Here is a 288,358-nt window from a genome sequence, read left to right on the forward strand (position 1 = left end):
ACTGGGACACCTTAGTTGTTCATTGATTGTTTTCTCATATGTGCCTTGACCGCGGGCCTTCAGTAAATCCTCGCTCGAGCCAGCGACCTTGGGTCCAAGCTGGTGAGCTTTGCTCAAACCAGATGAGCCCACACTGAAGCTGGCCACCGGGGTCTTGAACCTGGGTCCTTCCGCATCCCAGTCTGACACTCTATCCACTGTGCCACCGCCTGGTCAGGCTAAAGTGTTTCTTTTTAAGAAAAATTTTATTATTGATTTTAGAGAGAGAGGAATGCGGAAAGAGAGAGAGAGAGAGAGAGAGAGAGAGAGAGAGGAACATTGATCTGTTCCTGTATGTGTCCCGACTGGGGATCGAATCCACAACCTTTGTGCTTCGGGACAATGCTCTCAGCAACTGAACTACCCAGCCAGGGCTCCATCTCTTTTTTATCCTCAACACGATGCTGGTAGTAGTCCATGAATTTGTTGAACAAAGACATACTTTTATCTCACATAAATCAGTCCATCTGAACCCTGTTATCAAGTTTATCTGCTCACTTTTTTTTTTCATTTTGGGTTAATAATACAAAAGTTCATAAGAATCCGCTTATATTCACAACATGTTTTTCTTCCATTAGCCTCATAGATTAATAAGAAAAAAGATGAGGCCCTACATCCTGTGGTGAAGAGTCTGGCTTCGGAAACAGATGTTTTGTATTGATGTCAAGAGAAAGCTGAGTTTGCTACTCAAAAATATGCCTTTTGGGATATCGCTTATTTTAAGCTGGTTATTTTCAAGAGACAAAAGACTTAGGGAGAACCTTTGACCTTCCGCCTAACTGCCTAAAATAATTTCTTTTTTTCTTTTTTTTTTGTATTTTTCTGAAGTTGGAAATGGGGAGGCAGTCAGACAGACTCCTGCATGCGCCCGATCGGGATCCACCCGGCATGCCCATCAGGGAGCAATGCTCTGCCCATCTGGGGCGTACTCTGTTGCAACCAGAGCCATTCCAGCACCTGAGGCAGAGACCACAGAGCCATCCTCAGCACCCGGGCCAACTTTGCTCCAATGGAGCCTTGGCTGTGGAGGGGAAGAGAGAGACAGAGAGGAAGGAGAGGGAGAGGGGTGGAGAAGCAGATGGGTGCTTCTCCTGTGTGCCCTGGCTGGGAATTGAACCCGAGACTCCTGCACGCCAGGCTGATGCTCTACCACTGAGCCAACCGGCCAGGGCCGCCTAAAAGAATTTAGATAGGGGGCTTCAAAATGGCATATATCATCAGATAACTAGTTTAATATAAACCAGTGTGTGGTAGACAGGGAGGAACCCAGTAAGACCTATTTGATCAAAGTCCTCTCTGTGTCAAATTGTTAAAGATGGTCCAGCAAACATTTTTTTTTATCAAACATTTGTTTTTCCATTGCATTCCTAGCCTTGAAGTCCCCCAAACAGCATCTCCCCCAGCTCATGATGGCATATAATCTTTAACTGCCTTATCTGCCCTCAGGTTTCACATTCTTATGGGACCTCCCCATGCACATAAGTAATAAATTTGGTCACTTTCTCCTATTAATCTATCTCCTGTTAATTTGATTAGTTCAGCCAAAAGCACTTAAGAAGGTAGGAAAAAAAATTATTTTTCCTCCCCACAGTGTCCTGGTTTTGCTACTTATATTAACTAATGTACCTTTGGTCAGGGCACTTCAAATCTCTAAGCCTCAAGTTCTCCATTTCAAAAAGGTCATAATAACTGTCCTGGTTGTAAAAAGGAAATGAAATACTGACATGTGGAAGGAAGTTTTACATACATGGCAGGTGTTAACTATTACCATTGTTTCAACCCATTTCACAAGCATTCTTTCTTCTGGGTCCCCTGGAAGACTAGTTTCATAGCAAACTCTTTTATGTATCTAGCCTTTTTTTTTTTTTAGATTTTATTTATTCATTTTAGAGAGGGGGGAGACAGAGAGAGAGAGAGAGAGAGAGAGAGATAGAAAGGGGGGAGGAGCAGGAAGCATCAACTCCCATATGTGCCTTGACCAGGGAAACCAGGGTTTTGAACCGGCGACCTCAGAATTCCAGGTCGACGCTTTATCCACTGCGCCACCACAGGTCAGGTTTTGTTTCTAGCCTTTTAATAAGGTGTTTCTTCCTTCTTCCACAGCACTGTTCTCTCATCCTTAGTTAGAGAAAAACTCCCTTTTGTTTTGATACTTGTTAAGCTTAATCTGGAGGGACTCGAAACATTGAAGACACGAACAAAATCCATCGATTCCACACCAAAGCTTCATTGTCTAGCTTGGCCAAGTGGCGGCAACTCCGACAGAAATCTGAGGGAGAGTGCGCCGGGGCCCTTTGTTCTACTTAGGTTTTTTTTTTTTTTTTTTTTTTTGTATTTTTCTGAAGTTGGAAATGAAGAGGCAGTTAGACAGACTCCCACATGCACCCGACCGGGATCCACCCGGCATGCCCACCAGGGGGCGATGCCCCGCCCATCTGGGGCGTTGCTCTGTTGCAACCAGAGCCATCTAGTGCCTGAGGCAGAGGCCACGGAGCCGTCCCCAGTGCCCGGGCCAACTTTGCTCCAATGGAGCTTCGGCTGCAGGAGGGGAAGAGAGAGACAGAGAGGAAGGAGAGGGGGAGGGGTGGAGAAGCAGATGGGCGCTTCTCCTGTGTGCCCTGGCCGGGAATCGAACCCGGGACTCCTGCACGCCAGCCGACGCTCTACCACTGAGCCAACCGGCTAGGGCCTGTTCTACTTAGTTTTTATAGTTTTGCAAGCAGGAACTATAGAAGCAAAAATTGCAATTAGGAGCCCTTTACCGCTATTGGTTATAGTCATATGTCCTTTAACACGATAGGACCACGTTCAATTTGCAAGCCATACATCATTTTGGAGAAAACAAAATTTACAAGTCAACACAATGATAGAAAGATGTCTCTTTACATATTAAAAGACATTCCTATATTTTCTAGTGTTTATCCGCCATCTCTTTGTCCAGAGTTACACACATTAACTATATGCATTCATATGAGAGAGGTAGTTTCCGTGGGGACAAATGCCCGCAAATGGCTCATTGCTATAAGAAAAGGTTTATTTTGGCTTTTCTCTCCCTGCACCTGGCTAGCCATTCACCCCTTTCCTCACAGGTGTGGTGGAATGTCTGGGAATCCATGTTTTCCTTCCCTTTGCATTTACAATACAATGCCAAAGGCCATCCTGGTTTTGGGATGCGCCCGACCGGGATTGGTTTTATGCCAATCACACAGTACAGAGATTATTCACAAAATTTCTCTGCACACCTTAACCCAAATTAATAAAATGTTCTTTAAGCCTCTTAAGATATTAATATCGATTCTGTAGCTTTTGGTACTTTACAACACCTGCGGGTGAGGTGGCGCAGTGGCTCCTCCGGGCTCCTCAATACTCATTTAATTTTTCCATACAACCCTCTACCCTACCTTGTTGCTGTGGTCTCTTAGCTCTGGTGTCATTCCTTCACCAGTCACTGAAGACTTGGTTTCTTGGCCTCAGTTGACTCTTGCAGGTTCCACCATCCTTCCAGGGCCCTTGATGTTCCTCACACTGGCCTGGTGGGCACTAGACCCAATGCCAGCAATGCCCATCTTACTTGACTCCGTTTCATCCCTCAGATCCTAAACCACGTCATCTGATGTGTCTCCCCTTTGATGACTTCAACACCAACACCTTGATGACAAGGCGCCAGTTCCCCATTCCCATGGGTTCTTGTCATTGGCCCCTTTCCTCTCTTTCCCCCAGTCTGTCAGCTCCCTGCTGCTCTCCATGTCTCTCCTGGGTGAACTGGAGTCGTGGTGCACTATTGCAATCATTCTTTCAGTGCCTTCAACTTCCTTACTCGTTCTTCTTCTCCACTCAAATTCTGGTTTTGTCATAAATGTCTATATGTAGACATCCTATAAAATTCTATCTGAACATCACTACACAATTATGGTTTCTAAACGCCACTAGATGTTCAACAACATTGCCTAACTTGGCACTCTAGTGGCTGACACTGGTTATTCAAAAATGTCACCACTTTCCTAACCTTCCATTTCACTCCAAACCTTTCCTTTGTGCGTCCTTAGATCCTTTCTCCTTCAGTGGTTTGCGTCTGTTCTTCCCGTCACCTTAATAACCTGCTGTGTCCTTTCCCAGGACCAACCATCCTCCAAAAAAACTCTTAGAAAGTCACTTATGAAGTCCTAATTGTCTGCCCCCTCTACGTTTTTTTTCTACTGGATATTGTTCTAGGAACCTTACTGATTCCAGTAGACGTGTAGACGTCCCCCCCAGACTGTGAATCCCTCAAAGGCCGGAATCCTGCTTTATTTTGATCCTCTCCTCAGCGTTTCTGCAGTTCCCGGAGCACAGCAGGGGACCCACAAACGTTTGTGACTGGGTGAGGCTCTTCACAGCGCCAGAAAAGGAGGGGGCGATCCAAGCAGGGGGCGCGCGCCGAGGGGCCTGCGCTCCGTGGGAACGTGCCGTTCACCTGGGCCCCCGAAGGGCCTTTGCTAAATCCGCCGAGGAGGGGAGGAGCAGCCCCGGGGCAGAGCAAGGCCTGGGGCCAAGCGCCTCCAGGGCGAAGGGTGCGGGGAAGCTGTCCGTGCCGGAGGAGCCACTTTTTAGACGCTCGGTTTGTTGCACTGCACAAACCTGGGTGCAAACCCCAAGCTCACCAGCGTGACTCAGCGGGGCCCGTGGCGACAGGAGAGAGGAAAGGTAGGCGAAGAGGACGCCGCGCACCCCGAGGCCTGCGCCGGCGGCGGGAAGGGCCCGGGGGCGACTCCGGGACACCCGTAGCCGCGGCCCCTTCCCAGCCTGACAGGTGAGCGCGGGCCCGCCGCGGGGCGGAGGCGCCACCCGCAGCCGCCACCCTTGGCCGCCAGCACCGCCGCACCGCGCAGGTAATCCCCCGCCCGGCTCTCAGGCCCCAGGGCCTCCGGGGCCTGGCCGTCCCGCGTCCCCGGTGCCTCCCCGCCCGCGCCGCCAGCTGCGGCGCGCGCTGGAGGCCCGGAGCCTTTGTCCCCTCTCCGATGGCTCTGGAGGCCGGGCGCGTCCCCCGCTCTCCGGGCGCGCGGCCCCAGGGGTGCGGGACCCGGGCCGCTGCGCGGGTGTCCGGTGCCGTGGGAGCCTGCCCTGCGGCGACGGACGCGATCTCGGGCGGGCAGTGCCGCGGCTCCGGGAGACGCTGCCCCAAGCCCGTTCGTCCCGGGCCTCAGGAGCCCCGCGAGCCCGAGATGGCGTTGGCGGAAGTGGAGCCCCGCGCGAAGTGAAACGGCCTTGCGGCCGCGGCTCGCCCAGCGCGCTCGTTACAGCGACTACAGCCGCGTTGCCCTCGGACCTGCTCCTCAGCGCGCGCGGCGCCGAGGCGGGCTGCTGCTACAAAATACCTTTCTTTTTGCACCGATTTTTTACAGATTTGATGTATAATTTACATGTCATAAAATGTCCCCTTTTTAAAATGTGCAGATCAGGGACTGACAAATTTTACATCCGTGGAACCACTACCCCGGAGCGGACAGACCATTCCCATCACTCCAGAAAGTTCCCTCGCGCCCCTTCCAGACCGTCCACACACACCCCTTCTCCCTTGATTTCTATCACTGCTTAATTTTGCATATTCTAGAATTTCATAAAATGGGATCATTCAGTAAACACTCTTGCTTCTAATATTACGTTGGAAATGGCTGTTGACAAGGTAAATATTTCTTGGTACCTCGGCTGGTTTTAGGCGCTTTAGGCCTGGGCTGTCCGCTGTGGCAGCCACAGGCCACACTCGGCCGGGAGCACTGGAAGTGTCCATCCCCAGTGGGGAAGTGCTGTGAGGAGACACACCTACTCTTGGAAATCTCAGAATACTTAGTGAAAAAAGGAAGAATCAATTCTTACAGTGATTATGTGATAAAATGAAAGTATTTTGGATACATTGCGTTAAATAAGATTATTAAAATGAACTTCATGTGGGTTTTTTTTTTTAAAATATGGCTACTAGAGAATTCAGAATCACACTGGGAGCTCATGTAGGGTTTTTCTTGGACAGAAGACAGGGCAGCCTGCCCCACCCCCATTTTACAGACTTGGTTCTGCTCTCTGCGTATGAGAGTAAGGGGAAACGTGTCTTTACACGGGAAAATAGCCTCTGGAAGTAGCCCGAAGAGCCTGCCTTTAAAAACTTTGCTTCAAACACTGTTTGGTTAAAAAATGTAAAAAGGACTAAATGTCTCTTTGACATTAAGTTACATTTTGTTTTCTTTTTCGCTTTGTTAGTGAGACAGAGTGTGAGAGAGAGATAGGGAGAAAGAGAGGAGATAGGAAGGGAGAGAGATGAGAAGCATCAATTTGTAATTGCGGCACATTAGTTATTCATTGATTGCTTCTCATACATGCTGGGTTGGGAGGCGGGCTTCAGCCAAGCGACTGACCCCCTGCTCAAGCCAGCGATCTTGCGCTTCATGCCAGCGACCTTTGGGCTTAAGACAGAAATCATGGGGTCATGTCTATGGTCCCATGCTCAAGCCAGTGACCCCCCGCTTAAGCCAGTGACCTCAGGGTTTCAAACCTGGGTCCTCAGCATCCCAGGTTGACACTCTAGCCACTACACCATCATCCAGTCAGGCTTAAGTGACATTTTTTAAGGACTTCGTAAAATATCTGTTGTACTTTAAATTTATTTATTTATTTATTTATTTATTTATTTATTTACAGAGACAGAGAGAGAGTCAGAGAGAGGGATAGACAGGGACAGACAGGCAGGGATGAAGAGAGATGAGAAGCATCAATCATTAGCCCTTTGTTGCAACACCTTAGTTGTTCATTGATTGCTTTCTCATATGTGCCTTGACCGTGGGCCTTCAGCAGACAGAGTAACTCCTTGCTCGAGCCAGCGACCTTGGGTCCAAGCTGGTGAGCTTTGCTCAAACCAGATGAGGCCGCGCTCAAGCTGGCGACCTCAGGGTCTCGAACCTGGGTCTTCCGCATCCCAGTCCGACACTCTATCCACTGTGCCACCCAGGCTCTAATGTACTTTAAAAAGGTATCTTGTGCTTTTTGAAAATATAGAAAATTAGTAATTGCCTACACCCCAGCCACCTATATATATTAAAATTGAGCATTTTGTTGTACTTTTTACTTTTGAGGGTCTTAATTAAAAAACATAAATGAGATAATATTATGTGCAATTTTATATCCCGCTGTGTTCATATAACATAAACATATCTTATATGAAAAATTCTTAGACTTTCTGACTACGTAATGTGATTTCACATGAATACACTCCAGTTTTCCATGACATTTTTTGATTTTGCTCAATTTTACAGGTGGAAATCATTTTAATAGCATGACAGTGCCCTAACAAGGCATAATCACAACATCACTTATTTGCCCCTTAATTGCACAGGAAAGGTGAAGTCCAAGAGGGCAGGGACCTTGACTGTTTGTTCATCTCATATTCCTGGACCTGGGTACATGTCAAGTATATAGAACAGACATTTAGTTAACATCAGTGAGCTGATCGAATCAGTGAGGAGATTGCTCTGGAAAATGACAACAGCTAACTTTCCTCTAGCACTTGGGCACTCGCCTGTAAACGCTCACACACCTGGGTAAGGCAGCACCGTATACTACACAGGTAGAGAAAATCGAGGTTTAGAAATGTTAAATCCTCACTGGTGGTGGCGCAGTGGATAGAGCATCAACCTGGGATGCTGAGGCTGCAGCTTTGAAACCCTGAGGTCACTGGCTTCAGCTCAGGCTCACCAGCTTGAGTGCGGGGTCACTGACTTGAGCATGAAATCATAGACACGATCCAGTGTTCATTGGCTTGAGCCCAGGGTCACTGGCTTGAGCCCCCCCAGTCAAGGCACGTATGAGAAGCAATTAATGAACAACTAAAGTGACACAACTATAAGTTGATGCTTTTCACCTCTTTCCCTTCCTGTCTCTTTTTTGCGAAAAAAAAATGTTAAAGAAGTTGCCTAGCATCATAGCTGCAGATGACAGAGTCAGTATTTAAATCCAAGCTTTCGGCCCTGGCCGGTTGGCTCAGCGGTAGAGCGTCGGCCTGGCATGTGGGGGACCCGGGTTCGATTCCCAGCCAGGGCACACAGGAGAAGCGCCCATTTGCTTCTCCACCCCCCCCTCTGTCTCTCTCTTCCCCTCCCGCAGCCAAGGCTCCATTGGAGCAAAGATGGCCCGGGCCCTGGGGATGGCTCCTTGGCCTCTGCCCCAGGCGCTAGAGTGGCTCTTGTCGCGGCAGAGCAACGCCCCCTGGTGGGCAGAGCACCGCCCCCTGGTGGGCAGAGCGTTGCCCCTGGTGGGCGTGCCGGGTGGATCCCAGTCGGGTGCATGCGGGAGTCTGTCTGACTGTCTCTCCCCGTTTTCAGCTTCAGAAAATTAAAAAAAAAAAAATCCAAGCTTTCTGACTCCAGAGGAGGGCACTTATTACGGTAGAAGAAATCACCACTTGATGAATAAGGAAAGCTGTGAAGAAATGACCACTGTAGTGACTATCTGGGCCAGTAGGAGTGGAGAGAGAGAAACATCCAGATACATTTTGGATCTGCATTCTGGGTTTGCATTGAAAATATTTTAAGCTAAATCTAGCTCAGTGAGTGGATGACCTGGTGGCAATGAAGGAGATCAACTATATTGTATTTATATATTGAACGGCAGGCCTGTGGTTGAGCAAAAAAAAAAAAAAAAAGAGAGAGAGAGAGAGAGAGAAAGGAAGGAAGGAAGATTTAAAGATTCAAGGACTTAAGGAAATCATTTGGGATGGGACATGCATATAGTGGATGGCTTCAGTTAACTTGCCCTGACCATAGTCAACCTAGCTCAAATTGAATGCACAGCTTGGAAGTGAGACAAAGTAGTTTGCTTTGAATGATAAACAGAGAAAACTACAAAATCAGGATGGGCTTACTGTTGAGGAGGTCAGACAAATAAGATAAATGGGTAATGAAATGGTTCCTACCTAGTTGCATTTGTGCTTAATTTCCAAATAGTTAAAAAATGTGTGAGTTACAATAGAAAGTGGGATTTATAGTCATCAGTTTTTGTTAGTTTCTCTCTCTCTCTCTCTGTCTCGCAGTTGTAATTTTGTGTTAGTGGTCTTACTCAGTTGCCCATTTACCTACCATCCGCGACTATGAAAATCATGCTCTGAAGGCTACTTTCACATGCATGGTGAAATGGCAAGGACAGAGGCACAGGCTCCAGGGAAAAAACAGTGGTCTCAGTAAAGGAAACAAAGTAGCTACCGGCTCCCTGTCTGCCTCTCAAGCAAAAGAGTTTGAATCAGACAGCCACAGAAAAGTCAAATAAAATTTCCGTATGACACAATGTTTTCTTTTCTTTTTTTTTTTCTGCTTGGATGTTCCTGCTTAGTAAAACTGATAGGCAATGAAAAAGATTCAGTGTTCAGCATGCTTAGTTAAGGAGGATACATTTATTATTATTGTGTTTTTTTTTAAGTGAGAGGAGGGGAAGAGAGAGAGAAGGGGGAGAGGGAGGGGGAGAGAAGCAGATCTTTGTTTTTTCTGTGCGCCCTGACCAGGGTTCGAACCTGGGACATCTGCACGCTGAGCTGATGTTCTATCCACGGAGCAAACTGGCCAGGGCGTATTAAGTTTTTTTTTAAAGATTTTATTTATTGATTTTAGAGAGAGTAGAGAGAGAAAGAGGGTAGGGAAGGAGCAGGAAGCATCAACTCATAGTATTTGCTTCTCGTATGTACCCTGATGGGGCAAGCTAAGGTTTTGAACCGGCAACCTCAGAATTCCAGGTCAACACTTTTATCCACTGTGCCACCATGGGTCAGGCACATTTATTATTAGTAGTGATGTTAATAGCTAACTTTCTCAAGTTCTTACTATCTGTTAATGTAAGGGCTGATTTTGCCCCCCTCCATACCAGGTATCAGCAAACATTTTTTGTAAAGGGCCAGATAGTAAATATTTCAGGCATTGTGGGCCAGAGGTCTCTGTTGTCACAGCTACTCAGCTCTGCCCTGTAGAAAGTGAACATAAACAATATGTTAATAAATAGGTATGGCTGTGTGCTAATAAAAATTGATTTATGGACACTAAAGTCTGAGTTTTATACAATGTTAATGTGTCATGAAGTATTCTTTTGATATTTTCTTCATCACCTAAAATGTAGAGAACAGCCCTGGCTGGGTTGATCAGTGGATAGAGTATTGTCCTGGCACGCTGAGGTTGCTAGTTTGATGCCGGTGAAGGCACGTAACTGAAGTGACCAATGAGAGCACTACTGAATGGAACAACTAAGTGAAATATTGTGTTGATATGTCTCTCTCTCCCTTTCTCCCTTCCTCTCTCTCTCTGTCTGAAATCAATGGAAAAATTTAAAACAATATATTTTTAAAATGTAAAAAACACATTCTTAGCTTGGAGACTATACAAAAACTGACAGTGGGCCAGATGTAACTAGCGGGCCCTGATTGCTGACCTCTGCTCTGTACCTTCACTGCATCCTCAGAACCAACTAGGAGATTTTTTTTTGTGTGTGTTGGCATATATAAATATTGATTTAAAAAAATAGACTTTACTTTTTAGAGCAATTTTAGATTTGCAGCAAAACTGAGTAGAAAATACTGAATTCCCATATCCTCCCTGCCTCAGGAACATAGCCTTCCCCATTATCAATGTCTCAAACTAGGGTGATAACATTTATTACAATCAATGAACCTGCATTGACACAATCGTATCCAAAGTCCATGGTTACATTAGAGTTTGCTCTTGGTGTACATTCTACGGATTTGGACGGAGGTGTAATGACATGTATCCACCATTGTAGTATCCTTTTTTTTTTAAACTTTATTCATTTTAGAGGAGGCAGAGAAAGGAGACAGAGAGAGAGAGAGAGAGAGAGAGAGAGAGAGAGAAGGGGGAGGAGCAGGAAGCATCAACTCCCAGATGTGCCTTGACCAGGTAAACTAGGGGTTTCTAACTGGCAACCTCAATGTTCCAGGTCCATGCTTTATCCACTGCGCCACCACAGGTCAGGCCTCCTTTGTAGTATCATACAGAGTATTTTCACTGCCCTAGAATCCCCTGTGCTCCACCTGCTTGTTCCTCCCTTCCCCCAACTCCTGGAAACCACTGATCTCTGCATTGTCTCCATAGTTTTGCCTTTTCTGGAGCATCATATAGTTGGAATCCTACAGCATGAGTGTTTTTAGATTGGTTTCTTTCACTTACTAATATACATTAACTTTGCTCCATGTCTTTTCATGGTTTCACAGTTCATTTCTTTTTAGTGCTGAATAATATTTTAAGGGACTGGTATTTTTATTCCATTTCACAGATGAAGAAACAGACACAGAATGGATTAGTAACTTGCCCAGGGACAGCACGTACAGATCTGTCTGATAACAGTGCCTGATCGCTTATAAATTTTACCATGCCTCTGAATCCCAGAGAAATTTGTTTTCTCATGGTAAAGTTTGTCATATGACAAAATTGGGGTAAGTGGAAAGGCAGGGCAATGGAGCTAGCCCCTTTGCTGGTCGAAAATAGTAAGGTGACCAATCGTCCTCCTTTAGGGAGCACAGTCCTTCTTTTGTAAGTTCCATCCTCCTTTCAAAAGTGTCCTCCTGGCCCTGGCCGGTTGGCTCAGCGGTAGAGCGTCGGCCTAGCGTGCGGAGGACCTGGGTTCGATTCCCAGCCAGGGCACACAGGAGAAGCGCCCATTTGCTTCTCCACCCCTCCGCCGCGCTTTCCTCTCTGTCTCTCTCTTCCCTTCCCTCAGCCAAGGCTCCATTGGAGCAAAGATGGCCCGGGCACTGGGGATGGCTCTGTGGCCTCTGCCTCAGGCGCTGGAGTGGCTCTGGTCGCAACGTGGCGACGCCCAGGATGGGCAGAGCGTCGCCCCTGTTGGGCGTGCCGGGTGGATCCCGGTCGGGCGCATGCGGGAGTCTGTCTGACTGTCTCTCCCTGTTTCCAGCTTCAGAAAAATGAAAAAAAAAAAAAAAAAAAGTGTCCTCCTACATGTCCTTTTTGATATTGGAAGACTAAATGTCCGTATTCGATTGATGCAGAGTCTATCCATTGTGTGTGATGGGACGTATTTGTGTCTAAATGAGTACTTTTTTCTTACAATTATTGTTAAAAATTAATAGGCATGTAGGCATAATTATAATATAAAATATTACCAATGTTTTTATGCATTTATCATATTATAGTGTATTATTGTTGCAATGAATAAAATGTTTCTTTTATTTATGATCTTTAATTTATTTTTGTCCTCCTTTTCATTGTAAAAAAGTTGGTCACCTTAAAAATAGTCACAGCTTCCTGCATATCAACACATATTAAAAATCTAGAAGATAAGACTTTGTTTCAAAAGTTTCAGATATTTGGTTTAGGTAGAAAAATGCTGTGTGCTTTTAAAATTCCAGTTTAACACAGTCTCTGCTTCCCTGGTTTGAGAAAATATTTCTTTCCTCTGACCCTTGATTTTATTACCTTTCAGATTCTGCCTGGGTACTCACACCCAGCCATTCCTCTGCCAATGAAGTACATCCTGGTCACCGGCGGGGTCATCTCAAGCATTGGGAAAGGGATCATTGCGAGCAGCATTGGGACGATTCTAAAATCATGCGGACTCCGAGTCACTGCCATCAAAATCGACCCCTATATCAACATCGACGCAGGCACTTTTTCACCTTATGAGCATGGTATGAAAGAGAAGCACTTCTTCCCTTATATGATAAAGCCCCGGGTTAAATTGCAGTTCTTTCTTGCATGTTGGGTAATTTCTTTAGTACAGAGTTTCAGAAGGTGAGTTCATGGATCATATGTTATGAATACGTGAATGTTCTCATGGTCATTTACGCATTGTTCAGATTGCTGGTGACATTCCGAATCAGTCTACCTTTTCAGAAAACTGGGAGGATACCATTTTCATTGTAGCTTTTGCAGTATGAATTACATTTCATTTTATTTTATCATTAGGGTAATAGACTTTAACATTTCATTGTTAAGAGAAAAATTGAGACACAATAGAATATATTGACAATTGTATTGGCAATATAGAATGGGGTGAAGAAAATTTCCCACTTCTTTGGGTGACTATTTTTTTCACATTGTAAGAGAAGGTACATTTAGAAAGTTATAGAGATAGTAAAAATGAACCATGAAAGAAATGGGCTAAGGAAATCAGTTACAGAGGCAGAAGAAGGGCCCTTGGAGCTTCAGCGAGAGAGAGGCAAAGATAACGTGCCGGGGAGGGGGGTGAGTAGAGGAGGAGGAGGGGAAAGGTGTGCTCATGCTCCAAGAGGGAGAGCCCACCCGGGAGTGACTATTATTAATGTTGACATTTCTATGTATATACTAATTATTTTTTTAAAAAAAGCATTAGCATCAACAACAAACAAGCAAACAATCCAATAAAAAAATGGGAAGAGGACATGAAAAAATTTTTCCCCAGGAAAAAATACAAATGGCCAACAGATATATGAAAAGATGCCCACTTCATTAGCTATTACAGAAATGCAAATCAAAACTGCAATGAGATACCACCTCACACCTGTTAGATTAGCTATTATCAACAAGACAGGTAATAGCAAATGTTGGAGAGGCTGTGGAGAAAAAGGAATCCTCATCCACTGTTGGTAGGAATGTAAAGTAATACAACCACTATGGAGGAAAGTATGGTGGTTCCTCAAAAAATTAAAAATAGAACTACCTTATGACCCAGCAATCCCTCTACTGGGAATATACCCCATAACTCAAAAACACTGGTACTTAAAGACACATGCAGCCCCATGTTCATTGCAGCATTGTTCACAGTGGCCAAGACATGGAAACAACCAAAAAGCCCTTCAATAGATGACTGGATAAAGAAGATGTGGCACATATACACTATGGAATACTACTCAGCCATAAGAAATGATGACATCGGATCATTTACAACAAAATGGATGGACCTTGATAACATTATACTGAGTGAAATAAGTAAATCAGGAAAAACTAAGAACTATATGATTCCATACATAAGTGGGACATAAAAATGAGACTCAGGGCCATGGACAAGAGTGTGGTGGTTACTGGGGGTGGGAAGGGGAAAGGAGGGGGTGGGAAGGGGAAAGGAGGGATGGGGGAGAGGAGGGGCACAAAGAAAACCAGATAGGTGACGGAAGACTATATGACTTTGAGTGATGGGTGTGCAACATAATCAAATGTCAAATAACCTGGAGATGTTTTCTCTGAACCTATGTACCCTGATTGATTAATGTCACCCCATTAAAATTAATTAAAAAAATAAAAAAAAGCATTAGCGGGTGATGGGCACACAACTGAATCAGCAGTTCAAATGTTATAGAGATGTTCATCTGAAACCTATGTACTCTTTATTTTTATTTTATATTTTTAGAGACAGAGAGAGAGTCAGAGAGAGGGATAGACAGGGACAGACAGACAGGAATGGAGAGAGATGAGAAGCATCAATCATCAGTTTTTTGTTGCGACACCTTAGTTGTTCATTGATTGCTTTCTCACATGTGCCTTGACCGCGGGCCTTCAGCAGACCGAGTAACCCCTTGCTTGAGCCAGCAACCTTGGGTCCAAGCTGGTGAGCTTTTGCTCAAACCAGATGAGCCCGTGCTCAAGCTGGTGACCTCTGGGTCTTGAACCTGGGTCCTTCCGCATCCCAGTCCAACGCTCTATCCACTGCGCCACCGCCTGGTCAGGCAAAACCTATGTACTCTTATTGACCAATGTCACCCCGTTAAATTTAATTTCTAAATAAAAAAGGAGAACAAAAAATAAAAAAGCATTAGCTCTTACATACTTTCTTTTAAAAAAATTTACATACATGCAGGAAAGTGCATAAATTATAAATGCACTGCTTAATGAAATGAACATATTGTATAAACAACTCCTTGACCAATAAACAGAATCTCCCTTTGATCCCAAACTGTCAGGGTAACCACAGTCCTGCCTTCTGACACCATATATTAGTTTTGCTTGTTTTTGAACTTTAAATAAATTGCATCTTACAGTCATATTAAAAAAATTGTTACTGATTTTATTGGGGCGACACTGGTTAATAAAATTATATAAGTTTCAGGTGTACAATTCTATAATACATCATCTGTATATTGTATTGTGTGTTACCCCAGGTCACACCAGGTCATCTCCTTCCATCACCATTTATATCCTCTCTACCTTCTTCCCTTTCCCCCCAACCCCTCCAACCCCTTTTCCTTTTAAAGTCACATTATTATTATTATTTTAAGTGAGAGGAGGGGAGATAGTGAGACACATTCCCACATGCATCCTGACCGGGATCCACTTGGCAATCCTATCTGGGACCAATGCTTGAACCAGCTGAGCTATTTTTAGTGCCTGAGGCCGACATGCTGGGACCAACAGAGCCACCCTTAGCATCCAGAGCTGTGCTCAAACCAATCGAGTCACTGGCTGTGAAAGGGAAAGATAGAGAAGGGGGAGAGGCTGAGGAAGAGAAGCAGATGGTTGCTTCTCTTGTGTGCCCTGACTGGGAATCTTACCTGGGATGTCCGAACGCCAGGCCAATGCTCTACCCACTGAGCAAACTGGCCAGGGTCAAGGTGCAGAATTTCTTTTAATGAGCAGGCATATTTTTCAGGCTTTTGACACATAGTGAATATTGCCAAAGGTTTATAGGTTCATGTAGATAAGAGTACCTACAACTCTGAAATCCAAAAAGTTCTGAAAATTTTAAATTCTCCATAAGTTTGTAGCTATTTATAGTGGTTTCCCAAAAGTTTTAAAAATTGAAAAATCTTCATAAAGCTGTGGCTATTCCTAGTCTTTATTGCACTTAAAATGTGTTTGATTATGGCTTGCTTTCTGAGTGTTTTATAATATATGAAAAGTGTTCTATAATACTTTTCTATAACCAGAAAAATTCCAAATTCCAAGTTTCAATCTTGTCTCAGATTTTCTGATAAAGCTTGTGGATCTGAACCAATTTATATTCTCATCAACAGTATATAAAAAGAAGGCCCAATTATTTATACCCTTGCTGAATATTATTCTTTTTAAACTTTACTAACCTGCGAGTAAACCAAAAAACAAAAAAGAGTATGTATGTCATCAGTATAGATTTCTTTGATTTTCATTTTGTCTGTGGGATGATTTATGGAAGTCTATGGTAGGTTGCATTTCTGTTTGAAACTATCACCCAGTTTCCTTTTATGGAGTCAATTTCCCTGCCCCATGGACTTTGGACTTGGGCCATGTACAGTGGTTACCTCCACTGGCTTGTTTAGAATTTGCCTGGTTTTGAAAGTGAAAGTCCCTTAATCCTGGGAGCCCTTTTAGTCCTGAGTAAACCAGAGTTGGGCACCTTATTTGGCCATGTGATTTGTTTTGTCCAATGGGTTATTAGTGAATATGACATATGCCTTGTTGAAAAAGAAATTTGCGATGTGATGGCAGGGTTTAGTTCAGCCTCTCTTGTGCTTCTGCTGTGTGCCATGAGAACTGCTTGTCCCATATAGAGATTTCTTCTTCAGCCTGGAGTCCTGAGAATGCACAGGGCAGACTCACAATTGACCCACAGTCCCCATGTAACACGAGGGAGAAATCAATAAATGTTTTGTAAATTGTTGAGATTTTAGGGTTGTTTGGTATGCAGCAAAATTGACTAATGCCATGTGTTATACCAATTTTTCACATACGGGAAACAACAGTAAATGCCTAGCAAAGTGGAACAACAAAATGATGTTTCTCTCTCTCCCCCTTCCTCTCTCTGCTTCTCTAAAATCAACCAATAAAAATTAAAAAAATTGCCTGACCAGGCGGTGGCGCAGTGGATAGAGCGTCAAACTGGGATGCAGAGGACCCAAGTTCGAGACCCCGAGGTTGCCAGCTTGAGCGCGGGCTCATCTGGTTTGAGCAAAAGCCCACCAGCTTGAACCCAAGGTTGCTGGCTCCAGCAAGGGGCTACTCGGTCTGCTGAAGGCCCGCGGTCAAGGCACATATGAGAAAGCAATCAATGAACAACTAAGGTGTTGCAACGTGCAATGAAAAACTAATGATTGATGCTTCTCATCTCTCTCTGTTCCTGTCTGTCTGTCCCTGTCTATCCCTCTCTCTGGCTCACTCTCTGTCTCTGTAAAAAAGAAAAAAAAAGAAGAAAAAAAGAGAAAGAATAATTAAAAAATTAAAATACGGTTTTTAAGTTTTCTTCATGTATGTCCTACACATTCCTTGAAGTTTATTCCTGAGAATTTTATCTACTTTGGTTTGTGATATCTTTTTTTTTTAAGTCACATATTAAGTTCCTTTATGCGATGGACACTTTTTTGGATATTTTGGTTTTACATATTTGTTGATATTCTTATTCCATGTTTATATATTGAATATCTATATGTATATGTATTTCAATCTTCTTTTCCTCACTGTTATTATAAGGGTTCTTTTTTTTTTTACTTATTTTTTTATTTCGGTAATCACATCTACTTTTCTTCTAAGTTAACTTTAGTGTCACTATCAAATTAAAAGAAATCTATTGGAATTTTAATTATAATTGCATTAAATCTAAAAGAAAACCACCCGGATTTTTAAAGATTTGTCATCTATAGTTTTTCTTTCTCTTCTAGAAACATAACGTGTACATACTTTTAAAATACAGGAATTTATAATTTGAAGACTTTGTCATATACGTGGATTTGGCCTGAATTCCCAGGGGTTTCAGAGATCCCCTCTTATTTGTCAGTGGGAAGATGATCAAAGTAAAAAGACTTTTCCATAGATTGGCACTTTTTTTTTTTTTTTTTACAGAGACAGAGAGAGGGATAGATAGGGACAGACAGACAGGAACGGAGAGAGATGAGAAGCATCAATCATCAGTTTTTTGTTGCGACACCTTAGTTGTTCATTGATTGCTTTCTCATATGTGCCTTGACCGCGGGCCTTCAGCAGACCGAGTAACTCCTTGCTTGAGCCAGCGACCTTGGGTCCAAGTTGGTGAGCTTTTTGCTCAAGCCAGATGAGCCCGCACTCAAGCTGGCGACATCCGGGGTCTCGAACCTGGGTTCTCTGTATACCAGTCTGATGCTCTATCCACTGCACCACTGCCTGGTCAGGTGGCACTTATTGATTAACATGAGAAAGTGGAATTTGAACTGGAAATGTAATTTGGGAAATATAAAAATACTGCAATTTCAACGGTTTGCTTTTTTGTCCTTAAAGGTAGCAATCTTCCTGACCACACTTAGGTATCTGACAAGGGAGACCTAAATAAGGATATAAAAGATTTCTGATTAGGTTTTTTTTTTTTTTTTTTTTTTTTTTTTTTTTTTTTTTCTGTGAACATCCCACAATAGGCATAAATGATAGAATTTCCTTAATTGGAGGAGGTTCAATTCTTACAAGGTGGCTTTAGAACATTGAACTCTCAATTGATTCCCCCAGGTGATACTGGAGACGCAGAGACATGTCAAATAATCAATGCAGGAGGCCCTCGTGTGGTTGAATCTACATCTGTATCTTTTTTCTTGGTGCTGCTGTACATGAGACTTATTGCACACTCTGGCTTTTCTGCCTCAGTTTCACCAAGTTGCCCAGTGGGTTTGCTGGGGCCCTGCTTTTCTTTCCATTTTCTTTCTTTTTGTTTCAAAGTGAGAGGAGGGAAGATAGTGAGACAGACTCTTGAATGCTCCCTGACCAGGATCTGCCCAGCAGCCCCTCTTTGGGACTAATATTCGAATCAACTGAGCTATCCTCAGCACCTGCGGCTGATGCTCGAATCAATCGAGCTATTCTCAGGGCCTGGGGCCAAAGCTCGAACCAGTCCAGCCACTGGCTGTGGAAGGGGAAGAAGGAGAGGAAGGGGAGAGAAGCGGATGGTTGCTTCTCTTGTGTACTCTGACCAGTAATCGAATCCTGGATGTCCATACACTGGGCTGATGCTCTATCCATTGAGCAAACTAGCCAGGACGCAGCCTTGCTTTTCATCTATTGCAGTGGTCCCCAACCCCCGGGCCGTGGACCAGTACCAGTCCATGGGCCATTTGGTACTAGTCCACAGAGAAAGAATAAATAACTTACATTATTTCCATTTTATTTATATTTAAGTCTGAACGATGTTTTATTTTTAAAAAATGACCAGATTCCCTCTGTTACATCCGTGTAAGACTCACTCTTGATGCTTGTCTCGCTCACGTGATACATTTATCCGTCCCACCCTAAAGGCCGGTCTGTGAAAATATTTTCTGACATTAAACTGGTCCGTGGCCCAAAAAAGGTTTTATTTCTGACTTTAACCAAGGTGGGACTCAATTAAAACTTTCTTATGCCAATTCCAGAGTCCAGGATACTGATGCTTTGAAGTAAATGGCTATTAGTTTTAAAAATTACTGACCAGGCAGTGACGCAGTGGATACAGCGTTGGACTAGGATGCGGAAGACCCTGGTTCGAGATCCCGATGTCACCAGCTTGAGCGCAGGCTCATCTGGTTTGAGCAAAAAGCCCACTAGCGTGAACCTGAGGTCTCTGGCTCCAGCAAGGGTTTACTCGGTCTGCTGAAGGCCCTTGGTCAAGGCACATATGAGAAAGCAATCAATGAACAACTAAGGTGTTGCAATGCGCAATGAAAAACTAATGATTGATGCTTCTCATCTCTCTCCGTTCCTGTCTGTCTGTCCCTGTCTATCCCTCTCTGACTCACTCTCTGTCTCTGTAAAAAAAAAAAAAAATTACTTTTTCCAATTCCCTTTTTTGTGTGGTATCTGATTAGTTTGGAAAGCTAAATTTTGAAGACAGAATTTCAGTAAGCATTTTAAAAAATGCCATAATAAGATACTGAAATTTTCCTAATGTCTTTTCAAGGATATAATTGAATTAAATTTTCCCATCCAAATAATGAAATAGTGATAGAATCTGGCTTATAAATAAATGTCTTAGCTTTTTAATAAAATGTGTCCATCTTTGAAAAATAAACTACTGAAAGCAAATTTGAAAATTTTACATTGTTTTTATTTTAGGTGAAGTATTTGTCTTAAACGATGGTGGAGAAGTTGACTTAGACCTTGGAAACTATGAAAGGTTCTTGGATATCAATCTTTATAAAGACAACAACATAACCACTGGGAAGATATACCAGCACGTGATTAATAAGGAGAGGCGTGGCGACTACCTGGGGAAAACAGTACAAGGTACTTCATCCCACAGACATGAGGGATCCGCACCTGCTCAAAAGAGACAAGACAATGAGATTCCTGCATTCTGCATTCTTTCAGTTCTAACGCAAGGGTCAGGAACCTATGGCTCGCAAGCCAGATGTGGCTCTTTTGATGGCTGCATCTGGCTCGCAGACAAATCTTTAATAAAAAAATAATAACGTTAAAAATATAAAACATTCTCATGTATTACAATCCATGCATTTCCCACCACTCATGTTCATGGTTGTGGGTGGCTGGAGCCAATCACAGCTGTCCTCTGGGACAACACCCAATTTTTATTGGATAATGCGTAACATACATGGGTCGTTGTATGGCTCTCACGGAATTACATTTTAAAATATGTGGCGTTCATGGCTCTCTCAGCCAAAAAGGTTCCTGACCCCTGAGCTAATGCTTTTCAAATCCCTCTGTTTTTTCCTTTTCCTTTTCCTTAAAGGTGTCAAGTTCATCCAGTGTTCCTGATTTATTTTTATCAGTTTTTTTTACTAATGCTATTGTTTCCCTTAGTCCATCTCTCTCTCTCTCTCTCTCTCTCTCTCTCTCTCTCTTATTTATAAAATCCACGGAAAGTCATTTATTCATCTTTTTTTTTTCTTTTTGCATTTTTCTGAAGCTGGAAACGGGGAGGCAGTCAGACAGACTCCCACATGCGCCCGACTGGAATCCACCCGGCATACCCACCAGGGTGCGATGCTCTGCCCACCTGGGGCGTCGCTCTGCTGCATCCAGAGCCATTCCAGCGCCTGAGGCAGAGGACACAGAGCCATCCTCAGCGCCCGGGCCATCTTTGCTCCAATGGAGCCTTGGCTGCGGGAGGGGAAGAGAGAGACAGAGAGGAAGGAGAGGGGGAGGGGTGGAGAAGCATATGGGTGCTTCTCCTGTGTGCCCTGGCCGGGAATCGAACCCAGGACTCCCACACTCCAGGCCGACGCTATACCACTGAGCCAACTGGCCAGGGCCCATCTTTTTTTTTTTTTTTTTTTTTTTTTTTTTTACCTGATTGGGGTATACTTCTTTTTGTTTTTTGTCTGTCTTTTATTTAATGTATTCTTTATTCCCCCCCTTTTTTTGTATCATGGTGAGTACTTCCCTTTGAAGGATGACAGCATTGGGGAGGGACTGAGTGGAACTGGAGTGGAAGGTAGTATGGTCTGACCTTTATTTCATCAACCCTTTCCCTGGATGGTATGGTTCTCTTTTGTCTTAGAAGAGATCCTCCCTGGCGCCTCTGAAGTCCTGTATTCATACATTCCTACATGGTAGGGTAAAGGTGATAATTCCTCATCTCCTTTAAATCGCTTTCATGTTGGAACCAGCTGAAAAGCAGATGTAGGAATAGGACGGGTGGAGATCAAAAGATCAGCTATGTTATTGCCCAAACTGGACAGTGTGGCATACAACCTCAGCACAACTGCTTTCTAATAGATATCCCGCCCCTGCACCCCCCTCCCCTGGGCCCAGTATAGTGTTGGGAAGACCTGAAGGAAGGAGAGTGGCTGCCTCACAACTGCCATGTCCCAACGATGGAGGAGAGGGCAAAGCCCATACTTGAGTCCTGAATCCCTGATCTCTGCGCTGCGGGTGTAGAGACAAGACCTTCCCGAACTCATCCTCCCAAAAAGGAGTGGGCCGGGCATGTGCAGTGGGTCCTTCCAATCAAAGACATCTTCCTCTCGCCTTTTAGGCTCCGCAAGTGTGAGGCAGAGCAGGTGATGGATGCACCTTCGCTTCAGCTTCCTGAAGGCCAATGACTTCCTACTTCCTGCCTTCACATTAGGTTAGATGGCTGGCCGGCCCCCATGCATCCACGTGGATGTCACAGTTTTTTTCTCTCTCTTCAGTTGAGATTGCGAACTTCAGGTCTGCTCAACACCCAAGGGACTCCTGAGCTTCACATTGTGTGCAGAAACGTCACCTTTTGTCCTCTGAAACTGACATTAGCAGTCGCAGGCTGCTGGTCGGCAGGCAGACCTTGTCCATTCCCTCTTGAGTGGCTTCCTGCCCACTGGCTGGTGGGCTGCCCAGGGTCTACAAGGCTTGGCCACTCTGCGTCTCTTTTTCCTGTGGAGTCCAGCATTTGGCACGCTAGGCAGTCCTCCTTGCACAGTTTTTTGTTGTCATTTTAAGTGTTTTCTAGTTTGCATTGAGGATAACAGTTCTGCTTTCTGTATCTTGTTTGCTGGTGTTGGTTGATTTCAAGATAAAAGGCATAACATAAATGACTAAACTTATCCTGAGCCTGTAGTATTAATTTCAGCGAAGGAAGATGCTAGCATCAGGACTGTAGCTTGTCTAATTAGCCAGGTGGCTGTTGGGTTAGTTGGGAGAGCTCTAGACTCTGATATGTTCCTTTTTCATGACCATGAAACAAGCTTTGGTGCTAATGATCTTTCTCCAGTTGTCCCTCACATCACTGATGCCGTCCAGGAGTGGGTCATGAATCAAGCCATGGTGCCTGTGGACGGTCATAAGGAGGAGCCCCAGATATGTGTTATTGAGGTAACATGAATTTTTTCTTTTAACTTTTTTATTTATTGATTTTAGAGAGAGAGGAGGGGAAGGAGAGAGAGAGAGAAACATCAATTTGTTACTCCACTTATTTATGCATTCATTGCTTGATTCTTATATGTTCCCTGACCTGGAATTGAGCCCGCAACCTTGGTGTCTCAGGATTACACTCTAACCAACTGAACTACCCAATCAGGGCTGGAATTTTTCTTTATAAACTTATATTCTTCTGGGTTTTTAAGTATCTGATCTTTATTCATTTAACAAATATGTAAAGATGGTCTCCTATGTGCCAGACATTGCTAAGAATAGATGGCCTCTGCCCTTGTGGTCACAAGTTAGTGGGCAATATTGGTACTAAACAGGATGAGTACTCCTGGGTGTGTTAGGGTCTCCTGTGTGCCAAGCCTTGGATGGATGGTCTCTGGCTTTAAGGAGCTTGCAGACCTCCCTGCCCTCACACAAGCTGCATTCTAGTGAGTGCTATCTGAGAAGTATTTGCAAAATGTATTGGCAGTCAAGAGAGATGGAGTTAGGGAAGTCTGATGATAGAGGTGATTGGGAGGTGAGTATTAGCTGTTTAAAGAAAGAACATAATACAGGGTGAGGCAAAAGTAGGTTTTACAGTTGTGAGTACATGAAACACAGGGTGTATTTTTGTATTATTATTTATTAATTATGATATTTTCCATACGAACTATTATAAACCTACTTTTGCCTCAGCCTGTATTTGAACTTGCCACTTGTTCACTGCTTTCCTTCCTGTCAATGTGTAGAATGAGAATGCCATCCATGTACTCCTTATCTAAATGTCAGTTGATCTAATTGCCAGGTAGGAGAGCAGAATAATGAATAGCACAGTTCCTAGAGTCAAATCGCTCAAGTTCAAATTTCTGCTGTGACCTCTGAATAGTATGAAGCCAGGCTGCTTGCATTCATAGCCCAGCTGGGTCACTTATCAGCTGGGCGACCATGGACAAGTTTGCTTAACTTCTCTGTGCCTCAGTTAACTTATCTGCTAAATGAGGATAATGATACTATTTAACTCATTGTTTTAAGGATTAAATAAGGCAATATACTTAGTGCTTAGAATAGTGCCAGATTTATAGTATGTGCTCAAAAATTATTAGGCATTATTAAGGTGCCTGTGTAACTTTTGACAAATTACTTTTCAAAACTTCAGTGTAGTTGTCTATAACAATATGATGATGTAATATTGTAATAATAACAAGGTGCTAATAATAAGGTTGTTTTGAGTATTAAATGTAATAATATAAAGCATTTGACAAATTCTGGCATTTAGGAAGTGCTCAATAAACATATGTTAGCTGTTATTGTCATTATTATCAGTGTTAGCCAATAGACATGCTATCGACAAGATTCATTTTATTAATAGTAGAGCTGATAAACAGCATAATGTGCTATACTATCATATATTAACTATCTTTTTCTATTATAATAGTATGGCTGGTAAACTTAATATAGATGTGTAAGTGTGCTCTACATCAGTGGTTCCCAACCCCTGAGCCACGGACTGGTACCGGTCTGTGGGCCATTTGGTACCGATCCGCAGAGAAAGAATAACTTACATTATTTCCATTTTATTTATATTTGTCTGAACGATGTTTTATTTTAAAAAAATGACAAGATTCCCACTGTTACATCCATCTAAGACTCACTCTTGACACTTGTCTCGGTCACCTGATACATTTATCTGTCCCACCCTAAAGGCCGGTCTGTGAAAATATTTTCTGACATTAAACTGGTCCGTGGCCCAAAAAAGGTTGGGGACCACTGCTCTACACAATTATTTTCCCTTCTCAATTTATGAAGAAAGAGGGAATGCTTCCTTTATAATTTTTAAAAATTGGAGTTTAAACACAGAAAAGTGCACATATAGATGTATAGCTTGATGAAATTTTACAAACTGAATGCACATGCATAATGACACTTGCTTCCTTTAAAAATATTTACTATCTAATACAGTGAGTAGTTTGCAAACAAATGGGGTAAAGATAAAGACAGTGTGAGAGAAAGGCAGCTAAAAGCTCCAGGGAGAGACCTCTGATAATGAGAATTGAGCTGTAGCCAGGGCATGGCTTAACTCTACAGTGAAGGAGCTTTACACCATCACTCCATTTATTGATTTTTAATTTTCAAAGTCAATCCCAGGATGCATCAAGGAAGGCTTGAAAGCAAGGATGTAAATGTAACCAGCTTTGAAAAAAAGATTTGTGATGTGGAGTGGGTAGAGGAGTGCGAGAGGGGAAGGAGGGAGATAAGAACTAATTTTACAATGTGAGGTGTCTGCAGATACTGTTAGTATAGTTATGCCCCGCTTAACAATGGGGATGCATCCTGTACATTCTGAGAAACGCATCGTCAGGCAATTTTGTTGTTGTGAGAACACCATAGAGTGCACTTGCACAAACCTACATAGTATAGCCTACTGCATACCCAGGGTGTTTGGTATAGTCTACTGCTCCTAGTCTACAAGCCTGTACAACCTGCTGCTGTATGAAACAACATGAGATTAAATCCAGGGAGAGAAAATGATGCAATCAAGAGACGCGGTAAACACGAAATGTATGATGCTGCTGCTGACATAACACAGAATACTGTTCTACAGGAAACATTTTTCGTAATTAGAAGAGTAGACTCTAAAATAACAATAAAATGTCTAGTATACTAAATAGATAAACCAGTGACATAGTAGTTAATTATCAAGTATTATTTGCTATACATAATTGTGTGTATAACATTATAATTTAACATCTGTATACACTACAAAGTGTTCAACCCCAAAGTCTAGTTACTGTGCATTACTGTACAATTGACCCCCTTCAGACTTTTTGTTCACCCCACTCCTTTTCCTCTCTAGGTATCATTGATTAATTCTCTGTATCTATGTTTGTTTTTTAAATCTTTTTTTTTTTTTTTTACAGAGACAGAGAGAGAGTCAGAGAGAGTGATAGATAGGGACAGACAGATGGGAATGGAGAGAGATGAGAAGCATCAATCATCAGTTTTTCGTTGTGGCTCCTTAGTTGTTCATTGATTGCTTTCTCATACGTGCCTCGACCATGGGGATACAGCAGACCGAGTAACCCCTTGCTAGAGCCAGCGACCTTGAGTCCAAGATGGTGAGCCTTGCTTAAACCAGATGAGCCTGCACTCAAGCTGGCGACCTCGGGGTCTCGAACCTGGGTCCTCCGCATCCCAGTCCGATGCTCCATCCACTGCGCCACCGCCTGGTCAGGCTCTATGTTTGTTTTTATTTTTGTATATTTGTTTTGTATTTTTAGATTACACATATGAGTGAGGTATTTGTCTTTTTTCTTCTGACTTATTTCACTTACCATATTACCTTCAAGGTTCATTCATGTTGTCACTAAAAAGAAAGATTTCATTCTTTCTGATGGCTGAGTAGTATTCCACTGTGTATATATGCATTCATCCATTGACCGATCCTTTCTTTTAGTTTTATTAAAAAAATTTTTAATATTTATTTTTTATTGATTTTAGAAGAGGAAGACAGAGAAAGAGAGAGATATAGGAACATCACTCTGTTCCTGTATGTGCTCTGACCGGGAATTGAACCAGCAACTTCTGTGCTTTCGGATGATGCTCTAACCAACCAAGCTAACTGACCAGGGCCGCCTTCTAGTTTTTGTAGGTGAAAGAATAGTCTTTTCTTAAGACTATTAACTTAATTACATGAAAAGTTCTGAATGGTCATGTGTATGAATATTTTTGCCTTTTATTTTCTGATTCTGTTCTTTAAAAAAACCCTACATTTACAATGATATACATGAACATGTAAAAGAAATTATGGTGTTAGAAGTCAGGATAGTGGTGACCTCTGGAAAAAAGGGAGGTAGTGATTGAGAGGTGGCAAGAGGGAGGATTTCTGGCATGCTGATAATGTTATTTTATTTATTTATTTATTTATTTATTTATTTATTTATTTACAGGGACAGAGAGAGTCAGAGAAAGGGATAGATAGGGATAGACAGACAGGAACAGAGAGAGATGAAAAGCATCAATCATCAGTTTTTCGCCTGGCCAGGTGGTGGCACAGTGGATAGAGTGTCAGACTGGGATGTGGAGGACCCAGATTCGAGACCCCGAGGTTGCCAGCTTGAGCGCAGGCTCATCTGGTTTGAGCAATAAAAAGCTCACCAGTTTGAACCCAAGATCACTGGCTCGAGCAAGGGGTTACTTGGTCTGCTGAAGGCCTGAGTCGAGGCACATATTAGAAAGCAATCAATGAACAACTAAGGTGTTGCAACGAAAAACTGATGACTGATGCTTCTCATCTCTCTCTGTTCCTGTCTGTCTGTCTCTATCTATCCCTCTCTCTGTTCCTGTAAAAAAAAAAATCATCAGTTTTTCGTTGCGACACCTTAGTTGTTCATTGATTGCTTTCTCATATGTGCCTTGACTGCGGGCCTTCAGCAGATGGAGTAATCCCTTGCTCGAGCCAGCGACCTTAGGGCCAAGCTGGTGAGCTTTTTGCTCAAGCCAGATGAGCCTGCGCTCAAGCTGGTGACCTCGGGGTCTCTAACTTGGGTCCTTCTGTATCCCAGTTCAATGCTCCATCCACTGCGCCACCACCTCGTCAGGCTGTAATTTTATTTCTTGATCTTGGTAATGACAATACTGTGAAGATTCTTCAAGTTGTACATTTATGATCTGCACACTTTTTAAAGGTATATTATACATCTTTATTTTTTTTTATTTTTATTTTTTTTTATAAATAACATCTTTTTTTTTATTCATTTTTTTTTTCATTTTTCTGAAGCTGGAAACAGGGAGAGACAGTCAGACAGACTCCTGCATGCGCCCGACCGGGATCCACCTGGCACGCCCACCAGGGGCACGCTCTGCCCACCAGGAGGCGATGCTCTGCCCATCCTGGGCATCGCCATGTTGCGACCAGAGCCACTCTAGCGCCTGGGGCAGAGGCCACAGAGCCATCCCCAGCGCCCGGGCCAACTTTGCTCCAATGGAGCCTTGGCTGCGGGAGGGGAAGAGAGAGACAGAGGGGAAAGTGCGGCGGAGGGGTGGAGAAGCAAATGGGCGCTTCTCCTGTGTGCCCTGGCCGGGAATCGAACCCGATATTATACATCTTTAAAACTACATTTTAAATAACCACAAAAGAAGAGAAATTATTTTTTAATGTAATTGAGCTGCCCCTAAACTTCATTAAACTATAATCCCAATTTGACTTTGTAACGAACCTTCTTAACACTTATTTTTCATCTCAGCTTTTGTAGCCTTTGTTTTTTTGAGAATCATCTTTGAATAAAGCTTTTATATTTCATTCTGGGGCTGATGCACCAGACTCTTTTTGTCATCGTTTTATAAGAAGTATGCTATCGAGTCAGATTCTAGTTGTTGAAGATTCCACTTGCACAATAAAATCAAGAATTCTTGATGACATCTTAAATTAGCCGTAGTTTCCATCTAAACCAACAACAAGCAAGCATTCCAGGCTTATACCTGCACATTGGTTTCTTTTTTTTTCATGTTTATATTCTTTATGATTTTTTTTTTTAAGATTTTAGTTATTAATTTTAGAGAGAGGAGACAGAGAAGGCGGAGTGGGGTTGGGGTGGGGGTGGAGGAGTGGGAAGCATCAACTCATAGTTGCTTCCTGTATGTGCCTTGACTGAGCAAGCTCAGGGATTCAAACCAGCAACCTCAGCGTTCCAGGTCGACACTGTATCCACTGCGCCACCACAGGTCAGGCTGTTCTTTATGTTTTTGTTTTTTTTTAAAATTCTACTCTAGAGTTGACTTGTTTGACTTAACAAACGTTAATTAAGGACTTTTAATATGTACTAGCTACATGATAGCTGTGAATATGATGAGCTAATGACTCCTGCTTTCCAGGACTCATTGTCTCAATTTTTAATTTCATGGAAACAGATAAACTGCACCAACTAGCCCCCAGAAAAACCTCTTCTTTTCCATAGGCGAAGAGGTTTATATTTGCTTATTGGACACTAGATCAGGCATCCTTTTGGGTTTAAGTTGTGCTCAACATTTGTGTTTGTGCACAATTTAAGCTGTCAAAGGATCGTTAAAGCTGATTTTTAGTTGTTGTAAGTGTGTAGAAGCCTTTTTTTTGCAGTGAGACCACAATTTGTTAGACCAGTGGAGCTAACAGGCTTTGTTCATGTTAGTACGGTCAGTCTAAGCATGAACCTGAAATAATTTGTTTTTTTTAGATTACACGCATGGGTGAGGTATTTGTCCTTCCTTTCTTCCTTCCTTCCTTTCTCAGAAGAGAAGACTCCTTTCCTTAAAGGCAAAATGGACATTACATATCTCATAAATTTGCTGCTGCTTCAATTTAAGCTTTGGCTAGATTTAAAAATATTGTTATGGGTGATATTTTCCCTATTGTGTAGGGAAATGATTAACTTAGAACTACTCTAGTAATAATACTGAAAGTTTCTGATCATGATGATAATGGGGAGCCAGAGGAGTGGTAATGGGACCTTCCAAATTGGCAGAGAGGATGCAATACCACTATAGGCCACGTGAGGGCAGAAGCGGATAATGTTTAAAGGTTTTGCTTCCCTTTCCTGCCAGATTTCCTGTTGACTCAATATTCCTATCGAAAAACAGATTTCTCTTCCCGAAAGCAGCCAGAAGTGACTTCTGAAAATAGTTTGCTGTTCATCTGACCCAGAAAACCCACAAAATGATCCAAATCAAGAGGTTCAAATCTTTTTTTTTTTTTTTTGCAACAGAGACAGAAAGAGGAACAGATAGGGACAGACAGGAAGAGAGAGACATGAGAAGCATTAAGTTTTCATTGTGGCACCTTAGTTATTCACTGATTGCTTTTTCCTATGTGCCTTGATGGGGGGGGGGGAGCTCCAGCAGAGCAAGTGACTCCTTGCTCTTTGGCTCAAGCCAAAGACCATGGGGTCACACCTATGATCTCATGCTCAAGCTAGAGACCCCGTGCTCAAGCTGATGAGCCTGCACTCAACCCAGATGAGCCTGCACTCAAGCCAGGAACCTCGAGGTTTCTAACCTGGGTCCTCTGCATCCCAGTCTGACTCTATTCATTGCGCCACCGCCTGGTCAGGCAAAGGTTCAAATATTCATGATTACTTTAAGAACACTTGTGTCCTGACCAGGTGGTGGCGCAGTAGATAGAGCGTCGAACTGGAATGTGGAAGACCCAGGTTTAAGACCTCGAGGTTGCCAGCTTGAGCGCAGGCTCATCTGGTTTGAGGAAAAAAAAAAAAAAAGCTCACTACCTTGAGCCCAAGGTCGCTGGCTTGAGCAAGGGGTTACTCAGTCAGCTGTAGCCCCATGGTCAAGGCATATGGAGAAAGCAATCAATGAACAACTAAGGTGTCACAATGAAAAACTGATGATTGATGCTTCTCATCTCGCTCTGTTCCTGTCTTTCTGTCCCTATCTATCCCTCTCTCTGACTCTGTAAAAAACAAAACAAAACAAAACAAACAAACAAAAAACACTTGTGAAACTGCCCAGGTCATCAAGGGTATGTATATTCGAAAACTCACCAAGTAGCTGAAAGATGTCACTTTACAAGAAGCAATGTGTGCCTGACCAGGCGGTGGCGCAGTGGATAGAGTGTCGGATTGTGATGTGGAGGACCCAGGCTCGAGACCCCGAGGTCGCCAGCTTGAGCATGGGCTCACCTGGTTTGAGCAAAGCTCACCAGCTTGAGCCCAAGGTCGCTGGCTCGAGCAAGGGGTCACTCACTCTGCTCTAGCCCCCCAGTCAAGGCACATATGAGAAATCAATCAATGAACAACTGAGGAACCGCAACGAAGAATTGATGCTTCTCATCTCTCTCCCTTCCTGTCTGTCTGTCCCTCTCTCTGACTCTTTCTGTCTCTGCCACAAAGAAAAAATGAAAAACAAACAAACAAACAAACAAACAAGCCCAAGAAACATCACATGCAGCAAGGGGCAAGGGGGTATGAGTGCTCACTATCTGCAATGCAGTAGAATCTAATGGGAAAAAAATTTTAGGAAAAAAAAGGTCTACATTAACTAAATCATAAGGAGACCATTCCCCCGTTACAATGGTAGAGCTGGTAGTTGTGCCCAGTCCAAACAGTGGGGCTGGACTAGGTCGATAGCCCAAAGAGAATGCTGAACCTTTGCTACACATGCTTAAACATTCAGAGACTAATGCTGAGCTTAAGGGCTTAGATGTAGCTTCTTTGGTCATTGAGTACATCCAGGTGAGGAAAGCTCCCCAGATGCAACGTAGGTTACAGAGTCAATGGGCGGATTAGCCCATACATGCGCTCTCCCTGCCACATGGAGAAGATCTTACTGAAAAAGTGCAAATTGTTCCTAAACCAGAAGAGGAGATTGCACAGAAGAAAAATATATCCCAGAAGAAACAAAGACCTATGGCCAGGGCCTAGAATCTGCATCAAATAAATGCTAATAAAAGTAAGAGCTGCCTTGGCTGGGTAGTTTGGTTGGTTGGGACATCACCCTGATGTGCCAGGTTGTGGGTTCGATCCCTGGTTAGGGCGTGTACAAGAGTCAACCAGTGGGTGTGTAACTAGGTGGAGTCAACAGATCCTCTGTGTGTATCTCTCTCTTTTTTCTTCCTTTCTCTCTAAAAATAAATTAACAAAATAATAAAAAGCCCCGAAGATGTCTCCTTATGATTTAGTTAATGTAGACCTTTTTTCTCCTAAAAATTTTTTCCCATTAGATTCTACTGCATTGCAGTTAGTGAGCACTTACACCCCCTTGCCCCTTGCTGCATGTGATGTTTCTTTTCTTTCTTTTTTTTTTTACAGAGACAGTGAGAGTCAGAGAGACGAATAGGTAGGGACAGACAGACAGGAAGGGAGAGAGACGAGAAGCATCAATCATTAGTTTTTCGTTGTGACACTTTAGTTGTTCATTGATTGCTTTCTCATATGTGCCTTTTCCGTGGGGCCACAGCAGACCGAGTAACCCCTTGCTCAAGCCAGTGACCCTGGGTCCAAGCTGGTGAGCTCTGCTCAAACCAGATGAGCCCGCGTTCAAGCTGGCAACCTTGGGGTCTCGAACCTGGGTCCTTCGCATCCCAGTCCGATGCTGTATCCACTGCGCCACTGCCTGGTCAGGCTGATGTTTCTTCATTTTCATTAAGATTGTCATTCTTTTACAGAATTATCATATATTTCTATCTGTTCCATACCCATGAAACTTGAATTTTAATTATGTTTTGTTATCGGAGTTAAAGAATAATTTCTTTTGTAGCAATCAAATCCGGAGACTTCTTAGTTTGATTCCATTGTAGTTATGGGAACACGTACTAGAATGCTATTATCGAGGGCGTATATGGGATTTTGTGATCCTTTGTCCCGCCCTGACCACTAACCTAAGCCCCCATTGCTGCATATAGAGCACTGGGGTTGTGCTGGAGACATGGCAGGCACATTCCTGGCCTCACTGGGCTTACAGCCTCATTGGGTTATAGAGACAGGAGACAAGGACTAGAAATAGTGGTTCCTTGTACTGAGTTATCAGGAAGGGCAGAGATGGTGCTGTGATAGGGGCTGCAGGAGGGAGGCTTTAGGTGGATGGTCAGTGTTGGCCTTTCTGAGGGGGACACAGCTCCCTGGGCTGAAGGATCAAAGGGAGATAGATATAGATGAAGAAGGGACAAGAAGGAAGGGCGAGCCCACCTGAGAGACCAGTGGGGCTGAAGCAAGAGGGTGGAAGTGGGGAGTAGGGAGCTGAGGGCATGGGCTGAGATTAGAGACCTGTGCAACAGCCGGACCATGCAGAGCCTCTCATTGGCTGCATAAAGGAGTTTAGGTTTCATTTTTAGTGAAGCAGTGGGTTAGTGAAGGGTATAAGCAAGGGAAAAACATATTTTGAGGTTTTTTTTTATTTTTCTGAAGTGAGAAGAAGGGGAGCAGAGAGACAGACTTCGGCATGTGCCTGACTGGGATCCACCCAGCAAGCCCACCAGGGGGCGATGCTCTGCCCATCTAGGGCATCGCTCCATTGCAACAGGAGCCACTGTAATGCCTGAGGCAGAGGCCATGGAGCCATCCTCAGTGCCCGATCCAGCTCTGCTCCAATGGACCTTGGCTGTGGGAGGGGAAAAGAGAGACAGAGAGAAATGATGGGGGGAGGGTGGAGAAGCAGATGGTCGCCTCTCTTGTGTGCCTTGGCTGGGAATTGAACCTGGGACTTCCACATGCCGGGCTGATGCTCTACCACTGAGCCAACCAGCCAGGGCCCATATTTTAAGTTTTTAAAAGGTTACTCGCTGATGTGTGACAAATGGTTTGATTGTAGAACAGGAGACAGTGGAAGCTGTGGGCCATTCAGATTGGGGGGTCAGCCAGCTTTTCCTGTAAAAGGCCAGAGAGTAAATATGTTTAGCTTTGTAAGTGGGAGATTCTCTGTGACAGCTACGCATCTGTGCCACAATAGTGTGAAAGCTGCCTAGGCAATATGTAAATGAATGGGCATAGCTGTGTGCCAATAAACTATATAATAAGAGTCAGCAGGCCATGCTTTGCCACCCCCTAGTTTAGATTATTGTAATAATCCTGGCAAAAGATAGTGTGGGTTTGGGTGTTTAGGATGGTAGCAGTGGAGAGCTTTTCAAGAGGTTTTGGAGATATGACCCACTGAACTGTGTTGGGTAAGAAAAAGGGGCATTTAAAAATGTTTTCCGGACTTCTAGCTTGAAGCAGTTAGTGGGAGGAGATGCTATTTGCTGAGATGAGGAGGCGCCAGAGAAACAGCCCCAGAGGTGGCGGGCAAGGAGTTCAGTTTGGGATGTGGTAAGTTTGGGTAATTACTGATCCATCTGAGATGTCAAATACAAGCTGACTACAAAGCCAAGTGGTTCTGGGAAGAGAGGTGAGGGCTCAAAGTGGATTCTGGCCCCAGTCAGAGAAGATGGTTAATTCTGGGCCCGGGCCCGGGCCCAGGGTAGTCTCTTCCTCCTCAACTCTCAGATCATTCCATTTAGTGCTTAAGTTTTACTCCTGATTATTGTTCTTTAGTTCTGTCTTATTTCTTGTGCTAAATTCTGAGATCCTTAAGAACATTTTGTCTTAATTTCTTCCAGAACCTCATGTATAGTGTTGAGCATGTAGTAGGTGCTCAAATGCTAGAGGATTAATTTTAAAATGCACATGATGGTCTTTAAGTTTTTAAATACAATGAGGACGAATGGGTTAAGGTGAATTTTATCTCATTCTAAAGTAAAATGCTTGCCCTGGCCGGGTTGCTCAGTTGGTTAGAGTGTCATCCTGATCCACCAGGGTTGTGAGTTTGATTCCTAGACAGAGCACATACAGGAATCAACCAATGAATGCATTAATAAGTGGAACAACAGATTGATATTTGTGTGTATGTGTCTCTCCCCCCCATCCTTTCTCTCTAAAATAAACAAAATTAAAGAATAAGGTAAAATATTTAAGTAACTGTTGGAAGCACATTGTAAATTAAGTTAACATTTATCAAAGGATTATATTGTCAGGAATATTCTCCGGGCTTTTAGTATTTGTTGCTTGTTTTGGAAAGCCAGTATGCTTTAATAGTAGTGATTTAATTCTAGTAGTACCGCCATTACAAGGAGACTGTTCAGATGCATGCAGGCATGTGTGTGTGTGTTCTTTTGTTCATTCATGGAGAGAGAGAGAGAGAGAGAGAGAGAGAGAGAGAGAATATGAACGATCACTATTTCACACCAGGCAGAGCCAGGTGGCTCTATATTCCGGAAATTTTTATCTGCTTATGAATTGCCTTCTCTTTTCTTAAAGTCCTCCATTTCATTTTTAACATTTTGAGTCTTGATGAGATGAAGCGTTGATAGCCTTATAATGACACCCCATTTTGGGAGTGGGGCATGGGAATTTACTAGTGTGCAAAATCCCAGTGAGTCAATGATAGCATGAATTGTTAACTCAATCTAGTCCATATCTGCACACAGCAGGCAGAGTGATGTTATAAACACAGGAATCAGACCATCCTGAAAGCCCTTTTCACCATTGTTTTCTTCTCCTTTCTTGAGGCTCTGCTTAGCTCTCTTCTTGCTTACCAGGCTGTGTTACACTCCATCCTTTTTATTTTACTTTGTAGACTCCATTTTTCCTCTCTCTCTATTTTGTCTGATCCTTTTTTTTTTTTACAGAGACAGAGAGGGACAGATAGGGACAGACAGACAGGAAGGGAGAGATGAGAAGCATCAATTCTTTGTTATGGCACCTTAGTTGTTCATTGATTGCTTTCTCCTATGTGCCTTGACCGGGGGCTACAGCAGAGAGAGTGACCCCTTACTCAAGCCAGCAACGTTGGGCTTTAAGCCAGTAACCTTTTGGGCTCAAGCCAGCAACAATGGGGTCATGTCTATGATCCCACGCTCAAGCTGGATGAGCCCGCGCTCAAGCTGGCGACCTCAGGGTTTTGAACCTGGGTCCTCTATGTTCCAGTCTGACGCTCTATCCACTGTGCCATTGCCTGGTCAGTCTGTCTCATCCTTTTAAATACACAATGCTTTTCTTTTTAATTTAATTTAGATCATAAATCTTTCCTGTTTTAAGTGTACAATTTAATGATTTTTAGTATATTTACAAACTTCTGTTCTTGTGCCATCATCAAACTTCTGCTTAGCCTGTTCAACACATTTTTTATTAGTCTGTGTAACATGGAAGATCACTTGTGTTTTTTTTCCATTCCCAGCTGGGTGGCACCATTGGAGACATTGAAGGAATGCCATTTGTGGAAGCATTCAGACAGTTTCAGTTCAAAGCAAAAAGAGAGAATTTCTGTAACATCCATGTTAGCCTTGTCCCACAGGTGAGCTTTCCAGATAAGTATAAATAGCAACTTCTTAAATCTTTCTATGACATTCTGTTTATTCCACATTTTAGCTAGGGATCCAAGAGGCAAATGTCTAGCATACTAACAGTGACCCATTTCTTTTCAGCCCAGTGCTACCGGAGAACAGAAAACCAAACCCACACAAAACAGTGTCCGTGCATTGAGGGGGTTGGGCCTGTCTCCCGATCTGGTGAGTTAAAGAGAGTGGGTGACTTTCTTGGAACATGACCTCCTTTTCTTTTTTTTTAATTTTTATTTATTTATTTATTTATTCATTTTAGAGAGGAGAGAGAGAGGGAGAGAGAGACAGAGAGGAGAGAGAGACAGGGGGGAGGAGCTGGAAGCATCAACTCCCATATGTGCCTTGACCAGGCAAGCCCAGGGTTTTGAACCGGCGACCTCAGCATTTCCAGGTTGACGCGTTATCCACTGCGCCAGCACAGGTCAGGCCTGACCTCCTTTTCTTAATCTATAACATCATCTAGGTTCCTTCTAGCTCTCAAAAGGTTCCTATGACATTGAGCTTTTTGTACCTGGGAGCCAGGGAAGGGTGCCCCCCATCCTCAAGTGTCACTTCACACATTTCTAAATTGGACAATGGTTCTTCTCCAGGCCCTCTTCTGATTGGTCACACTGACAGCTGGGCAAGTGCAATGTCCTGTCATATTTATGGTCTCTGGGTCCTTGAGAGTGAGGCAGGCCTTGGAGACTTTCCTGTGACCCTACTAGGATGGGCTATCACTGCTCTTATTTGTAGCAGGTAACCCACTCATTGCCAGTACTCTAGATCAGGGCTCAGCAAGTAAGGACCTGCAGGCCTGTTGCCTGTAAGTAATTTTTTAGAAAACTTTTAAATTGTAAATAAAGTTTTATTAGAACATAGTACCATCTATTGTTTACATTTGTCTATGGCTGCCTTTGTACTACAGTGGTACAATTGGGTAGTCAGGACAGTGATTGCATGGCCAGCAAAACCTAAAATATTTACCATGTAGCCCTTCAGAGAAAAAGTTTGCCAACCTCTGGTCTGGCTCTGTTCTTGTATTTTTAAAGAAGTAACATTTGCCCCGACTGGATGGCTTGGCTGGTTAGAGCATCATCCTGAAGCACAGAGGCTGCCAGTTTGATCCCCTGTCAAGGCACACACAGGAGCAGATTGATGTTCCTGTCTCTCTCTCCCTCTCTCCCTGCCTCTCTCTCTAAAATCGATAACATAAACATTAAAAAGTAACACTTGTGAGCCTTGGCTCTACTTACGAGAAACACCTTCATATTTTAAGTTCTTACTGGTAGAGTTGTGTTGACTTTAATTATACTTGCTTACATTAGTGCTCAGACTGGTTTCTAAAAGGACAGAGAATGTCCAGACTGAATATATGCATACTTGGTCAAGTCTGTTGTAGCAAAAAGAAATTTATCTAGCGTCCTTGTGGAAAATGAATGGCGGCGTGGACAGCTGACTCCTGCTTGCTGACCTGTGCATAACTGACTTTGACAGATCGTCTGCCGGAGTTCAACGCCCATTGAAATGGCTGTGAAAGAAAAGATTTCTATGTTTTGCCACGTGAACCCTGAACAGGTTAGTGCTGCTCTTTAGATTTTATTTTCTTGCAGGCACTTCTGCTGATGCCAACGTTTTACACTTCTTATATTATCATATTCTCACAGCATTTATGAATACTCATATATAACCATAGCTCCCTTGCCTTTAAGTGAACAATCTTGAGACTCCTAATTCCTTTGAAGGAGTGCATCTTTCTTTGCATAAACACTCCTTAACTTATAGGTACAAAACCAGGTGGGCTTTTAAAATCCACGTCAAATCTCTAAAGAGAGAACCAAGCCTGCTTATCATCTCTTCATCTTGTCTTTCCAGGACACTGACTGCTTTTACTTTGATTCCTTCTTTGTATCTGCTACAGCTCTGCAGCTTAACTCACCCCAAAGCACATATTGCATTGACATTCGCGCTTTCACTTCTGATTGCATCAGCGGCCTCAGTTCAATTCATTGCTACCGAAACCGTGCTGTGCTTTGGGCTCAGGCTCTCTGTCTCGCCGGACTTTCCACCTGGGTATCTGAGAGTTAGCTTTTCTTTTTTCTTTCATGTTCTTATCTCTGTCTCTTATTTGCAATAAGGCTCAGGCACAAGGGATCACAGTTGGCTATAATTTTAAAAGTGATATAACCAGTGCTCATGAAAAGGGTGAGGTTTAGCAGAAACCTTTTGTTGCCTTCAGATAAGCTCTGAGTTCTCTGAAGCCTAAAAGCCATCAAATCAGATTTCTGCATCTCAGGGGGCAGGCTGACGGAGGACCTCCTGGTTGATGCTTTGGGGTCAGTGCAGAAGTCTGAACGACTCCGGAAAATGTGATGGCAGGTTTAAAGGACTCCCCTGCATTTGTGTGTCGTCAAGCCATTTTGATTATGTTCAGTTGGTTTCTCTGTATCCTTCCTATTAGTAAATAGCATTTTGTGTGCATATTAAACAGATATAAGCTGCTTTCCTAAGTAGAAGGAGATGCAGCTTTTAGAGGTGAGTGGCTGAGAGCTCTATTGATGTAAGAACATCCGAACCTGTGTTCATCTGAGTCAAACTGATGAATGCCAGGAAGCAAGATCTCAAATGCTCTGGAAAACGACGGTAAAAAAAAAGAAAATGACGGTTTTGCAGATATTTTTCTACATTCGGAATTAAGGAGGGAGTGTAAAGAAGAGGTTTATTTGTATTTAAATTTTTTTTTTTTTTTTTTTTTTTTTTTTTTTTTTTTTTTAGCGAGAGAGACAGAGAAGGGAAGATAGGAAGGGTAAGAGATGAGAAACATCAATTCTTTGTTGCAGTACTTTAGTTGTTCATTGATAGCTTTCTCCTATGTGCCTTGACTAGGGGGCTCCAGCCGAACCACTGACCCCTTGCTCAAGCCAGCCGCCAGCGACCTTTAGGCTCAAGCTGGTGAGCCCACACTCAAGCCAGTGACCTTGGGGTCTCAAACCTGGGTCCTCTGCATCCCAGTCCGACGCTCTATCCACTGCGCCATCGCCTGGCCAGACGGGAGTGTAAAGAATATTACCTGAAGGTGGGGAAAAGCCGGGCAGGGATTGGATTACAGGACAGTCGACAAGATTGTGCGCTCCCTTAAGGGTGGCTATTTCACTGAGGAGTCCAAAAAAGAGGATTGCTCTGGCATTTAGAAGGTGCGGTAACCTAGATCAGGGGTAGTCAACCTTTTTATACCTACCACCCACTTTTGCATCTCTGTTAGTAGTAAAATTTTCTAACTGCCCACCGGTTCCACAGTCATGGTGATTTATAAAGTAGGGAAGTCACTTTACTTTATAAAATGTATAAAGCAGAGTTACAGCAAGTTAAAGCATATAATAATAATTACTTACCAAGTTCTTTATGTCAGATTTTTGCTAAGTTTGGCAGAATAAATCTTTACAAAACAACTTACTATAGTTAAATCTATCTTTGTATTTATATTTATACTTTGGTTGCTCTGCTACCACCCACCATGGAAGCTGGAATGCCCACTACTGGGCGGTAGGGACCAGGTTGGCTACTACTGACCTAGATACACAAGAACAATGGACAGGGCTGGCTTAAGGCAAAGAGCAACCTTTTACTAAGGAAGTTAATGGGCCTGAAGTGTGACTACCCACCATGACTTGCCCATTTAGGAATTTGTGATCAGATCACCCTGTGAGGTTACTTTTGGTCACTGAGCTTGTCAGACTTAGAGAGCCCCTTTTTTGTTCTCAGCTCTGAGAACAGATTTAGTCTGAACTTTCAATCATATTGAATACAGGTATATGTTCTATGTAACTATGGGTTCTGAAGAATGCTCTATTCCATCAGTCAGTCCACAGGTCAGTTTATTAACCATTTTTCATCACACAATTTTTTCTGATATGAGTTAATGCTCCTATTTCATAGTTCCCAGTGAATTTGGATTTAAACCTCTTCTCATTGTTGAGGACAGGATAGAGACTCGGAGGCATCTCTGTGGATGTGGCCCATTACTATGACAGTTGAAAACTCTGTGGCCTGGATAATGAGTAAATAGCCCAACACTCCATACCTTCCGCTTGTGGGAGTTGTGGTTGGCCAGAGATTTAGTTTTAAATAGTAATTGTGACAAAGCCTCATTCCAGTGACATCTCAGTACTTTCAGTTGTGTTGGTGAATGCACAAGTGAGGCACACTAGTTCTAAGTATCAGGTTGACGATGTCTGAACAGCTCAGGAAGCCCTTGTTGGATAGCTATGGACTTGGGAAGACTGCACACATATGGTTGGCAGAACATTTCTTGGCATTTATTTAGGATGTGTCAGATCCTTAAATGCCTGCCAGTAGCTTCTTGGATGTATTTGAGAGGGTGGTGAAAGCTCGTTAGAGTAAATGGGAAAAACAACCACACCGCCTGACAAAGGAGCCTTTTTCCTCTAGCAGGTGTAATTAATTTTACTGGTTCAACATGGGCTTGTAAATTTGCCCCAAAGAAGGGAGCAGACAAAAGCAACTATACCAGTAGTAAAAGCAACAAATGAATGAACACACTGCATACCCACATTTAGGAGACCAAGTGTATATATATATTTAATGCTACTGCTTTAACCTAGACTTAGAAGATGGTACCTTGGGCTGTGTGTCTTGACATTGACATATAAAGAAGTACCTATGTCCCAACATCAATTCTCTGACACTAGCCGGGGATCCTGCAATTATTCAATGCCGACACTAACTACCCTGAATGAGAGTCAGACTGCATTGGTTTATGGGCTCAGTCCTTTCCAAGACTGCCTTCACTTCAGGCACCAGGCACAAGTTTCCAGTGTTCCCAAGCTACCCACTCTTCTGCCTGACTGACTACAAATCTGGGGCTTTCCCACAACTTCTTCAGGTTTGTGAATTCTCTAGAATGGTTCACAGAACTTAGGAAAGTGCTGTATTTATTATGACTGTTTTATTGTAAAGGGTATAAGTGAACAGCTGGATGAAGATATATACAGGGAAGGTCTAAGGGATTCCTGAGTGCAATAGCTCTTACCTTGATGGAGTCAGAGTGAGCCACCCTCCTGCACGCGTGTATATTCACCAACCAGGATGTTCCTCTGAGTCTTCATGCTATTGGGGTTTCATTATGTAGGCATGATGAAATCATTGGTCATGTGATTGAACTCAATCTCTAAGAAACACCCCTCCCCCTACACACACACACACACACACACACACACACACACTCTGTGGAGGTCAGATGGCTGCAAGTTCCAGCTCTCTAAGACTTGGTTGGGTTTTCTGGAGACTTAACTCCCATCTTAAGCCATCTAGGGGCCACCCTTAGTCACATTATTAGCATAACAAAGATACCCCTGTCACTCAGAAAATTCCAAAGGTTTTTGAAGCTCTGTCAGGAACTGGGAACAAAGACCATACAATATATATATTTTTAATTTTACCACAGAATCCACGGTTCTAGAGGCAGAATAATGAACTCAAAGCATTTTGTAATTCTGTCAAACTAACCTTGTGTTCATTTCACCTCTTGTTTAGGTGACTGGACTCTTGGTCTTTTTCTATCATTTTAACTGAATTGCCAGACTCTTGAGTTCTGGCTTATCCTTGAGCTCATTCTTTGGCATATTTGAGTCATTCCACTTAATGTAGTGTTTTGTAATCAACCAGGTCATATGCATCCATGACGTTTCTTCCACATACCGAGTGCCTGTGCTTTTGGAGGAACAAGGCATTATTAAATATTTTAAAGAGAGACTGGATTTGCCCATTGCTGATTCTGCAAATAACTTGCTTTTCAAGTGGAGAAATATGGCTGACAGGTACGTGAAAGAAATTACTAATGTAATTTTGATACTTCTTTGGTTTGGGGCTAGGACTGAGGTGTACCTTAAAAGGTACCTGTGTGTTGCCTGACCAGGCGGTGGCGCAGTGGATAGAGCGTTGGACTGGGATGTGGAAGGACCTAGGTTCGAGACCCCGAGGTTGCTCAGTTTGAGCTCGGGCTCATCTGGTTTGAGCAAAAGTTCACCAGCTTGGACCCAAGGTTGCTGGCTCGAGCAAGGGGTTACTCGGTCTGCTGAAGGCTCATGGTCAAGGCACATATGAGAAAGCAATCAATGAACAACTAAGGTGTCGCAACGCGCAATGAAAAACTAATGATTGATGCTTCTCATCTGTCTCCATTCCTGTCTGTCTGTCCCTGTCTATCCCTCTGACTCTTTCTCTGTCTCTGTAAAAAAAAAAAAAAAAAAAAAAAAAAGGTACCTGTGTGGCATTTGGCTTTCCGTATGTGTATGTTTTCACATGGGTATGTCTAAAGCTGTAGCATATTGTTGGAATGTTTTGGTGTATACTTTGAAGATTTCTGGGGCCTTTGAAGCATTTCAATTTATGTATTAGCTTTTTTCTTAGTTTCTGAATATTTTAAACAGTTTTAAATGTCAGGGTTTTTTTGTTGGTGGTGGTGTTTTGTTTGTTTTTTTTGCTTGTTTTTAAGATTTGGTTAACAATTCCCTAAGAAAACCCTTTTGAATGGGGAGTTTGGCTATATTGTTATTGTTCCATCCTGCGTTTATTAACTATCAGCATCATTATTAAAACCCCTGATAGATTTTAACTTTAAGACAACCATATTAATTTCAGCAAGGCTTGTCTCATTTGAAGTCATATGGAAATGAAATATTTATCGTCTGATTTCTTGTATTAAATGTGGATAGGGTGTGATTCCATAAAGTCCTGGCCACTTGGCTTCTTATGCAGTTGAGAGAGACAGGGGATACCGCAGTCACAAATGTAGGCTCTGCTGTTGCTAAGACAGTACATCTTAGGAGTTCTCATCACAAGAACAAATTGAGTAACTATATGTGCTGACGGATGTTAACTAGACTTACTGTGGTGATCATTTAGCAATGTCAACATATATTGAATTATGTTGTACCTGTAACACTAATGTGCTACATGTCAATCATATCGAGATTTTAAAAATGTATGCTTTGGCATCAAGCACCATGAATTCAAAGCATAGCTTCTTCTCTGATTAGCTGTGTTTGTTTGAGCAGATTATTTAACCTCTCTGGGCTTGTTCTCTCATCCATATATAATGGGACTATTAGTACCCATACTGTGGCAATTCTGAAAGAAAACATGTTAAGGCCTTAACATTCACTCAGACACTAAGTATTGATGACCGATATTGGTAACAATAATTAAAATGAAATGATGGTGACAGAATTACTGACCTTGGTAAATGACTGGTAGATTAAAGATTCCTTGCCCTTTCACTTAAAAATTTTAAAAATGTTTTAGAATTTCTGGTCAAGCAGAATCAGGAATAAAGTGCAGTTTCTGAGCTTAGGTATTCTTATGAATGATGATAAATTAAGCTCCTGTTCTCCAGAATGCTTCAGGAGTCAGTCACTTTGTAGAAATTTTCTGAGTAGCTTATGGTGATCCTCTTTAAGCATGAGACATTTTAATATTTTAACTCTTTTTTTTTTATTGCAAATAGCTCTGAATTGTGCTCTATGCCTCTGTGCTTTTTAAAGCCAGTGTTTGGTTTTTGTATTACTTTCCTGTGGCTGCTGCTACAAAGTACAGTGCCACAAGCTGGGTGGCTTAAAACAGCAGAAATTTATTCTCTCACATTTGTGGAGGTCAGAAGTTCAAAATCAAGGCATCGGCAGGGTTGTTTTTTCCAGAGGCTCAGAAGGAGAATCTGTCCCTGGCAGCTCCCTAGCTTTGGGGGGCTGCCAGCAGGCCTTGTGTTGCTTGGTTTGTGCTCATTATCACTCCAATCTCTGCCTCTGTTGTTACACGAACTTCTCCTCTGTGTCTTTTCCTCTTCTCTTCTTTTATAAGGATTTTTAAAATGTTTATTTTATTGATTTTAGAGAGAGAGAGGAAGGGAAAGAGAGAGATAGAAACATTAATCTGTTCCTGTATGTGCCCTGACCGAGATCAAATCAGCACCCTGTGTGTTTCGGGATGACGCTCCAACCAACTGATCTATTTGACCAGGGCTATAAGGATTCTTATTTTTGGATTTAGGGTCCATCCTAACCCAGGATGATCTCATCTGCAGATCCTTAACTTAATTGCATCTGCAAAGACTGATTTTCCAAGTATGGTCACATGCACAGGTTCTGAAGGATATTGAGCATTGGTCCCTGTGCACCATGTTGGTGGTGATGTTGGTTTATTGGTAATGGCCATTTGGAGTGTTCATTCTTTGTCCCCTCGGTACAGCCTGAAGAGATACAAGGCGAGCAGAGGTCAAAGGGAAGCTTTGATCAGGGAGGTCCAAGGTTGCTGAAAGACCAGGGTTTCTTCATTGAACTGAATGGGGGAGCATGCCTGCGACCCGAGGCCAAAGTGGGGACAACCCCCCCTCTCAGTCAAGTAAGGGGACTTGCCTGTGGGGGTGGGCTGTGAAATGGACCCCACGTCTCCTCTCATTAGCCGCTCTTAGTAGTGTCAGCAGCCTGCCTCTCGCTCCCAGGTGATGATGGTTTAAAGACCATGAGGTAGGCCCTGGCCGGTTGGCTCAGCGGTAGAGCGTCGGCCTGGCGTGCGGGGGACCCGGGTTCGATTCCTGGCCAGGGCACATAGGAGAAGTGCCCATTTGCTTCTCCACTCCCCCTCCTTCCTCTCTGTCTCTCTCTTCCCCTCCCGCAGCCAAGGCTCCATTGGAGCAAGGATGGCCCGGGCGCTGGGGATGGCTCCTTGGCCTCTGCCCCAGGCGTTGGGGTGGCTCTGGTCGTGGCAGAGCGATGCCCCGGAGGGGCAGAGCATCGCCCCCTGGTGGGCAGAGCGTCGCCCCTGGTAGGCGTGCTGGGTGGATCCCGGTCGGGTGCATGCGGGAGTCTGTCTGACTGTCTCTCCCCGTTTCCAGCTTCAGAAAAATACAAAAATAAAAATAAAAACGACCCCTGGCCAGATAGCTTGGTTGGCTGGACCATTATGCTGGAGCACAGAGGTTGCCAGTTTGATCCTTGGCCAGGGCACATACAGGAACAGATCTCGGTTCCTGTCTCTGTCTCTCTCTCTCCCCCTTCCTCTCTCTCTAAAATCAATACAATAAACATTTAAAAAAATAAAGACCATGAGGTCGAGGCTTGGCTGGACTGGGCAGTGCTCTGTGAGCCTGGCTTGCAGGTCTGAGAGGGAAGGAGGGCACCATGAGGGTGGGCTCAGGATACCTCCCTAGGTAGGTGGCCCTCTTCTCTGCTTGGTGGGACCTCCTGGGAAGACCAGGCAGGAGTGAGCCAAAGGAGGAACTGGCAGTGCTAGCTCAAGTCCTGTTTCCTTCCAGGGAGCAGAGCTGATGTCCCTCCTGCAGTGTAGCAGTGAAAATGGGGACAAAGGCTCAGCTGAGCTGCTGTGCTCAAATGTGGCTGCGGGCCTCAGTTCCCCTGGGCCAAACATTGGCTGGGAAACACCTCTGCTGTCTCTGGGAATTTTGGCTTGATACCAACAAGCTTTGTTACCTGTGTCCTTTATGTAGAGCTGGAGCAAAGCAGGGGCAGCTCCTCAATCTCCAGAGCAACATAAAACTAAGGAGCAAGGGAGAGGTTTAGCAGCCTTCTCTCAGACACTTTAGCCACCTTCCTAGAAGGTCACCCTTACTGCTTTTTGCTTTGACTTTGCTTCCTGCACATTTTCCTCCTCCTAGTCTGTTTGCCATTGTGTTGCTCTTGTAGTCCTTGCAGATGTTGATCTGAATGAGGAATATTCCTCATCATGGTAACATTTTTGTTCTAAGGTGTTGGAGGAAGGGTTTGCTTTCAAACCCTAACATATCTTCAGCCCCAACATGACATTTCCATATACTTAGTATCAGACTAGAAATTTTTCATGTTCTTTGAACAGATTTCCTGACGAAAGCAACAGTAAAGATTGTGTCTCTAATGGTAAAATGTGATTGAGTGTCTTATGTAGGATGTAATTTTTTCATAAAAATGATCTAAACACCTTGTAACATTTTCAATAGTTCTCTTAGCACTAGTCTTCAGGTATGCCATGCATAACCTGGCTTTTGTAGGTCAGCTGGGAACGTAGCAATTAAAAAAATTTATTGAATTTATTGGGGTGACATTGGTTAATAAAATGATATAAGTGTAGCAGTTGCTAATGTGGATACTGTGTTTTCTTGTTTAATGTCACTTTACAAAGTTAATATTGGAATGTTTCCTATTGACACTCAGAATGCATTTTTTTGTACAATGTCACCTTATATTGATATATGAATTTAAGGACAGCTCATGTTTATAAGATGGGGATAGCTTTTTTATATTTGTAATAATTTTAACGTTTTATGATTTCTGTCTGTGCCTGCTTAGGTAAACCAATGTTGGGATTTCTTACGATTTTGAAATCTGTCTGCATACAGGTCTGGGTTCTCTGGGGGTAGCGTAGGGGTTTGAATCAAATGCATCAAGTTCAAGGCTTATCTTCTCCTTGGGTGCTCACTTCGGCAGCTCATAAACTAAAAACTGGAGCGATACAAAGAAGGTCGGCATGGCCGCTGTGCAAGGATGACATGCAGGTTCATGAAACATTCCATATCTTTTTAATATCACATAAAGGTTAAAGAAGTTAAAAACACTAAAAATGAGAAAAGAAGACACTAGCTACTGCAACTCAGAAATGAACTCATAGCATAACTAGAAATAATTTGTGACAACAAAAACATAAAAGGGGAGAAAGTAAAGGTCTGAGTTTGCAAAGGGGAATTGAGATAAGATGCATGCAGAAGAAAAAAAGACTACTGTATATATGAAAAGTGCTTTGGGCTAAGCACGGTGGCTGTCATTATGTTTGTGATGTTATAGGCACATAACCCTAAACTTGTCTTCCCACCCAGGTATGAAAGATTACAGAAAACATGCTCCATAGCCCTGGTTGGCAAATACACCAAGCTGAGGGACTGCTATGCCTCTGTGTTTAAAGCTCTGGAGCACTCAGCCTTGGCCATCAACCACAAGTTGAATTTGATGGTGAGTCATGGCCTGGTCGTCTGGATATTTCAGTCATTCATCCTGATAGCTTGTGTTTCAGAGAGGTAGATTGTGATGAAGGATCCCCAAATTCAAGTTTCCAGGTGCCCAGCCAAGGGCCAACCTTGTAAGCAGGCCCTTCCTCCTATAGCCATGCTAACTTTGTTCTGCATACAGGTTTAAGGCACAGTTTCTGAAATTAGGCTTTTCACATCTGGGGCCATATGTACTTTATGCTCATTTAAGTACATTGTGTTTACCTAACAAGAAAATAATAACATTTCCCCCCCTTTTAGCATTGAAATTGAATCCAGATTTTAAGAATGCTTATATTGACTTTTCTGACTTGGAGGAGTGATATCTGGCAAACAGTGATTATTTGTTTTTAAAATCAGTATTATGGGATAGCAGAGGTGGAGTAGATAGAACTTCAGTAACTTCTTTGTGTTTGTGAGATATATAAAGTAGTACCTGCTTAATGTAGAAGATTTTGAAAAGTATCATGTAAAATGCAGAAAGCAGATTCCTCCTTCCTGAGATCATACTTCTTTCTTATACTTGTTATTCCCAGTTTGATGCTTATCTTTCTAGACTTTTCTCTCTCTCTATATAATTGTATGTATGTATATATATATATATATTTACTTTTTACAGAGACAGGGAGTGAGTCAGAGAGAGGGATAGACAGGGACAGACAGACAGGAATGGAGAGAGATGAGAAGCATCAATCATTAGTTTTCCATTGCATGTTGCAACACCTTAGTTCAGGGGTCTCAAACTCGCGGCCCGCCGAACAATTTTATGCGGCCCACAGACTAATCCACGAAGTTCAAAATATTGTGGATAAAATTAAGTAAGCCTAGGGGTCTACTTGTATTTTTCATTTCTCTAGCATCCTAGCTAGATATTAGCTTAGTTAACAGCAGTTGTGATGCGAACTACAGTTTCTGGTCGTTTTGTGACACTGAGTAAACTGCATGTACGATTGTGCTTGTTGTACTACTGATTTTTTTTTTGTTTTCAACTGCAGTGAGAAAAGTGTTGCGTAACAGTTGCCTTTTGTAGACCTAGTGCGGCCCGCCGAACGGCTGTGATCTTGCTCTGCGGCCCACATGCTGAGTTGAGTTTGAGACCCCTGCCTTAGTTGTTCATTGATTGCTTTCTCATATGTGTCTTGACCGTGGGCCTTCAGCAGAAAAAGTAACCCCTTGCTGGAGCCAGTGACCTTGGTTGGGTCCAAGCTGGTGGGCTTTTTTGCTCAAACTAGATGAGCCTGCGCTCAAGCTCGCGACCTCGGGGTCTCGAACCTGGGTCCTCTGCATCCCAGTCCGACGCTCTATCCACTGCGCCACCGCCTGGTCAGGCTATAATTGTTTATATTTAATGATATACTGCATGAGTATATCATGGTTTAAGCAAGCCTTCTTTTCTTTTTCTTTCTTTTTTTTTTTAAACACAGAGACAGAGAGAGAGTCAGCGAGAGGGATAGACAGGGACAGGCAGACAGGAACGGAGAGATGAGAAGCATCAATCATTAGTTTTTTGTTGTGGCACCTTAATTGTTCATTGATTGCTTCTCATATGTGCCTTGACTGTGGGGATACAGCAGACCGAGTGACGCCTTGCTCGAGCCAGCGACCTTGGGTCCAAGCTGGTGAGCTTTGCTCAAACCAGATGAGCCCGCGCTCAAGCTGGCGACCTTGGGGTCTCGAACCTGGGTCCTTGGCATCCCAGTCCAACGCTCTATCCACTGCACCACCGCCTGGTCAGGCAAGCCTTATTTTCTTGATTTAAGTGGTAAAACCTTCATATAATGAGCAAAAACACACACTTATATGTCTAAGACATTTAGTAACTTCTACTTAGAGAACAGCTTAGCACCTTCAACTTTTCTCTCACCTCTTGTAGACTCCTTTTCCAACCACTTTTTATTTTTGGCTTTCCAAGGCATATTCCTTGTTTTCCCCACTCCTCCAAGTCCTCCACCCCCTCCTAGAAAAAGAAAGCAGCAATGGGAAAACTATTACAATGCAAATTTTGTAAAGCCTTCAAAATGTTGTATCTTAGGATAGTAATTTTTACAAAAGAATTATTAAAATAATATAGCTATGTGGGGACTGTTATGTACATACAAATCGTCCGTTAGTTTTTATTTAATAGAATGCATTGACATTAGCTTCTGCTCAGTACTCTTTCAGTTATGGTCCTGGCGTATTCTTTTAAAGCACAGTCATTTGCTATGTTTACCTCACTGGGCCTACTGCAGTGACTTTCCAACTGATTTCCAGTCCCTCTCTTTATTTTCCACATTGTTCCAGAATGATCCTTCTAAAGCATCTCTCTGTTTTCTGTTCCTGATGTCTCCTTACTTAAGACCTTTCGATGGCTCCAAGTGTAAACTTCTCCAACTGGGTGGAGCCTCTTCTGAGGGCCCCGGAGCGGCCACCGCTTTCTCTCTTTCTCTGAGGTTTCCTACATTGAGTTTTCACCCCCAGCCCCATCTCCCTTTTGTCTTCTGCACACCTTCCCCCCTGCCTCCCACTCCCAACATGCACACACACATGCTCATCTTGCTTTTGCTCATCCTTGGGGCCTTAGCTTTTTGGACATCATACCTCCCCAGTAGCCGTCCCTGTTGACACCGCCTCCCTTCTTTCCTCCAGTGTCCAGGTCTACATTAAGTGTGGCTGCTCGGTACTTCTACAGCATTCTTTTCCTCGCTCATTGTGGACGTTATCCCACCATGTTGTTGCTTCCTGTGTATCTATAGTTTTGTAATCTTCCCAAAAGATTATAAGAGCTCTGCAGAGATCATGCTTTTCTATCCCAAGTGTCCAGTACAGTGTTTGCATAACAAGAAGTTACTGAATAATTTTATCATAGTGTTAGATAGTTTTAGTATTTCTGACTACTTTTCTTAAATGTTCCTTTGATCTGTTGAATGCCTTTAGTACATAGACTCCATTGATCTGGAGCACACCACCGAAATGGAGGATCCTGTGAAGTTCCACGAAGCGTGGCAGAAGCTATGCAAAGCTGAGTGAGTTCTGGGGACCGTTCATTTCAGCTAGGAGAATGCCATTGTCCTGTTTCTATAATGATTTGTTTGACTCCAATTATTAATTTAGTGTACTTTGAAAGGTAGCCTGGAGTACTTGTGGTCTTTATGGGTGGTTGTGCCACATTCACACCACATTTACTTGGCACTGTGCCGTGTTAATGTTAGTGGCATGTGCAATGAAATTGGTTTTATTTGGGTGAGAGTGGGGATTCTGTATGAGAGAGAAAGTGTGTTGATGGTACTGAAAGATGCAGAGATGGATCTTACACAGAATTCAAGTGCAAGGATAATAACTCTTCTCTCTTGGTTATGTATTATTTTCCCACAGCATTTCATTTCCATTTTTATTTCGTAGGTGATGGCCAGAACTTCTGGGGTTAGCATTGCATTGTGAGGGTAGTGTGACCCATCTGGCTTTTCTCTTGAACTCTTGTCTTTCCCAATGAGTGTTAGTCTAGACTCTAGACAGTTTCTAAGGTGTCTTTTAACAAGGAAATTTCATGTGCCTTACTTACTCAGCAATTGAAATCTTAGGCTGATTTTTACCGGATTAACTCTTTCTGATTATGTAAGAGATCTTTAAAAAACTTTTTTAATTTTTATTTTTTTCATTAATATTAATGGGGTGACATTAATAAGTCAGGGTTCATATGTTCAAAGAAGACATCTCCAGGTTTTCTTGTCTTTCAATTACGTTGCATACCCGTCACCCAAAGGAGATCTTAACATTTTTATAATACTGCGTTTTTAAACAACCTTCACCTATTTTTATTCAGATAATTCAGTGGCATTTTAAATTGAATTGAGTTTCTCAGTTACTATGCTCATGCCACGAAGACCTATCAGAAAATATATATTGAGGCCCACTGTGAAAAATTGTTACAACTTCAGGCATTGGGAGAATTTCAAAAAGAAAGTTGAGGAAGTCAGATTATGTAATCAATTCTGAATACAGACCTCTGGCATATGCTCTAGCATCGGATTGGGGATCAGTAAGCATGAAAGGCTGAAAAGAAGAATTTTAAAAATAAAAATAATGTCAAATTCACTCTCATCTCATATTGATTGCAGTGGTGTTCTGGTGCCAGGAGGCTTCGGACTCAGAGGAACACTGGGAAAACTCCAGGCGATTTCCTGGGCAAGGACAAAGAAGATTCCTTTTCTGGGTAAAACTCATGTTTATGGATCATAACTATGAGTTTATTTGATTTTTGACACCTAGTAGGGGTAACACCTAATAGGGTTTATTAATGTGAAAGGTGTGAACTCAAATTTGAGTATTTAGGCAGCAAATAGGGGTCAGCAAACTGTACCCTGAAGATTATACCTGGTTCGTGGCCTGTTTTTATAAATAAAGTGTAGTTGCACACAGCCACATTAATTTGTTTATATATTGTCCATGGCAGCTTTTGTGGCACAATGTCAGTATTTGTGACCCTACAGCCTGTAAAGCCGAAAATCTTTACTCACTGGCCCTTTACAGAAAGAGTTTGGAGAACTTATCATTGCTGTGTTTGGTAGCAAGAGGCTGGGAGAAGTTGCTATCTATACCTGCTCTGACCTTCTCCAATTACCACCCAAATTCATCTTCTCACCACTTCAAGCAGAGAACCATCCAACAGAACTCCACAATGGTCTTTCTAATCAAAATAAAAAAATGTTGAAGTTGAAATTTATTTTATTTTATTTTTATTTATTTATTCATTTTAGAGAGGAGAGGGAGAGGGGGGGAGAGAGACAGAGTGAGAGAGAGGAGAGAGAGACAAGGGGGAGGAGCTGGAAGCATCAGCTCCCAAATGTGCCTTGACCAGGCAAGCCCAGGGTTTCGAACCGGAGACCTCAGCATTTCCAGGTCGACGCTTTATCCAGTGCGCCACCACAGGTCAGGCCAAAGTTGAAATTTATATGCTCCTTCTAGAAAAGATAATACAGAAAGATCATCCAATTTGGTAGAGCTGGGTCCTTTTTTTCTTTTTAAATGTTTCCATTGAGGCCCTGGCCGGTTGGCTCAGCAGTAGAGTGTTGGCCTGGCGTGCGGGGGACCCGGGTTCGATTCCCGGCCAGGGCACACAGGAGAAGCGCCCATTTGCTTCTCCACCCCCCCTTCCTCTCTGTCTCTCTCTTCCCTTCCCGCAGCCGAGGCTCCATTGGAGCAAAGATGGCCCGGGCGATGGGGATGGCTCCTTGGCCTCTGCCCCAGGCGCTAGAGTGGCTCTGGTCGCGGCAGAGCGACACCCCAGAGGGGCAGAGCATCGCCCCCTGGTGGGCAGAGCATCGCCCCATGGTGGGCAGAGCATCACCTCTGGTGGGCGTGCCGGGTGGATCCCGGTCGGGCGCATGCGGGAGTCTGTCTGACTGTCTCTCCCCGTTTCTAGCTTCAAAAAAAAAGAAAGAAAGAAAAAAAAAATTAAATGTTTCCATTGATTTGGGGGAGAGAGAAGGGGGAAAAGGGAGAGAGAGAGAGAAAGAGAGAGAAAAGTATTAACTCAATGTTGCACTTAGTTGTTCCATGTTAGTTATGCACTCATGGGTTGCTTTTCATATGCGCCCTGACTGAGGGTTGAACCCATGACCTTGGCATGCCAGGAGGATGCTTTATTCACTGAGCAACCCGGCCAAGGCTTAGAGGTGGGTCCTTTGAATGCTTTTGTTCAAATTGCAAAGCATGGCTTCTGTGCCAGTGAAACCAGATGAAATGGATCCTTGATGGGATAAAGGCAGCTCTGCAGGTGAAGATTCAGGCAGGAGAGGGAGTGGGCAGAGGCTGCGTTTCACACTGTGCTTGGATGTATTGTTGGTGGTTTTACAGACCGAGTGGACAGGCTTGGGCACTTGTACTATTAGCAGACTATTCATTTTCCCCATTGTCTGTTCTTTGATTAGCTTCCTAGAAGCTCTGCTCTGGGATCCATTTTCAAAAGGGAAGTCAGGAGTAGTTGCCTTGATACCTTGTTTTGTTTTACCCTTCCAAGCTCTTCTGGGCCATTGTTTTCTTTTGAAGTAATCTTCTTTGGTTTCTGTCTAAATGTGGTTAGTGTTCTTCAGATAATTCTTACTGCATAGAACAGTTCTCAACTCTTGAGCTTTCTCTTTAACGCACTATCTCTTTATGTCCTAGCCACATGGAACTTTTCCCCAAAGCACTCAGCTCTTTTATGCTTACAGACTTCTGTTCTGGCATGCCTGGTATATTGATTGTGCTCTCTTTTGAATCCCTTGTGTACCTTGGATATGTCTCTTAGAGCATGTGGAATGTTCCTTGGCATTTGTTTAGTGGAGAGCAATTGGTAGGCCACAGTGAGTGTGGAGATGGGTGAAGGGCGCATCCCTGTGGCAACGGGCCTGGGACTTAACAGGTCTCTTTCCCCTTATTGAGCTCTCTGAGAGTTCAGTTCTATTTTGCATCTCCCTGCCCTTCTCTCCACTATGCTCAAGCCCATCCTGGAGGTGTCAACTTCCCCAGCTGCTGCCGTTTTCCCACAGTGAGGTTGTAGGGCTGTTCTGGCTTCCCCTGCCCACCAGTGGGTGCTCCTCAGATCCCAGCGCTGCCCCCCCAGCCTGAGGCTGCCCTCAGGGAAAGACTGTCATTAAGGCTGTGAAAGAGAAGGGCGAGTGTAGTCTCCCTCTTAGTTAGGCCTCTTTAGATATTGTCTGAAGGACTCAGGCGCTCTGGACAGCCCTGCAGCCCGCACATATTCCCTGATATAGAGACATATTTGGTGGGAGGTAGATTGCCTTTTGAAACTTGCCCTATCCTTTTCATTTTTTTTTTTGTATTTTTCTGAAGCTGGAAACGGGGAGAGACAGTCAGACAGACTCCTGCATGCACCCGACCGGGATCCACCCGGCACGTCCTCCAGGGGTGATGCTCTGCCCACCAGGGGGCGATGCTCTGCCCCGCTGGGGCATCACTCTGCTGAGACCAGAGCCATTCTAGCGCCTGGGGCAGAGGCTAAGGAGCCATCCCCAGCGCCCGGGCCATCTTTACTCCAATGGAGCCTTGGCTGCAGGAGGGGAAGAGAGAGACAGAGAGGAAGGAGAGGGGAGGGGTGGAGAAGCAGATGGGCGCTTCTCCTGTGTGCCCTGGCCGGGAATCGAACCTGGGTCCCCCGCACGCCAGGCCGATGCTCTACCGCTGAGCCAACCGGCCAGGGTTGCCCTATCCTTTTCTACCCTTTTCTTTTACTTTCTTTCTTTTTTTTTTACTAAGTGAGAGGCAGGGAGGCAGAGACAGATTCCTACATGCACTCCAACTGGGATCCACCTGGCAGGCCCCCTACCAGGCAATGCTCTGCCCATCTGGGTTTGCTGCTCCATTGCTCAGCAACCAAGTTATTTTAGTACCTGAGGCAAGGCCATTAAGCCATCCTCAGTGCCTGGGGCCAACTTGCTCCAACGGAGCCATGGCTGAGGGAGGAGAAGATAGAGAGAGAAGGGGGAAGGGCAAAGGAGGAGAAGCGGATGGGTGCTTCTCCTGTGTGAATTGACTGGGAATTGAACCCAGGGCTTCCACATGCCAGGCTGATGCTCTACCACTGAGCAAACTGGTCAGGGCCTCCTTCTCTTTTCTGACCTTAAATTCTTTTCTCCTCAAGTTCAACTTGTCGTAACCCCTTTCCCTGCCTCTGCCACAGATGTTCTGAGTACACAGTTGTTCTGAGTACAGCGGTGTACCCAACAGGCACAGTCTTACTCTCTCAGAGCCTGCATTTTAAGTTGTTTTTTTTTTTTTTTTAAAGTTTTATTTATTCATTTTAGAGAGGAGAGAGAAAGAGGGAGAGAGGGAGAGAGAAAGAAGGTGGGGAGGAGCTGGAAGCATCAACTCCCACATGTGCCCTGACCAGGCAAGCCCAGGGTTTCGAACCGGCGACCCCAGCACTTCCAGGTCGACACTCTATTCACTGCGCCACCACAGGTCAGGCCAGAGCCTGCATTTTAGATGGAGGAGACAGAAAACAAGTGAACATAGAATATGAAGAAATTCAAAATATGTTCATTTGCTTTATATATGTGCTTTTTAAAATAGGAGTTTGCCTTGGGATGCAACTAGCAGTCATAGAGTTTGCAAGGAATTGCCTTAACATGAAAGGTAAGTCTGAGATTTATCTGCTAACCTTTTATGTTACAATTTTTTTCACTGAAAATATTTTCCAGCAATATTGGTGAATTATTGAATTAATTTCTTGATCTCCAGATGCCGATTCCACAGAGTTTGAGCCAGATGCCTGTGTTCCTGTGGTAAGTGGCTAGTTTATTTTTCTGGGTTGGCTTATTGTCCTTTGGTTTCTGGTTCTTACCTAAACTCATAAGGGGCTATTATTATTATTTTTTCTATCACACTATCAGGACATTTAAAATTATATGTGATATTATTATTATTGTTACTATTATTTCTTATGACACTATGAGGACATTTAAAATTATCTATGATTTTATTATTATCTTTTTACATCCAACTGCTTTGTTTTCAATAGTCCATTTTGTCAGCTATGTTTTGAAGAAAGACACAATCCGGGACTGATTTCTCTTTGCAGCAGTTTTCAAGCTTAATGTTTAGGAAAGGATTAAATTGCCTGTGACAACAATTTATAACAGCTAATATAAATAAACGGGCTGGCCTGCCCCTAGACTCAGCCCCGTCTGTCTAGTCTCCGCACTTGCGGTCATCTGTCTTTTTAAAACAAAAGTGACAGCTGTTCTTCCGCTGCTTCTCATCTTCCATTGATTCCTTTTCCTGTAAAATATTCAATTCAAAGTTCTTGGCTGGGAGTGAAGGCTGTTGTGCTCTGTCGCCTGCCACTTTGCTAATCCAACTCGTGGCATCCCTATCGCTCTCACACCTGGGGTTTATGTTTGGACAATCTGAACAAGCTTTTTTATATGTATCTTGAGATTCCTTACACCTGAGATATTCCACGCCTGCACCCTCCTCCCCCCACTAAAATCTCAATGAAACCAGTGAAGAATTTCATTTAAAAAAATAAACCATACCCAATGACTGACAACTTCCTATTTATCCTGGGAAGCCTTTCCTGACTTTCTTTCTTTCCTAGCTTCTGCCTCTGTGCTCTGGGGGAGGAAGAAATTTTCCTTTACTCTTTAAGTTCCTTCAGCAGGTCTAATAATTAAATCAACATGAGAGAGTCACAAGAGAAGATAACCAAATTTAATTACATATTTATATATGGAACCCTATATACATGAGAGAGTAAGAATCCTGACATACAGGAGAGGTCCAGAGACAGAAAAGGAAAACGAGATACAAGGCGTCCTGAGCTAAGGAAGAACTAAGGAAACTATGGCTTCAGAAGAAGGGTCAGTTATTCTCAGGACGATGTAAAGATGTTCGATAATTAGTAGTTCACCCTGTCTTCTAGACAGATAAAAAAAAGGTGGTCTCTGATAATCTCCTATGGGCAAGGGCCCTAATTCACATTTTTCTAGGTAGTTAAGGGGGCAAGGGCAGAATTTTCTCTTGAGCCTACAGAGTCTCAGTTGCCTTTAGCTCAAAACAATCTGCACACCACAGAGGCATATCTCAGGTGACTCATTGTGAACCCCTACAGCAGCTTGTATCCCCTTTGTCAGAGTGCACACCTCACCAGTGTAATTGGTTTTTTAAAACAGTTTTATTGAGATATAATTCACATTTCATAAAATGTACCCATTTGAAGTATATAATTTGGTGGCTTTTAGCATAGTCACAGATCTGTGCAGCCATCATCACTATAGATTTTGGACCATTTTCATTACCCTGAAAGAAACTCCACACCCCTTAGCTGACAACCCTAAGCATCCTACTCTCCCCGCCCCACCCCCCAACTCCAGCCCTAGAAAACCATTCATCTGTTTTCTGTCTCTATGGGTTTGCCTATTCTTGACATTTCATATAAATGGAATCATAGAATACATGGCCTTTTGTGACTGTCTTTTTTCACTTAGCATAAAGATGTCTAGATTTGTATATGTTATAGCATTTGTCAGTACTTTGTTTCTTTTTATTACTGAATAATATTCCATTATATAAACATAGCATGTTTTCCATTGATAGACATTTGGATTGCTTCCACTTTTTGACTATTATGAATAATGCTACTATGAACACTGTGTACAAGTTGTGTGAACATATTTTCATTTCACATGGGTATATACACCTAGGAGTGGAATTGTGAATCATATGGTGACTATGTGTTTAACCTTTTGAGGAATTGCCAGACTGTTTTCAAAAGTGGCTGCAACATTTTACATTCCCACCAGCAGTGAATAAGGGTTTAATTTTATCTATATCCTTAACTCTTGTTACTGTATGTCTTTTTGATTATAGCCATCTTAGTAGACATAAAGTTGCATCTCATTGTAGCTTTGATTTGCATTTCCTTGATGGCTTAGGATATGGAGCGTCTTTTCATGTGCTTGCTGACCACTTGTATATCATCTTTGGAGAAATGTCTAGTCAGACTCCTAACCCATTTTTAAATTGGATTATTTGTCTTTTTATTATTAAATTGTAAGTATTCTTTATATATTCTAGATACAACTTTCTTATTAGATATATAATTTGCACTATTGACATTTTAGACTAATTCTTTGTGGTAGGGGCTGTCCTGTGAACTACAGTGTGTCCATAAAGTCATGGTACACTTTTGACCGGTCACAGGAAAGCAACAAAAGATGATAGAAATGTGAAATCTGCACCAAATAAAAGGAAAACCCTCCCAGTTTCTGTAGGATGATATGGCAGCATGTGTGCCTGTACAGATGATGACGTAACACCGTGTATACAGCGGAGCAGCCCACGGCCATGCCAGTTGAGATGTGGATGGTACAGAGGAAAGTTCAATGTATACTGTGGCTCACTAAATTTGAATCTGTGACCAAAGTGCAATGTGAATATCGGCGCATTTATAACGAAGCGCCACCACATAGGAATAACATGACTCGGTGGGATAAGCAGTTGAAGGAAACCGGCAGTTTGGTGGAGAAACCCCGTTCTGGTAGGCCATCAGTCAGTGACGAGTCTGTAGAGGCTATATGGGATAGCTACCTAAGGAGCCCTAAAAAATCTGTGCATGAGCCCACATCGAACTGCACTGAATAGGTGTGAAACTGGGAGAGTTTTCCTTTTATTTGGTGCAGATTTCACATTTCTATCGTCTTTTGTTGCTTTCCTGTGACTGGTCAAAAGTGCACCGTGACTTTACGGACACACTGTATATGTTGTTCAGCAGCGTCCTTGGCCTCTATCTACTAGATGTTAATAGTGCAAATCTCTGAACCCCCAATTGTGACACTAAAAAAATACTTTCAGAGATTGTAAAATCCTCTGGGGCACAAGCAGAATAACCTCCACTGAGAACTACTGATTTAGAGAAATCCACTTATCTTTCTCTCCCCTCCAGTATACTTTTTTTTGGGGGGGTATCTTTTTATTTTTAAAATATAAGGAAACCTGTACTTTTTTTCTTTGATAAGTGGTAGCATACTCTGCACATTTTTTTCTCTCTTGTTTTTTTTTTTTTTCACTTAACACTGTATGCTAGAGATCACTCCATGGAAGAATATAGAGATACTCTTTACTCCTTTTATAGCTTGCAATTCAGACCATAATGAACCATAACTTCTCAGCCAGATGGTACTCTTGTCTTCTGCTTAGAACACCTAACATTAGTGAAGAATTCCTTATGCATTTTTAAAAATTTTATTTATTTTTGATGTATTGGGATGACATGGTTCACCAAACCATACAGGCTTCAAGCGTACAACGTAGTATAACACCATCTACACACTGCATCGTGCAGCCTTTGCCCTAGCAAAGTCTCCTGCCACCCCATTCCCCCTCCCCTGTGCCCCTCCCCTACCTCCACTACTCCCCCTTTCCCTCTGGCTATTGCCATTCTGTTGTCTGTATCTATGTGTTATGTGTATATCACTAATGGTTGAAATGGCTATATATAAGGTGACCAACATTTTTACAATGAAAAGGAGGACAAAAAGAAGTTGAAGAAAACAATAGCATAAATAAAAGAAACATTTTATTCACTGCAACAATAATACACTATAATATGATAAATATATAATAAAAACATTTGTAATATTTTGTATTGTAATTATACTTACATTAATTCTTAATAAAAATGGTAAGAAAAAAGTACTCATTTAGATACAAATACATCACATCACACGCAATGGATTGACTCTGCATCAATCAAATACAGACATTTACAGATTAGTCTTCCAATATCAAAAAGGAGGACATGTAGAAGGACACTTTTTGAGGGAGGACGGAACTTACAAAAAGAAGGCTTGTCCTCCCTAAAGGAGGACAATTGGTCACCTTACGATATAGGCAAATTATGGGTTTTCTTTTATAAGATAATACTTTGGGATAGAAAATGATTTCGCCAGTAGGTGCCACTGTTACATAGCTTTGGCAATGTTCTTTAATGACTGTCTTTTACTGGTTGTGTGCGTGCGTGCCTGCGTGTGTGCGCACACCCATGTACCCACACATATATATGGAATGTTTCCTTTTTAACAAGTATATATGCTGGAATGCTTGAGACACTGTTTCCTCTTGCTTTCTGTGCTGATCACTCCACATCAACACACAGGGATCTTTCACATGCTTGCCTTGCTGTCTGCATTATTCTTTATTTTTGCTACTTTAAATCATGCTGCAAATTAGTATCCATATACATATGTCCTTGTACCCGCATGTACACACTTCTATGGGGTGAATTCCTAGAAAGGGAATTGCTAAGTCAGAGGATATGCGCAGTTTACATTTTGAAAACTTCTATACTCATAAGTGAGATGAGAACAATAAAACCTAATTGCTACTGAAAATCTTTATGGCCTGCAATTAGTTTGTGTAGAAAAATAGCCTTAAGGGCCAGCATTTGTGATGATGGTGAGAAGTCACATTAAAGAAAAGACCAAGGTAATAGAATCATCAGGCAGCAAACACCAGGAAGCCTGGGGAATCACTTAAACTTGAGCAAATAACTGTAACTTACAATGGGTAATGGCCATTCTGGCCCTTCTAGCTAAAAAAGTAAATAATTTGGAAATCAGGAGCCTCCTTTAGGTGTATTTGCTGTTAAAATCTGTTTCATGAGCATGAAGGAGGAAAAATCATTTTTCCTCTACCCTTCTAGGTTCTTGGCTGAGACCAGCCCCACCATTCCTATAATCAAAGACAGTTTAACAGGAGGAAAACAAACAAAGTTTAATAACATGTGTACCTCCTGTATAGAAGTGACAGACCCAGGAAAATGGTGTAACTCCCTGAAATGGCCCAAGCCACCACTTTAAATACCATCTCCAGCTAAAGACAAAAGATGTTGGTGGGGGGAGGACCATAATGGGAGCTGACCAGGGAAAGAAGAAAACAAGGGTAAAGTTGTTATGCAGATTTAAGTCCTCTGCCTTCTCTTTTGAAAAGAGTTTCTAGAGATTTAATCACCCCCTCTTCCTGGTACACAGAGGGAGATAGCCTGACAAATGGAGATTTCCCTTATAAATGTATAAATACAAAAGAACAACTTCTACTCAATTTTCAAAGCATCTCCTGTGTCTGCTGTTTCTTAATAATAAGCTCATATTAATCCTTATGTCAAAGAGACATATTTTGGGGTGTTAAATTCTAATCCCCTTCATGGGCCATCGTGACCCACCTTTGACATGCATGATTAGTCTTATGGTTATGTATGAAATCATTAGAGGTACTGGCATCCAGGACAGATAACTAAGAAGAGGTGTCTCTTATACACATAAAAAGAGAAACAGATTCTTCTCTAGGAATGAAGGTAAACTCTTTCTGAGTCTGACAGTACCAGGAAAGAGTGAATAAAATTTATTTTATTGTGTCATTTTTCTGCTCAGTCCACAAGGTGCAAAAGAAGGCTCTGGGACTTTGCAGAAATCTAGGGCCTGCTTCAATGTAGCTTTACCTGCCCTCTAGATGACGCTTATGAGGAACACAGCTGGAGCAGACTTGCGTTCTGACTCTATACCAATCACATGGCTATTGCTGACACCCTTGACCTTGAATTTGGCTTTGGAACTGTCTAGTTCAAGTAAAGGATAGTTCACAGCATTGTAGATTTTATATTTAGAACATCTCTGGCTTTTGAGACATACAAAGGATCTCAATCCAATGTTTAGGTATGTGGATATGCTTAATTTTTAGCATTTTTTTCTGTTTATTGAAAACAGTAACTTAAAAAATCTGAATTTACATAAGATATGACATCCTGAAAACAAAACCCATGTTCCACCTTCAGACATATCAACACACACATACACACTTGGATGGTGGTATTGGTAAGGAAAATGAGAAATTCAAAGCACTTTAAGCAGATGCCAATGGAAATTTGAGATTGCAGTATTTGATGTTATTTGACCTTTACTCATTTATCATATATATGACTTGTTTAATACCTTTTTGATGCAGGGATTTCCTTCCTTCCTTCCTTCCTTCCTTCCTCCCTTCCTTCCTTCCTTCCTCCCTCCCTCCCTCCCTCCCTCCCTCCCTCCCTCCCTCCCTCCCTCCTTCCTTCCTTCCTTCCTTCCTTCCTTCCTCCCTCCCTCCCTCCCTCCCTCCTTCCTTCCTTTTCCTTCCTTCCTTCCTTCCTTCCTTCCTTCCTTCCTTCCTTCCTTCCTTCCTTCCTTCCTCCCTCCCTCCCTCCCTCCCTCCCTCCTTCCTTCCTTCCTTCCTTCCTTCCTTCCTTCCTTCCTTCCTTCCTTCCTTCTTCCCTCCCTCCCTCCCTCCCTCCCTCCCTCCCTCCCTCCCTCCCTCCCTCCTTCCCTCCTTCCTTCCTTTTCCTTCCTTCCTTCCTTCCTTCCTTCCTTCCTTCCTTCCTTCCTTCCTTCCTTCCTTCCTCCCTCCCTCCCTCCCTCCCTCCCTCCCTCCTTCCTTCCTTCCTTCCTTCCTTCCTTCCTTCCTTCCTTCCTTCCTTCCTTCCTTCCTTTCTTCCTTCCTTCCTTCTTTCCTTTTGTAAGAGACAAACTGACCGGAAGGAAGAGAGATGAGAAGCATCAACTCATAGTTGCAGCACTTTAGTTGTTCACTGATTGCTTCTCATATGTGCCTTGACTAGGGGGCTACAGTCGAGCTAGTGGTTGTTCAAGCCAGCGACCTTTGAGCTTAAGCCAGTGACCATGAGATCATGGATGAACCTGTGGTCAAGCTGGCGACCCTGGGGTTTTGAACCTGGGTGCTCAGTGTCCCAGGTTGATGCTCTATCCACTGCGCTACCACCAGTCAGGCTGATGCAGGGATTTTCACAGTCAAAATTAATTTTACATTGGACACAGTGGATTTGAGAAATAGTCACAAATAAAAGTCAACTCCAGGTGAATTGTAATTTGTGTTATTCATTAAGCATAATTAATGCATAACAGTTCCTTCCCTTTAGTTGAAGCCCTGTTTTAAATATTTCCTATTCTATGTTATTTTTCAACAGCTTCACATGGAAAGCAAATTAAGAAGTGTTAAAAAATACTCAGCCTGACCAGGTGGTGGCACAGTGGATAGACCATTGGTCTGGGATGCTGAGGAGCCAGGTTTGAAACCCCAAGGTCCTCTGCTTGAGCACAGGGTGGCTGGTTTGAGTGTGGGATCATAGACATGACCCCATGGTCACCAGCTTAAAGCCCAAGGTCATTGGCTTGAGCCCGAGGTTGGTGGCTTGAGCAAAGGGTCACTGGCACAGCTGGAGCCCCCCTCAAGGCACATATAAGAGAACAATCAATGAACAACTAAAGTACCACAACTATGAGTTGATGCTTCTCATCTCTCTCTCTTCCTGTCTCTGTCTGTCCTTCTTCCCCTCTCTCTCTCTCTCTCTCTCTCTCGCTAAACAAACAAACAAAAAAAATCAGACAGCCATTTAGATTAATTTTTAAGGTAACTTTTATTACTTTGAAAACTGCGTTGCATTTAGAACATTGTAGTAAACATCTCCCAACTAACAAAAGGACCTTGTAGAAGTCATTTGGGGCTTAGTTTGGGCTAAGGAGCTTTTCCCTTAAAAGCAGCTGTCAAGAAGACAGCTATACTATGGTTAAAATGGGCTTTTGTGGACCAGTCTGGGAGCCTAATAGTTAAGTGCATTTAATTCTGTCTCTGTTAGGATGATAGGTTTTGAGTTGATATCAGGGTATTGGCCATAGTAACTGCTCTATTTGGAGAAAAAAAATTCTTCCAGGCATGATATGGCCACTGTCTAATGTTTAGGGAATCTTTTCCACCAGGCCCTCCCCCTTACTCTCGTCTACTTTTTGAAGAGACAAAATAGCTAGGAGTAAGCTCCATTAGTGAATCACAGAGCAGTCCATAATTTTAACAATAAATGAACGACTAAATGAGTACTTCAAAGCTAATGTATTTGAAAGCTTTTATACCTTGAGCTCAATGGGAAATGTAGGAATAGGTATTTCAAACCCTTGAAAAAATATTTTGCACTATAAATAACTGGATGCTAGCGGAAAGAGACATTAAAAGTCACTGTGTGCTTGAAGCTTATCCAGTTAAGTGCAGTCCTAAACATAGTGTATTTCAAATGAGCTACTGCCAAAACCCTGCTTGCAGTTTAGTTGAAGATACAAAACATAGACTGGTGAACATATAACAATATATGGACAGTATGTAAGTACGCCCTCATTAATGCTACCAGCATGGTCAACTAGAACTTGCTGCCATGGTAGGATGTTTTGTATCTGTGCCATCCAATGTAATAATCATTAGCCACATGAGGCTTATGGAGCACTTGAAATGTAGCTAGTGTGGCTGAGGAATTGAATTTTAAATTTTATTTAAATTTCATTAATTTGAATGTCAGTAGCCACTGGATATAGTGGCCCGGATATTGCACAGCACAGATAGACCTTCCTTTAGCACAGCAGCCAGAGGACTTCCATGATCTGAAGCCAGTGTGCCTTCTTTTTTCATCATGGCAGCTTTAACCCAAAATGGAGTGTGAGTGTTTCCTGAACTTCTTTGCACTTGAACATGATGTGCTTATTTTGAATGCCCAGGCTTCCCCCTTCATGCAGGTTCCCCTCAAGGCTCTTCCTACAAATCCCAGTTGAAATACCACTTCTTCAATTAAGCCTTTCCCTGGTTTGATCCCAGGCTTACTGACTTAGGATCTGAGAGGCTTGAAAATGGTTATCTCTAAGGCATTTTGTATAATGCTTTCCCCATGGTAGGTGCTTTGTATATGTTGGAGTTGAAAGAGAGATAATGTATATTTACACTGCAAGTGACTGATTGAGATCTGAATATAGGTTGAAATGGTAAGCTAGCCCTGACTGGATGCTCAGTTGGTGAGAGTGTTGTCTTGATATGTAGAGGTTCTGGATTCAATCCCTGGTTGGGCACATATAGGAACAAATTAGTGTTTCTGACTCTCTCTCCCTTTCTCTCTCTCTAAAATAACTTTTTAACATTTAAAAATAAAAAAGTAAAAAATAAAATTAAATGGGAAGCTAGCATGACCTAGGTACTAGAACTCAACAAAGCACATGCAAAATAAATAAATAAATAAATAAATAAAACCCCAAGCTGTAGACTAATGTTGGTTATTAATAAAGATGTGAAAATCTTAAATAAAATATTAGTGTCTAATTTAAAAACATTAAAGATTAATCAATCATGATTGGATAGTGTGTCTCAGAAATTAAATTGATCAATGTATCATACTGATTAAACAAAAGGGAGAACCCTTATATTGCCACAAATGCTCAATAAACAGTCTATAGCAGGGGTCCCCAAACTACGGCCCGTGGGCCGCTGAGGCCATTTATCTGGCCCCCGCCGCACTTCCGGAAGGGGCACCTCTTTCATTGGTGGTCAGTGAGAGGAGCACATTGACCATCTCATTAGCCAAAAGCAGGCCCATAGTTCCCATTGAAATACTGGTCAGTTTGTTGATTTAAATTTACTTATTCTTTATTTTAAATATTGTATTTGTTCCCATTTTGTTTTTTTACTTTAAAATAAGATATGTGCAGTGTGCAAAGGGATTTGTTCATAGTTTTTTTATAGTCCGGCCCTCCAACGGTCTGAGGGACAGTGAACTCGCCCCCTGTGTGAAAAGTTTGGGGACCCCGGTCTATAGTATCTAAACCCTGGTGTTCACAATCTCATAACAAATCCACAAGAAGAGGGTACTTCTATTTTGTTTTGACAGAGACAGAGAGAGAGAGAGTCAGAGAGAGGGACAGTGAGGGACAGACAGACAGGAAGGAAGAGAGATGAGAAGCATCAATTCTTTGTTGTGGCATCTGAATTGTTTGTTGATTGCTTTTTCATATGTGCCTTGACCGGGGGGTGGGGGGCAGCTACAGCAGAGCAAGTGACCCCTTGTTCAAGCCAGTGACCTTGTGCTCAAGCCAGCGACCTTGGGCTCCATTCAAGCCAGCGACCTTTGGGCTCAAGACAGCGACCATGGGGTCATGTCTATGATCCCACGCTGAAGCCAGCAACCCTGTGATCAAACCAGATGAGCCTGTGCTTAAGCCGTCAACCTTGGGGTTTCAAACCTGGGTCCTCCGTATCTCAGTCTGACGATCTATCCACTGTGCCACTGCCTGGTCAAGCGAAGAGGGTACTTCTTAAATGAGAGAAAGAATATCTTTTAGAAACCAATATCCGACAGTAAACTCAATGGGGAAATAGTGGGAGGTTCCTATTAAAACCAGAAACAAATAAAAGATGTACACTATTGTTGTTAAGTGAGATCCACTGATGCTGTCTGGGGAGTGAAGTTGTCGTTCTCCTGCCTGTTTGTAGAAATAATAATCAATACAATCTTTTGGAAAATCAGGTGGTCTGTTTCACAAACCATAAAAATATTCATACCTTCTGACTCAAATATTTACTTCCCAGAAATTCTTCTAAGGAAATCCAGTATGTTGACAGAGAGATGAACAGGTACTTGTTATGACATTATTTAGAAAAAACAGAAATGGAAATAATCTAAATGTCCCACAATGGGAAAATAGTTAAGACTATTATGGGGTATTTCTTCAGTAGAATATGTTGTAATTAGTCATTAGAAATGTTTAAGGCTTTTGATGCCATGAGAATGTGTGTGTGTGTGTTGAATTAGAATGATCCAGATTGTATTTAAACATTCCCTTGTTGTGTATAAAAATCTTCTTGTTTCCAGGTGGGAGAGTAAGAAATCAGTTTTCTTTCTTTTTGGTTCAATTCCCTTCCCACACTCCTTCCTTCCCCTCCCTCCCCAGCTGGACTCAGTAAGGGGAACTTGAGGACAAATTGTTTCTAAGATACCCAGTGTTCCAGCAGCACAGCATACCAGAGCTGGAAAGGGCCTATGTCTTCCTGTCCCTTTTATTTTACACACCACATATCAGAACCAAGGCAATCCCCTTGGTGATGAAGCAGAATTGACTGTTGGTTCAGCATTCCTTCTACTCCCTGAGAAGGTCAGTGATTCACAAAGCACAGCAAGTACTGGGAGATAACTTTAAAGACAAGTGCCTATTCTTTGAAGTCTGTTTCTCACTAGCTATTGACTAGAGCTGAAATGAAATGATGCAAGCACTAAGTAATCGGGAAGGGAGAGCAAGGACAGGGTTATTCTGGTGGAGGAGTGGAGTGAAGGAATTGGTTTGCTATGTCAAATTCTTTCCACGTCTCTGATACCACCCTGTGTAGTCTTGCTCAAGACCATAGAACTATTCTTTTTTTTTAAAGTATAAAATTAGATGCATCAAACTAAGATTACTTTCAAATCTGTTAAACTGTTGAGGTCAGTAATTGACAAGGTGAAGCATGTCTAAGAATTTTTTTATTAGCAATAATTGGATATCACTGCCAGATATAATTGGAAAGAATTAAACAGAGACATTGGGGACTCCATATAGAATATGGCTACTTCCCAAGTACTGTTCTTTTGGAGAGCAGAATGATATCATTTTTTTTTCTTTCACTGGGATATCTTTTTTAGTAACCCCTGGAATTCTTCGAAACTAACTTCTCCATCTCCATTCTTGTCCAGTTCTTTAAAGAGGTCCTCTAGGGTGTTTGGACCCTGGTGTTAGACCAAAAAAAAAAAAATGGGGAAACAAGAGAAAATTAATCAATTAATCAGTTATGTACTACTATACATTTGCTGAAATTAGAGGCACTATGTCTTCATTCTAAGAAGGCAGCTGAGCTTCTGATCATATGCTACTGATAGTTAGAGGTAGAAAAACCCACTTTAGCTGTGATATTGCCCCATGTCACAGAATGGGCTACTCTTTTTATTTTCTATAACATACACTTATTATTTTAATGTTGTGTATTTAATAATCTATATTTTAATATAATTGGTTTTCTATGTAATCTTAAGTATTTTCCTTCATACTTCTAAAACCATTCTTTTGAAAAGGAGTATGAGTGCTTCACTGGATGTCTAAGGGACCCATAGCCCACAAACAGTTGAGGACTCCTGCCTCAAGGTCTCCTGGGAGCTGGTTTTTGTCTTCCTCCAGGGCTGGGCTGGCACATAATTGAGACAGCATGCATGGCTTGCCACTGGCTGACACTGTGCTAAGGGGCTTTCGGTAACTGTGCAATCCTCCCAACTACCCTGTGGGGGAGATCCACTTCACTGATGGACTGAGTGTCTGAGACAGCTACGGACTTACTCCAGGGCCCACAGTTTGGAAATAGAGGACTTGGGGTCCAAACGTTGACTCTAGAGCCCAACCCCTTAACTAACCACTACCCTAGTTTTTCTCAAGCCCTGGGCACCAGCCTACCTCTATGCTAGGCAAGATGACTTGGGATCACTGGTTCTCACACTATGGCATGTATCAGAATCACCAGATGGGCTTGCTGACCTTAGTAAACACAGATTATAATCTCCCAGAGTTTCTGATTCACCTGGTCTGGGGTGTAGCCTGAGAATCTGCATTCTGTTCCCAGGCAATGTTGATGTTTCTGGTCCAAGCCTAGCCATGCTCGGAGAACTTCTGTTGGAGATATTACATGAGCTCATGTACTTCTTGACTCCTTTCTGATTACTGATATTCCTGTAGTGTCCTAAGTTGACTTAATATTTGTCTCTGCCATAAAACTCAAATCCTAAGGCCATTACAACTCTGACTTTCAGGTGGGAGTTTTATCTGTGTCAAAACAGTACCTAGGGAACCTCTTGAAATAATAGTTTGGTTTATATGTCAGCTCCAAAAAGTTTTTAAAATTGTGGTAAAAAACACATAATAAAACATTTACCATCTTAGCTATTTTTTTAAGTATACAGTTCAGCAGTGTTAACTATGTCCACACTGTTGTGCAACAGATCTATATATCAAGATGTTTTAACCCTTAATATTCCTGCAAAGACACTTGGCACTTTGCCATGATCACAAGACCAATCTGTAAGTTAGTTATTCAGCACCTGTTTTATAATTATCAACTTCTCTTCTTGAAGCCTTTACCAGATTCTAAACCACATAGGGTGATGATATGAACAGCTTGGGAAACCTTTGTAATGCTTATGAAAATATAATCAGGTCCATGACTTGGTAAAAAAAAAATTCAAAACTTACTATTAATCTTCCTTCCTCTATCCAAATTATAAAAGTCATATGTGCTTTTTAAAGGAAATATATAAAATGTAGAAAAATTTGAAAATTCTACCAGTCTTACCTTTTAAAGGAACTTGTCTGATTGCTTAGGCTTGCCTGTCAGATTATTATTTTTCTTTCTTATATTCTTTCTTTTTATTATTGTTCCCTCTTATTATTTTTCTTCCTTTTGGACAAAATTAAGTGCCTTTTTATTTTTTAGAATTGAATTTCTCTTAGAAATTTTTGTTTTAATTTCTAATTAAAAAGTCTCCTTTTCTGCCAGTGCCTTTAACTGTTTGGTAAAGTTATTTTATATTTTAACCATGAGAAAATCAGAAGATAATGGATTATAAACTCATTGAATTCAGCCGCTTGTCTTTTTGGTACTAAAAATAGAAACCTTCTCAACAACTAAAACCAGAAAGCCTTTCATGTAGTCATATCGACAGAAGGGACATTTCTGGTTAACCTCTGGGGAGCAAATGCTTTCTTCTGAAGTTCCAGCTAACAAGTAATCAGGTGGGGTGCACCGATTGCATCCCTTCCGTTTTGAAGAACGCTTTTAGTTGCAAAGGGAAGAAGGCCATTGGAACGCAGAGAACCCACCTTTCCCCATTCCTTTTTGCTTCTAGATGCATTTTGATTTTGACAACTCTGGGATGGTTCTTCTCTGCTAAAGAAATTTTATCTCTTTCTGAGGTTGTTGAGAAATGCATGGTTGCCTCATTAACACATATTTATAGTTGCTTAACACAAATTAAAAGAAATTTAAATGCTTTTGAAATATAAATGGGTTTCTATAGAGAGTGATTTGTCACCAGGAAGCAGGTTTTCTTAACGGACTGCCCAGTAAGTGTTGGTCTCTAGTTAAGAGATTGTATCTATAATGATGAAGCGTGTCCAAGGCCAGCTAATATTAATTTACTGGCCTCTTTTCTAAAGCCTGGCACGAACATGCTGAATCCCAGCTGAAAGTCTTTGTGTGTTTGTGTGGCAACCTGTGTGCCTTCCAGGCCTAACTGGATAAAAGTGCCAGTATTGTTTCCATTTACTATGCCTGGTCTGAGAATTCTGGGCTAAGGCTGTGGGGAACAGGAGGCCGGGTCCCTGATTTTTAGGAGCTTGCCGTAAAAAATGTGGCGCACCACCAGGGGAAGAAAGAACACGTTAAGTCCTCTCCCCCAAGTGATGCCTGTGCCTTGGCTGCTGTGTGCTGTGCCCCAGACGGAGCTCTGGTCACTAGCACAGGCCTCACCCTCTTCCTGGGTTCTTTCCTCTCCCCTTCCACCGTCAGAGGCCTGCTTCACGGGGCTCTGCAGGCGTGCACTCACCTTCAGTAAACTGGGGAATTCATTCTGAATCAATAGTGTCAGCTCCTCCTTCGACAGCTGGTTTGGATCACCTTCTTTGGCCGCATACTTTTCAAAAATGCTCTTCAGTTCTTTAGAAGACATTTTTGCAGTCATTTTGGTATCCTGTAAATTAAGAAACAAGTGAACTTACCAAAAAGCTAAAGTGGAGTTTTATACTGATGATTGCCAGCAGGAGCTCAGTGCCTTTGGGCTGTTTCCTTGGCATAGGTGGGAAACAGTAAAGAAAAGGCTGGGGACTGGGGCGAGGGGTGAGAAGGTAGCGGGGAGAGAAAGAGCAGGAGGAGGAAAAGAAAGAGTGTGAACTGTGGGAACCGCACCAGTGACTGCAAACATGTTTTAAAAATACTCATCTTAAGACAGTATGTTAAATGTCTGTTCTTAGAGTACATCTGTTAGGAGATAGTCCCTGAAGGCACACACTTTAATTAGTAATTATGACGTTCTTCACTTTTCGTGTACCTGATCTGCACTCCGTAGACTGTGGTCTTGAAGAAACCTGACCACAGCTTCTAGCCCCTATATTACTGGTAGTTTTCTTAGATAGTACAAATCCACTTTCATAGTACAAACCCACTTTCTTTCCAGACCATTGTCTTTCCCACTATTCTGAAAGGAAGCAGAAAGAGCTCCAGGTAGTACTAAAAGCACACTTACCTGGTCACCAAACAGCAAGGCAGCTGGAAGAATAAATAGGTGTGTGGAGAGCTGAGCAGATCATGCGACTTTTATAGTCCCTACAGACGGACACACCACCCTGATGATGAAATTTTCCTTTCGTTTGCCATTTAAAGGTAATTATTAATGGTTTTTGAAATCCAATCTTAAGACTGCATGAACCTCATAATTAAAGGCGCTGTAAAACTGGCCAACCGGCACAGACTTGTTGAAGCACCTGACCCATAGAATGGGTTCCTAGGTCAAGAGGAACAGCTTAAGAGGAGTTTCCCAGGCTGGAATAATGTTCTCTAACAGGATTTTAGCCACCAGGAGGCAGTAACCTGTCTACAAGGGAAAGCTTCAGGCCAGCGAGAAAACAGACCACGACTAAAACATATTTATATCCATGAGATGGGAGAAGCTGTATGAAATCTATCTGCCACACGTCAAATGGTCCGAAAGACAATTTAAAATGTCCAGGGGCAGAGCAGACAGGCTTTCCCAGGTTGTACTTTTGACAGGTAGGACAAGTAAAGTAGGCATCTTTCACAGCCTTATTAATATTTTTCCATCAATAGTGATTCATGAATGTTATCATTTTGTCAGTGGACCAATAGTTTAGTGCATGTACAGTAGTTAAGACTGGAAACTTCAGAGTCTATGGTAGGGCTGGGTTATTGTTTCGTCTGATCCATGGCTTCCTATTTTACCAAATCAGCAATTGTTAGATTTCCAATCTCTTTAAAAATTCTGAGGCCAATTCTTGGGTTTCTCTAGCTAGTTTTGCTTAAGTATCAGCTGGGGAAATATCCCTGCATGGCAGGGGTTTGACTGTTGCTGATTCCTTTAAGGACAGCATTTCTTGCAGAAGTATCAGCAAGGTGATTTCCTTTAGCCTTCAGAGTAAAGTTTAGAATGCCCTGAGATCTTAATACTAGATAAAGCATCAGGTAAAAGGATAACATCTAATAATTCCTAAACATGTGGGCCATTTTTAGTTTTACTTCCACCGGAAGTAAGGAAGCCACATGTTTTTATAACATCCCAAAGTCACGAGCATATGGACTTTAGTATAAATGCTGGCAGTTTTCCCCTTGGCTGAAATACAAGCTTGAATGAAAGCAAACAATTCAGCCTGCTGTGCTAAAGTAGCCAAAGGTAAAACTGCCTCAATGACTCCAGTTGCATAACCAGCACAGTACTTTCCATTTTCATTTCTAAAACATGAACCATTTGGAAACCATGAGAAAACAACTTTGCCTAGAGGAGTCTCCTGCAAATCATGATGAGGAGTCAGGAGGTTATCCGTCAGTGCCAAGCAATCATGAGGGGCTTCTTGGTCTCAGAAAGAGAAGAGTAGCTGGATTAGGGCTACTACAGTGTGAAAGAGTTGTGTGAGAAGTAGTTAACAGAAGGATTTCTTAGGAAGTGAGGCCACGAACCAAAAGGTGCTGGGTATAATGAGGATTCAGGAGGGCGTCCACTGCTTGGGATACAAACAAGGTGGTTAGAGGGAATCCTGTGACAATGTCCTCAGTGGCCTCAGCTGAGAAGGCTGTGGCAGTAACACCTCTAAGTCAAGGTGGGTATCCAGAGTCCAGTTGCCAACTGTAGTATCCTAGGGGTCTGTGGTGCTCCCCATGTTTTTTGGGTGAGTATCCCAAGGACACTCCCTTTCATTTCATATAAAAAAAGGAAAAGGGGGGTCTAATAATTGGGATGTCCAAAAACAAGTTGGTCTATTAAACTCTTCTTTAAGACTTTAAAGGCTATGTCCTCCCATTCTTCTCATAAAACTAGGTCAGGACTGTCACTCTTTAGTAAAACATACAGAAATTCTGTCATAAGAGAGCAATTCATTATCAGTTTGAGTAAAAGTTTCTCTAAGTTGACCCAAGCCAATTAAGAGGGAGGATTGGAAAAAGCCCCTGTAGTTCCTCAGAGCCCCGTCATTGAGGTTAAGAGGACCTTGGGAAGGCTGCTTAGAAGACTTATTATAAGGCTGAGAGCACCTGATGCATTTAAATTTGTGACAATCTCTTTCCCAAGATCCTGGCTCTTTGCAAAAATGGCAGATACTTGATGTTTTTTGGTTTTGTATTGGAGCTTTCATTTTCTAAGACTGAAAGTTAAAAACCATAGCAGTCTTACTTCTAGATGGCCCATTTAGAGCACGAGTAAGCTGATTTAGCCAAGTTAACTCAATCTTGGGTGGGCATGGTCTCCTATTCCATCCTGGTCCTCTTAACTAAATGGGAAATATCTCAGTTCAGCCTGTTAAACAATGAAGTTAAAGGTTACTCGAGTGAAATCAACATCTGAAGGAAGGCCAGAATTTTCCTTTAAAATGACCTTTAGTCAATTATAATAGTCATGAGAAGATTCATCAGACCTTTGTGAGCAAGTCTGAATTTTGCTGCAAACAAGACGCTTTGGGAAAGCCTTAGAAATTGCTTGGTGTAGTTTTCGAGTGAATTCTATAGTTCTTCCCCCCAAATTAGAGGATTGTTTTTCTAAATTTTTTTCAGGATGTTTCCATTGGGTAATTCTCATCCAGTGTTGAGCCTGGCCTTCACCAACTAACATGAATTAGCTGATCTAAATCAGAAAAACCTGACAGGTTTCAAAGGCTGACAGGTCTGAATAACAATATCAAATTCCTCAGCAAACTTGTGAGAATCCTGTTTCCTTAGGAAATTCTTAACGCCAGGAAACATATGCAACTTGAGATTTGTTAGGATCCCCAGAGAGCTGAACTTTAAATTGAATTGTCCTGATAAGTTGAGGAGAAAGAAGTGGGAGAGAATTTAAGGGAAGAGGGCACCGGTGGTGAACTGGGGAAACTCCGTAGTGAAGGCAACGTGGTATCAGAGGTGGAGCTTGAAACAAAGGAGTTGGAGAAAAAAAGCTTGAGGATGCAGGAGAAGAAGCCTATGGCAAAGTAGTCATAGAATAGGGGACTGGGAGATGCATCCTGAGACAGTGGAGTAGAAGGGAAGGGCAAGACAGCTGTGTGGATGAAGAACATGTGGGAAGCCATTTTTCTCTCTTTAAAAGTTCAGTAGCCTCTCTTAATTCTAAAACTTTACTTTGCAATGAAGCACCTTTAAATTCTTGGTGCCATTTGAAAGCCTCGAAACACTATTCAGCATAGGCAATCCCTTCAGTTTTGCCAATTTTAATGCTATTATTGCCCAATTCGGTTTTAAAAAATGAAGTCTGGGGATCTCAGAAGTTCTCCACAGTGGCCACTGATTTTATAAATTACTGTTGGTCAGAACTGTCCATTTAGTTAAATATGTGCATGAATAGTGTTAGAGTCCCTGGAACGGGATGGTCCTACAATATTAAATAACTGACATCCCATTTTTCAGAGACTTTTCTCTAGAGCAAGGGGCCCAAAGCAATCTAAAACAGCTCAAGCAATGTGCAGGGTAGACATCAGCCAGCCTCGCTGGCCCAAGGCTTAAAAAGCCAGTTCTAGGAAACAACTTGTTCTCTGGAGAGCCTGGCTGCATGTAGGCTGGGCAGCACTTTTTCAATGAGACAGTCCGGTCTAATACTCAACCAGAAGCTGACTGATTCTAGTAGAAATATCCCCTGTTCCAAAGGGAATTGAACAAAAGCCAGCTAGTCTCCAAAGATAACATGATCCTGAAGAAATCAGGCTGCAGTGCCAAAATGAGTACTCACTAATAACAACAGACAGACAAGCAGACAAAACCCAAAAAACCTAGACAGTGTTCGAATAAAGCCTTGAGAACTTCAAAACACAAAAAGTGAAAGCGCGATTTCAGGAGAAGCAAGCAGTTAGCCCAAGGGTTTTTGTAATGCCAGCAGCTAGTTGCTCACCTGCTCGGATGCTGTCAAGTTTAAGAAGTGGGGGAGAGTATACACAATAATTTGTAGTTTTATTTGGCAAAGCAAGGTTACCAAGAAGCATGGTCATTTTTCAACTTTTTAATTTGTTGTTTCCATATCTTCTTTTTATTTATTACCCTTTTCCTCACCTAATATACTTTGTTAATCATTCTAGAAACTAGTAAAAACACTTGACTTATTTTTATTCAATTGGAAATACTTCAAACTTTGGAACGGCCAGGACTTAAAATTAGAGACTAAATTTATTTCGTTTGGAAAGAGTTACATGAAAGAACTGGGACATTTCCAGGGGACATTGATCTAATGCTGATTGCAATTCACAAGGAGGGGTTCCAGATCAACTTTAAAAGCACTTATAGCTTTTAAACACTTGTACACTTCTACACTTATATAATTTTCTCTGACCCTTTATTGTATTACCTACAAATTGAGGATCAAACTATTGGGTTGTATTTCTCTCTGATGATTTTTAATTCTAAAATTCTAAGGACTTACTTACCTTGGAGCACAAATGTGAAATCTTATAAAGTTCCTTAAAAATTTCCTGTCAGTCCTGAGTATTTATCATTCCATGCACCTTTGTTGTCTTGTGTATGTTATTCTTGCTTTCATTACAGATTATTTTACTTTGATATGTAACAGTATTGACTACATATTGGCACTCTTCTTTGAGTAAGAATTGCATTTTGGTTTTAGTTGTAAAATTTTACACAAAAAGATTCTGATGTTGGTAATGTATTTTAATCAAGATTTTGGAGATTTTTAAAAAAAATTTATACTCTGTTTTACCTGGGAGCAAGTAGACCATTGTTGAATGATCATAACAAGAAATATCCTTTTCCTCTAAGACCTTTTATTTTTTTATATTTTTCTGAAGGTGGAAACGGGGAGTGACAGTCAGACAGACTCCCGCATGCGCCCGACCGGGATCCACCCGGCACGCCCACCATGGGGCAACGCTCTGCCCACCAGGGGCGACGCTCTGCCCACCAGGGGGCGATGCTCTGCCGCAACCAGAGCCACTCTAGCACCTGGGGCAGAGGCCAAGGAGCCATCCCCAGCGCCCGGGCCATCTTTGCTCCAATGGAGCCTTGGCTGCAGGAGGGGAAGAGAGAGACAGAGAGGAAGGAGGGGGTGGGGGGTGGAGAAGCAAATGGGCGCTTCTCCTATGTGCCCTGGCCGGGAATCGAACCTGGGTCCCCTGCATGCCAGGCTGACGCTCTACCGCTGAGCCAACCGGCCAGGGCTCCTCTAAGACCTTTTAAAAAAGAATAAATCTATAGAAAATTTGCAAGGATAGTTAGTGAACACCAACCCACCTTTCACCAAGATTTACTAATGGCTAACATTTCCACATTTGCTTTCTCTTTTTATTCATGGACATCCCTACCCCAAATCATTTGAGAATTAGTTACAGACATCCTGACAATTCTCCACTAAAATACCTCAGCATCTTCTAAGGACAAGGACAGTGCCTTATACAACCACACTGCCATTATCACAGCCCATATTAAAATCCCTCCAATTGTTCAAATAGCATTTTATATTATCTGTTCTCTCAAAGTACCACTTTGAGCTAAATTTGACATGGCAGTTGTTATATTTTATGAGTCTATATTGAAGAAATGATTTTAATTACTATATATAATCTTAACTATATGATTTCAATAACTTATATGACAGATAACATGTTATATATAAAACACATGGCATAAATTGTATAATGATGTATATATGTATAAAATTAACTCTAAGAAAAACATTTGAAACGGTATTGGTTAACAGTGTTTTAGGCTACAAAGCTCTCATTTCAAGGGAAGATATCTAATTTAAACAGGCCCAATGCTGCTTGTCACAACTTAGGCTTGTAGTAAATACTAACAGAACTTGAAAAACAACCTGTGGGTCTTCTTATATTTTCACTTGCTCCCCTCTGCCAGTCACATTTCTCACCTCTTATTCTTCCATTTACCTGTAGACTTAGGTATGAGGGTAAACCTGCAGTGGGAAACACAAAATCCACCAATTAGATATTGTCATGAAACATTAACTAAAAATATATGGAGACAGGTGATAAATACAGGGTGTGTTCAAAAGAGTGCATTTTGAAACCAGAGAAGGGGAAAAAGGACAGGCACAAGGTTGGTAATGGAAAAATGCAGAGGCAAAGGTTATTTAACACCTCACTGTTCAATTGCTTGATCTTTGGACAGACTTAAGTTTCTTCTAGAAAAGCCAAGAGTACGTTATTTTCAAAGCTCTGGGCACCACAGGCCTCCACAGCCATGTTATTCAACTGCAAGTCCACAGCAGGCAGTGCCTGTAGAAGCAGCTTCAGAAGAGGGTACAGAGTCAGTATGGAGGGCTTGCAAAGCCAACGGCTGTGAAATGCTGTGTATGGGTTTGCAGTTTTGATCTTGAGGTCTAGGAGAGACTAGCGTGCAGCTGCCCCTAAAAGGGAGCGCCCTTGCCCTTGCCTGCCTTCCCTGTGCTCTATGACAGAGCTCACCTTCTTCTCCACGCCCGGCCTTTGCCTGGGCTGGGAAGCTCACTGGCTTGGGGGCCTGCCTATGCTGCCCTGGGGGTTGAGTTCCCAGAAGCCTCTTCATCATGCCCATGCTTAATGAGGGCTGATTTTTTCCGTGGTCACTGTGCTTCCCTGACACCTGACCTGTTTGCACCCCGCTGCAGAGATATTCAAGGACTTCTTCAAGGTCACATCACTGGGGACTGGTAGGTCCGAGATTCAAGTCTAGGCACGGCATACACCCTCAGCCACCATGCCACCTGCCCTCCCAGAAGGAAGGCTTCTGTGAGAAGAACTGGTCAGTGTTAGTGTGAGACCCAGAGGTAGAACTTAGACTTAAATGTTATGGTCACACGTGAGGATAGAAGAATGCTCTTTTCCTGATAGAAGAACATAAGCCCTTCTTTTGCCAGTGAAAAAAGTTTAAAAGACTGGAAAATATGTACATAGTTATAGCACTGCTCAGTGCATTCACCATCGTAGATTCCGCCCTCATGCTGTTCTCAGTGCTGAAGGCAGAAAGGGGAGTAACAATCCTGTGTGACAGGAGAGGTGGGCTTGGGCACTGTGGCCCCTGTCACTGGAGTGACCCATCTGCAGCTCGGGACAATCTACGGCGTCTTGGAGACCCTTCCTCTGCTCTTAGTCCTACCAACCAATCCCTCAGTCTCCTTTGTCAGTTTTTGATAAAAATCCAGAGAGATTACATTATGGAGCAGTTGATCAGAATCTGAGACAGGTTCTGGGAACTAGAATTTGGACATCGTTGGGGGCTCATTATTCAGCCTACCAGAAACACTAATTGCAAATGAATAAACAATCTATAAATTATTTTTGTGGTAGGGTGAACATAACAATGGTATTAATTATGAGGCAGTAAGAGCTAGAGGATGCCCCTGATACACAAGCCCTTATGGAATGGTAAGGAGAAGGCATCTTAGGATAAGTAGTGGAAGGGTTGTATGTATATAGTGAGGTGGTAGAGGGGTGCAGAGGGGCCATCAGCAATGGCCTGCTTTGGTTGAGATAGGAACCGTAGGTTAGAGTATGTGGGGAGTGCCAGGTGGGTACTGGAAGTGTCAGGGCTACCACTTTGTAAAGTATGTGATTGTCTAACCACTGTGATGTACATCTGAAACTAATACAAAATAATAGTGAATATAAACTGTAGTTTTTAAAAAAAGAATACATGGGGAAAGCCTAGCTAGACGGTTCCTGAACGAGGTGGAGCCTGAGCGCCACCTGGAAGAGTTGAGGTGTGATTTGCTGCCACGGGAGGCTGCTGTAGCTGCAGTATGACACAGTATCACTTAACAAAACATTGATAAAAATTGGTTTGTACTTTATGCTCAACTTGATCATGACTCAGAGAATCAAAATTAGAAAAGTCTTCAAAATGGACAGAAAAAGCTAATGGACAATAAGAAAGGAACGGTTTGGAGAATCTTTGCAAAGGACTATACATATTAGAAAGTTTGAACGAATCGCTGTGTGTGCTGTCTAAGAGACTGGAAGTAGTCTGTTGGAGGGTAAGCCCCCCAGTGACCCTGAGGGAAATATCCAAAGGCAAGCGATGTCAGGGAAGCGGGCCTTGCTGGGGCTCTGTCAGAGGCTTATGCTTCTTTACTCACAGTCATCTGTGAAGCTCGTATTTGATAAGAGAACCTAACTTCCTTAGACTTTGTTGTTTAAGATGCCTGAGACTCCTGAAGTCTCCAACCAATTACAGTTTTATTGTGGGCTGCAGAAACTTTGGTAAAGGTTAATTAGTGCATATTTATCCTTATGAGGTGCTTTTACATCTCCTAAAGCTTTATCACCACCAATATTCGTTACTTATTGATCCTTATTTTTTCTTCTGCTATGTAACTTGGTTCCAAGAAAGAACAGATCGGTAGTGGGGAACAGAAGTCAGCCCGTGTTTATTTGGGCAGGCTGAGGCAACCCTTTTGCAATGGAATAGGCATTTTTCTCTTAGATGCAAGATCTAGGAAATTTTGGAAATGTTGAGTTTAAAACTAAAGCACCTTTGAGGTTCTTTTCTTTTACTACCCCAGTAATTATAAAAAAATGTATTTTGAAACGGTGCTATTCTCCCATCTTGCAGGCTTTTTGTGGAATGAATGCCAGGAACAAAGAAGTTTTCCTTAATTTTGTTGCTCAATCAGATTGCTTATAACCCCCAAGGCCATCACATCGTCTCTTTAGAGCTTGTAGGATTGCCTGATAACTCGGCAAGCACCTGCTTGGGCCAGGCTTAGCCAGAAGTGCACTGTGTTCTTCTTGACCTTCCCCTTCCTGAGTGTTTGGATTCCACCAGCTTGTGCCTTACCTAGATGTTCTTTGACTGTGATGGGCATCTCTAAATGAAGCCTCTTAATCCAGGCTAGGGAGAGTGGCAACTCTCCTGTCAGTTCTTGCTACTTTTCTCCTTTCACTGACACTCAGGGCATCATTAGAGTTGGAAAGCCCCTTCTACCTCCTCCCCATCTTTTCTCTAACATTTCCTTTGCCTTTTCCACTGGTTTCTATGCTAGCATGTTTTAATCGAAGGATCTATGTGGCTGTTACACCTTAGGATTTCTTTCTGTGCTATCATTTCAGGGAAAGGTTGTATTTATTGCTTCTGAAAAGAGCAGGGATAATGTGAATTAATAACCTAGTGGAAGGCCTAAATAATACATTTCACTATTTGGGCCTTAAATTTGTATTTTCATTAAAATAATACTATGTTGAAAGTTGAAAAAGGTAACAGTTCTAAAAGGTCTTTAACAAAAAATTTTATTAATCCTCATCTCCTCTCTACCACCCTCAACTTTTTCAGTTGTTTCTTCTGCTATTTACCTTAATGTTTAAAAATAATATTATCATGTTGCTCTGTCAGGAATTTCTGAACTTTCCCCTATATTGGAGGAGTATTTAATGTCCTTGGACAGCCCCTGTGCACACTTCATTTTCTTTCTCTTTCCTGCCCCACTTTAGTTTTGTTTTGTTTTTTTTTTTGCATTTTTCTGAAGCTGGAAACAGGGAGAGACAGTCAGACAGACCGGTGGGCATGCGCCCGACCGGGATCCACCCGGCACGCCCACCATGGGGCGAAACTCTGCCCACCAGGGGGCGATGCTCTGCCCATCCTGGGCGTCGCCATGTTGCGACCAGAGCCACTCTAGCGCCTGAGGCTGAGGCCACAGAGCCATCCCCAGCGCCCGGGCCATCTTTGCTCCAATGGAGCCTTGGCTGCGGGAGGGGAAGAAAGAGACAGAGAGGAAGGCGCGGCGGAGGGGTGGAGAAGCAAATGGGCGCTTCTCCTGTGTGCCCTGGCCGGAATCGAACCCGGGTCCTCCGCACGCTAGGCCGACGCTCTACCGCTGAGCCAACCGGCCAGGGCCCCACTTTAGTTTTGGAAATATTTTCTGGTCTTCAGATGTTTGTTGAGTTCATCCCAAGTAAGCAGTAAGTCAGGCTTCCTGAGTCATTTGACTCTATTCTCAATGGTTCATATTAGAACATTTCTTGAATATTAAATGTGCCAATAACTGAACAAACTATATTAAAAGACTCTTTATGGGTAGATGGACTTAATCCAGTGAGTAAGAGTGTGCTGAAAAATCATAGTACACTCATAAGAAGAAACCAGGGGAGCTTGTCACTGTGGTCTTCCTAGATTGTTCATGTTGTTGCAAATATAAGTGACAATTAAGGCTGTGAGTAATCTTAGGCTTTTTTATAAGTCTGTGGCAGGTAGTGAAGTCTTATCTGCCCTTTCCTAGAAAATGCATAAGGGGCTGGGCATTTGCAAACTGGAAGCTAATGCCCTCTGTCACCTCATTTCAGTAATACTTAACCTAGGCATAATTAATCAACCAAAGAAGATAGGAAAGCAATGCCAAGGCCAAGAACACTTCAGAACTGAGCACTCCATTCAGCAAGGGGGTATAATCAAGGTTTTTTTTCTCCACTCTTTCTCCTCCGTGAATTTTAGAGCATACTTGGCACACAGGGTTCAGATGGCTTGGAAAATTCTTCTGGGGCATTGATAAGATCAGACAAATTCTTGAAAAAATTTTATCTCAGGAAATTCCAGTTGCCAAGGTTTCCTACAGAGAAATATATGGCAGTTAGGGTATGGAGGAAATACCTCAGAAAGAAAGGTTTTTATGAGAGTGAAGCCTGAACAATTCCATTAAGACAAGTTAACTCACCCAACTGTAGTCTGTTCTAACAACTTAAAAAAGTATTATAGATGCAAACATTCTGGAGGGGGGAAAATTGTAGGACTTGACAGATTGGATATGAGAGATGAGGAAGATGGGGACATTCAAAATAGTGCTTCTGTGTCTGACCTCTGGAATGTGCCAGAATGGATGACATTACCTTTTATTTTATTTTTTTTTAAAGAATACTTCTAATGGCTTTCTACAAATACGTACTTTTGGTATAATTTGCTTATGGAAAATCTCTAGGCAGTAAGTGAGCAGTGGGAGAGGGCAGTTACTATGGGAGGGATGTTAATACCAAAGCAGGAGGACGCAGACGTCCAGAACTTTAGTTGTGAACATTGCCCAGAACTGACAGGTTGAGTAATGATGGGAGAAAGTTCATAAAGACATCCCTCATAAATTTTTTTAAAAATTGTATTTATTGATTTTAGAGACAGAGAGAGAAAGGCGGGGGGCAGGGGGAGCATCAACTTGTAGTTGCTTCTCATACGTGCCTTGACCGGACAAGCCTGGGGTTTCAAACTGGTGACCTCAGCATTCCAGGTCATCACTTTATCCATTGCGCCACCACAGGTCACCCCTAGTAAATTTTTTTAAAAGTGATTTGAATGAAAGATGAGAAGTCTACACAGAGAAGCAATATACTGTGAGGACTGTATAAAGCATGGCTGTGTTTAAAGAAGAAAATTGGAAGGAATATCAGATTTTATTGTTTAGGGAAGATCCTTACCCAATGATCATTCCTCTAGAAGTAAAGCTTGAAATTTTGGAAATTACATTTTTACAAGATGACAAAACCAGACTTGTTTTGTTTTCCAAGGTGATTGATATGCCGGAACACAACCCTGGCAATATGGGAGGAACAATGAGACTGGGAATAAGAAGAACTGTTTTCAAAAGTGAAAATTCAATATTAAGTAAGTTTCTCAGATTGTTTGTTTTACAAGACATCGAATGTCATTCATCTTGCCCTTTCCATCTTTCCACTTCCCTTCCAGCTGCCTCGAGTGCTCTGACTTCCTCTCACCTGCCTCCCCTTAACTTGGCTGGTCCTCCTGCTTCCCAATTTCTCTCCCCAGAAGGGTTGGTAGAATACTCGTGGATGCCCCTTCTCATTTGACCTTGATATCCTGTCCAGCAGGCTGCTTTGTGATTTACCCATCCTCCTGGATGTGACCTTTCACTGGGAGAACCCTGATTCCAAGTCGGTTCTTCTGAATCCCCTGTTCTCTCTACTTTGTTGGAACCTGCTCCCTGTTTGTTTCATATCTGATTGGTTCTAGCTACTAATTTAACAACTTCTTGAGGATGAGGGTAGTTATGTCTCAGAAGTCTATTTCTCTGTTCCCTCAGTAGCTCTATGTGGAGAGAGGAAAATATGATGTAATTGCTGATCTACTGATCTGATATTTGCTGATCTTCCACTACTGATAAGATTACTGTAAATTCTGTGGAATTTTGCCCATAGATTAACATATTCTATGAGAATAACTTAATGGAAAAAAAGAAACACACCCCAAAGCACTTAGTTTAATTTAATAAATATATCTTGAGTGCTTACTGTGTGCCTTATGCACCGTTCTAGATTCTGTATATAGTAGTGACCAGGACAGACACTAGCCCTGCCCTCTCAGGCTTCAAAACAAGTGGAAAGAGTGGAATGAAAGGGGTTGTGCAAGGTGCTAAAGGGGCTGTCTGCGGAGGAGGGGGCTCCAGTATCTGGGGCGTCCAGCATCATTCTTGTGAAGTTTTAAGGAAACCTGAGAAAAAGGTCTTAAACCAAAGAAGAGTCAGATCGGAAATATTAGTTTCTCCTTTCAGGATAACAAATAGCTTGTAAGGAATGTAAAGCTTCCTAGCAAGAATGAAATTGAGAAAGGAAAAGTTTCAGAGTGTTTGTACACATTTCCCTGCTTTGTCTGGATGAGAAATCATTGTTCTCGAAGTGACTTTTGTTCTTTAAGACTATAAGAATTTTTTCTCTTTGTGTCTATTAGCAGCACCTCTTTGGCTTTCAGATATTTTAAAATACTTTGAAATTTTGTTCAAATGAGCAAAAATAGTTAGAAATATAAGGTTTTAAAATTGCATCTGCTGTAAAATATTCAGTGATATTTTTATTAAGCTTTTAAAGAAGAGCATGTGTTTAGTATATTTAAAATTTTTATCCATCTTGATAGAAATGAGACTGATTTAGGATTTGTTTTTCTTTACAAGATACATAAAAATAAAGTTAATGATTTTTAAACACAACACCAAAACTTGTTGCCTAATATCTTTTGCCCGCCTGGAAAAAAATATTTTTAAACAGCTTTATTGAGATTTAATTTACATACTATATAATTCATCTGTAAAAAGTGTGCAACTTACTGTTTTTTATTGATTTGACAGAGTGTGCGGCTATTAAAAGTCAATTTTTGAACATTTTTACCACCTCAGAAAGAAACCCCATTCCCTTTAGCTATCACTACCATTCCTCCAGCCCTCCGTTCATCTACTGTCTCTTTAGTTGACTGTTTTGGACATTTCAAATAAATAGGACCATATGATATGTGGTATTTTGTTTTGCTTCTTTCATTTAGCATAATATTTTCAAAGTACATCCACATTGTAGCATGTATCAGTACTTCATTCTCTTTTATATCTAAATAATATTCCATTGTATGGACGTATTACATTCTGTTTATCCATTCGTCAGTTGTTTGACATTTGGGTTGTTTCCAGGCCTGCTCTAAGTTATTCTTCATAGTTTGCACTATGTATATGAGTATATGAACCCATGGTCCCCAGCAGGCATAAAGTTTTGCCTTCCCACCTGTGTGAGTTCTTCCACAGCTCTCCCAAAAAGCTTGCGTCAGAGATAAGAGATAAGCATAGGACCACTGTGCATGACTCTACTGAGTGTCATAAAAATGTAAAAGCATATAGCACCATAGTGTTTTTTTCTTAGTGGGCGTATTTCTTTTGTAGGAGTTTATCTTTTCCCCAAGCCAGCACATTTCTTTTGTAGGATTTGTTTTTCTCTAGTCAGCCCATTTATTTTGTAGACTTTTTTCCTAGTCAGCACAATTCTACAAGAATAGTAGGAACAACATACATTTAGCCACTTTGCCTGTAACAATAACATTGTTTAGCTGCAAAGCATTTTGATGCTATTCATTCTTTTTTTTTCTTTTGCTATTCATTTTTTATTTATATTTGAGTTATAGGCCAGGGATTGCAATGCTCTGGATTAAATGGAAAAACAAGAAAGTAAAGGGATAATTTTTTTAATAAAAGAGAATACTTTGAAATAGGATCAAAGCTTAAAGATATTGATAGACATAATGGCTGGATTATTAGAGTGATTCTAATTTTTATATTCATCAAGAACAATTTTTCTGTTCTTCTTAGTCACCTGGTAGCTCCTTAAGGGTTATGAAAATTATGAGTTTGATTTTTTTATCTTTTTAACCACTTTATTGAGGAAAGATTGACATACAACAAACTGTACATATTTAATGTATACCACTTGATGAGTTGAATTTGAATTTTCTGATGTAGAGATTATAGGTATCAATTGATTTGAAGAAAAGTACTGCTAATTATCATTTGTTTTATTTATAAAAAATGTGTCCTCAGAGACTCAGTCCCATCCTGTGTTCTGTGTGTGTGTCTGCAAAGGCTGTTTCTTATAAAGGGACTAGCGATTGTATGTGTGATATTTTTCCAAACTATATACCCCTGATCCTTCTCCTAACTATTAATTGCATATTCATGGTCTTTTCCTAACTTTATCTATCATGCTTAGTTTTTATATAGTCTTCTATTATAGCTTGACTTTTTCATGTATCTCATCTTCATGTCTATTATTTGGGCATATAATTTTTAATTGAGTTAAGGTACTGTAGTCTACTGATTGATTCCCTATTGTTAAACATTTCAGGTTGTTCCCTGCATTTTGTTAGAAAAAGGCTGATGGGAAGGAACATCTTGACACAGAGTTTATGTACTTTTGATATTTCCTTAGGATAGATTTCCTGGAGTCAGACTACTAGGTCAAAGGGTGTGCACATTTTTATGACTAATACTTCTGCTGGATTGTTTGGGGAAAAAGGTCAACTAGTTCATAATGATGTTAACTATACTGTAGTGTTCTTGCTTTCTCTACTCTTTTTGCTAATATACTTATGATTTTTCTACTTTATTTTGCATTTATTTCCATTGCTACTAAGTAGAAACTTTAATTTACTTGTGTGTATGCTGCTCATGTCTCAAGTCTCCATTAGTACTTAAACATGAGAGAAGGGAGCAATCTACCTGCCCAAAGCCTATTAATTACCTCAGTGGTCCAAACCATACATCTGTAAAATTTTTCTGTAAAGGGCCAGAGAGTAAACTTTTCTCGCTTTGAGGCCATATGGTCTCTGTTGCAACTATTCAACTCTGCCCTTGTAGTGTAAAAACAGCCAGAGGTAAATATGTAAATGCTGAGCAAGGCTGTATGTGTTCAATAAACCTTTATTTATGGGCACTGAAGTTTGAATTCCACGGCATTTTCATGCACCATGAAATATTCTTCTCTTCATCTCATTTCAATCATATGAAAATGTAAAAAGAATTCTTAGTTCAAGGGCTGAGCAGAAACAGTCAGAGGAATCCTGCTTTGCCTCGAGGTTGCCATGGTTTGCAGAACTCTGGTCTAAACAGAAGCAGCACAGGTTGAATAAAGCACATACAAGGCCACCAGCCTCCTGGAGAATGTTCAAGGATATCTTCCCACTTGCCCACTTGCTGCCTAAATATCCTATTGAGTGACAGAATAAGGCCGAGGGGGCTTTCAGAAGTCATTTGATCCAACCTCTGTACAGTATTTTTCATCTGAGGAAGCGGAGGACAGTGAAGTGGCTCACTCTCCTTGCATACTTTCTAGTTTCCACTGGAACACATGGCCCTGGCTCCACAGTTCACCATTACTATCACTCTCCAGAATGTAACTCTCAAAACGCACATTTTACAATAGTTACATTTGCCCAAGGCTTTACTCTTTAGATCTGTGTATTTTATTGCATGTAAGTTATACCTCAATTGAGAAAAAAAAAAAAAACCTCTACATTTTAGCTGGGAATGTAGATGGTAGGACTTATCTCCTTATAGTGATACCTTTACTTGGTTGATTAACTCATTAGATGACTTTTTAAAAAAGATTTTATTTAATGATTTTACAGAAAGAGGAAGTGGGGGAGCGAGAAGTATCAACTCAGTTGCTTCACTTTAGTTGTTCATTGATTGCTTGTTGTATGTGCCTTAACCTGGACAACCTAGGATTTTGAACCGGCAACCTCAGCATTCCAGGTCAGTGCTTTATCTACTGCGCCACCACAGGTCAGGCATTAGATGATTTTTAAAAAGACAGGAGAAATGGCACAGAACAACGAAGCATTAAGTGGGGTGTTTTGAAGAGTGAGAAATCTAGAAGGAGGTATGGCTAGAGAAAGAGGGGGTCAGGCTCAGGTGAGGGGGAAGGGAGAACACCACGAGGAACGTTGTTATGAGAGGGTTTTAAGATTCCAGAAGTAAACTTTATCATTTTGCCTGCGGCTCAGCTGAGCATGAGAGATGGGAAGATAATAAAGTACAAAGCAATTCAGGCAAGGTTCAGAGCTCATTCAGGGGACAGCTGACAACTTGTTTGATGTGTTTCCAAAGTGTTGCAGGCTCCAGGCTTAAATTTTTTGTCAGGTCCCAGACATGTTGCCAAGACTTGCTCTGGAATGGAAGCAGATCTTTGTTCATGCCAATAGTGGTTTTCAAAGCAAAGTGCCACCTATCAGAAAGGACATGTTTTCTGGACCAGTCACGTAACATGTTTGAATATAGCACACTCTGGTGTATGTGTGCTGGTCTGAATTCTATACACAGTTTGTAACTCTGCCGTCCAAATCGGCATCCAAATGGTTAGGGAGCCCTTGCTTTAGGAACAGAGGGATCCGCAGGGGTGGAAATGTGCGCATGGGTGGAAATGTGCGCAGGGACCACAAGTGCTCCGGGAGGCATAGAAGGAAAGGGGCCAGTGCCTGAGCACTGTGCTGGGCTGGAGAGGGGGCATCGTTAAAAACTAGTGGGTGCCACTTGCCCTCTAATATATCCAGACCAGTGGAGGATGTAACAGCACAACATGCTGGAAGGAATTGAGAACCCCCTGCAAGGCACTGTACACAACTGGAGATCAGGTCCTGGTGATTTCCTGTTTAGAGTTCTAAGATGATGACTCTCATCCTCAGGGCAGATGACATGGGGACAGTGAGAATTAACTTGACGCTGGCAGATGCCACTGGCAGAGGAAGCTAGGTGGAGCACCTCTGGGTGATGCCATAGGCAATGTGGCAGAGTCTAGGATGCAGGAGACCAGTGAAGCTGGTTGGATGTGGCAGGTAGAAACTGAATGCTTTAGGAAAAGACTTAATTCTTTTTGAGGATCTTCTTTGCATTTCCTCATAAGAAGGAGAAGGACCTGACTAAACTCCTCCTTCTGCTTTACTGTAAGAGAAACGATTTCTGTTCTGAGAAAACAGAGGCAAGAGGCCAATTAGGAAGGGACTGAGTGAGCCCCAGTGTTAAGGAGCTGGGTAAAATTCAGGGTATTGGAAATTCAGAGGGTTCAATCTCAAATTTGAAAGAACTGAAAGAAATGAGGATAAGGGGAGACGAATTTTCACAGGCTAGAAAAATCGTTTTTGCTTTGTTATCTCTTCGCAAAGCGTTGATAGGGAAAAACAGCTTCTAGTTCCTGGTGTGATTAGATTCTTGGGAAGTTTAAAGAAAAAAAAAACATGCCTTGCAGAAAGCCTTGGCTGGGTTAATGAGGTGATTTACAAAACAGTTTAAAAGAGGTCACCAGGGACTTAGGGATGCTGAAAGCCTGTGCCACAGTAATTTGTTGCGCTGAGACAAAGATTCGAAAGGAGTGTGGTGGGGTCTCAGGACAGGAATGTGCCAACTGGAGCACCCCCCACCTCCCCAGGGATGGTCCACACTGCAGGGGGGCTCTCTCCCCTCTTTTGTCTTGCCTTTTGCTGGGGAAACCATTTGCTAACGTATATTTGTTAATATGGGAGTTCATAGATCTAAGACATAGCTCCTTTAGTCATGACAACAGATGGCATTTATGTCCCCCTCACTGGACCAACACTGTCCTGAGCACTTCCCTCTAAGGAACTAGTGGAGTGGTTAACAGCCCAGCCCCTGGGCCACATCAGAGGCCTTACCTGCTACACCTCAGTTTTTGCGTCTGTAAAATGGACATCAAAATAGGACCTACTACATGAAGTTTTTGTGAGGGTCAAATCAGTCATACATGCAGGTCCTTAGAACAGTGCCTGGCACAGAAAAAGTACTATATTCAAGTGTAGCAGTTATGATCATAAATGTGAAAGGTTTGTTGTACTGACCTGTGATTCTCCCAGAGCTCAGGGTAAACTTCAGTTAGTGATCTAGTATTAAGAATGGGGTCCCATTAGAGCAGTTGGAGGGGAGAACGAGTAAGCCCAAGGAGGGGGGAGCAGACAGGCCCTTTGTCTTATAGGTTCTCTCCAGTCCCTCTGTTCTGCTCTCCTTACTACCCACCTGCTAATATCGACTTGCTGAAGAATACAGAAAAGCTAAGAAGAGATGTTAAAACAGGATAAAAATACTGAATGGGTGGGAGGGGGTTTGATACAAACAATAAAAACGAAGGTAATGCTGCAGTATAGAGTTAAAGGCAAGGACTAGCTTTTCTTTTTTCTTTTTTGCAACAGAGACAGAGAGAGGGACAGAGAGGGACAGACAGACAAGAAGGGAGAGAGATGAGAAGCATCAGGTCTTCGCTGTGGCACTTTAGGTGTTCATTGACTGCTTTCTCATATGTGCCTTGACTGGGGGTGGGGCTACAGCAGAGCGAGTGACCCCTTGCTCAAGCCAGCAACCTTGGGCTCAAGCCAGTGACCTTTGGGCTCTAGCCAGCAACCATAGGGTCATGTCCATGATCCCATTCTCAAGTTAGTAGCCTCACGCTCAAGCTGGTGAGCCCATGCTCAAGCCGGATGAGCCCACGCTCAAGCCTGATGAGCCTGTGCTCAAGCCATCGACCTTGAGGTTTCAAACCTGGGTCCTCTGTGCCCCAGTCCAATGCTCTATCCACTGCACCACTGCCTGGTCAGGCAGGACTAGCATTTTCATGCTAGAAAATTGAGATAAAAGCAGATTATGAAAACTAAAATTAGGGAAAGGGGAGGAGTTTAGCTACTTAAATGAACTGAGATGTTTTATGAAAATTAAAGGAATGATAAACTAAAATCCCAAAGTAATAACTGAAGGAGAAAGATAGTGGCTGGCCTGACTGTACTTTCTAAGCACTAACTAAGATATTATTTGTTTCATGTCAGTTATTGTTTTCAACCACCCCTACGACCCAGCTTCATTTTGCATGAGAGAAGGGAATCTTAGGAAGGTTAACCCACTTGTTAGAAAGTCACTGAGCTGATTTTAGAGCCGGATTTCTTGACTCCCTCACTATACTGAATGGCTGGACCTTAATCAAAGGGGAATGGCAAAACCCAAACAGCTTCCAGAGCTGAAAGCTTTCTTGTGCAGAAAGGCCTGAGACAGGGTTCTTCAGGTTTTAAGAGGAGTGTTTTGTGGGAGGAGAGCAGGGAGTACAGAAAGTGAAGACCTCACCCTGGCTTCTGAAACCCATTTTGAAACCATGTGCTTAGTTTGAGGTTAGACACAAGCACTGACTCAATTTTGTACTGAGCAGCTGGGCCAATAGGACCAGGTAGGGAATGTAAACATGTCATACATCCAGGTATGAGAAATGCCACAGCTTAAGCTCAACAATCAGTGATAGTTGCTGTGGGCCTCAGGGTTAGAGAGGCAATAGAGAGTGGATGGGACTGGGGCAAATTGACAAGCATTTGCCCCATCAAAGAAGTAACTACAACAGCTGATAATTGCATGAAGAACTGTAGATTTACTATCATCAATATTCTAAATTTTCAAGAAAATTTGGAAATTGGGAGTTCTATGAGAGATCTCCTGGTTTTTAAAAGTTGACAACTTATTTAAATTTAAAAATTTTTTAAAATTTTTCTTAGTAAGAGAGAGAAACAGGCAGACAGACAAGGGAGGGAGATGAGAAGCATCAACTCGTTGTTGCAACACCTTAGTCGTTCATTGATTGCTTTCTCATATGTGCCTTGACCGGGGTGGGGGCTCCAGCTGAGCCAGTGAGCCCTTGCTCAAGTCTGTAACCTTGGGTTCAAGCCAGCAACCATGGGGTCATGTCTGTGATCCCACACTCAAGTTGGCAACTCTGCTCATGCTGGATGAGCCCATGCTCAAGCCGGCAACCTCAGGATTTTAAACCTAGGTCCTCGGTGTCCCAGGTTAACACTCTATCCACTGCGCCACCACCTGGTCAGGCAATTTATTTAAAAGTTTATTTATTTATTTTTATTTTTTATTTTTTAATAATTTTATTTTTTTAATGGGGCAACATCAATAAATCAGGATACATATATTCAAAATAACATGTCCAGGTTATATTGTCATTCAATTATGTTGCATACCCATCACCCAAAGTCAGATTGTCCTCTGTCACCTTCTATCTAGTTTTCTTTGTGCCCCTCCCCCTCCCCCTTTCCCTCTCCCTCTCCCCCCTCCCCCTGTAACCACCACACTCTTATCAATGTCTCTTAGTCTCACTTTTATGTCCCACCTACGTATGGAATAATGCAGTTCCTGTTTATTTAAAAGTTTAAAACTTGTGTTGGCCAACACTACGTAAGCCAGATATACCAAGTATCTGTACCCTGTGTAGCCTCTTGGGATTATGTTATCTGTCATGGGCATTTGGATTTCTTCCACCTTTTAGCTTGCATAGCTTTTTTGGGGGAAATTTTGACTCTGAAAAGGACAGAGAAATAAATCAGATTTGGTTGCTAGAATTACTAACATGATGGTGGCAGTGGGCAGGGCCATTAATGGGTTAAAAATATATTATGCATAGACAGAATCTACCCAACAGCAAATTTGAGAAGGAGATGATGTAATTTTGCAAAGTGTTTTTGTTTCAGATAACCCTATTGTATACATTATTGGTATCTTCCTGTCTAGGTTGGGAGTATTTCACGATCCTAAGACTTGTATCTGTTTTCTGTCTCTAAAGCTTTGCTGACGCTTGCTAGGCAAACATTGAGTTTATGTACAGTTAATCTCTGTTACATTTTATTTTGTCCCCAAAAAGACTAGGACAGAAAAGTAGACTGTCTTTGTGTTGTTGCTGAGGATTTCCCCCGTGCCTAGGATTATTATGTGGCACGTGTGCTCAATAAATCCATTCAGAGAATCACTCAAGGATATGGTGGATGTACCCCTCAGCCTTTTCACTGCACATCTAGATACTGTCTCCATTCAGCAGTATCTAGCATCTTCCATTGTCATTGACTGTCCTCCATAGCACTTTTGGTGACAATGTGGATCAGTTGTTTCTAACCGGGAATACATGGGAGTCACTCTTGGTGCTTCGTAAAAACCCAAATGCCTGGATACTCTCCTGAGGGTATCCACATCGGCATCCCTGGTGCCGGGACCCTGGAATGAGCATCCTTAGTTTTATTTTGTTTTTAAAGTGTTTTCAAATATACTGTTCACAAAAATGAGGGGATATTTCAAAATGAATATGAAGCAATAAAAAAAAGAAACATTTGATTTTTTTGTATCAAACAAGAACATCAGAAAAACAAACGACAAGTAAAAAATGTTGTTTGATTATGCAAATGACATGCAAAACCAACTTTTATTTCATTGTTGAAAATACACTATACAAAAGGCTGAAAGTACTGGACTATCTGCACGTTCCCTGATCCTCTAATTTTTGTGAACAGTGTAGAACTGAACTGATAACATTCTGAGAGGATTCTCAACATAAGGATTTTTATAAACCACTTTTTTTATTTTTATTTTTTTAATTTTATTTTTAATGGGGCAACATCAATAAATCAGGATACATATATTCAAAGATAACAAGTCCAGGTTATCTTGTCTTTCAATTATGTTGCATACCCATCACCCAAAGTCAGATTGTCCTCTGTCACCTTCTATCTAGTTTTCTTTGTGCCCCTCCCCCTCCCCCTTTCCCTCTCCCATTCTCCCCTCCCCCCGTAACCACCACACTCTTATCAATGTTTCTTAGTCTCACTTTTATGTCCCACCTACGTATGGAATAATGCAGTTCCTGTTTTTTTTCTGATTTACTTATTTCACTTCGTATAATGTTATCAAGATCCCACCATTTTGCTGTAAATGATCCGATGTCATCATTTCTTATGGCTGAGTAGTATTCCATAGTGTATATGTGCCACATCTTCTTTATCCAGTTGTCTATTGACGGGCTTTTTGGTTGTTTCCATGTCCTGGCCACTGTGAACAATGCTGCAATGAACATGGGGCTGCATGTGTCTTTACGTATCAATGTTTCTGAGTTTTTGGGGTATATACCCAGTAGAGGGATTGCTGGGTCATAAAGTAGTTCTATTTTCAGTTTTTTGAGGAACCACCATACTTTCTTCCATAATGGTTGTACTACTTTACATTCCCACCAACAGTGTATGAGGGTTCCTTTTTCTCCACAGCCTCTCCAACATTTGCTATTACCTGTCTTGTTAATAATAGCTAATCTAACAGGTGTGAGGTAGTATCTCATTGCAGTTTTGATTTGCATTTCTCTAATAACTAAAGGAGATGAGCATCTTTTCATATATCTGTTGGCCATTTGTACTTCCTCTGGGAGAAGTGTCTGTTCATGTCCTCTTCCCATTTTTTTATTGGATTGTTTGTTTGTTGTTGAGTTTTATGAGTTCTTTGTATATTTTGGATATTAGGCCCTTATCTGAGCTGTTGTTTGAAAATATCATTTCCCATTTAGTTGGCTGTCTGTTTATTTTGTTATTAGTTTCTCTTGCTGAGCAAAAACTTCTTAGTCTGATGTAGTCCCATTCATTAATTTTTGCCTTCACTTCTCTTGCCTTTGGAGTCAAATTCATAAAATGCTCTTTAAAACCCAGGTCCATGAGTTTAGTACCTATGTCTTCTTCTATGTACTTAATTGTTTCAGGTCTTATGTTTAGATCTTTGATCCATTTTGAGTTAATTTTAGTACAGGGGGACAAACTGTAGTCCAGTTTCATTCTTTTGCATGTGGCTTTCCAGTTTTCCCAGCACCATTTATTGAAGAGGCTTTCTTTTCTCCATTGTATCTTCTTGGCCCCTTTATCAAAAATTATTTGACTATATATATGTGGTTTTATTTCTGGACTTTCTATTCTGTTCCATTGGTCTGAGTGTCTTCTTTTCTGCCAATACCATGCTGTTTTGATTGTCGTGGCCCTATAATATAGTTTGAAGTCAGGTATTGTAATGCCCCCAGCTTCATTCTTTTTCTTTAGGATTGCTTTGGCTATTCGGGGTTTTTTATAGTTCCATATAAATCTGATGATTTTTTGCTCTATTTCTTTAAAAATGTCATTGGAATTTTGATGGGAATTGCATTAAATTTGTATATTGCTTTGGGTAATATGGCCATCTTGATTATATTTATTCTTCCTAACCAAGAACAAGGAATATTCTTCCATCTCATTATATCTTTTTCGATTTCTCTTAACAATGGTTTATAGTTTTCATTATATAAGTCCTTTACATTCTTTGTTATGTTTATTCCTAAGTATTTTATTTTTTTTGTTGCAATTGTGAAGGGGATTATTCTTTTGAGTTCGTTCTCAGTTGTTTCATTGTTAGCATATAGAAAGGCTATTGACTTCTGTATGTTAATTTTGTATCCTGCGACCTTACTGTATTGGTTTATTGTTTCTAGTAGTCTTTTTGTGGATTCTTTGGGGTTTTCGATGTATAGGATCATATCATCTGCAAAAAGTGATACCTTTACTTCTTCTTTTCTGATATGGATGCCTTTTATTTCTTTGTCTTGTCTGATTGCTCTGGCTAGAACCTCTAGTACCACATTAAATAAGAGTGGAGAGAGTGGACAACCCTGTCTTGTTCCTGATTTAAGGGGAAAGCCTTCAGTTTAGTGCCATTTAATATGATGTTAGCTGATGGTTTATCATATATGGCCTTTATCATGTTGAGATATTTTCCTTCTATATCCATTTTTGTTGAGAGTCTTAAACATAAAATTGTGTTGTATTTTATCGAAAGCCTTTTCTGCATCTATTGATAAGATCATGTGGTTTTTGTTCTTTGTTTTGTTGATATGGTGTATTTCGTTAACCGTTTTACATATGTTGAACCATCCTTGAGATTCTGGGATGAATCCCACTTGATCATGATGTATTATTTTTTTAATGTTGTTGTATTCGATTTGCTAGTATTTTGTTTAGTATTTTAGCATCTGTATTCATTAGAGATATTGGTCTGTAGTTTTCTTTTTTTGTGCCATCCTTGCCTGGTTTTGGCATGAGGGTTATGTTGGCCTCATAAAATGTGTTTGGAAGTATTGCTTCTTCTTCAATTTTTTGGAAGACTTTCAGAAGAATAGGAACCAAGTCTTCTTTGAATGTTTGATAAAATTCGCTGGTATAGTTGTCAGGGCCAGAATTTTATTTTTGGGGAGGTTTTTAATGGTTTTTTCTATTTCTTCTCTACTAATAGGTCTGTTTAGGCTTTCTGCTTCTTCTTGACTCAGTCTAGGAAGGTTGTATTGTTCTAGGAATTTATCCATTTCTTCTAGATTGATAAACCACTTTTTTATAAAAGATTTTATTTATTGATTTTACAGAGAGAGGAGGGGGAGGGAATGAGAAGCACAGTTGCCTCACTTCAGGTGTTTGTTGCTGCTTGCTATTTGTGCTGTGACTGGGCAAGCCCAGAGTTTTAAACCAGCAACCGCAGTGTTCCAGATCAACACTATATCCACTGTGCCACCACAGGGCAGGCTCAACATAAGGTTTTAAAGGAAACTTTAATTTTTTACTTTTTCATGGATATGAAAATGTATTAATTCTGTAAATTCATTCTTCATAGATTTGTAAGTGGTCAAGATAAATTTTGAATGCAGAAAGAACATTTCCAAAGTTCTAAAAATGTGTTTCATCATATACCATGTTATATGTACACACCCACACTCATTCATACACACACACACGTGCTTCATTAGTTCATTCATTCATTCATTCAACATATATTTATTGAGTACCTGTTTATGGATGATGCACTTGTCTCAAGAAATGAGGGGACGGGTCCCTCTCTTCTGTTATCTTGTAAAGCTTCTATTCTCGCTTCTGTTCTTCTGTTTGGATTTCATGATCTAGAGATAACAATAGCAGTCTCATGGTTTACTTACTCATTGTTCTAGCATGTCACATATTTTGATTTATTGAATTCTTCTAACAGCCTTATGAACTAGAGGCTATCATAATCCTCATTTTACACATGAGGAAGCTGAGGCAGAGAGGTGAGGTAATTTTCCCAAGCCACATATCCATTAAATGGTGTAGTGGAATTGAAAGCCAGGGAGTCTGGCTCCAGAGCCACTATACCTCTCCCTTCTTCCTATCACCTGAGATACCTTACCAAACACAAAATTTGCTTTAAGCCAGGCAGCAGGCGTAGGCCATACAGTTTCACAATTCACATGATATCCTGGTAGTCCCAAAGACTTGAAATATAATTCCTTATAGTACCTTAAATTTGTAGATTTTGCCATTTTCCTCACCATCTTTGTTAATATTGGCAGGCTTTGTTATTAAATTTGCTAAGTCATATCTTGTAATGAAGGAAGCAGAGCAGCGACTTGGTATTATAGGAGGAAAAGTCAATGACAAAGTCAGAGGTCATAAAGGAGTGAGAATCCTCTCAAAGTTAGGTCCAAATGTTTCAGCTGCTTTTTTCTGTAACTTCATGATGATAGATATGCTTCCATTTTCCAGCTGGATATTACTGTGCTATTATTTTCCAGTTTTCTTTAATTTTTTTTTAAATAATTTTATTTTTTTAATGGGGTGACATCAATAAATCAGGATACATATATTCAAAGATAACAAGACCAGGGTATCTTGTCGTTCAATTATGATGCATACCCGTCACCCAAAGTCAGATTGTCCTCTGTCACCTTCTATCTTGTTTTCTTTGTGCCCCTCCCCCTCCCCCTTTCCCTCTCCCATTCCCCCCTCCCCCCCGTAACCACCACACTCTTATCAATGTCTCTTAGTTTCACTTTTATGTCCCACCTACGTATGGAATAATGCAGTTCCTGGTTTTTTCTGATTTACTTATTTCGCTTCGTATCATGTTATCTAGATCCCACCATTTTGCTGTAAATGTTCCGATGTCATCATTTCTTATGGCTGAGTAGTATTCCATAGTGTATATGTGCCACATCTTCTTTATCCAGTCATCTATTGACGGGCTTTTTGGTTGTTTCCATGTCCTGGCCACTGTGAACAATGCTGCAATGAACATGGGGCTGCATGTGTCTTTACGTATCAATGTTTCTGAGTTTTTGGGGTATATACCCAGTAGAGGGATTGCTGGGTCATAAGGTAGTTCTATTTTCAGTTTTTTGAGGAACCACCATACTTTCTTCCATAATGGTTGTACTACTTTACATTCCCACCAACAGTGTATGAGGGTTCCTTTTTCTCCACAGCCTCTCCAACATTTCTTATTACCTGTCTTGCTAATAATAGCTAATCTAACAGGTGTGAGGTGGTATCTCATTGCTGTTTTGATTTGCATTTCTCTAATAGCTAAAGAAGATGAGCATCTTTTCATATATCTGTTGGCCATTTGTATTTCTTCCTGGGAGAAGTGTCTGTTCATATCCTCTTCCCATTTTTTTATTGGATTGTTTGTTTGTTTGTTGTTGAGTTTTATGAGTTCTTTGTATATTTTGGATATTAGGCCCTTATCTGAGCTGTTGTTTGAAAATATCATTTCCCATTTAGTTGGCTTTCTGTTTATTTTGTTATCAGTTTCTCTTGCTGAGCAAAAACTTCTTAGTCTGATGTAGTCCCATTCATTAATTTTTGCCTTCACTTCTCTTGCCATTGGAGTCAAATTCATAAAATGCTCTTTAAAACCCAGGTCCATGAGTTTAGTACCTATGTCTTCTTCTATGTACTTAATTGTTTCAGGTCTTATGTTTAGATCTTTGATCCATTTTGAGTTAATTTTAGTACAGGGGGACAAACTGTAGTCCAGTTTCATTCTTTTGCATGTGGCTTTCCAGTTTTCCCAGCACCATTTATTGAAGAGGCTTTCTTTTCTCCATTGTGTGTTGTTGGCCCCTTTATCAAAAATTATTTGACTATATATATGTGGTTTTATTTCTGGACTTTCTATTCTGTTCCATTGGTCTGAGTGTCTATTTTTCTGCCAATACCATGCTGTTTTGATTGTTGTGGCCCTATAATAGAGTTTGAAGTCAGGTATTGTAATGCCCCCAGCTTCATTCTTTTTCTTTAGGATTGCTTTGGCTATTCGGGGTTTTTTATAGTTCCATATAAATCTGATGATTTTTTGCTCTATTTCTTTAAAAAACGTCATTGGAAGTTTGATGGGAATTGCATTGAATTTGTATATTGCTTTGGGTAATATAGCCATCTTGATTATATTTATTCTTCCTAGCCAAGAACAAGGTATATTCTTCCATCTCATTATATCTTTTTCAATTTCCCTTAACAATGGTTTATAGTTTTCATTATATAAGTCCTTTACATTCTTTGTTATGTTTATTCCTAAGTATTTTATTTTTTTTGTTGCAATTGTGAAGGGGATTATTCTTTTGAGTTCGTTCTCAGTTGTTTCATTGTTGGCATATAGAAAGGCTATTGACTTCTGAATGTTAATTTTGTATCCTGCGACCTTACTGTATTGGTTTATTGTTTCTAGTAGTCTTTTTGTGGATTCTTTGGGGTTTTCGATGTATAGGATCATATCATCTGCAAAAAGTGATACCTTTACTTCTTCTTTTCCGATATGGATGCCTTTTATTTCTTTGTCTTGTCTGATTGCTGTGGCGAGAACCTCTAGTACCACATTAAATAAGAGTGGAGAGAGTGGACAACCCTGTCTTGTTCCTGATTTAAGGGGAAAGCCTTCAGTTTAGTGCCATTTAATATGATGTTAGCTGATGGTTTATCATATATGGCCTTTATCATTGAGATATTTTCCTTCTATACCCATTTTGTTGAGAGTCTTAAACATAAAATTGTGTTGTATTTTATCGAAAGCCTTTTCTGCATCTATTGATAAGATCATGTGGTTTTTGTTCTTTGTTTTGTTGATATGGTGTATTACGTTAACCGTTTTACGTATGTTGAACCATCCTTGAGATTCTGGGATGAATCCCACTTGATCATGATGTATTATTTTTTTAATGTTGTTGTATTCGATTTGCTAGTATTTTGTTTAGTATTTTAGCATCTGTATTCATTAGAGATATTGGTCTGTAGTTTTCTTTTTTTGTGCCATTCTTGCCTGGTTTTGGTATGAGGGTTATGTTGGCCTCATAAAATGTGTTTGGAAGTATTGCTTCTTCTTCAATTTTTTGGAAGACTTTGAGTAGAATAGGAACCAAGTCTTCTTTGAATGTTTGATAAAATTCGCTGGTATAGCCGTCAGGGCCTGGACTTTTATTTTTGGGGAGGTTTTTAATGGTTTTTTCTATTTCTTCTCTACTGATAGGTCTGTTTAGGCTTTCTGCTTCTTCTTGACTCAGTCTAGGAAGTTTGTATTGTTCTAGGAATTTATCCATTTCTTCTAGGTTGTTGAATTTAGTGGCATAAAGTTTTTCATAGTATTCTACAATAATTCTTTGTATATCTACGGTGTCCGTGGTGATTTCTCCTCTTTCATTTTGGATTTTGTTTATATGAGTTCTTTCTCTTTTTTCCTTGGTAAGTCTTGCCAAGGGTTTGTCAATTTTATTGATCTTTTCAAAGAACCAGCTCCTTGTTCTATTAATTTTTTCTATAGTTTTTCTGTTCTCTAATTCATTTATTTCTGCTCTGATTTTTATTATCTCCTTTCTTCGGCTGCTTTTGGGTTGTCTTTGTTCTTCTTTTTCTAGTTCCTTAAGGTGGGAAGTTAAGTGGTTCACTTGGGCTCTCTCTTGTTTGTTCATATATGCCTGAAGTGATATGAACTTCCCTCTTATCACTGCTTTTGCTGCATCCCATAGATTCTGATATGTCGTATTGTCATTTTCATTAGTCTGTATATGTCTTTTGATCTCTGCACTTATTTCTTCTTTGACCCATTCATTTTTTAAAAGTATGTTGTTTAGTTTCCACATTTTTGTGGGATTTTTTTCCTCTTTTTTGCAGTTGAATTCTAGTTTCAAGGCTTTATGATCAGAAAATATGCTTGGTACTACTTCAATTTTTCTGAATTTGCTGATGTTGTTTTTGTGACCCAACATATGGTCAATTCTTGAGAATGATCCATGTACACTGGAGAAAAAAGTATACTCAGTCACTTTGGGATGAAATGTCCTGTAGATGTCTATCATATCCAGGTGCTCTAGTGTTTTGTTTAAGGCCACTATGTCTTTGTTGATTCTCTGTTTGGATGACCGATCTAGAGCCGTCAGCGGTGTATTGAGGTCTCCAAGTATGATTGTATTTTTGTCAGTTTTTGTTTTAAGGTCAATAAGTAGCTGTCTTATATATTTTGGTGCTCCTTGGTTTGGTGCATATATATTAAGAATTGTTATGTCTTCTTGATTCAGTGTCCCCTTAGCCATTATGAAATGGCCATTTTTATCTCTGAGTACTTTTCCTGTCTTGTAGTCAGCATTATCTGATATGAGTATTGCTACACCTGCTTTTTTTTTGGATGTTATTTGCTTGGAGTATTGTTTTCCAGCCTTTCACTTTGAATTTGTTTTTATCCTTGTTACTTAGATGAGTTTCCTGTAGGCAGCATATAGTTAGATTTTCTTTTTTAATCCATTCTGCTACTCTGTGCCTTTTTATTGGTGAGTTTAATCTGTTTACATTTAGTGTAATTATTGATACTTGTGAGTTCCCTATTGCCATTTTATATCTTGCTTTCTGTTAGTTTTGTGTCTTGTTTGATCCTTCTCTTTCGTTTTTCTATCTTTTGTTTTTATTTGGTTGTATTCCATACATCTTTCCTCTGTTGCTATCTTTTTTATCTCATGTGCTTCTGTGGTGGTTTTTTCAATGGTGGTTACCTTTGAGTAATGAAAAGGGTCCCTACCCTGTTCATTGTAGCAAACTATTTTGTGAGTACTTTTGCACTCCATCGTCCTTTGCTACTGTTAATCTCCATCTTCTCCCCCTCTTTCTTTTTGTTGTTGTCACAGTTTAAATTTGGTTTTATTGTGTTCTTCTTGGAGCTTTTACTTGTGGCTCTGTTTTTTTTTTGTTCTTTGTATCTGATTGGAGAACCCCCTTTAGTAATTCCTGGAGTGGGGGTTTTCTGATGATAAATTCCCTCATCTTTTCTGTATCTGTGAATGTTTTTATTTCTCCTTCATATTTGAAGGATAGCTTTGATGGGTATAGTATTCGTGGCTGAAAGTTTCTCTCTTTCAGGACTTTAAATATTGGGGTCCACTCTCTTCTAGCTTGTAGAGTTTCTGCTGAGAAATCTGATGATAATCTAATGGGCCTTCCTTTATATGTTGTATTCTTCTTTTCCCTGGCTGCCTTGAGAATTTTTTCTTTTCTGTTGGTTTGTGTCAATTTCATTATGATATGCCTTGGAGTAGGTTTGTTGGGGTTAAGAAAACTCGGTGTTCTGTTTGCTTCTTGAATTTGAGGCTTTAGTTCTTTCCACAGGCTTGGGAAGTTCTCATCTATTATTTGTTTGAGTATGTTCTCCATTCCATTTTCTCTCTCTTCTCCCTCTGATATACCTATTATTCTTATGTTATTCTTTTTGATGGAGTCAGATGATTCTTGTAGGGCTATCTCATTTTTTTTAATTTTTGAGTCTCTTTCTTCTTCTCTCTGTTGTGCCTCAAGTTGCTTGTCTTCTATTTCACTAATCCTCTCTTCTATCTGACATGTTCTATTAGCTAAGCTTGTTACTTCGTTTTTCAGCTCGTGAATTGAGTTTTTCATCTCTGTTTGATTTGTTTTTATAGTTTCAATTTCTTTGGACATATATTCTTTGTGTTCATTGAGTTGTTTTCTGAGCTCCCTAAATTGCCTTTCTATGTTTTCTTGTATATCTCGGAGGATTTTTAGGATTTCTATCTTGAATTCTCTGTCATTTAGCTCCAAGGTTTCCAATATATTAAATTTTTTCTCCATAGATTTTTCCTAATCTAGCTGTGTTACCTCTCTTTCTTTTGTATCCATGATATTCGATTTTCTCTTCCTTAATGGCATCTGAGGGTGGTTTTGTTGATAGTATTAATGAGATTTAATAAAGAATAAAAAGTTAAAAAAATAAAAAATCAAAAAGAGTTGTTTTTTTAAAAAAAATAATGAAATAAAGAAAAATAAAATAATAATTTTTTAAAAAAGGAAATTATTCCCCCCCTCCTTTTTTCCTCTCCTCTCCCCTTTTTCTTGAGAAAATCTTGTGGTGAACTGTGAATTATAACAAACAATGCCTGTGATGGAGGTCCTGAATTGGGGAAAAGTAATAAAGGGGCAAAAAAAGAAAAAAGAAAAAAAAAGGAAAAAAAAAAGGGGGGCGGTATGGACCCACAAAAAGCAAATAAGGAAAAAATTTGGGTCAAGAATAAAATGATTTGCTTTTAGGTGTTGGTGTTGTCTAAGAGTTATGATGAGAGGAATAAGAGAACAGAAAAATGGGGGGACAAATTAAAAAAATACTATTGTCTTTAGTGGAACAAGAACTAGATAAAATGGAAAGCCAGGGATGGGAGCACTGCTAGTGAGTTAAAAAGGTGAAGTAAAAAACCCCCAAAATGCCACAAACATAAGTTTGAGTCCCAGATAAGAGAATTTGTTTGTTATTGAGGTTTGAATGAGAGGAGATGTAAAGGAGAAAGGAAGAAACTAATATAGAGGGAGAAAAGAAAGAGAGAGAGAGAAAAAAAAGAGGGAACCAGTAAAAGAAGAAAAAAGAAAGGAGAGAGAGAGAGTTAAGGGTTTTGGAGTGCAACCCTCATAGAGAGAAAGGAAGAGGAGAAAAAAGATAATGGGAGATGTAACACTTATGGGTAGTGTAGTTCAAGGAGAGGAGAGAGTAAGACCGGCAGAGAGTTAATCGGCCAAATTGGAGGAGGAAAAAAAGTATCAAGAATGAAGATAAGAGAAACAAACGAACAAATATAATAAAATGGGATAGGTTATAAAGTCTGCAGATTATTCTTGATTTTGAGAGGTTATCTTCTTGTTTTTTCTTTTCTCTCCCTCTTCCTGGTCGGTGACTCTGTACCCCAGGTTCTGCCCCTTTGGCACGCTCAGGTAGAGGTTTGCAGTTGATAAGTCTCTATGGCAATGTCATGTATTGTGCTTTAGTCTCGGGAGTCAAGGCTCATTAGCTTTCATAGGCTCTGACAGTGAGAGAGTCCGTGTTCCTGGAGCCTTTCTCCTAGTCTTTCCTTCCTCAATTAGTAGCCTGATAATCCAGCTATGGGGTTGTTGCTGCCTCTGCCTGGATAGTAAGAGGTTCAAAGAGCTGGCAACTCCCCACTTTATTTCCACTCAGCACAGGGCTCTGGGTAAGGCTCAGTCAGTCAGAGCTGCTAGCATAATCAGGCGGGCTTTCCGCCCACTCAAAGACCTCTGGCTCTGCCACTCTGTCCGGTAACACAGGCGGGCACCCACTTCCGGGGTGCTTGGAGGAAACTCTCATTCACTATCTGCGCGCGCAGACCAGGATATCCGGCCAGTAGTCTCACGCTCTGAGTGAAACCCCCAACCTCATGGAAATTTGCAGCGCTGGAATTCGCTCTCGCTCCGTCCTTGTGCGCGGCTTTTGCAAGGCGCTGGGGCAGCCCGAGATTCCGCTTTTGCCCACACAAAGGCCCCTGACTCTGCCCCTCTGTGCGATAACACGGGCGCGCCCTGCCGAGGCACTCGGAGGAATCGCTCACTACCTATCTGCGTGCGCACACCAGGATATGAGGCCGGCCGCGTTTCCCTGAGTGAAACCCTCACCAGCACGGAAAATTTCCACCGTTGGAATTAGTTCTCGCTCCCTCCCGTGCGCGGCTTTCCCAGGGCGCTGGGGCTGCCCAGAGATTCTGCTTTCGGCCAACAGAAAGGCCTCTGACCCTGCCTCTCTGTGGGGCAACACGGACACCCACTTCTGGGGCTTAGGAAGAGATCTCTCGCCCACTAACTGCGCACCAACCAGGAGAACGGGTAAAATGGCTGCCCCGCTTGTCTTTCTTTGTTTGGGTTTGGCACGAGTGTTAGCTTGTATTGCCCGGCTTGCCACAGGAACAGTTTTTCCTCCGCTAGGATCTCCGTGCCACAGCCTGGTTCGGCCTTTTGTGCGCGGCCTGGATGTATTCACCCCCTTTGCCCGCCTCAGTTTCTATATTCACAGTTACCAGATAAAGCCGCCCTGTTTAGGTTAGTGAGGAAGGCGGAGCATTTCTTACTCCCTATTTCCTTCAGGATTTGGTTATATATTTAGCCAATTTTTCACTCGACCATACCTTCGGGTGTATTGGGAAGCATCTGGAGGCTCCAAGTATAGGTTTTTCTGTTTCTGGTTGAAGATTTTGTTGAGTTTTGGGGGAGATTTATTGGTATCGCTTCCTACTCCGCCATTACTCTGACGTCATCTCTCCAGTTTTCTTTAATTTTTATGAACTGATAGTTTGCATACCAAGGCTCTGTCTCGAAGGACTCTTCTCTTTGCGGCATGTTAGAGTTCTCTCAAAGGAGCTCCCTGCCCCCACTATTCCTCTTTTATTTTTCTTTTCTAAAATGCATACCCGAATACTCACTGCTATTCACACCATCACCAGGGAGCTCAGTCAATATGGACAAAATTGCAAATAGAAGTTCAGTCTTAGTATATAATTAATCATACTGATTCATATGAAAATACAACCAATTAGCATTTTCTTCATCCTAGTCAAAATCTCAAGCCAGACAGCAGGCATTTGGTCTCTCTTGGTTGAAACATCCTGTTCCACAGCTTCATGACATCTGGAAGAGTCTGGAACAGCTGGAGGGGCCAATGACGACTTCCTCCACCAGCCCTCATGGTACAGACCCCAGGCACACAGCCAAGAGATGAGAGGACCTGTCAGCAGTGCTGGGACATGTCATTGAATGCCAACAGAACTAGAAACAGTGTTCAGTTCAATAGTCAGGGGATCATCCTGCTTTTCCACCTGCTCTAGTGCAACCTGTCCCTGGGAGGTGTCTGGTGATAGCTCCCACTCCTATCCACCTGACACTGTGCTCACTGGCCATCATGCTGATTGCTGTGCCCATTGCCAAATAGGTTATGCCCAAGATGCTGCCCTGGGCAGCACTCACAGTGACAGAGGCACATTTAAGAAGCCCCACATGTGACTTTTAGCCACACACTCCTGATTAAAAACCTTGGTATAGCCTGACTAGGTGTTGGCGCAGTGAATAGAGCGTCAGACTGGGATGCAGAGGACCCAGGTTTGAAACACTGAGGTTGCCAGTTTGAGTGTGGGATCATAAAAATGACCCCATGGTCACTGGCTTGAGCCCAAGGTCACTGGCTTGAGCAGGGGTCACTCTGTCTGCTGTAGCCCACCCCGGTCAAGGCACGTATGAGAAAGCAGTCACTGAACAACTAAGGAACCACAACGAAGAATTGATGCTTCTCATCTCTCTCCGAAACTTCCTATCTGTCTGTCTCTGTCTGTCTGTCTCTCTTAAATAAGTAAGTAAATAAATAAATAAAGAAAGTAAGAAAGAAAGAAAGAACCTTGGTGTAGATGTGCTAAATTAATCCGGCAGTTCTCTGTGCCTGATGCTCAGCTTGTTTCCCATTGTTTTCTGTTGAATAACACAGCAGCGCACATATTCTTGGTTAAATCTCTGTCTTCATTTCTATTTTCTGGAGAAAATTCTTAAGGTCAAATTTTAGAGTCAAAGGACAGGCATATTTTGAAGATGGGGTGCAAAGCAATGTGGCTAGTACTGTGTGAAAGTGTGTCGTGGAGAAAGCCATGTGGGAGGAGGCCTGGGTGCAGGGCTGCCATGTGCTGCCAGCAGAGCAGGGCTTTGGACAAGTTTTTTGGTTTCATTTCTCTTCCTTTCATTTCATTTTCTTCTTTTGTAAAATAAACCCCACTATGAGTCTGAACAGAAACGATGGCATGGATGTCACTCGGTGTCTCAGTCCTGTAGGTAAGTGTATAAGAGGAAGGCAATCCACTGGAGTCTATGGGGGACTGGCATAATGGCAGGCTTCCCTTTATGCAATGCGATGGCTTATTTGAGAATTGTTCAGGGTTTCAAAGAAGCTATTGCTGTCTTATATTATAAGAGAAGAAAATATGGATTACTATCTGGGGTCTAGTTCATTTCTAGGCCTTTGATAGAGATCAAAGAGGCTTCCCCAACACATATGCCATAGGTATGGTTTCAAAGATGATTATGACAATATTAATTTTGCTCTTGTATCATTACAGGGAAACTTTATGGTGATGTTCCTTTTATAGAAGAAAGACACAGACATCGATATGAGGTATACTTACAATGGATTACTATATAGGTGCTTGGTGCAAGAAACCCCAGTGATTACAAACGAGCCTCTGGAAAATAATTGGGGCCATGTAGGGGTAGAGCAGGTACCAGAACAAGCCCAGGGTTCTGTTGAGGTAAGAGTGGTGGAAACTGGTGCTGAGTAGGCTACCAACAGTAGAAAATAATTTTCTGATTGACACCATTTTTGGTCTTATTTCCATTAAGAACTGGCCCAACTGGTGAGACAAGAACTATTGATCTACTTTGCCTAAGTGGTGGTTAGAAGTTGTAAGAACTACTATGTACGTAATAGTGTGGCCATTCATTCCTTCATATTGATACTTATTTTGTGTTTGATATGCACTCGAGATGAAAGGGAAAAAGATACACATGGTCTTCCTCTTGTTGGGGAGCTTACATTCTAATTGGAGAGGACAAAAATAAAATAACAAATAAAAATAATTACAGACTAAGTCGAGTATCAGACAAGGTACTTGTATATATAAAAAATTCTTACAACTTAATAATAAATAATAGCAAAGGATCTGAATAAACATTTCTCCAAAGAAGATATACAAATGACCAATAAGGAAATGATGTCCAAAATCATTTGTCATCAGGGAAATGCAAATTAAAACCACAAAAAATATCACTTCACACTCACTATGAATGAGTGTGGCTGTAGTCAAAAGATGAATAATAACAAGTGTTGATGAGGATGTGGAGTAATTGGAACTCTCATACATTGCTTGTGGAAATGTAAAATGGTGCAGCAGCTTTGGAAAAGAGGAAGAGTTCCTCAAAATGTTGAACATAGAGTGACCATGTGACCTAGCAATTTCACTTCTAGGCAATTAGCCAAAAGAAATGAAAACCTACATCCACACAAAAACGTGTGCAGCATTATTCATAATAATCAAAAAAGTAGAAACAACCCAAATGTCAATTAATTAATGAATGAAAAATAAAATATGGTATAGCCATATAATGGAATATTATTTGAAAATAAAAAGAAATGAAATGGTGCATGCTGCAACATAGATGAACTTGGAGAACATTATGCTGAGTAAAAGAAGTCAGTGACAAAAGACCACATGTGTGATTCCATTAACACGAAGTGCCCAGAATAAGTTAAGTCTAAAGAGAAAGAAGATAGATTAGTGGTTGCTAAGGCTATGGTAGAGGGTATATTTTTGGATTGATGTTAGAGGGTGGAGAGATGATGGCTAGAGGGTGTAGGGTATATTTTTGAAGTGATAGTGGTGATGGTTGAATGTACTAAAAACCATTGAGTTGTACACTTTCAGTGGTTGAATTATAAGGTATGCAAATTATATCTCAATAAAGCTGTTTTAAAAAGGAAAAAAATACAAATTGTGAGGGCAGCCTAATGTTAAAAAATAAAATAAAAGCATATGTAGTGAAGATTGAGAAGAAGGATAGATAGGTGGGACCCCACTTTGGTTTTAGATGAGAAAGTGCTTTTTTGAAAGAGAAGCTAAAAAATTTGGAAAAAGCTAGTGATGAGATAAGTGAGGGAAGGGCCCAGGTCATCAAGTTGTCTTCTATAACCAGTATAAAACTTGCCTCAAGCTTCTTTTTAGAGCTTTTATGTATCTATATGTAATGAAAGCATTGCGGTTAGTCACAAGGTAAATAAGGTAGTTTCAATCCTCAAGCAGATTTGTGACTTAGGGAGAGACAGTTAATTTTACACATAACTCAAGGCAAGAAGCCAGTATCAGGGTGGCTATAAATAGCTGGTCTCAAGGTCCCAAGTCAAAATGTCTATGTCACACACAGTCCTACTTTCTGAATCTCATCTCTGGGTGAGAGAAGTTGGGCCTCCCAAATTTAAGCTGTGAGTGGACTATTTTGCAGATTCATCACAACTTTAAAAATAGGCTTTGGGGCTTGAATATAAAAATTAACTATTAGAGCATCACTGAAATGGACAACTCGTCCAGTTGATGGAGTACCTTTTTATAAGCTGATGATATGTCTGTATTGCTCTGCTGCCCAAAGACATTTAATTTTTTGTTTTTTCCAGGTGAACCCTCGCTTGATCAACCAATTTGAGCAGAGTGACTTAAATTTTGTAGGTCAGGATGTTGATGGGGAGAGGATGGAAATCATTGAACTCACAAGTAAGTGGGCTCTTCAATTTTTAACCTTTTTCTATGTCGAGCTAACATCTTTTTGTTGACCGTAGACCTAGCTTGGAATGAGAACACTATCTTCCTGACTTTAGACATCTCAAGCTGTGACTTGAGATCCATTTTGTGTGGTCTCTTTCTTTTCCTTTTTCCTTTGAAATAAATGTGCAACTAAATATAAATAAAATGTGTTAAATATTAAGTAAACAGGCTGCTTGTAATCCTAATCATTTTGAGCCCATTAGTGTGACCCTACCACAACATGATGTCTTATTTTCCCAGTTCTATCAGTAGTATGCTCCCTTACCATCCCTGCCCCCTTCCCTTGTTGCCAGCCTTTAGGTTAGGCACTCGGGAAAGGCAGGCAACCGACTGTTGAGTAACACTCTGCTTTCTCTCTCCTTTGAGGGAGAATGACCCAGTGCCATCTCACTATTGGTGACTGGTGTTGACGTCTGTTGTGTATGGGAACTGGCCTCTCATTCCACATGGCATCTGCCTTTCCCCATTGCTCATGCTCCATGGTCAAGCCTGGGCCAGTCTCTGCACTCAGAGTTCTTAGTGAGACCAAACACAGCACAAAGGAATTGGACTTTTGTTGAGGAAGATCACTGAAGAAGTTGTGACTGGGATGGGGCACCCTTCAGGAACATAAGTACAAACCACACATATGTTATTGACAACACAGAGGACAGTGTTCTCATTCAAAGCCACAAATGAAAAGTAAGCCCAGGATTATAGCTGGTCCTAGCTATTTTTCTTGACATTCTAGCCCAGGGATTGGCAGACTTTGGTGGTGGGCCAAGGCAGATGATGTTAGTCCCACTTTACAGAGAAAGAGACCCAGTGTACAAAGAAGTTAAGTAAACTGCCCAGGGCCATTCAGCTAGTACCTGGCTGAGCTGGAGCCCAACCAGGTCATTGCCTCTTGCCACCACCCCTGTGGGATTTCATTGTTCTTTCCTTTTCATTGGACAATCTATTTAAGATTATTAATCCATGGTAAAGTTTTGAATTAGAATATGAGAATTTATTTCCTTTAGTCTTTCTGATGGAAATGCCTATCATTTAGAATTTGTATAGTGCGGATCACTTGCATGTATGTGAGAGGTTTTCTTAAGCAGCTTGTTTGTTTACTTACTTGGTTCAAGTACTTATTCTCTGTTAATTCCCGTTTCTCATTATTTTCAGCAAATATTAGAAGCCTCTTTCATCACAAGGTTTAGATTCTCATTGACACTTTCAAACTTCATGTGGCTTGCAAAGGAAATGAGAGCCACTGTAAAACCTTGCAATTTTAAAAAGCTAACCACAGGGAATTCATTTTATTAAAGAAAATTCCCCAGAAAATTTTGACCATAGCTACCCCTTAGAAATATAGCCATGAATTTTTGCATTATGAAAGCAATTCAAAAAACAAAAAACAAAAAACAAAGCTTGAGATTAGTACAATGTCAAAATTTGGTTCAAAGCAATTAAGAGCATTATTTGAAAGATACTTTGGCCCTGGTTGGGTGGGTCAGTGGACGGAACATCATCTTGAAGTGCCTAGGTCATGGGTTCGATCCCTGGTCAGGGCACATATGGGAACCAATCAATGAGTACACAACTCATGGGACAACTAAAGGGAACTACTAAGTGGAATAAGTTGATGCTTCTCTCTTTTTCTTTCTCCTTTTCCTCCCTCTTCCTCTCTTGCTCGTTTTCTCTCTCAAATCAATGAAAAGTATTTTTAAATTAAAAAAAGATACTTTGACTGATAGAACATCACCAAAATAAGACCTTTATAGTCTCTTTCCTCACATTGGCATAGAGATTTTTTGGATAAGTGATTGAGAGCAATGATCCATTCATTTAATTATTCTGTCCCTGACTATGACTTGATGCATTGCTCAGTTTCTGTCTGTAGTGGTACAAAAACACAATTACTGTCTGCTTCTTTCAAAGACATTGCTAGGTGCTGTGCTGTAAGATTCATCGCATCTTAAACTTTTTTTTAAGTAAGAGGAGGGGAGATAGACAGACTCCCACATGCGTCCCGACCAAGATCCACCTGGCAACCCCCATCTGAGGCCGATGCCTGAATCAACTGAGCTATCTTCAGCACCCAGGGCCAATGCTTGAATCAGTCAAGCCACTGGCTGCGATAGGGGAAAAGAGAGAGATGGGGGAGAAGAAGGGGAAGAGAAGCAGAGGATCATTTCTCATATGTGCCCTGACTAGGAGTCGAACCCAAGATGTTTGCATGCTGGACTGATACTCTATCCACTGAGTCAACCGGCCAGGACCACATCTTAAATTTAAAGCTAAATTTCTTAGTTTCTTTTCTAAGTGTGGATGCTTTCAATTCTACTTTTCTTGAGGAGTCACATTCCTGAGAGAAGGTGGCATTCCCCTCACCAAGGTTTCATTGCTGAGTGTCCCTCTAATTCAAGGAAGTTTCTTCCTAGATATGATATAGAGAATTTTTACACTGGAGTTTTCTGGAACTTGCTGCAATGATAGAATGTTCTGCCCTGTTCAAAATGGTAGTCACTAACCATATGTAGTTGTTGAGTATTGAAACATGCTCAATTAACTTGAATGAACTTAAATGGCCCCATGTGGCTAGGGGCTACCATTTTGTAGAGAAAAGCTTTAAATAACCTCAGAAAAGTGGACATTTCTGATCAATCATCATGTCCTCACTACTGTATAGTAGCTTTAGGTCTTTAGTGGTAAGTGATGGGGATTTGTGATCTTGAATTCCATTCTAGATTTTCTAGATTTTTAGATCATTTGATAAAGCAATCTTCTGAAAGCTTAAAGTTATATTTACTTTAAACTTATTTTATCATCTTCAGTTTGATATATATATATATATATATATGGCAATTTAAATGATTTTTAAAGTAAGGAATACAGCACACTGACTATGCTCTTGTACCATAGTCATTATGAAATTTAATTGTTATCCAATATCTAATTAGAAATTTCTTCCTAAAATGGGAAAAATGTAGTTTTTGAGAATTCCAATTGGAAGAAGAATTTTTTAAAAATATTTTTCATTGATTTAAGAGAGAAAAGGAGAGGAAAGGGGAGAGAGAGAATCATCAACTCACCACTCCATTTAGTTGTGCACTCGTTGGTTGCTTCTCCTACACGCCCTGATGGGATTGAACTTGTGACCTTGGCATGCCGGGAGGATGCTTTATACCGGGGTCCCCAAACTATGGCCTGCAGGCCGCATGCAACCCCCTGAGGCCATTTATCCGGCCCCCACCACACTTCCGGAAGGGGCACCTCTTTCATTGGTGGTCAGTGAGAGGAGCATAGTCCCCATTGAAATACTGGTCAGTTTGTTGATTTAAATTTACTTGTTTTTTATTTTAAATATTGTATTTGTTCCCGTTTTGTTTTTTTACTTTAAAATAAGATATGTGCAGTGTGCATAGGGATTTGTTCATAGTTTTTTTTATAGTCTGGCCCTCCAATGGTCTGAGTGACAGTGAACTGGCCCCCTTTGTAAAAAGTTTGGGGACCCCTGCTTTATACACTGAGCACCCGGCCAGTGCTTGGAAGAGGAATTTTTAATTATATAAAATTTCTACCCAGATTTGGAAATACTGCTCATTTAATTCTTGTCATTACAAAATAGGTGATTCTTATTAAAAGTAGCTAGGAAAATCTACTCTTCTGTTCCTATTATATCTAGGAGAACTAAAATTGCTCATATAAGGGTTTCTTATAACCCTCAATCTGAAAATAGCTTCATTCTCCCCCCACCTGTAATGTAAATAATATATGCTTATTATAAAGCTTAACATGATGTGGAGAAGTATAAGAAAGAAAATTTTCTTTTTTTTAGCAAGGGAGAGAGAGAGAGAGAAAGAGACAGGGACAGACAGACAGGAAGGGTAAGATATGAGAAGCATCAACTCACAGTTGTGGCACTTTAGTTGTTCATTGATTGGTTTCTCAAACGTGCCTTGGGAGAGAAGGACTCCAGCCAGTGACCCCTTGCTCAAGCCAGCGACCTTGGGCTTCAAGCCAGCAACCTTTGGGCTCAAGCAAATGACTATGGGGTCGTGTCTATGATCCCATACTCAAACTGGTAACCCTGTGCTCAAGCCAGTGAGCCTGCACTCAAGCCGAATGAGCCCTCACTCAAACTGGTGACCCCGGAGTTTCAAAACTGGGTCCTTAGCATCCCAGGTCAATGCTCTATCCACTGTGCCACCACCTGGTCAGGTATAAGGAAGGAAATTTTTAAGAATCTTGAACTCTTGCCACCTTGAGCCATAACCACCATTAACATGTGGAAAGGCCATACTTTTATCACACAGAGACTGTTCATCATATGGAGTAAGTTGGCCTAGGCTGAAATATGAATTCAGTTTCATGGTGTCATCTATGATTAATGCCCAACTTAAAGCTGTGACTAGGAAAGCAGTTGTACTTGCTTCATTCCTAAGGGATCCTTACCTTTGGAAAGGAGATCTTGTAGAAAATAGCGTGAAGCCATCTAAGAGAAAGAATAACCTACAATTAGTCTAAAATGTGAAGGGATACCATGGAAATAGGCTCAATGTAAGTTTATAAAAGTCCTTCAAAACGCAGGCCGATTTTGGGAAAGTAGAATTCATCTTGCCATTCAAATAATTTTGCTTAACATTGCTCATTCTAACACCACCTTCCACACTCACACACAAAAATGTGGGATTTTTTATCAAGGGAGATGTATTTTGCAACCTGAAATTCTACTGTGAAGATGGACCATGAAAGTAACTGGCTATGATGATAACAAGTTAAATAATCATTTCACCATTGAATGAATATCTTTGTTATTCAAAGATAAGACTTTTAAAGTATTTCTCGTGTTTGCTTCAGTCTCATCATGGTTGTTCTCATTTCAGATCACCCCTATTTTGTTGGTGTCCAATTCCATCCTGAGTTTTCTTCTAGGCCGATGAAGCCTTCCCCTCCCTACTTGGGATTATTACTTGCAGCAACTGGGAACCTGAATGCCTATCTACAACAGGGGTGCAAACTGTCCTCCAGGTAACCCGCTCACTGCTCCTAACAGTGACTCCAGATGTAGTTATAAACACCTGAGTTTTCTCATAACATTTAATATCATTGTAGGATTTCTTTTTAAAGTGATGAATCGTCTTTTCCTTCTTAACAATTGTGACTCTTTCTCTTAATAAAAATGATTTAATCATATCTACAAATAGTAACCTGCCAGTTTTCCAAATTATGCTAACACTGGGCATTATTTTAGAAAATTTTGTCATTTTGGTAAGTGAAAAGTAGGATTTTCTTTTGTTGACTCTTTGATTAATAAATACATGTGAATATTTTATGGGCTCTTTGCTTTATGAATTGCCTATTTATATCCTTTGCCCTATTTTTCCTTTTGCTCTTATACCCTTTCTCTTAATGATTGGTAAGCTCTTTATATACAAAGGACATTAATCCTTTATTAGGTTGCAAATATTTTTTCAAAGTGTTTTTGTTTTCTTTGAAGTTGTCAATGGTAGTTTTTATTTTCCTTACTGAGTTTTAAATAAGAACTTTATGAAATTCTTGTGTATGTATATATTTTTACTTATATAGTCAAATATTGTACTTTTATGAAGCCTGCCTTTAGTGTCATGTGCAGAGTTTTTCTTTATCAAAATATTATATAAGTAATAAGCCATTTTTTCCCACTAGCACTTTTATGGTTTCAATTTTAAATAGTAGTTTAAATCTATAATCTCTATGAACTTTATATTTGGTGTAGTGTGTGAGATAGGGAATCTGGCTGCCTCCTGTCCCAATTGTTAGTAAGTTGAGTAATTTAGATTTGTTTCAGGGAGTTTTGTTTTGGTCCATTAATGATTTAGTCTCTTATTTCTGAACCCTGACAAACCTTCTCATTATCAGCATTATTGTAAATCAAGCCTTATATATGCTACTCCCATTATTATTTGACATTTTAAAAAGAGTATTTTGCTGCTCTTTCAGATGAATTGTCCAATGATTTTTAAAAATCATGTTTGAGTAAAAAACCCCTTATTGATTTTTATTAAAATTTATATTTTACTTTTTCTCATCCAAGAATATTATATGCAATAACTTAAAAATGGAAGGAAGTAGCCAGAATTATAAGACTATAGCTAAGTAAGTACCATACCTAGGGTTAGTACTAGAATAACTGAATTGTTTAGAAGATTACCATTGCTGACTCTCATCCTAGCAAACAACCCTTGCAATATTGCAATTGAGAACTGCTGGGATCGGTGCATGGTATACATAGGTATGCTTGTGTTATGCAGGCCTGCTTATTTGTGATATCAGCTGCTAGGAGAAGCCCAGTTCCTTAGCATTTCCTTTAACTGTGTGTTCATATTGGAATTGCTTTATATATTTTGCATGTCAGGTGTCTTACTGAGTTAATGATCACTCCTTGCACTCTTGAACCAGTGCACTTGTTTCCACACTGTGCTCTATGGAGCCGGAGTCTGGCCTGCTGTGAGGAGCAGGCTGAGTGGCTCCAGGCTCTTCCCTGCTTCAGCCAGGCAGCTCCACTTTGTCTGGCTCATGTAGCATGGTTCTGCATGAGATTTCATGCAAAGACGAGCTTCCTGTGCTCTGAGGCTGCATGGCCTATGCAGCAGGTTGGAGATTCCAGTGTGCTCCCATGTTGGATATGTGCTGTGACCCTTCTCAGACACTTCATTGTCTCCATTATTTCAGTGGTCACACGTGAAAGGAGGGGCGCAGTGAAACAAGTTAAATGGCTGGGAGATGTAACCCACACTTGATAATTTATGTATAACTATCTGGTTGTTTGCAACCATCAGTTAATATACAAATGGTATCTGGGTGTGTGGCCTGCCCACATGTGTGCTGGGCAGCCTGCTTGCTGGGTCCTGCATGGGGCTGGTGGTCTCTGGGTAAGACTCACTGGTAGTTCCTGAGAAAAGCGACTGCTTGCTAGTGACTACTGAGCAAGACACAGTATGTCTCGGAGAGGAGGAAAAACCTCGTAACAAAACTCTGATGCTGATATTGGAATTTCAGTCAACCAACAGACTTCCACCGTTGTCAGAGAATTCCCATGTGTTAGCCACACACTAGGGCATTCCTTAAGAGCAGCTGGGATCTTATTTAGCTGTCTCCCTGGCTCCCTAGCACACAGGGTTTTAAAAAAATTATTACCCATTAAAGTAATAAATGTAGATAGGACAGAGGATATAGTCTAGTCTAATCTTGACACCTTGCAGAGGGTTTTCCAACTAAGAATAGTGACCATGAATAAATCCAGAGACAGACACCAGGATTCCAGAGGAACCTTACACCCAACTCCATTCTGCCCAGCTCCATGGCATTAGTGAGCATTGAAAAGCAAATGATGGCTTTGATGGCCAGGCTCTAATTGTGAGCTGAGTTGGTACTATTTTTTCTGTCAAACAAGATTACTATCTGTTATCAATCCTAAACAAATGTGACAAGGAATGTGAACTCTACAATAATGACTTCCTTTTCTAGAAATTGGCTGATGATATTTAACTGTATGGCACCTGTGTAGCCAACAACTTTAAAGCCCAGAATATAAAAATCCTGGGTTTTCAGCAAGTTTACCTGAGCTGTAACCTCTGTATTCTGTCTCATGGATAACATTTATCTTTTAGTGCCTGAGAAGTTGCAGTAAGAATATCATTTTGGGATCTAGAGCTGATGAGCAAAATTCTACTCTGTGTAGAATGACAGCAATTATGAAAACTATTAGTGGTCTGTTCAAGATGCATTATAGTTTTTAGATAGTATTTTTTAAGGCTTTTTATAAGCTAATCAAAAGTTACATGCAAAATCAAACTAAGAGTTTTGTTTTTGTGGGTCCTCTAAGACTACCATACATTCAATGATTCACTAGTAGGAATCAGAATATAGTTGTACTCATGGCTAAACTTTATTACAGTGACAGAATAAGCATACATAACTGAAAGAGTAAAGGGAAAATGTATAAGGTATAAATAGAGTCTGGGGAAACCTATTTGCAAGTTTCCTATGTTCTCTCTCTCCTGTGAGAGGTCACAAAGAGCTCCTCCTCCCTCTGGCAGTGAAAATGCAGCAACATGTGTGTGATGTGTATGCCCAGAGAAGCCCATCTGAGACTCAAGATTCAGGGTTTTATTGGGGGCTGGTCACATAGACTTTTTCTTCCTAGCAACCACTCAAATTCCAGACTCCCTAAGAGAAAAATGTTTACCGTAAATGACATTGTTTGTGTAGACAGTATAGGCCCAGTGAAATTACCTTACCAGTTTGTAATGGAGAAAACAGTCTGAAAGCCGAGTGTCCAAGTTCCCAAGTTCCCCTGCAAGCAAACCCTTCAAGCGATAGCAGCCTCAGGTATGCTGTGTTGACTCTTTTACACAAATCTAATAAACCATTTTTAGAATAAATAAAACCAATGGCAAATTATGGTCCATTAAAGGAATCTTTGTAATTCATTCTTGATATCTCTCTCCTGGTGTCTCTACATAATTTGTCCCATGTATAAAATGTAACTACAAATTTGCATGGTCTTGCTGGCATGTGATGTAATGAAATGAGACAATTTTATATAACTGTAAGAAGAGAAATCTAGGAGACTTATACTAAACATACAGGGTGGGGCAAAAGGTTTACAGTTGTGAGTATGTGAAACAGAGTTTATTCTTGTGTTACTATTTATTAACTATTGTATTATTTTCCATCTGAACAAGTGTAAACCTACTTTTGCCCCACCCTATAATGTGCAAAGGTGCTTGTATCTTTAGTATGTAGAAACAAGCACATAATCTCTGTCCAGAATTCCATTTTAAGCAACTGGAAACAGAAGAGGGATCAGAGACTAAAGTTCATAGGTTGTTTTTCAGCATGTATGTCTCTAGGGCTGCCCTGCAAGGCTTTTTGGCATAATCTCTACACACCCAAGTTTAGGAACAACTTTTAGTTTTTATAATGCTGGCATTTATCATGCCCATTTGTCAGGTTGGAGTACAACTCTCTTGCTTAGGTGGTACTTGTTCTATATCAGAAAGCAAAAACTTAACTGGGGTTCAGTCAGCAGTTCACAGAAATGTAGCTCTTTGTAGAAACATGTTTTAAAGTATAAAATTGAAACCTTAAGACATTTAAGTAGCATTTTATCCTATATTTTAGAATCTTGGATTCGATATCCCCACCCACCATATGCTTTCTCTTGGGCAGAGAATTGTCTTTTTATGGTGAATCAAGAGGCAGACAGGTAGAGAAACAACAGGAGCAAAGTTACTTAGTGCTTCATGGTCTTTGCTTGACTGTTTCAGACCGAATTCAAAAGTTGAAACTACCTTGTAAACAGAGGGTCCTTAAAGGGAGTACATACTTGCAGCCAGTTCCATTTTTTTATCTAAGTTCATTCTCTTCTTAGTGCTTACCCTTCCCTTTCTACATTTAACTTTGAATCCTAGTAGCAGTCAGGGAGAGAGAGGGACAGATAGACAGGAAGGGAGAGAGATGAAAAGCATCAACTCAGAGTTGCTGAACTTTAGTTCATTTATTGCTTTCTCATCTGTGTCTTGACCTGGGGGGGAGGCTCCAGCTGAGCCAGTGACCCCTTGCTCAAGTCAGCAACCTTGGGCTTCAAGCCAGCGACCTTTGGGCTCAAGCCAGCAAACATGGGGTCATGTCTATGCTCCCATGCTCAAGCTGGTGACCCTGCACTCAAGCTAGTGAGCCTGTACTCAAGCCAGATGAGCCCGCGCTCAAGCCAGTGACCTCGGGGTTTTGAACTTGGTCCCTCAGCATCCCAGGCCAATGCTCTATCCACTGCACCACTACCCAGTCAGGCAAAATCTTTAAGAAAAGAATAAAAGTTTCTCCTGAGCCTGCAGGCTCTGTGTTGCCTTCAACTTAAAATGATCCACATACCAAAAAGGTATATCTTGGTGTGACTTGTTTCGAAACCCTACATTATGTTTCCTTAGTTTGTTTTAATCTAGGCAAGTCACCCTGTTTAGTTTTAATAATATGACTTTTTCTATTCTTTTTTGTTGTTGTTAATTTCACCCATTTACCCACCCACCATCAGCTTGTCCTCTGTATCTATGGGTCTGTTCCTATTTTATTTTGTTTATTCATTTGTCTTGTTTTTTTTAGATTGCACATATAAGTGAAATCATAAGGTATGTCTTTCTCTGACTTATTTCACTTAGCTTAAGGTTCATCCATGTTTTCACAAATGGCAAGATCTCATTCTATTTATTTCTGAGTATATTCTATTGTAATAACATTGACTTTTACAAAGAGTTCAGGCCAGTTGTCTTGTAGGAATTACCAGAACCTGGATTCATCCCATTGTTTTCTCATGTTTAGAACGAGGTTATACATTTTTGGAAGAATAGTTTATTGAGGCTGTTGTGTATACATTATGCATAAAGCTTATAACATTTCCTTTTTTGTTCCACTGTGGATAATGCTAAGTTAATCGCCTGGTTAAGGTAGTGACTGGATATCTATTTCGTAAAGGAATATTTTCTTCCATTTTTGGTTTCTAAAATACCATCTTCCACTGAAATAAAGTAGGGCTCTTGGAGGAAATGGTTGTATCCAGTACTTGGGAAGGGAAAGAGGGAAAGTGCAAGGTAAGCCTGGAATGTATTCCTGGACTTAAACAAAGAGCTAAAAACAACGGGGAAGTTTTCTATTAGTTTGATAGGCTTCCTGCTGACCACATTTTGGGCAATTTGAACATCAGAAAGAATAATGGAAATATTGAATTATAACACATTACATTTGTTTTTTTTTGTATTTTTCTGAAGCTGGAAATGGGGAGAGACAGTCAGACAGACTCCCGCATGCGCCCGACCAGGATCCACCTGGCAAGCCCACCAGGGGCGAAGCTCTGCCCACCAGGGGGCAATGCTCTGCCCCTCCGGGGCGTCGCTCTGTTGTGACCAGAGCCACTCTAGCGCCTGGGGCATAGGCCAAGGAGCCATCCCCAGCGCCCAGGCCATCTTTGCTCCAATGGAGCCTCGGCTGTGGGAGGGGAAGAGAGAGACAGAGAAGAAGAAGAGGGGGAGGGGTGGAGAAGCAGATGGGCACTTCTCCTGGTGCCCTGGCTGGGAATCAAACCTGGGACTTCTGCATGCCAGGCCAACGCTCTACCACTGAGCCAACCGGCCAGGGCCTGCACATTACATTTTTTATTATTTATTTATTTATTTATTTAATTTTTAATGACAGAGACAGAGAGAGAGACAGAGAGAGGACAGACAGACAGGAAGGGAGAGATGAGAAGCATCAGTTCTTCGTTGCGGCTCCTTAGTTGTTCATTGATTGCTTTCTCATATGTTCCTTGACTAGGGGGCCACAGCAGAGCTAGTGACCTCTTGCTCAAGCCAGTGACCTTGAGCTCATGCCAGCCATGTTGGGCTCAAGTCAGTGACTATGGTGTCATGTCTATGATTTCACACTCAAGCTGGTGAGTCCATGCTCAAGCCAGATGAGCCTGTGCTCAAGCCAGTGACCTTGGGGTTTCAAACCTGGGTCCTTTGCATTCCAGTCCGATACTGTATCCACTGCACCACCACCTGATCAGGCAACACATTACATTTTTTAAAATTCCATGTGGATACTCAGAAGATTTTTAAAATGCCCATTAAAAATGTAGAAGCAACCTCAGTGTAATAAATGAGCCAAATAATGATCATCAATGAATGCCAAAACGATTTGACGAAAGGATGTGGGAAACAGGATATTCATATGCTCTCAAACCATCACCACAGATTCTTTATTAATTACAAAAGCCTGTCTTTTGAACTTAACACCTTGTGTGCATTTTTCCAAGTTGCATGATGCTCATAATGTTTACTGGCTGCATATTTTAGCATTCCTTTAATGCACCACATGTAGTAACACTTACTTTATCTCAGCCACAGTGTTGGGCACAAGAGAATTAAATGCTAGTTGAATCAGAACACATTCCTTGTCCCAAAGGACTCATCAGATAGTATAATGGTTCTCTACACTTGAGGGCTGAAAAATTACTTTCTGATAATGTGATGAAAGCTGTGTACCCACTTCCTGGAAAACTGCCCAAACATACCAATTTGAATGTTTTTGCCTGATGTTCATATTCCAAAATCCCTCCCTATCCAGTGACCTTCTAGTACTTCTCAGATACAGACACCCAGCTAAGAAAGGACATCAATGTGGGGGTGCACAGCTCCAGCAGTGTGAGAAGTGCCACATTGTAGCTTGTTCTCTTTTATATGGCTGCTCCCAGGATCCCAAGATTGTGACTAACATCAGGATAGACATCTTCCTGCCAGTGGTACCACCATCTACATCAGTGGTAGTCAACCTGGTCCCTACCGCCCACTAGTGGGTGTTCCAGCTTTCATGGTGGGTGGTAGCAGAGCAACCAAAGTATAAATAAAAAGATAGATTTAACTATAGTAAGTTGTTTTATAAAGATTGATTCTGCCAAACTTAGCGAAAATCTGACATAAAGTACTTGGTAAGTAATTATTATTATATGCTTTCACTTGCTGTCACTCTGCTTTATAAATTTTATAAAGTGACTTCCCTACTTTATAAATCAGCATTCCTGTGGAACCAGTGGGCAGTTAGAAAATGTTACTAACAGAGATACAAAAGTGGGCGGTAGGTATAAAAAGGTTGACTACCCCTGATCTACATCATCCATACAGCTGGCTGGGCCCCTATGAGTAAGCTCAGATTCCTCCCTCCTTCTGCCTCTGCACTCATAGCAGATCCTGGAGAATCTGGGTTGGTTGCAATTCACCTGCACTCCTCATATCATCTGCCATCCTGCAAGGTGTGTGGCCTGAGCCTCAGCGCTCAGTCTCTGGAGGTGGGACTGTGACCTCATTCTTCTGTGCATCAGTTTCTTTATAAAAAAGGGAATGGTAATAGTGCCCACTTTACATGGGAGTAATGAAGATTAAGTTTTATACTAAATGTAAAGCACTTAGCACAGTACCTGATCTATAGTAAAAATTAAATGGGAAGCCTCATTGGTGGTGGCAGAGTGGGTAGAGTGTCGACCCAGGATGCTGAAGGCCCTGGTTTGAAACCCTGAGGTCACCAGCTTGAGTGCAGGATTGTCAACATGATTCTAAGGTCGCTGGCTTGAGCCCAAGGTCATTGGCTTGGCAAGGGATCACTGGATTGGCTTCAGCCACCCTTTACCCCCTGTCAAGGTACGTATGAGAAGCAACCAGTGAACAATAAAGTAAAGCAACTACAAGTTGATGCTTCTCATATCTTTTCTCCCTCCTCCCTCTCTAAAAAATATTACATGGGAAGTATCATTATTATGCTCTTATTATTAATTTGACTTTAGTTCTGATCTCCATCTCTTACCCACTGCAAAGCCTACCTGCTGTCTTTGCCTCCAACTTGCCTCCTTTCAGTCCATCTGCCAGCAGAATGGTCTTTCTATATTATCTTGGAGCTTAAAACTCTCAGTGGGTTCCCTTGATTACAGGATAAAATGTACACAAATCCATACGGAACAACCTGCAGCCCCCTGCTCTCCCCAGAGTGTTCTAATGTCTGCCTCCACTCACACTGCTGTCGTGGCTCTGGATACCCATCCCTGAAGTGCTTAGTGAGAAGGGAATACCAATCCATAGTCTGTTAGGGCTCAAGTTCACCCAAATCCTTACTGATGGTGGGTGGGCCTGGGAGGTGCGAGTGGCCCCTTCATTGACATTTCTCCCTCTAATCCATACTCATCCTACCTTGAATGACCTTTTGTCTTTGACTAGGAGAGTAAGATACTCTTTCCCCCCTGCATGAATGTGCAGTGCATTTTCCAGCACTATTTTAAACTTAGAATCACCTTGCTTTTTTTTTTTTAACCTTTGGGCTGCATGGTTTATGTTGCCAAGGGACATTCTTGCAATATATGGTGCAAATATTTTACTTCCATGAGGACAGTGTGGACGGGTAGAGTGGGTGCTGTAGAGTTAATTCTGGGTTTACTACTTACCAGGTAATTTTTTCCACATCCCCTCCTAAGCCTCAGGGTCTTCGTCCTTTATGGTTGCTGTAAAGAACAGCTGAGATGGTACTTTGTAAACTTTAAGCTGATATGAAAATGCTACCTTCCCCACTTTGTTACATTTCAAGCAAAAGTGAACTGGGAAACAATGTTTCTTTTTTGCTTTCTTTTTTTACAGTCCTTTTAAACATCTTTTAAAACAGGAACCCCTTCCCCGTGATTGTTTGACTCCAACTACATGCCTTCAGACTTGTCTGCTTAAAGTACAGCTCATAAACCACATATGGGTACACCTTCCCTCGGGGATTAAGTGTTGGTTAAAAGTACTCTTTACTGATTGTGGGTCACTGCAGGCTGATGATGTGGTGGCAGCCAGGGATGGAGTTAATAGTGATATACACTACTGTGTTCTTTGTGCCCTGCTGGGCTTGTGTTCTGCCATTTATTTTCAATGCAAAACTCATTCAAAGCATACTAAGTTTTTATTCCATTGCTCTTATATTTTATGGCTTCCAGGGGCTCTTTGAGAAGGAAGTAAGTACAGCGGTAACAATGCTTTGGGGAAAACTGTGTGCATGGCAGCTTGTTTTAAAATATGCCTTTTCCACATGAAATGGATTTTGATATAAAGTATTGTAGGAACTCATGCATGCTGGGAATCTTAAGTATGTCATTAAAAATTTTAAATTCCAACCACCTCTTCCTGTCAATGGAGAAGAAATGGTTTAATGGCTGCCCCCAGGGTAGCATAAAAGGTGGGATATATGAGGCATTACTGTATCCTGGCCCTAGCGCCTTAGAATATCTGTTTTATTATATTGGGAATTTATTAGGAACTAGGAATCTTTGACAAACAAACTTGACTGTGACAAGCATTTTATTTGTCAAAGAACCACACATAAGCAAGACTATTGTCGTCAAGTCTTGTAAGTCAAGCCAGGGTTGTAAGGATAGCGATTCCTATGCTGGTAATTTTAATTTTGTCTTTTAAGAACTAGTATCATGAAAAACGTTTTTTAAAAAAGAGTGCCCCCATTGTTTGGGAGGCCCTTGCATGCATGAAAGAGATTTGCTGTGATCTTACTTAAGTGTAGCTAGCCAGACCTCTAAAAAACCCAACAAAAACCCTTTTTTAGGGAGTGACAAAGAGGACCTTGCATGGTGATTGTTTTTTTAAAGTTATTATTTATTTGTTTTTAAAGCAGCACTATCCAATAGAACTTACTGCAGTGATAGAAGTGTTCCATAATCTGTACCATCCGATATGGCCATCACCAGGCCCACATGGCCATTGAACTCTTGAAGTGTGCCTCATTATGTTCGAGTGAGAAATGAAATTTTAAATTTTATATGCTTTGAATTGATTTAAATTTAGGTAGCTACTGTGGCTTGTGGCTGCCATACTGGATGGTGCAGGTTTAAAACTTTCCCCTCCTCAGATGTCACAAGTCACACATGAATGGTCTGTATTCTGCAGCATTCCATAAAATTTAGCATGCAAGACCCAAATGTCTAATAACTCTCTCCACTGAGAGGTGTGTATGTATGTGTGTGTGTATGTATGTGTATGTGTGTACAGAGGTTATTTAAAAAGACAGGCTAGTCTTAAGATAGAGCTGAGATGTTTTGAATTAAATGAAGATATACCCAGATAACTATATCTTTGTACTTCTTTAAGTCTGTTTTGTGTGAAACAGAAATGAACTCAAGTCACACGCATCTCAGAGTAGTACCCACATTTTACTGGATGTACAGGAGCCCCTGCTGTTCTGCATGTGGGTGATGATCCACATTTGACTTATAATAGTTTTTTGTTTTTGTTTTTGCCAACATGTGAATGCCATAAAATCAGCAAGCTTGGCAGCATGCCTTTTTTGATAATTCTGTTCTTGAATGTCATGATTTATTTGATTGTTTTAGCCCTAGTCCCTGACACATATGAAAAAGAATTAGTGAACCCAGCCATTTGCCTTGAAGATGAGTAAACCCAAACCAAGACACAGTTTGTTAGACTCAGCCTGTGTTTTTTGATGTGTTGGTAGAGTTTGGAGCAGACAGCCATTAGACAGGAAATGAGAGCCATTAAGTTAGAAGCAGACCCACCCAAGTCTACTTGCTAACACGGGGAGGGTATTACTGTTGGTATAGGAAATAATTCTGAAAATCATTCACTTGACAGTTTTCATGACATCTTATATTTCCATGACTTTTTGAGAGATACCATATTGTAAATATGGAGCCCCAATGAATAGTAACAGCTTATATTTTTGTATAGTTTTCAAAAGCAGCTTTATACATTCTCTTTTGGCTCTCATAACCTTTTGGTGAGGTTTTAGGTATTAATTCTACTATTTCTAGACTCTCAAGACTCAAGTAACCAGTGGACATGTACATAGCCAATAAATGGTACAACCAAGAATGTGAGAGGGAAGATGTGGGCCCATCCTCCGCTTCTCCAGGCTCAGAGATGGAGAAGGAAGCAGATATAAAATCTGATGACTGAGGAAATGGAGTTTGGCCCTTCTCACTTGTGGTGTGAGGCAACATGCCCCGAGAGGCAACACTAGCTTATTACAACACACCTTAAACTTGAGCTTGTAGCTTAGGCTAACATGGTGGGGATTCTGACCCCACCTCAAATAAACTGTGTGCCCAGTGAATCACTACCCTTGACCTTCATTACTTTGCAGATAGGGAGTTGAGTACAACTTCCACATCCCCTTTCTTTGCCAATTCTATGATAGGTAATATTGCATAAAACCAGGAGGATTCTGCATTTGTGTAGTAGTGGGATTGCATAGATAAGGACATATCATCTTTTGGGGCCAGTTTTTTTAATTGCTTTTAATTTATTCTGTTTACATAGATTCTAGTGTTGCCCTGAATGCATCCCCCCTTCCCCGTATTCCCCTCAACATCTCCCTTGCCCCCCTCCCCATAGTGCCCCCCACCCTTCCCTTCAGCTTTATCCCATCCTATCATCCCCTTTCCCTCTGGTCCCTTTGATCTCTCCTCTGTCTCAATTCCGTTCTTCAGTTCACAATGTTCATTGGATTCCTCAAATGAGTGAGGTCATATGATATTTTTCTTTTTCTGCCTGGCTTATTTCACTTAACATAACAGTTTCCAGGTCCATCCATGTTGTCACAAAAGGTAAGATTTCCTTCTTTTTCATGGCCCCATAGTATTATTCCATTGTCTATATGTACCAAAGCTTTTTAATCCACTCATCTACTGACGAACACTTGGTCTGTTTTGAGATCTTTGCTATTGTGAAAAAGGCTGCTATAAACATGGGGTGCTTTTCTCCTTTTGAAACAGTGCTATGGTGTTCTTGTGGTATTTTCCTAAAAGTGGGATAGCTGGGTCAAAAGGCAGTTCGATTTTTAATTTTTTGAGGAATCTCCATACTGTTTTCCACAGTGGCTGCACCAGTCTGCATTCCCACCAGCAGTGCAGGAGGGTTCCCTTTTCTCCACTTCCTCGCCAGCACTTATTCTGTGTTGTTTTGTTGATGAGCGCCGTTCTGACTGGTGTGAGGTGATATCTCATTGTGGTTTTAATTTGCATTTCTCTAATTATTAGTGATGTTGAGCATTTTTTCATATGCCTATTGGCCATCTGAATGTCCTCTTTGGAGAAGTGTCTACTCATTTCTTTTGCCCATTTTTTGATTGGATTGTTTATCTTCCTAGTGTTGAGTTTTACAAGTTCTTTATAAATTTTGGTTATTAACCCCTTATTAGACGTATTGTCAAATATGTTCTCCCATTGTGTAGTTTGTCTTTTTATTCTGTTCTTATTGTCTTTAGCTGTGCAAAAGCTCTTTAGTTTGATATAGTCCCATTTGTTTATCCTGTCTTTTATTTTACTTGCCTGTGGAGATAAATCAGCAAATATATTACTGCGAGAGATATTGAAGAGCTTATTGCCTATGTTTTCTTCTAAGATGCTTATGGTTTCACAGCTTACATTTAAGTCTTTTATCCACTTTGAGTTTATTTTTGTGAATGGTGTGAGTTGGTGGTCTAGTTTCATTTTTTTGCAGGTAGCTATCCAATTTTCCCAACACCATTTGTTGAAGAGGCTGTCTTTACTCCATTGTATGCTCTTACCTCCTTTGTCAAATATCAGTTGTCCATAAAGATGTGGGTTTATTTCTGGGTTCTCTGTTCTGTTCCATTGATCTATATGCCTGTTCTTATGCCAATACCACGCTGTTTTGAGTACAATGGCCTTGTAGTATAACTTGATATCAGGAAGTGTGATACCTCCCACTTAATTCTTCCTTTTCAAGATTGCTGAGGCTATTTGTCTTCTTTTTTGGTTTCATACAAATTTTTGAGATATGTGTTCTATATCTTTGAAGTATGTCATTGGTATTTTAATTGATATTGCATTGAATTTATAAATTGCTTTGGGTAATATGGATATTTTAATGATGTTTATTTTTCCTAACCATGAACACGGTATATTCTTCCACTTGTTTGTATCTTTCTTGATTTCTTTTATCAATGTTTTATAATTTTCTGAGTATAAGTCTTTATTATTTTTTTTTATTATTATTTATTTATTTTTTTTTGCATTTTTCTGAAGCTGGAAACGGGGAGAGACAGTCAGACAGACTCCCGCATGCGCCCGACCGGGATCCACCCAGCACGCCCACCATGGGGCGACGCTCTGCCCACCAGGGGGCGATGCTCTGCCCATCCTGGGTGTCACCATGTTGCGACCAGAGCCACTCTAGTGCCTGGGGCAGAGGCCACAGAGCCATCCCCAGCGCCCGGGCCATCTTTGCTCCAATGGAGCCCTGGCTGCGGAAGGGGAAGAGAGAGAGGCAGAGAGGAAGGCACAGCGGAGGGGTGGAGAAGCAAATGGGCGCTTCTCCTGTGTGCCCTGGCCGGAATCGAACCCAGGTCCTCCGCACGCTAGGCCGACGCTTTACCGCTGAGCCAACCGGCCAGGGCGAGTATAAGTCTTTAATCTCCTTGGTTAAATTTACTCCTAGGTACTTTATTTTTTTGGTTGTAATAATGAAGGGAATTGTTTCCCTAATTTCTCTTTCTGGCAGTTCATTGTTGGTGTATAAAAATGCCTCTGATTTCTGAGTATTAATTTTATATCCTGCCACCTTGCTGAATTCATTTATCAGGTCCAGTAGTGTTTTGACTGAGACTTTAAAGTTTTCTATATACAATATCATATCACTTGCAAATAATGATAGTTTTACTTCTTTTCCAATTTGAATGCCTTTTATTTCTTCTTTTTGTCTGATTACTGTGGCTAGGACTTCCAGAACTATGTTGACTAAGAGTGGTGAAAGGGGGCACCCTTGCCTTCTTCCTGATCTTAAGGGGATTGCTTTAATTTTTGCCCATTGAGAATGATGTTGGCTGTGGGTTTGTCATAGATGGCCTTTATCATGTTTAGGTATGTTGCCTGTATTCCCAATTTGCTGAGAGTTTTGATCATGAATGGGTGCTGGATTTTATCAAATGCTTTTCCTGAATCTATTGAAATTATCATGTGGTTTTTCTCCTTCCTTTTGTTTATGTGATGAATCACATTGATTGATTTGTGAATATTGTACCACCCTTGCCTCCCCAGAATAAATCCCACTTGATCATGGTGTATGATTTTTTTCATATATTGCTGGATCTGGTTGGTTAATATTTTTTTTATAAATAAATTTTTATTTTAATGGGGTGACATCAATAAATCAGGGTACATATATTCAAAGAAAACATTTCCAGGTCATCTTGTCATTTAGTTCTGTTGCATACCCATCACCCAAAGATAGATCGTCCTCCGTCACCCTCTATTCAGTTTTCTTTGTACCCCTCCCTCTCCCCCTCCCCCTCTCCCTCCTCCCTCCCCCCACCCCCCGTAACCACCACACTCCTGTCCATGTCTCTTAGTCTCACTTTTATGTCACACCCATGTATGGAATCCTGCAGTTCTTGTTTTTTTCTGATTCACTTATTTCGCTCCGCATAATGTTATCAAGATTCCAGCATTCTGCTGTAAGTGATCCGATGTCATCATTTCTTCTAGCTGAATAGTATACCATGGTGTATATGTGCCCCATCTTCTTTATCCAGTCTTCTATTTTTTTTTTACAGTGATTAAAAGCCTTTAAGCAAACTCTTGGCAAATGCAGCAAGAATCCATAAAAGAGTAGTGTCCTTAACATGTTCACCAAGACCAAGTTGGCCCCATTACCATGCCAAATCCCTGAAAAATGCACCCCAACCACAGTTCAGTCTGTTAGGAGCTGTCACAGGGAGCAGGAGTCCAGGAAAAGTCCACATCCAGGAAAAGTCCTCATGGCACTGGAATTGTTGTTACCATTCTATACTTTGCAGCTCATGTCCAAGTCCCAGTGACCGCTGCTTCTAGCTGGTAATGATTCAGGTAGACTGAAGAAGCCATTTGCAGCATGCGTGGATATGGAGCTTCTGTTCTCCTCTGCCTGGAGAGATGAGACCAGGTTGCTTTTCCCTGGAGCTCTGTGACTGTGGCATGGTAAAGAGAACCTTGGGATACACTAAGCTGGGTGGCAAAGGTAAATTCATAATACAAGTTGGCAAAAGGAGGAAAGAGAGCTCTAAATTAAGAGTAGGTCCCAGCCTGAAATATGAGTGGGGCATTGAGGTAGGAGGAATAAAGGAATCACTATATATTAAACTAAGCAGCAGAAAATAGGACTATCAACACCCACAACAGAGATCTTTGAGGGAAGAATAAAGAACCTGACTATTCAGGCAAAACATAGTTAAGTGGCCCTTGTGCAAATGAGATCAGTTTACCTGTTTCTTGGAAGAAATACCCTAGGCTCGTCCACAGTGTCGTAGATGGGGCCAACGGACCTGGGCACCTTCAGCCTTCAGTGGCAAACCCCAGCATTCTGGGCAAGGTTAGGTCATAGGTGGCTGGAGCAGGGCTGGAAGAGACTGAACCCTCCTTTAGAGTAGCGAGGGGAAAACCTACCTTCCAGTGTCCCTGTTTCCTCACAACAGAGGCATGTAAGCCTGGCAGGCTTTAGCTCAATGACCTTTCTTTCCACTATTGAAGCAGGACCCAGATGGCATCCTATGAGATCCCTTTGGGGAGTCAGAGCCTTTAAGGGTGTATCCTAAAAGCTGGTAGTTCCCCTGATCTCTATTGGGCTTTTTCTGCCTCTAGGTATCTGAAGATCTTGCTGAGGGGTTTGAGGATCCCCATCTGCCTATATAAATCTTTTCCATATATCTGGGGCTATTTGGAAAAAGACAAAACAGTGTTATTAGCTGGATCTAATAAAGAAGGTAGTAGTTTGCAGGTGAAAAAGTTTTGGTGTCTCCTGTTCATCAGCATTCAAAAGAAATGTAAAAAATTTTTTTTAAGTAAAAAGCATGATATGGTAGACCCGTAGGAGTTCCAGGATATGACTACCCCCTTTTAAATTTTTTTTAATTGACCTTAAAACGTTTGCTGAGTACACTTTAATAATACCTTAACTTTAAAGATTGTAAGCATGACCAAATACAGTAAATGCTTTTGCTCCATATGCAGGAGCATTTTTAGTTTAGCCAGTTTAGGAAATCCAATAATAGAACAATGCATACAGACAATGAGCTATAACATGCTTAGCAGTCTCTCCTGTTCTGACAGAGGTTACTATAAATCCGGAATATGTATCCACTGTAATGTGGACATACGACTGTTTGCCAAATGAAGGTATATGTTTGGTTAATATTTTGTTGAGGATTTTAGCATCTAGATTCATCAGGGATATTGGCCTATTATTTTCTTTTTTTGTGTTGTCTTTGCCCGGTTTTGGAATGAGAATTATGCTCACCTCATAAAAGGAGCTTGGAAGTCTTTTTTCCTCTTGAATTTTTTCAAATAGCTTGAGAAGGATAGGAGTTAGTTCTTTCTTTAAATATTTGGTAGAATTCACTTATGAAGCCATCGAGCCCCGGGCTTTTGTTTGTTGGGATGTTTTTGATAACTGTTTCAATCTCATTTGGTGTAATCGGTCTGTTTAGATTGATTTTTAAAATATTATATGTTTCTTGGTGGGACATAAAAGCAAGACTAAGAGACATGGACAGGAGTGTGATGGTTATGGGGGGTGGGGGGAGGGAAGGAGGGAGAGGGGAGGGGGAGGGGTACAAAGAAAACTTGGTAGAGGGTGATGGAGGATGATCTCTCTTTGGGTGATGGGTATGCAACAGAACTAAATGACAAGATAACCTGGAAATGTTTTCTTTGAATATATTTACCCTGATTTATTGATGTCACCCCATTAAAATAAAAATTTATTTATAAAAAAAAATTATATGTTTCAAGGAATTTGTCCATTTCATCTAGGTTGTCTAATTTTTTGGCATACAGTTCTTCATAGTATTTTCTTTCAATCCTTTGTATTTCTGTTGTGTCAGTTGTTATTTCTCCACTCTCATTTCTAATTTTATTTATTTGAGTCCTCTCTCTGTTTTTCTTGGTGAATCTGGTTAAAGGTTCATTGTCTTGTTTACCTTTTCAAAGAACAAGCTGCTTGTTTCATTGATCCTCTGTATTGTTTCTTTAGCCTCTACGTCCTTTATTTCCAGTCTCATCTTTATCATTTCCTTCCTTCTACTATCTCTGGGCTTTATTTGCTGTTTTTTTCTAATTCTTTTAGATGAAGGTTAAGTTGTTTATTTGAGCTTTTTCTAGCTTCTAAGGGTGTGCCTGTAATGCTATGAACTTCCCTCTCAGTGCTTCTTTTGCTGTGTCCCATAAATTTTGAGTTGTTGTATGCTTATTAGCATTCGTTTCTAGGATTTTTAAAATTTCTTCTTTGATCTCATTGTTAACCCATTCATTATTTAATAACATGCTATTTAGTTTCCAAGTGTTTGAGTAGTTTTCAGTTTTTCTGTTGTGGTTGATTTCTAGTTTTATGCCATTGTGATCAGAGAAACTGCTTGATATGATTTCAATCTTCTTAAATTTGTTGAGACCGCTTTTGTGCCCTAATATGTGGTCTATCCTAGAGCAGTGATTTTCAACCTTTGTTTCTCACACACTCATAAACTAATTACTAAAGAAAAAGGGGCCCTGACCTCTTCTTTAGTAACTAATTTATTTGTGCCATGAGATGAAAATGTTTGTATTTAGTAAGGGGCATTGACCTTAGTAATTAGTGTGTGTTCGTGCCATGAAAAAACAGGTTGAAAATCACTGTCCTAGAGAATGTACCATGAGCACTTGAAAAGAACGTATATTCTGCTGCTTTAGGGTGAAAGGTTCTGAAGATATCTGTTAAATCCAGTTGATCAAGTGTGTCCTTTAAGTCTGCTTTTTCTTTCTTAATTTTCTTTCTTGAGAATCTATCTAGTGATGTTAGTGGGGTATTGAAATCCCCTACTATTATAGTATTGCTGTTGATCTCGCCCTTTATATCCATCAAAGTCTGCTTTATATAGTTAGGTGCTCTTATATTAGGTGTGTAGATATTTATAATGGTTACCTTCCTGTTGGATTGCTCCCTTTATCATTATGTAGTGACTTTCTTTATCTCTTACTATAGCCTTTGTTTTAAAGTCCATTTTGTCTGATATAAGTATTGCTACCCCAGCTTTTTTTTCATTTCCATTTGCATGAAATATTTTTTCCATCCTTTTATCTTCAGTCTGTGTGCATCTTTTGTTTGAAGGTGTGTCTCTTGTAGACAGCATACGTATGGTCCTGTTTTCTTATTCATGCAGCTACCCTATGTCTTTTGATTGGATCATTTAATTAATTTACATTTAAGGTTGTTATTGATATGTAGTTGTTTATTGCCACTTTATTCTTTTTTTTTTTGTATTTTTCTGAAGCTGGAAATGGGGAGAGACAGTCAGACTCCCGCATGTGCCCGATCGGGATCCACCCGGCACGCCCACCAGGGGGCGACGCTTTGCCCACCAGGGGGCGATGCTCTGCCCCTCCGGGGCATCGCTCTGTTGCGACCAGAGCCACTTTAGCGCCTGGGTCAGTGGCCAAGGAGCCATTCCCAGCTCCTGGGCCATCTTTGCTCCAATGGAGCTTTGGCTGCAGGAGGGGAAGAGAGAGACAGAGAGGAAGGAGAGGGGGAGGGGTGGAGAAGCAGATGGGCACTTCTCCTGTGTGCCCTGGCCGGGAGTCAAACCCGGGACCTCTGCACGCCAGGCCGATGCTCTACCACTGAGACAGCTGGCCAGGGCCGCCACTTTATTCTTTAAAGTGGTATTCCTCTATTGCTATATTCTTTTTCCCCTTTGATCTGTTTACAACAGGCCCCTTAGCATTTCTTGCAGCACTGGTTTGTTTGTAATGAATTCCTTGAGGTTTTTTTTTTTTTTTTTTTTTTGTCTGGGAAGCTTTTTATTTCTCCTTCAATTTTAAACGATAGCCTTGCTGGATAAAATAGTCTTGGTTGTAGGTTCTTGTTCTGCATTACTTTGAATATTTCTTGCCATTCCCTTCTGGCCTCAAGTGTTTCTTTTGAGAAGTCAGATGTCATCCTTATGGGGGCTCCTTTGTAGGCGATAGCCTTCTTTTCTCTATCAGCTTTTAATATTTTCTCTTTATCACTTAGCTTTGGTATTTTAATTATGATGTGTCTTGGCGTAGATTTCTTTGGGTTTCTCTTTAATGGAATTCTCTGTGCTTCTTGAACTTGTGTGACTTTTTCCTGCATCAATTTAGGGAAGTTTTCAGCTATGATTTGATTGAACAAAGCCTCTATCCCTTGTTCTTTCTCTTCTTCTTCAGGAATCCCTATAATGCAGATGTTATTTCTCTTCATGTTGTCACAGAGCTCTCTTAGAGTTTCCTCAGACTTTTTGAGTCTCTTTTTCTTTTGCTGCTCTGCTTTCATGCCTTTGTTTATCTTGTCCTCTAATTCACTGATTTGATTCTCAGCTTCATCCATCCTGCTTTTAATTCCTTCCATTGTAGTCTTCATTTCTGATATAGTATTTGTCATCTCTGACTGATTCTTTTTTTATTATTTTAATGTCCTTTTTTGTACTTGCTATCTCTTTATTTAGTTGTTCGTTATGACCATCTATTGTTGTTCTAAGATGTTTGAGAATTCTAACAATCATTATTTTAAACTCTGTATCTGGCAATTTGGTTATATCTGATTCATTCAACTCCTTTTCTTGGGATTTCTCTTGATTCAATTGAGTTGCATTTTTTTGCCTTCTCATTTTGTCTGTGTATAAGAAGGTTATGGCCACTGGAGTCCAATGAGTGTGGCCTCTGTGTTCTCTAGGTGTGGTCTGTCTGCAGGCCTGCCACCCCTTTTGGCCGCTGCCTTGTGTTTGGGTATGGGCGTTGCTGGCACTGGCTTTCTGCGGCTGTCACTGCAGTTTCTGCCTCTCCTCCACAGGAGGGGCTGTGTTCACGTGACTGGGTCTACAAGCCTCAGCCCTCGCCCTGCCCCCACAGGTGGGGCTGCGTGCCACACCTGGGGCCGCAAGCCTTGGCACCACAGGCAGGGATGAGCACCTTTGCTCAGCTGCAAGCCCTGGCTCTGCAGGCCAGGAGGGACTGCGTGCCGGCTCTCAGCCTTGGGTCTCTGCAGTTCCCAGGCTTTTGCCTTTCCTCTGTGGGCAGAATTGCAGGTGGGCCTGCAGCCGGCCGTACCACTTTTGTGCACCCCTTCTGTCCCCACTGGGTGAGATTGAGCTCATGCTGAGCCTCAGTCATGGCTGGCCCAGCTTCTGGCCCCACTGACGGGACTATGCATCTGCGTCCCGCCACTGCCCACCCTCCAGCGAGCCCTGAACAGTGTGGTTGGAGGCAGTGAAGCTCAGACTGTAACACTCAATACTGTATTCCTTAAGGTTCCCTCCTTCTAAGCAACTCTGTTCTGAGTGCTACAGAAGAGCTTATTTGGCTAGTGTCCTGCTTCCTTTTGCTGGTATTGCTGGTTCCAGGGGAAATATTCACTTCCAATTTGGGGAGTGACTCAGCCCAGGAGTTAGGGTGGCTATCCCTCAAAGTGTTTCTGCCTGTGCCTCCTATATTACACTCTCTTCCTGCTACTCTGGTCCTCTACTCTTTCCCCATTCCCTGGAGCCCCAGGTGAGTGGTTATGAAAGAGGTTTTCTGCATGGTCCCTTTAAGAAGAATCCTGGGTCTGAGAAATCTGTCTCTTTCTCACAAACTGTATCCTGACTTGTTTCACAGCTAAATACTGTCCATACACTTCTTCTAGGCTCTCGGGCTGCAGGCTGGGGCTTTATTCCTGGGGCTCAGGACCCTCCTCTCTCCGCTAAACTCTCTTCCCGCCATGCAAGTCTCTCTGGGCTGCCGTTTGCTCCAGGGAGCTGGTGGCCCTCTCCGTGTTTACGCTTTTCCTACTAGTCTCAGTGTGGCTTCTTTGGTGTTCTTTGGTTAAAGAGTCCTCTTAGTTTAGTCCAAAGTTGGTTTTTCCAGATGATGGTTCTTAAAATTAGTTTGTAATCCACTTTGGTTCTGGGAGGTGGAAGTTGGTACCTCTGCCTACTCCATTGCCATCTTGCCGCTGGGGCCAGTTTTTTTTTTAAACATTCTTCAGGTATTCCTGTTTTCTTTGTTGAAAACCTTTTTGTAACAAGAGAACTGATTTTTCTGAACTAAAATCTAACAAGAAATATCTTCTAGTTAATTGCTTTTAAGGATATATTGAGTTATATGTTTATGTAACATACTGTGTCTTTTCTGTCAATTCGAATCTTCTTCTATCTCCTCTCCATACACTAAGCCAGTCCTCACCCCTCATGCCCACCCTTTCTAATTTTGTCCAAAAGCCATAGAGGAGAGTGAGGTTGGCTTTTATAATTTTGTTTATATATTTATTGATACATGCTCAATATGTTTGTTGTAATTCTTTGTTTTCTAACCTGTGAAGATAGAATTTCTTTAACTGTTGCCTCTCCTCTCTTAAAAAAAGAGTACATTTTCACCCGTTATGGAATTCAGACTCTTGTTGCTATAAGTCAGTAAATCTTGGCCAAGGGTAGTGATGGGTCAATCATGAAATAATTCCTGGCAATGTTATCTCCATATATCAGTAGAATTCTTTTGGAGTTGATCAATCTGCTGACTTTTTTTGGAATTGGGCAAGAGAAACCCTAAACTGATCACACAGCTCAGAGCAAAAGTACAATTGCAGGGCTTTCTCATGGAGAAGGTGTATTTCTCAGGGACCCCAACATAGCAACATCTATGTCAATAATTGGTCCTATATTGAATATTCCATGTGACTCGAGGTAGTTGGAGCATCCCATAATGTTTCCAATTTGAAAATAGCATAGTTGGGCACCTTATTTCTCAAATCCTTGGACCTATGAGAATGTTTGATTGGGAAACTTTCATACTGCTGAGCCATAAATCATAGTGAAAATAGGATCTGATGCAGATAGGATTTCAAGGCAAGTTTACCAAGTACATTAATGTTTTCTATGTGCATTACTGAGTGTTTCCTGGGTCTTGCACCAACATGCATATCTTAGTTCTAATGATGTGAGCACCAAGTTCAGTATCCCTATGGGGTTTGCTGACTGTGGATAACTAGCTCCTCCTCACTGAAGCTATATAGGGATCTGCTGTGGTCCTCAAACACAGACAAAACCTCACCTGCTTCTGAACAAAAAAGGAGAATGTTTGACTAACTTAATCAATGCATGTGCAGCTATTCTGTGTTCTGTAGTCCTTTTCTGTTGCTAAAGAAAATAGTTGTCATCAAAAGGATGAAAAATGAAAAAACTGTGACTGTCCAGGTACTATATTATGCCATATTATTGCGCTTGAGAACAAATTGATATCAGCAGAAATAGATCTGAGTGATGCTGAACCTCAGGTGAACTGCGATTTAGGCTCTAGCATGACAAGAGCAAATTCTTGGGAAATAAATGGGTCCATCAACTCAGGCTTTCATTTTAACTTAATACTTCTGGTAGAAAGCAGATGGTAGATAAGAAGGTCAGGAACAATCTGCTTTTAAGGCTTTTGTCAAAGTTTAGAAATGATTAGCGGTCTTCAGAAGATTATAAATTTAATCTAAATTGAAATGCTTTTTATAAATTTTCTGCTAGTTACATGGTTCAGTTGGGTAGAGCACTGTCTCAATATGCCAAGGTTGTGGGTTCAATCCCCAGTCAGGGCACATACAAGAATCAACCATTGAATGCATAAATAAATGGAACAACAAATCAATGTTTCTCTCTTTCTCCAAAATCAATAAATGAAAAATTAAAACATTTTTCTGAATATGTTACTTCCAATTTAAGATGAAAGCTAATGATCAGTTTCTCTGACAAAAGAAGGAGATTATGGTGTGTGATTAAGTGATTATAGAATATTTCTTATTATTGTCTCTGAGTGGGGGTTAATTATGAAAAGTGTTTGGCATTGTAAGTAGGCTAATTGTCTGTTTTTTTAACACCTTGCTAAATTAGTTCCTCTTTTGATCTAGTGATCGATACAGCGATGCCAGTGATGACAGCTTTTCAGACCCAAGGATAGCTGAGTTGGAAATAAGCTGAAACATATATGACTTGGAATGACAGGTACTGCCTGTGAGGGTAAGAAAGAATCTTTAAGTTCTTGTTTGTTTTACAGACAAGCTGTCATCTTGGTGTAGAAGGGAGCAAGCATTATAGGACTTGTCTGCAAGCTCCTATTTGCCTGGCAGAGGTAGCCGGACAGACTCGACAGCCAACTGTACCTTTGGGAAACTAATGCACCTGAGAAAGCTAGCAGTTAGCATGGGGAGAATGAAATGCATTTGAGGCCAGGAATAAGTATCTAAGCACACCTATAAATGTATACCTAGAGGCCAAATTGGTTAGAATTCTAATCGCTTAGGTCAGGGGTCAGCACACTTCTTCTGTAAAGGACCAGATAGTAAATATGTTTGGCTCTGCAGGCCATGCAGTCTCTGTCACAGCTACTCCACTTTGTCTTTGTAGAGGAAAAGCAGCCCAAAACAACACTTAACTGAATGGCTGGGGCTGTGTCCCAGTAAAACTCTGTTTATAAGAATGGTTTGCTGGCCCCTGGTCTAGGTTGCTCACGGAAAGCGGGTTTCCTTGGATGTGTAGAAAATAAATAGTATTTTACTTCTTTTCAGGGAGATGGCAGAGACAGGCTTGGCTTCTGAGGGCAGCCTATTTCCCTGCTGCTCTATTAAGCTTTATCAGAGAGGGAGCAGCTGGCTGGTTTGCTCATTTTCCAGCTCAGAGGTCGGTAGCGCCTGGGATGACCCTAGAGTTACGGCGGACCTTGCAGTGGCTGAGTTGCTCTCTTTAGCAGGGACAGCAGCTTTGGGAGAATTTGTGAAGAGTTCATTGCTCCAGTGTGAGCTCTGAATATTCATGTTTGCTGTGGAAAGCGTATCTATATTATATTTATTTAGGTTTGCCTCAAACATGGAGACCTTTAGGAGCAAACCAAAATGATGCAAACATTAGTTGGAGGTATTTTAAAAACTTATATTATTCAGGATCTGATGTTGCTAATGCTTATGTTCCATTTTTTTAAAGGCTTTGAAGTAATTGAAGCCAAGATAAAGGAACTATCTGAAGAAATTACCATACTCTCAAAGCATTACTCTTTTCTCCACCAAACATACTGTGAAAGCTTCAAAGGGAATCGAATAATATGTACTTTCGTGAACCAGCACCGAAGGGGTACTTTCCTTATTTCCTCCAGAGGTGGTCTTTGGGTCTCACAGATTTCTGTAGCTGATTAAACTTTTCCCAACACCCTCACTGGGGAGAAAGTGTATTCTTGTTTCGCCTGGTGTTTCATGTCAGGTGGTGAGCACGGACCCAGGAACCGAGCCTTCACTGTGCTGTATGGGAAGTGTGGCAGGGCACATGCAACAACTAACTTTGAGTCAAAAATGAGTAATTCTGTTACCTGAAACTCAACCACAGATTTGGGTGCGGCCCAAACTTATTTTTATCTCACCCTGTTTATTTTTAGTTCAAAGGAAATCTAAACAGGTCTAAGACTGGGGGTGGCAAGTAAGGGTTGGGCTCAGGCACAGAATTTAAGGGGACATAAGAAAACTCAAGAATCAAGATTGGTATATAAATATATTAATTGAGGTGAAATTCCCATAACATAGAATTAACCATTTTAAAGGGAACAATTTAGTGGCATTAGAGTACATTCACAATGTTGTGGAACTACCACCTACTTCTGAAACATTTCCAATACTCCAAAATAAATACTCATTCCTGTCTCCGCCCAGCCCCTGGCAACTGCTAATCTTTCTATTTCTATGATTTGTCTACTCTGGATATTTCCTATAAATGGAATCATACAATTTGTGGCTTTTTTTGTATTTGGCTTCTTTCATTTAGCATTATGTTTTTAAGGTTCATTTTGTGTATCAGTGCTTCATTTCTTTTTATGGCTAAGAAAATTCCATTGTATGTATCTACCACAATTTGTTTATCTCTGCATCTGTTGATGAACATTTGAGTTGTTTCCATCTTTTAGCTGTGATGACTAGTGCTATTATAAACATTCGTGTGCAAATATTTGAGTGCCTGTTTTTAATTCTTTTGTGTGTAAATCTAGGAGTGGAATGTGATAATTCTGTTTTAACATTTTGAGGAGGCATCAGTAATATTGTAATGCAATATTTTTTTAAAATCAAAATCAATTAAAATTTTTCACAATGAACAAAATCCCAAATGTAAAAATAAAGACAGAATCCAGCTCTCTACCTCCGTCACCTCCTCTAGTCCTGACCCTGTTACACAAGACTCAAACCACTATGCTTTGTGAGTTTTTCTGTTCATTGTGCTTGAGTTGACTTAGTTGTTGCTTACTTTGAGCTTTCTGATACTAATTTAAACCCTTTAATGGCTCAGTTAATGTTTTTGTGGTTGTTTTGGTGCTTTTAACTTTTACTTCTTAACGCTGTATAGTGTTACAGCAATATTTTGTAAGATGCTACAGAAAATTGACTTACCAAACACATGCAGAAATGAAATGAGTAATTCTGATAAATAAAAATATTAAAGAGCTTTTGGGCTCCACTTGTGAAAATTACAACTTGAAGATCACAAGAGGTTCCAAATGAAAAACCTGCAGGTAGGTTAAAAACTGAAATAGGCCTCACAGAGAGAAGGCTGTCAACACTGAGGGCAAACTTTAACATAACAGAGGGGTTAGTTTGACTTAAATGGAAGTTTTTAATTATAATGATCAGGATTTCTAAAACCACTTACAGCAGAGTGCTTTCACTGCTGGGCTAATGATGCATGTAAATAGGACCAGAAGGAAGGGCACTTAAGAAAGAATAAACCAGCTTCCTTGTTGCTACATAAGATTTTTCTCTTTTAGAGACCCCCCTGAACTTGGGATCCAGTGAAGCTGCAAAATGGTAGTAGCGTGCTACTTAGGACAGTGCAGCAACTGTGGGGCATAAACACATAGGAAGTTATTATAAATAATTCATTCAACAAATGTATCTTGAGTCCCCAGCATGAGCCAAGCCTGGGATCAGGTGCTGAGGGAAGTGTAAAGGAGCAGAATTTGTCCCTGAAACATATCTCTTTGGCATAAGGCTTATTTTAGGCTTTTAAGAAACAGCAAGCTTAGAAAAACTGAAAATTGAGTAAAAGTTACACTTTTGTTGTAAGAGACATTCATATTTATTATATAAGGAAAATCTGCACTTGTAAGAGTGTCTCCCTCTCTGTATCAGAAAGAGAAGGATGACTCAATCTCTAGAAACTCATCAATGGAGAAGGCACTGATGTAAATCTGCATGACTTTATTCTTGCTTACTGTGCTTTTCCTGATAACCTCCCATGGCCAATTCCCCCTACCCTCCTCCACCAACATCTTTTGTCTTTAGCAGGACATGTTATTTAAGATGCTGGCTTGGGTCATTTGGAGGAGTTCCTCAGTTTTTTTTTTCTTCTGTATTTTTCTGAAGCCGGAAACGGGGAGAGACAGTCAGACAGACTCCCGCATGCGCCCGACCTGGATCCACCTGGCACGCCCACCAGGGGGCGACGCTCTGCCCACCAGGGGGCGATGCTCTGCCCCTCCGGGGCGTCGCTCTGTTGCGACCAGAGCCACTCTAGCGCCTGGGGCAGAGGCCAAGGAGCCATCCCCAGCTCCCGGGCCATCTTTGCTCCAGTGGAGCCTCAGCTGCGGGACAGGAAGAGAGAGACAGAGAGAAAGGAGAGGGGGAGGGGTGGAGAAGCAGATGGGCGCTTGTCCTGTGTGCCCTGGCCGGAATTCGAACCGGGGACTTCTGCACGCCAGGCCGACGCTCTACCACTGAGCCAACCGGCCAGGGCCCAGGAGTTCCTCAGTTTTCCTGAATCTCTGCCATGTATACTAGAGATATCTATGTTATTAAACTTTGGTTTGTTTGTCTCTTTTTGTTTTGTTTTATTTTTGAGACAGAGAGAGGAATGGAGATAGATGAGAAGCATCAACTCTTAGTTGTTTCCTTTTAGTTGTTCATTGATTGCTTTCTCATATGTCCCTTGACTGGGGTGGGTGGGGGGCAGCTCAAGCTGAGCCAGTGACCCGTTGCTTCAAGTTAGCGACCTTTGGGCTCAAGCCAGTGATTTTAGAATTATGTTGATGATCCCACACTCAAGCTGCCAACCCTGCACTCCAGCTGGCCAGTCTGTGCTCGTGCCGTATGAGCCTGTGCTCAAGCCGGCGACCTTGGGATTTTGAACCTAGGACCTCAGTGTCCCAGGTTGATGCTCTATCCACTGCACCACCATCAGTCAGGCTGTTTTTCTCATGTTAATGTCTTTCTTATTACAAGAAAGTCTCAGCTAAGAATCTAGAAGAGTAAAGGTAAATTTATTTTTTCTTCCCTCCAGAAGCAATCTACCTTCTTGCACCTGACTGTCTCTTGAGAGAAGGCAGGCTTTAAACAAATTTATAGGAAAATGAGTAATTATAACTGTGGTATGTTCAGGGGGCTATAAGAGTGTTAATGAATAAGGTCAAAGAAACTTATGAGGGAGTATAAAATGGGGTCCTGTGACAAACTGGGGAGCCAGGGAAAGCCTACTGAGCAAACCTGGTAAACATTTTACTAAATTTGTGTCTGTCACATAGTGCAAAGGCAATGAACCAAGAGAGCTGCAAGATCCAGTAAGGGTGTGGTCTCAGATGGGCAGGGTAGTTGACTGAGTGGTCGCACTATGTCAGTGGTGTCATCACCTGCTTGGTATCAGTCCACACTTTTATTTGATTGAAATTTATATTAGGCTGAAGCTGACACAACTCATTATTTTTTGTTTTCTTCATAAACTGTCTAGTTCCATTCCTAATTGTCACTTTTGTTGCTGTATTTCTTACTTGGAGCTTTTATTTTATTGAAATAAAAAGTGGTAGTTACATGCACATCTATACTCTGTTAAGGTCAGACAATGGCACTCACCACCTTTGCCCCTAGAGCTGAGGTTCTGCAACCCAATGATGCCATACAACACAAGGTGAGATAACTCAGAAACATCACTAGAAGTCCAGAGTTGGTGAGATGGTACCTGTGGGGTTCTTTTCTATGCTGATGTCTTTGAAATTTCTTATTCTTAAATTTATTTTTTTGAATTTCTTGGGGTGACACTGATTAATAAACTTTATTTATTTATTTATCTATCTATTTATTTATTTATTTAGTGAGAGGAGGGGAGACAGAGACAGACTCCCACACACATACCAACCAGGATCCATCCAGCAAGCCCACTAGGTAGAGATGCTCTGCCCAGCTGGAGTCCTTGCTCTGTTGCAACCAGAGCCATTTTTTAGTGCTTGAGGCAGAGACCATGGAGCCATTTTGCTACCCGGGGCCAACTCACTCCAATCGAGCCATGGCTGCAGTAGGAGAGGAGAAGAGAGAGAAAGAGAGAGAGAGAAAGAGAGAGAGAGAGAGAGAAGTGAGAGGGGGAGGGTTGGAGAAGCAGATGGAGGGTTGGAGAAGCAGATGGAGAAGCCTCCTTTGTGCCCTGACAGGGGATCAAACCCAGGACATCCACACACCAGGCCAATGCTCTACCACTGAGCCAATCGGTCGGGGCTGATTAATAAACGTACATAGGTTTCAGGCCCTGGCTGGTTAGCTCAGTTGGTTAGCATGTCATCCTGAAACACCAAGGCTCCAGGTTTGATCCTCAGTCAGGGCACATATGGGAAGCAACCAATGAATGCACAACTAAGTGGAACAACAAATGAATGCTTCTCTCTTTCTCCTTCTCTCTCCCTTACTCTCTGTTTTTGTAAAAATGAATTAATAAAAAATTATATAGGTTTCAGGTGTACAATTCTATAACACATCATCTGTATATTGTATTATGTGTTCAGCACCCCAAGTCAAGTCCCATTCCATCACTATTTATTCCTCTTTACCCTCTTCTACCTCTCCCTCCACCTTCCCCTCTTGTAATCCCCATACTGTTGTCTGTGTCTATGAGGTTTTTTTCTTTGCTTAATCCCTTACAAGTACCATCTGATTTTACTTATATGTGGAACCTAATAAACAAAGTAAACAAACAAAATAGAAACAGATTCATAGATACAGAAAACAGACTGACATCTGTCAGGACGGGGGTGGAGACTGGGTGAAAATGTTTAGATTTCTTGAATGAAACAAGAAAGAGTTCAAGATTCTGTAAAAGCAACATATCTGAACTCCCCTCTCCCTCAGCTACCAAGCCCCTCCCAATGCCTGCCTTCTACTTTATCTGTTTCATTTATGGATGAAGAGATGTGGGATTCTTCCAGTCTGTAAAATGGAATCACACTTTTATTCTCAGGGTCAGTGGTAAGGAAGTAAGCTCTGTACTTGTCATTAATCTGAACAGCACTATTCTACTTGGATTTACATTTAAATATGGGTTAATTAATAAGCCAAATGTAATGATGGCCTGCTATTTTGCCCATAACACTGCTTCTTCTATTAACAGAAATAATAGGTGAACCATTTTGAAAACCAGTTATTTCTATCATGACTCACACTGCCCTTGAACAAAGTAATTGGATTTCCATTTTTCTTTGGGATTGCTAAACATCAAGATTTTTCATTGATCTGGTAGACATCCCACCCTATTTCAACATAAACTTTCCATGTGGGGCATCTAGGTTCTGATGGAAATGCAAATTGAACTTGCTGAGCAGCTTTTTGCCATGTAGCTTTTGGTGAATATCTTTAAAAGATGGTGGCCAATTCTGGGATGCCATTCAGTTTCACCTCTCCTGAATGGGAGCACACTTGCTATCCCTTTAGCTTCTTCGGGGTTACCTGCTTCATCTGAGATGCTTACCAGTGAAGATCTGGGGAATCCTGGTTGGCACTGTTTGGTTATATAGTCCATTTTAAAGCCTTAATCTTAAGTTTTAAACTTTCTATCTCTTTTCTTGTATAAGAAATTGTTTTGACAATAGATGCATAGCTTTGATTTGTTTTCTCTGGGGGAGACTTTTCATTCAGTTAATGTGCTGAAAGTATTTGGTAGAGTAAAATAAAAGCCTAGAACCTGGGGGTTGGGGCCAGTGTTTCAGGAAACTAAACTTTTCCAAGCTAAATTGTCTTCTTTAGGGGATTGTGTGAGCTAGAGAAACCTTATCACATGCCACAGGCCAGGACAATGAGACTACTTGTTACAGTAGTCATTTCTGTAGAGCATTGAATGAGAAGAGATTAATATTTAGTTAATTTAGATTACTGCATTTCTGGAGTAGCAATTTTTGAATATATTTGCATAAGTACATATTGTTTTTTTTTTCTTTTTTTGTATTTTTCTGAAGTTGGAAACGGGGAGGCAGTCAGACAGACTCCCGCATGCTCCCAACTGGGATCCACCTGGCATGCCCACCAGGGGGTAATGCTCTGCCCATCTGGGGCATTGCTCTGTTGCAACCAGGGCCATTTTAGCGCCTGAGGCAGAGGCCATGGAACCATCCTCAGCACCTGGGCCAACTTTTGCTCCAATGGAGCCTTGGCTGCAGGAGGGGAAGAGAGAGACAGAGAGGAAGGAGAGGGGGAGGGGTGGAGAAGCAGATGGGCGCTTCTCCTGTGTGCCCTGGCTGGGAATCGAACCCAGGACTTCTGCACACCAGGCCAATGCTCTACCACTGAGTCTAACCACTATGCTGTACACCTGAAACTAACATAAAATCATGTTGAAGGTCAACTGTAATTGAAAAATTAAAAATATGTTTTTTTTATATTGTGAAGATATTCTCTTTAAATGGTTTAAAAAATATTCACAACATGAGGTTCCACATTGAAGACTACAAAAAAGTCTCCAACCTCTGTCCTCAGCTACTGTGTTCCCTTCCTTGGAGGTCATATTAGCAAATGTTCTGGGTTCTTCCAGAGACATATCATGCAAAGATGATTATTTTACTTTAATGCTTAAGTAGCATTCTTATATCAGAAGAGATTCTGTTGCTCTTCTTAGTTTAAAAAAAGGAATAATTATAAGATACTGAGAAAAAATATACAAAGAAAAGGTCCATACTTAGTTCAGCTTGTCATAAATACTGTTCACATGCTGTGCACCCAACCCTGAATTGATGCAACAGAGGATATGGAAGACTTGCAGGATGTAGTCTAGCCGGGAAAGGCCTTATTCTGCACTTAAACCGAATCCTGATGGATGAGCAGGGGTTGAGTGGATGCACCTTTGTATCATAAACACTGGCAAGACCAATCATTGGCCAACCCAAACATTTCCCAAGCATGCTACTGAGACATAGTGAGCCCGCCTCCTCAAATCTGGAACATCCTGAAAATTGTGCATTTTGAGCATTGTTGGTATCCTCATTAACAGTCAGAGACACTTTGGTGGTGGGAAACTCAGTTTCCCATCCCAGGTTTTAGGAGAGTTCCAAGATCTGCCTTCTTTTCCCTTTTCTACTCCAGCTACTCTCTAGCCCAACACTGTCCAAAAGATCAAATGTGAGCCACGTGTATTATTTGAAAATTTCTGGTAGCTATATTAAAAAGTAAAAAGAAACAAGTGAAATTAATTTTGGTACTCTATTTTAAACACTATATCTAAAATACTATAATTTTAACTTATAATCATAAAAAATATTAATGGCATATTTTACACTTTCTTTTCTCACATTAAGAGAAATTTGGTGTGGATTTTACACTTTCAGCACATCTCAGTTCAAACCAGTCACATTTTGAGTGCTCACTAGTGACAGGTGGGAATGCAGTGATTTCAAATAAGATGAGTGTGATTTCTGATAGGATAATGCTACATAGCAAATAACTGCTCCCCAAATCCCAATGGCTTACAAAAGCAAGCATTTATTTCTGACTCAGAGATCTGCGAGTGGTTGTGAATCTGCAACACCTGGCTTCTGGCTGCAGGTAGATTTCTGGTCTACTATACATGTCACCAGTGGCTACTCCGGGCATGTTCTTCTCATGGCCAGTGGTAGAAATGCAAAAGAAGACAAGCCAAGCCAAATCAGTGAGGGTTGGGAATTATCCTCTGCCCACAATAAACCTTGGGAAAGGAGGTGAAGGAAGGAAAAACAGAACGAACAGTCCATTCTACCATACTCCCCCATCTTCTGAGAAATCAACAATGTGGTTTAAATGTGTTTCCTCTCTCTGAAGATTTCATCATTATCTAATAATCAATTGCTCATGTTAGAAGCCTAAGATATATGAGAAGGTCCAGATTGGGAAGGGAAGAACGTTTGTTCAATTTTAGATATATTGAATTTGAGGTGATTATGAGATACTCAGTCAGATGAGGAGACTGTGGCTCTGAAATTCCAGAGCCAAATTATTTTGGTTGTTTATTTCCCACTCGAGTTCCTATAGGTTTTATGAGTAGATGACAAGTATTACTAGTTGATTTTTTTTTTAAGCGAGAGGAAGGAATATAGTGAGACAGTGAAACAGACTCCTGCATGTGCCCTGACTGGGATCCACCTGGCAACCCCTGTCTGTGGCCAATGCTTGAAGCAACAGAGCTATTTTTAGTGCCTGAGGCTGACGCTCAGACCAACCTCAGCACCTAGGGTGACAATGCTTGAACCAGTCAAGCCACTGGCTATGGGAGAGGAAGAGAGAGAGAAATGAGAGAGGGTATAAGAGAGAAGCAGATGGTCATTTCTCCTGTGTGCCCTGACAAGGAATCAAAACCAGGATGTCCATACACTGGGCTGATCTTCTATCCCACTGGTAGTCAACCTGGTCCCTACCACCCACTAGTGGGCGTTCCAGCTTTCATGGTGGGTGGTAGCGGAGCAACCAAAGTATAAATAAAAAGATAGATTTAACTATAGTAAGTTGTTTTATAAACATTTATTCTGCCAAACTTAGCGAAAATTTGATATAAAGTACTTGGTAAGTAATTATTATTATATGCTTTAACTTGCTGTAACTGCTTTATAAATTTTATAAAGTAAAGTTACTTCCCTACTTTATAAATCACCATGACTGTGGGTGGTTAGAAAATTTTACTACTAACAGAGATACAAAAGTGGGCGGTAGGTATAAAAAGGTTGACTACCCCTGCTCTATCCACTGAGAAAACCAGCCAGGGCTGAGTATTACTACTTTCTTAGAGTCTTCTGCATTAAGGTGTGCTGATGATGTAACCCTCATGGAATTACCCTGGACTCTGAACCAAGACTAGTTCTGTTTCTTTTCATATACAACTCTGTGAGTTTTTAAAAGTCAGTATCTAGGTTCTCTGTGTGCAATTCCCATACGGATTCTTATTACTTCAGAGAAGTTGTATGATTAAAGGGCATTGGCAGGTTGTATTTTTAATCTAGACCAACTTTAGTTTACCATTTGTAAAGATTCTCCTGAAAAAGGGTTTTCTGTATTTGTGTAAATACACTTGAGTCATCACATCTCGTGCAAATTGTCTGTATTGATTAGTGGTCTCTTGTTTGCTTCCTTTTGTTTGTTGTATTTATAGCTCACATTACTTATAATTGTTGGATAACATAATATGGACCAGATGGCTTCATTATTCTGTGTTTCACATCTTGAATTTTAAATATTGTGTTGAACTGCCTGCCAGTGGCCAGCTGTGTCCCAGAGGAGAAGATGAGACCAAACCGCAGTTCAAAGATCCTAGGCCAGAGATCATGGACAGTGAGTGCTGCTGAGGTGTTAGCATTGGAGCTTTCCTTTGGCACCTATGCCCTTAGTTTCACCTGTAAATTTAGACTGGAAAGCCAGAGAAACAGAGAGAGAGAGAGAAAGAGAGAGAGAGACTGTGCAACAGAAGTCTTCTAAATCACTCAGTAAGCCTGTGATTGCATCATGTTTGAAAAAGTTTTTTTCCGCCTGACCTGTGGTGGCGCAGTGGATAAAGTGTCGACCTGGAAATGCTGAGGTCGCAGGTTCGAAACCCTGGGCTTGCCTGGTCAAGGCACATATGGGAGTTGATGCTTCCAGCTCCTCCCCCCTTCTCTCTGTCTCTCTCTCCTCTCCCCCCCCTCCTCTCTAAAAATGAATAAATAAAAAAAAAAAAAAGAAAAAGTTTTTTCCAATAAGTTCACATAATTTATTATATGTTAGAAATGTAAAGCCCTGGCTGGATAGCTCAGTAGATCAGAGAGTAGTCCTGATACACCAAGGCCTTGACTCACATACAAGAATCAACCAATTAATGCATAAAGAAATGGAACAACAAATTGATGTTTCTCTCTCTCTCTCTCTCCCTTTTTCTCTGTAAAATAAAAAAAATAAATTAAAAAAATAAAAATCTTTAAAAAAAGAAATTTAAACTATAGCTACTAATATATTTTTTGATTTAAATAAATTTTATTAATGTTAATGGGGTGACATTAATAAATCAGGGTACATATATTCAAAGAAAACATGTCTAGGTTATCTTGTCATTCAATTATGTTGCATACCCATCGCCCAGAGTCAGATTGTCCTCCATCACCGTCTATCTAGTTTTCTTTGTGCCCCTCCCCCTCCCCTTAACCCTCTCTCTCCTTCCCTCCCACGTCCTCCCTCCCTCCACCCCTGGTAACCACCACACTCTTGTCCATGTCTCTTAGTCTCGTTTTTATGTTCCACCAATGTATGGAATCATGTAGTTCTTGTTTTTTTCTGATTTACTTATTTCACTCTGTATAATGTTATCAAGATCCCACCATTTTGTTGTAAATGATCCGAAGTCATCATTTCTTATGGCCAAGTAGTATTCCATAGTGTATATGTGCCACATCTTCTTTATCCAGTCTTCTATTGAAAGGCTTTTTGGTTGTTTCCATTTCTTGGCCACTGTGAACAGTGCTGCAATGAACATGGGGCTACATGTGTCTTTACGTATCAATGTTTCTGAGGTTTTGGGGTATATACCCAGTAGAGGGATTGCTGGGTCATAAGGTAGTTCTATTTTCAGTTTTTTGAGGAACCACCATACTTTCCTCCATAATGGTTGTACTACTTTACAGTCCCACCAACAGTGGATGAGAGTTCCCTTTTCTCCGCAGCCTCTCCAACATTTGCTATTACCTGTCTTGTTGATAATAGCTAATCTAACAGGGGTGAGGTGGTATCTCATTGTAGTTTTGATTTACATTTCTCTAATAACTAATGAAGATGAGCATCTTTTCATATATCTGTTGGCTATTTGTATTTCTTCCTGGGAGAAGTGTCTGTTCATGTCCTCTTCCCATTTTTTTATTGGATTGTTTGTTGTTGAGTTTTATGAGTTCTTTGTAAATTTTGGATATTAGGCCTTTATCTGAGCTGTTGTTTGAAAATAACATTTCCCATTTAGTTGGCTGTCTGTTTATTTTGATGTCAGTTTCTCTTGATGAGCAAAAACTTTTTATTCTGATGTAGTCCCATTCATTTATCTTTGCCTTCACTTCTCTTGCCTTTGGAGTCAAGTTCATAAAATGTTCTTTAAAATAAAAGTCCAGGCCCAGATGGTTATACTAGTGAATTCTATCAAACATTCAAAGAAGACTTGGTTCCTATTCTACTCAAAGTCTTCTAAAAAATTGAAGAAGAAGCAATACTTCCAAACACATTTTATGAGGCCAACATAACCCTCATACTGAAACCTGGCAAGGACGGTACAAAGAAAGAAAACTACAGACCAATATCTCTAATGAATACAGATGCTAAAATACTAAACAAAATACTGGCAAATCGAATACAACAACATATTAAAAAATAATACATCATGATCAAGTGGGATTCATCCCAGAATCTCAAGGATGGTTCAACATACGTAAACTGGTTAACGTAATACACCATATCAACAAAACAAAGAACAAAAACCACATGATCTTATCAATAGACGCAGGAAAGGCTTTCGATAAAATACGACACAATTTTATGTTTAAGACTCAACAAAATGGGTATAGAAGGAAAATATCTCAACATGATAAAGGTCATATATGATAAACCATCAGCTAACATCCTATTAAATGGCATAAAACTGAGGACTTTCCACCTTAAATCAGGAACAAGACAGGGTTGTCCACTCTCTTCACTCTTATTTAACGTGGTGCTAGAAGTTCTGGCCAGAGCAATCAGACAAGACAAAGAAATAAAAGGCATCCATATCAGAAAAGAAGAAGTAAAGGTATCACTTTTTGCAGATGATATGATCCTATACATCGAAAACCCGAAGGACTTCACAAAAAGATTACTGAAAAAAAACAATAAACCAATACAGTAAGGTCGCAGGATACAAAATTAACATACAAAAGTCCATAGCCTTTCTATATGCCAACAATGAAATATTAGAAAATGAACTCAAAAAAATAATCCCCTTCACGATTGCAACAAAAAAAATAAAATACCTAGGAATAAACATAACAAAGAATGTAAAGGACCTATATAATGAAAACTACAAAGCATTGTTAAGAGAAATAGAAAAAGACACAATGAGATGGAAAAATATTCCTTGTTCTTGGCTAGGAAGAATAAATATAATCAAGATGGCCATATTACCCAAAGCAATATACAAATTTAATGCAATTCCCATCAAAATTCCTATGACATTTTTTAAAGAAATGGAACAAAAAATCATCAGATTTATATGGAACTATAAAAAACCCCGAATAGCCAAAGCAATCCTAAGGAAAAAGAATGAAGCTGGGGGCATTACAATACCTGACTTCCAACTATATTATAGGACCACGACAATCAAAACAGCATGGTATTGGCAGAAAAATAGATACTCAGACCAATGGAACAGAATAGAAAGCCCAGAAATAAAACCACATATATATGGTCAAATAATCTCTGATAAAGGGGCCAACAACACAATGGAGAAAAGAAAACCTCTTCAACAAATGGTGTTGGGAAAACTGGAAAACCACATGCAAAAGAATGAAACTCGACTACAGCTTGTCCCCTTGTACTAAAATTAATTCAAAATGGATCAAAGACCTAAATATAAGACCTGAAACAATAAAGTACATAGAAGAAGACATAGGTACTAAACTCATGGACCTGGGTTTTATAGCTACTAATATTTAAAAATAAGAGTATCAATCAGGGATGGTGGCATACTCAAACAGAAAATTTGAGGAATGGTTGCTTATAGGACTATTTATAATATAATAAATAGTATGGGTCAAGGAAAACAAGGTACAGTGAAGTAATATTCTAAACTTGGATGGGCAAGATGAGGGAGGACCCAGAAAGACCAGCTGTAGCTATAGGGGAGGGCGCTACTATACAATAGGTTTCACAGTAAGGTTGTTGTTTTTTTGTTTTGTTTTGTTTTGCAAGGGAGAGAGAGAGGAGGGGAGAGTGATGAGAAGCATTAGTTGTGGCACTTTAGTTGTTCATTGATTGCTTCTCATACGTGCCTTAATGGGGCGGTGGGCTCCAGCCGATCCAGTGATTCCTTGCTCAAGGCAACACCTTATCTTCAAGCCAACAACCATGGGATCATGTTGATGCTTTCACACTCAAGCTGGTGACCCTGTGCTCAAGCTGGTGATCTCGGAGTTTTGAACCTGGGACCTAAACATCCCAGGTCAACACTCTATCTACTGAGCCACCACCAGTCAGGTACTTTCACAGTAAGTTTTAATATCTGGAAAAATAAAGTACTCTCCTCATCATTTTTCTTTAATATTTTTCTTAGCTTTATTTTTCTTGCATTTATTCTTCCAGATAAACTTTTAAATCATTTAACTCATTTAAAAAGTCCCATTTCTGTGATGATTAGACTAGCATTTATATATTGCTTTTAGAGTTGGCAGTTGTATTTAATTCTTCATTTATTCAGGTCACCTTTTCTTTTCCATGAGTATAGCTAATCAAAAGCTGACTGCAATGATGCTTAATGTTTTATGTATTTTATTTGAATACCTGAAAGTAATATTCATTTTACATTATGCAATTTAATAAGCAAATAGTGCTCATTTAGTTAATGACATAATGGTCTAAACATTTCCAACATTTCAAGCATGTCATTTTGAATATGGAAATTTTTCTTTCTCTGAGAACTACTGAAAACTTGATTCATGATTAGATTGGAGAAAAGGAGAGGTATTAAAATTAGCTTAATCAATTTTATGTAACTTAACAGACACTCATGTGTAACTTTAAAAAAATTTATTGAATGATTTTAGGGAGAGAGAGGAAGGTAGGGAGAGAGAGAGAGAGAGAGAGAGAGAGGAAACATTGACTTGTTGTTCCACCTATTTATACATTGATTAGTTGATTCTTGTATGTTCCCTGACTAGGGGTTGAACCCATAACCTTAGTGTATTGGGATGATGCTCTAACCAAATGGGCTACCCAGCCAGGGCTCACGTGTAACTTTTGAATTTGCTTTGCAATATTGTCTTTATTCACAGCTATTATTTTTTTCATGTAGCAAAGACACGAGGGAGGAGATTTAGTATGTAAAACAAATTATCTTTATAATTTTTGGGTGAATCGAGATTAGAAGTTCATCCAGAATTTTTCAACAATTATTAATGAAGCTGCTTGGATATCTAACATCCTCTACTCTCCCATACTCACCATCGTAAAGCTTAGAGGAGAAAGAGACTACATTCTATTCTTAAAATTTCATGTAATTTAATTTAATTTTTTATTTAATTTATTGGGATGACATTAGTTAATAAAATTACATAGGCTTCAGGAGTACAATTTATTATTTTTATTTTTTTGTATATTTCTGAAGCTAGAAACGGGGAGAGACAGTCAGACAGACTCCCGCATGCGCCCGACCCGGATCCACCCGGCACGCCCACCAGGGGGAGACGCTCTGCCCACCAGGGGGCGATGCTCTGCCCCTCTGGGACGTTGCTCTGTCGGGACCAGAGCCACTCTAGCGCCTGGGGCAGAGGCCAAGGAGCCATCCCCAGCACCCGGGCCATCTTTGCTCCAATGGAGCCTCGCTGTGGGAGGGTAAGAGAGACAGAGAGGAAGGAGAGGGGGAGGGGTGGAGAAGCAGATGGGCGCTTCTTCTGTGTACCCTGGCCGGGAGTCGAACCCGGGACTTCTACACGCCAGGCCGATGCTCAGGAGTACAAGTTTATAATACATCATCTGTGGAAAGTGAGTTTTTTCAAATAGCAAGACACCCAATGAGTGGGAATGATCAAAAGATGTTATCAACATTAGCAGTTATTTTTTTCTTGTTTTAGTGAGATTTTGGTCTAGCAGAGTAAGATGAAAGATGAAGCCCCTATATTACTTGGGTTTCCCTATAGAAATGGATCTGGAAACACCAACAGGCTTGCACCCTTACCTGAGGCAGAGGGTGCTTGTAGATGGACTTTGGGGTGAAGGGGAAGGAGATAGAGTTGATTTGTTCTCTCTCTCTCTCTCTCCATTCTAGGTCAAGGATCAGCTGATCCTTTACTTTATCTTAATCTCTCTTCTTTCCTGCCAAATCCAGTTTTATTTAGAGAAGACTGGGGCTAAAAACTGCAAAATTGTGGAAGGGAACTATTTTTTAAAATTGTTTTTATTGGTACCTTTATCTAAAATGAAGTAGGCATGAGGAGCCAGGCCTGTGGTGGCGCAGCAGATAAAGTGTTGACCTGGAATGCTGAGATTGTAGATTTGAAACCCCAGGTTTGTCAGAAGCAACTACTATGAGTTGATGCTTCCTGCTCTTCCCCCTCCCTTTCTCTCTCTTTCTCTCTCCTCTCTCTAAAATCAATAAATAAAATCTTTAAAATGAAGTAGACGTAAGAATGAGTCTAAATGTGGTATGCTTAGGGGAAGGAATGACAGGGTTAATTTTCAGCATGTATATATTTTTTCTGAAGTAGTTGTCCTTAATTCTATATAAATTTCTTATAGATTATACAATCAGTTAGCTGAAGGAAAGTAACAAAAGGAAGAGAAAGTAAAATGAGATGCTTATGCCTAAAACAGAGCAAGGACAAAAGAATTTTATAAGGTGAACAGGATGCCCTACAATTTTTTCATGTCAAAGATACACAGCAACTGAAACTGGTAAATTTGATTTTTATTCCCGCCACAAAAAAACACTGGAGAAAGTTCAAGCCAAAAATATATGCTGAGTTTCTACAGAAAGTGTAAAGGTGTTTTGTTTTTTTTAAATATGTGTGACACAGGCACAATTAAAGTTGATTCATTTTTGTTTAAGGAATTTAACATGTTGCGATTCCTTCCACTGCCTTACTTCCTACTGAGTCTCAGTTTTAATCTCTTTTAAAATATTTTTTTGCTCAATGCACAGTTGTAATATCAGTCAGTATACAATTCTGTTAGTTGGGCTTATTAGATCTCCACTTGTATATGGACATACTTCAGAAATTCCCCCATTTGATCATTGGGACACAATCTCTTTAAGCAATTTACTTTGGGGCACTTTAAGCCCAGACATCATGTTCTCACGATAAAACCCACTAATTTGATATCACATTCACCGTCATGTTCAAGATTTGTTGCAACTTCATCCTCTTCTGCTGACTCTTCAGTAGGAGAGATAGATCCATTGTCATCCAAGTTGTTATATCTACGACTGTCAAGGTTTTCTTTTTCTAAATCTTCAACGTTCATCTGTTTCAAGGATTCTTTGAGCTAGTATTCATACTTCAGTTTTTCAAGGTAGTTGAAAAACCCTCTTGCCACTGCTTTCCCAAAGGTTAAAATTTTTCTTCAGGGCAATGGTTTTCTTCCATTCTTTAATTCTAAAAATGGGAACCAAAGTCTTTTATCTTTAGTCTTTCTTATTTATTTGTGACCTAGCGTTTTTCTTTCATTTTGGTCCTTTCCTTGGTCTTCCTCTTGGTCTTTCCTTGCTTATATTTCCTCTTTTTACATTTCTTCTTCTTTTTAATTGTTCAAAAATAACTTTTAAAGTTAATGGTCTTAGTTCTAAACAAGATTCACTGGGTGAATCTCTTGCTCGAACACTTTCATGCGGAAGAACAAATTTTCTAATAGGATTTCTTTTCCTTTGTTTAGGTGAGTAAGGAACACATTGAGGGTTTTTTCCTCCTATTGATTTGAGGAAGAGACAAAGAGAGAGAGAGAGAATGAGGATAAGGGAGGGAGGAAAAGAGAGAGAGAAAGAAACATCAACTTGTTCCACTTAGTTGTTCCATTTAGTTGTGTGCATTCATTGGTTGCTTCTTGCATGTACCTTGACCCCGCAACCTCGGCGTGTGGGGATGAGACTCTGTCCACGGAGCCACCTGACCAGGGCTGGAACACACTGAGTTTTAAATAAATTGCTACCAGAGGAAGAGTTATCACTTTGATTTTCAATTTCCATAGCTGAATCAGATGCTGTTATGTAGTCCAGAGAATCAATTCTTGATATGTAGTCTCCAAGTACCCTCAAAGTTGTTATTGGTCACTTGTTCTTTGCTTTCACCAAATTTCCATCCAGGTTAGCAGACAGCTTGCAACAACAAGTGCTGGCTCATTACGGGCCACAGTTGGGTACGCACCGCAATCAACCCAGGCCTTGGAGATCTGCATCTAGAACCTCCCAACCTCAGCACTCCAACAAGGCAACAACTGCCTACTTCCATGACAGCATGGAGGAAAAGCAATTTTCAGTATATTTGAATTCAAGCAAGATGTGAGTTGGCTGGAGTCAGTCACACAGGTAGAGTGTGGCTCCTTTCTGACAGTGGTTGTCAACCCAGGCTTCACATGGGGTGATGTGGAAAATGCTAGCTCAACCTACAACAGTTCTTATTCAGTTGGTCTTGGGTTGGGCCTGGGCCTGGGTCTTTTCCAAAGTTACCTAGTGATTCTAGTGTGCAGCCAACATAGCACTGTTTTAAGGAAATTACCAAGAGTCTAGGAGGATCAGGTTTTTAAATAATGTGTGAAATAAAATCACAGTAAGATTTAACAAGGGGTTGCAAAATGATGTGTCAACAGAAAGTAGTAGACATCTATTTTAACTTTTTTTTTTTTACAGAGACAGAGAGAGAGTCAGAGAGAGGGATAGATAGGGACAGACAGACAGGAATGGAGATAGATGAGAAGCATCAATCATTAGTTTTTTTGACACCTTTGTTGTTCATTGATTGCTGTCTCATATGTGCCTTGACCGTGGGCTTTCAGCAGTATTTTAACTTTTCTTGTTAGGCAAAAACCAGTGAGTTTTTTTCTGAATTGGCTTTTTCACACCAAAATAATATTTCTATCAAATGAAGAAAAATGTCATTCCCTCACATTTGTCACTATTTGAAGTTATATCTTGACCTTCCAAAATACAACTGTCCAGAAAGAGCTAACGTAGCATAATCATCCTTCAAATTGTAGAGTTATGCATGCCTGCCTCTGTTATAAGGTGATTTATACAAAATGCAATCTCAGAAAGTCATTTTTGGGCCTTCTTTCCTTCCTAAAACATACATAGCCAGGTTAGTTGCTTCATGAAGAAATCTTTGGGTCTTATTTTAGCCTTAGAGTTATAATTAAAATTTTTTTAAATGTTATAATTTATATTGGAATACAGAGGTCATTAAATCTTCTGAGACTTATTTAATTGTTCATTCACAGGGTACAGATATTTCTATTGCCTTACAGACCTCTCATTTTCTCTAGCTTCCAAAAGAGTTCTGCTTAATAATGTGCAGATAAAGCCAGAATTAAACTCATGTTTCTGATTACTTTTTATTATTTTTTAATTAACAACTTATTACATTGGCTACATTCTTATCACTTTGCACTGCTGCTCCAATTATTCTGGTATCAAAAATCATAATGAAAAATCAAGAGAGAAGAATGTTAAAAAAACATCCAGATAACCTATGAATGTGCCCACATGATACATAGATTCTTTCCAAGTCTGAAGTTGAGTCAAATTATAAGGAAAAAAACTAGGATATTTCAGTTCAGATTAGTTTGATTGTAACAGAAACCCCCAATAGAAGTTTGAAGTCTGGAGGTAGGCCTTCCAGGGCTCATGTGGTGTTCTACTTCATAAAGTCCTCAGAGGCTCCGGCTTCTTTCAGGTCTCTCTTCTGCCATCCCTAGAGTATGGCTCTAATCCTACTGGTCTAAGATGAATCTAGAGCCATCACATCAATAGGTTAAGCAACAGGATGAAGAAAGAGTGGATGGGAGTAAAGGAGAAGGGGAAGCAAAATGGTGAGCTCTCACTTTTAAGTGATGTCCTCTGATAAGATTGCATGATGATATTATATCTATAGCTCATTGGCTAGAACTTGGTCTCATGGCAAGCCTAGCTGAACGGGAGGCTGGGAATGTAGTTTTTATCTGGTGAACATGTGCACAGGTGAAAATCAGTAGTTATAAGAGGAAGAGAATGGGCTTTAGGGGCAACCAACAGTCTATGCCTTAGATAGCATATGATGAATTAGACAGTCTCTGAGGAATTATTTTTCTGAGGTTCAATTCTGCTCCACAAACTGTTATTTTCTATTGGAGACTCCTCTGCACACACAATTACTATTCAATTATTTTTCAGAATTTCTTCTCTAAGTATTTTTTTTCCTGTAGATCACCATGGGTCTCACAAATAGAAATCAAATTTAAAAGTGATCATCCTTCAAAGAAGTGTATTTACATTCTAACCCATCCCTTATAAACATAGACAATTCATTCAGTTTTGTCTCATTATAGTTTTATTGGAACTTGAAGACTGATATCACAAGATGGAAAAGGTGGTTGCCCAAAGAGAAGAATTTGAGCAATAATGCTAAAGACTTCCCTGCAAAAAATATTTCTGTAGTCTTACCAACACATCACTGAAGATTCCACCCTTAATAGCATATTGCTTCTTTTTTTTAAAATTTTTGACAGAGACAGAGATAGTCAGAGAGAGGGACAGATAGGGACAGACAGGAAGAGAGAGAGATGAGAAGCATCAATTCTTCGTTGTGGCATCTTAGTTATTCATTGATTGCTTTCTCATATATGCCTTGACCGGGAAGCTACAGCAGAGCAAGTGACCCCTTGCTCAAGCCAGAGACCTTGGGCTCAAGCCAGTGACCTTGGGCTCAAACCAGCAACTTTGGGATTCAAACCAGTGACCTTTGGACTTAAGCTAGTGACCATGGGTTCATGTCTATGATCCCACACTCAAGGCAGTGATTCCTCGCTCAAGTTGTTGAGCCCTTGCTCAAGCTGGCGACCTCGGGGTTTCAAATCTGGGTCCTCTGTGTACCAGTCCAATGTTTAATCCACTACGCCACTGCCTGGTCACGCAATAGCACATTGCTTCTTAAAATACGAAGTATCTTGGGAGAATGGTAAAACATTAAGCTCTTTGTTAGCTATTTATGTCTTAATATGAATTAGAATTAATGTGAATTAATACATGAGACCTAACTGTAATAGGAATCTTGAAATGTGATATGAAAGGGAAATGAAGAACATGATGGGAAGATGTGGTTGGGGTAACCCACAAAGGTAGTCCATCTAATCTCCTAGGCACCCCTAAGCTTTTGCATTCTCATTTATGCCCTCTCCCAGGAAGTTCTTAAACCTTGAAAACATTCTTTTAAAACTCACAAAATGCTTGTGGTGAGTGGATTCCCTGTGAGAAGTGAAAGAACAAACCTTTGCATGTGGGGGGACTTGGAATGGATCAGAGTTGGTACAGCTGAACTAAATATCACAGCCTGATCACAAGAGCAGAAATCAGAGGGAGAATTTAAGATTTCCCAGGCCATGGCATTGGCTGGGGTCTGTGCCCCTTTCTCTATGGCATCCTAGGTGTCAAGGGGCCACAGCTGGCATCTCTGAGATGGGCTGAACATCAGAAAGGGGGGCTGAGGAGGTGGTAAGAGTTCTTCCAAAATGCCTTCAAAAATTTTCTTTTGAATCGGTTAAGTCTTACTTCTTCCTGGAATGGATAATTGGTTTAAATGGTTTTTGGAATTTTTTCTAGCTTGATGTATGACTTTGAAAAGGACATGAAATTGTACAGTTGTTAGTTACTTGAACATTTTTCTTGAAAAGTTTGATGGCAATAGGCAGAAAGCTTGAACTGACTTCAGGTTCTTTTTTCACCATCTCATCCAGTAACTGCCTAATTCTATTTTATCTTCTGTGTAATTGCTAAATATTCATTTTCTATCTATATATGAAATATATGAGTCATAGTCTTTTCTTCTGCATTTTTAATGATTGATTTTTGTTTTCAGCCTGAAGAGCCTTTCCTTTTCTTTCTTGTTTTTAATTTCCCAAGAGTATTCTTAAAACTCAATTTTTATCCACCCCTGATATCCCAACAATTTATGTTGGCCCTCTAAGACCATTGCTATAAGACCCAATGGTGTTCTCTGTTGGTGTTGTTTTTGCTTGATTGAATTCTGGACTCCTAAATAAAGCATTTCTGTTCAGAAATTTGAATATTTACTGAAGCTACTTTATTACCTGTTCTGTCCTGACAAAGAGTAAGGAAAGTCCCACAAACTCATCCTGTGAGACTAACCTCTGCTCCCCTGACCTCATCCATGATGGCAGAGAACAGGCTTTTTTCCTATCGCTCACTCTGTCTGTGCTCTCTCTCATTCCTGGGTTGCAGGTTACCCCAGAGCTTGAGCGGGGATATATACATAGAAGAGAAAAATTAGAAAACTCTAGAAACTTACTTCCATGTATCTCTTCAGACCTGGGTTCCCTACCCAGTTTCCCTGCTCTTTGACCACTATAGTAGAAGTTAAGAAGATGGGGAACTTTGTCACTCTTTAGAAGTATGTGTAATTAAGGAAAAGCTTGTGTTCATTAAAAAGTTATTTTTTGGTGTGTGAAAAATTTTTTTTTCTGATCCTAGAAGTACAAGTTTGTAGGGGGATGAAACTAAAGATGGGGGAAGTGGGAAAAGATGCTACGTTCCCAGGGTGCAAAAGCATGAATGCAGCTCAGAGTGATAGCCAGGACATACACACACTACCTGAAAATATTCAGAAATATTCTGGAACTATCTAGTTCTCCACCAATGGAAACTTATAAATTCCCCAGCCCCAGCATGTTTTCTATATAAAGGTAGAGAAAGAAAATAATGATGGGGAAGTAAAGGCGGCATCTAACTCAGTGCTGTCAAAGAGAAATATAATGTGAGCTACATATGTCTTTCAAAATTTTCTATTAGTCTCACTTAAAAAGTGAAAAAAGCCCTGGCCAAGTAGCTCAGTTGGTTAGAGCATTGTCCCTCTACACCAGGTTTATGGGTTTGATCTCCAGTCAGTGCACATACAGAAATCAACCAATGAAGGCATAAATAAATGGAACAACAAATCAATGTTTCTCTCTTCCCCTTCCTTTCTCTAAAAAAATCAAGAAATAAAAATTTTTTAAAAAGTAAAAAGAAACAACAGGTGGAATCAATTTTAGAAGTGTATCTCGCTTAACCCAATGTAGCCAAACTATTATTATTTCAATGTTTCATAGAAATAAAATATTAATGAGACCTTTTACATTTTTTCATATTAAATCTTTTTAAAAATAATTTTATTTTTTTAATGGGGCAACATCAATAAATCAGGATACATATATTCAAAGATTACAAGTAGTCCAGGTTATCTTGTCGTTCAATTATGTTGCATACCCATCACCCAAAGTCAGATTGTCCTCTGTCACCTTCTATCTAGTTTTCTTTGAGCCCCTCCCCCTCCCCCTTTCCCTCTCCCTTTCCCCACTCCCCCCCCCCAAAACCACCACACTCTTATCAATGTCTCTTAGTTTCACTTTTATGTCCCACCTACATATGGAATAATGCAGTTCTTGGTTTTTTCTGATTTACTTATTTCACTCCCTATAAAGTTATCAAGATCCCACCATTTTGCTGTAAATGATCCGATGTCATCATTTCTTATGGCTGAGTAGTATTCCATAGTGTATATGTGCCAAATCTTCTTTATCCAGTCATCTATTGACGGGCTTTTTGGTTGTTTCCATTCCTGGCCACTGTGAACAATGCTGCAATGAACATGGGGCTGCATGTGTCTTTACGTATCAATGTTTCTGAGTTTTGGGGATATATACCCAGTAGAGGGATTGCTGGGTCATAAGGTAGTTCTATTTTCAGTTTTTTGAGGAACCACAATACTTTCCTCCATAATGGTTGTACTACTTTACAGTCCCACCAACAGTGTATGAGGGTTCCTTTTTCTCCACAGCCTCTCCAACATTTGCTATTACCTGTCTTGTTAATAATAGCTAATCTAACAGGTGTGAGGTAGTATCTCATTGCAGTTTTAATTTGCATTTCTCTAATAACTAAAGAAGATGAGCATCTTTTCATATATCTGTTGGCCATTTGTATTTCTTCCTGGGAGAAGTGTCTGTTCATGTCCTCTTCCCATTTTTTTTATTGGATTGTTTGTTTGTTGTTGAGTTTTATGAGTTCTTTGTATATTTTGGATATTAGGCCTTTATCTGAGCTGTTGTTTGAAAATATCATTTCCCATTTAGTTGGCTTTCTGTTTATTTTGTTATTAGTTTCTCTTGCTGAGCAAAAACTTCTTAGTCTGATGTAGTCCCATTCATTAATTTTTGCCTTCACTTCTCTTGCCTTTGGAGTCAAATTCATAAAATGCTCTTTAAAACCCAGGTCCATGAGTTTAGTACCTATGTCTTCTTCTATGTACTTAACTGTTTCAGGTCTTATGTTTAGATCTTTGATCCATTTTGAGTTAATTTTAGTACAGGGGGGACAAACTGTAGTCCAGTTTCATTCTTTTGCATGTGGCTTTCCAGTTTTCCCAGCACCATTTATTGAAGAGGTTTTCTTTTCTCCATTGTGTGTTCTTGGCCCCTTTATCAAAAATTATTTGACTATATATATGTGGTTTTATTTCTGGGATTTCTATTCTGTTCCATTGGTCTGAGTACCTATTTTTCTGCCAATACCATGCTGTTTTGATTGTCGTGGTCCTATAATATAGTTGGAAGTTAGGTATTGTAATGCCCCCAGCTTCATTCTTTTTCTTTAGGATTGCTTTGGCTATTCGGGGTTTCTTATAGTTCCATATAAATCTGATGATTTTTTATTCCATTTCTTTAAAAAATGTCATTGGAATTTTGATGGGAATTGCATTAAATTTGTATATTGCTTTGGGTAATATGGCCATCTTGATTATATTTATTCTTCCTAACCTAGAACAAAGTATATTCTTCCATCTCATTATATCTTTTTCGATTTCCCTTAACAATGGTTTATAGTTTTCATTATATAAGTCTTTCACATTCTTTGTTATGTTTATTCCTAAGTATTTTATTTTTTTTTGTTGCAATTGTGAAGGGGATTATTCTTTTGAGTTTGTTCTCAATTGTTTTATTGTTGGCATATAGAAAGGCTATTGACTTCTGTATGTTAATTTTGTATCCTGCGACCTTACTGTATTGGCTTATTGTTTCTAGTAGTCTTTTTGTGGATTCTTTGGGGTTTTCGATGTATAGGATCATATCATCTGCAAAAAGTGATACCTTTACTTCTTCTTTTTCGATATGGATGCCTTTTATTTCTTTGTCTTGTCTGATTGCTCTGGCTAGAACCTCTAGTACCACATTAAATAAGAGTGGAGAGAGTGGACAACCCTGTCTTGTTCCTGATTTAAGGGGGAAAGCCTTCAGTTTAGTGCCATTTAATATGATGTTAGCTGATGGTTTATCATATATGGCCTTTATCATGTTGAGATATTTTCCTTCTATACCCATTTTGTTGAGAGTCTTAAACATAAAATTGTGTTGTATTTTATGGAAAGCCTTTTCTGCGTCTATTGATAAGATCATGTGGTTTTTGTTCTTTGTTTTGTTGATATGGTGTATTATGTTAACCGTTTTACATATGTTGAACCATCCTTGAGATTCTGGGATGCGTGGTGACGCAGTGGATAAAGCGTCGACCTGGAAATGCTGAGGTCGCCGGTTCGAAACCCTGGGCTTGCCTGGTCAAGGCACATATGGGAGTTGATGCTTCCAGCTCCTCCCCCCTCCTCTGTCTCTTTCTCTCTCCTCTCTAAAAATGAATATTAAAAAAAAAAACTTGGCTGCGGAGATTCTGGGATGAATCCCACTTGATCATGATGTATTTTTTTTAATATGTTGTATTCGATTTACTAGTATTTTGTTCAGTATTTTAGCATCTGTATTCATTAGAGATATTGGTCTGTAGTTTTCTTTTTTTGTGCCATCCTTACCTGGTTTTGGTATGAGAGTTTTGTTGGCCTCATAAAATGTGTTTGGAAGTATTGCTTCTTTTTCAATTTTTTGGAAGACTTTCAGTAGAATAGGAACCAAGTCTTCTTTGAACGTTTGATAAAATTCGCTGGTATAGCCGTCAGGGCCTGGACTTTTATTTTTGGGGAGGTTTTTAACGGTTTTTTCTATTTCTTCTCTACTAATAGGTCTGTTTAGGCTTTCTGCTTCTTCTTGACTCAGTCTAGGAAGGTTGTATTGTTCTAGGAATTTATCCATTTCTTCTAGGTTGTTGAATTTAGTGGCATAAAGTTTTTCATAGTATTCTACAATAATTCTTTGTATATCTACGGTGTCCGTGGTGATTTCTCCTCTTTCATTTTGGATTTTGTTTATATGAGTTCTTTCTCTTTTTTCCTTGGTAAGTCTTGCCAAGGGTTTGTCAATTTTGTTGATCTTTTCAAAGAACCAGCTCCTTGTTCTATTAATTTTTTCTATAGTTTTACTGTTCTCTATTTCATTTATTTATGCTTTGATTTTTATTATCTCCTTCCTTTGGCTGGTTTTGGGTTGTCTTTGTTCTTCTTTTTCTAGTTCCTTAAGGTGTGAAGTTAAGTGGTTCACTTGGGCTTTTTCTTGTTTGTTCATATATGCCTGAAGTGATATGAACTTCCCTCTTATCACTGCTTTTGCTGCATCCCATAGATTCTGATATGTCGTATTGTCATTTTCATTAGTCTGTATATATCTTTTGATCTCTGCACTTATTTTCTTCTTTGAACCCATTCATTTTTTAAAAGTATGTTGTTTAGTTTCCACATTTTTGTGGGATTTTTTTCCTCTTTTTTGCAGTTGAATTCTAGTTTCAAGGCTTTATGATCAGAAAATATGCTTGGTACAACTTCGATTTTTCTGAATTTGCTGATGTTGTTTTTGTGGCCCAACATATGGTCAATTCTTGAGAATGATCCATGTACACTGGAGAAAAAAGTATACTCAGTCACTTTGGGATGAAATGTCCTGTAGATGTCTATCATATCCAGGTGCTCTAGTGTTTTGTTTAAGGCCACTATGTCTTTGTTGATTCTGTTTGGATGACCGATCTAGAGCCGTCAGCAGTGTATTGAGGTCTCCAAGTATGATTGTATTTTTGTCAGTTTTTGTTTTAAGGTCAATAAGTAGCTGTCTTATATATTTTGGTGCTCCTTGGTTTGGTGCATATATATTAAGAATTGTTATGTCTTCTTGATTCAGTGTCCCCTTAGCCATTATGAAATGGCCATTTTTGTCTCTGAGTACTTTTGCTGTCTTGTAGTCAGCATTATCAGATATGAGTATTGCTACGCCTGCTTTTTTTTTGGATGTTATTTGCTTGGAGTATTGTTTTCCAACCTTTCACTTTGAATTTGTTTTTATCCTTGTTACTTAGTTGAGTTTCCTGTAGGCAGCATACAGTTGGATTTTCTTTTTTAATCCATTCTGCAACTCTGTGCCTTTTTATTGGTGAGTTTAATCCGTTTACATTTAGTGTAATTATTGACACTTGTGAGTTCCCTATTGCCATTTTATATATTGCTTTCTGTTAGTTTTGTGTCTTGTTTGATCCTTCTCTTTCGTTTTTCTATCTTTGTTTTTATTTGGTTGTATTCCATACATCTTTCCTCTGTTGCTATCTTTTTTTTTTTATCTCATGTGCTTCTGTGGTGGTTTTTTCAATGGTGGTTACCTTTAAGTAATGAAAAGGGTTCCTACCCTGTTCATTGTAGCACACTATTTTGTGAGTACTTTTGCACTCCATCATCCTTTGCTACTGTTAATCTTCACTCTCTCCCCCCCTTTCTTTTTGTTGTTGTCACAGTTTAAATTTGGTTTTATTGTGTTCTTCTTGGAGCTTTTACTTGTGGCTTTGTTTTTTTTTTTTTTTTGTTCTTTGTATCTGATTGGAGAACCCCCTTTAGTAATTCCTGGAGTGGGGGTTTTCTGATGATAAATTCCCTCATCTTTTCTGTATCTGTGAATGTTTTTATTTCTCCTTCATATTTGAAGGATAGCTTTGATGGGTATAGTATTCGTGGCTGAAAGTTCCTCTCTTTCAGGACTTTAAATATTGGGGTCCACTCTCTTCTAGCTTGTAGAGTTTCTGCTGAGAAATCTGATGATAATCTAATGGGCCTTCCTTTATATGTTGTATTCTTCTTTTCCCTGGCTGCCTTGAGAATTTTTTCTTTGCCGTTGGTTTGTGCCAATTTCATTATGATGTGCCTTGGAGTAGGTTTGTTGAGGTTAAGAAAACTCGGAGTTCTGTTTGCTTCTTTAAATTGAGGCTTTAGTTCTTTCCACAGGCTTGGGAAGTTCTCATCTATTATTTGTTTGAGTATGTTCTCCATTCCATTTTCTCTCTCTTCTCCCTCTGATATACCTATTATTCTTATGTTACTCTTTTTGATGGAGTCTGATAATTCTTGTAGGGCTATCTCATTTTTTAAAATTTTTGAGTCTCTTTCTTCTTCTCTCTGTTGTGCCTCAAGTTGCTTGTCTTGTATTTCACTAATCCTCTCTTCTATCTGGCCTGTTCTATTAGTTAAGCTTGTTACCTCGTTTTCAGCTCGTGAATTGAGTTTTTCATCTCTGTTTCATTTGTTTTTATAGTTTCAATTTCCTTGGACATATATTCTTTGTGTTCATTGAGTTGTTTTCTGAGCTCCCTAAATTGCCTTTCTGTGTTTTCTTGTATATCTCTGAGTATTTTTAGGATTTCTATCTTGAATCCTCTGTCATTTAGCTCCAAGGTTTCCAATATATTAAATTTTTTCTCCATAGATTTTTCCTCATCTATCTGTGTTACCTCTCTTTCTTTTGTATCCATGATATTTGATTTTCTCTTCCTTAATGGCATCTCAGGGTGGTTTTGCTGATAGTATTAATGAGATTTAATAAAGAAAAAAAAGTTAAAAAAATAAAAAATTGAAAAAAAGTTGTGTTTTTTTTAAATTAATAATGAAATGAAGAAAAATACAATAAAATAAAAATTAAAAAAAGGAAATTATTCCCCCTGTCCTTTTTTCCTCTCCTCTTCTCTCCCCTCTTTCTTGAGAAAATCTTGTGGTGAACTGTAAAATATATTGTATTTAATAGAACAAACAATGCCTGTAATGGAGGGCCTGAATTGGGGAAAAGTAGTAAAGGGGCAAGAAAAAAAAAGGGTGGTGTAGGGACCCACAAAAAGCAAATAATGAAAAAATTTGGATCAAGAGTAAAATGATTTGCGTTTAGGTGTTGGCTGACTAAGAGTTATGATGAGAGGAATAAGAGGGAAACAGGAAGATGGGGGGACAAATTAAAAAATTACTATTGTATTTAGTGGAACAAGAGCTTGATAAAATGGAGAGCCAGGGATGGGAGCACTGCTAGTGATTTAAAAAGGTGAAGTAAACCCCCCCCCCAAATGCCACAGACATAAGTTTGAGTCCCAGATAAAATAATTTGTTCGTTATTGAGGTTTGAATGAGAGGAGACGTAAAGGAGAAAGGAAGAAACTAATATAGAGGGAGAAAAGAAAGAGAGAGAGAGAGAAAAAAGAGGGAACCACTAAAAGAAGAAGAAAGAAAAAAGAGGAGAGAGAGAGAGAGAGAGAGTTAAGGGTTTTGGAGTGCAACCCTCATAGAGAGAAAGGAAGAGGAAAGAAAAGATAATGGGAGATGTAACACTATGGGTAGTGTAGTTCAAGGAGAGGAGAGAGTAAGACCGGTAGAGAGTTAAATGACCAAATTGGAGGAGGAAAAAAAAAATCAAGGATGCAGATAAGAGAAACAAATGAACAAATATAATAAAATGGGATAGGTTATAAAGTCTGAAGATTGTTCTTGATTTTGAAAGGTTATCTTCTTGCTTTTTCTTTTCTCTCCCTCTTCCTGGTCAGTGACTCTGTACCCCGGGTTCTGCCCCTTTGGCATGCTCAGGTAGAGGTTTGCAGTTGATAAGTCTCCATGGCGATGTCATGTATTGTGCTTCAGTCTCGTTGGCAGTCGAGGCTCATTAGCATTTATAGGCTCCGCCAGTGAGAGAGTCCGTGTTCCTGGAGCCTTTCTCCTAGTCTTTCCTTCCTCAATTAGTAGCCTGATAATCCAGCTATGGGGTTGCTGCTGCCTCTGCCTGGATAGTAAGAGCCTCAAAGAGCTGGCAACTCCCCACTCTATTCCCACTCAGCACAGGGCTCTGGGTAAGGCTCAGTCAGTCAGAGCTGCTAGCATAATCAGGCGGGGCTTCTGCCCACTCAAAGACCTCTGGCTCTGCCACTTTGTCTGGTAACACGGGCGGGCGCCCATTCCCTGGGGCGCTTGGAGGAAACTCTCGCTCACTATATGCGCACGCAGACCAGGATATCAGGCCGGCAGTCTCACACTCTGAGTGAAACCTCCACCCGCATGGAAAAGTTCCAGCGTTGGAATTGGCTCTCGCTCCGTCCCTGTGTGCGGCTTTTGCAAGGTGCTAGGGTGGCCCGAGATTCTGCTTTTGGCCCACACAAAGGGCTCTGACTCTGCCTCTCTGTGGGACAACACGGGCGCCCACTCCCGCGGCTTTGGAAGGAATCTCTCGCCCACTATTTGCGCGAGCCGACCAGGAGATCGGGGAAAATGGCTGCCCCACTTGTCTTTCTTTGTCTGGGTTTGGCGTGAGTGTTAGCTTGTATTGCCCGGGTTGCCACAGGAACAGTTTTTCCTTGGCTTGGATCTCCGTGCCAGAGCCTGGTTCGGCCGTTTGTGCCACGGCCTGGATCTATTCACCCCCTTTGCCCGCCTTAGTTTCTATATTCTTAGTTCCCAGTGAAAGCCGCCCTGTTTAGGTTAGTGAGGAAGGCGGAGCATTTCTTACTCCCTATTTCCTTCGGGGTTTGGTTATATATTTAGCCAATTTTTTGCTCGACCATACCTTCGGGTGTATTGCAAAACATCTGGAGGCTCCAAGGATAGGTTTTTCTGTTTCTGGTTGAAGATCTTGTTTAGTTTTGGGGGAGATTTATCGGTATCGCTTCCTACCCCACCATTACTCTGACATCATCCTCCCATATTAAATCTTTGCCATCCAGTGTATGTTCTACATTTAAAGTACATCTTAACCCAGACTATCCCTCATTTAAAGTGTCTGACAGTCATGTGGTTAATGGCTACCATAGTGGTCAATGAAGGTCTAATTCTTTATAGTCTGTGACTACTAAAATAATCCCAATGCCTTTTTTAAAACAAACAAAGAAACAAAACTTCTTGTAAAAGCCTGTTTATCTCAATGACTACATTTACCTTCATTATAAAAAATAAAAACAAAAATTCATAATAGCATGTGCAATCTCTTTATTTCAGAAGACTGTCTTTACAAAAGGCTCATGAGCTGTTTATCACCATGGGTGACTTCTGAGTGATTGGATAAAATTAAGCCCATAGAGAGATGAAAAATAAATTGATGTAATCACTGATGAATTGAAAATTTAAAATATTATAGCAACATCAGTATAATGGTTACTTAGGTGATAAATCTCCACAGGAGCTAACTAAAAAATACAATTCCTACTTAATTTATTTTCAGTATTCTGAGAAAATATCATGGTGTAATAAAGGAAGGTTACTTTATTAGAATGAAAGGAAAAGGCACTGTTTTTCATTGATTACAATAGCTATATCTGACTCATCAAGTTCTTTGTTTCTGCTGTTTATATAACCTTAGCATCCAAGCCACACCAGCTTAGAGTTTGAATTGGTCAAAACAACAGTGACAAAGCTCATACACCTAGTGTAACTCAAAACCCACATCATTCAATTATATATTCTAATAGGAATATTATTTCTGTTTAATAGCTAACATAGCTATGCTATATGACAGTAAGATAAATTTTATTTATTTTTACTTATTGATTTTAGCCAGAGAGGAAGGGAAAGAGAGAGAAAGAGACAGGAACATCAATCTGTTCCTGTATGTGCCCTGACTGGGGATTGAACTGGCAACCTCTGATCTTCAGGGTGATGCTCTAACCAACGGAGCTATCTGGCCAGGGTGACAGTAAAATGTTGCATCCACCGGCTACGAGAACAAACGCCGGAGACTTTCAGGAGTTTAGATGTTACTTTATTGGCCAGTTTAACCTGCGCAGGGGCGAACTCCCAAGATGTCCGGAGACACCGTGCTCACAAGGAGCTGCAAACGGAAGCCATGCCTGGCGCTTATACCCAGGTCCTTATATATCCTAAGTGAGCAAGCATCATACAGAAGCTGATGTGGCAGTTTAGCTATTGGCTAGGGAGGTGGCATGCAGCATAGCAACAGGGGCTGGCATAGCAACAGGGGCTGGTTTTAGCTTAGTGGAGAATTTCAAACATAAACTTCTGATAAGGGTCTCTGACCTTCTTTGTTCTCAGCCTCACAGGAGCCATATCAGCACTCCCTGTTCCTTCAATAGTTACACTCTTGGCAGCCCCAGCATATCAGCACTCCCTGAATCTAACATAAAATAAACTTAAAACTTTTTTTTTTAATTTATTGATTTTAAAAAGAGGATAGAAAGAGAGAAAGGGGGAGGAACAGGAAGCATCAACTTGTAGTAGTTGCTTTTTTGTTTGTGCCTTGACCAGGCAAGCCTAGGGCTTCGAACTGGTGTCCTCAGAATTCTAGGTCAATGCTTTATCCACTGAACCACCACAGGTCAGGCAATAAGATAAACTTAATATGAAATTTACTTGGCCATGCATCTTTGGAATTATGGGATTATTAAATTAAAAAAATAGATGAATCATTTTACATCTTACACATAAAGTGAGATCTCATACTGCAACATTAGAAATCTGCTTAATACTAATGGCAGAAAATGAACACACAAATTCTCAGGCTCAGCCTCCACTTCCAGCAGTATGTTGGAACTCTGGTTTCCCTATTCTATCCAGATGGTTTTGGGAGTATCCAGAAAGTATCTCATTAAGGCTCCAGAAACTAGCTCCCTTGGCTGCCCTGTGGCATTCATGTTTTTCTCTTCTCCTGCTACGAATCCTTATGGGAAAGTCTCTTTACACTGCTGATGCTTAAGACAGCTGGTTCACCGTTGGTGGTTTCCAAAGACGAGGCCAGAGCTGAGGTTTGTCTTGGAACAGCACAAGTATCATGTGGAAGGCACTGATGTCTGACTGAAAGGCACAGACTCCTTCTGCTGCAAAAGGCATGGGCAATGAGTCTCTATTGGCCATGAATAGAACGGTCACAGTTAACACCTGGTTGTTCAGCTCTTATTGGCTTTACTTTCTTTTTGTTTCAGACCCCTGGTTCTGAGACTGCATCATCAACTCAGACAGTCCGAAGACCTACCTCCTTCTTTGACCTTGTCCACTGTCCTAGTAGTGCCCAAATTATTCTTTATGATTCCCTTCCATCAGAGTGAGTTTTTTTAAAAGGCACATTACCATAAATGCTTAAGGATCCCCATTCTACCTCTCAAGTACCTAAATATTTATATATACCTGATTTCTGTGCTGAATAAAATCTAGATTCAAGCAGAGTTCCCTGCTATGCTTAAGGAAAACATTCTAAATTACATTTTGTTCTATTTTTCATCTTCCTTAATAAAGTAGTAAGTTACCTAGTGAGTAGCATCCATTTCAATTTTTTAATTGAATTTGTTGGGGTGACACTGGTTAACAAAATTATACAGGTTTAATGGATAGTCTCTGGAAAATGAAGGGGATCGCCAATCCCAGTAACCATGGAAATTGGGTTTTAAAGGCCATGTAGCTACAGGAAAGGAGGCCTTGGTTCTATTTAAGGTACAGAGATAGAACTTAGACAATAATAAACTGGAACTCTAAATAAGCTCAATGAGAGTTTTACTCAAAAACAATCTGTCATAATCAACTGTCATAGGGAGACAATATTTGCCTATCTTGTTTTTGTCTCTTGTGCAAAAACAAATTCTCTTGAGAACTTGTAACTATGGGCACACATTCTTGTAATTTGGATTTTGAATTTATATTACCTGTATGAAAAGGGAATTCTCAATTCAAGGAATTGACAAGAAATGTTGTCTAGGCTGGTTATACCTTGGGATTCCTGATAAAAACTCTCTGGAGAGTCATACCTTTAATTCAAGCAAGATATAATTCTCACAGACAAAATCCCACTGAATGTGAGCTTATAATTCAAAATAAAAAAAATTAGTTGAAAATCATTAAAAATAATTTGACTTTGGATGATGAGCACACAATGCAATCAACAATCCAAATGCTATAGAAATATTTACCTGAAACCTATGTACTCCTTTTTTGTGTGACAAAAACAGAGACAGAGAGAGGGACAGATAGGGACAGACAGGTAGGAAGGGAGAGATAAGAAGCATCAATTCTTGGCCCTGGCCGGTTGGCTCAGCGGTAGAGCGTCGGCCTGGTGTGCGGGGGACCCGGGTTCGATTCCCGACCAGGGCACATAGGAGAAGCGCCCATTTGCTTCTCCACCCCCCCCTCCTTCCTCTCTGTCTCTCTCTTCCCCTCCCGCAGCGAGGCTCCATTGGAGCAAAGATGGCCCGGGCGCTGGGGATGGCTCCTTGGCCTCTGCCCCAGGCACTAGAGTGGCTCTGGTCGCGGCAGAGCGACGCCCCGGAGGGGCAGAGCATCGCCCCTGGTGGGCGTGCCGGGTGGATCCCGGTCGGGCGCATGCGGGAGTCTGACTGTTTCTCCCCGTTTCCAGCTTCAGAAAAAAAAAAAAAAAAGCATCAATTCTTTATTGTGGTTCCTTAGTCTCCTTAGTTGTTCATTTTGCTTTCTCATATGTACCTTGATGGGGGGGGGTGCTACAGCAAAATGAGTGATCCTTTGTTCAAGCCAGCAACCTTGGGCTCAAGCCAGGGACCATGGGGTTATGTGTATGATCCCATGCTCAAGCCAGTAACCCCACACTCAAGCTGGTGAGCTCACGCTCAAGCCGATGAGCCTGTGCTCAAGCTGGTGACCTCAGTTTCCAACCTGGGTCCTCCACGTCCCACCACCTGGTCAGGCAAAACCTATGTATTCTTATTGATTAATGTCACCTCATTAAATTTAATTTATAAATAAAAAGAAAACAAATAAACCACAGTGTTCTGTGATAAGAAATAAGTTCAATATTGCCCAACCAGGTGGTGGTGCAGTGGATAGAGCATTAGCTGGGGATGCTGAGGTCCCAGGTTCAAAACTCTTAGGTTGCTAGTTTGAGCCCAAGGTTACTGGCTGAGCAAGAGTGTCACCGACTCAGCACATATGAGAAAGTTATCAGTGAACATTTAAGGTGCTGCAACTATGAGTTGGTGCTTCTTATCTTTGTCCTTTCCTGTCTGTCTGTCCCTGTCTGTCCATCTCTCCCTTCCTCTCTCTCTCCTCTCTCACTGAAAAAAGAAGTTCAATGTTAAGAAGAAATTAAAAAAACCATTAAGAGCAAAATTTAGCAGATACGACAAATAGCAAAACTAGAACCCCAGATATATTAGATAAATATTATAAAGTATGTCTTTCAAATAATTTATGACATAAATAAATAATTAAAAATAAGAAGAGACTAAGTCCCTATGCATAATAACTAAGCAGATTTAAAATATATATATAAAACCCCTACCCCTGGCCTGATGACTTGATTGGTTAGAGCATTGTCCCAAAGCTCAAAGGTTGCCAGTTTGATTCCCTGCCAAGGCACATACAGGAACAGATCAATGTTCTTGTCTCTCTTTCTCCCTTCCTCTCTCACTAAAATAATCAATAAATAAAAAATAAAAAATATTGAGAACTTCTAGAATTGAATACATATTTGTTGAAATTAAAGGCTTAATGGACAACTTTAACAGCATATTAAACACTGCTCAAGAGAGTAACAGTAAACTAGAATATAGATCTAAATAAATTCCTCAGCAAGTAGCAGTAGTTAGAGATGGAAAATATGAAAGAGAGTAAATGAGGACTTCTAAAATATTTATATTGGAGAATTTCCAGAAGTAGAAATGCATAAGAGAGAGGGAATATGGAAGAATTTAAAAAAGAAGAAAATATAGAAATAGCATAGAATAGAAAGCACAAAATCACAGGTTAGAAATCAATCCAAATAATGGTATTTATGTCATAGTATAACATCTGTTCTTGAAATACATACCTTGCAGTCTATAAAGCCAGACATGAAAAATAAGATAGCTTAAGGCAGAAATAGGGTGGGGAAAGATTATAATATATAAACATATAATTGCTTGAAAGGATTATATAAACATATAATTGCTTAAATCTATATGGCACACACTATCTTTAATAAAACTAGCTTGGTATTAATAATATATATATATATATATATATATATATATATATATATATTTTTTTTTTTGTATTTTTCTGAAGTGAGAAGTTGGGGGTGGGGAGGCAGCAGACAGACAGACTCCCACATGTGCCAGACTGGGATCCACCCGGCATGCCCACCAGAGGACGATCCTCAGCCCATCTGGGCCGTTGCTCTGCTGAAACTGGAGCCATTCTAGCTCCTGAGGTGGAGGCCATGGAGCTGTCCTCAGTGCCTGGGCCAACTTTGCTCCCATGGAGCCTTGGCTGTGGGAGGAAGAGAGAAAGGAAGGGGTGAAGGGTGGAGAAGCAGATGGGTGCTTCTCCTGTGTGCCCTGGCTGGAATCAAACCCGGGACTTCTATAATTAAATATTTAATGGTTTATTGTTTATGCTATTTCACTTTCCTCCAGTAATATATTTAATAAAATGGACTTTTTCTTCACAGTATTGCAGCCAGTGGGGGGAGGGAGGATAAAGTTAGAGAACTCAGAGAACCAAATTGCTCACACACCTTTTTTTTTTTCATTGTGAATGTGTATATATATATATATTTTTTCAGCTTTATTGTGGCATCATTGACATCTAAAATTATAATATACATCTCTCCTCTTTTTTCTTCTCCTTTTTTTTTTGATAGTGGCACATGCCTAATTCATCTTTTTTTTTTTGAATGTTCATAGCAGCTTTATTTGTAATTGCCAAAAACTGGAAACAACCCAAATGTCTCTCAACAGGTAAATGGTTAAACAAACTATAGTAAATCCATACTATGGAATACTACTCAGCAAGTAAGAAGAAATACAACATTGATATACACAACAACTTGAATAAATCTCAATGAAATTATGCTAAGTGAAAAAAGACAGTCCTTAAAGATTTCATACTGTATGATTCCATTTATATGGCACTCTTGAAAGACAAAGTTAGAAAGATGGAAAACATACTGCTTGTCAGAAATGAAGGGAGAGGATAAGGAGGGGGAGGAGGAGGGAAGTTAGCTATGGCTATAAACTTAGGTATCACTAGGGAAGCTTGTGGTGGAGCTGTTCTGTCTTTTTTTTAAAATTAATTCATTGTGTTTATATAGATTCTAATGTTACCTGTGTTCCCTAGTACATCCCCCTTGTCTCCCTCCCCATACCGCTCTTCCCCCTTCCCTCCAGGATTTGCTTTTCTGCTCTCATCCCATCCTACCAGCCTATCATCCCCTTTCCCTCTCTCCATTTTCCTTTTGGATACTTTGATCCCGCCTCTGTCTCTATTCCATTGCTTAGTTCATATTGTTTGTCAGATTCCTCATATGAGTGAGGTCATATGATATTTTTCTTTCTCAGCCTGGTTTATTTCACTTAATATAATAGTTTCCAGTTCCATCCATGTTGTTGCAAAAGGTAAGATTTCCTTCTTTTTCATGGCCCTATAGTATTCCATAGTATATTTGTACCAAAGTTTTTTAATCCAATCGTCCACTGATGGACACTTGGGCTGTTTCCAGGTCTCGGCCATTGCAAACAATGCTGCCATAAACATGGGGGGTGCATTTCTCCTTTTCAAACTGTGCTACAGTATTCTTGGGGTATATTCCTAAAAGTGAGATGGCTGGGTCAAAAGGCAATTCGATTTTTAATTTTTTGAGGAATCTCCATACTGTTTTCCATAGCGGCTGTACCAGTCTGCATTCCCACCAGCAGTGCAGGAGGGTTCCCTTTTCTCCACTTCCTCGCCAGCACTTATTCTGTGTTGTTTTGTTGATGAGCGCCATTCTGACTGGTGTGAGGTGGTATCTCGTTGTGCTTTTAATTTGCCTTTCTCTAATGCTTAGTGATGTTGAGCATTTTTTCATATGCCTATTGGACATCTGTATGTCCTCTTTGGAGAAGTGTCTATTCATTTCTTTTTTCCATTTTTTGATTGGATTGTTTATCTTCCTGGTGTTGAGTTTTACAAGTTCTTTATAAATTTTGGTTATTAACCCCTTATCAGATGTATTGTCAAATATGTTCTCCCATTGTGTGGTTTGCCTTTTTATTTTGTTCATGTTGTCTTTAGCTGTGCAGAAGCTTTTTAGTTTGATATAGTCCCATTTGTTTATCCTGTCCTTTGTTCTCCTTGCGCATGGAGATAAATCAGCAAATATATTGCTGCGAGTGATGTCGGAGAGTTTATTGCCTATGTTTTCCTCTAGGATGCTTATGGTTTCATGACTTACATTTAAGTCTTTTATCCATTTTGAGTTGATTTTTGTGAATGGTGTAAGTTGGTGGTCTAGTTTCACTTTTTTGCAGGTAGCCGACCAATTTTCCCAACACCATTTGTTGAAGAGACTGTCTTTACTCCATTGTGTACTATCATCACCCTTGTCAAATATCAATTGTTCATAAAGGTGCAGGTGTATTTCTGGGTTCTCTGTTCTGTTCCATTGATCTATATGCCTGTTCTTATGCCAATACCACGCTGTTTTGAGTACAATGGCCTTGTAGTATAACTTGATATCAGGAAGTGTGATACCTCCCACTTTATTCTTCTTTTTCAAGATTGCTGAGGCTATTCATGTTCTTTTTTGGTTCCATATGAATTTTTGAAATATTTAATCTATATTTTTGAAGTATGTTCTTGGTATTTTAATAGGAATTGCATTGAATTTATAAATTGCTTTGGGTAATATGGACATTTTAATGATGATGTTTATTCTTTCTAGCCATGAACACAGTATATGCTTCCACTTGTTTGTATCTTCCTTGATTTCTTTTATCAATGTTTTATAATTTTCTGAGTACAAGTCTTTAACCTCCTTGGTTAAATTTACTCCTAGGTATTTTTTGTTGTTGTTGCAATAGTGAAGGGGATTGTTTTCTTAATTTCTCTTTCAGACAGATTATTGTTGGTGTATAAAAATGCCTCTGATTTCTGAGTACTAATTTTATATCCTGCCATCTTGCTGAATTCATTTATCAGGTCCAGTAGTTTTTGACTGAGACTTTAGGGCTTTCTAGGTACAGTATCATATCATCAGCAAATAATGATAGTTTTACTTCTTTTTTCCAATTTGGATGCCTTTTATTTCTTCTTCTTGTCTGATTGCTGTGGCTAGGACTTCCAGAACTATATTGAATAAGAGTGATGAAAGGGGGCACCCCTGCCTTGTTCCTGATCTTAAGGGATTGCTTTTAATTTTTGCCTATTAATTATGATGTTGGCTGTGGGCCTGTCATAGATGGCCTTTATCATGTTGAGGTATGTTCTGTGTATTCCCACTTTGCTGAGAGTTTTGATCATAAATGGGTGCTGGATTTTATCAAATGCTTTTTCTTCATCTATTGATATTATCATGTGGTTTTTGTCCTTCCTTTTGTTTATGTAATGAATCACATTGATTGATTTACGAATATTGTACCAGCCTTGCCTTCCCCAAAATAAATCCCACTTGATCATGGTGGGATTTATTTTTTTCATGTATTGCTGGATCCAGTTTGCTAATATTTTGTTGAGAATTTTAGCATCTAGATTCATCAGAGATATTGGCCTATAGTTTTCTTTCTTTGTGTTGTCTTTGCCTGATTTTGGAATCAGAATTATGCTTGCCTCATAAAAGGAGCTTGGAAGTTTTCCCCTTCCTTGAATTTTTTGAAATAGCTTGAGAAGGATAGGAGTTAGTTCTTCTTTGAATGTTTGGTAGAATTTGCCTGTGAAGCCATCTGGCCCAGGGCTTTTGTTTGTTGGGAGTTTATTGATAACTGTTTCGATCTTATTTGTTGTAATCGGTCTATTTAGGTTTTGTGATTCTTCTAGATTGATTTTTGAAAAATTACATTTTTCAAGGAATTTGTCCATTTCACCTAGGTTGTCTAATTTTTTTTAGTTCTTCATAGTATTTTCTTACAATCCTTTGTATTTCTGCTGTGTTTGTTATTACTTCTCCATCCTCATTTCTTTTTTTTTTTATAATTTTATTTTTTTAATGGGGTGACATCAATAAATCAGGATACATATATTCAAAGATAACAAGTCCAGGTTATCTTGTCGTTCAATTATGTTGCATACCCACCACCCAAAGTCAGATTGTCCTCCGTCACCCTCTATCTTGTTCTCTCTGTGCCCCTCCCCCCTCCCCCTTTCCCTCTCCCATTCCCCCCTCCCCTCCGTAACCACCACACTCTTATCAATGTCTCTTAGTTTCACTTTTATGTCCCACCTACATATGGAATAATACAGTTCCTGTTTTTTTCTGATTTACTTATTTCGCTTCGTATCATGTTATCAAGATCCCACCATTTTGCTGTAAATGTTCCGATGTCATCATTTCTTATGGCTGAGTAGTATTCCATAGTGTATATGTGCCACATCTTCTTTATCCAGTCATCTATTGATGGGCTTTTTGGTTGTTTCCATGTCCTGGCCACTGTGAACAATGCTGCAATAAACATGGGGCTGCATGTGTCTTTACGTATCAATGTTTCTGAGTTTTTGGGATATATACCCAGTAGAGGGATTGCTGGGTCATAAGGTAGTTCTATTTTCAGTTTTTTGAGGAACCACCATACTTTCTTCCATAATGGTTGTACTACTTTACATTCCCACCAACAGTGTATGAGGGTTCCTTTTTCTCCACAGCCTCTCCAACATTTGCTATTACCTGACTTGCTAATAACAGCTAATCGAACACATCCTCATTTCTAATTTTATTTATTTGAGTCCTTTCTCTTTTTTTTTCTTGGTGAGTCTGGCAAAGGGTGCCCAATTCATCTTATTTGAAATGCAATCATAAGGAAGAACTTTAATGAGACTGGAAACAATTTCAGAATCTTCTGTAAAATCAGCCATTGCCTAAAAGTTTATGTGGACTTTTATATTAGGATGAAGGAATGAGGATGCATGTTTGCTTGAGAAAAACAGAATGGTGTTGAATTCAATGAAATGGAAACATTTTGGTGCAAATGAAATAGTGAGCATGATTTCAATTATAGGTAGTATTCAAAATATCTAATAACCTTTTTGATACCTTGCAGAAGATATAGTTCCTACAGGTGGCCATGCAAGGGTAACTCCAAAGTAGTACAAGCCTGCAATGATGGGCCACAGCCTCGAGGATCAGTCAGGCACTAGGATTTGTCCACTGACGTCCAACACTGTTGACTAAAATGACATCTTCTCAGCTGAAGACTGAGTCTTCTCTGGCTGGGAGGGTGCATAAAGGTGGGTGCTGATTCATGGGACTTATGGCTAGCTAGAAGTACCCAAGAAACACCTACTTGGAGCTCTTCAGGTCCAAGGTGGTCAGGTCAGTGGAGGAGGGAGGAGTCAAGTGGTATAAGGCAGCAGCTACTTTCCAGTTGGCATGGAAGCATTTCTGAATTTAAATAAACTGGTTTCGAGCTCTTTCTAGTAAAATCGGTGGGGTGCCTGATTGCTATGATATAAAGTTAGAACAATGAGCAAAGAAACTGATAAATAGAAGGACAAGGAGATCATAGGTCAGTGGCCAATATATAGACTTAGCCACAGAGGTCAAGCTGTCCCCAAATTTCCTGAATATAGCGACTCACCCCAGTGCTTGTTATAATCCCTCTGTCCTGAATTAGTTCAAATTGGTTTCTTTGGTTCTTTTTATTTATTTTCTCTGTTGACATTTTGATATAACTCCTCAATTCCAAGTGGTTTCGCTCCCAGAGATTAAATTCCCTCCCAGAGAGCAAAAATGCCCACTAACCAAGATAAATTGTGGTTGCAAGTATAAGTATATCTCATTTAGTGGTAGTCTTCAATAGATGTGTTCATGAAAAATTGTCCTCAGCATTTATTTATGTGAAGAGATAAATTTCCTTTTGATTATGTTTTCAGAGATAACACTTTGGAAAATGAGATTATGATTCCATGAGTGCTCAATAAAAAATATATTGCTCCAAAAAAACTTAGTATCACATATTAGTTTCTAGTCTCCTACAAGCCATGGCAAGTAGTCTTTCTTTTTTTCTTTTTATTTTAAAGATTTTTTAATTGATTTTAGAAAGAGGAGAGAGAACGAGACAAATTGTGTTGGGGAGAGGAGCAAGAACTATCAACTTGTAGCTGCTTCTTGTATCTGAGCAAGCCTGGGGCTTTAAACTGGCAACCTTAGCTGGTTTGGTGACCTAAGCATCCCAGGTTGACACTTTATCCACTGTGCCACCACAGGTCAGGCAACAAATAGTATTTCTTATTGTACATTGTGAAATCAGTTAATTTATATGGTAGAATGGATTTAGAATTGAGCTCTCCAAGTCTTTTTTTTGACATAGAATTTTCTGCCCCTGCAGTTTCTACCAGCCAGCAATTATTTATGTTGGCAAGTCATCACAGTTCAACTCAGCTTCGAGATTCAAGTCATAATGCAGGACACACAAATGAACCTCAACTCCCACAAGGCCTTGCCTTCTAGGCCCAGCTCAACCGCCCGATAACTCTGGGTGTCTATGGCCTTTGTGTTTCGATAAGAATTTAAGTGACCTTATATACCTAGTACACTTGGTATCTTAACCTGTCTGGGCCTTTCTGATTTATATGGTAGGGGATTTCCAAGTGAAATATCTGTAAAATAGTTGATGTAGTAAATCACCACATAAATACTCTTCTGTATTGATGGGAAAGATGAGCATGTCTCAAATATGCCAGCCTTGTCAAATTACAATTTCCTCTCAGTATCTGAAAAGATACTAGGATGGTGTCAGAGAATTGTAAAATTCAATAGATACACATTTAAATGTTCATTATGGGCCCCAAATGCTGTGGCTGCAAAATGGTTTGCCATCCACTACAAAGTTAATCAAACAACCCTTCCCAAATTAAGCTGATGTTGATGAGTCTAACTTGTAATTAATAGCTCAATAGCAAGAACAATAGTAATAACACACCTCACCAACCTTGAGACTCTCTGCTATTGTACCAAAAGAAGGCGTCCTTCCTCAAAACTGGGGCAATGTCATCAGCATGTACAAATGTGCGGAGGGATTTGCTGTGTTACCAGGGGTGGAGACAAGGCCTGTACAGAAGAGATTTCATGAAACTCAGATGAAGGGTGCATTTTAGGGTATGGACACCGGAATTTAGTGACATTATTAAAGTCACCAGAAAATAAGTAGCTTTTCATTTATATGAATGAATGCCATTTTTTGGAGTCAATTTCTCTTCTTTAAGAACAAAAAAACGATTGTATTTCTTTAGCATGCTTTCTTTGTCTCTAAGAGTAGCAGTTGCCCTTCTCTCAGCATTTCTTATGGGCTAGGCCCAGGAACATCAGTTTAACATGTATTACTTCATTTACTCCTCATAGCCACCTGTGAGGTAGACAAACTACTATCCCTATTTTAAAAATGAGGAACACGTTCAGAGGTGTTAAACAACTTGTCTAGGGTCAACTTATTAGGGAAGGATGCAATCTCAGTCAGCTAACATGCAAACCCATGTTCCTAACTTCTAAGCAGCATTGTCTCCAGAGGCTCCTCGGACCACACTTTAGTAACCACTGGCTTAAATAAAATTTGCAAGGGTGACTGTAAAGGTTGGAAATGGTTGACCTGAATCTGGAAGACAGGACAGTAGCTAGGGAAACCTGAAGCATCACCTGCTAAGATCAAACTCCAGCAGGCTATTCCCACTTTCCATTTCAGTAAGCCATTGCCATAGCCTTGATACCTTCTGAAAACAATGTTTGTAAGGCTTAAGCTCCATTATTCCTCCTCTGAGCACCATCTCCTGGCTTGCCTGTTCTTGGATTCCTTTATTACTAGAAAAACTGCTCTGCTGTCTCATTGACACAATCTTTCCCTTTCCTTTTCTGGGACTCACTTCCTTCCCTCTCCAATGAAGACATTATAGTACATCCTGTTAACATTCTCCTGCTAGTATTCTCAGTGCTCTCTTTCCCTTGTCTTTATGTCTTGCCTGTCCCGCAAAGCCCAGATGAGGATAAATGCAACCCTTGCTCTTACCATCTTTCCACCTGGATTGTTGAGGGCTCCTGAAAACAAAGAAACATTTAACTCTGTAGATTTACACCATGCAGGGACCACTAGAATACCAGCAGCAAGGCTCCAGTGCCCATCTCACCTTACTACAGTGCTGGCTAAAAAGGTATAACTTCAGAGCTGAACTGGAAATCACAAAGGGAAGTCATCAGGTGCCGAAAGAAAGAAAGAAAGAAAGAAAGAAAGATAGAAGGAAGGAAGGAAGGAAAGAAAGAAAAATGGCACTCACAGCACCCAACCTGATGTTCTGGAGGCCCAAAGGACTGGATGTAAACCCAGCTATAAGAGCTAAAGTTTAACATCCACAAACTAGAAAAATATCCAGGTTCCCAAGCCCTTATTGTCATCACAAGGAATGTAGACAATTTTTATTGTCATCACAAGGACCGTAGGAGCACCATGGAAGGCAAGGACCATCCACCCTGGAGAGGTGTCCTTGGGCCTGTGTGAGATAGGGACCTGGGATTGGAATCCCAGATTAAAACTGCCTTCCAGGAAAGTCTAACCCTATGTGTAAGGGTAACTAGAAACTTCTGCCCATGGGTCTAGGAAAAAAGCAATCCCGTTCCAGATGTGGTTTGGGGTGAGAAAAAATAAGTTCCTTGAAGAAACTAAAACCTTAAACCTGTATTATAAGGGTGTGGATCCCAAATTTGTAGTCTCCACATGGTGTTGAACTCCCTGGTCAAAGAATTATTGTAAGCCTAGTTATAGCCAATGCCATAGGCAAGGAAAAGAAATAAGAAGCACAACTTTTATAAAGGAAAAAATAAATTCATTGTTTGTAGGGTTCATGATTGTGTATCTAGAAAATCTAAAAGAATTCTCAAGCTAATCAAATTATAAGTGGATTTAATGAGATCATTGTGTATATATTTGTGAAGTAATAAAGTAAACAAAACTAAAATCTTTGCTTCATACTTTCAACCCACTGTCCACTCCATCACTCAGCAGAGAAAAGTGAGGCTCTGAGGTTGGAGCTCCCACAACTTTCTGACCTTATGACCTCAAATTTAACTAATGCGGCCCCCACCCTTGCCTCTTTTCCTATACTCTTGGGGCATGCCTTTCCTTTATCTTTTTGCAAATAAACACTTTTATTTGTCCTTTGTTTCTGTTATGTCCCTTCCTTCCCATTGCCATTAGAATAAAGATATGGCTTCCTCCAATATTTCTTTGTGGTTTTTTTTTTTTTTGGTAAAACTGGCTCTTTCACTGTACCTTTGAAAGATACTCAAGTTACTGTTATCTTAAATTATAACAAGCCTTAGCAGATTCCCCAAACCACCTCTATCACATTTTCACAAGAATAGACTAAACTTGCTGTATGCATTTCCTCCTTCTTTTTTTTTTTTTTTTTTTTTGTTGTTGTATTTTTCTGAAGTTGAAAATGGGGAGGCAGTCAGACAGACTCCCGCATGCACCCAACCGGGATCTACTCAGCATGCCCACCAGGGGGCAATGCTCCGCTCATCTGGGGCGTCGCTCTGTTGCAACCAGAGCCATTCTAGCACCTGAGGCAGAGGCCATCGAGCCATCCTCAGCACCTGGGCCAACTTTGCTCCAATGGAGCCTTGGCTGCGGGAGGGGGAGAGACAGAGAGGAAGGAGAGGGGAAGGGGTGGAGAAGCAGATGGGCACTTTTTCTGTGTGCCCTGGCCGGGAATCGAACCCGGGACTCCTGCATGCCAGGCCAACGCCCTACCACTGAGCCAACTTGCCAGGGCCATTTCCTACTTCTTAAAGACTCTTAAGCATATTTCAGACTTGCCTTCCTATTACTGCTTTGAAATTATATATATTACCTTTATTACAGCTCTGAAATGATCAATGTGACCAAATGACCTTCTTAACTGCTCGATCCAATGGATACTTTCCAGTCTTCTGGCAGCCACCCCTGGATTGCTCCTTTACCGCAGGACCCCTACTTATACCTTGACTATGAACTTTGGGCCTTCGTATAGGTCTAGCCGTTTCCTTGACCCTGTCCTTTACACTCTCTCAGTCTTGTCTCAGCTCCGACAGTCCTCGCCTAGGGCTTTCTACATTCCTCATCACGGTCACAAGAGCTTAGGAATCTGGATATTTCTCTAGGAAAAAATATAGAGTCAGGACGGGTGAAGGTCTGACATGAAACGTGTGAGTTAGAATAAGATTATGGCACTGCCGTCCAGTCCGCTTTTAGGGCTGAGGAAGCTTTTCCTGGCCCTTATTACTCACTGATGAACATATGCATCGAGGAGACAAGAAGTAATTGTAACTCAGGGGTCACTGGACTTTTCAGCTTTGACCACTGAAGACTAATGATCGATGACTGACTGGGTGTTGGCACATTTTATTGCCCTGAGGGACAAAAGGGGAAGTGGGCACAAATGATTAAGGCTGGATTTCCTGCCAGCCAGGAAAATGAGGGCTCAGTCCAATTTAGGTTAACTTAAAGACAATAAAGAAATGTGGCCTTTATTGCACAGTTAGGTTCGTTAGCTGATATCCACACCTGTTTCCATTTAAAATTGTCCAATAAACGGTAGCCTGCAATGTGGGGAATATCCTTATTATCCAGCTCCCTGAATCTGGCACAGTGTGCTGTGAGATTCACAGCTGTTGAAGCAGCAATGGTCTGATGCACTAGATTTCCAGGATGGATATGCCCACTTCTGACTGCAGAGCAAGCAAAGAAATAAAAATCCTTGTGCCGACAAGGGAAACTTGTAGGGTTATTTGACCCACAGAAGGGCACTTAAGGGACTTGTGATTTTGCTTTGGGCAGAGGCTGAGACAGAAAGACGTTTGGCTATTTGAAGCACTGAAATAAATTTATTCTAAGCAACATTTCTGCCCAAATGCATTAACTAATGCAAGACAGAATTTGAAATTTCAGCTCATTATTGTTCCAGTTCTGGCAGCATGATTTTCCTTGAGGCTTTTGATTCTTTCCTTGGAGTCTTCTATATTAACTTTGAATCTTTGATGTGTTTTCAAATATTGGCTTAAAGCGTCACAGGTTGTTATTTTATTTAAGTGAATAAATTGGCTGTGTAAATGTATCCTGTTTAATATATAAATGCATATTTTCAGGCAAGTGAAACAAATTTCTACAGGAAGCTGTTCATGGTGTCAGGCGTCATAGGAAAGTCATGCATTTTCATTTACTTTCTGAGTTCTGGCTTCTTCACTAGGTTATGGTTAAATCATTTATTTACCATTACCTTGTTAGTAGTGGGACTGAATGTCTCAAGGCATTCCTTTTCTTACTTTCCTGATTCCCTGAATCCCAAACAAACAAACAAATAAACATCTGTTGATGTATACATATAGAAAGAATTTTTCTAGCCCTAATTATCCCAGTGATAAAGAATCTTCTTGTATACTTTCATTCTGCCCATCTTAGTTGTTAGCTTTTCATATTCCCTTCCACTGGAACCCCTGAACCTGATTATACTGTGAATAAACTTTCCTTATTTTTTTTTAGATTTTATTTATTCATTTTAGAGAGAGGAGAGAGAGAGACAGAGAGAGAAGGGAGGGAGGAGCAGAAAGCATCAACTCCCATATGTGCCTTGACCAGGGAAGCCCGGGGTTTCAAACCCAAGACCTCAGTGTTCCAGGTCGATGCCTTTACCCACTGTGCCACAGCAGGTCAGGCCATAAACTTTCCTTATTTTCAGGCAATGACAGAATTGAAAGTCTAGAAGTCTAGAAACATGGATCTTCAAAGTATAGACAATTTTGTTCTGTCTCTGTTAATAACTTTGAATCTCTATTGTTTGAATCAACTGTGCCCTAGTGTGCTAGACATGATTTTGCAGTAGCTTTTTGAAAATCTCTGTGTGGACATTAGTTGTATATGAGAGTCAACATGCTTAAAACTCAAACATACACAGACTTGACAACACACACTCAACTCATCATCATCCCCTTCATGTGCTTTCTTTTCTGTATTCCATTTTCATTGATGACATTACCATTTCCCTGGTCATCTCAACTGGACATGGAAAGAGCCTTATAACATTTCTCTCTCAGTACTAACCCCCCACCAATTAATCAGCCCATAAATCCTGTCAATTAAATTTCCATCAAGCCCTAGGCATAGATCCCTTCTTCTGTGCTCATCATTACTGTTCTGACTTACACTTTCTTTGTCTCCTGCCTTGTTTAATGCCAACTCTCCTAACTTATCTCCTTCCCTTTTTCAGTCGCTCTAAGCCATTTGTATTATCTATTGCTGCTGCATAACAAATTATCCCCAAACCTAACTCCTTAAAATGACAAACTCCCAGTTTCTATAGATCAGAAGCCAGGAAGCAGCTTAGTTGGGTGGTTCTGAATCAGGAGCTCTCATGAGGCTACAATCAAGCTGTTACCCAGGACTGCAGTCATCTGAGGCATGGCTGGTGAAAGATTTGCTTCCAAGCTCACTCAGAGGACTTTTACCTGGCCTCAGTTTCTCACCATATGGGCCTCTCTCCTGGGCTGCCTTAGCACATGGAAGCTGGCTTCTCTCATAGAGAGTGATCCAAGAGTGTGAGCACCCTCCCCCAGTGGGAAGTCGTAGTGTTTGTGTGTGTGTGAGAGACAGAGACAGAGAGAAGGACAGACAGGAACGGCAGACAGGAAGGGAGAGAGATGAAAAGCATCAATTCTTTATGGTGGCACCATAGTTGTTCATTGATTGCTTTCTCATATGTGCCTTGACCGGGGTCAGCGGGGGGGAATACAGTGGAGCGAGTGACCCCTTGCTTAAGCCACAGACCTTGGGCTCAAGCCAACGACCATAGAGTTATGTCTGTGATCCCACGCTAAAGCCAGTGACCTCAAGCTCAAGCTGGATAAGCTCATGCTGCAGCCAGCAACCTCAGGGTTTGGAACTGGACTCCTCTGTGTCCCAGTCTGATGCTCTATCTGCTGCGCCACTGCCTGGTCAGGTGTCTTTTTTTCTTTTTTAACGGAACTGTGATTTTATTTATTTTTAAAAATTTTATTGATTGATTTTAGAGAGAGGAGAGAGAGAGAAAGACGGAGGGAGGAGCAGGAAGCATCAACTTGTAGTTGCTTCTAGTATGTGCCTTGACTGGGCAAGCTGGGGGTTTCAAACTGGGGAACTCAGCGTTCCAGGTTGGCACTCTATCCACTGCACCACCACAGGTCAGGTGGAAGTTGTAGTCTTTTTATAACCTAACCTTGAAAATGACATTTATCCCTTCTGCTACATTTTATTCATTAGAGGAAAACCACTAAGTACAGCCCATAGTCAATGGGAGTAGAGTTAATTTCCATTCCTTGAGAAGAGGAGTATTTCTGTTCAGGCATAGAAGACTATAGTTTGTTCCATACCACAGACCATTTCATTGCAAGTGAAATTTGAAATGGAAAAGAATAGCTTACTTAGTTTATTCACTAAAATTCACTATTAATAGTATTATTTTCAAAGAGTGTCTCTGGTACCTTGATTGGTATTTTCCCCAAGTTCCAAAATTATGTTGTTTTCTCCTCTCCTTTCCCTCCACTTTAAAAAATTATTTCTTGATAGTTTTAGTGTAGTTTGGGGGAAGGAGCAAAATCAGATGTGTTTTTAATCTGTCATTTTAACTCGGAAGTTACCATGATCATGATAGATACTGCTCACAAAAATTAAGGGATATTTCAAAAAGAATATGAAGTGCTAAAAAAAAAAGCATTTGATTTTTTTTTTTTTTTGCATTTTTCTGAAGCTGGAAACAGGGAGAGACAGTCAGACAGACTCCCGCATGTGCCCGACCGGGATCCACCCGGCACGCCCACCAGGGGGCGACGCTCTGCCCATCCTGGGCGTCGCCATGTTGCGACCCTCCTGGGTGTCGCCATGTTGCGACCAGAGCCACTCTAGCGCCTGGGGCAGAGGCCACAGAGCCATCCCCAGCGCCCGGGCCATCTTTGCTCCATGGAGCCTTGGCTGCGGGAGGGGAAGAGAGAGACAGAGAGGAAGGCGCGGCGGAGGGGTGGAGAAGCAAATGGGCGCTTCTCCTATGTGCCCTGGCCAGGAATCGAACCCGGGTCCTCCGCACGCTAGGCCGACGCTCTACCGCTGAGCCAACCGGCCAGGGCCCTGATTTTTTTTTGTTAAACAAGAATATCAGAAAAGCAAACGACAAGTCAAAGAAAGTTGTTTGATTATGCAAATGAGATGCAAAACCAACTTTTATTTCGTTGGTGAAAATGTACTACACAAAAGACTGGAAGTACTGGAGTGTCTGCATTTTCCCTGACCCCCTAATTTTTGTGAACAGTGTATTTAACGTGTCTGGCCCAGAATAGAAACACAATAAATTATAGCTATTATTATTGGAGTTAGTGGAAAACTAAGAATCAATGAATGTATTTTACTCATTCTTGTGTATGTATATCAGAGTGGACTTTGGATAAATTTGGATGAGCCAATTCTACTTGGTACATGTAAAATGTACTGTTTCTTATGCATGAATGGATTTTTGAATTCTTTGTTTATTCATAGTTTTTAATGGGTATTCAATTTGAATTGATCTTGTGGGAAATATTTATACAAAGAAACAGGATCTCCTCAAGCATTGTTGGGATTGCGGGAGGCGGTATTTGTGGCATCAGACTTGGTCCCTTTCCTTAGTTCTGTTTAGTCTCAGTAGAGCCCTCATCTGAGTTGTACATTTGCATATCATTTCTAATTCCTTTTCTGCCTGCTTTTGTTTTACTGAATTAATTTCATCATTGTAGCTTCATGCCATGATAAAAGTATTCCTTGTAGGGCTGGAGGAGGCTCAGTTTGGGTGGATACTGAATTATATTAAACTTTGTAGGCATTTGTTTTTAAGTATCTAGCAAATGTAAGGCCTTGCAGAAGAAATATCTGTAGAAAGATGTGGTCCTTGTCCTCTGGCAACTAAAATATAATAGAAAGGATAAGGTAAAATTCACAAGTAACTAAAATAAGGCAAAAGATAGTAAAATATATAGCCATACTCTGTGAGTCACTCTTTTAAGTATTTTAAAAATAATTAATTAGAACTTTAAATAATAATTACTATCTTCATTTTCATATAGGGAAACCAGGGCATATAGAGGTTAGGTAATTTTTCTAGTTACTAAAGTAATAAATGGCAAATGTGGGATTTGATCCCAGAGTCAAATTCCAGAATCAGCATGCGTTAAGCCAAGTGCTATGTATGTACTTATACAAATGAGTGAGTGATCCCGTGTGCACATGCATGATTGTGTGTGTGCATGTGTGTGTGTGTGCATATGTGTGTGTGTATGGATATGTGCAGGGAACAGAATGGGATTTAAAGAGGATGTGGCCTTTGAGAAATTGAGATATATCTTTCTGTTTTCATGTGCTTCTATGTTCAGTTCATTACATCTTGATCTTTTCTTAACACTTCAATTGTACTCTGCTTGAAATACTTCAAAACCCCTGGACCTTTGATTTCTCCATTAGCTACCCAAGTCTAATCAGGTCAGAAGTTTATGACTTTGGACCAAAAACCTTGGCAAAATTTCTAGGGCAAAGCAAGGTGTGTTGTGTTCTTTAGAAAAGGTTATAAGGTGTCAGACAGAACAAAATGAAAGTCACTGAGTTGGTTTTATGATGGGAATTATCAGACTGATTCACCACTGTATTCAATTGATTCCTATGTCCAAAATCACTTTAGCTCTGATTTCTGAGGATGAAGCTGTATGTGCCTGAGTTTGATAATACACTGCTCACAAAAATTAGGGATATTTCAAAATTAACATGAAGCAATAAAATAGCAGTATAAGTGAAGTTAGGATCCCTGCTAGGGCCTAAGCTGTGACTGACTACTCCTGCAATTCACATGCACCTTGAAAGATGATAATGGGGAATCAAGGATTTGTCAGCAGGAGAACTTGGGGAGGAACAATGTAGGGCCAGGTGCCGTGGCCATCGTGGCCATGCACATGCAGGTTCCCATAGAATTTGGGCAGACGGTAAAGAAACAGTAGAGCCAAAAAATGGTGGGCCATTCCTTTATTAAAGACTTGCACTGGCCAACGTGCAACACACAGGGAGAACACTTCTCTCTTCATTCCTTCAGAGTTCCCAAAGCCCTGACATAATATCCAGTTTCACAACCAGGAGAATCTTCTCCAGTTTCTCCTAGAATCAAAGGCCCCACCAGTCTCGGTGGAGCTCGCGAAGGCCTTCATCTCTGGTTCCCCATCTGCACACTTTCTCCTTTCTCTGCACAAGCTGGCTTTTTCCTCAGCACTCTGCATTCTCTCTGCTCTCACTCTGCAAACATAGCTTTCTCCCTTCTCTTTTCAATATTTTCTGGTGTGAAAACCTCTCCTCCAGCAAACATTAGCAAGACCATGGCCCTTCCCAAGCAGGAAGATAATCTGCAATTTCATAGATCACATACCTGGTAGGCAGCACAGCACCATTTTTTAACACTAAAAGTGAGCAAACTCAAAAGGTACAAATTTTACAAACTCATTTGCCCAACAAATAACAAGAGAGCTCAGGGATAATTATGGGAAAAGATTTTGAGGAGGGCAGCATGGTCTTGTCTTGGAGATGCTTAATGGACTAATGATTGACATCTGTGATTGGAGGATCTGCAGGCAGCAGATGCCAGAGGGGTTTTTCCACAGAGGGTAGATGTGATTCTGGAGCACAAACAATGCTTTGTGGGTGCCCACGTAACAAAGTGTGACTAGCAAGGAAAAAGACACTCTTCCCCCTTCATAGGGAGCTCAATGTGACCTCCGAGTAGTGAGAACCCCAGGGGAGGGATGGTGGCCTTCACTGGAGGCAGTGGACAAAGGGCAAAGTCAGCTCAAGCGACAGGGACTTAACTGACTTGTTTGCAGCATATATGAGACAGGTTCAAGGATTTCTGAAAATAACCTAGGAGGGCATTAGGAGGCAGTGAGGTGTGGATCACATTCTGCAGAATATCCACTATCTAGTGCAGACCAGGAGATGAGTACTGTGGTAGCTTCTCTTTGAAAGACTAGTTTTTGAATTTATTGGAGTTAAGTGAATGCAATTCAAGTTTTTCATTGTTCTAAATTCATAGGATAGGCTATTTTCTTAGTGTGGGTCCCCTCAGTAAAAAGACCTTGAGACAAAGATTCTATGCAAATAGTTAATTGGTGAATTAGTTCTAGGAAACACTGGTAGGGAGTGGGGAAGTGAGATGGGGAAAGAAGGTAGCCAATAAAGCATGTGTTACTAAACCAGTTACTACTGTGGGCAAACAGGGTACAATCCAACTGGGGAAACACTAGGAAACAAATAAAACACACACCTCAGAGTCAACCCTCCTGAAAAGCAAGGGAACTAAGGTATTTATTCACCTACTCTTGTCAGTCATTGGTGGAGGATTATTTCCAAAGTGATAATAATTCCCCAATACTTCCAGCAGAGTGAGCTGCTCTGGCCCCGGAGAATGACAGGTGCTGGCAGCTGGCAGCTGATTAGTGTGCATGGAAACAGTAAGAGTAGGAACGTGGTTGGGTTACAGACAGCATCTACTATTATTTTGGCGTTGAAGTTCTTCTAGCTTGTTTAGTTCTACTGTTTGACATTGTGTTGGTCATGTAATGGATCTTCTCACTCACCCACACCCCAAAACTTTACTGACTCTTCTACTCCCACTTTCGTTCCATGTGATCTCTCTTATTTGTTCATCCATTTCACATTTCACACTGTTTATCACTGTTTGGTATCAGAAGCTGTACAAAGTTACTTCCTTTTTCTAATCCTCACTTTTACTATTGTCTAAGATGACAATAATATCTTTTTGAGACTGTTATGTGTATTGAGGAATGAGTCAACATATGAAAAAGCACACATCATAATCTACACTTGGGAAAGACTAATTCTTTCTATGGTCATACTTCTTTTTCCCTAGGCAAAGCCAAAACTTGAGAACCTATATTTCTGCAATCTCCAAAAACTGAGATGTGTAAATAAAGGCTGAATTTGTTCTCTGAAAGAAAACTATGCATTTTATTATATTTCTTTTTTTTCATTTTATTATATTTCTAATATTTAATCTGAGTTAATATGATTCCATTTAAAATTTTGATATTTAGTGGAACAATGCAAAATATTCTTCATTGATACATAAGCATATTGCATTTACTTTGCTGTCTTTTATCCCTTAGCTTATCCCACAATGAGAAATGGGATGAGAAATAGGGTCTTAACTTTCTGACATCATAGCAATGGTTTTGCCCTGAATTTAAGCCAATCTCAGGACCATTTTTGCCTTAGGAGACTGTGGTATTTTATATTCCTGGTATTTTGTGTCTTGTGGTGTCTATGTTGGCTGTTGATTCAATGAATTATTGCTTTTTTCTCTGAATTATTTAGGATGGAGGAAAGGAAAGAGAAAAAAGAGGGATAAAAGAAGAAGGGAAGAGGAAGAAAAGCTGCTATTGTTGGCTTTGAGTAATTAATAATTATTATAATGATACTTTCCTGTTTATGCTTGTGCTGTCCATGATTACTCAGTCTTTTTACATACATTTTAAAATTTAATCCTCATAACTATCCCATAAAATGACCAGGAAAGAAAGGGTCTATTAAAAACAGACTTGTACTAACCCCTTAAAGGAGGCAACTGTGAAGAAAAGGACACCCAGGGGAAAATATGATGCATATATCAAGGCAGTGAAGTCACCCCTTTTGTTTGTTTAGAGAAGAGAGAATGTGGCCCTGACCAGTTGGCTTAGTGGTAGAGCATTGGACCAGTGTGTGAAAGTCCCTGGTTTGATTCCTGGTCAGGACACACAAGAGAAACAACCATTTGCTTCCCCCTCACTTCACCCTCTCTTCTCTTCCCCTCCTGTAGTCATAGTTCTATTGGTTCTAGCAATATGGCCCTGGGCACCAAGGGTGGCTCCATAGCCTTGCCTCAGGTGCTAAAATAGCTCGGTTGCCGAGCAATGGAGCAGCTGCCCCAGATGGGCAGAACATCCCTTCCTAGGGGGCTTGCCAGGTAGATCCCGATCAAGGCACATAGAAGAGTCTGTCTTTCTGCCTCCCTGCCTCTCACTTAATTAAAAAAGAAAGAGAGAGAGAGAAGAAAGAATATGCTCAGTGGGGTTTATGTGAAGGTCTTCAATTGCTTTATATACTAACGAGCTGAAGGATAGTAGTACTGAGACTGGAGCCAGTCTTGGCCCTGGCAGTTTTGAAAGGAGTCATTTTGAGAAAGGCCTCTGGTTACCAGGAGCCCTGATTTCCTCATCTACAAAATGGAGATAAAAATACTTGTATGATATAGCACCCCATGGATGTTTGTAACAAAATGCCTATAAAAGCACTGTGTAAGCTTAAAGTACTGTACATGATAGAACACACTGATACTTTCCTGATGATGAAGAGATGTTTCTGTAGAATCAGGAGAATATATCACATCAAACTAAGAGTTGACTGCCCACCCCCAGGTTCATAATTTATTATACAAACTGAGTATCACATGGTGAGTTGACATTAGCTTCTCCAGCCATGGGAAATTAACAGAGGAGGTACAGTTGAGAATCTTTTTATGTTGTTTTCACAGCTGGAATTTTTTTAGACCTTAACTTGAAGTATAAAACCAGCAAAGCAATGCCTCCATATGTGGCAGTATACACTTTATTCTATCTGTGAGAATATAAGAGTTGAAATAGCCTGACCTATGGTAGTACAGTGGATAAAGCATTGACCTATAATGCTGAGGTCACCGGTTCAAAACCCCGGGCTTGCCCAGTCAAGACACATGTGAGAAGTAACTACAAATTGATGTTTTCTGCTCCTTCCACCCCACTCTCTAAAATAAAAAAAAGTTGAAATATCTTTTGATACCAGTAAACTGGAATTAGGCATCAGTTTCTGGACCTGCCATAATTTCAATTTTGCAAAAAAGCATGAACTTCTCAGACACATGTGTCTCTCAACTTACAGAGCTACCCCTTGGCCATCCAAGAGTTGACTTCTTAGTAGTATTGGTGGGGATCCAGAGTTTACTTATTTGGAGGTTTAAGATTTGTCTGGTAGAAGATTGTTTGATTATTATTTTTTTAAGAGTATGATGACAACACTGATTTGTTTCTCTAGTACAGTGGTGAGATAACATTAGAATATTTTGTAGGTAATTTATCTATATATTTTGGATAAAATAATGCTATGCAATACAGAATTGTTATGAAATTTCCAGATAATGTCAGGAACTTCCACTGCATTGAGTTGTTGGGTTTTGAAAGATCCAGGTTCAAGTCCACATTCAGTTACATAGTAGCTGTGTGAGCAGGACTAGCTATTCTGGATTTTCATTTGTAAGAAAGGCTGAAAGTGCTCCCAGAGATCATTGTGAGGCTCAAATGAAACACTGGGTGAGAAAATTCTGTGAAAATTGTAATTATAAGGTGATATAATTGTTGTCATTATTATGTTTAAAGAAATAAAACCAAAAAGCAAATGTATATTTTAAATATTAAAAAAATTATTTTCAGCCCTAGCCAGATAGCTCAGTTGGTTAGAGTGTCATCCAGATATGCCAAGTTGGCAGGTTTGATCCCCAGTAAGGGCACATACCAGAATCAACCAATGAATGCATAAATAAGTGGAATAACAAATTGATGATTCTGTCTCACTCTCTCATCCTCTCTCTCTAAAATCAATGAATAAAATTTTAAAAAGATTTTTCAATTACAATTGACATACAATGTTATATTAGTTTCAGGTATATAATACAGTGATTAGACATTTTTATAACTTCCAAAATGATTACTCTGATAAGTTTGGTATTAAATGATGCAGGTTAGAGAGAATCAAGCCAGAAATTAATGAGATGTACTCAATATGGAAACACTGATTGCTTTTCAATAATGATTTCTTTCTATATGAATTTTGTATAGGGTGTTTACAGGTGATAAATGGGGAACTATGCAAATGTGATACATGCGTACAAGTTTATTTTAAGATTCATAACTTGCCTTGCTGGCAAGGTATGAACCTCTAAGAGCTTCATTTGAACCTGTTTAATCAATGCCTATTTGTTTCAGACTTAGAAGACTGTAATAAGTCTGATTCAGTTACCAATAAATCTATAAAAAGCCATAGGGCTAACTGAACCCTAGACATCAGAAGATAGTGTTTAATGTTCCACCGCTGTCTGAACTCTGAGCAGTTGATGCTGCTGCTACCTGTGTACTCTCAATGCTGATACTACTTCTGGTGTTTTGAAAATGTTTGCACCTGTGTATAGCTTCTCAATTGTCCCTGTATATTTATTTGTCTCCTTAAAAATCCAAAGACCCAGGTAGAAGCATCTGGTTGCTGAATTTAGGTCATGTGCATCTACACAGCTAGCAGAGTGCTAGGAAATGGGATACTTCTCAAACTGTAGTCTGCAGACTGGTGCCAAGTTATGACCTAATTGTTTTTATTTTGTGATGAGTAAAGTAACTTGTGCTAGAATGTATATCAATTTAGTGCTTTCTCTATTGAGAAAACTTTGTTATGAAAAAGTGCCAGCTTAATTAAACAGTGCCCACTAAACAAAGCAGCACTTCCCTAGAATTTGTAGTGGGAGGTTAGGACCTGCTATCAGAGGCCTCCCCACAAAAGGAAGGGTATTTGGAAATTATGTAGTCAAACAACAACAAATGTTCACCACAAATGAGATCAGGCTAAGTAAGTCTGATGCATATTAGCTATGCCACCAGAAACCACTGCCATCAGGAATTTAGGACTTATGTGGATCTGGACATACTCTCACCTGGATGGTGCTTGGTTGGACATGATATTGACTCTGTTGCTACTTTCTTTTCCATAGGGTGGGTATCTAGCTACCCTGTTGAGAAGGGAAAGGTGAGAGAGGCTGTTTTATCTCCATCTAATTTGACTGGTTGAGACTTCTCATTGTGATGGTGGCCCAGTGACCCTCAGATAACTATGGAGTGGGATCAGCATCTGTCCATTCTGAGTCTTGCCATTTCTGTCTTTTTCAAGCCAAATACTCATAGCACCTTCATGTAGATGGGAATACTTTTTTACTCAGTGGTTCAGGAAATGATCCCAGTGTATAGAGTTGGGAGGGGGTGTGACAAGGAGAGGTATTGAAATAAAGTATTATGATCCAGATTTGGCTTTCTTGGTCCTTTGTATTATACATAGAAGGGAAATCATCACTGTCAAAACCATTAAAGTATGTCTCATGTTGACATCCCCTCATTTTTTAACTCCCCCACTTCTCCTTAAGTCCTCTCTTTTTAAGAGTTTCTCTATTGAGTACCCCTTTCTAGGACCTCCTCAGGGATTGTGACACTCCTTGTATAATAATAAAGTCTCTATCTCTTCTTGAGATTTTGTTTTTGAGAAAGAGAGTGGGGGGGGGAAGAGGGGCAGAGACAGACAGGAAGGGAGAGAGATGAGAAGCATCAACTCATAGTTGCGGCACCTTAGTTGTTCATTGATTGCTTAATCATATGTGCCTTGACCCAGAGGCTCTGGTCAAACCAGTGACCCCTTGCTCAAACCAGCGACCTTGGGCTTCAAGCCAGTGACCTCTGGGCTCAAGCCAACAACCATGGAGTCATGTCTATGATCCCTCACTCAAGCTGGTGAGCCCGTGCTCAAGCTGGTGTGCCTGCACTCAAGCTGGTGACCTCAGGGTTTTGAACCTGCATTCTCAGCATCCCAGGTCGATGCTCTATCTACTGCGCCACTGCCGGGTCAGACTTTCTTGAGACTTTTGAATTCAGACTTCTCAGTAGTCTACTGGATGTCAAGAGTATTCTCCTCCATTTTACTTGGTGCGACCTCTGGTCTTGTGAATGGGGTGGGGGAAAGATGGAAAGCTGTAGATGATTTTCTTCTTAGGTTCCTAAAAAATGCCACTCACAACTAAGGGGATTATTGCCTTCCAAAGACCAGAAAATTGCATAATAGTATTAATATGTCTTTGGAGCTCTTCCTTAATATGCAAATGATATCTCCATTGCTTATGGATCTTGAGTTTCAGTATGTAACTTCTGCATGATAATAGATGATGATGGTACCACAGTGAAGTTGTTCTCTAAAGTTTAGAGTTCATTCTTCCTACCTCAACCTCTGATGATGGAAGAAGAGTGTGTGAGGAGAAGTTATAGTTCACCTCACCTAATCTTCCCACTACAGCTGCATTGAGATAAAGCTGACAAAACTCTGTTTTGCACAGAGAGATTAGTGCTTTCTCTATTGAGGAACCTTTGTTATGAAAAAGTGTCAGCTTAATTAAACAGTGCCCACTAAACAAAGCAGCACTTCCCTAGAATTTGTGGTGGGAGGTTAGGACCTGTCATCAGAGGCCTCCCCACAAAAGGAAGGGTATTTGGAAGTTATGTAGTCAAACAACAACAAATGTTCACCACAAATGAGATCCCTCTACAGCTGATAAAACTCCATTTTGCACAGAGTTATTAACCTTTAATAAGGTTATAGACATCTCCTGTGGTCTGAGAGCAATTTGGGGCCACTAAAACAATCTGTAATGTTTTGACATTACAGATTAATTTGAGCTGCTTACAATGTACCCCACCTATGCAGTAAGGATTATTATACACTTGTCTATTTTAATTCAAAAGCTCTGGAAAAATGCATGTTTAATGCAATGGACTTGAAAGCACAAAATAAAAAAAAATGAGGAAGAAGGAGGAGAAAAGAAACAAAGAAAATGAGGGAAATGACGGTAGTAAAGTAAAAAAACAGCAGAAAAAAATAAAATAACAAATCTAGAGAGTAAAAGATTATTTCTGTACCTTTTTTTTTTTTTTTTCTTTTCATTTTTCTGAAGCTGGAAACAGGGAGAGACAGTCAGACAGACTCCCGCATGCACCCGACCGAGATCCACCCGGCACGCCCACCAGGGGCGACGCTCTGCCCACCAGGGGGCGATGCTCTGCCCACCCTGGGCGTCGCCATGTTGCGACCAGAGCCACTGTAGCGCCTGGGGCAGAGGCCACAGAGCCATCCCCAGCGCCCGGGCCATCCTTGCTCCAATGGAGCCTTGGCTGCGGGAGGGGAAGAGAGAGACAGAGAGGAAAGCGCGGCGGAGGGGTGGAGAAGCAAATGGGCGCTTCTCCTGTGTGCCCTGGCCGGGAATCGAACCCGGGTCCTCCGCACGCTAGGCCGACGCTCTACCGCTGAGCCAACCCGGCCAGGGCTATTTCTGTACCTTTTATAATGGTATGTGGTAAGTTAAAATAATTGGAATTTTCTGGTGTATAGTAATTACTTATAATAGAATAGTTAATATCCTATATCTGTCAATGGACTCATGCCATATTATTAATTTTTCCTGTGAGAAAAAAACCTGAAGATCTGTTAATTTTAGTCATTTTAGTACAATCTCCTTCCAAAAAGTACTTGCATTGGTGAAGGAAAGAATTTTTTTCCTGAGTCAATCTGAAAACAAGTGTATTTTGGGTATTCATTGATTCCACTAAAATGTGATTTTCTTTAGTTTTTATATCCCAGAACTCCAGATTCAGTGGGCATGATTTCATTGAGGTGAACTTTTTAGCTTTATGTAAGCAAAAGTGAAGTAAATGAGAACAGAAAAGAAACTAAAGGAGTGGGGATGGAGGAGGAAAGAGGATACTGTATGAGAGGAGGAGAACTGGACATATACCATCATCACATGTGAAGATGGGGGGGACAAGTAGGACTCCATCAAAAGATGGTGTAAAAATTCTCTGATGTTTCACATTGATGGGACAAATATCAATGAGTCAATTAGCAAACATTTTAATGGATATTGCACATAGAGCAGTGTGTGTGTGTGTGTGTGTGTGTGTGTGTGTGTGAGAGAGAGAGAGAGAGAGAGAGAGAGAGAATTGGACATGTTAAAATATAGACATATACAAAATTATAACAAAATATTCTATATGGTAAATGCTAAAGGCTGAATAGAAACAAAAACTTTTAAGAGCTCTGAGAAGTTAGTAAAATAACCTCGGAAGAGGTACACCTTGGTTAGACATTGAGGGATCAGATGGTAATATCAAGAACTGTGAAGAGTGGGATTTTACCATTCTTGCAAGCTAACAACTAAACCTGTCACAGTTTCCTTCTTCTTCTTTTTTAAGTGAAAGGAGGGGAGACAGTGAGACAGACTCCTGCATGCACCCTGACCAGGATCCATCTGTCAGTTCCTGTCTGAGGCCGATGTTTGCACCAATCAAGCCACTGGTTGAGGGAGTGGAAGATAGACAGAAGACGGAGGGGAAGAAGAGACCAGATGGTCACTTCTCATGTGTGCCCTGACCTGGGATCAAACCCAGGACATCTGCATGTCAGGCTGATGCTCTATCCACTGAGCCAGCCAGTCAAAGCCCTGCCATAGTTTCATAGATTCTGGAAGAAGACTAAAAACTCCAGAATCAGAGACAAAGGACTTTACTGCTCACAATACAGTAAGCAGAATGAGCCATATTTTTTTTTATTATAAAAGAGAAACTTATAGAAGGAATACTAGGGGGAAATAGATAAAAAAAGTTCCAACTTCATTGCAGTGTTATTGACAATAGCCAAGATCTGGAAGCAGCCCAAATGCCCATCAGTACATGAGTGGATAAAAAAGCTGTGGTACATTTACACATGGAATACTACTTGGCTGTATACAAGAGGAAATCTTACTGTAAAGCCAGAGGCCAGGGCCACCATCAGAGCAGCCTCCTGGCCCATGCAGGTTCGCATTGGATTTGGACAGTGGGTAAAGAAACAACGGAGCCAAGAACTGATGGGCTGTCATCTTTAATTCTAGCTTGCACCCGGCGGGCAAGTAAAAACACACACTGGGCTCCAAAACCCACCCACATTCAGTGCTCACAAAGCTACTGACTTATCCGAGTTTCCTAGAATCAAAGGTTTCTAGCCCACCAGACTTATTCACCTCAGTTCCCCATCTCCTTCCTTCTCTAGCTCCAAACTGCACAAACTGGCCTTTCACTCAATACTCCGCCATCTTGGCTGCTTCTCCTGGCCTACTCCACATGGCCTCTCTCTGCTCTGCTCTCTAATGCTATTCCCAGGAACCGAGAGAGCAAGCTCCCGTTCTGCCCCTATTTTATAGTGTAGAAATCCAAACCTTTAATCCAATATACATAATAGGGAAGTCTCTAATACAAAGTCACTTCTCTGAGGCATGATGGGATTGTACCGCCCCACATCAAAAAGGGTGGGAAAGGCTTAGTCCTAAAACCAAGCCCCAGGCTACAAGGATCCTGCCTGCCCACCGCCTGCCCCCAACACACATTAATATCACCTGGGCAACGGTCTCCACGTGGGCAGCGTCATCTTTAACAAAGTGAGCATAATACATTTTATCTGCCCAACACTTACCTTTTGTGACATCATGGATGGACCTGGAGATTATTATACTAAGTAAAATAAGCCAGTCAGAGAAAGACAAATACCATATGATCTCACTTGTGTGTAGAATCGAATGAACAAAACAAACTGAAGAACAAAATAGAAACAGAGACATGGACACATGGAACAGACTAACAGCTGTCAGAGGGGAGGGGATTGGGGACTGGATAAAAGAAGGGAAAGGTGTTAAGCAAAAAAAAAAAACAACATATATATATATGCATGTATATCTCACACATAGACATAGACAGCAGGGTGGTGATAGCCAGAGGGAAATGAAGGTGGGGGTGAGGTGGATGTGGGCAAAGGAATGGAAAGAGACTTTGGGGCAATGGGTATATGATTCAGTGTACAGATGATGTTTTACTGAGTTGTATACCTGCAACCTGTACCCCAATAAATTTAATAAAAAAGTAATAGTGAAAAAGAAGTTATTCCTGACACTGTAGAAAGCAAAAAAGCCAAACTGGATTTTGAGATAGCAGATGCGGGCTAGACGATTGAGCTGGCTGTACAGACAGCTACGTCTGAAAGGAGGGCTGGCTCCGGCTCATTCCTTATTCTTCTTCCATGGCTCACTCCTGCTAACCTTGGTCTCTGATTTCTATAAAGGGCCCTAGTTCAGCTGATAAATGAAACATAATGAATGAGTGATTATTTCAAGGGTCTATTCTCTTTCAGTCACCTTCTCTTAAGCCTGCATCATTCAGTCCTGTAGCCATGAGCTGCATATTGGCTATTGAGCACTTGAACTGTGGTTACTCTGGATTAAATGTGCTGTAAGTGAAAAATATACACTGGATTTCAAATACTTAGTAAAAAAACCCACCCTCATTCATAATTTTTATATTGATTATATATTGAAATAGTAATATTTTGGATATATTATTTAAACAAAATGCATTATTAAAATTAATTTCACTTGCTTCTTTTTACTATTTTAAATATGTGGCTACAAGAAGTTTAAAAATTACATCTATGTCCCACCTACGTATGGAATAATGCAGTTCCTGGTTTTTTCTGATAAGAGTGTGGTGGTTACGGGGGGGAGGGGGGAATGGGAGAGGGAAAGGGGGAGGAGGAGGGGCACAAAGAAAACAAGATAGAAGGTGACAGAGGACAATCTGACTTTGGGTGATGGGTATGCATCATAATTGAACGACAAGATACCCTGGACTTATTATCTTTGAATTTATGTATCCTGATTTATTGATGTCACCCCATTAAAAAAAAATAAAATTATTAAAAAAAAATTACATCTATGGTTTGCATTGTGGTGGCACACATTCTATTTCTATTGGATGGTGCTGCATAGGTTCATTTAAAAAAGCAGGAGGCTTCCTTGGTCCAGGAAGAGAGACAGACAAGTTAGAAACTCAATGAAGAAATGCACGAGTGAGTGGGATACTACTGTGGGCAACAGAGCTCAAACTCTCTAGGGACCTTCTGAGAGACTGTAGAACAGCCTCAACCTCCCCACTCCCCAGTAGGAAGCTGAGATTTTTATCTACTTACTCTCATCCTGGCACTTTCAAGATGTGCAGGTAAGCACATTTCTTTTCCTTTTTTACAATTTATTTTATCGATTTTAAAGAGAGGGAGGGAGAGAATGAGAGAGAGGCAGAGTCATCCATCTGTTCCTGTATGCATCTGTCCCTGTGCCCTGCCCAATGATCAAACTGGCAACCTCTGTGCTTTGGGACGATGCTCTAACCAACCGAGCCACCTGGCCAGGGTGTGAGCACATTTCTTCAGTGACCATTGAAGACTCTCAGGGGAGTCCATGGGTTTATTAGGGAATTCTCTGCAGGTGACCTCTGGAAAGTTCCGGGGGATATGGGTATGATGTTTGCAGCATTTGCTTAGGCAAGTAGCTAGATATTAGTAGGGAAAGAGAACAAAGGGAATTGGATGTTATGTTTATTAAAAATTGGAAAGCCTGCTTCAGTGGGAAACTGCAGTGTCCTGTTTAGCATAAATTGCCAGAAGGCTAAAACTATTCATATGCCCAATTGCAGATATCAGGAACCCATTGTGTCCTCAGAGTCCATTCTGCCTCAGCTTTCTCCACTCAGGTTCGGGAGGAGTTTCTCCAAGGCACTGCAGGTCCAGTGCTGCGGGAAGCAAGGGAGAAACTCTTCCCATTTAGGACATGCTCAATGAAAGTCAAAATTGGACAGGGGGTCGTGAAACACTGGGAGGTCCAGAAACTGATTGGTTAGTTTAAAGAAAAGCTAGTCCTTCCCAGCCTGAAAATATAAACATGGGCTTAACAAGAGATCCAACCCTTTTAACCTTTTGTTTGCCTTTTTGCCCTTCTCTCTGCCGTCTCGCTGAGATAAATGTGCTAGCTACATTTGCCGCCACGCTGCATGGGCTGGCAGCCAGATGGTCTCCCACGCTCGGGCTTTGAGCAATGCCTGGACTGGGCTGAGCTTTGATATGGGCTAAACCATGGTGCACCGTATCTGGACTTTGATCCTTTTTTTTTTACTTTTTATTTTTTTTACAGAGACAGAAAAAGGGATAGATAGGGACAGACAGACAGGAATGGAGAGATGAGAAGCATCAATCATTAGTTTTTCATTGTGTATTGCGACATCTTAGTTGTTCACTGATTGCTTTCTCATATGTGCTTTGACCGTGGGCCTTCAGCAGACCGAGTGACCCCTTGCTGGAGCCAGCAACCTTGGGTCCAAGCTGGTGAGCTTGTGTTCAAACCAGATGAGCCCATGCTCAAGCTGGCGACCTCAGGGTCTTCAAACCTGGGTCCTCAGCATCCCAGTCCAACACTCTATCCACTGCACCACTGCCTGGTCAGGCTGGACTTTGATTTTTATATTGTACTTTATGAAGACAAGACTGGACTTTTTCCTTCGTGGAACAGAGGGGAATAAGACATTGGGAACCTGCAAACAAACTTCTATTTCAACTTTGAATACATCTTACTGTAAAAGCATAAGCTTCTCCAAGTGCGGGTATTACAGAATGCTTTTTATAAGACACTGTATACAAACCCCACTCAAACCGACTTCAGAACTGATATCACGACATGGTACCAGACCCAGAGCAAGTGCTTAATAAGTGCTTGTTGAATAAATGAATAAACACAAATCCTTTAAATACAAGCCTTAGATCTCAGACTACAGTCAGAACTTAACAATGAGGATGACAGACTTTTCCTTAACTGCCCCATAAATATATGGCTGGTTCTTTCAAAATATTGTTAGCACTTCATCTTATGCATTCACCTTCTCTGTCTCCCGTTATACCTACCAAGGATGAGAAAATGAATCACTCATCCTTTTACTGACAACTACTTTACCTTCATTAACACTTGAAGTGGAGGCACAAAGTTCTTAGATGGGAAATATTAACCCCCTCCCATGCTTGCTTGTGGGAGTTGGGGAGTTAGGAGATGGCTGACAGGTGAGTTCTTCAATTACCAGATTGTTTGTCTTGACGTCTTTTCTCTATGGCTTTGTGATTTTTACTGAGAGTCCTCAAATCACACAAATAAAGGCCAGATCTGCTGTGTGTGAAGGCCTTGGTGAAAGGCATTGCCAGCATCATAGAGAACTGATTTGGGAAGGCATGAAATTAATGGACTTGAGGAGGTTCCTATGACAATAAATAAGACTTCCAGATATGTAGCAAAAGAGTAAAAAGATTATTTCACAAAAATTTATTAAGCATCAACCACATGTTAAGTATTGTGCTTATATTTTATACCCAGCTATGACACAGGAAAACTACATTAGCACTGAACTATGAATTATTTATTTATTTATTTATTTATTATCTGTCACTGCACTGTGTGTGAAAGAAGCTTTTCTTAAAAATATTAAAATCAAGACCTTTATAACAACATTAAACGAACATATATGACATGTTTTATTTATCTAATTAATTAATAAAGAAACCAGTAAGATGTCATAACCAGTTCAAAATAAAAGTCTAAGAGCACACATATAAAAGCAACCAGAAGAGATTGGGCACATTCAGGGTGGTAAAAGCAATCAGAAATGCTTCTAAGTCTTGACATAAAAATATCCACACCTATAGAAAAATTTAAAAGGATTTATTTGTAACACATTTTTGAGGATGTGTCCACTAGCAAGATCTCCAGAGATGGAGAAAATGCTCCAGAGGATGGCAGTTTTGCACTCATTTTTTTTGGTGACAGAGACAGAGAGAGGGACAGATAGGGACAGACAGACAGGAAGGAGAGAAATGAGAAGCATCAATTCTTCGTTGTGGCACCTTAGTTGTTCATAGATTGCTTTCACATATGTACCTTGACCAGGGGGCTACAGCAGACCACAGTGACCTCAGAGTTGCGAACCTGGGCCCTCCATGTCTCAGTCTGATGCTCTATCCACTGTGCCACCACTTGGTCAGGCTTGCACTCATTTTTATACATTTAGAATCAAAGGAGAAAGCGTAAGGAAAGTTGCATGGAATCCACTGGTGATAGATTAAGGAGGTGGGAGAAAGCAAAGTGGGAAATCTCTGGGGTTGGATAAAAAGCAAAATGGGGAGACACATTCCTTTGATATTGGTGGGTACAGGACAAGTAACATGTAACATTTACAGTACATAGAGGTGGTGTGTAACAACGAGGAGTTCTGTTGTCTTGTGCTCTGGTGCCAGCACTCTCCGGGGGTCTGGAAAAGAAAAGTACTGTGACATTTCAAAGGTATGTTATCTAGATGCATGAGAACAATGGACAGGGCTCACTGAAGGTGAAGATCGACCTTTGCTAAGGAAGCAATAGGCCTGGGATGTGAGTACATTCCATGATCTGCTCAGTTAGGAATTTATGATTGGACTGTTACAGGTACAAGGTTCGTGTGCCTGATGCTTTAAAAGAAAGATCAATATTCAATACATCAGAGTTTTGGCATAAGAAAAGGTTTATCAATCGAGAAGGCCTAGGTTAAGAAAATGGGAGAACTAATTCTCAAATCCATCTTAAGAGAACTCAAAATTCAAGTGTCTTATATATCAAGGGAAGGGAGAATGGGAGAGGGAGAGATGGCTGTGGACTGTAGACAGCCAGGTCCAAAAAAGGATCCAAGGAAAAATGTTTACTTCTAAATTTCTTTGTTCTTGGTCAATCCATTAACACCCAGTGATCTTGAAACCAGAAAAATATAACAAACTTGAAGTTCATGCTGTCTATCGCCAATTCAGAGACAGAAATAGACTCTTTATGGGTGCTTTACTCAGATAGCTAGCAGTCTAGGGAGATGGGGGTTGCATTCTCAAATCATCTCAACTCCTTTTCCCCAGCCAACCTTTCTATAAGGAAAAGAAAAGGATAGGTAAAGGTTTTGGGATTTCAAGGGAGAGTTAATCAGATTATAGTGGAAGTTAATTGGATCATAGTCAGTGATGTTTCATTCTTGGAGTACAAAGGCTTTGCTTTCAGTACCTTGGGACACAAGGGTGGATCACTCACAGACCCTGTTAAATTATCCTGTTCAGGTATCCTATAGGGTTCCTGGAATAAAGATTTTTTTTTTTGTATTTCTCTGAAGCTGGAAACGGGGAGAGACAGTCAGACAGACTCCCGCATGCGCCGGACCGGGATCCACCCGGCACGCCCACCAGGGGCGACGCTCTGCCCACCAGGGGGCGATGCTCTGCCCCTCTGGGGCGTCGCTCTGCCGTGACCAGAGCCACTCTAGCGCCTGGGGCAGAGGCCAAGGAGCCATCCCCAGCGCCCGGGCCATCCTTGCTCCAATGGAGCCTTTGCTGCAGGAGGGGAAGAGAGAGACAGAGAAGAAGGAGGGGGGTGGGGGTGGAGAAGCAAATGGGTGCTTCTCCTATGTGCCCTGGCCGGGAATCGAACCCGGGTCCCCCACACGCCAGGCCAACGCTCTACCGCTGAGCCAACCGGCCAGGGCTGGAATAAAGATTTTACTTGCATTAACCATTATGCCCACTGATCACAACCAATGCCAACATTGCTCAAGTTAAATTTAAACTCTTGAGTTCCCCTTATCAATCTGCAATCTTTACTTTGTGCAAATTTCCCTATCTCTTCACTGACAAAATGGCTGCTCAAACCTCAAGCAGAATTTCTCTAGTTAATTGGCATAAGTATAGCAGGAACTATTAGGCTGAAGGCCATCTGACAGAGGAAGCATTTCACTCATGTACAAGACTGTCCTGTGTGGTTACTTTTGGTCACTGAGCTTGTCAGGTCTGCCATGTGGCCCCCTGAACTTATTGGGTCTACTATGTAACCTCTTATTAGAAATAGATACTAGATACAAAATTGGTCAATATTCATAGACAATAATCTATTTCATTCCACCACCACAATTCATTTAGATTTTGATGGATGTAAATCATTTACATTATTATAATTTTTGGACAATTTACAGAGTTGTAAAATAGCTCCAAGACATCAAAAGTCACAAGCCCCCATTGAATCAGATAACCTGGAAGGTGTACCAGATGGACACTCAGAACATAATTTTTGGGAGTCCATTTTAACATTTCTCATAAGCTCTTTTTTGACAGAAATAAAGAAATGGTTTTTGAGAAGTCTATTATGAAGACTTGGCCAAGTCTTTTGAATCAAAAGAAAAATAGTTTCTTGTGGCAACAAACCCTGCTGCCCAGGAGACAGTGAAGAGTCATTTGGGAATGCATCTTTTAAGTAAAGAGTATTAATCTCTATTGGAGAAAGAACAATTGAAGGGAAATTTGATAAAATTTACCTTGAGGAGAGAAATAGGATCAATTTAGGAGGCACTTCAGTTATAAAAGGTTCATATAGATCAAAATGATTGAGGGTGTCAATGTAAAAAAAGTCCAAATGTGTAAGAATTTTTATGAGTTTATTTGAGTCAAACTGCCAATTGCCGGGAAGCAAAATCTCAATGAATTGAGAAAATATTTCAAAGATTGGCAGTTTTGCACTTCATTTTATATATTAAAATCAAAAGGGAAGACATAAGAGGTTACATGAAATCCACTGGTGATAGATTAGGGAAGTGGTAGAAATCAAAGCAGGGAAATCTCTGAGATTAGATAAAAAGTAAAGTAAACAAATGCATACTTCTTTTGTATTGGTGGATATTGGATAATTAACAGTTAACAATTAACAATAACAATAACAATAATAATGACAGGTTCTGTGGTTTTCTGTTCTGGTGGGAAATTGTATCCTGAGGGTTCTGGATAAAGAAAATTATCCTGACATTTAAAAGGTATGTTATCGTAGATGCAAACAGAATACACAAGCTCAGTTAAGATGAAGACTGATCTTTGTCAAGGAAGATGCCAGGTTAGGACAAGACTACCTTCCATGACTTGCTTTTAGTTAGCAAGTTTTAATTTAGAGCAGTGGTAGTTAACCTGGTCCTTACAGCCCAGCTTTCATGGTGGGTGGTAGTGGAGAAACCAAAGTATAAATAAAAAGATAGATTTAACTATTGTAAGTTGTTTTATAAAGATTTATTCTGCCAAATTTAGCAAAAATCCAACATAAAGTACTTGGTAAGTTATTATTATATGCTTTAACTTGCTGTAACTCTGCTTTATAAATTTTATAAAGTAAAGTTACTTCCCTATTTTATAAATCACCATTACTGTAGAACCGGTGGGTGGTTAGAAAATTTTATTACTAACAGAGATACAAAAGTGGGTGGTAGGTATAAAAAGGTTGACTACCCCGATTTAGACCATCTTATGTGGTTATGTTAGGTCTGAGTTTGTAAGGTTCACCATGCAGGCCTCCCATGAGCTGGTCAGGTTTTGTATGTAACCCCTTTTTCGTCCACAAGAGAAAAAAGGAAGTTTATAAAATTCGCTTAATTCAGACTCCCTAATTTAGATTTCCTAATGAATTTTGACATGAAGTAGGATGAAGATTACTTTTACTTTTTAACAGCTCTATGGAGATATAAATTTGCACAGCACACAATTCACCTATTTAAAGTGTAAAATTACATTTTTTGGTTACATTAACAAGATTGCAACTATAACTGCAACCTATTGTTCATTCACTTTGTTAAAAAACGAATTTAACTGAATAAATTTGAAGATCTAATTGACTTGATGGATTGGGTAACATTCCATTTAGCAACTAAAAGGGTGCTCAAAGGGTTGTAGAAAGTGGAACATTTATAGGAAGAAGGTGGGGCATGGGAACTATTAGCAAAAGAAAGGTCAAGACATCTTCTCCTTCTCTCTCTTTTCAAAACTTTCTGGTGCAAAAACCTCTCCTCCAGCAAACAGCAAAACAATGACCCTTCCCAAGCAGACCACATATACCTGGTGTTGCCCAGCGCCATTTTGTAACAATAAAAGTGAGCAAACTAAAAAAATACAAATTTTACAAACTCATTTGCCCAACAATAAGATTTTCCCAAGCATATGTGGCCTGTGGTGGCTCATTTGGTTCCTACACCCTCTGTTGATGGTGACAAGGTTCCTTACAAAATCTTGCCTTGGACATGACTAGATGGTGCTGAAAGTATGGGCATATTTACTTGGGTTAGACTGGGATGAAGTAAGCAGAACTAGAATAAACATTAATTGAAAAAATATTTAGTGGGCACTACAGAAACTAGGTCCTGTGCTAGGATTTGAAGACTTAGAAATCAAACGAAGCCTAGGGCTCCTGGCTTGGTGAGGAAACCGACATGCCAAATTTCTGGAAGAATGTTGCTCTCATTCACCGAGTACAAAATTAAAGGAAGAATAATAAATATTGGGGGACAATGAATTCCATTTTTGAAATGTCGAGCTTGTGAAGCCTGTAAATCATCCAAGTTGAGGTACCTGGTGGGCAGTTGGAACCATATCTGAATCTCAGGAGAGAAGTTCAAATGGGAAGCCTTGATTTGTGAGTCATCATTTTTAGATGTTAACTGAAGCCATTGACATCGATAAAAGTCACACAGAGATTCTATAGAGCAGGGGTCCCCAAACTTTTTACACAGGGGGCCAGTTCACTGTCCCTCAGACCGTTGGACTGCTGGACTATAAAAAAAACTATGAACAAATCCCTATGCACACTGCACATATCTTATTTTAAAGTAAAAAAAAAAAAAGAAAAAAACAGGAACAAATCCAATATTTAAAATAAAGAACAAGCCTGACCTGTGGTGGCGCAGTGGATAAAGCGTCGACCTGGAAATGCTGAGGTCCCCGATTCGAAACCCTGGGCTTGCCTGGTCAAGGCACATATGGGAGTTGATGCTTCCTGCTCCTCCCTTTCTCTCTCTCTCTTGCTCTCTTTCTCTCTAAAATGAATAAATAAAATAAAAAAAATTAAAAAAAAAAGAAAGGAGCCTTTAAAAAAAAAAATAAAATAAAGAACAAGTAAATTTAAATAAAAAACTGACCAGTATTTCAATGAGAACTATGCTCCTCTCACTGACCACCAATGAAAGAGGTGCCCCTTCCGGAAGTGCGGCGGGGGCTGATAAATGGCCTCATGTGGCCCGCTGGCCATAGTTAGGGAACCCCTGCTTTAGAGTAAGGAAGAGAGAAAGATTAGAGCTGTATCCCTGGAGAATCCTTCAATTTCAGTGATAAAATCTGATGAATGCTATTGTCTGAATGTGCATTGTTCTCACATCATTTAATTTACATTTAAAAAGCATGAATAAACTTGCAAAAACACATTCAGAGGAAATTATCACAACAAATACAGACAGAGGACATTTTGAAAGTAAAACTTAAAATTTAGGTCAATAATAAAATAAAAAGTTGTGGACAAGGCCCACCGGAGGTGAGGACGAAGGTGAGGACGACAGAGATGCAGAGACCCGACTCCGGGGACCAGGTTCAGTGACGCAGATCCACTTTATTCAGGAAGTAAGCTAGCTTATATACATGGGTTCAGCCTATAGGGTGTTACAGAATGTCCTTCACAGCCAATGGCCAAAAAGGTCAGGGAGCTGCCTGGTTGGTGCTGAGTTACCTCCTCATAGTGGGTGAGCTCCCTCCTGGGTGTGCCTAGGAGGGTTTCAGGTGCTGGAGTATTCTCACAGCATTGCATCAGCCACAGCTATTAGGAATGCGCTCTGCGTTCTACCTACAAAAAGTATCTTCAGAATCGAAGATGAAATTGAAGCATTAACTATATTAAGGGAATAATATAGAAAAAGTGGTCATAGTTTCTAAACTCAAAGTAAGCTCTAATAATTTTCACAATTCTTATAGTAATGGTAGGTTATAATATTTGAAATTGGAACTGTCAGGAATGCATGGTTGAGATCAATATAGAATGCTCAAGTAACAAAACAACAGTTCAAACATAAAAACTAGGAAAATTAAGGAGTTATCTGGGACCCATATTGTTGACATCCTTGACAAAGATGGGTTGAATGATAAACAGTTATCTCAGTTATCCATTTTGGTGTAACAAACTCCCTCAAAACTTACTAGCTTAAAACAATAACAAATTATTATTTCTCATGAATTCTGTTAGTTGGTTGAACTTTGCTGCATAGTTCTTCCACTAGACATAGTGTTGGCTTCATTCAGCAGGAGGTTTCACTGGGGTTATAATGTTCTACACAGTATCACATGTCTGACCACAACTGGAATAATTGGGGTCTGGCTGGGCCTCTCTTTTCTCATTTAGTGGCCTAGTCTGAGGTTTTAAACCTGTCACCTAATTTTCAAAAACACAAAAGCAGAAACAGGAAGTCTTCGTAAGGCCTTAAGGCTCAGGTAGTTCTCAGGAGTACTAGACAGTCATTTCTACCTAAGTCTATTGGCTAAAGCAAGTTACAAGACAAGTCCAGGGGAAAATAGGCTTTACCTTTTGATGGGAGGAGTGGCACATGTGTACAAGGATGGAAGGTGTCAACATAAGAAACTTTCAAACATGTAAGAACTTTTATGAGTTTATTTGAGCCAAATTGTTGACAATTGCCAGAAAGTGGTGGTTTTTTCTTTTTTAATGGTAAGAAGTACTTTATTCATCATTGGTTAGCAACAGCATAACAATGTTATTAAAAAGAATTCAGAGACTTATTGTACTTTAAAAGTTTTGGGTCTTACATAAAATGCACACATTTACTTGTATTTAGTGTTAAACATATTGTATGGCTCTCACGGAATTACATTTTAAGAAAGTGGTGGTTTTACCCTTACTTTATACATTAGAATCAAACGAGAAGATGTAGGGGGGATTAGGAGGCAGGAGAAAGCAAAGCAGGGAAATCTTTAAGATTGGATAAAAGGTAAAAATACATATATTGAAATTTCTTTTTCATAAGCAGGCATAGGTAGGTAAGAGTTAACAATTAACATGGTAACAATAACAATAGGAGGATTGTTGGCTCCTGCTCTGGTGGAATGCCTGCCTTGAGGGGGCCAGGAAAAGAAGCTTACCCTTACATTTCAAAGATATATTATCAGGTAATGCAAAGGACAAAAGACAGGCTCATTTAAGGTAAACATTGACCTTTGTTTAGAGAAAAATACCTCCCTAGGACATGACTACTGCCATGAATTGCTTTTAGTTAGAAAGTTTTAATTTCAGACCATCCTGTGTGGTCACTTTAGGTCTCTGTTAGCAAGACCACCAGTTCACCTGAGCTGGTCAGGTTTAGTCTGTGGCCCCAGCCTTTTTTCTCCGTCCACAAAGGAATTGTTGGTGGCCTCATCATTGCAAATGATCCACCACAGGAGTTGATTTCCCTTTCCAATTTGGCTGCAAGTACTGCAGTCTTCTGCAGGACCCTCCAGTGGGATACTATGTTTGATTCTCACTTTCAGGTAAATGCTAAGAGCTCCTGGTGGCATTGTAGTTCCTATAATTTTCTAATATTTTGCTTAAAAGGTCTAGTAAAAGGGAAGTTTAAAAATACTTTTAAGGGCCCCAACCAAGTAGCTAGAATGGAGCATTGTCCCTATACTCCAGGGTTGCAGGTTGATCCCAGGTTGGAGCACATCTAGGGATCAACTAATGAATGCGTGGATGGGTGGAACAGCAGTTTGATATCTCTCTCTCTCACTTCCTCTCTCTCTAGAATCAATATATAAAAAATTAAGCCCCGGCTGGGTAGCTCAGTTGCTTAGAGCATTGTCCTGATATGCCAAGGTTGCAGGTTCAAGCTCCAGTCAGGGCACATACAAGAATCAACCATTAGCCTGACCAGGTGGTAGTGTAGTGGATAGAGCACTGGCCTGGTATGCTGAAGACCAGGTATGAAACCCCAAGGTCCCAGCTTGAGTGCAGGCTCATCTGGCTTGAGTGCAGGCTCACCAGCTTGAGCAAGGGGTTGCCAGCTTGACCAAGGGGTTATCGGCTTTAGCCTGGGATCATACACATGACCCCATGATCACTGGATTGAGCAAAGGGTCACTGGCTCAGCTGGATCCCCTCCCATCAAGGTATGTGTAAGGTATTTTTCCCCACAGAGAAGGAAGGAACAGGGCTCGGAGCCATCAAGTGTGGTAAGTTCAAAAGGCTTTATTCAGTACACAGCATTCCTTGGACAAGATTCACTGGCCTGGAAGATGGAGGTCAGGAAAATTGCGCACGGAGAGACCACGTGGGTATATTTAAAAAAAGGGTCCCTCTAGGGAAGTCAGGCTAATATGACGTAGAGAAATCTCACTGGCTGACAGTCAGTCGCTTTTTTCCAAGGACTTCTAGGGAGTTTCTTTTGGTGCGCTTGGCTGTGGGCGGTCCTGGCCAAAGTTCGCAGGCCTAGGTTCCCCACATGACCATCCCTCATTATCCACCAATCTTACATTCCGATCTTTTTGTGTTAACAAGGGGTGCCGCTTATTCGTCTGGCTACTTACTGCTGAATAGGGGCGGAGGGGGGAGGGGGAAATTGGAAGGTGGTGGTTTTGAGGGGTGTCAGGAGGAACATCTGTTTGGCCATGAGTTGAGAAACTTCGCTGGTGTGGTTCTGTAAGAATTTTTAAAAAAAGAGGCAAATATGAGTTATACGCTGATAATTAGAAGATTTAGGAGGATAGGGGCAGACCAGGTAAGAATAGGTGGCTGCTATTAGGACTTAAGCAGGTTGTAAGAGGAGAGATTTTTGCTTAATTTTTCTTATAGACAGTTCAGATTGAAGCTTCTTTTATCAGGCCGGTCTTACTGAACAACATTGCTCCCTGCTTCAGCTCACTCTGGTGGCAGGTTCCTGGTGGGAGGGACTGGAGCAACAGGAGGGTCTGCATGGCCCAATTTTTTGGTGAGCCGCAGACGAGTAAGGCCCAGTGGTTCTGACTCCCAGCAATCCTGTATGGGAGCAAGCTTGAGGCGAGAGACATGGTACCAAAGTGATTGCCCTAGGAGCTTGGCTGCAGTAGGAGTAGTCAGTATTACCGTATGGGGTCCCGTCCATCTGGGCTGTAGGGAGCCAGGCTGGAGCTCCCTTAGAAGAACGCTGTCTCCTGGTTCGAGGGGGACCGCTGGCTGTGTTTCATCTGGACCCCCTATGGGAGGAAGGGTCCGGTCCGCGTGTTCCCTGAGAAGATGGCGAAGTAAAGACAGAAAGGGGAGGTACGTGGCAAGAGGAGGGGGGTTGACAGGTAAGCTGTGATTGATTAGGAATGATCTACTGTAAACCAGCTCAAAGGGGCTGAGTCCAGTGGAGTTTCGCGGGGTTGCTCTGATTCTGGTGAGTGCCAGGGGGAGGAGGTTTGGCCAGGAGAGCCTGGTCTCAATGGAAAGTTTGGTTAGCTGACCCTTCAGGATGCCATGGTCCCTTTCCACCTTACCCGATGATTGAGGGTGATAGGGTATGTGGAGCTTCCAGGTGATGTTGAGAGAGGTGGTGACCTGCTGGACTATTTGGGCAGTGAAGGCTGGGCCATTGTCTGACTGGATGGTAGTCGGCAGTCCAAACCGCGGGATGATGTTTTCAACGAGAATGGAGGCAACGGTGTCTGCTGTCTCTCGAGAAGTTGGAAAGGCTTCTATCCATCCTGAAAAGGTGTCAACAAAAGTTAAGAGATAACGGATTTTTTTTTTGTGAAGGGGCATATGAGTGAAGTCAATTTGCCAATCCTGGCCTGGCACATGCCCCCTCAGCTGATGAGTAGGGAAGCGAGGGCGGAGTCCCCCTTGCGTAGAGACTTTGGAACAGATAGTGCATGCTGCGTGTACCTTTTCGATAGTCTGCTGGAGGCCTGGGAGGAAAAAGAGTGGTTGTAAGAATCGATAGAGAGCTTTTGGCCCTATGTGTAAGGAATGGTGGATATCAGAAAGGAGAGTTTCAGCCTGTCCTTTTGGTAAGGCAATTTCATCTCCGAGAAATATTCATCCCTGGTTGCACACATCTCCACCCTTTCTGAGGAGGGTCTGTTCTTTCCCAGGAGCGTAGGAAGGTTTCAAGGAGGTGGAGAGAAACATGAGAGGAGAAGGGGAGGCTCCCAGAGTGAGGTTTCGAGCTGTCGCGTTGGCCCGAGCATTTCCCAAGGCCACTGGGTCCTGAGAGGCTTAATGGCCCCTACAATGTACCACAGCCACCTCAGCGGGAAGCTGTAATGCCTGCAAAAGTTTAGAAATGAGGGTAGCATTGATTATGGGGGAGCCCTTGGTAGTGAGGATTCCCCTTTCCTTCCAGAGGGCAGAGTGGCTGTGAGTGATAAGAAAAGCATATTTAGAGTCAGTAGAGATGGTTACCTGTTTTCCCTGGGCCAGAGCGAGTGCCCGCGTGAGGGCAATCAGCTCTGCTTTCTGGGAGGTGGTGCCCTCTGGCAGCTGTTGAGCTGCTAGGGTGGAGGAGGTGGTGACCACCGCGTAGGCTGCCCGTCGTCGTCCGTCAGGTCCCTGTACAGAGCTCCCATCTACAAAGAGTATTGGATCTGGATCTTTTAGAGGGGAATCTGATCATCCATCTCAGGGTCTGTTGAGGAAATCTGTTAGTTCCGTACGGAGTGGGTGGGTCCCGGAAGTGTTGCTGGAGCTGGCAGTAGAGTGGCTGGGTTGAGTCTGGGAGAGGGCAAAAGAGTGACTGAAGAGTTTTCAATGAACAGGAGGTGAAATTCTTGTAGGTGGGAAGGACTTAACAGAGAAAGAGATTTGTGTGAAAGGAGGTCAGTGAGCCTGTGGGAGGAGAATACAGTGATGGGTTGAGAAAGGGTGAGCTTAGTAGCCTCCTTGGTGAGTTCAGCTGCTGCACCCAGTGCCCGGAGGCAGGGCTGCCAGCCTTTGACAGTGGTGTCCAGTTGTTTAGAGAGGTATGCCACGGGGCGGTATGTAGGCCCCACAGGTTGAGTTAACATGCCAACAGCATTACCGTGCTTTTCATCAGTGAAAAGATGGAAGAGGCGTCTGGAGTCGGGTAAAGCGAGAGGGGAGAGAAGATGAGGGCATCTCGAAGGGTACAGAAAGCCCTTTTGACGGTGTTGGGGGATGTGAGAGGTCCTGCAGGAGTCTCTTTTGCAGCCTCGTAGAGGGGTTTGGCAAAGAGAGCAATATTGGGAATCCAGTGTCTAAAGGAGCCTATTAGACCAAGGAAAAAAAGAATCTGATCAGTGGTGGTAGGTGGCTGGAGACTGCGGATGGTTTGAGTTCGATCCAGGGTGAGACCTCGGGTGGTAGGAGTCAAAGCGATGCCCAGATAGACTACAGACTGAGAGTGAACTTGAGCCTTAGTAGGGAGACACGATATCCCTTCATGGCAAGAAAGTTAAGAAGGGTAGCTGTGTGTCTTCTTGAGGCAGACAGGGAGGGACTGCAGAGAAGTAGGTCATTTACATATTGTAAGAGAGTACTAGTCTTGAGATTGCATGCAGCTAGATCCTGAGCCAGCGCCTGTCCAAACAGGTGTGGGCTGTCTCTGAACCCCTGGGACAGGACGCTCCACGTAAGCTGCTGGGCTGCATTAGTGTCCGGATCAGTCCAAGTAAAGGCAAACAGAAAGTAAGAGTCAGGGTGTAGAGGAATGGTAAAGAAGGCATCCTTGAGATCTAGGACTGTCAAGTGAGTGGTGTCTGATGGAATGTGTGACAGTAATGTGTAAGGATTAGGGACCACTGGATGGAGGGGAACTACTGCCTCGTTGATTAGGCGTAAGTCTTGTACAAGGCAATAAGCTCCTGAAGGTTTTCGAACAGGAAGGATGGGAGTATTGCAGGGAGAGTCCGTGCGGATGAGTAAGCCTTGGTTTAAGAGGCAGGTAATTATGGGTTTAAGGCCTTGGCGGTGACTTGCTGAAATAGGAAATTGGGGCCTAGATGGAAATTGGGAGGGATTCTTTAAGCGGACGTGTACAGGTGGGTGGTGGGTTGCTACCACAGGGGTAGAAGTGTCCCAGACCTGAGAGTTGACAACATCTGGTGGAATAGGAGGTGTGACCGGGTTAGAGTGATCTGAGGTAGTGGGAGAGTCTTTAGTCAGGAGTGGTAGGAGTAGGTGGGAAGATGCTGTCAGCTGGATAGTGGCTCCGAGACTGTGTAGAATGTCTCAACCCAGAAGGTTTACAGGGCACGATGGCATGACTAAGAACGAGTGTGAAAAGGGGATTCCATTTAAACTGCATGTCAGAGGTGGTGTGCAAAGAGGAGAAGTAGGGGTCCCATCCACTCCCATAACCGAGAACCCTGAGGGAACTAGAAGTCCAGAGTATGAAGGCAAAACAGAGAAGGTAGCCCCTGTGTCCACAAGAAATGATATGGACTTACCCGCTACCTGTAGCATCACCCGTGGCTCAGAGAGAGTAATGGGGGTCTCCTAGTCCGGGCCGCATCAGTCGTCTGCGAGGCCTAGGAATTCAAATGATGGCCCCGCCTGGCTGGCTTGGCCTCCCATCTGAGCGGCCCGTCCTCCATGTAGAGACGTCGAGGATGAGCCTGCTGCCAAAAGGGGACAATCGCTCCTCCAGTGACCGGGTTGCTTGCAGTTAGGGCAGGGCTTAATGGGCGGCCTCGGGAAGGGGCACTGCCGGGACCAATGACCCTCCTTGCCACACTTAAAGCAAGCTCCTGGTGGGGATCTTCTTGGTGGCCCGGACCTAGGTTGAGCACCCTCTGTGCCTTGCCCTTGTTGCTCTGTTGGCCTTAGAGCTGCCACAAGAGCCTGGGTTTGGAGTGATACTTTCTGCTGCATGCAGGCCAGGTGTTCAGCCTCGGCCTGTTCCTCTCGACTGTTAAAAACCTTAAATGCCATGTTCATCAGGTCTCAGATAGGGGTCTGGGGGCCCTCTTCTGCCTTTTTTTTTTTTGTATTTTTCTGAAGCTGGAAACGGGGAGAGACAGTCAGACAGACTCCCGCATGCGCCCGACCAGGATCCACCCGGCACGCCCACCAGGGGCGACGCTCTGCCCACCAGGGGGCGATGCTCTGCCCCTCGGGGCGTCGCTCTGCCGTGACCAGAGCCACTCTAGCGCCTGGGGCAGAGGCCAAGGAGCCATCCCCAGCGCCCGGGCCATCCTTGCTCCAATGGAGCCTTGGCTGCGGAAGGGGAAGAGAGAGACAGAGAGGAAGGAGGGGGGCGGGGGGTGGAGGAGCAAATGGGCGCCTCTCCTGCGCGCCCTGGCCGGGAATCGAACCCGGGTCCCCCCGCATGCGAGGCTGATGCTCTACCACTGAGCCAACCAGCCAGGGCCCCTCTTCTGCCTTTTTAAGTTTCCTCCGAATGTCCGGGGCCGATTGAGAAATAAAGTGAGTGGCTAATACAGTGGCCCCGGCATTGGAGGTAGGGTCTAAACGAGTGTGGAGGACCATAGTGTCAATGAGGTGATTTAAGAAGAGAGCTGGATTTTCCTCAGGTCCCTGAGTAATTTCCCTTAACTTGTCATAGTTAACTACCTTTTGTGCTGCATCCTGCATGCCAGCTACAAGACATTCAATCATTTGGTCTCGTTGTCTCCTACCTGTTTGTTTCACCTGGTAATTCCAGTTGGGGTCCGTGTCAGGGACCGCCTCTGGGCCCACTGGTATTTGAGGGTTTGAGGTGTGGACCTTATCTGCGTGAGCTCACGTCGCCGTCTGGATTTGGTCCTGTTCGTGGGGGGTAAGGGTAGAAGACATAATAATATAGAGATCATGCCAAGTGAGGTCATATGCCTGAGTGAGATATTGGAATTCCTTGGTATAGTTGGTAGGATTAGAAGAATAAGACCCCAAACGCTTTTCTTTTCTTTTTTTTTTTTAAATAATTTTATTTTTAATGGGACGACACCAATAAATCAGGATACATAAATTCAAAGATAACAACTCCAGGTTATCTTGTCATTCACTTATGTTGCATACCCATCACCCAAAGTCAGATTGTCCTCTGTCACCTTCTATCTAGTTTTCTTTGTGCCCCTCCCTCTCCCCCTTTCCCTCTCCCTCTCCCCCCTCTCCCCGTAACCACCACACTCTTATCAATGTCTCTTAGTTTCACTTTTAAGTCCCACCTACGTATGGAATAATGCAGTTCCTGTTTTTTTCTGATTTACTTATTTCACTTCGTATAATGTTATTAAGATCCCACCATTTTGCTGTAAATGATCCGATGTCATCATTTCTTATGGCTGAGTAGTATTCCATAGTGTATATGTGCCACATCTTCTTTATCCAGTCATCTATTGACGGGTTTTTTGGTTGTTTCCATGTCCTGGCCACTGTGAACAATGCTGCAATGAACATGGGGCAAACGCTTTTCAATTGCAGACAGATCAGAGAGGGAGAAAGGCACATGAACCTGAACAATTCCTTCTGCTCTGGCCACCTCGCGGAGAGGGCATAGGAGGTTGGCTTCCTCTTGTGGCCTGGAGTGAGATTGAGGGTGAGCGCTGAATGGAGAGGAGAGAGAGAGAGCATCATTTGCAGGTGGGGAAGCAGGATCTAGCAAAGAGGGGGGAGGAGTCCTATAGGACCGAGGGAGCTGAGGGAGTCTTGCAGGAGGGGAAGAGAGTTCTTCGGGGGAGTCGGAAAAGGAGGAGGAATCTGGAGCGGAGGGTTTAGCTGAGGTTTCTCTGGCCAAGAGGACGTGCATTGTAGAGCAACCGGCACAGAGTTTAGGACGAGAACGCAGATGCCAAAACCCCTGAATATAAGGGATTTCTGACTGCTTTCCAGCCTCCTGGCAATAATTCCACAAATCAGTAAGGATGTTAAAATCGAAAGTCCCTTCCTGAGGCCACCTGGTCTGGTTATCCAGCGGGTATTGTGGCCAGGCTACACTACAGAAGATTAGTTTCTTCTTTTTCAGGGAATGATCAATGTTTGAGAGATTCTAGATTAGGCACCCCAGGGGTGTTTTAGAGTCAGGTTTGGATCCCTTTGCCTCCATGGTCACCCTCAGTTCTCGGAGTGGTCAGACTTAAGTAATAGCATCCTAAAAACTCAAGGTCTGGCCACAGATGGAAAAGGTAAAGTGGATATGCTCCAGATGTCTCCAAAGCAAATGCACTCGGTCGGAAAAAGAAGTCCCTGACGCAGCTGCGGTTTCGGACAGGGATTCTCGGAGGAAAGAACTGAGGCAGGGGGAGGCTGGAGGTGGGGAACTTACCACACCACGCGCTGAAGTGGGTGGAAGGTCGGAGGTCCTGGTTCTTTCTCGGAGGGAAGGGGAGAGGAGCGGTCCTTGCAGACTTCTGACTCCTCCCGGGTTTTCGGCACCAAAATGTAAGGTCTTTTTCCCCGCCGAGAAGGAAGGAACAGGGCTCGGAGCCACCAAGTGTGGTAAGTTCAAAAGGCTTTGTTCAGTACACAGCATTCCTCGGACGAGACTCACTGGCCTGGAAGATGGAGGTCAGGAAAATCGCACACTGAGAGACTGCGTGGGTAAATTTTAAAAAAGGGGTCCATCTAGGGAAGTCAGGCTAATATGATGTAGAGAAATCTCACTGGCTGACAGTCAGTCGCTTTTTTCCAAGGACTCCTAGGAAGTTTCTTTTGGCACGCTTGGCTGTGGGCGGTCCTAGCCAAAGTTCACGGGCCTAGGTTCTCCACGTGACCATCCCTCTATCCATCGACCTTACAGTATGTATGAGAAAGCAATCAATAAACAACTAAAGTGCCACAAGATGAGTTGATGCTTCTTATCTCTCTTCCTTCTTGTCTGTTTGTCCCTGTCTTTCTCTTAAAAAGAAATAAAAAAAATAAAATGCATAAATAACTGGAATAACAAATTGATGTTTCTCTCTCTTTCTTTTCCCCATCCCTTCTTTTCTCTCTCTCTAAAATCAATCAATTTAATAAAAATACCTTTATTAAAAAAACACTTTTAAGGCCTTCTTAAAACAGACCTTTGTCACAAGTTGTTACCTAAATTTCTCTGTCCTTTTCTTTCTCCTTAGTACCTGCTAGCTTTCTCTCAGAATCTATCTCAGTTTTATAAGAAAGTTATGCAGTTGTTATATTGTGATATTTATGAGAACATCTTCTGCAGCTACATGTATAGGAGAGTTGGGAGCCTGGGAAGAGAAGAGGAGAAGTCTACTGAGAGAGTTATTTCAAGAGTAGCAGAGTAGGTGGTTTTGGGAATGTGATCTATATCATTCACTGGATATTCAAGAGTGCTGGTCACCACTGCCCTTCTTTAGATGTAAAGTAAGGTATGCACCTCCATAAGAACCTGGGGTTTAGCAACATACTTCAAGCAGATAAGGGAAGTTCAAAAAAGAATAAGGTGGAATTTGTGAACATTGGCATTTTTCCTGGGTGCTAAAGAACAGGCAGACCTTGGTGGTCACATAGCTTAGGATCAGATGAGGAATTGGGAAGAATGATTTCTGGATGAAATGATGCATTTAGGCATTCATAGATTTGGGTCTTTTCCTTTATGCAAAAGAATTTTCAGAAAAGGTCCAGGTTTAGAAAAGAACGGAGAGAGAGATGAGGTGAGGGATGGTTTGTAGCATAACCTTTGTGCTATTTTGGAAGATGATATATGAGATGGTCCATAGAAAAGAGAATAGTAAAAGGAGAAGGATGGTAAGAACAATGGCATGAATGAGAGAGGAACTTCTCAGGTAAGATAGAAGAAAACTCATAGAAATTTTGGGATGTCTGAAAATCAGAGAGGAGAGAGGGCTTTAGTAAGAGTAGTGTGTTCTTTGTAATTGGATCCCTTTATGCATAACAGGACGTGGGCTCCTTTTGGGAGGTGCTTCTTTAGCAGTGGCACCTCTCAGATGTACTGTCTCAACGACATTACCTATCTTAAGGAACTTTGGACCCCAGATCTTAACTTGGAAAAATGGACTCTTTTGAATTATTCTCATCTTTTTGTTCTATATCTCTTAGTGGTTTGTAATATAATTTTGAAAAATGTCATTTGTTTCCACTCTGCTATGGAAAAATAAAGAAAAATATTTTCTCTGAGCATTGTTCAGCTAATGTCTTGGAGGGAGAAGGGTTCCCTGGGGGAAAGTGCAGGGGCCATCAAATTGAAAGAACGGAAGGTGAATACAAAGCTCAAGGGTGAGAGGGTCAATTTTTATTACAGTTATCTCTCTGCTGCCATTATTACAGTCAAGAGCTTTTCTCTGACTTTGAGGATTTTATCTGGGCACCATTTTTTTTAACAGTGGTTTTCAACTGCAGTAGTTGAGACCATGTGTAGTTTGAAATAGTTCCATGTGTGGAGACCTCTTTACACTCCATCGAGGAGGACTGTGCCACTGGATTTTCCACCAACTACAGAATAACATTTCGACTCATGCATGAAACATTCATGAGCCTTCTTAATGTGGTTCCCCAGACTGTAACTCACCCTGCATCCAAGGTAAAGCCATTACTGTGACAAGGTCAGAGTCTCCTGGCCCTCAGAGAATTTCACTCTGCTCAACCCCATGTCTTAGCATTAGTATGCTTTCCTCTTCTTCAGACCTGCATATCAAAGGTTTTACCATTCTTTAAGACCCTCCTCAGGCCCTTCTTATTTCATGGAGCTTCCATAAATGCTCCAGCCACACTGATTGAACTTGTTTCTAAATGGGAGTTAAGTGGGGCCAACAGTAAGAATAGAAGGCCATGAATACAGAGAAATAAACTGATTATTATATGGAAATGTGCTAGTAACTACTTATAGTTGAGTTAATCTAATAACATCAATGCTTTGGACACAGATTCCCAGTGGTATAAACAATTTTTACCCCTAAAATGGCTCCTGAAATCCCCTGTCTTTCTACCACAACCTTTAGAGTTTCTTAATGAAGGAAACGTGCAACTTAGTTATGTCGTAACCACAACCAATATCTGATTTATCACTACACACTTAAAAATGATGACAATTCTATTTCAAAAATTGTTTTGAACTTGCTCTGGCTGGATAGCTCAGTTGTTTAGAGCATCATTCCGAAGTGCAGAGGTTGCTGATTCAATTCCTGATCAGGGCATATACAGGAACAGTTTGATGTTTCTCTCTCTCTCTCTCTCTCTTCGTTATTCTCTAGCTGAAATCAATAAATAAAAATTAAAAAAATTGTTGTATATTATATATATAGTAATTGTAGTAAATTTGGCTTTCCTTTTACTTCCAGGCATTGATGAGTATTGTTGAAAATACTGCATGTCCAAAGGCATCTTATCTTAGATCCCTCCATATGGTTCAATATGGTACATCTCCAATACTTCACTTCAGTCATCAACATTACTGGATGCTACAAAAGTTCTTTGACTTTGCAACTATATTTTGAATGGCTTACCATGACATGATTTATTCATTCATTTAACAAATAATTATTGAGCATATTAATAGTCAACACTTGGAACTATTTTTTGCAAACACAAAGATAAAGCATCATCTCTGCCTATAAGGATCTTATACTATAATAGTGGTAATAAGATATGTGCACAAGTAGCCATAGTCTACATGTGCAAAGAAATATAAAGTGAAAAGGAAAAGGTGCTATGAAGAAGGCTTAGATAAAGTTTTTGGGCTAACAAATCACCATTGTTTGGAAGGATTATGGGAGATGCTGGACACATTCTCTTGGTTTTGAGATAGCACATTCTTTTAAAAAAAATCAATTATTTATTTATTTATTCATTCATTTTAGAGAGAAGAGAGAGTGAGAGAGAGAGAAAGGGGGAGGAGCAGGAAGCATCAACTCCCATATGTGCCTTGACCAGACAAGTGCAGGGTTTTGAACCAGCAACCTCAGAGTTCCAGGTCAATGCTTTATCCACTGCGTCACCACAGGTCAGGTGAGATAGCGCGTTCTCATGGCTTTGTTCCTCCGTCTTTGACCACCTCTTTCATCTTTTCTCTGCTTCTGCAGTTGTATCTTCCATTCAATGTTTGCATTCTTCAAGGCTTAGTTCAGATTCTTCTCTTGTTATAAAGTATTCATTCCACTGGGTTTACATAGAGACACCAAGTCCAAATGAATTTTTAAGGAGTTTTATTAAAAGGAGAAGATTTATTAATATACCAGCCACATATGACAAACACAGGGCATATCTGACCCAAATTGTGCAGTGCAGAATGTAGCCCTGAAGCAGGTTATATACCTTTGGTCACACACACAGGTTGGCGGGAAAAGGAGGAGGAGGAGAAGATCACACAATCATTAACAAGCTTATAACATTCATCTATAGTATTTATAAAAAAATATTTCTACATATTAAAACTTATAAGGTAACACAATAGTGAAAAATGTTGTTTTACATGTAAGGTATTTTTCCCCGCCGAGAAGGAAGGAAGAGGCTAGAGCCACAAAATGTGGAATAGCAGACGGCTTTATTGAGTACAGAGCGCATATCCTGTCCGGCAAGGTTCCTTGGCTCCAAGGAAAGATGGAGGCCAAAGAAGTTGCACGGATTAAACCGCGTGGGAGATATTTAAAGGGTCCCTCTAGGGAAGTGGAGCTACTATGACGTGGTGAAATTTCACTGGCTGGCAGACAATCGCTTCTTTCCAAATGGTTCCGGGGAAGCTTCCTTTGGCGGGCTTGATTGTGGGCGGTCCTAGCCAAAGTGGGCGGGTCTGAGTTCCCCACGTGACCATCCCTCTATCCACCGACCTTATATTACATATTAAAAGACATTCCCAAATCTTTCAGTGTTCATCTGCTACCCTTTTGTTTAGAGGTATATACATCAACTATATGCCTTCAGGATGGGAGGGGGAGCCTACATGGCGCCAGGGTATAAGTGTTTGTGAATGGCCCATTAAAGAAAGAAAGAAAGGAAGGGGAAAGGGCTTCCTTAATCTTTCTTCCCTTCCCCCACACCTGGCTAGGTGTTTATCCTCTTCCTTACAGGTCCGGGGGAAGGGAGGGAATCCAAGTTTCCTCTCCACTTCCACTCAAAACCCAGCACAAAATCTCTCTATTTATAATGCAATGTTACTATTCATCCTGAGTTGGTGCAAATTACACACAAGTATAAAAATCATATCTACAAAATCTCTCTGTATGCTTAGCCCAAATTATAAAATGCCCTTTAAGCTACTCAGTAAAGGGGGTTCCCTACACATTATGTCTCTGCAAGTCAGGAAATTTTCACATTCCTCTCCCTTCATTCTCTACAAAAAAGAAAGGAAGAGAAACCTGACTCTTTCCACTAAAATATTAATTTTTGCAATTCTTTGGTACCTTACCATACTCTTCTCACCCTCCCCTCTCCTCTTAGGCAGTCTTATCTGTGCCCATGACTTCAATAATTATCTGTAAGCCCATGATGAAATGGTGAAGTTACAAAACTTATGATCATCAGCCCTGAACTTCATCCTCTAATAAGTGACACCACTGTCCATCTAGTTCCACAAGCCAGAAACCCAAGAGATACATAGAGGTTGCCTGGAGGCAAAAAGAGGAGAAAAATATCTCATCCATAAAGCAGAGGACCATTAAAAACCCAGACAGGGAAGTGAGTAGGGTCATATATATATAAGAGCAAGTAATGTTAAAAGGCTATTTTTAGTAACTCTTTGCTTAAGTGATATAACAATCAGTACTCAAATAGTTGCATGATATTTCACTGTTTAAATGTAAATATAATTTCTTCTACCTTTCCCCTATTGGATATTTAGATCGTTTCATTTGCATAAAGAACACTATAGTGAACTTATGTACATTTGTATGTTATTTTCTATATTTCATTTTTTCTCCCTCACTGCTTGGCTCATAAGTACAAGCAAGCTATTCAGGGCATCTTTAGGTCCAAACTTGTTCAAAAAATACCCTATAGCTTCATAAGTCCATAAAAACAGTGGTTGATCAGTAAAAATTGCTAACTTTACTGATTGATAAGGAGTTATCACACTTAAACAGCGATCTTATTATAAGTCTACTAAATGTACTAGTATTTTGAACATGTGCCAGGCTTATTTCAAGAGTCAAACTTGAAACTACTGAGCTAATGCAGGACAACGTGTGGGAAGGACGAGGAATATAGCTGAGTAGGTGGAAAGAGAATGAGAGGATGAAGTAGACAAAGGGCAATGGTTGATAGTAGTTAGTAAATATCAAAAGCAAATAAGGATAAGACATGCTTAATGATTGTGCTAGAGGTAGAGTGGCCAAAGGGAAAGTAAATGATCCAGTTATTCTTTAAGGGCTACATGGTTAAATTAATTGGAAAATATGACAACAGTTTGCTCTATGAGCTAAAGCATAAAGGCAAAGGTCAAAGATGAAAGCTATGTTTAACGTTCCCAACAGTTGCGTGGCCAGCAGAAGATGAGTGATCAAGTGAACCACCTTGAACAGTTGATTAACTTTACTTGTTAAAACCAGTAGCTGTGAACTTTACTTAACAATGAAGCAGTCACCTTTTAAAACTGCTTTCCCAAAAGTAAAATCAACCCTAGGTGGTCACTTATTAACTTGAGTAATACTTGACTCTTCTCATAGTTGCAAGACAAAATTCATGGACTATGATGAAAGCTTATTCCACAGATTACACTGGGGAACAAATTTTTTTCATTTTCTGTTGCATGAGGTTTTAGAACTGTTTCTATATATTTCTGCATCGCTGATTCCAAATCTAAATTCTATTTTTTGGTGCATGTTCTAGTTTTTATGCAATTTTAATTTCTTTTTGTTACAGTTAATGGCGTGCATTGGTTTTTAAATTGGAGTTAAAGGGCAACGACTCTTGGATTGAACATAACCACAGGGCAATTAATGTTTTACAAACATCACTTTTACATAATTGTAGTTGTTTTTAAATGTAAAAAATTATTATCTGATAAAAACATCCTCTTATTTTGTTTTAAGATTGAATCATGGCTTCTTCGAGTAGGTGTAAATGTAAGAATAGTCCTGACACCTTCTGTTATATATGTGGCTGTTACACACTTCAACGTTAAAGGCACAATATTTCATCATTTGTGACACGTGCATATATTACCTATTTTCAAGTTTCCCTTGGCGATCAAGACAAGAATTGGGTTTCTCCTATTGTGTGTTATAATTGTGAGGAAACGCTTCATGACTGGACAAAAGGACAACACGAAGGAATGCCTTTTGGTATTCCCATGGTTTGGCGTGAACCTAAGGACCACAGCAGTGACTGTTATTTCTGTCTGATCTATACAAAGGGCATTGGCAAGAAAAAATGGCATATGATCGCATATCCTAATACTCCTTCAGCAATACGACCTATGCCACACTCTGAGACACTCCCGGTTCCAGTTTTCAATGGTTTTATTTCTTCTAAGGACAAAGAAAGTGAACATGGTGATCAAGTGTATTTTGATAAGATGCATGAGGAAATGGTTGTAGGTCTGAAGGGTCTTCTTCTGATGCGAAGCAGTCATTAACCCCTCAGCAGTTTAGCCAACCCGAATTGAATGACTTAGTAAGAGATTTGGGCCTATCAAAGAAAACAGCTGAGTTATTAGCCTCCAGGCTTCAAGGAAAGAATGTATTTCACTGGTCAGCTAAAGTATCCCATTTCAGGAAGCGTGAACAAATTTTTGTGGACTTTTTTTCTGAAGACAAACACTTTGTTTACTGTCATGATATCAGTAGTCTTCTCAGCCAGCTAGGTGTTACCACTTACAGTCCAACAGAATGGTGGCTATTTCTTGACAGCTCTAAATGGAGTCTGAAATGTGTTCTCCTACACAACAGTAATGTTTATGCAGCGATTCCAATTGGTTATTCAACTCATCTGTGAGAAGATTATAATGACATAAAAATTGTCCTCAACTTTCTGAAGTATGAGGAGCATAACTGGATCATTTGTGTAGATCTTAAAATGGTAAATTTCCTGCTAGGACAACAGAGAAGTTTCACAAAGTATCCTTGCTTTCTGTGTTTGTGGGAAAGCTGAGCTCGGGAGAAACACTAGACCTAGAAGGAGTGGCCAAAATATGAAGCTCTGGAAGTAGGGATGCAAAATATCATGAATGAACCTGTAGTTAATCGAGACAGGATCATTTTCCTTCCACTTCACATCAAACTTGGCTTAATAAAGCAGTTTGTTCAGGCTTTGAATAAAGAAAGTGAATGCTTTCAACATATTATTTCTGCTTTTCCTGCCTTGTCTTTCGGGAAGATAAAAGCAGGTGTATTCGATGGACCTCAAATTTGAACCCTCATACATGACGAATAATTTGCCAGGAAGATGAATAAGGAGGAGAAAGCAACATGGCAGTCTTTTGTGGCAGTTACAAAGAACTTCCTTGGCAACAAAGAAGCAGAAAACTATGAACTTCTGGTTCAAATGATGCTGTTGGCCTTCCACGACATTGGATGTAACATGAGTGTTAAGATTCATTTCCTGAACAGTCACCTGATCACTTTCTTGAAAATCTTGGAGCTGTTAGTGATGATCAGACTACTGTTTGAGCATCAAACAAGATTGTCCTCAACAAGTACACAAATGCAAGAGCTACAAACACAAATTTTTGCCAGAATAGAATTTAAATAAGTTTTGAGCAAATTTTATGATTAAAATAAGTGTTTTAATATGTTGTATTTTGAAATTGTAGACAAATTCTGATGCAATCATATCTTTTAGTGTATTAGTATATTTACTGCATTATGTAAATTATTATATTTTCACAAAGATGATGCCCAAGAAGACATTCTACTTCATTATGTTAAACTAAATGTTGAAAATTTTACAATAAGATGAAAACCTAAAATATTAAATTGCAAACAAAACTGCAGCTTAAAGAGAAAAACTAATGTCAGATTTGAGATCAGCACACTCAAGTTAGGTAAGAACAAGTGTTTTTGTGGATGCAACAAACATTTTGTTCCCCAGTGTTATCAGTCCAATAGCCCATGGTTCTGGAATATGTGAAAAGCCCTGGACTCTTGTCTTAGTTTTTAAAACATCAAAAGATCATACTGGAGTGGTTAGACATACTTATTTTTCCAGTCTCATTTCAGAATTTTTGGAGCCATGAGATAAACACAACTTCTTTACATATTATAAACAGTATGTGTATTTTTAAATTGTAAAAATATTAAATTATTATTTTCTAAAAGTAGAAAGTATAACAAACTTCAAAGCAGCGGGATCACCCCATCATAATCAATCCAGTTGTCTGGGGGCCATTTCTGAGTGTATTCTTTCTGTCTTTTAATGTATTTTTAGAACAGAGTTGAGATCATATAATATGGAACATACAAAATCTGTTTTCATTCTGAAGTTATTTTAATTTATCCACCTAAGAGCAGCCATATATTAGGAAAACATGATATCAAATAAATAATCTCATAAAATCAGGCTGATAAATTTTTGTCTAATTTGTCTAAGCTCTAATTTATCATTTCCATTTCTCATCTTGTTTATTAAGCCTTGACTATCCTTGGATTCTTTTTCCCCTTCCAAATAGCCTCCTCCTTAACTATACCTATTTGTGTCGATTTTTTTTCTTTTCTTTTTTTTTGGCTTCTTGGTTATCCACTAAGTTCAAGAATTCATTTATAAGATGTCTTGTTTTCTCATTTCTTAATGAGTATGTCTTATCTCACCTTACTGTTTGAGGGTAGGGACATTCATTACACAATTTTTATACCTGCTCCAGTAAGCCAGGTGCATCATGGGTGCTGAAGAAATATGTAGTGTAAACACCATAAGTGTTTCAGCACAGAGTGGCATGGGAACCATAGCTGAACCTTTAGGCCTGTGCAAACAAAGAAAAACTCTAACTGCACCAGCTAATATGGTAGCCACTAATCATAGGTAGTTACTGAGCCCCTGAGTTGTGGCTAGTATAAATTGAGAGGTACTGTAAATGTAAAATACACACCAGATTTTGAAGACTTAGTATACATAAAAAAGATTATAAAATATCTAAACACTTTTAAAGTTGATTGCCTATTAAAATAATATTTATTGAGTTAAATAAAATATATTATTAAAATGAATTTTACCTCTTAACTTTTTACCTTTTTAATGTTCTACTAGAAAATGTAAAATTACATATATATGACATATATATGCCTGTGCTGTTCTATATGGCAATAAAATGTAATATTTTAGATCATCCTTTCTATAATGCAGCAACTTATTATATTTCTACCAGACAAAATTAATTTGCATTTTAATGGATAACAATTATTTGTACTTCTCACCATTTTCTACAACTTAACTTCTACTTTTATGGAGTTGTAAAACAGCCTAGTCTGTGGAATGACAGTCAAAGGTACATACCCTCATAGAATTAGGTAAATCTTGAAAGGCGCACTGGAAAATACTCAATACTCCACTGAAAGGACGTTCAGTAATCTTTTGTCCTTTTATAAGTGTAAAGCCAGTAGCCAAGGCCACTATCACAGCTGCCTGGCCCGTGCAGGTTCGCATTTGATTCGGACAGACGGTAATGAAACATCAGAGCCAAGAACTTGTGGGCCATCATCTTAAATCCTGGCTTGCACCCAGCGGGCAAGAAATACACACAGTGGGAAAACACTTCCCTTTCCATTCAGGGCTCCCAAAGCCACTGACTTATCCAAGTTTCCTAGAATCAACGATTTCTACCTAACCAGCCTTATTCACCTCTGTTCCCCATCTCCTTCTCTCTGCACAAACTCTGCACAAACTGGCTTCTCCTTCAGCACCCTGCCATCTTGGCTGCTTCTCCTCTCCTCCATGTGGCCTTTCTTTGCTCTCCTCTCTAATGCTAATCTCAGGAACCGAGAGGGAGCAAGCTCCTGGTCTGCCCCATTTTATAGTGTAGAAATCAAAACCTTTAATCCAATAGACAAACAAGGAAGTCTCTGATACAAAGTCACTTATCTGAGGCATAATGGGATTCCTCATAAGAGTGCACCACCCCCTAATATGCAACAGTCAAGGGTGTGGGGAAAAGCTTAGTCTTAAAACTAAGCCTTAGCCCAGGGGTCCCCAAACTTTTTACACAGGGGGCCAGTTCACTGTCCCTCAGACCATTGGAGGGCCAGACTATAAAAAAAACTATGAACAAATCTCTATGCACACTGCACAGATCTTATTTTAAAGTTAAAAAAAAAACAAAAAAAAAACGGGAACAAATACAATATTTAAAATATAGAACAAGTAAATTTAAATCAACCAACTGACCAGTATTTCAATGGGAACTATGCTCCTCTCACTGACCACCAATGAAAGAGGTGCCCCTTCTGGAAGTGCGGCGGGGCCGGATAAATGGCCTCAGGGGGCCGCATGCAGCCCGCGGGCCGTAGTTTGGGGACCCCTGCCTTAGGCTATAAGGACTCTGCCTGTTTACAGCCTGTCCCCCATACCCAATGCAAACTATAAGTGAGCAAACATATATATCATATTTACAAACTTATTTGACCAACAATAAGTCTTCAACAACTTTTCCTAAGACCATCTTTACATATTCTTTTGTTATTGTACTAAGTGATTGTTATACGTTCACTTTTTCTTTTCTAGTTAACATGGACAAATTATATTTTCAAAACGCACATTTAAACCAAAACCCAAAGCATTAGGAATTATGAAGTTCCCAATATTAAGGTAAAATGTTGGGAGTAATGCAAGTATTTTCGGAAAATATAGAATAGAATCAAACTCACTTGGAATAATAAAATATGTCAGGATTAAGTAGGATTAAGTAATTGCATTTTATCATGATACCTTAGTTTATCACACTGCTGTTGAAAGGAACACGATTATAATGAAATGGAAACCAGGTTCTTTTTTCATTTTAATTAAGTGAGAACAAAGCTTGGCTGTTGTTTGACTGATCTATAGTAATATAACTTTTTCATCCCCTATTTTTGATTAATCAAAGTGCTATTTCTTTGAAAGGAAATGAATCTGCCTTTGTTTAAATAAAAGACTTGGGTGACAGACTTGGAGAAAACAATGGAGCGCTCTTTCTGCAATTCTGTGTCTGTTCACTTTCCTATGGAGATTGACAGAAATTAATTGGTTGATGTCTTCTGTGAAATGAAACCCACAGCCAGTGAAGTGGGTAAAAAAACTGAACTACTGACGTTGTCATTTTTAACACTTAAAAAATATATGTAAGAAAAGAAGTTTACAAAACAGTCCCTGGCTTAGGAGTGAGATAGTTTCTATAGGTTTTTTCTTAAATTGAATTTGTATGTAAGTTGGAACAGGTACATTTGCCTATCAAATGCAATTTAGAAAGATGTTTGTCTTAACACAGTATTTATTTTTACCTTTCTGTGCATATAAATACTTAAACATTTTCAAATCTACAGAACCTATCTCATTTGTAACCCAGGGACTGCCTATATTTTAAATATCAATTTTAACATCTGTTTATTTAATCCAAAAAGGATTAAAAATGGCTGAGCCTGACCAGGTGGTGGCACAGTGGATAAAGCATTGAACTGGGATGTGGAGGACCCAGGTTCAAAACCCCGAGGTCACCAGCCTGAGTGGGGGCTCATCCGGTTTGAGCATGGGATCACCAGCTTGAGCACATGGTTTCTGGCTTGAGTGTGGGATCATCTTTGCTGGCTTGAGCCCAAAGGTTGCTGGCTTGAGCCCAAAGGTTGCTGGCTTGAAGCCCAAGGTTGCTGGTTTGAGCCCAAGGTCACTGGTTTGAGCAAGGGGTCACTAGCTCAGTTTGTCTATGGCCACTTCTGTGCCACAGTGGCAGAATAGCTGTAAAAGACAGTGTGGACCCAAAAGCCTCAATTATTTACTATCAGACCCTTTATAGAAAATATTTGTTAACTGTGTGTGCTCTAGGAAACAATTGACTGGAAAATGCTTACATTCAGTCCCTATTTTTTAAAAAGCATTACTAGTTGTAAAGCCAGTAGGCAGGGCCAGGGCCATTGTCACAGCCGCCTGGCTCATGCAGGTTCGCATTGGATTTGGACAGTCGTTAAAGAAACAATGGAGCCAAAAACTGATGGGCAATCATCTTTAATCCTAGCTTGCACCCGGCGGGCAAGTAAAAACACACACTGGGCTCCAAAACCCACTCACATTCAGTGCTCACAAAGCTACTGACTTATCCGAGTTTCCTAGAATCAAAGGTTTCTAGCTCACCAGACTTATTCACCTCTATTCCCCATCTCCTTCCTTCTCCCTGCACAAACTCTGCACAAACTGGCTTCTCACTCCACACTCTGCCATCTTGGCTGCTTCTCCTGGCCTCCTCCACGTGGCCTTTCTCTGCTCTCCTCTCTGCTGTCTCCTCTAATGATAATCTCAGGAACCAAGAGAGCAAGCTCCTGTTCTGCGCCCATTTTATAGTATAGATTTATAAACTTTAATCCAATATACAAAATAGGGAAGTTTCTAATACAAAGTCACTTATCTGGGGCATGATGGGATTGTACCACTCCACATCAAAAAAGGTGGGAAAGGCTTATTCCCAAAACCAAGCCCCAGGCTACAAGGATTCTGCCTGCCTACAGCCCACCCCCAACACACATTAATATCATCCAGGTGACGGCCTCCACGTGGGCAGCGCCATCTTTAACAAAGTGAGCATAATATATTTTATCTGCCTAACACTAGTTGTGGTGCACCTGGCAACTATTTATGTCTGCAGGTAATTTTGTCTCTTTTTAGAAATTTCCACTTATTTCTGCTTTTAAAGCTTTAGCTAATTAATTTTATCCAATAATTTGCATAATTGACTTAAACCACAAATGATAATAACCTGCCCAACTCCTGAAAAGAAATGTAAATATTTGTTCTTTTTTCTTTTAATGTTTGTGTTTTTCTTAATTTATTTTTCTCTATTTTGAAAATTATGAACAAATTTATGTTCATTTCAGGAGAGTCAGTCAGATATCAAGGACAAGCAAAAGAATATTAATCTATAATCCCACATAGTTTCTTAGGAAAAAAAAAACTTTTTGGAGCTTTAGTATGTAACCACTGAGGTCCTTTTTTGTGCATATGTGCATATTTTATTATAATTTTTACATAAGTAAAACCATGATGTGCTACCACTAAGCACCTTTAACAAGCATATACTTTCTTATTTCTTTCACTATCTTCATGATTCATGTGATAAGGGCTGGTCTACTAATGAAAGATGCCAGGGATTTGACCTACATGTTTGCATCCTTTCAGGGATAAAAGGAAAATGCTCCAAGAAGTGAATTGGTTGGCTGTTCCCTAAAACTGGTGAGTGGTCAGGTATCATGAAGCTGCCTTTGGCTTTCTGGATACTCCTTAGATAAGAGCAGAAACCAAATGCTAGGACTCTGTATCAGTTATCTCTTGCCCCAATAATGCTGCATGACAAACAACCACAAAACATTGGCCTTAGACAATGAAGACAACAACATGGTCTACTGCTTACACACTGGGATGGCTAGCTAGGTGACTTCGCTGGGCTCACTCTCATGTGAATAAATTTCTGCTGTTGAAAGCCATCAAGTTTGTGGTATGCTATTACAGCAGCCTTAGAAAATGAATACACTTTCAAAGATAGTTCTGGAGCCACCTAAAGAAAATCAGCCTCGTTTTTTAGAGATATCCTCCCTTGAAGTGTTGTCAATGGTAAACATTGACCAAGTTGCAAACTGTTTCCAACAAGGAGTCCTCAGATGGCTTTAAGATTTTGGGATGAGAGTATTGTTTTCATGTGTTGTAAAATAGCGTACCTTAATTCCACGGGTTATGTAGAGACACCAAGGCAGGATACAGGAGATTTATTAATAAGCCGGCTGCATATGACTTACACAGAGTATAGCTAACCCAAATCACGTAGTCTCGAATATAGCTAGTATATTATAGCTGAGGCTAGTAATATACACTTGATCACATACAGGTTGGGGGGAAAAGGAGGGGGCTTACATGATGTCAGAGGATAAGCGTTTCTAAATCACCCAGTAAGGAGAAAGAAAGGTGTTGGGCAGATAAAATATATTATGCTCACTTTGTTAAAGATGGCGCTGCCCACATGGAAGCCTGTTGCCCAGGTGATATTAGTGTGTTGGGGGCAGGCTGTGGGCAGGCAGGATTCTTGTAGCCTGAGGCTTGGTTTTGGGACTAAGCCTTTCTCACCCTTTTTGATGTGGGGTGGTGCAATCCCATCATGCCCCAAATAAGTGACTTTGTATTAGAGCAGGGATCCCCAAACTTTTTACACAGGGGGCCAGTTCACTGTCCCTCAGACCATTGGAGGGCCAGACTATAAAAAAAAAAACTATGAACAAATCTCTATGCACACTGCACAGATCTTATTTTAAAGTAAAAAAAACAAAACGGGAACAAATACAATATTTAAAATAAAGAACAAGTAAATTTAAATCAACCAACTGACCAGTATTTCAATGGGAACTATGCTCCTCTCACTGACCACCAATGAAAGATGTGCCCCTTCCAGAAGTGCAGCGGGGGCAGATAAATGGCCTCAGGGGGCCGCATGTGGCCCGCAGGCTGTAGTTTGGGGACCCCTGTATTAGAGACTTCCCTATTTTGTATATTGGATTAAAGGTTTTGATTTCTACACAATAAAATGGGGGCAGAACAGAAACTTGCTCTCTTGGTTCCTGAGATTAACATTAGAGGAGACAGCAGAGAGGAGAGCAGAGAAAGGCCACGTGGAGGAGGCCAGGAGAAGCAGCCAAGATGGCAGAGTGTGGAGTGAGAAGCCAGTTTGTGCAGGGAGAAGGAAGGAGATGGGGAACAGAGGTGAATAAGTCTGGTGAGCTAGAAACCTTTGATTCTAGGAAACTCGGATAAGTCAGTAGCTTTGTGAGCACTGAATGTGAGTGGGTTTTGGAGCCCAGTGTGTGTTTTTACTTGCCCGCCGGGTGCAAGCTAGGATTAAAGATGATTGCCCACCAGTTTTTGGCTCTGTTGTTGCTTTACCGACTGTCCGAATCCAATGCAAACCTGCATGGTCCAGGCTGCTGTAGTGGTGGCAAAGGAAAGGGCAACTTAAATCTTTCTTCTCTCTCCCGCATTCCTGGTTGGCTGTTTACCTTCTTCCTCACAGGTGTGGGGAAGAGAGAGGGTCCAAGTCTCCTTCCTCCTTCCATTCAAAACCTAGTACAAAAACCTCTCTATTTACAATATAATAGCCCTTCCTAAGCATGAATGCAATCGGCCATCTTGAGCTGGTGTAAATCACACACAAGTATAAAAATCATATTTACAAAATCTCTCTGAGTGCTTGGCCTAAATCATAAAATGCCTTTTAAGCCTCTTAGTAAAAGGGGGTTTCTTATCTCAGTACATAGTACGTCCTTGTAAGTCAGGAAGTTCCCACATTCTTCTCCCTCCATTCTCTACAGAAAGGAGGGGGCAAGAAACCCGATTCTTCTTTCTAAAATATTAATATTAATTTTTGCAATTCTTCGGTGCCTTATCACATATGCAGTGTCTGAATTTAATGTCATAGAAACACCAAGATCAGAATGTATTTTAATGTCTCCTGAGTTAAAATGACCGCAACTTTCTGTGTAGTGACATTTTACACATTCTGTTTTAAAGGCAGAATGGAAACAGATGTTATTGCTAATAAAAACGTAGTTTTTTTTTTATTAGTCTTGTGGGTTAACAAATTAATTCACCTTTATAGACACATGCTGATGATTTGCCTTTCCTAGGGGAAGCTGAATGTGAGCACTGAATGTGAGTGGGTGAACAAATTGTTCAGGTTGAACAAATTTCTTTAACACAGAAGGTTACAGTTTGATGTTAGACACTGAAACTGTCAACCAAGGCAATGTCTTTGCATTCACACCTATTGCCTCCAGAACATATGAATGTTTAAAATATGTTTAAAAAAATTCCAGTTCAGTCTCTCCAAAGTAATTTTCAGTTTTAGGAAGTGGAAATAAAGCCTGTACCTGTATTTCTCAAGAGACTAATGTAAAGCATTTTGCATAAAATAATCATAGGAAGTGAAAGGAAACAGTGGATCTTTGCATTAAAATAAAATCAGCCCAGAAATTGTTCTTTTCAGGAATTTAGCTGTTTGTGCAATTAACTGGGGCTGTTCTTTTCTCTTTGAGGACTGTATGCACCTAATATGCATTTGTAAAGTGTTCCCTCAACTAGGGGAGAGGAGCTGTCGATAAGCAGTTAAGGTGATGCCCGAATAATTTAGTTTGTGTTGGAGAACCCAGTCACTCACTCTTAGCAAAACTGTGAGTTATTGGCACATGGTAACTCTGCCTCATTAAGATTCATGGAGTTACCAGCTGAGTTGGTTATTTCTATTTTGTGGCATGAAAAGAAAATCTGATAAGCTTCTCTAAGGATTGGAGAGAACTCTTATGTTGCCGCTGCAGGTGACTGCATTTTTGGCAAGGTGTTAAAAATTAGGAAAATAACTCAGATAAAGGATTGACTTTCTTGGGATGGGATTGTAGTTATCAAGGCGAGAGCTATTTTCTCCCTTTTGGCGTGACTGTGCCTCAGCTTAAGCCTGGCCCAGCAGGTAGAACAGGCAGAGCTGGGATAGATCAATGAAATGTAGCAGAGAATAAATGCTGCCTACCAAAGATTCTGCTCCTCTTTGTAGCATAGAGCTATTGTTGGGCCTACATTTCCCAGATTGCTTTGCATCACTGTGGAGCCATGCAAAATTTTATTGTCGTGGTTTGTGAATGGAAAGGATGTGTGTTGTTCTTGGTTGAATGTGATTGAGAAACAGGTTTACCTTCTCCCTCACTCTACTCTTCTGCTGGTCATCTTCAGAGGACTCTGAGATTCTGGGAGGGTGGAGCCAGGAAATGGAAGAAACCTATCTCTGAAACACCACAAGGAGGAAAACTGACCAGGGCTATTTTGAGAGCCAGAAGTGAAGTCTGGTTGATCTAAATCATTGCTTTGTTTTACCTCCATAGCTCTTATTACTACCTAACATTCTATATATTGTTGTTTGTTTCTCTTTCACTAGTATGTAAGTCTCATGAGGGCCGAGATTTTTGTCTGTCTTGCTTGCTGTTGTATCTTCAGGATCTAGAACATGTCTGGTGCATAGTAAGTGCTTGATAATGTTTGTTGACTGAATGAATGTGGGAATAAATGCAAAGAATGTAGTTGCCATACAACAGATTTTTAGAGATCTTAATTCTATTTTCACCATATATCATGACCAGAGAATTTATTCAAGGCTGTGTGTGTGTGTGTGTGTGAAAATGAGATGGCATCTCAGAGTTTAGAATAACTTATTCAGAATTACATTTATAGAATCTGTATTAGTTATCTATTGCTGTGTAACAAATTACCTCAAAATTCAATAACTTAAAACAACATGCACTGGCCAGGTGGCTCAGTGGATAAAGTATTGTCCTGGCACACCAAGGTTGTGGTTTCTATCCTTTCAGGGCACCTACAAGAAGCAATCAATGAGTGCAAAACTAAATGAAACAACTACGTAGACAGTGAGTTGATGCTTCTCTCTCTCCCTTTCTCTCTCTCTCCCTCTCTCTCTCTCTCTCTCTTGTTTCTTTCCTTTCTCTCTCTCAAGCAATGAAAAAATAAAAAAAATAAAGATAAAATTATTTTAAAAAGCACAAAAATTTATTATCACATAGTTCCTGAGGGTTAAGAATATGCATAGTTTGGTTAGTGGTTCTGGCTCAGGATCTTTCATGAGGCTGTAGCCCAGACATCAGCTGGGGCTGCAGTCATCTGAGGACTTGACTGAGTCTGGAGGATTTTTTTTCCAAGATGGTGCACTCATGTGGCTATTGTCAGGAGATCTTAGATATTTATGGCCATTGATAGAGGACTCCCTCAGTTCCTGACCACATGGGCCTTTCCAAAGACCAGCTTATAATATGACAGCTGGCTTCTTCCAGAGCAGGCTGGACTTCTGCACATTCTATATACATAATATGAAGTTTTCTGATAGCTTGGATTTCTACTTATGTGCCCTTTTCAATGAATGCACCAGCTTAAATCTGCATAACAAACCTTATTCTACTATACTGGTTAGTAATTTTCCTGGTTACTTCCTCATAACTGGCCTACCTTATACCTTTCTCACTTTTGTCTTTAGATGAAGATAAAATTTAAGACCAAGTTATTTTTTAAAAGATTTTTATTTATTGATTTTTAGAGAGAAGAGAGAGAGAGAGAGAAAGAGGGGGGAGAAGTGGGAAGCATCAACTCATGGTAGTTGCTTCCTATATGTGCCTTGACCTGGCAAGCACCAGGGTTTTGAACTTGTGACCTCAGCATTTCAGGTTGACACTTTAGCCACTGTGCCACCACAGGTCAGGCTAAGCCTAAATTCTAAGCCACCTCTGCAAGTTACTAATTTTTCCCTGGATATCTCCCATGTGTACATGAGAGATACATGTACATGTTATTCATGTTAATAAACTTTTGCTTTTCTCTTGTTAATCTGCCTTCAGTTATAGGGGCCCCAGCTGAGATCTTGAAAGGGTAGAGGGAAATTATTTTTTCCTCCCCTACACTGTCTAGAAATGGGATGGAACTGGATTTTAAATCCAAGAATGATAGAGGTACTCTCTCCTCACATAGCCCACTTAAGTTCACTCTTTTCTTAGTTGCATTCCGCCCATTCCAGCGAGCAAGTAATAAAACACTGTTTTGAGTCTTATCCATTATTTTTTTGTGCTTCTATTTCCCTCAGGAAGTCCCAGAGGGAAAATGGGTGAGTGACCAGGCAGGATTATGGCATTCCAAAGCCCCTGACCCAAATACCATCAATTCCAGCTTTTAAATCCCATCATCTTTCCATTGAACCATCAGGAGGTAATTTAGAGCAAAGACTGGACAAGCAAGAGGAGTTGGGAAATGCAGCAATGGCCATATGCCATTTGGGGGATGTTTTCAGTTACCTAAATAAACTGTATTTCCATAGTGTCTTCAGAGCTTATGGTATGTGTGCAATAAATAAAGTAGTGGAAATACCATGAAGGAGCCCAACCAGCTGACTCTATTTGTGTGCATCCTTTTCCAGAGGAGTCCTTGAAACAGCAGACAGTCTCCATATGATTCAGTGAAAGCATACAAGCTGTCCCCCAACACCATTACTTCTCTTCTATTCAGTTATTTCATACCATATGTTTTCAGTTTTCTTAGGTATATATCTAGGAATGGAATTGCTAGGTTATATGATGACTGTGCTTAACTTTGGATTTGACCAACAGAGAGTATCAGGTGAGTAATTGCCTTATTAAACTATTTAACTTAGCCTTATGTTAATTAACAAGCAGCCTTGGTACATTTAAGACATAATCTACAGGCCTGATCTGTGGTAATGCAGTGGATAAAAACCTCAATCTGGAATGCTGAGGTTGCTGGTTCGATACTCTGGGCTTGTCCAGTCAGGGCACATACAGGTGTAGGACACTCTGAAAGGGAGAAAAAACAGCTGATCTTCCCTGTTCAAAGGTAATGGGCTGGGCTCAAATCCCCTCTCTACCATTGTTAGCTGGGATGTGGAACATTTTGATAAGTGAAAACAAGATCTGATCTTTCCTATTCAGGGATGAAATCAGAAAAATGATTTTTTTGTGACTTGATGTACTAAACTATGTTATGCTACATGTGGAAATGGGGTCTCCTGGTTAATTAAACATCTGGGCTGAGAAAAGTATACCACAAATCCACTGTGGCTAGATTGCTTTTGAAAACAGATCATGAAAATCAGACACTCAACATTGAAAGCACAACAGCCCTTTGCGATTGTTTGAAGTGGATTTCCAGAAATCAGCAATAATATAGACTGTCAAAACTTGAGGGACCAGGAATTTGGACCAATCTCCACTGAGTAACAAGGTGGCAGTTCACCTGAACTGGAGCTGAGAGTCATTTTCTCTGCCATACCATGACTAGCTCCATTTGCTATATTTTAAATATTTGTGACTTTAAGGTAAGTGACATGGGTTCCTATATCTTCTTATCAAAATATACATTAATAATTGTGTATTTTGTGTTGGAGTATGCTGTACAACCATTCATTGCTTGTGACACAAATCAAATGAGTGAAAGGTGTAGGCATAGCTCTGATGATCATTTAGCCTTTGTAAATTCTCAGCAATTTCTTTTCCTCAATCAAAGGACTTTCCAGTGGTGAAAGCATTTTATACAGTGAATGCATTAAAATGCTTTCTCTAATTTTACTATTCCAGTTAATGATTTTATTTTTGTCAGAGACTTATTGACTGAAATGAAAATGATTTTCATGCAGCAGGTGTGATTACATGCTTAATTTCTGGGGACTGCCAGCAGCCCAGCTCGGTGTTGTGTCCTCTGAGCCCGCAGGCTATTAGAACCAGAACAAATGGGAGACTGAAGCAGGTTCATGGGCTCATGTGGTTTCTCTGGCTGTGGCAATTTTCAGGACTTATTAATATCCCATGGAAAGTGAATATAAGAAAGTCTGCTTTAATTGTGTAGGTGAAAGAGAAAAATATCACTAATTGTAATTCACGTGGAGTGGAAGTGCATGTATAACAATTACATGTAAATGTAAATGCTCAGACCACACGACCAGCAGATCATGCTGAATGATATCAGAAATTCAGATTACTGTGCAATATGGCAACAATCTAGGGAAAGTCAGATGGGGTGGATAGTCTTGTAAGTGTATTTTCTTATATTCTTCATGGCTAAAGATTCAATGAACCATGTTTATTTTCAGGCTCATTTCCCAAGGATCATTGATCATAAGCTTTAGAAACATCTGCAAGGTGGGATCCAAAAATGCCTAAGAGACAGTGTGACAACAATGATACCTGTCTTGCAGGTATAGTTTACCTATCATATAACATATGGTATATATGAAATAGTAAACATTATATATCAAAAATTATGTATTATAATCTGAGGTTTTAATAGCTGGCAGGTTCAGGGAATGGAGTGAGAAGTGTGGCTACACACAGTATGTGGAATTGCTCCGTTAGAAAATATAAGTAAACACTTATAAAATGCACACTCATTCTGGTCAATAATCTCATATACATGACAATTATTAAATGCAGTCATAGGCAACCTTAAATAGTTTTCTACTATATACATTCATGTATCAAAGTAAAATTTATTACTTTTTATTTTTTTAGTGAGAGAGAGACAGACAGAGAGAGGGACAGACAGGAGAGAGATGAGAAGCATTAGCTCATAGTTGTGGCACCTTAGTTGTTGTTTATTGATTGCTTTCTCATATGTGCTTAGACCAGAGGACTCCAGCCAATCCAGTGACCATGAGATCATGTCTATGAGTCCATGCTCAGGGTGGCAACCCCACACTCAAGCTGGCGACCTCGGGGTTTTGAACCTGGATCCTCAGCATCCCAGGCTGATGCTCTATCCACTGTGCCACCATCATGTCAAGCTAAAATTTATTACTTCTAATCTTTAGAGTTGTGATAGATGATATTGCCAAAATATTGCCAGTCTCTTAAGTAATAATGGGAAGTAGGAGAGGGCCCAAGAGAATTGTAGGTGGGAATGTCCAAATATTAAAAAAATAAAACAAACAACAGTGCCTTGGTTTTTCAAAAGAGAAAAACCATGAATTAAAAAACTATAAACTGGTGAATTTAATATTGATTTTAAGCTCGAGGTGAGCAAACTTTAACTCTACAGGGCTAGATAGTAAATATTTCAGGCTTTGTGGACCATATGGTCTCCATCACAACTATTCCACTCTGCTATTAAAGCACAAAAGCGGCCATAGACAATATGCACATGAATGAGCATGGCTGTGTTCCAATAAAACTATTTTAAAAAAATGAGAGGAAGGCCAGATGCATTATTCTAGAATGGACTTTAAAAAATATATTGTCAGCCCTGGCCAGTTGGCTCAGCGGTAGAGCGTAGGCCTGGCGTGCGGGGGACCTGGGTTTGATTCCCGGCCAGGGCACATAGGAGAAGCGCCCATTTGCTTCTCCACCCCCCCTTCCTTTCTGTCTCTCTCTTCCCCTCCTGCAGCCAAGGCTCCATTGGAGCAAAGATGGCCCGGGCGCTGGGGATGGCTCCTTGGCCTCTGCCCCAGGCGCTAGAGTGGCTCTGGTTGTGGCAGAGCGACGCCTCGGAGGGGCAGAGCATCGCCCCCTGGTGGGCAGAGCGTCGCCCCTGGTGGGCATGCTGGGTGGATCCCAGTCGGTCGGGCGCATGCGGGAGTCTGTCTGACCGTCTCTCCCCGTTTCCAGCTTCAGAAAAATACAAAAAAAAAAAAAAATATATATATATATATATTGTCAGCCTTTTAAAAAAGATGTTTTGATCCTCAGGAATTTGCATGAATGTAGTGGTCCTTAGTCCTGGCTACACATTAGAATAAGTTGGGGGAGCTTTGAAAAATCCTGGTCCCCTTGCCTGACCAGGCAGTGGCACAGTGGATAAAGCATCGTCCTGGGATGCTGAGGACCCAGGTTCGAAACCTCGAGGTTGCCAGCTTGAGCACGGGCTTATCTGGCTTGAGCGCAGGCTCACAGGTTTGAGCACGGGGTTGCCAGCTTGAGCATGGGATCATAGACATGACCCAATGGTTACTGGCTTAAGCAAGGCGTCACTGGCTCGGCTGGAGCCCCATGGTCAAGGCACGTGTGAGAAAGCAATGATTCAACAATTAAGGTGCCATATCTATGAGTTGATGCTTCTCATCTCTCTCCTTTCTTGTCCGTCTCTCTCTCTCTCTCTCTCTCTCTCTCTCTCACTGAATAAAAAAATCCTGGTGCCCAGCCTACCTACTAGACCAGTTTAATCAGAATCTCTGCGATGGGGTCCTAGGAGTGTTTTATAGACGCTGCTTGAGTGAAGCCAAAGTTGAGAACCACTGCATAAAGTCATGAATTCATGCCAGGTTAACTTCATTTCTTTCTTCTCCTTCTCTTTCTCCTATTCTTGGATGAGGTGGTCAGGTAGTTCTACTGGGACAAAATAGTAAACACAGTTCATCTGGATTGACACTAACATTGCTAGTCTTTCATAATTGTCCTGATGGACAAATTAGAATAACGTGGGTAAATGACAGTCAGGTTCTGATGAATGGAGTAGATGTTATTTAGAATTATTTGAGGGTCCCATCTGTTCCCAGTGGTGACTGTAAAACAGACATCCAATAACTCTTCGTTAGGGAGACTGTCAATCCACTCTGTAGGAAATGGTTAAACAAACCAAAGATGTTAAACTGGGAAAAGAAGAAGCTTACAATTTAATCTGGTAATGCTGAGGTTCCAAGCAAGAGAGTCACAAATTGTGAATAAAGCTATGGACAAATTGTCCCTTTCTCACATGACAAGGCCAGTTGAGGGCAGATAGGAGCTTGCCTTCTGGTCTGGATTTTTGGGACTCATTTCATGCATAGTGCCACCCTGTATATTCCATATGATGGGAAGTAGATAATCGAGCGATTGGGGCTGTAAGAATTTGTATTCTGTGTCATTGGTCTATTAAGGTCTGGCTTGTTGATAACATGGTACAGCAATGAGGTGCCCTGTTTTGTTTGTGTGCATATGTTTGTTTCTTTTAACTCTTTGTCACAACCATACACTAGGAATGGGTTGAGGTGATAGTGAAGCCAGGTAGGTAGAAAGATCCTCTATTTTCTTTCATAAATCACAGTGATATACACATGTATATCTATATGTTGTATATGGGTACATATATACATGCATGTACCTGTTTATGTATGTGTGTATACACACATGTTTATACACACACACATGCATATACATCTATCATTTGGCTAGGCTACTAAGGAAGAGAATGAGCACAGTGAGAATGGAAGTGACAAAAGTAGTTCCATGGGGTGTGGTACAACCCTACTTCAAATGTCCAAAGCTGATCTCCTAAGAGCAGAGCAGAGATATTTCAGCATTTTTGAAGAATGGAGTTGAATTTGAAGACAGGAGGCCCACAGATAGATGGAAGGCAGGCTTGGCTCCAGGCTAGACTCCAGGATGAAAGGCAGGACAGATTGCCATGGTAGATATGGGGGGTAGGATGTAATTTGTGTGGTTGGGGGGACATGGCAGAAATAAGAGACTGAGAGTCTTGGGACCCTGAGTTTTAGGGACAAGGAGGGTCATAGGCTTTGTTTTTCTCTCTTAAGCATGGTGCCCATGAGGCTTACTTACATAACTCAGTTATTTTATAATGTGTGTTTCTGAGGAAAAAAAATAAGCTGTGTAGTAACTGTCTATTTGAGGATGCATATCCCTCAAGAATGTAAAGTTCTGTTTGTACATTGTCAATAAGTGGACTCAAGTTTTAGAAAAATCTGGAAGCTGTAAAAACTATTTAAATGTAAAAAGAGAAAGTTATCATAGCAGGATAAAAATATGTTATCTGAAGATTGCAGCTGTTTTTAATTACCAAAGCTGAGTCATCTTTGGTCTCCCGCTTACTATGTCACCTCTAGTTATTGAGCTAAAGCAAGCCTGACAAATGGTTTCAATTTAACATTTGAAGTCACGTCTGCTTATTGAGCTCTACCCAGAATCTGCTTGAAAATTCAATCTGAGAGCTTGGCCCCCAAGTCAGGAGAGGTTGATATAAAAATCAATGCTAAGACATGACCATTCAGTGATGTCTTTTCTGTTTTCAACATCAGTTGAGAAGTAATTTAATAATGGTTTAAATTAGGTCAGGACACAGGGCTTTCCTGCAGAATTACAGGGCATATAGATTTTTCTGTAGAAAAAAAGAGAGTATGGTTGTAGGAAAGAATAACCTGTTCTTACATCTCCATGATTCTCTTCATATCAGAACAATTCTGTGTCTAGCTTACTGGAGAAATTGGGTGCTTCCTTAAAGAGGCAGCGCATGTGGCTAGAATGCCCTATTTTGGGGTACAGTTGTCCTCTTCCTCTTGGGTGTGTCCCTGCCATATTCTCTGTGTGGTGCCCAGGTTCTCTGGAGCTCTTGCCAGGAACTGGTGTGCTTACATGGCTTATAAAGTCCCTCCACCTCCACCTAGGTATGCCCCCCTTTCTACTGAGATAGCAAGAAGTGACTGGTTTAATGCAGTGGCTCCCAATCCAGACTGCACATTAGAATCAGACTATTAATATCCAAGCCCACCTCAAGAGATCCTGAATTAATTGGCCTGGAGGGAGCCCTGGGGCTTCTGATACAGCCAGGGTTGAAAGCAATGCTTTTTTTGTGTGTTGTTGTTATTATTTTATTTATTGATTTTAGAGAGAGGAGAAAGAGAGAGAAAGAGTGGGAAGCAACAACTCATAGTAGTTGCTTCTCCTATGTGCCTTGACTGGGCAAGGCCAGGGTTTCGAACTGGCAATCTCAGTATTTCTGATCAATGCTTTATCCACTATGCCACCACAGGTCAGGCAAAGGCAATGCTTTAATTGGTTGTAATTTAGGTTTAAATTCTTTGGACAAACTTTCAGGAAAACCGTGTAGTGAGGAATGTGAGACTGGATTGGGTCAATAGGTATGGAAATATTTAAATGGCAGCTAAAATAGTCCAACAATGGAAGTTTCAGAATTGTTCCTTTGAAGGTGTTATAGAATCCTTTTAAATAACACTTACATATCATATTTCTATGGATAATACAGTGAGTAACTCTGATTATTAGGCTAAGCAAGGTTTTGAAAAACATTTATATATTGCCAGTGGTGGGATTCAGCCTGTTTGCACTGGTTCAGCAGAACCAATACTTAATTTTTTGTTGAGTTCAGTGAACTGGTTGTTAAAATGGCACTTGTAATCAGGGTTCTCTCTAAGGTAGGTGCCTGGAAATCACAAATTTACATTCCTTGCTCTTTTATAACGTTCATCTGTGCAACAGCGTATTCTAAGTGCCCGTAGTCATGTTCATTCCATCCACAGGTGAAAAGATTGTAAGTAAGGACACCAATCAAGAAGCAATATGGAAATATCTTAACAGTTTTATTGTATTTTTGTCAGGTATTATTTAATATTTTTTCATTAGTATTTTAAAACTCATAAACTAGTTTTGTGTACCTCTTTTATTATTTTTATTTAAGTATTAAATGCATGAAATAATAAACTACCTTTTGGAATATCATTCTTTATGCTTAAAATGGTCATCAGGGCAGGGAACCGGTTGTTAAATTATTTGAATCCACCACTATATATTGCCCTATGTTTTGTCCCCTGTGACTTTGGATTTCCGGGAGCTGTATTGAATTGGCATGTAGGTGATAAGGACAGGATTATAAACTGTGAAATAGTACGAAAAAGGAATAAAATATGACAGATGTCCACATTCATGCAAGCTCTGGGAAAATGCTTACATATGAGAGATACTGAACCAATATCAGTAGAATATTGTTTTTGTGATCATGATGAATTTATTTCAGTTAAAAATAAACCCTGTTGGCAGAGAGAAACCAGTGAATTTTTTTAATGGAAGTTAAGTCATTGACATACTTTTATTTATATCCACAGCAATGAGCTTTATTTTATTTTATTATTTATAATTTATTATTATCTTATTTTATTTATTTTTAATTGATTTTATTGGGGTGACATTGGTTAATAAAATTATATAAGTTTCAGGTGTACAGTTCTATAATACATCATCTGTATACTGTGTTGTGTGTCTACCACTCCAAGTCAAGCCTCCTTTCATTACCATTTATCTCCTTTATACCTTCTTCCACCCTTCTCCACCCCCTTTCCCTCTGGTAATCACCATATTGTTGTTTGTATCTATGACTTTTTAAAATTTGCTTAATCCCTTCACCTTTTTCACTAGCTCTGCAATCCCCTTCCCCTCTGAGAGCTGTCAGTCTACTCTCTACCTATGAGTCTGTTTCTATTTTGTTTGTTAGTTTAGTTTCTTAATTAGATTCCACATGTGAGTGAAATCATATGGTACTTGTCTTTCTCTGACTGGCTTATTTCACTCAGCATAATGCTCTCCAGGTTCATCCATGATGTTGCAAAGGGTAAGATTTCCTTCTTTTTGCTGGTGAAATATTTTGAGTAGTGGTATGATGTAATAAAAATTGTGATTAAAAAATTGTGATTAAGGATTACTTTGATAATAGTATATTGGATGATGGTAGGAGAAGAACCCAAAGGTAGCCAGCCAGTCATCAATACAAATTGTACCTATAAGTTGAAAGAAGGGAAAAGTTGGTGTGACCAGAAGTTCTGAGAAAGCTTCATGGAGGAGATGGAAAGTTAACTGAGCCTTGAATGATGCAAAGGATAGTTGGAGGGGAACGAGAGAGTCATTCTAGAGTAGGAGGCATTTACAAATGGTTATCCAGTCATGTTAAAAAAGAAATAAAAAACATAACATTTGATTTCAGAATGCTCCCTGCTGTTACCCTTACCTAGACCCTTACCATTCATACTTGGGCAATTGCCATTACTTCTACTGTCTTCCACTGCATGTAAAATCTGCAGTCAATGCTAAGGAATTGAGTACATTGAACAACACAATTGTGTCTCTCAAAAAATCTTTTTATCCCATTTTTAAAAATTTTCTAATTTTTCACTGATGGCTAAAATCATAAGAACACAAGTAAAAAGTTTATAAAAAACTCTGTTGAGGTGTAATTTGTGTGCCACAAAATTCAATGATTTTTGTAACTTTGCAGAGTTGGGCAACCATCACCACAATTTGACATTTTTATCACCTTCCCCAAAATACTTCATGCATGTAAATTTTTATCTTTTAATTAAATTTATTGGGGTGACATTGGTTTGCCAACCATACAGGTTTCAAGTGGACACCTCAATAAAATATCATCTGCACACAACCTCTTGAGCCCATCTTTATAAAATATCTCTTCTCAGCCATTCTCCCTCAGCCATTCAATTCCCTGACTCCAGCCTCATTCCTCTTATCACTCTAGGCTACACTCTCCTTTCTCCATTCTTCTACTTTCTTTTGCTGTCCCAATTTCTTCCTCTAATCTGTGTACTCCCACCCAACAGCATTTGTTCATCTTGGGAAGCCATTTTACTGAGATAAGTCATTCAGGGGTGCCTCCAGTTCTCCACACCCACCCAAACCAGCCTGCTGTTATGAAGAGAATGAAAGGTTTCTTTTTTTTTATAAAATGGCTTTTAGTTGTGCTACTTAAGTATAAACATGATTCTTGATTTCAAGAAACTTATGATAATACTATTGGGTCGGGGTACACAAGACTGAAGAGAGAAGCCAGGACGGGGCTAAAATCTTTACATAATAGGGTGATTGGTGGTTTCCAAGGTGGAGGAAAAAGACCAAGAATTGCATGACTCAGAGAAGAGACTTGGGAAGAAACAGTCATAGGAATAAAAATATAAACATTTTTGAGACACATGCTGTGTGCTATGTATTGTAATTTCGTATTCTTCTCCTCAAGAGATAATCAGTAAAATTTTTACTAATTCCTTGGTGGAAATGGATCTTTTTTGGTGCCTGAAAAGATTTGCTTATTCCTGCTTGTGATGAGAGGACAGAAGCTAGACCTAATTTTTCCTTTTGGCTCAGAACAGTATAGGACATAGGTTAGATCCTCAATAAATACTTCTTATTTGAATGTATTTTTACAACTTCCTTTTGAAACCCACAATTTTATGCAGTTTTCCAGATAAGAAAAATGGAAGCCTAAAGTACCATACTACTCTGCTTCTGGATTCTTCTTTTTTTATGAATAAATTTTTATTTTAATGGGGTGACTGTTTCTGGATTCTTGTGTGCTGTAAGAGCATTGTAGGATTTATGTTGGATACTGCCTTCTACTTTATACAGTATGTTATATCTGAATGCACAAGTCAAATTTCAAGTACATAACCCCATTTTTGTGCCCCATTTTTGTTTTTCAATCCAAAGATTATATATATTTATGTTTGAGTGGTAAGACAGGGGGCAATATTTGCCTCAAAGAAATCAAACTTCAGTCTACGTAGGTTGATATTTTATCTCTTTTCCACTGTGGTTCAGTGGAAGAAGACTGATGCCTAAAAATGCAGTAGTAAATAAGAACATATATCCCCTGAGCTTGGTTAAAGGCATAGACCAATGGTTACTCAAGGACTTTAAAAATATTTGAACCATCAAGAATTCTGTTGGTGGTTTACCAGTGCTTGCTGGACTAACTGGTTAGTGATGGTTCTCTCTGCTCTTTGAAACATAGTGGACATTTGGAAAGGGGCCTCACTCTACAATAAGACATCACAATTAGATGCTGTAATCACTTTGGAGTCTACGATCTTGTTTCTTAAAGCAATGCAGAATGCTAAAGAAGGAGCCTTAGAGGTGAGGATGCTGAGTTTGAGCTCAGATCTGTTGAAGTCCAGTTCGGTATTCTTTTATCAGACATTCTGCTGGCATGTGGTGGAGTGAGAGGTATACTTGACTGGGAGAGAGAACATTTAATATTTCATTTGGAACTACAGATTAAGTGGCCTCTAAGAACCTGTGAAAAATTATATTCCATATTCCATGAAAACAGATAAGTATGTTTATTCCCCTTTAACTGAATTTTTTTTTGTATTTTTCTGAAGCTGGAAACGGGGAGGCAGTCAGACAGACTCCCGCATGTGCCCGACCGGGATCCACCCCAGCATGCCCCCCAGGGGGCAATGCTCTGCCCATCTGGGGCGTTGCTCTGTTGCAACCAGAGCCATTCTAGCGCCTGAGGCAGAGACCACAGAGCCATCCTCAGTGCTCGGGGCCAACTTTGCTCCAATGGAGCCTTGGCTGCAGGAGGGGAAGAGAGAGACAGAGAGGAAGGAGAGGAGGAGGGGCAGAGAAGCAGATGGGCGCTTCTCCTGTGTGCCCTGGCCAGGAATCGAACCCGGGACTCCTGCACGCCAGGCCGATGCTCTACCACTGAACCAACTGGCCAGGGCCCTGAATTTTTTGACATTTTATAGTATCTTATCTCTCCATCATCAAATCTCTTTTTGAATATCATGGAGAAAATGATTATAAAATTAATTTTTGACTTACTTGCTTGAAGTTAAAGTTTATTAAGAAATATACATATTCTTCACTATTCTATGTTGGAGTCTCAAAAAATGGGAGTTGGTGGAGATTTCTGCTTGGAAGTTTAAAAGAGAGAGAATCTTGATCCTGGCTGCTGTGGAACCTCGGAATAAGGAATAGCAACCAGGATTTGCAAGTCCCACAACTGGAAGAGAGCAGAACTCACAGGAATGTGGCACTTTAGATGTGGGAGGACCACAGCGAATGCCCTGTAGATGCTGGAGAGGATCAGGGCTAACATGCACAGCTGGAGCCTGCCCAGATCAGTGGTGCTCAACCAGTGATGGGAGACCATTGTTCACCAGAGGCTTTAAGATACAGCAAGGAGAGATAGCTCAGCACTGCTCTGGCACTGGGAGCCTGAGAAAGAGCACCAACAAACTGATGCTTTACTTTCCATTGATACCATTTCAGGCCATCGTTTTGTCCCAGCATGTCAACTATCTCTATCTTTTACATTCCATAACTATCACTCAACACAGAGATATGACTCTATTGTAACACAATGGAAATTAATAAAGTTCAGCCAAAGGTTGTCCTGGCTTAGATGGTGTAAAGCCAGTAGCCAGGGCTGCCACTATCAAAGCAGCCGCCTGGCTCATGCAGGTTCGCATTGGATTTGGACAGTCGGTAAAGAAACAATGGAGCCAAAAATTGGTGGGCCATCATTTTCTTTAATTCTAGCTTGCACCCAGCGGGCAAGTAAAAATACACACTGGGCTCCAAAACCCACTCACATTCAGTGCTCACAAAGCTACTGACTTATCCGAGTTTCCTAGAATCAAAGGTTTCTAGCTCACCAGACTTATTCACCTCTGTTCCCCATCTCCTTCCTTCTCCCTACACAAACTCTACACAAACTGGCTTCTCACTCAACACTCCGCCATCTTGGCTGCTTCTCCTGGCCACATGGCCTCTTTCTGCTCTCTGCTCTGCTCCCTCTGCTCTCTCATGCTAATCATCCCAGGAACCAAGAGAGCAAGCTCCTACTCTGCCCCTATTTTATAGTGTAGCTTCACAACCTTTAATCCAATATACAAAATAGGGAAGTCTCTAATACAAAGTCACTTCTCTGAGGCATGATTGGATTGTACTGCCCCACATCAAAAAGGGTGGGAAAGGCTTAATCCCAAAACCAAGCCCCAGGCTACAACGATCCTGCCTGCCCCCAACACACATTAATATCACCTGGGCAATGGCCTCCACGTGGGCAGCATTATCTTTTACAAAGTGAGCATAATACATTTTATCTGCCCAACAGATGGAGAGGCTAGCATCACAATTCCTCAAAGTTTCTCCTCTGAAGTGAGAAGCCTCTGGAATAAGAACAAGTAGTGGCAGAATCCCACCAGGAGCCACATCTGAAACTTTTTCTTTACTGCTTTACTGCTTCCCCACAGCTTACTTGGAGACTAGGCAATGACAGGGAACAGCTAGTTTAGAGAATGAGGTCCACGTAGGAAGCTGGGTTCATAGGCAAGGGACTAGGGCAGGCATGGCTAACATACGGCCCGCGGGCCGGATCCGGCCATGAGTTTATGCAGCCTGCGATTAAATTTTTAATATTCTCCACTACTTTAAAATCTCAGCTACTCAGAAGCAGAAGCATCTTTGATTATTGGAAATCGAGATATTTAAGAAGATAGCGATACACAGAAAAGAATTCCACGTGTGACTAATCTGGGGTTAACTTCCAATAATTGGTCGAATGGATTCGTAATACTTCTTTATTTTTTAAAAAAATTCCATTATAAAGATTTACAACTTTTGTGCTCATCTGTACTCGATATGAACTGTTTGACGTTTAGAGGTGATGTGAAACCCACATTCTTTTAGGCGGAGTTTGCCAGTGCACACCCAAGGTCAAACAATTTGTTATTTTTGTGGTCAAGTGTGCTGAATCAAGTGGCATTGTAGCATAGACAATAGCTGCAGTTGATAACTGAAAACGTGTCCAGGCTGTTTGTAAAATGAAATAATTGTTTTATTTGTGATATAACCCCTTCAAACTCATTCTATTAATTATTGTTTTGATTGATTGCGATAGTTTGGATATTTATATGGTATGTAATTACATTTTTATTAAAATATATTTTTATTAAAATAATATTGTATATTAAAATTTTTTCACTCACATTTATTCATAACAAATTACATAATAAAATTTTGTTTACTTAAATGAATTGTTTTTGTATTTAACATTTTTTAATTTTAATATTTTGTCTAGCTCGTGAAAAAAGTTTTCTTTCTAATCTGGCCCGGGCAAAAACTGTTGGCCATGCCTGAACTAGGGATAGCCTTTTAGCTCTTTCTTAGATGAATCCAAATCCTGGAATTGGCCTTGAATCAGGAGAATGACTGGAATTCGAAAACCTTTGGTTCCAAATCCTATTCTAAGCCACACAGGAAACACTGTGGGAAGGAGGGAAGTAGAGGGAGTGATGCACTTTCTCCCATAACACTGGCTATATTTCCATACCATGTCTCAGATTCTTGCTCATCCCCATCTGCCCTCCAAGGGCTCTGGAGTCCAAAGGCAAGGATGAGGAAACAGTAAAAAGAGAGAAGATGGAAATGGAAGGCAGGAAGAGGAAGGTGTTCAGAAGTCTCACTATGTGGGAAGAAGTGGAGAAGGGGTTTCAAAGTAAGGCAAAGAGCATCTGGAGCTATGGTGCTTTTGCTTCCTTTTTGAGCTCTCTGCCTCACTTTTAAATAAGTAACTTCAGATTATGAGCGAGGAGGGTGTTCCTAGCTACTACTAGCATAAAGGACCAGAAGAAACTGAACAGGGAAGGAATAAAGTTCAGGGTTAATAACTTTGCTATTGAATTCTACTATGAAAATTTCAGAAGTAAATTTCCTTGATAAATTTTAGTTCATCTTTCATGTGAGAGAAATGTCAGCTACTCCCTTCTAATTAGCATTGCTAAAATGCCTGGTAAGATGGGCAACTAGATCAAGGCTTTCATTTCCTGTCGCTTTTGTATGGGGAGCTGCCACAGCAATCAATGTCTGTGTAGCTTTCATTCTCTTGGTTCTTGCTGTTCTCTCTGACAGCAAGGAATTCTCTTCCTTCACAGAACAAATACCATTTTGTTAAAAATGAATGCCTGTCATTTATTCCTTGCAACTAATGTGCATTTTATGAAAGGGTTTAGGTGGCTCACACAGAAGTCCCACAATTCAGTTCTCCATTGGAAGCCATTTTTATTTCCTGAAATTGTTAACTGGATTACTATAATAACTTTTAAGCACTCCTCTATTCTGAGAAAATTGCTCTCAGAATCAGTAGTATTGAACACAAATAAAGAGACAATAAGATCATTTTTTTCATGAAACCAAGCTCCTATTTAGAGCTTAGTTTGTCTACCTAAACTGGGGAATTGTGGGAGGTTCCATGAACATTCTTGAGATTCTAGTTGCACAGAGAGAATTTGGGGTTGTTGTCTAGAAATTGATTATTCCCAGAGTGGGTGATTGAGCCAGTCATGTAACAACCCTGGGTGGAGCTGTGGGTGTATCCTTAGGAACAGTGAGGGCTCACTCTGAACCTAAGGCTGAGTTTCTCCACCATGTCACTATTGACATTTTGAATCAGATAGTTCTGCATTATAACGGCTGCCCTGTGCACTGTAGGATGTTTAGTAACATCCTCGGCCTCTGCCCATTAGATGCCAATACCCTTCCTCCAGTGGTGACAACTGAAATGTCTAGACACTGTCGCATAAGGGGAATATTGCTCCCTGTTGAAAACTAGTGACCTAAAGCACACAATTGTTTCTTCTGATGCAGTTGCAGAGGCTTTAAACACTTTTCTTCAAAGGGTTGCACAGCTTGAGAGAGCCACTGGAGAGCAAGAAAGAATGCTAATTAGAGCAGCTTTGTAGAGATGTCCTTGAGGAACTGCACAGAAACTGTGGCAGAAAGAGAGGTCCCAAGGGAAACTTGGTGAGATCCTTGATAAGAGCAAGTCCTGGGATTCTAAGAGCTTCAGGGAGGCAGCCACCAATAAGAACACATGCCAAGATCTGAGAAGAACCTGCATTAAAATATGACTGTCAATTGATAAGGCTCCATAACTCAGGGCTAGGTGTTTCTTTGTGAGGAAAGTCAGTCATCAGCCTCTTCCATCTGCTTAATGTAGTGGCCTTAGTGCAAAGAGGGAAGAGATTGTTGATTTTATCTTGATTTTTCATGAAGAGAAGGCATTGTTCAATTTAATAAGCATTTAATTTGTGCCTATTGTTTATTAAGTTCTGTGTTTGGTTATGGAGATATTGGTAGATTACATAAATGGCCACAAATTGTTTATTCCTCTGTATCTGTACCTTGGGGTAGTGCTCTCCCACACTGACTCTGGGGTTAGCCAGGTAATTTGTTTCCAATGGGTCAGTAGTAAATGTGATACAAGTAGAGACCTGAAAAACTCTTGCTCATTGGATCTTAATCACTCTTGAGGCTCTGGGGACCCTGCCATTGCTGCCATGTGCAGAAGTACAAGTAGTCAGCTGGAGGATCACAAACCTGTGGCCTAAGGGCTCCTATCACACTAGCTGATAGCCATCCAACTTACCAAGACAAACCAGCAGCTAACTAATGTGGCTCAGCTAAGCATAGCAGAGGACCAGCAAAAGAAAGACCCAGCAGAAATGCCAACCCAGAAAATTGTGATTGAAATTCATGGTTGTGGTTTTTAGGTACCTGAGTTTTAAGGTAGTTTGCTATGTAGTGAAAGTTATTGAGACATAGTTCCTGTCTGTAGGACTCTACAGTTTAATAGACCACTAATTTACTTCCAAAGGAGCCTGCTTGTGTAATCAAAAATTTAGAGCCATGGTAGATGGAAATACTGGTCATCCACATTCTTTTCCCCTGGAATACTAGATAAAACTATAAACTCTGACACCAAAGTGCTTGGGTTCAAATCCCAGCTCCATTCCTTACTAGTTGTGTGCTCCTGAGTAGATTGCTTAATCTTTGTGCTTCTATTTCTTCATCTGTAAAAGGGAGTAAAATAATACATACCTTGTAGAGTTTTCAAGCGGATTAATATATACAAAGTTTTTATAACAGGACCCAATACTTAGTGTTTAGAAAATATTAGTTATAATGGTTGGTCTAAAATAGAATTAGCATTACATTTTTTTCTTTTTCTTTTTTTTTTTCATTTTTCATTTTTCTGAAGCTGGAAACAGGGAGAGACAGTCAGACAGACTCCCGCATGTGCCCGACCGGGATCCACCCGGCACGCCCACCATGGGGCGACGCTCTGCCCACCAGGGGGCGATGCTCTGCCCATCCTGGGCATCGCCATGTTGCGACCAGAGTCACTCTAGCGCCTGAGGCAGAGGCCACAGAGCCATCCCCAGCGCCCGGGCCATCTTTGCTCCAATGGAGTCTTGGCTGCGGGAGGGGAAGAGAGAGACAGAGAGAAAAGCGCGGTAGAGGGGTGGAGAAGCAAATGAGCGCTTCTCCTGTGTGCCCTGGCCGGGAATTGAACCCGGGTCCTCTGCACGCTAGGCCGACGCTCTACCGCTGAGCCAACCGGCCAGGACTCTTTTTCTTTTTAAACAAGACTTTCCCTTAAATATAATAGCAATATAGCCTGACCATGTGGTAGCACAGTGGATAGGATGTTGGCCTGGGATGCTGAAGACTCAGGTTCGAAACCCCAAGGTAACCGGCTTGAGCGTGGGCTCATCTTGCTTGAGTGTGGGCTCATCAGCTTGAGCTCGGGGTTGTCAGCTTGAGCGTGGGATCATAGACATGACCGCTTGGTGGTTGGCTTGAGCCCAAAGGTCACTGGCTTGAAGCTCAAGGTTGCTGGCCTGAGCAAGGGGTCATTGGCTCATTGGAGCCCCACTGTCAAGGCACATCTGAGGAATCAATCAATGAATAACTAAGGTGCCACAATGAAGAATTGATATTTCTGATCTTTCTTTCTCCTCCTTCTTGTATGTCTGTCCTTGACTCTCTCTCTCTCTCTTGCTAAAAAAATGAAAAATAAAAAAATAGCAATATATGTTCTTTGTGGAAAATTAAATAAGAAACACTGGAAAAGTTCAAATAGGAGAACAAATGTCACCTTCAGATTACGTGCCAACTTTAGCAATAACACATTTTATTGTATATCAAGTTACTATAATCATCTGTTAAAGAAAGGTCATTCAAGACACTCAGGGAATAAATGTATCAAGAGCTTAGTTGGGTGGTGCCCTTTATGCAGACTTTACTCAGTATACATGTCTCCAGGTGGATTAAAGGAGGTCAAGGAGTTCTATGTCCTACAGCAACTGGGGAGATAACATGCAAATCCCAATGAACTAAAACGTTAGGGCAAAGTGCAAAAGAAAACCAGCAAGGAAGACAATAATTAGTAGCTCTGAACACTGGAGTATTTTTAACTGAAGAAGACATTTTTACCTTTTGTTTTTTGTTTTTGTTTTTGTAACAGAGACAGAGAGAGGGACTGACAGACAGGAAGAGAGAGAGAAATGAGAAGCATCAAGTCTTTGTTGTGGCTCCTTTGTCTCCTTAGTTGTTCATTTGCTTTTTCATATGTGCCTTGACTGGGGGGCTGCAGCAGAGCAAGTGATCCCTTGCTCAAGCCAGCAACCTTAGGCTCAAGCCAGCGATCTTGATCTTGGAGTTTTGAACCTGAGTCCTTTAATCCCAGGTCAATGCTCTATCCACTTCGCCACCGCTTGGTTAGGCTTACCTTTCTTGATGTGCAGGGCTGCCCAATAATTTCAAAAGGGCAGTTTTTATTAAGCTTGCTTTTGTAGAAGCAGATGCCATGTCTTAGAATGGTATAGCTGCTCACTGAGGTCACATGAGTAGTGATTGGTGGAGCTGGCCTAATGTTCAGTGTCACTGACCTAAAAATCCAGGCCTTTCCTCACCTTCCTGCCACATCTCATACAATCTGGAAACAGTGCCTGCTGAGTGAAGAAGACTTGAGACCAAAAGTCATTTCAGGGGCTTTTTAGTGATGTTAGTATGACCTCATTAGGATGTGAAAGCTAAGAGTGAGAACAGAGCATATTTTCTAAGACATCCTGAAGCCTGTAGGGCAAACAGACCATCATATTAGAGTTGGTAAGATTGGGTGCCATTTTCCAAACTCTCTTGTTGTTGAAAGGCTTTTAAATCCATGTAAATGAACTGGGTAGTTGAAGTGCAGGTAGGAGTGGGGGAAGTCGACATGGGATAAAGTACAAATTCAAGGGCAGGAATTACAACTGGGCTCACTATAGGTACTGGTTGTATTTCCACCAAAAGTAGTCAGCCACTCCAAAAACCCAAAGCCATATTTGTTAAAATAAGAAAACATCCATTTTCCACCAGGACCCAAATATTAGGCTTAATTTAGCCATAGTACCAAGAATAATGAAGTTAAAATTTTACCTCTTTATCCAATATTTAGTTGCTTTACATGTCAGGAATGGTGTTAGGCATGGGTGACAGAGCTTAGATAAGAGCACCTTCAGGGACCTCAGAATCTGGGCAGAGAAAGACACTTAGAGAAAAAAGGGCATTGAAGTATGTGTGCAATTTACAGGAGTAGGTAGAGTACAGTGGGTGGGTGGAAAAAATAGATGTTTAGTTTGGGGATTTGGGAGGGGACAAGAAGATCTTCATGGACTAGTTATCTTTGAGCTAAGTTTTTTCCCCCTCGAAACAGCTTTATTGGAGTTTAATTTACATATCATACTATAACACTCATTTTAGGCATATAATTTAATGAATTTTAGTCAGTTTACAAAGTTGTGCAATTATCATCACCATCCAATTTTAGAATGGTTCCATCACCTCCAAAAGATCCCTAGTACCCATTGGCGTCACACCTCCAGGCAAACAACTCAACTTTCTGAAGTTTTGTGAAGTCAGTAGGTGCCCAGTCATCAGGGAGGGGGGAAGGAGGTTTCTGGAAAGGAGGGCAGCTTGAGCAAAAGCAGAAGCATGGACGGATGTGGTGTGCTTTAAGAAGTAGAAGCAGTTTAATAAGGCTGAAGCTCAAGGTTTGTGGAGATAGGGGTGTGTACAGTTCAGGGAGAGCAATAGAGAAACTTTCTGAGAAGTGAGTTTGTTTTCAGAGTGGAGATGTTTATTGACAGAAGGGGGCTGGGCTTCCAGCCTCTGCTTCTGGCCAGCCAAAGTGAGGGAGAAAGGACGAAGCAGGTGCCCAGTGGGGAGGGCAGCACAGCCGGGCCCTAACTGAAGAAACTACACCTGGGGCCAGCCTCAGGTGCTGGGGGCGTATTGTAGTGCCAGCAGGTCCAAGTCATTTTCCTCGGCCAGGTACTCCTTGATAAAGGGGTGGAACCTGTGGGTGTCCTTCAGCTGGGACAAGTAGCAGTTTATCACATTGGGGGGCTTGCCCAGGTGCTGGGGCAGGATGATAAGGTTAACTAGAGTCTTCGGGTGGCTGCTGTTCTTGTCCAGTGCCTCCTGAAAAATGTCCCAAAAACCTCCCAGTGGCCCTGGGCCATATAACAGTCTGCCTCCCCCTTGAGTAGCAGCAGGGTGAACACGCACTTGTTGGGTGAGACTAGCATCCTCGTCTTGGTCTTGCATTTTCTTTAGCTCCTTCCAGGTGAGGTCTAGGTGGTCCAGATTCAGCAGGATCTGCACTGTCATGGCTGTCTCCCTGAAGCAGGGTGTGCAGGGCAGCGTCTGGGTTCTGGCCATGGAAGTAGATGGAGGCGACCATTAGTAGGAAGGTGGTGTTGGTCACATCCATACTCCTGCTCATATCTTGGTCCAGCTTGGGGATGATTCTGTCCCTCTGGCTGTTGCTGGCCAAGTACTCTGCAAACATGCATGTAGCCTAGAGCTCAGGGACCAAAAAAGGCTTGATCTTATCCAGGACAACACCATATTTCCTCTGTGCCAGGTACGCTCTGTACAGGAAGATGTTGCTTTCCACCTCTCTCTCTGGACTTGATGTCTTCACCTGCCTTACCTCGTTGATGCACTGCTGGTAGCTGCCAATGGAGAGGGCATTCCTCATGTAGAACAGCTCATCCACCTTCCCAGAGCCGCCGGATGCTGGGTAGGGGCCGGAGGCACCATGTCGCTCTGGTCTCACCTATTCCTTGACAAATGAGTTTGGAGAAAAATGCAGTGTAACCACCACTCCAGTTAGCATATAGAACATTGCCATCACCCTTAACAAACCCCTTATAACCCTTCTGAATCAATTCCTGAGTCCTCTGCTTCCAAGAAACGACCATTCATAATACTACTTTTACCTGTTCTAGAACTTCATAATTACAATTGTATAGTATGTACTTATTTGTTTCTGGCTTATTCATTTATTTATTCATTTTAGAGGATAGAGAGAGAGAGAGAGAGAGAGAGAGAGAGAGAGAGAGAAGGGGGGAGGAGCAGGAAGCCTCAACTCCAACATGTGCCTTGACCGGGCAAGCCCAGGGTTTTGAACCGGCAACCTCAGCATTCCAGGTTGATGCTTTATCCACTGCGCCACCACAGGTCAGGCATGTTTATGGCTTCTTTTGCTCAACATAGTGCTCATCCATTCTGTTGAGTGTGTTTTATTGCTGAAGAGGGTTTTAAAAACACTTTTAAGTGTCTATGATTGTTTAGAAATTCCTCAAGTAATTCATTCACAATACATTCAATAGCTACTTGAGTCCCTCCTATGTGAAAGGCATAATGTGGATGTTGGGGTTACAAAAGGCAACAAGGAATTAATAGTTCCTACCTTTGTGGAACTTATGCTCTGTTGAGAGAAAGCTGGTTGTACAAAAGCTATGAAACATTTATAGCAAGATGTAGAGATTCAAGTTTATTTTTAAATTTTTTGAGAATATTTTATTTTTCTTAAAAATGACTTTATTGAGTTACATATTTTATGCCATAATATTTACTAGTTTTACGTGCATAATTCAGTAATCCATAGTAATTTTATACAGTTGTGCCACCATCACCATGATCCAATTTTAGAATATTTCCATTACCCCTAAAAGGTCCCGGTGACCATTTGCTGTCATTCTCCATTCCTATCCCTCACCTTAGGAAACCACTGATGTACTTTCTGTATAGATTTTCCTTTTCTGAACATTTCATAAAAATGGAATTATACAATGTGTCTTTTTGTGTCTGGCTTCTTTCACTTAGCACGATGTTTTTGAGGTTCATCCATATTATAGCGGGTGTTAGTACTTTGTTCTTTTATTTATGAGTAGTGTTGCATTGCATGGGTAGACCACATTTTCTTTATCTATTTTCCAGTAGATGGACATTTGGGTTACTTCTATAAGTCTTGTATGAATACATGTCTTGTGGAGACATGTCTTCATTCATTTCTCTTCGGTTGATACCTACGAGTGGAATTGTTGGGTCATATGGTGACTCTATGTTCAACATTTTGAGAAACTGCCAAACTGTTTTCTAAAGCAGATGCACCATTTTACATTTTTCACCAGCAATCAAGGGAAGTCCTAGTTTCTTCACATTCTTATCTACACAGTGTGTTTTCTGTTTTTAAAATCATTCTAGTGGGTGTGAAGTGGTATTTTATTTTTGTTTTGATTTGCATTTTACTAATGACTAATTCTGTTGAGTGTCTTTTATCTGCTTAGTGGCCACTTGTATATCTCTTTTGGTGAAATGTCATTCAAATATTTTGACCATTTAAAAATCTGGTTGTCTTCTTTCAAATTATTTGTTGTATGAAACCTCAACATGTATAAAGGACTGGCAAAGAGAGAATGGCAACTTTCAGCACCTCAACGTTAAATATGTCTATAGTCTGAGAAGGCTGAAATGGTGGGCACAGTCCTAACCTTATAGAGTTGTGCTGTCTAATAGGGTGGCCTCTAGCCAGATGCAGCTGTGGAGTATATGAAATGAGGCATGTTCAATATGAGATGTGCTGCAAGAGTAAAGTACACACCAGTTTTCAAACACTTACTATGAAAATCTGAATGGAATGTATCTCAGTATTTTTAATTCCTCCTAGCTTTATTGAGATGTATATTGTGTAAGTTTAACATGTACAATCTGATGATTTGTTACACATATACAAAATGATTGCCACAGTTAACACATTCATCACCATACATAATTACTATATATATTTTTTGTAGTGAGAACACTTAAGATCTACTTGAATTCTTTTTTTTTTTCTGTATTTTTCTGAAGCCGGAAACGGGGAGAGACAGTCAGACAGACTCCCGCATGCGCCCGACCAGGATCCACCTGGCACGCCCACCAGGGGGCGACGCTCTGCCCACCAGGGGGCGATGCTCTGCCCATCCCGGGCGTCGCTCTGTTGCGTCCAGAGCCACTCTAGCGCCTGGGGCAGAGGCTGAGGAGCTATCCCCAGCACCTGGGCCATCTTTGCTCCAGTGGAGCCTCGGCTGCGGGAGGGGAAGAGAGAGACAGAGAGGAAGGAGAGGGGGAGGGGTGGAGAAGCAGATGGGCGCTTCTCCTGTGTGCCCTGGCCGGGAATAGAACCCGGGAATTCTGCACGCCAGGCCAACACTCTACCACTGAGGCAACCGGCCAGGGCGGATTCTTGATTATATACTGAGATGATAATATTTTGGATAGATTGGCTAAAATAAAATATAGTATTAAAGTTAATTTACCTTTTTGAAAATTGTTGTAAAACATGACTATTTAAAAAAAATTGAAATTACATATAAGACTTCCAGTATATTCCTATTGCATAACACTGTTCTGGAACCTTGGCCGTCAAGAATCTGGGTCTTCTTCTGTAGAGAAATGGGAAGGCATTAATGAGTTTTCAGCAAAAAAAATTATGACTGCTTTAAAAATTTTTTGATTTATTGTGTTGACATTGTTTCAGGTGTCACACTTAATATAATATGCTGTACATACTGCTTCTCTTTTCTCCTTTTTAAAAGCTTCTCTTATATTTTATTTTTTATTTATTGACTTTACTGAGAAAGGAAGAGAGAGAGAGAGAGAGAGAGAGAGAGAGAGAGAGAAAGGAACATTGATCTGTTCCTGTATGTGCCCTGACCAGAGATTGAACTGGCAACCTCTGTGATTTGGGACAATGCTTTAACAAACTGAGCTATTTGGCCAGGGCTTTTTTTTTTTTTTTTAAAGAGAGATCACTTTGAATTAATATGGAGAATAATTTAAAGGGGACAGTGGTGACTGTCAAGAAACTGGGTAGGCAGCTTTGCAATAATCCAGTCCTTGGCAATATTACTTTTAAAAAAAAACTTAATGAAGCAGGAGTTCCAAGTATGACTTTAAAATAATTATTATATAAATTAGTTCATCCTCCTCCCTCCATGAAACACCGCTCCCTACTCTCCCCTAAGTCAGCTATTCTATTCAAGTTTGGGCCACTTAGATATTCAATCTTTTCTGGTTAGTGCTGACAAATTATTGTTTTTCCTGTTCTTAAAAGTGGGAGAACTGGTTACATTATTTAGTTTCCACTTTAAGCTTTTTAAAGGAATTAGATTACAAACACAAAGTAAGTATAGAAAAACAAGTCTGAGTATTTTTTGAACTATTCATTGAATATTAAACTTTTGGTAAATTTTTAATCAAGAATCTCATAATTGCTAGAGCTCTAAAGAAAACTCATTAGAGCTAGCTTAATGATTAGAACAGAGTAAATTTTACTTTTTCTTTTGGTGAACTTTTTTCAGAAGTACTTTTAAGATTGGGCACAAATCCTTCAGCTATTCAGAATAAAGCCTGTTCTCCAAAGTTTTTTATTTTTTTAAGGTGAAAAAAGTTAATAAACAGTCTAGAATTCTTTGTTCGTAGAAGAAAAAAAAGGCAAATAAAGTACAGTATGTTTATAAAGGTATATGCATGTATTTAAGAATCAGTTCTAGTACTTTCTGTTCCCTGGAGAATCACTGGGTAAAATTAACTTTAAGAAAATATCTGGCCCTGGCCGGTTGGCTCAGCAGTAGAGCGTCGGCCTGGCGTGCGGGGGACCCGGGTTCGATTCCCGGCCAGGGCACATAGGAGAAGCGCCCATTTGCTTCACCCCCCACCCCTTCCTTCCTCTCTGTCTCTCTCTTCCCCTCCCGCAGCCAAGGCTCCATTGGAGCAAAGATGGCCCGGGCGCTGGGGATGGCTCCTTGGCCTCTGCCCCAGGCACTAGAGTGGCTCTGGTCGCGGCAGAGCGACGTCCCGGAGGGGCAGAGCATCGCCCCCTGGTGGGCGTGCCGGGTGGATCCCGGTTGGGCGCATGCGGGAGTCTGTCTGACTGTCTCTCCCCGTTTCCAGCTTCAGGAAAAAAAAAAAAAGAAAAAAAAAAAAAAGAAAACATCTATCAGGCCTCTCAAAGGTTAAATTAAATTGAGGTGTGCTACTGGCAATTTGATTATGTTTTCTTCTCTTCAGATTAGTCATCTAATATAGATTGGAGCCCTATTTTTATATGTCTGTATAGGTCACCTGAAAGTCTGGTTCAAAATTCTAATGTTTTTTTTCCTTTACGAAAAATTTCTCTCAGAAGGTAACCTTTGTCTCCTCTGGGCATAATAGAAGTGTTTATATAAAAATAGCAATGGAAAATGAATTATATTTTGTGACATACTGAGTTGTAAAACAAAATTATACTTCTGTACTCTGCAGGTACTCTTTTCTTTTTCCAAATGTGTAGGTGTAGAAGAAGAGGTTCGGAAGAGATTTGAGCTGCTATTATAGTTGTTTGAGAGAGAAGAATTAGGGTTGTCATTATAGACAGGAGGAAACCAGGACCATGGTCATGGGTTTTGAGCTAGTCAAGAACCGTGTGTGTGTGTGTGTGTGTGTGTGTGTGTGTGTGTGTGTGTGTGTTTCTGCCACAAACCTGCCCCTGATATCTGACATTTCTGGTATTAGCTTATTCCTTGTGTTTTAATGGCTCCTTAATAATACCTCTAGAAATTTATTCTTCCCTCCTAAAATCCTCCAGCCGTCACACTTCGTCACTTTCTACTCTTTTTTTCTGCAGTCATTGCCAGATGCCCAGTTCAATCTTCTTCCTTGAAAAAAAATATATTTTCAGGTTTTCTGTCATTCTTTCCAGCACTACTTTTGCACAATTTTTGGTGATTTAAATACAGTGATTCTCATTATTTTTGGTAATTGTACTCTGTAAAGGAACCATGAACACTGAATTTATGAATGCTGAACCACTGCTGCTGGGGGAAATACAGAGTTAGATACCAAGGACTGGGTTAACCTTACCAGGTAAATAGGCAAGATCTGGAAATACAACTACAATTGGAATCACCTCCTGGCGGAGCTTATGTCAGTCCACCATCATCCTCCAAGAAACCCTATTCTTTGCACAACTGAAAAGTTAAGTGGGGATGTATATACTGAGAATCACCATCCACGCATTTCTTGGGAATTTCATGGTAACATGAATTGCTACAATTTCCTCAGATATGGTATTGTTCTTTATGTTCCATTTTGAGTGAAAGGGGTAACCCTGGGGGTTTCCATTTGGTTCATCTCACCTGTGGATGAGAATAATGGGTTTTTGGGACTCTGGTAACTATTTACATCTTTAAAGCTTTCCACTTTTCTTGGCCAACAGAAAGAATTGAAAGCTACTGTTTTCTTTCAGAGGAAAAGTATTTTTTAAACCTTTTTGATATAAATTTTACATGTAGCTAATATGCTAAGCTGAGCAATTGTAAAATTATTTTCATCATTGCATTTATTGTGTCAACCAAATCTTTGGCTCCAAATATGCTGTTCCTGTAAAAATTTCATTTCAGCTGTCAGGGTAATCAAAATTGTTTAAAGCTTTCTTTGAATACTGACTTGAAATGAAATAATACAATATGCTATCAAATGCCAGGTTCTACAGAAGGAAGGTACCAGATAGAGATAGGTTTTACATTTTTTAAAAGTCAATTAAGAGGCCTTGACCTGTGGTGGCGCAGTGGATAAAGCGTCGACCTGGAATGCTGAGGTCGCCGGTTCAAAACCCTGGGCTTGCCTGGTCAAGGCACATATGGGAGTTGAAGCTTCCTGCTTCTCTCTCTGTCTCTCTCTCTCCTCTAAAATGAATAAATAAATAAAGAAACTTGAGGCCTTTAAAAGTCAATTAAAATTTTATTTTACTTTGAGATAATTTGAAGTAACTGTTCCTGACATGTATAATTTTAGAGTATATCAGGTGGCTTTTCAACCCAAAATCAGATTTGGGAGTGCATAATTAAACACATAAAATGCAGAACAATACCTCATTTATTTAAATTATCTTCTGTGCCACAGTTTACAATGTGTACTGGTGTTTTTGTAACGTTGTTGCATTACATAGGCAGAAAAATAAAATGATGACGACAAGTTTTATCTTTAAAACTTTGACATACAGATCTGTATTTCTAAAACAGCACAAGCTTCAGATGTCTATAAGCTACAGGATCTTCTTATTCTATTACAGAATAACAATGTTGTTGAGGTTGGGGATGACACAAATATGGAAATGAGAAACAAATTTTGGAGAGAACTCACTGAGTAGTCAAAAGGCTATGCAAAATATTGTTCAAAGGAAATTTCTATTTTAAAACAATACCTAGCTTAGTAAAAAACCAAAACAACCCAAGAACATAAGACTGAATCTTGGGAGATACTATGAGAATAAAAGTACCAGGTTGGGTATTGTGTGAGTTTGCCATTCTGGAGCAGCAGAGATGGACAGTTTTCATTCTCCTCACACCTCTTCTTTATTGAAAACCTCTTGGCAACCTTCCCATCTGTCCTCAGACTTCTTCCTCTGACTGCTGTTGTATTTGCCTCTTAGAATTTTTTTTTTTGCTTTTAGTGTTTATTTATCCATCCATCCTTCCATCCAATAACCTTTTGTTGATCACCGCTTTACAGGAAGTTAATTATAGTAGGCTTGATAATTGGAAATGATGTTGGTCTGTATTACCTAACCACTCAGACACAGGGAAAACTTCAGGGAAAAAGTGAATCAATTGATTCACCAATTTCCAGGGTCTAGATCTTGGCATTATTATTTTTTGCTGACTAGCTTTATGAACTGGTCTTTGTATCAGACACTGGCATGGGATTAAGATAAAACAGACATCAATTAGCAAATTGGAAATGGGAATCAATCAGGTGGAATGAGAATGCGGGATGTAAAGAGGGAGAGAGAGGCTAGGGAAAAAGGGGTTAAGAAAAGTTGTGGGGTGATTAAATATTTCCATCACCATCTCATATGCCTAATATCTGTTAGTAGGTGCCCCCTAAAATTTCCATGACATTATATTGCTTTATAACTAGCAAAGGTCCCCTCTCCAGCCCCATTCCTATTTTCCACTGGGGCACCATAATGCCTCTGTTTTTAACCTCTGAATTCAATCTTCCTAATATGTTTCATCTACGTGTCTTATGTCCCTTTCCGATATGGCAGAGTCCTGTCCTAATGGCCAGTCTTTCCACCTTGATTAACTAGCCAATGAAAATACTTAAAGGGGACATTCAACAATGCAGCAACTGTAGTGGCTTTAATGGAGCTTAGCAAACAGACAAGGCTTTCACTACTAAGCACACATACTATGTAATCAGTTACCTATTAATAGTCTTTCTTAAAAAATAATGAAAATGGCCTCTATTTTCAGATGACACAATTGTCTGCCCAGAAAATCTGGAGGACTCTATCAAAAATAGTTTTAGAAGTAATAAGTGACTATAAGACACAAGACAGACATACAAAGTCAATGGTATTTCTCTGTAACTAAAATGAGCATATATACACCTAAATTAAAATACAATATTATTTACAATTACTAAAAGAAAAAAATAAAGAGAAAACTTCAAAATACCAATGAAAGAAATCAAAACAGATCCAAATAAATGGAAAGACATACTGAATGTAATAAATATTTCAATTCTCTTCAAACTGACATACAGTTTCAACACAATTCTTACCAAGTACAAAATTACATATGTTTATAAGTGAATACAGGATGACTACAGAATTTACATGGAAAGGTAAAGGACTAAGAATAGTCAAAAGAATCTTGAAAAAGAAAAGATCAAAGTGGTAGGAATCATTCCACCCAAGACTCACAGCATAGCTATATCAATCAAACCTGTGCAAAATGCAATATTGACAGAGGAATAGACATATAGATCAATGGAACAGAACAGAAGACCCAGAAATAGATCCACAAAATATGCTTAACTGGTTATTTGATCTTTATTGAGGTGAAATTCATGTAACATAAAGTTAACCATTTTTTTAAATTAATTTGAATGGGGTGACATTGATAAATCAGGGTACATATGTTCAGAGAAAACATCTCTAGGTTATTTTGACATTTGATTATGCTGCATTCCCATCACCCAAAGTCCAATTGTCTTCCGTCACCTTCTAACTGGTTTTCTTTATGCCCCTCCCTTCCCCCAACCCCCTCCCTCTCTTCCCCCCCACCCCGTAACCCCCACACTCTTGTCCATGTCTCTGAGTCTCATTTTTATGTCCCACATATGTATAGAATCATATACTGAGCGAAATAAGTAAATCAGAAAAAACTAAGAACTATGATTCCAAAGTTAACTATTTTTAAAATGAAACAAATCAGTGGCATTTAGTACTCTTACAATAGGTGCAACCACCACCTCTCTCCAGTTCCAAAATATTTTTATCATTCCAAAATACACCCCCATGCCCATTAAATAGTTACTCACCATTTCTTCAACCACCCATCTGCTTTCTGTGAATTTACCTATTCCAAATATTTTACATAAATAAAATCATACAACATATGACCTTAGTGTCTGGCTTCTTTCATTTAGCATTGTTTCTGAGATTTATTCATGTTGTAGCATGTAATCAAGACTTTATTCTTATGGTTGAATAGTATCTCATCAAATGTATTTACAATATTTACATATACTTATCCAATTTTATTCATTCATAGACATTTGGGTTGTTTCTAACTTTGGCTATTGCCAATGGTGCTGCTCTAAATATTAATATGCAAGTCTTTGTTTGAGAGCCTGTTTTCAATTCTTTTGGTTATATACCAAGAGTAGAATCACTGGGTCATATGGTTATTCTGTGTTTAACTTTTTGAGGATCTAAGAAACTGTTTCCATAGCAATCAAACCATTTAACATTCCCACCAGCAATATGCAAGGTTTCTAGTTATCTATGTCCTAGCCAATATTAGTAATCTTGATATGAGCTTTGCCAAAATACCACTCCCCATTCAGTAGCCAGTAATTGTTCTTTCCCAAATTCCTCTTTAGTAAATGGCAGGAGGGGTACATAAATCTTCAGCTACAAGTTTTTCTCCTTTGGGGTATGGAGCAGTGAATTCAGATACGTAAACAGTAGAACAGATTGCTAAAAATGGCTTCAATACTTTTCAGCTCCTCCCATCAAGAGATGGCATCTATTTCCTTATCCTTGAAATTGAAGTTGGGTGTGGGACTTGCTTTGACCAATGGAAAGTAGAGGAAGTGACATCAATGTGGCTTCTGCTTTTGTTTACTTGGGACCTTGTAACCACTGTGAAGGAACCCAGGTGATCCTGTTATATGATGAAAGGCATGTGGCCTTGTTGTTCCAGCTTGCCAACAACCACAGATGTGTGAGACCACCTTAGATGATCTAGCCACTAGTCAGTTGTCTATGTGATCTGCCTCAATGCCTTTTTGGGCTTTTTGTTTGTTGGGTTTTTTTGTTTGTTTTGTTTTTGTTAAAGGAGAGGGAGTTCTTTGTTACTTTGTATAACTCGAATGCAGTTGGAGCCCCATATGGTTCAGTCCCTTATCAGTGTTACTTTAAAAGAAACAGCACTGTGGCAGAAAAACATAGTTGACAATTCACATCTATATTCAGTCTCTTGGGGAAAAAATGCCAGCAAGAGAGTACATTCTAATTGTAGCAAAGCTTAAAAAAGCATTTTCTTTAGACATCTTTATTGTTCTTTTTTTTTTCTCCAGAGACAGAGAGTCAGAGAGAGGGATAGATAGGGACAGACAGACAGGAATGGAGAGAGATGAGAAGCATCAATCATCAGTTTTTCGTTGCGACACCTTAGTTGTTCATTGATTGCTTTCTCATATGTGCCTTGACCATGGGCCTTCAGCAGACCGAGAACCCCTTGCTCAAGCCAGTGATCTTGGCTCCAAGCTGGTGAGCTTTGCTCAAACCAGATGAGCCTGCGCTCAAGCTGGTGACCTCAGGGTTTCGAACCTGGGCCCTCCGCATCTCAGTTCGACGCTGTATACACTGTGCCACCGCCTGGTCAGGCTGTTCTTAATCTTTCTAATATGCTCTTCAATAACATTCTTAAAAGTTCTTCCTTGAAGTGGTTCACGAAAATATAAAATGTTGTTTTCTCCTTGTTTTTTTAGCCTTTAAAAACTCTTCCCCGAACTCAAAATGCACGGCTCTTCTGTCTCTTGATGATGAATTCCCACTCAAGTATATAGCTAAAACTCTCTTTGTTGTCCTCTCATCTAAACTGTCCCCTTACCACTGTGACATTCCCTCATTTACTTTCTCTTTCTTTTCCACCCCCGTGTTGTTCATGCACAGTGATGTCTTTCTAAAAGTTAGTGCTTTCTGCATCAGACCCTCTACGATACATTTGGACCTTTGGGGTGAGTAATCTCTTTTTATTTCTCTAAGAATCATTTCATTATTCAGACTCCATACACTACAGGAGAAACTTGATGTTTAACTCTCAAGTAAAATTCCTTCCCCTTTAGTGATGGGAGGAAAGTATGAAGGGCTGAAACATTCATTATTAACATAGCCTTATGTAAGTTTTTATTATGTAAATATGGAAGAATGTGGTGTAAATATACTTAAAAAAGTCTTATCTCTGAAACAAAATTTGAAATAACATGAACCTCCCCAAATGAGAAAAAAAATCAGTCATCACAAATGTTTAAAACTCATATACTGAGTGACTTTAAAACTCTATTTATGCTATTGTTAGGGTAGCTGATAAACAGAACTACATGATACTATTCTTTGTCTGTTTTATGAGAAAATTATTTTTAAATTTTAGAAGTTTGAATTATAGAAGGTGTTCCAGAAAAAATAGCAAAAACCCTGCTTAAAGGGACTTTGCCATTCTGTCCTGTTGTACTTGCTTTTGTGGCTGAGGCGAGGGGAAAAGGATTAGGAAGAACTAGGAAATGAGGGTTAAATTTTTAAAAAGATTTTATTGATTTTAGAGAGATGATAGAGAGAGAAATGTGGGGGGATTCAATGAGCTGCTGCAGGGAAAGAGCCTGGCCTACATTGTAAGTGCTGAATAAATGTGAGATACTTTTGTGTTGTTACCACATCCACCGTGTTGAAAGCATGCACTCTCAATTTCATAGAACTCTTGGAGTTGCTAATATGGTTTGATGACCAGACTACCTTGCTATCATTTGAAACTTCTGGGTCTTGGATCCCTCCTAATCTTTAATGACTGAGATAGTATGAGGAAGACATAGTTAATGATCCCTTCTTAATCTCACTGTAAAGAGAACTGCATGGCAGCTGTCATTTTCTATTTTCCTGCCCCATCTTCTGGGAAAACAGTAACTTCTTACTCAGGAGGTTGGTATGTTTTTCAGGCAAGATTAAGCCATTCTGAGAGAGGGGAAATTACCCATATCTTCTTATTTACTGACCTTTTTGGGAAAATTACTGCTATTTGCATTCTTCTTTATTAAATGGCAGAAAAATTCTTTAAAAGCAATTAATGAAAGTATTTATTTCTAACTATATTAAAGCCAAATTTTCTGTCTCTAGTTAAAATGGCAGGTAGATTGAATCCTTGACAGTATGATTAGGGGTTTCCATGGCAACCAGATAGAAACAAGGGAGGAGACCAAGTTCTGGGCATTTGTACTTTTCTCCCACTCATTGGGGACCCTACGGAACATGTTTGTGGATGGCACCTTACCATGGTACTTGGTGCACTCAAGTCTAGAGTTTCAAATCCTCCTTTCTACCCAAGGTAGGGCAAAGAGATCCCAGTGAATAATCATATCATAGATTGGATGATATTTTTCAGTCCATAAAATGTTTTTATTTATATTAGTTTATTTAATCATGTTATCACTCTAAGGTAAGTCATCTTCATTTTAAAGGTGAGAAAGCAGGTTCAGAAAATAAAATGGTTTGGTAGAGCCAAGTGGCAGAGCCAGGGCCTGTACCATCCAGCTACTAAGCTGGCCACTAATCATTTTTTTCCTTGGAAACTTTCCTGACTCTCTTGCTTCCTTTCATTCCTATCATAATCCCATAATAATCAATGGCTATTTTTGATCCACAGTGCATCTTCTGCCTTCTTTCTGACTTCTTAGTTTCTTGTCTTTATTCCAATGCATTCTACACATAGCAGCATGAATACTTTCTTCAGCTTTTATTTGGATTAGGTCATTCCCATTCTAAACATAACTCTCAATTACCTTTGGAATAAAATTAAATCACTTTTTATATACTCTAAAGCAAGGGTCCCCAAACTTTTTACACAGGGGGCCAGTTCACTGTCCCTCAGACCGTTGGAGGGCCGCCACATACAGTGCTCCTCTCACTGACCACCAGTGAAAGAGGTGCCCCTTCCAGAAGTGCAGCAGGGGCCAGATAAATGACCTCAGGGGGCCACATGCGGCCCGCGGGCCGTAGTTTGGGGACGCCTGCAAAGTCTTCAGTCTGTAAACTCCTCCACTTGATGGCCCCCTTGCCTACCCCACTCTGTTTAGACATCCTACTCCAGCTTCATAAGCTTACCCACGCTCCTCACAGATAGTGCACATTTATACCTATCTGTTAACCCATGAACCTCTGAATATGTTACCTCTCCTGTTCAAAATGCATCCCTCTTCATTTTACTAAAAACAATTTGCTTAAATTTGTTTAACTCAGTGTTAACCAAATTTATTTTACCAGGGAACACTTTTGCTCACAAGATAGGTATTAAAGCTGTGCTGGATAGCTTCTGTCTAGCTTTTGTTCCTCCAAGTCTACCCTCAATCTTCTTCCACTCTGCTATATGTTCATGAGGGAGGCTGACCAGTATAAATCACATCAACAGTTCCTCATTGGGCACTGTCATGGTTAGTTTTATGTGTCAATTTGGCTGGGCTGTATTATCCACTTATTTAATCAAGAATGAATCTAGAAGAGTAATGGCGGGGTAGGAAGCGATACCGATAAATCTCCCCCAAAACTCAACAAGATCTTCAACCAGAAACAGAAAAACCTATACTTGGAGCTTCCAGATGCTTCGCAATACACCCAAAGGTATGATTGAGTGAAAAATTGGCTAAATATATAACCAAACCCCGAAGGAAATAGGGAGTAAGAAATGCTCCTCCTTCCTCACTAACCTACACAGGGCGGCTTTCTCTGGTAACTGTGAATATAGAAACTGAGGCGGGCAAAGGGGGTGAATAGATCCAGGCCGCCGCAGCACAAACGGCGGAACCAGGCTGTGGCATAGAGATCCAAGCCGAGGAAAATCTGATCCTGTGGCAACCCAGGCAATACAAGCTAACACTCGCGCCAAACCCAAACAAAGAAAGAAAAGCAGAGCGGCCATTTTACCCGGTCTCCTGGTTGGTGCGCAGTTAGTGGGCGAGAATTTCTTCCTGGGAAAGCCACGCACGGGAGGGAGTGAGAACTAATTCCAATGGTGGAGATTTTCCGTGTTGGAGGGTGTTTCACTCAGAGGGAACCGCAGCCGGCCTCATATCCTGGTGTGCGCGCGCAGATAGGTAGTGAGCGATTCCTCCGAGTGCCTCGGCAGTGCGCGCCCGTGTTATCGCACAGAGGGGCAGAGTCAGGGGCCTTTGTGTGGGCCAAAGCGGAATCTCGAGCCGCCCCAGCACCTTGCAAAAGCCGCGCACGGGGACGGAGTGAGACTCAATTCCAACGCTACAACTTTTCCCTGCGGTTGGGGGTTTCACTCAGAGCGTGAGACTGCTGGCCGGATATCCTGGTCGCAGACAGTGAGTGAGAGTTTCCTCCAAGCGCCCCGGAAGTGGGCGCCCGCTTGTGTTACCGGACAGAGTGGCAGAGCCAGAGGTCTTTGAGTGGGCAGAAAGCCCGCCTGATTATGCTAGCAGCTTTGACTGACTGAGCCTTACCCAGAGCCCTGTGCTGAGTGGAAATAGAGTGGGGAGTTGCCAGCTCTTTGAGCCTCTTACTATCCAGGCAGAGGCAGCAGCAACCCCATAGCTGGATTATCAGGCTACTAATGGAGGAAGGAAAGACTAGGAGAAAGGCTCCAGGAACACGGACTCTCTCACTGTCGGAGCCTATAAATGCTATTGAGCTTCGACTGCCAACGAGACTAAAGCACAATACATGACATTGCCATAGAGACTTATCAACTGCAAACCTCTACCTGAGCGTGCCAAAGGGGCAGAACCCGGGGTACAGAGTCACCGACCAGGAAGAGGGAGAGAAAAGAAAAAGCAAGAAGATAACCTCTCAAAATCAAGAATAATCTGCAGACTTTATAACCTATCCCATTTTATTATATTTGTTCGTGTGTTTCTCTTATCTTCATTCTTGAGACTTTTTTTTCCTCCTCCAATTTGGCCAATTAACTCTCTACCGGTCTTACTCTCTCCTCTCCTTGAACTACACTACCCATAAGTGTTACATCTCCCATTATCTTTTCTCTTCTCTTCCTTTCTCTCTATGAGGGTTGCACTCCAAAACCCTTAACTCTCTCTCTCTCTCTCCTTTCTTTTTTCTTCTTTTAGTGGTTCCCTCTTTTTTTCTCTCTCTCTCTTTCTTTTCTCCCTCTATATTAGTTTCTTCCTTTCTCCTTTACATCTCCTCTCATTCAAACCTCAATAACAAACAAATTATCTTATCTGGGACTCAAACCTATGTTTGTGGCATTTTGGGGGGTTTTTACTTCACCTTTTTAACGCACTAGCAGTGCTCCCATCCCTGGCTCTCCATATTATCTAGTTCTTGTTCCACTAAATACAATAGTAAGTTTTTAATTTGTCCCCCCAGTTTTCCATTTTCCTCTTATTCCTCTCATCATAACTCTTAGAAAACCAACACCTAAAAGCAAATCATTTTATTCTTGACCCAAATTTTTTCCTTATTTGCTTTTTGTGGGTCCATACGCTCTTTTTTTTTCTTTTTTCTTTCTTTTTTTTTTTTTCTTTTTTTTTCTTTCTCTCTTTTTTGCCCCTTTATTACTTTTCCCCAATTCAGGCCCTCCATCACAGGCATTGTTTGTTATAACTCACAGTCCACCACAAGATTCTCTCAAGAAAGAGGGGAGAGGAGAGGAGAGGAAAAAAAGAGGGGGGAAATAATTTCCTTTTTTTTAAAAAAAATTTTATTTTATTTTATTTTTCTTTATTTCATTATTAATTTTTTTTAAAAAAACAACTCTTTTTGATTTGTTATTTTTTAATTTTTTTTAACTTTTTATTCTTTATTAAATCTCATTAATACTATCAACAAAACCACCCTCAGATGCCATTAAGGAAGAGAAAATCGAATATCATGGATACAAAAGAAAGAGAGGTAACACAGCTAGATGAGGAAAAATCTATGGAGAAAAAATTTAATATATTGGAAACCTTGGAGCTAAATGACAGAGAATTCAAGATAGAAATCCTAAAAATCCTCCGAGATATACAAGAAAACACAGAAAGGCAATTTAGGGAGCTCAGAAAACAACTCAATGAACACAAAGAATATATGTCCAAGGAAATTGAAACTATAAAAACAAATCAAACAGAAATGAAAAACTCAATTCACAAGCTGAAAAACGAAATAACAAGCTTAGCTAATAGAACAGGTCAGATAGAAGAGAGGATTAGTGAAATAGAAGACAAGCAACTTGAGGCACAACAGAGAGAAGAAGAAAGAGACTCAAAAATTAAAAAAAATGAGATAGCCCTACAAGAATTATCTGACTCCATCAAAAAGAATAACATAAGAATAATAGGTATATCAGAGGGAGAAGAGAGAGAAAATGGAATGGAGAACATACTCAAACAAATAATAGATGAGAACTTCCCAAGCCTGTGGAAAGAACTAAAGCCTCAAGTTCAAGAAGCAAACAGAACTCCGAGTTTTCTTAACCCCAACAAACCTACTCCAAGGCATATCATAATGAAATTGACACAAACCAACAGCAAAGAAAAAATTCTCAAGGCAGCCAGGGAAAAGAAGAATACAACATATAAAGGAAGGCCCATTAGATTATCATCAGATTTCTCAGCAGAAACTCTACAAGCTAGAAGAGAGTGGACCCCAATATTTAAAGTTCTGAAAGAGAGGAACTATCAGCCACGAATACTATACCCATCAAAGCTATCCTTCAAATACGAAGGAGAAATAAAAACATTCACAGATACAGAAAAGATGAGGGAATTTATCATCAGAAAACCCCCACTCCAGGAATTACTAAAGGGGGTTCTCCAATCAGATACAAAGAACAAAAAAAAACAGAGCCACAAGTAAAAGCTCCAAGAAGAACACAATAAACCCAAATTTAAACTGTGACAACAACAAAAAGAAAGAGGGAGAGAAGATGGAGATTAACAGTAGCAAAGGACGATGGAGTGCAAAAGTACTCACAAAATAGTTCGCTACAATGAACAGGGTAGGAACCCTTTTCATTACTCAAAGGTAACCACCATTGAAAAAACCGCCACAGAAGCACATGAGATAAAAAAGATAGCAACAGAGGAAAGATGTATGGAATACAACCAAATAAAAACAAAAGATAGAAAAACGAAAGAGAAGGATCAAACAAGACACAAAACTAACAGAAAGCAAGATATAAAATGGCAATAGGGAACTCACAAGTATCAATAATTACACTAAATGTAAACGGATTAAACTCACCAATAAAAAGGCACAGAGTAGCAGAATGGATTAAAAAAGAAAATCCAACTGTATGCTGCCTACAGGAAACTCATCTAAGTAACAAGGATAAAAACAAATTAAAGTGAAAGGCTGGAAAACAATACTCCAAGCAAATAACATCCAAAAAAAAGCAGGTGTAGCAATACTCATATCGGATAATGCTGACTACAAGACAGGAAAAGTACTCAGAATCAAAAATGGCCATTTCATAATGGCTAAGGGGACACTGAATCAAGAAGACATAACAATTCTTAATATATATGCACCAAACCAAGGAGCACCAAAATATATAAGACAGCTACTTATTGATCTTAAAACAAAAACTGACAAAAATACAATCATACTTGGAGACCTCAATACACCGCTGACGGCTCTAGATCGGTCATCCAAACAGAGAATCAACAAAGACATAGTGGCCTTAAACAAAACACTAGAGCACCTGGATATATAGACATCTACAGGACATTTCATCCCAAAGTGACTGAGTATACATTTTTCTCCAGTGTACATGGATCATTCTCAAGAATTGACCATATGTTGGGCCACAAAAACAACATCAGCAAATTCAGAAAAATTGAAGTTGTACCAAGCATATTTTCTGATCATAAAGCCTTGAAACTAGAATTCAACTGCAAAAAAGAGGAAAAAAATCCCACAAAAATGTGGAAACTAAACAACATACTTTTAAAAAATGAATGGGTCAAAGAAGAAATAAGTGCAGAGATCAAAAGATATATACAGACTAATGAAAATGACAATACGACATATCAGAATCTATGGGATGCAGCAAAAGCAGTGATAAGAGGGAAGTTCATATCGCTTCAGGCATATATGAACAAACAAGAGAGAGCCCAAGTGAACCACTTAACTTCTCACCTTAAGGAACTAGAAAAAGAAGAACAAAGACAATCCAAAACCAGCCGAAGAAAGGAGATAATAAAAATCAGAGCAGAAATAAATGAATTAGAGAACAGAAAAACTATAGAAAAAATTAATAGAACAAGGAGCTGGTTCTTTGAAAAGATCAACAAAATTGACAAACCCTTGGCAAGACTTACCAAGGAAAAAAGAGAAAGAACTCATATAAACAAAATCCAAAATGAAAGAGGAGAAATCACCACGGACACCATAGATATACAAAGAATTACTGTAGAATACTATGAAAAACTTTATGCCACTAAATTCAACAACCTAGAAGAAATGGATAAATTCCTAGAACAATACAACCTTCCTAGACTGAGTCAAGAAGAAGCAGAAAGCCTAAACAGACCTATCAGTAGAGAAGAAATAGAAAAAACCATTAAAAACCTCCCCAAAAATAAAAGTCCAGGCCCTGACGGCTATACCAGCGAATTTTATCAAACATTCAAAGAAGACTTGGTTCCTATTCTACTCAAAGTCTTCCAAAAAATTGAAGAAGAAGCAATACTTCCAAACACATTTTATGAGGCCAACATAACCCTCATACCAAAACCAGGCAAGGATGGCACAAAAAAAGAAAACTACAGACCAATATCTCTAATGAATACAGATGCTAAAATACTAAACAAAATACTAGCAAATCGAATACAACAACATATTAAAAAAATAATACATCATGATCAAGTGGGATTCATCCCAGAATCTCAAGGATGGTTCAACATACGTAAAACGGTTAATGTAATACACCATATCAACAAAACAAAGAACAAAAACCACATGATCTTATCAATAGATGCAGAAAAGGCTTTCGATAAAATACAACACAATTTTATGTTTAAGACTCTCAACAAAATGGGTATAGAAGGAAAATATCTCAACATGATAAAGGCCATATATGATAAACCATCAGCTAACATCATATTAAATGGCACTAAACTGAAGGCTTTCCCCCTTAAATCAGGAACAAGACAGGGTTGTCCACTCTCTCCACTCTTATTTAATGTGGTACTAGAGGTTCTAGCCAGAGCAATCAGACAAGACAAAGAAATAAAAGGCATCCATATCGGAAAAGAAGAAGTAAAGGTATCACTTTTTGCAGATGATATGATCCTATACATCGAAAACCCCAAAGAATCCACAAAAAGACTACTAGAAACAATAAGCCAATACAGTAAGGTCGCAGGATACAAAATTAACATTCAGAAGTCAATAGCCTTTCTATATGCCAACAATGAAACAACTGAGAAGGAACTCAAAAGAATAATCCCCTTCACGATTGCAACAAAAAAAATAAAATACTTAGGAATAAACATAACAAAGAATGTAAAGGACTTATATAATGAAAACTATAAACCATTGTTAAGGGAAATTGAAAAAGATATAATGAGATGGAAGAATATACCTTGTTCTTGGCTAGGAAGAATAAATATAATCAAGATGGCTATATTACCCAAAGCAATATACAAATTTAATGCAATTCCCATCAAACTTCCAATGACATTTTTTAAAGAAATAGAGCAAAAAGTCATCAGATTTATATGGAACTATAAAAAACCCCGAATAGCCAAAGCAATCCTAAAGAAAAAGAATGAAGCTTGGGGCATAACAATACCTGACTTCAAACTATATTATAGGGCCAGGACAATCTAAACAGCATGGTATTGGCAGAAAAATAGACACTCAGACCAATGGAACAGAATAGAAAGTCCAGAAATAAAACCACATATATATAGTCAAATAATTTTTGATAAAGGGGCCAACAACACACAATGGAGAAAAGAAAGCCTCTTCAATAAATGGTGCTGGGAAAACTGGAAAGCCACACACATGCAAAAGAATGAAACTGGACTACAGTCTCTCCCCCTGTACAGAAATTAACTCAAAATGGATCAAAGATCTAAACATAAGACCTGAAACAATTAAGTACATAGAAGAAGACATAGGTACTCAACTCATGGACCTGGGTTTTAAAGAGCATTTTATGAATTTGACTCCAATGGCAAGAGAAGTGAAGGCAAAAATTAATGAATGGGACTACATCAGACTAAGAAGTTTTTGCTCAGCAAGAGAAACTGATAACAAAATAAACAGAAAGCCAACTAAATGGGAAATGATATTTTCAAACAACAGCTCAGATAAGGGCCTAATATCCAAAATATACAAAGAACTCATAAAACTCAACAACAAACAAACAAACAATCCCATAAAAAAATGGGAAGAGGATATGAATAGACACTTCTCCCAGGAAGAAATACAAATGGCCAACAGATATATGAAAAGATGCTCATCTTCGTTAGCTATTAGAGAAATGCAAATCAAAATGGCAATGAGATACCACCTCACACCTGTTCGATTAGCTGTTATTAGCAAGTCAGGTAATAGCAAATGTTGGAGAGGCTGTGGAGAAAAAGGAACCCTCATCCACTGTTGGTGGGAATGTAAAGTAGTACAACCATTATGGAAGAAAGTATGGTGGTTCCTCAAAAAACTGAAAATAGAACTACCTTATGACCCAGCAATTCCTCTACTGGGTATATATCCCCAAAATTCAGAAATATTGATACGTAAAGACACATGCAGCCCCATGTTTATTGCAGCATTGTTCACAGTGGCCAGGACATGGAAACAACCAAAAAGCCCGTCAATAGATGACTGGATAAAGAAGATGTGGCACATATACACTATGGAATACTACTCAGCCATAAGAAATGATGACATCGGAACATTTACAGCAAAATGGTGGGATCTTGATAACATGATACGAAGCAAAATAAGTAAATCAGAAAAAAACAGGAACTGTATTATTCCATACGTAGGTGGGACATAATAGTGAAACTAAGAGACATTGATAAGAGTGTGGTGGTTATGGGGGGGAGGGGGGAATGGGAGAGGGAAAGGGGGAGGGGGAGGGGCACAGAGAGAACAAGATAGAGGGTGACGGAGGACAATCTGACTTGGGTGGTGGGTATGCAACATAATTGAACGACAAGATAACCTGGACTTGTTATCTTTGAATATATGTATCCTGATTTATTGATGTCACCCCATTAAAAAAATAAAATTATAAAAAAAAAAAAGATATTTTGTAGATGTAGCTAATATCTACATTGAGTACACTTTAAGTAAAGCAGATTCATAATGTAGATGGGCCTCATCCAATCAGTTTAAGGCCTTGAGAGCAAAAAAGAGATTCCCCCCCCAAAAATTGTAGCTCCACTTGACCTGTGGTGGCACAGTGGATAAAGCGTTGACCTGGAATGCTGAGGTCGCCGGTTGGAAACCCTGGGCTTGCCTGGTCAAGGCACATATGGGAGTTGATGCTTCCAGCTCCTCCCCCACTTCTCTCTCTGTGTCTCTCCTCTCTCTCTCTCTCTCTCTGTCTCTCCCTCTCCTCTCTAAAATGAATAAATTAAAAAAAATAAAAAAAAAGAAATTGTAGCTCTAGTTTGCAATATCACTTTCTTCCCCCTAATCGCATGAACCGGTTCCTTAAAATTAATCTCTTTCTCTCTCTCTCAAAATATTGGTTTTGTTTCTCTGGAGAACCCTGCTGATACACTCTTTAACTCCTGGGTTGGTTTGGCCAGTGAGGCCTACCTGTAGAAGATTAGAAGTAGAGTGGTGTTAAGGTATTTATTCCTTAGGTCACACTCTACTGAGTTGCTTATAGTTGATGATGTCTGTGAATGGAAATCCCAGCTCTGATCTGGAGTCTTTTCCCTGTGACTCTCCTTGATTCTGGTTTTAGTAAACCATCCCACATTGTTTTCCCTTGGAGTGTAGGGATGGTCACAACTCTCTTCTATTACTAGACCTGGGGTCCTGCACTATCTCTTGTGGTTTCTCTACACTCTCTTCCTCTTTGCAAATAGCCCATTATTAAACTTTCCTAAATTGCACTATTTGATGAGCCATTTGTTTCCTGACATGACCTTGACTGCTATATCTCAATGAATTAGTGTTCCAAGGAATATACTTTGGGAAACTATGTTTCAACTTCAAGCTTTCTCTTACTAGGATGGTAAAACTATAGGGTTCACTGTGTTTCAAAGCAGCCTAGGAGAAGTGAGGATAGACTTCATAGAAAATGACATTCATGTATTAAGGGTTGAACTATGGATAGGTTTAATTGAGCTGGTAGGTGTGGCAACAGAGACTAAAAACTAACATTTGTGAACTTGACAATTATAAAATGCTTCTGCACATTTTATCTCATTTAATCTTCTCAACAATCCTCTTAGGTGGGCAATTATCTTGTGTAACAGATAATCAAGGAGATAAGCAAATAAGCAGAGATGTCAGGGACTCATGAGAAATTTGTCTAATTAAAGTGGAGAGTTCTTCATGAAAATTAGGGAAGAATAAGGTTTCCATAGGTCAGGTAGGGCCAAATTATTTGCGATCTTGAGGGTAGAGGTGAGTAATTGGATTTGATACATGAAACTTCAGAGAGCTTTTGAAGGATTATTTTAAAATCTTTTAATGGACTGTATGAATAATACATGTTTAAGGCAGAATAGTTAAGAAAGTACAGTATAAAGAAAGAAAAAACTAAACATCACTCATAATTTTATCACCAAATGATATCCTTATTTTTTCTCCTAAAAATTGAGATTGATCAATATTTATAATATTGTGTGCAGTTTTACTCAGCTGACTCAGAGCTTCTCAACTGTGGCACTATTGACATTTGGGCAGAATGATGCTTTGTTGTGTGGGGAGAGGATTGCCTGTGTATTGTAAAGTGTTCAGCAGTATCCCTGGCTTCTACCCATTAAATGCCTGTGGCACCTTCCCCCCTCAGTTATGGCAACCAAAAATGTCTATAGACATTGGCAAATATCCTTTGATGGGCTGCATCATCCTTGGTGGAGACTCTCTGATATAACTTCATATTGTGAGCATTTTCTACCATATCACTAATAATCATTAAAAAATCCATGTGATGTATGTACCATACTTTCTTTACTCATGGTTTTTTTTTTCTTTTTTTGGCTGTTTGGTCTATTTTATGCATATATTACCATCATGAACAGCACAATAATGAGTCTCCTTGCATATAAATCTTTAGTTGGAGCTCTGATTATCTCCTTTTTTTTTTTTTTTCATTTTTCTGAAGCTGGAAACAGGGAGAGACAGTCAGACAGATTCCTGCATGCGCCCGACTGGGATCCACCCGGCACGCCCACCAGGGGTGGTGCTCTGCCCCCCAGGGGGTGATGCTCTGCCCATCCTGGGCGTCGCCATACTGCGACCAGAGCCACTCTGGCGCCTGAGGCAGAGGCCACAGAGCCATGCCCAGCGCCCGGGCCATCTTTGCTCCAATGGAGCCTTGGCTGCGGGAGGGGAAGAGAGAGACAGAGAGGAAAGCGCGGAGGAGGGGTGGAGAAGCAAATGGGCGCTTCTCCTATGTGCCCTGGCCGGGAATTGAACCTGGGTCCTCCGCACGCTAGGCTGACGCTCTACCACTGAGCCAACCGGCCAGGGCTCTGATTATCTCCTTAGGACCAATTCCTAAAAGTCCATTTCTGAGTTGAAGGGCATCGACATTTCAGGGCTTTTGGTATATTTTTCTGAAAAAATGCCTCCTTGAATGGTTGTACAAATATATATACCTACTAGCCAGTGATGCATGAGTGTCCCTGTCTTACCAACCTTCAAAAGCACTGAGGATTATTTGTAGAAACATTCCTGGTACATTTACAGGTTAAAAGAAATGATATCCTCATATTTTAATTTATACTTTTTGATCTTTAGTAAAGTTTTTTTCATATGTGGCTTAGAAAATTATTTTCTTTTACTTATAAATTTCTTTTGTTTACTTTTAAATTTTATTTACTTCTTCTTATTTAACTTGTAAATTGTTGAGTTTTTAAAAAATATATTGTTTATTTATTTAATAGGATGGGATGTAGAGTGAGAAGTATCAATTCATAGTTGCTTCACTTTAGTTGTTAATTGATTGCTTGTCATGTGTGCCCTGACTGGGTAAGCCCAAGGTTTCAAATCTGGGACCTCAGAATTCCAGGTTGATGCTTTATCCATTGCACCACCACAGGTCAGGCACAAATTATTGAACGTTTTCATCATTAAGATAGTGTTTAGAAAAACATCAGCTGGCTTATGTTTGAAAGAACTATGATGATTTTAATTTCTTTTTCTCAGTGGTATTGTTTCCCCAGTTTTCAACTCAGATTCAGTTTCCAGACTATGTCACAAAGTCACTCAACTTTGTGAAGAAAATCTAACATTTTCCTAAAAAGAAAAAAAGCACAGAGAGAAAGAAAGAATAGGAAAAAGAAAACTTGTGAGTAGACTCAATTTTTCTAGTTTACAACCCTAAAGTTGCACTTTATGTAGTTGAGTTTGCCAGTGTTTTCTCATTATTATAACAAAATAGATTGCTATTCACTGTCGTGCTCTCCCAGGGATAGAAAACTAGAACCAGAATCCAGACCCAGCCCTTCTCCCAACTAATTCTGTGACCTTAGGCAAATGACTTCATCTTCCTAAACCTAACTCCCTTCATTTCTAAAATAATGTGGTGAGAAAATATCATCTCTCAGATACTTTAGAAATGTATAAATTAGTATTTATTAAACAGGAAGAAAAGAAATAACTCAATAACAACAAATTGGGGCCCTGGAGTTTTTTGGGGGGAGGGAAAGGAAGAGGGATGCAATTCTAAAATAATATAATAAAAATTAAAAAATGCAGCACTTGTATTTGTATTCCAATTTAAAAAATTTTTATTTATTGATTTTAGCAAGAAAAGAAGGGAGAGAAAGAGAGAGAAAGGGAGGGACAGACAGGATCATCAATCTGTTTCTGTATTTGCCCTGACCAAGGGTTTCAACTGGCAACCTCTGAGCTTCTGGATGATGCTCTAACCAACCATGCTATCGAGCCAGGGCTGTATTCCAATTTATTTCTTTTTTGTATTTTTCTGAAGTGAGAAGCAGGGAGGCAGAGAGACAGACTCCCACATGCGCCTGACAGGGATCCACCCAGCATGCCCACCAGGGGCGATGCTCTGCCCATCTGGGCCGTTGCTCCATTGCAACTGGAGCTATTCTAGTGCCTGAGGTGGAGGCCATGGAGCCATCCTCAGTGCCTGGGCCAACTTTGCTCCAATGGAGCCTTGCCTGCAGGAGGGGAAGAGAGAAAAACAGAGAAAGGAGAAGGGGAAGGGTGGAGAAACAGATGCGCGCTTCTCCTGTGTGCCCTGACCAGGAATCAAACTCAGGGCTTCGACACGCTGGGCTAACTAACGCTCTACCGCTGAGCCAGTCAGCCAGGGCCTGTATTCCAATTTTTAATGAACTTTACTTTTCTTACCTTTTACTATTCTGCAGCCCTTTTGTTCACCAACAGTGGCAATTTTTCCAAAGCACTTCAATGTTACAAGAGCAGAGGTAGAATGTGAATGTTTCCGTAGGGCTGTTGTTGAGGCAGCAAAAGACACAAAATTGGCTTGGCCAGTGATATATATATATTAGGGGTAGTCAACCTTTTTATACCTACTGCCCACTTTTGTATTTCTGTTAGTAGTAAAATTTTCTAACCACCCACCGGTTCCACAGTAATGGTGATTTATAAAGTAGGGAAGTCACTTTACTTTATAAAATTTATAAAGCAGAGTTACAACAAGTTAAAGCATATAATAATAATTACTTACCAAGTACTTTATGTTGGATTTTCGCTAAGTTTGGCAGAATAAATCTTTATAAAACTTACTATAAAGATAGTTAAATCTATCTTTTTATTTATACTTTGATTGCTCCACTACCGCCCACCAAGAAAGCTGGAATGCCTACTAGGGGGTGGTAGGGACCAGGTTGACTACCACTAATATATATCATTGTTATTGTTACCAGACTGAAGGATTCTGTTTGCCTGCATGAATCAAAGTCTGATAAGACATAAGAGTTTGCAGCCAAAAAAATAATGGCACCATGCCCGGAGTCACAGGTAGCTCATGCTCAAAGACATGACTCCCTGATGACCTCTAGGGGATGGGTTATACAGGGAAAAAAAATTCTTAATCATGGTTACTAAGGAAGTTAGAATCATTGTCTCTACTGATTGGTCAGTGTTAGGCCAGGTAGTAGCTGATCATTGCATCTACTCTGGATGTCAACCATGGCAGTTGCTTCATCTGGTTTCACCACTTTTTTGAGCCTGGAGCTGAAACACAACTGAGATCTAGATGTTATCTGTACTTTGACCAAAACTCTGTCTCTGTGGTCAATAAACCTGAGGCTTTGTTTCTAAGACTACTGGATGCTGACCAGAACTTCATTGTCCTGAAGGTTTAATGATTTAGCAAGGAGAGGGAGGTGGGTGAGTCGGGGTACTAGGTGAAGACAGTTTGAGTAGAAGGAAAAAAGTCCAAATGAAAAGGCAGATTGAAGAAAATAAAGTTCTTGCACAGTTACATTATACATACATGTTAGAATTAATATATATGTAATGTACATAAAAATATAACAAATATATATCATCTTAGAAATATATATCCATCCATCCAACCATCCATCCATCCATCCAGCCATCCATCCATCTATATATCTGCTTATTGAGTGTCTTCTCCACTGGAATAAACGTTCCATGAGGGGTGAGATTTGTATCTATCTTGTCCATCATGAGATCCTCAACACCTAAGACAGTGCCCAACATATAGTATCTGCTCAATAGGTAACTGAAGAACGTATGCATAAATGAATAAATGTGTTACAATTTTGTTTGTCATTTATACCTCAATAAAGCTGGAAAAAATAAATGAATGAGTGAACTGGTGTAAGGCCAGTAGTCATGGCCATTGCAGCCATGCACATGCAGGTTCCCATTAGATTCAGACAGACAGTAAAGAAACAGTGGAGCCAAAGAATGGTGGGCCATTCCTTTACTAAAGTCTCACACCAGCTGATGAGCAACACACAGGGAAAATACTTCCCTTTCACTGAGGGCTCCCAAAGTCACTGATACATTCTCCAGTTCCACAACCAGGAGAATCTTCTCTGGTTTCTCCTAGAATCAAAGGCCCCACCAGTCTCAGCAGAGCTTGCAAAAGCCCTCAGTTCTGGTCCCCATCTGCACACCTTCTCTTTCTCTGCACAGACTGGCTTCTTCTTCAGCACTTTGCATTCTCTCTTCTCTCACTCTGCAAACATGGCTTCCTCCTGCCTCTTCTTCTTCTCTCCTTTTCAAAACATTCTGGCGTGAAAACCTCTCCTCCAGCAAACATTAGCAAGACAATGACCCTTCTCAAGCGGGAAGATAATTTGCAATTTCAGAAACATATACCTGGTGCTGCCCAGCCCCTAATGCAAACACTTTAAGCAAGGAAACATAAAAATATTATTTTACAAACTTATTTGCCCAACAACTGGATATCTCAGCAACACATACAAATATAATGCATGGATACAACTCACTCAGAATTACAAAAGCTTTATGTTTGTAGTTTTGTGTCCATGGAGCTTGAACCCTAACTGTGTTTCTCAAAATGTGCCCTCCACAAAGAAATCCAGCATATGTAGCTATTTTTTTTTAATTCTTTGAGAAAACCCTATACTATTTAATTTATTTATTTATTTATTTATTTTTAATAATTTTATTTTTTTAATGGGGTGACATCAATAAATCAGGATACATATATTCAAAGATAACAAGACCAGGGTATCTTGTCGTTCAATTATGATGCATACCCGTCACCCAAAGTCAGATTGTCCTCTGTCACCTTCTATCTTGTTTTCTTTGTGCCCCTCCCCCTCAACCTTTCCCTCTCCCATTCCCCCCTCCCCCCCGTAACCACCACACGCTTATCAATGTCTCTTAGTTTCACTTTTATGTCCCACCTACGTATGGAATAATGCAGTTCCTGGTTTTTTCTGATTTACTTATTTCGCTTCGTATCATGTTATCTAGATCCCACCATTTTGCTGTAAATGTTCCGATGTCATCATTTCTTATGGCTGAGTAGTATTCCATAGTGTATATGTGCCACATCTTCTTTATCCAGTCATCTATTGACGGGCTTTTTGGTTGTTTCCATGTCCTGGCCACTGTGAACAATGCTGCAATAAACATGGGGCTGCATGTGTCTTTACGTATCAATGTTTCTGAGATTTTGGGGTATATACCCAGTAGAGGGATTGTTGGGTCATAAGGTAGTTCTATTTTCAGTTTTTTGAGGAACCACCATACTTTCTTCCATAATGGTTGTACTACTTTACATTCCCACCAACAGTGGATGAGGGTTCCTTTTTCTCCACAGCCTCTCCAACATTTGCTATTACCTGTCTTGCTAATAATAGCTAATCGAACAGGTGTGAGGTGGTATCTCATTGCTGTTTTGATTTGCATTTCTCTAATAGCTAACGAAGATGAGCATCTTTTCATATATCTGTTGGCCATTTGTATTTCTTCCTGGGAGAAGTGTCTGTTCATATCCTCTTCCCATTTTTTTATGGGATTGTTTGTTTGTTTGTTGTTCAGTTTTATGAGTTCTTTGTATATTTTGGATATTAGGCCCTTATCTGAGCTGTTGTTTGAAAATATCATTTCCCATTTAGTTGGCTTTCTGTTTATTTTGTTATCAGTTTCTCTTGCTGAGCAAAAACTTCTTAGTCTGATGTAGTCCCATTCATTAATTTTTGCCTTCACTTCTCTTGCCATTGGAGTCAAATTCATAAAATGCTCTTTAAAACCCAGGTCCATGAGTTGAGTACCTATGTCTTCTTCTATGTACTTAATTGTTTCAGGTCTTATGTTTAGATCTTTGATCCATTTTGAGTTAATTTCTGTACAGGGGGAGAGACTGTAGTCCAGTTTCATTCTTTTGCATGTGGCTTTCCAGTTTTCCCAGCACCATTTATTGAAGAGGCTTTCTTTTCTCCATTGTGTGTTGTTGGCCCCTTTATCAAAAATTATTTGACTATATATATGTGGTTTTATTTCTGGACTTTCTATTCTGTTCCATTGGTCTGAGTGTCTATTTTTCTGCCAATACCATGCTGTTTTGATTGTCGTGGCCCTATAATAGAGTTTGAAGTCAGGTATTGTAATGCCCCCAGCTTCATTCTTTTTCTTTAGGATTGCTTTGGCTATTCGGGGTTTTTTATAGTTCCATATAAATCTGATGAATTTTTGCTCTATTTCTTTAAAAAACGTCATTGGAAGTTTGATGGGAATTGCATTAAATTTGTATATTGCTTTGGGTAATATAGCCATCTTGATTATATTTATTCTTCCTAGCCAAGAACAAGGTATATTCTTCCATCTCATTATATCTTTTTCGATTTCCCTTAACAATGGTTTATAGTTTTCATTATATAAGTCCTTTACATTCTTTGTTATGTTTATTCCTAAGTATTTTATTTTTTTTGTTGCAATCGTGAAGGGGATTATTCTTTTGAGTTCCTTCTCAGTTGTTTCATTGTTGGCATATAGAAAGGCTATTGACTTCTGAATGTTAATTTTGTATCCTGCGACCTTACTGTATTGGCTTATTGTTTCTAGTAGTCTTTTTGTGGATTCTTTGGGGTTTTCGATGTATAGGATCATATCATCTGCAAAAAGTGATACCTTTACTTCTTCTTTTCCGATATGGATGCCTTTTATTTCTTTGTCTTGTCTGATTGCTCTGGCTAGAACCTCTAGTACCACATTAAATAAGAGTGGAGAGAGTGGACAACCCTGTCTTGTTCCTGATTTAAGGGGGAAAGCCTTCAGTTTAGTGCCATTTAATATGATGTTAGCTGATGGTTTATCATATATGGCCTTTATCATGTTGAGATATTTTCCTTCTATACCCATTTTGTTGAGAGTCTTAAACATAAAATTGTGTTGTATTTTATCGAAAGCCTTTTCTGCATCTATTGATAAGATCATGTGGTTTTTGTTCTTTGTTTTGTTGATATGGTGTATTACATTAACCGTTTTACGTATGTTGAACCATCCTTGAGATTCTGGGATGAATCCCACTTGATCATGATGTATTATTTTTTTAATATGTTGTTGTATTCGATTTGCTAGTATTTTGTTTAGTATTTTAGCATCTGTATTCATTAGAGATATTGGTCTGTAGTTTTCTTTTTTTGTGCCATCCTTGCCTGGTTTTGGTATGAGGGTTATGTTGGCCTCATAAAATGTGTTTGGAAGTATTGCTTCTTCTTCAATTTTTTGGAAGACTTTGAGTAGAATAGGAACCAAGTCTTCTTTGAATGTTTGATAAAATCCGCTGGTATAGCCGTCAGGGCCTGGACTTTTATTTTTGGGGAGGTTTTTAATGGTTTTTTCTATTTCTTCTCTACTGATAGGTCTGTTTAGGCTTTCTGCTTCTTCTTGACTCAGTCTAGGCAGGTTGTATTGTTCTAGGAATTTATCCAT

At 40.6% G+C, this 288,358-nt stretch overlaps 2 protein-coding genes, 2 non-coding genes and 3 pseudogenes across 9 annotated transcripts; 2 read left to right on the forward strand and 5 right to left on the reverse strand.

Moving 5' to 3' along the window:
* The first annotated feature begins 4,333 nt into the window (after positions 1-4,333).
* CTPS2 (CTP synthase 2) lies at positions 4,334-138,774 on the forward strand. 6 transcript variants are annotated; one of them, XM_066249758.1, is made up of 19 exons: positions 4,334-4,399; positions 12,496-12,700; positions 20,001-20,171; positions 22,597-22,697; positions 35,427-35,543; positions 35,674-35,757; positions 37,066-37,146; positions 41,254-41,405; positions 46,448-46,580; positions 49,532-49,620; positions 50,713-50,807; positions 54,668-54,730; positions 54,836-54,879; positions 81,715-81,811; positions 105,517-105,572; positions 107,622-107,718; positions 112,623-112,767; positions 136,215-136,323; positions 137,284-138,774. In XM_066249758.1, exons 2-18 carry the CDS (start codon positions 12,535-12,537, stop codon positions 136,282-136,284), a joined length of 1,761 nt encoding a protein of 586 aa, XP_066105855.1. In that variant the 5' UTR covers positions 4,334-4,399; positions 12,496-12,534; the 3' UTR covers positions 136,285-136,323; positions 137,284-138,774. The 6 variants fall into 6 exon arrangements, with proteins under 6 accessions (XP_066105855.1, XP_066105854.1, XP_066105852.1 ...); XM_066249757.1 differs by lacking the exon at positions 4,334-4,399 and adding an exon at positions 4,429-4,828; XM_066249755.1 differs by lacking the exon at positions 4,334-4,399 and adding an exon at positions 4,430-4,907.
* Positions 46,046-46,153, forward strand: LOC136317984 (U6 spliceosomal RNA). Its single transcript, XR_010727967.1, has one exon. It is a non-coding gene; the product is annotated as a U6 spliceosomal RNA (small nuclear RNA).
* On the reverse strand, positions 66,448-70,416 carry S100G (S100 calcium binding protein G). Its single transcript, XM_066249344.1, has 3 exons — positions 70,263-70,416; positions 69,567-69,710; positions 66,448-66,707 (listed from the first exon to the last, which is right to left on the reverse strand). Exons 2-3 carry the CDS (start codon positions 69,699-69,701, stop codon positions 66,603-66,605), a joined length of 240 nt encoding a protein of 79 aa, XP_066105441.1. The 5' UTR covers positions 69,702-69,710; positions 70,263-70,416; the 3' UTR covers positions 66,448-66,602.
* Positions 138,775-153,584: 14,810 nt separating the features above from the next.
* Positions 153,585-190,117, reverse strand: LOC136317867 (TATA box-binding protein-associated factor RNA polymerase I subunit D-like; annotated as a pseudogene).
* A 2,068-nt stretch (positions 190,118-192,185) lies between these two features.
* On the reverse strand, positions 192,186-192,526 carry LOC136317484 (ATP synthase membrane subunit K, mitochondrial-like; annotated as a pseudogene).
* Positions 192,527-216,513: 23,987 nt separating this feature from the next.
* Positions 216,514-216,590, reverse strand: TRNAA-CGC (transfer RNA alanine (anticodon CGC)). The gene has a single exon. It is a non-coding gene; the product is annotated as a tRNA-Ala (tRNA).
* Positions 216,591-257,436: 40,846 nt separating this feature from the next.
* Positions 257,437-259,208, reverse strand: LOC136317868 (coatomer subunit epsilon pseudogene; annotated as a pseudogene).
* Positions 259,209-288,358: the final 29,150 nt, after the last annotated feature.

This window comes from Saccopteryx bilineata, chromosome X (genome assembly GCF_036850765.1).
Source record: "Saccopteryx bilineata isolate mSacBil1 chromosome X, mSacBil1_pri_phased_curated, whole genome shotgun sequence".
NCBI lineage: Eukaryota > Metazoa > Chordata > Mammalia > Chiroptera > Emballonuridae > Saccopteryx > Saccopteryx bilineata.

Coding starts and splice junctions, on each gene's coding strand:
- CTPS2 (XM_066249751.1), top strand. Junction 41,406..46,447: donor TGGAGAAATATGGCTGACAG/GTACGTGAAAGA, acceptor CTTCCCACCCAG/GTATGAAAGATTACAGAAAA. Junction 105,573..107,621: donor GACACAGACATCGATATGAG/GTATACTTACAA, acceptor TGTTTTTTCCAG/GTGAACCCTCGCTTGATCAA.
- S100G (XM_066249344.1), bottom strand. CDS start 69,701: ATGACTGCAAAAATGTCTTCTAAAGAACTGAAGAGCATTTTTGAAAAG. Junction 66,708..69,566: donor AATTCCCCAGTTTACTGAAG/GTGAGTGCACGC, acceptor GTCTAACACCAG/GGTCCAAACACCCTAGAGGA.